The following is a 251,509-nucleotide window of genomic DNA, read 5'->3' as shown; positions in this document are numbered from 1 at the left end:
ATTTGATTTTCACTGAACATGCTGAAAGCCCATTACAGAAAGATGTTTCTCAAAATAAGTATATTGTCTTTCTTTTAACAAAAAAAAAAAAAGATTTTACTTTGAAACAGGACTCAATGTTTATAACATATAATACATGTGACTTTTTGTCCTTGACTTTTTGTCTGTGACTTTCTGTCCTATATTCTGACCGTTATCATGACCAGGAAAAATGACTTTATACCTATTTATATGTAATAGGCTTTGCATCAAATTTATAGAAACACTTAGATCGAACCATTAATTTTATCAAATAAGAAAATATAAAATGCTTTTCAAACATATTAGCAAACGATAAATGTATTGACTTTCGAGAACATTTGGCATACCTCAAGTTAAGTCGTTGAATATGTTTACTTATATTTTATTAAAATATTTTAAACTACCAGGATATCGTGCATGCAGGGGCTCGGGCATAAAAAACAATTATATTGGATTTGTCAACTTACATGTATTTTTTGGCCTACTTCACACCTTTTGTGTGTTACTTTATATTTGTGATCAAACGGTGTCAAATTATAACCGGTAATATACAACATAATTTACAACACAGTAAATACAATATACTACTCAATACCATAAAAAGTTTAAATAACCTGGTGCCCGTCACAGTACCCTAAACTGTTTTTCCCAGTTTTTTTTATTATTTGATAAAGACTTTACCATTCAATCTTAATGGGTTTAATTATATAAATTTTAAGCAAATCCTATAAGATATAAATAGGTATTAGGTAGTACAACGATCAGGACACAGTCAACGTTGGTCAGTTTAAGTTTTTTTTTTACCCAAAAACATATATTTTCCCCCTTTTTTTAATGATATAAAATAACACAGAAATTTTCATCGGTTAGGTCATTGCTGTTGTTGGTCAGGTCATTGTCAACGTTAGAAGGGTCACGTTTTCGGAATTTTTTAATATTTTTGTTCTATATTTTTTCATATAGTTATATATTAAATGATCAAATTTTATTATTTTCAAATTTAACATAAATCCTTTAAGAAATAAAAAAGTAATGAGCATTTTCATTTGGTCCTGTCATTGTCAGCGTTGGTCAGGTCACGTTTTATGAAGATTTAAAAGTTTTCTATATTTTTTTTATATTTATGTATTAAATGGACTAAATTTATAGCAATTCAAATTTGACAAAACTTTTAAGAAATAAAAACGTTATTATCATTTTCGTTTTGGTCCAGTCATTAGTGTAACCCGTCAAAGGGAGATAATTCGTATTGTGAGGAATATTGCACAATGACCATTTATTAGAAATTAATTTCAGATGTTTCTAAGTAGATTCCCCATAACTTTTTTTTATTTTTGATAAAAACAAGGCTGAAATTAATTGTTTTTGTGTTTCTTTTTAATAGATGAAGCCGCATAATTTCACAACACTACACCAAATATTGTATTTTTCTCAAAATTCCCATCTTTCTCCGTTGTTACCATGGTAACCAACCAATATATATATCGGTTGGCATTATTTTTCTGACTAGGCTAATAGGATATACATATCAGCCAATTTTCAGAAAGATCGGTGACTATGTGTGCCGAAAAAGTTTAAGTGGTTACAGAGAATGAGTATTAATAACTCTTCTACCGAAGAACAGATTCTGACAGTTCTCCTCTTTAATAGATTTGGACAGTTCTCAGTCCTTTTTTAGTTCTCCACTTAGATTATGGTTGTTACTTTGATTTGTCTTCTTAATCATGTTAATCGATGTTTGAGATTTAAATATCGGTAAAATACTGCTATCTAAATTTTATTTATTTTTTGGACAGTTCCTAAGAACTGATTCGGACAGTTTAACATGTTTAACTTAGGACTGATTTTGACTGTTCTACCCGAGAACTGATTCAAACAATTATGTTCTGGAACAGATCTAGGTCAGAGCTGTTCTAGAACTATTTAAAATGATTCTATGACAAAGTTTTCTGATAGTTTAGTACATAGAGATTAGAGCTGATCATATCAGTTTTCAGCATGCGTTTTCTTTTTTGTTCATTTCAAATCATGCTTTTATGGTATTTGCATTGGCATGTTTGCAACATAGAATAAATTTCATGTGTTTTTAATAGTTTAAAGTTTGTATAACAGTTTTTCAAAGTTCGGTAACTATGTTGAACGCGTCTACCCTAACGAACTTGAAATAAAGGATACAACATATACATTTAAGTCTTCCACAGATCTTGACTTACATTAAAAATTGACAATGAGGGTCGATTGAGAACAACAATTCCATATTTATTTATTTCTATTTCTATGATTCAATATTTCAGCAGCGCCTGTATATAGAGTAAATATCTCCAGTTGATACGATATCCTAGAGCTTGAATTTCCTTTGATGATTTCCTTGATAAAAGGTTGCTGTTCACAAGTTAAGTATTAAACCAAGAGTTCCAAGTTGTGAAGTTGAAATTCATCCCTTCAACAATTTTACGGACGCCATCATGAGTTGGTTGCCCGTTATGGTATAACTGTTTTACAGATGACGACGGATATTTTCGTAACCACAATCTCGTCTTCTTTTCCTGCCATATGACTATACGAATTAGACTCGTCGCCGTGTTTTTCCTTACTCGAGCAACACGACGAGTGCAACATGTGGAGTAGGATCTGGTTATCTTTGCAACTCTTTGAAGCACAAGAAATCACCCTATGTTTTTGGTGCGGTTCGTGTTGCTCACATGGTTCAGTTTTTTAGTTTTCTATGTTGTATTATGTATACTACTGTTTGTATTTTAGTTGTTTTTTGTTTTTTTTTTTTTTGCATGTCTTTATCAGTTTGTTTCGACTTATGAGTTTGTATGTCCCATTGGTATCTATCGCCTATCTATAAGAACATAGTAATTAAAACAATTTGTATAATTACAACTGTAACACATGCCATGATGTTAGAACTAAACTTGGATTATATAGAGTCATTTGCTTTGTAGAGATTGGAATCACGATTTTAAAGCTAAAAAGGGGAAATCGGAATCAAACAAATACAAAATATTGTAGTTGGTTTTTTATGAAGCATTCGTTAGCAGTTATTGCTGATTGGAAGTTCAACAGATTAAGATATAATCTTTTGAAATGGTTTTTAAAAAAACCATGTATGTTAATAATACTTTTTACGTCAGATTATACTGCTTCTCTCTATCACTAATCATGCCGCATATTTTCTCTGTTTTTCGAAACGTGTCCTTTACAGTCGTTAAAATATTATGTTGTGTACAACTTTCTTACTGACAAGATCTCTGTAATCATTTAGAAAAATTTGCATTGACTACAAAAAGATTGAAATAATCCGCATTATTTAAAAAATGCAACAATATACTTTTAATGTTTTTTTGTTTTGTTTTTTGATTGCATCCTTGTTATAAAATATAAGCACCACTACTACAACATGACTTGCGTTTAGGCTAATAAAACGTTAAAAGCATGATTCTATTCATATTCAAAAAATATTAGACTTCCATTTTTATATCTTTAGACACACATTTCTCTACATATTTTGACACATTGCATGTTGTTTACGGGATGCAGAAAGTGTAATGCATGGAAATATACCAAAAAGAGGGTTGGGCGTCCGCTAACATGTTTAGCCTTGCCATATTCTGTATGTGCCTGTCCCAAGTCAGGAGCCTGTAATTTAGTAGTTGTCGTTTGTTTCTGTGTATCATATTTGTTTTTCGTTCATTATTTGGTACATAAATAAGGCCGTTAGTTTTCTCGTTTGAATAGTTTTACATTTGTCATTTCATGGCCTTTCATTGCGGACTATGCGGTATGGGTTTTGCTCATTATTGAAGGCCGAATGGTGACCTATAGGTGTTGATCCCTGTGTCATTTGGTCTCTTGTGGAGAGTTGGCAATTATACCACATCTTGTTATTTTTATATATATTAAGTAACGACTTACCAATACAATCATTTTCTTTTTCATCATAATCGGTACAGCATACTTTTTTATTTCACCGGTGAAGATATTCAAAAAAAAGTCGTTACCTAGGTTCCATATGCCTAAGATATAATTTTATGTTTAAGCTCAAATAAAATTTCGTATTCTAAATGCAACCGAGGCTAAAATCCGGTTTTGGGATCGGTTGTTTCGACTTATGGCGAACATGTCAGATTTGAGTAAAACAAAACAAATTGTTTAAAGAATATACAATTTCTTATCACTCAATACACAATTACTGACGGGCCAATGGAATTTGGTGATAATTTACACAAAAATGGACAGATTCACGCTGTGAAGTTTACTTAGCAGTTACAAATATATGCGGGTGCCATTTCATTACCATAGGTCATAAAATTAAAAGTCAATCAACACCTAGGCCATTTGGAATCAACACAATTTACCTCAAACTATTAATCTCACCAGGGGACAGTTGAAAAAAATATACCCATATTTAAAATTTATGTTCTGACAGTTACCGTTAAAACATATGTTGAATTTGCATACGTGTATTTAATTAAAAATGCATCAAATATTCACAATTTAGAAAGGAAAAAAGGGGGGGGGGGGGTCTGGGTCGTTCAGCAATTTATCTTGTCTTATCGTGAGGCATACATAATGTAGTATGCAGAATATATATCCCCCCCACCCCCCCCCCCCCCCCCCCCAAACCAAAGAAAAAGAAAAGACAAAAGAATAATTATTGTCGTCTTGTCGAGACATGACGATCCTAGATTCCGTCGTCTGCGTCTGCGTCGGCGGCGGCAATATTTAGTTTCAGTCTGTGGTTAAAGATTTGTTTTACATCAATAACTTTTTTAAACATACATGAAAGGAGTAAGTCCAGTAAGACCCCTTTTTGGCCCCAAAATAAAGCAGTTTTACAAAATTATTTAAATGTAAACTTTTAGTTATTTATTGGAAAGTAGAATGCTTCTGCTACATAAATATGGGCTGTTTTTGACAATACAATGCACATATATCGGGAACTAGCATCATTAAGTCATGCTAAGTTACTGAAATCTTCACAATTTTAGCATTTTAGTTAAATTTTAGACGGTTTCCGTCTTAAATGAAAGTGGCCGCATTTGTGTTCATTCTTAATATTGAAATGTAAGTTGTATTTCATGATAACACATAACATATATAAAGGTTGAGGATGAACGCAGTTGCGGCCATTTTCATTTTTGGCAAAAACCATCTGAAAAGTGACATTTTTTGGCATATTTGATAGATTTTTCATATTTAAGCTTGAATCGGAGCGTTTTTAATTAGTAAATCAGTTAAAATCTTTCACATAAACTAATAGAATCAACCAAAATAGACACTTTAGTGTTTAAAAAGTGTCCAAAATCTTTCGTCAGATGAGCCTGAAATTTGAGGCCAAAATCGGCCCTTACCGGACCTTTTCCTTTTATGAAATTGGGACTCAAGATGACCAACATACAGTATCCCGGGCAAAATTTAGCAAATATTAATTTTCATTTTTTCGTATTTTACTAATAAATGAATTTCGTTTTTTTTAACAGTTAGTTTCAGATTTCGTCTGAGGTTAAAGTTTTGCAGTAAGCAATAACTTTGTCAAATCTTCATGGAATTTGATAAAATTTGGACAGATTCTTGTTTATGATCAACATATAAAGTTTCAAGAGCAAAATTTTGGAAATATTTATTTTCATTTTTCCGTATTTTACTGAGAAATGGAATTAGTTTTTTTTTACAGTGAACAAGAATATACAGCTGGTCTTTTTGTAACATACTATTCATATACTTTGTCAAATCTTCATAGAGCTTCATGAAACATTGGTAGATGCTTTTTAACGATTGAGAGATAATGTCTGAAGCAAACCTTTGAAAATATTTTTTTTTTCATTTTTAGTATTTTTCTAATAGGTGAACTGAATTCATTTCTTACTGTCTGGTATAAAAAAAAAATACATGATAACAAAACAAGAGCATCTAAAGAAACAGTTTGAATTGTAATTAACTGATAAACGAACTCACTTCTCAAGTCAACATTTCACTTTAACGCTGACATCAGCAATTGCAGGCGAGACACAGGGTTCAACAGAACCCCTAATGATTTTTTTATCATAAGGAGTAATTAACAATTTAACGGATAATACTCAGTTTAAGTGAGAATTTCTGTCTTTTAAAATTAAAGTGGAATCTTAAATGTCAGACATACGTTTAATAAGTGGCTCTTGTAGCCAAACATTACTGAAAATCGCTTCACCAGTAACCGAGGCGACTTTGAGTTGTTTATAATGGAAGTCAAGTTACACAATATGTTTGCATATCCAGGTTAAGATCATGAGAATGAGATATGAATTTTGAAACTGTTTTGTTCTAGATTTAGCTGGACTTTTATAGTTTATTAGTTAGGGTGGCCTCTTTGCTAAGCGTTTAATTCCATAGTAAAGTACTATTTATTACACATTATAAACATAAACCAAAAAACAGATGACCCTCAACGACTTCACAGGTAAACGGGAAAGTGGCGGGCGTCATTAACATCGAAAATTGATTTGTACCATATGACTTTGCCCCCAGTTCTTTAAAATCTCGCACATTATCGCATGATTTTCAATTAAACGCATAATCCACTCAGAATTCTAGGTCCCGAACAACCTTTCCCGAAACGAGAGTATTGTTTCTGTTTTCAGTACCTAAAGAATCAGAATCTTTGACAGCTAGATATTTGTTCTTTCAAGTCAAGTCAGACATTTTCAGCAATACAAGCAAAATGTAATATTTAACAATGAGCAGAAATCCTGATAGAAACTAAACCACCACTTTAGTCTTGACTTTTATAGTGCTAAATCACTTGCCAGCATGTGTAACTCACATTTAAAAGACACGTCACTTCACTTAATAGGGACTTGAGGAGAAGCTAAACATTTCTAATTTCTAATTGCAATTATCTCTTTAATCGAAAATACTTTTTCGCATGTATACTTCGTAATTTTCTATCATCAGTTAGTAGTGTATATTTACAGTTTCAGAAAAGAAATAAAAATGTTGTTAAGGTTTACAATTTGATTTCGGAATTTTCAACACATCGGTAAAAGATCAATTTTTAGTGATTTCCTCTTTTTTTAATATCTATATTGGTCCTGGCCCAAGGCGTAATGTTTAATGTTGCCTTCAATAAAACTGAATTTGTAATCAAACACATACATTTTCCGACCGGTAACTTTTGATATGTTTGAACTGTTGTATTATTAGCATACAGCAGATTCGTTATAATAGTTTACCATTTCTGTGAACTTCAAGATTTTTCAACAAGTATTGTACTCCAATGGTGACTTACTTCTGCCATAGGTTGACCATTTGTAATCGCAAAATATACCAATATTTTAATCAGTTACAGTCAAACAAAGTGCCATGAAATTATCATTGAAAGTACTAGATAAACAGGATAAACACAAATAAAAAATACAAGGAACCAAATAATTCTTTAAATTCATGTGATTTATTTTGAGTTTTTTATAGTATTTTTTCATTTCGTTTTGTTTTTTTACATTTTTCTGTTTTTGTTTTTATTTATTTATTAATTTGTTTAATGCCTTGTAATACTGTTTTGAACATTTCTTTACAGCGCACACATGTACTTACAGATGCGTGGGCACGCTTACTGTACCTCATGTGATCGTTTTATAGTGTTACACTAATTGACATCAAAATCAATACGTTCGTGATATTCGATTATGCCGATTTGGTTGATATTTTGGGAATAAATAATCTGGTTTATTAAAATGTAAAAGACAAACCAACAAAGATCGTTTCTTTACTAAAATCGGTTTATTTCGTGAACATGCCCGTATTGTTTGTGTTTTAAAGCAAGTCGACTCTAGTTTTGTCTTGACTTCAAAAGATTCAATTAATTTTACGAATCATGTGATCTGTAATAAGTAATCTCGTTTCTTTTGCACGAAATATTTGATATCACACTACCAAGAACAATTGTATATACTATTGTCTGGCATGCGGTATGGATTTTGATTTATTGTTGAAGGTCGTAAGGTGACCTATAGTTGCTAACCTCTACGTCATTTGATGGAAAGTTTTCTTTTTGGAAGCATGGTTTTACATTAATTGACCAGGACAAGCGATAGTCATTATCGGATAAGCAAAAGCTGCAGTGTACATGTCCGTTGGCAAGTCAAAATTTGAAGTTAAAAAAGGAAAAAAATATAGACTCTAGTCAAAGCTAATTTTCTTTCAAATCACCATGTTAATCAGCGCTGACAATAACCAATTAACTTATGTATTTTCAGGTTTTTCTCTTTCTAGCTTTAGAAATTTTCAAAATATTGCTCAATCAGGGTATGATTCTGTTAATGTCCTCCCTCAACACAAACAAACCACCAGAGGTTTAAGATTCACGTGTATGAATCATCAAAATATATTGTAATGCATAATGAAAAGAGAAACAAGAAGGTGAATAGCGAAATTTTTACTTATTCAGAGTATATTTTTTTCTCGTACAAAAATTTACAATATATACACATACATTTGTATAACAATATTATAATAAATAAAAAACTCAAACGATAATAAAATAATGCAGAAAACAATAGCTTGGCCTCGGAAGGGGTCCACTAAGCCATATAAAGATATCGAAATGATAATTGTAACACTTGCCACATAAGCATGATAAGTATTGAGGAATGAAGATGCTCACAAATTAAAACTTCCATATTTACAAAAAATGCATGTGTAATGAACCTAACATATAGATCAACGTCTAATAATCATCAAATTAAAAAAAGCTTAAGGTGTTGAATGGGGATAAAGGGAGGGACAATTTAAAAGATCCGATTAGAAATTTTGTTTACCAATTATCGATCTGTAGATCAGTAAGAATGTAATAATACTACACATTGTGTAGAAACTGACCGTTGGTCAACCAGCCAAAAGATCGTAATACAGAGTTCCCTGAAGGGATTAGGAAAATGTAAATTTTGAAAACAAATTGATGGTTTCCGTCGTCTGCATAAAATAAGTTATTAAGATAACTTGCCTAATATTATGACCCTGTCTCTACTTGAAACACCACCTGCCTCAATGGATGTGTTGTATCTGCTTTTTCATACGAAACCAGAAGATGCAGGTTTTTGTAATAGTCCTATATCTCGACGTGATCACCGAATTTCCATACAATTTTGAATATCTTGCATATTTAAAACAAAGCAGACAAACTCAACAACTGATGTCTCTTGTCAGATGTTTTAAAGCTTACATAGATATATCTGTATATAGATGTACACAATGTATTGTAGTACCATCTTTATATTTATATGAAAAAATACAATGTATGGAAGAATGAACCTAAATTCGTATACAAACAACAGATAATTACACTTTGTGTGATTTTTATAAGAGTTTTATATCTAAATATTTGAACATGAACTATAAACACATTTCCGTTTGACTACTTTAAATGTAAAGATGTGTAATACACACTCATCGGATATAAAAATGATGTAAAACTGTGCATTACATTTCCATTTATTTTGTTATCATGTATAAAAATAGAGAGAAATCTTAAATATATTAAAATTGTATGTTTACGCAATTTTCACGAAGTATTTGTATTGTGATTGGAGTACTCATTAATATCTCTTTGCATCTAAATAAACCTAATTTTGAGATAAGCAATTTACAATCAAGCAAACATAACAAAAATGTGCACAGAAAAGCAACTCCAGTTAATCTTTGTAGTGGAATATTCGCAGGTTTTTCATAGGTCATGACAACAGGTCCAACAGCCAGATGGTTGATCTAGACAATGTAATTGGCTGTAGAAGTTTTGTTTTGTTGAAATCGGCATTGAAATAGAAATATAAATAGACTGGCACCCATAAACATGCTCTTTTCCTTTATTGAACGTACTGTAATGTTTCTGTGACACTTTAACACAATATCGCATTAAAATTGATGCACAATTTTAGTTTGTAGTCACCATAACTCTACAATTAAAGAACAATAAATGAGTTTTATATAAAATGTTTTTTTTAGGCAGTTGAAGGTACAACAGATAAAACGTTTCAAGTGTTTAAGTTGCTTCAAGCGATGGATAGATACAAACTCTAAAACAGCAAATAGTTTTGAAGATAGTTCTGTTTGTAATCAACAGCGAAGTTCATGCAAAAAAATGAAAGCAATTGGTGATGTCAAATAGACTACTATAGAATAACAAATATAAAGTATAATCATATTATCATTTAGGCATTACGTTACCAAAAGTTATTTTTATCGTTATTTTTATATGCCATGGTTATGAAGACGGTGACTACTAGTAGTGTTTATCTCTATAAGTGCTCATCAGTTGTTATCGAATGAAATTCAATTAAAGAAAGGAAAGAATGCATAAAGATTGTGTTTAAATGTACTTTTGTCTATTGAAATTCAACCATGTTTTCTGATATCTACATAGACTGACGTAAACTTTATACGTAATTTATATTTTTACATAGTTTTTCTTAATCGTTAAGAAATTTCTAATAAATTCGAGTTTTGAATCGCGTTTCTTTCAAACTTTATTCATGAAGAAATTTTACGAGAGATTTCACTTGATGACATTGACAGCAAAAGCAAGCGAATTCTCCGAATCAAATTCTTATCATACACCTCACGCATTAAAAATCTTAAAACATTCTTCATTTTACACCTTTGTTCATGTTTATATGAACGTGCATTCAGTAATTTAAAATGCGAAAATACTCCCCTCTGACTTTTAAAAATGATAGACAATTTTATTCAGAATACCCCAAGGAATATAAATAAGAAGATGTGGTATGAGTACCAATGAGACAACTATCCATCCAAGTCACAATGTGTAAAAAGTAAGCAATTATTGTTTTCGTTTTTTTTTTTCTTCATTTTTTCACTAACGACCAAACAAACATGATTACTGACTAAGTTACTACATTGAATTCTCTGAGAAGGGTTAGTATCAATGTCAAAAAATTAATTCTCAATCATTGTTATAGTAAGTCTAAAATGACCACTACTAGAGTTTTACGATTGGATTTATCAGCATATGATCGATTGTTATTAAGTCAGCGTGTGACAAATGAGTGTTGACAATTTTGCACATTTTCCTAAAAGTTTTAATGTAAATGTTCAAGTTACCAGTTTTTACTTCTACATAATTTGAATCACCCATCTTTATGTTTTCATGAGCAACATGTTATGCTGATCCTTCACATATATTGACATTACTAAATATGTTTTTCTTCCATAAGTTCGTACTATTTAGCTTTACTAAGATACAATTTAATGATTAACCAAGATTTCTTTAGTTGAGATTATATACTTAAAATGATCATAATACATGTACTAATAATACATAGACAATAATAAAGATATCAAAAACACAAGAAACAATTATTAGTATTAAATATCCCGCTGACAAAAATCGTCTATACAGAGCCTTTTATTTTCAGTTCTTAAGCAGGTAAAATGAAACACCTGCATCTTTTAAAAAAGTTAAGCATACCGTGTTTATCACTACTCGACTATCGAAAAAAAAACATAATGATTGTTGTCTAAGGTGACAGCGAGGCTGTTTTATCAATATTTTGAATCGTGTATGTATCATCTGTTTCTGATCCATCCTAATCGGACGAATTTATTTAATGTCTATCTTTTTAAATGTAAATGTAAATTTACATACACGTTTGACATCTATGCATTTCTCTATGTTTTTATAGATTTAAACTTTACCATGTCGGGTTTTTATATAACATCTGCCATAATTTGAAAATTTTCTACCATAATATAGTTCAATGTTACTGACCTAAAATATTTTTATATGCTGAAGGTTTCTTAGTTTTTCCTCATAAAATTCTCCTCCAAAATGCAATACTGTCTAAAATGGTAATAATGGTTCTTAATATTACAGAAACAAAATTGGTGCCAGATATCAATCTTGTATGCAAATGGCCATTATCCTTTTTATATCCATCAATTTTGATTCAAGGTCTGATGAAAAAGAACAAATTGATAAAATATAGATAATTATTTGATAAAACCTTATGTGACAAATTCACATAAGTTGTCGATTCTGTTTTACCAGATATGTGATTTCCCTACTCTTGATACATTGGGAAGATATCTACATGTAACTGAAACATTTCAATATTTTGATATAAACATTGACCGAAGGATAGATAAGTATTAACAAATATTCATCGTCTTTATATCATTTCTAGAAGGTAAAAAATTTGAAATGTTATCTATGAACAGTAGGTCAAATGACTTTGTTTTTACATACCTTTCGTATGCATTTCAAGATATCTTGAAACCGTGTATCGATTAAAACTCCGCTATTGCTTTGCACAATTTCTCTTTGGATGTTCATGATGTCGTTCAATTGATCGACATATTCTGTTTGTCTAGCATCTTTGGCTCTTCGTTTCAAAATGTGAATCATCAATTTCAAATCTAGCTTCTCCGATTTGTTCTCTTAAAAAAGTTTAGCCTATGACATGAGTGTCTCAAATTGATATATATTATAATAAACATATTTATATTTCATTTCGTCTGTACTTCTATGTTTGCCAAGATTTGTTTTATACTAAATAAAGGTGATCGATTAACATTCTTAGATGTTTGCTCTTTTTCACTTATCCCAATTTGATGATATAACTTTTCTTTACACCATTGTAATCTTATATTTTTTTCTATGTTAAACTAGAAAAAAGTGATTTATTTGATATCTACTACTTTCTGTTCTGTTCTTCGTTTGAACAAACTTAGAATTTGCAATAATTCATGAACGGAATAGTTATATTCATATTCAACATTCTAGAACCTCTTAGTTACATTTTGCAGTCCTACAAAAACATCATCTAGCAATATTTCGCATCTTCAAGAATGTAGGAAGACAATTAATGAAAATACATAATAATAATTGACTGCAAATCTTTACTACGAGATCATAGGATGTTGAAATTTCATACTTTGCTATCCGTAAAACCTTGAAAAATATATGAAGACAACAATATGTGCATGTATTATTAACAAACGACCCAACTGAAGTGTGTGTTTATGAAAATAAACTCACTGTTTCGTACATAAAGTTGTTGTTGTTGATTCTTGGTAGAGTGTATTCTGTTCTTCCTGCTTTCATTTTCCTCTCTACAATGCTGTGTTTGTTGTTGTTCGTTGCTTTCCAATCGTAGTTCGTTTAACACCAAATGAGGACATTGCCTATCAAATTGATCTTTTATTACTGGATACACTATTTTTGTTAGTCCATAAACCACTACTAAGAAATTATTTTCTTCTCTAGTCAGATCTGTGAATTGTTTACTACAAAAAAATGACAGAAAAAAAAACTGCTGTTTACGTTCAAATAGATAAGAAAGGAGTATGTAATTACAATTTCTATAATATCTTTGGCTATTGAATAATACGATACGATACGATGCCATTCCATACCGTATGCTACTATGTATTACGATATCACGCAAAAACATAGCAGCCCGTCACACCGTATCATTCGATATCATATCAATAATACAATTGGAAACTAAATTTCATGAAATATTTTGGAGAATCCAAATAAAGGAGGACATCAACGGAAAACCAAAAACCTCTAAGGTAACCTTTGCATCATACGAAATTAGAACTGACACTGTCAGATATACCACAGTTGTTTACTCTGTCACGACAGTTAAACATTTGCAGTTTCTACACCAAGTTTACCAGAACCATTCACTGATTCAATACTTTTCTCGCAAAGATCAATTAAAGGAGGTGCTTTTTGAAAACACACTCGTGCACTTCGTATCCATAGAGCAACAAATATTCGATATTGATAATTAAACTGCCATTCAGATAATGTTATATGACCGATAAATATTATTTCGCTTCTTAAACTAAAGGCTTCCATACATTATTGAAATAAGCAACTACTGACTGGTAACACATCACTGTTTACATATACTGCATTTTAACAGCTTGTATATTGCTTTTCTTTAGGAAAATTTCAGTCAGTCCAACATTGTGTTGATAAAAGTAGATACAGATTAAACATGAATGAGATATCAACTCATTGACACAAAAAAAGTAAAAGGTACACAACTTCACCATGTTTACAATCTTTCTGGGAAGTTTCAAGACTCTTGTTGAAAAATGTTGGAGATGATTACAGAAATCAGTTGATCATTTTTCTCCACCTGGAAATTTCCAACAGCCGGTCAATCTGAGATCCTCATAATGTAAGCTCGTGCAAACCGACCAAACGAAAACATTCTACTAAAAGTTATTTTTGTACAGCAACCCTTAAGTTGCTCATGCTGATGTTTGCTTGTTTGATTGGGTTTAGTTTTGAATGCTATGACCCAAATATATGTTGGAAATGATAAAACAATAAAATTATACTTACGTTCTATGAGGTAAAGGAAAATGTTTTGGGATGTGTACACTTTTTACCCTCAAACCATCTAACAATTAAAAAAGATAATTTTAAAAACAATGATTAAACAAAATAATGAAACATTAAATCAACTCGTTTAGACATAACTAATGAGAAAGTTAATTTATTTCAACTGACCAAAAACCTAACAAATGAAGGTATTTTCAGCGTGATACAGATGTGATATGTATGGAAACACAAGTTGGGTTAAAATAATGAACTGTCCAATATTCTGTAAATCTGAACTTGTATACCCGCATCTAGACACCATGCACACAATTTTTATCAATGGCTTTAGTTGTATTTGGCTCTCAATGCTCTTAAACTTCAAACTCTATTTGGCCTGTCGGTCTATATTTTCGAAAGTCATTGATGAGTTTCTTGAAGACTAAACATGCGAACAAAGTTGAAAGCCTGGTATCTTGGACCAGTTTTTTCAGCGTTTAGTTCATCTCATTAATAATGAAACAATGTATTGACCATTTAATGTTTTCATGCAGCCAGCAGAGAGTTGAATATTTTAGCAGTTAAAGAAATGTTAACGGGAAATAGTTTTCAGACCCATTTGTGTTTTGTTTATCCCTTTGGCTTCATTCTTATTAACACAGCCGCGACCCTTGAATGTCATCAGTTAATAAGCTAACAAAGCCCATAGCTCTTTGCGTGTTTTAATTGGAATGTTGTTACTGAAGATACAGAAACACCAAAAGCACTCTTGTGTTTACCAGAAATATGATTGATGCGGTCATTTTATATAAATTTCCTGGTCATAAAATTTCAAAAACAGGTATTTTTGATGAATTGTAACACTCATGTATTTCATATGAACGCTTATCATGTTTTCACACAAATTCTTGTTTTCCTTTTCAGAAAATTCTTTAATATATTGAGAGAGAGAGGGCCCATTCCCTTATATTTCTTTCTCTCCAAGGTTCACATTCAGAATGTTGTTAAAATTAATTTCAAACTTAAATGATGTACAACAATGATTTATACATTTATAAAATCAATATGTTTAGCGTTAAAGATAGTTGTTAAGTTTTATTTGAAATTGTTGCCAACTCGGTTGGCAGACACGTTCATTTTGGCACATATATCAAATAAACCCGTTGACTCTTCCAGAAGAGTTTGGTTCGAATAAGTAGTTTCAGAAAAAAAAAATTTGAATTTTCATTTTTTTTTTTTTGGCAGCATTTTCATTATTAGTCACAGAGGCTTTTGAGGAAAATGTCATTACTGGAATGTTTAACGTAACAAATGACAGCATGCCGCTAAAGTGTTTGTCAATTCAAGTCGAATGATATGTCACTATGTGTGCATAAATGCATGGAAAGCGTGAGCATCAGACATGATTTTGAAAGATGACATCAAAGCATCGTTCTAGTCAAATTTTGTTTCAAATCGGCAATGTTATTTCAATGAGGATTTTTTAACGGTTTTTGACTAATTTTCTATTTTTGGTAATATCATTACCGGTATGCCAAAATTAACACACCTCAACAGGACTTGCAATGTCATGTCTAATGATATGAAACAACGGTATATGTGTATCTATGTTTAGTAACGATGGCCGTATTGGTTGGTATGTGGGATTATTTGACAAAATTCGGAATCATCACCAAAAACAAATGTTTTGTTGGAAACATGATCCGAAAATTTAAGCATAATATCATTTCAATTTGTCATACATTACAGTGTTGAGAAGAAGTTCTTTAAGTACCGTTACCTGATAATTTACGCACACTATTCAATATGGCATGCAGAGAAATGCGAAGTTAAGTAAAACACGTTTCTAGTGCTCCTATGTTACCTCTGTATCGTGGCGTCAGCCATCTTACATTTCCGATAAACGTAAAAAAACATACAAAGATTGTAGCGAACCATCATATTATGCATATTATCCATCAAATCTGTCAAACCATTCCTCTGAAAATTTAAGTATTTTACCCCGATGTTAAATATGCACTCAGTGGTGACTATCTTGGATTTCCAATCGACACCAAAATTACAAATTTGGTAGAGGACCAACTATGGAACATCTGTGCAAATTAGAATTCCATTTGGTCTCCAGGTTTTAGACAATGAGAATTCAAATTTTTCCCAATTAGAAAACATTGCTGTGCATAGCGGCCATGTTTGATATTCGATTGGAACCAACATTCTGTGAAGGACTTTAAAATGATCATATCTGCTAAGTTTACAACGATTTGGTTCGGTGGATAAACAATTTAAAAGAACAAACGGCGGAAGACAGACCACTGACGTAAAGAGATGACACAAGCTCATCCCGCCAATTTATCTAAAAATTTCTGTCTTGGATTGAAATGTTCGTCCCATTGATGTTTTGATGAACAATTAAACAGTTACCAAATTTTATCGAAATCACAGTATAGAGCCACAGGTACGTTGTTTTTAAAGAGAGTCATAGTAATCACGTGAAGCTGTTTTATTCTAAATTAAATAAAGAAAGGAAGATGTTTTAAAATGGCTCTGATATGCAATAAAAAGTAAATTAAAAAGTATACCGAACTCCGAGGAAAATTTAAAAACGGAAAGTCCCTAATCAAATGGCAAAATCAAACGCTCAAACACATCAATTTAAGGTTAATTTGCCATACCTTTTTTTATTTCATTACAATTAATCATTAGTCATAAGCATAACATACCTTCATCGCGTATAAGGAGTTGAAGTTGTTGTTCTGTTGTTGCCTTAAAAATAAAATAAGATAAACCTTATAGAGCGACGATTGCTTCAAGTTTTTTTTCCTACAGTAAAGCTTCAAGTTTTTCCTACAGTAAAATATGTCGCCTTACAGACGCTATATAAAGATTCGGCGAGGAAATGTTTCACACCAATACTTTTTTTTTTCATTTTGTTCAATGCTATTCTCTTTTTGAGTCGATATGTTCAATACTGGTGAACTCTATTAAAACTCTCTAACTGTTACAATGATATCCTTTATTTTAATAGAATTTTTAAAACAACGGATGGAAAATGATTGATATGTTTTTGACATTCAAATATTATTGAATTTAAAACGAGTTTGATCAAACAAAAAGACATACCTTCTGTTGATGTACGTTTCTAGAGACCCATCGACGTGCATCAATTGATGTCGCTGACTGAGAGGAGAAAACGGATAAAAATCGACGGCGAAATGTTTGATCGACTAGTATGTTTGATAGTTCTGTTATCGCTCTTTGTAAGGGTTGGTCGTCAACTGTCCAATTTAGAAAATATAGAAACGCATTTTCTTCAATTTTATTAAGAACAGCAATTGCTCCAGCAATATGAAAAATGTTGGACAAACAAATGTCGTCTATATCTGAGTAATTAATTCCATTTCTTACTGAGTACTGACAGCAACAATCCTTAGAAATTGATAGACAGGATATATCACTTTTTTCAAATAGATTGGTCCATTCTCTTTCCGTAATTAATGATTTTTCAGTATTCTCATAAGAAATTTGTTTACATTTACAACACCTGTTTTTCTTCATTGAATGGTATAATGTATGCTGGTTAAGCATCAAGAACGTATCGAATCCACTTGTGTATAATCGACTTATCATATATTTCAAAATATTTGGTATATTGAGGATCAATACTTTAGCCGCTGACAAATTACACGTATGTATTCTTTTTTGAACAAAACGTTCGCTGCAGTTCTTTAAATTTAATGGACAAGAATGCAAATCACTATCCTCGTTCAATTCATACAGTGCATCCCACTGCTTTTCGGAAATCACTTTATTGTAAGTAGAGCAACCGATGGTGCATTTACAGCAGGAGAATGTTTTGATTCGTTTATGATGAAGTTCGTGTTTTTCCTCTCTCAATACGTCTTCTAATTTTATGTTATTAGACTTGCAATATTCAGAAATAATTTTTTGTAGTATGATTGCAGGATGAGTTTCCGACATTTCAATAAATTTACACACTTTTGTATTATCAATATTTATCGGATTCAACGCTAAGAGTCTACCTAAATTAAATGAAAAAGAAGTAAACACATCAAAACTCTTTTGCAACAATAGAACGCCACGCTCAAATGCCGTACCCGCGTAACTGAAATTTGTTGTTGAGTTTATAAGACCAAGGTCTAGAACAGGTCATCCGTGAAAATATGTTTACGATCAGATAAAACATTTTATCCAGACATGAAAAGTTTACAATCAATCCATACAGTCACCAAATATAGTAAAACTATGACAAATAGTACCTGAAAAAATAACCTTATAAGAAAAATTCCATAACTGAACAGTTACAATGAAGTCAGGGTCATCTGAACACCGCCAGAAGGACATATACACATTACAATAATTAGAAAACCAAATATGGTTTACCTTTTGCTTATATTATTTATCTAAGGACGGAAAGTAAAAGTTAACTTATGAACAATGCATCGGGATTCTGTCAGACATGCACACATAACAATTCTTGTAACTTAGCGTCACTGATGAGGTTTTTACAACCAATAGGTCGATGATATACTGGTGAAGGTTTCCTCCGCAAGGGTGTCACCAACCCAGTAGTCAGCACTTTCGTGATTACATGAACTATTATTGAGATGGCCATAATAATAAATTACCTGAGCGTTCACTTTTTCGAAATACTAAAGATTTTTTACTCAAGTAATAGATTAAGTAAGTGGGATTTTGAAAATCCTTTCTAAATTTTGGGCCCTAGAATGCTCTTCAACTTCTTACTTTCTTTGATCGTTTAACTACTGTTATTCAAGTGTCACTGGCTGTTTTATTTACGAAAAAATGTATCTGGCGTACAAAACTTTAATCCTATATATGATGAGTTTTTTCTATATACTAAATATAGTTGGAATATTGCTCATATTATATCAGAAGCGGACATGATGACGTAAAGTTAACATCGACCAATGAATCATAGATCAATGTCAGATAGTAATGCTATTAAACCAAGAGTTCCAAATGGTGAAGTTGAAATCATCCCTTCGTTAATTTGGCGGACGCCATCACAAGTTGGTTGACCGTTATGTAATATCCGTTTCACTAGATGATAGCGGATATGTTCTTAATGTCGTAACTACAATCCCGTCCCCTTTTCACGAATGTGACTTACCGAATTAGACTTATTACCGGGTTTGTACTTACTTACAAGAGCAACACGACGGGTGCCACATGTGGAGCAGGATCTGCTTACCCTTCCGAAGCACCTGAAATCACCCCTACTTTTCTGTGGGGTTTGTGTTGCTTAGTCTTTAGTTTTATATGTTGTGTTTTGTATACTATTGTTTGTCTGTTGTTCTTTTTCTTTTTTGGCCATGGCGTTGTCAGTTCGTTTTCGACTTGTGAGTTTGAATGTCCCTCTGGTATCTTTCGCTTCTCTTTTATAACTTCTGAACACAAACATAATCATGAAAATTAACATTAAGCAATGATCAAAGTAAACGAAGCCGAGATCAAATGAATACTGACATACATGTTATATCACTAATTTATACTAAAAAATCAAACGGTAAACAACTATACCTTTTTATTTAAGCAGGCAATGAATCATAGAAAATGAGGACAAAGGACAACGAACATATGCATATTTTCCCGAAGAAACTTTCAGAACATCCGGCATATATATGTCGTGTAGAAATTGCGATTTTGTAAATGTTATGACATGTACAGAAATATTGTACGTGTTATAACTTGTACAATGCAAAAATACAAGTTATAACATGTACAAAAATACGTCGTACATGTTATAACATGTACAAAAATACGTCGTACATGTTATAACATGTACAAAATCTTGTTTAAAAATGGTTTTAACTTGTACAAAATTGGAAAAATGAGATGTTTCTATTCACATGTCATTAACCTCAAAAATATTTTCATCATTTTTTTTATTGTTCATTTATGTTAGTGTGTTTTGTCCTTTTTGATACAGTTAATGACCTGATGAATAGTTTTTATAATTATTTTATAACTTTTAAATCCCACATGTAGTCACCAAAAATTAGTCAGTATTCTCACATGATGAATTATAATTGTGAGTTTCCCCACAGAAGGCAATAGGAAAATATGTCATACTAGTTGAGACTTAAGATGCAAGTGGATAACAAGGTTAGATTTTACAATGTAATCATTAGTATGTCGAGGAAAAAATTCCTCTGCAAAAAATACCCTGTTTTTGACATTTGACTCATGCAAAGATCTTTTAATTATCAACAAATATTTTAACAAATAAAGATTTACATCAGCTATGATCAAGGCAAAAAATGTTGAAGAGCAGATTAAAGAATTCCAAAATTATTTATAATTACGCCTTGTCCAATGAAAACCATTTTCTCTGTCTTGATTTTATAGAGTATGCATAGTAGACATTGCTTTGATTTTTGGATGTTAAAAAAGAGGGAGGAGGGTATACTTTATAACATTAGGGCATTGTTCATAAGAATTACAGATTAACCGGTTATCTTCTTTGATGCCATTGAGGAAATGTATGCTAGCATTAAACAGTCACACTGCTGTAGGTCATGTTGGACTGCATTAAACAAACAATGACATGAAAACGCATTATTCCAACATAAGCCTTGAAGCAATAAAAAAATTTCTGAAACTTTGTGATCACTGTGATCTAAAGAAAAAATATTCTGAGCGTTTGATTATTGTTCTTTATTATTCAATAAATTTCAAATGTATATTCTGCTTTATTTAAATTTATTTTCAAATTGTGTACAAGTTAAAACCATTTTAGCAATAATTTGTAGATGTTATAACATGTAAGAGGTACTAGTGTACACGTTATAACTTGTATTTTTGCATTGTACAAGTTATAACATGTACAATATTTCTGTACATGTTCGAAATCGCAACCTGTACACGACATATATACAAGATATGCAGTTTTCAGGTCTTTTACTTCTAACATTTGAAGCTTCTGCATCGCTACTGCCGCCACCGTATAAACATATCATTTTGTTTGGTATTGTTCGACATTTGTAAGAGGCGAGACAAGTAACGTTTCATTAATACTTGTCGTGGTTTGAAAAAAATAATCCGGCCATTTACCAGGTTTAAGCTAGTTAAAAGAAGTACAGGTATTTATCATAATGTAAAAATCTAAATTTCCCTTACATGGGAGGCAGGTATTTTTATCCTTTTGGAGCTCCTGCTTGATTTCAGTACAAGCTGTTAAGATGAATAATTAACAAAAACTAGACATTATATATTTTATAGTAAGGAAACTCAAATGCATATCAACCTAAAAGTACAGTTTCAAAAAAATGTATATCACCGTACTCATTTTCGAGAAATACGGTTCTAGAATCCAAAACTTTCGCAATAAACATTTTAGAAAAAAATCATTCTGTAGTAAATTACAAACACACTTCCAATGTTTGTAAATAACACACTGTTAACAATTCTTCCGTGTTTTGTTGAAAACACAACAAAACACATATGTCTGATGAAAGGTACAATACAAAAGAGGAATGAAATATCAAAGAGACAGTTGCAATAAAGAATAGAAATTAATACATTGTATTGGAGCTTTGATATAATTGAATCAACTATTTTTCAGAAAAAAAAAACACAGGTAAATTGGTTGCAGAGAGGCACACTATTCTTAAGTTTATCATAAATATTCAAATGTTTAAAAAGATGCATTTGTAATGATTTCTTTTAAAAAAACAAACATCAAAACTAAAAGGGCAGCCAAACGAATTCTCAATTTAACAAGGTCTGCCTTAAAGGAGCAAGAATTGTCGAAAAGTAAAATCTTAAGTGCATTAGTTATTGCAGTACACTTTGGGAATGACGGTTTTGTTTTGTTATTGTTTTGGGGGATGGCCATTGGGTTTGGCGTTTATCTTTTGTATTTCCAAAACTTTTATTTGTTTTGCTACAAATTCTTTTTAGTGATCATTCAGTTTATATATAAAGGCTAAAAAATGACTCTAAAACAATTCTTTCGGCTCTGTTGTATCTGCTTTTCTTCAAGTTATGGTTAAATTCGTCGCTCCTGTTCAGAATATTGTCCATTCTTTTGTTGCACAGTAGTTCACATAGAACGTTTTATAGAGGTATCGCCAAGAAAAACAAATCCAAAGAATAAAATCATTATAAGTTTAGAAAATCAGACTAAAATCGCTTCTATTTTTTAAGTCCGAAACACATCTCTTGCACTGGACGCGACAAGAAGGTCGAGGCTAACGAGAGCTTCGTTCCCCCTTCCGCTGCTTCTCGCTTTTTGTGGTGTAAAAACTTTAGAATACAATAATTGTGAAATTCTGAACAACTAAAATATATCATGTTCATGAATTTTCTTGATTGGTCAATCTTTTTGTTTCAAACAGTTTCTGTTTTTCTCGTTTTTAACGTCATATTTTAGATTATAGTTTAACTGCCAATTCTTATTAGGAGACTTCGTTAATCGAGTTATATAAGTAGATCATATATAACGTTACATAGAGGTAACTGTTCTCTCCAATATTAAATGAATAGGGTGGCCAGGTTTTAAGAGGAAGGTCAGTGGTTCTCTCCTGACAGCCCAACTTCTTTCAAAATAAAAGCTGGCCGACGACGATTGATGAAAGTGGAGTTAAGACACCAACAATCAAGCAATTAATCAATTCCATGTTTAACATTCTTTGATTCCCAAATTTGATTTTCTGCTGCACAATTGATTTATTTCTCTCGAAAAGTTGTGTAAAGTATTCGTCAAAATAAATAAGATAATTTATAATGTTCCCGACATGTTCTACAAACCGGTATTTTTTTTTCATCAGTTGTGGCATCATGTAATTCGACTTATCAACGTATTTTTACGTTCTTGTCTTTTTTTTCATTTTTCTATCGGCTATGTTATTTTGTCCGAATTATGGTTATATGTTCCCCTCTTGTTCAGTATTCTATGCATCCGTTTATACACAAGAGTTCATATAGAACGTTACATAGAGGATACCTCTTAGTTTTGTCTTTTTTAAGAGAAAGAATCTAGTAACACCTAATGAGTTCTTGACAGTTTTTTTTTAAACAGTGTAAGATGTTATTTAAGAATGTCAAGACGTTGTGTTCAATTAAACAGCACAATATTTTAATCTTAACAATAAGTCGTATCTTCTCTTGGTCAGTATCAATGTCCAGTTCTTGTGAAAACACCAATTTAAGTACCGCCAGTTTGAAAGAAAAAAACAACACTGGTTATTAACAGAACAAATTTTACGCCCGTAGCATATGAGTTGATGTAAATATTCATGAACAAATTCATGTTTTTTTTTTTTTTTTTCCTATTTAATATGTTTGAACTTGTTAATGATGTCAGGTTGCATGTTTATTCATGTACTGTGCATGCTGTGTATGAGTATAAATAAGTGCATACATGTTTTTATTTTATCATAAAAGATCGAACCAAAATATTGAAAATAATTTGGAATGGGAGACATATAAAAATAAGATGTGGTATGATTGCCAATGAGACAACTCTCCACCAGAGACTTAATGACATAGAAGTTTACAACTATGGATCACCGTACGGCCTAATAGACATTTGTGGAAACTATGTCTATACCTAGGATTATACTTAAGACTTATGATTACAGTTGACGAAAAACAAGTGGTCATCTCAAAATATAGAAACGTAACAATAGATATACCTTAAAAAACCAAATTATTTTTTTTGTTATATACATTAGTCTTTCCGACGACACACCAATGTAGCGCAAGTGTTCACCACAGATTTGAATCGACGCATTAGATATGTCACCATGCCCCATTCATTGTATTTTTTTTTTGTTTTCCGATTGCGTGTTCAAGCATTATTGTATAGAGTGTAATAATTATGTAGACTTCCTCTACATATTCTGGTGTTTTTGAACAATCTGTTGTCTTGTATAAGGTGTCAATACTTGATGTCTGTTCAGGAAAATTGTACCGGTCTTGGCTCATGAGTTACTGTTTATGCTTTGATCAGACCAAACCCACCCATGTTCATGGGAAAGAAAGATTCATCGACACCGTGAAAAAAACCCGTTCATATATCAAATGATTCCCAAGATCTCTATAACAATTGCACAAAAACAATTAACTTGGATTCCAGTAGTAATTTTTACCTAGTCTAGTTACCACTCAACTCTGTACGTCCGAAAGACTTTGCATACAAAACTTTTCTAAATGTTCTCCTGGCCTCTATCGAAGGTTAATGATTTCATATTTGGTCTGTAGTTTAATAATTATGACTTGCGGCGTGTAAGCAATGTATACATCTACAGTGCAGCTGATAGTTTGAAATTTGACAAGACTCATTGCACAAGATATATTTTCGTTTAAGTTTTTTTTGGCTTGTATGGAAAGGGAATGATTTGATATTTGGTCTGCAGCTTAATGATGATGAGTAGCAGCGTGTAAGCAATTTTTACATCAACCATGAAGCCACTTCCGATTTTCCGATTGTTTAAAATTTTACAACACTCATTGTTAAAAGAAAATTCTCGTCAAAAGTTCTCTTGCCTTCAATGAAAGGGAAGGATCACGTATGCTTTATTTACATCCAAGATCATTCAATTACATACAGTGACGCAGGTCCGAACCTTGTATTGGTCTTGTTTAAGTTTAAGTTTAAGTTTAAAAATATAGTAAAATTCGAACTATTTGAGTACACCTATTTTACATCTCTACAGAGTCTGACGAATATTCGAGATAAATATGTTTATTGATAACGGTGATGTATTTTTTTAGTATATTTTTGTTTTTTCTATACTAAAATTGTAGACAAAAGTGTTTGCCCAATTCAGACAAAAATAAAAGATAATGCATATATCATGAAAAAATAAACAGTTATTCAGCACCCAACCTCTGGATCCTCTCATTTTCTTATACATATGGGAAATGTATGTTACTTTGAATCATAGTGCGTCACTATAGGCATAGTTCCTCAACTGTCTATTGAAAAAATTTAAGGTTACATTAGTCATGATTCATTGTTATTACATGTATGTGAGCAGAGACTAACTTTTGAGTTTACATTTTATATGTCATATAAATTAAAAATCATAGTGATGGGACTAAATGCCAAATGGTATGGAAACGTGAACAAAATTATTAAATCATTTGTATACTTAACCGTGTAGTATCATTTTGTTTAGACTAATAATTGAAAGAAAAAAAGAAATTATTTCAACAAAATCATTCATTGTGATTACATGTAGCAGATACTAACTTATAAGTTTACATTTAATTGCATGAACGGGACAATATTCGCTCGAAAACGTGTGTTAGATCAGCCAGAATTTTTGACGTTTGAAGGGCTTGATATATGTCATTTAAATTAAAAAAGATAATAAAAAAGTCTAATATGTAAAAGGAATAAACTGACTTTGCTCTAAATTGGCCATCGTTCTGGATTTGCCTTCAACACAAACTCTCAAATAAGAATAATAAAGCTAAAGAAATATTATAATCAAAACATATGAAGGGCGTTATACCCAAAAGGGGACCTAATAATAGTAGCCAAATCCATCAAAGGTCGACTTTGATTGAGGGAACTGGAATATTTGTTTCTGAATAATTAATAAATTAATTAACGTAATTGTCTAACTAATTAACCGTTTATGTGTTCATCTTGCACACATTTCACTCATACGCGGCGACATTAGGCAATGGCCTGTTACACCACCGAATGAAGTCAGATTAAGTTCAGGAATTCGAGCAGGTTTATTATCTTTTGTTGTTTTAACTTGGTGGTTGGTGACATCTGTATTTGATAAAGTTTCAGTCCTTTTGATTATATATCATAGTTGGAGCTACACAATGCGCTGGTACTTGATGCTTTGATGGGACCAAATGCCAAATGGTATGGAAAAGTAAACAAAATGTTTAAATCATGTGTATACTCATCCGTGTTGTATCATTCTGTTAAGACTAAAGTTTAAAAAAAAGATGAAAATATTTTTACGAAATCAAAAGTATATGAAAATCAACAAAAAATAAAAAATAAAAAAAAAACTATATAGAAAGAAGGAAATCAAGGAAAGAACCAAAATAACCGATATGAGTAATGCAAAAAGATAGACAAGAAAAAATGAAATAAGCAAAATCACAAGCAGAACATGCAAAAGTTAACATACATTTAAATCTGATTATACACAAATTGTATTTATGTTGAAACATATATGTATACAAATATTCTCTAGCTGATAATTTTTCATAGTATTGCATTCGTGCGTAGCAAACGAGTATGTATGTTTCAACATCAAATTTCACATTTAATTTAAGGCAATACATCTACTTCTAAAAGCGTGATCGTCAAAATTGCGGTTAGATATATATAATTAAACAAATACTTCCAATCAAAATACTGAAACACTCACCAACTACTCCAAAAACCTAAATAGCAAAATTGTCGCACTAATTGGCAGCACAAATATGTCAAAGTGTTATGAGTTTGTAAGATCAACATAATTTTTTTATCGAATAGCCCTTATCTTTGACAACTACTGCTGAATTAAATTTTTAATGTATTTACCAAATTTTAATGTAATAATCGTAAATTTGATAGCAAAATTAATAGCATTTGAAAAGTTGAAAACAGACATTGAAATAATATATATGATTTTATCTTGCCTCCTATAAACGTCTATAACTATTTTTGGGTAACAACAAACACGTGGCAACCGTGTATATTTAAGGTAGATCATAAGTATATACTTTTTGAGATAGAATTTTCTTATACTTTGCCAAAAGGAAGATTTTACTATGCTTTTTTCAAAAATATGATAAAAAGTATGGGTCACTGTGCTATTTTCCAAGCTATGAGTCGTTGAAAATTGCCTAAATTTGGTTAGATTGTTCATGAAAAAACACATTTGTGTGCATAAAAAAAATTCTATGATATAGAATTTTGAAATAAATTGTAAGAAGATAGGTTTTATAATATGTTTTAAAAAAATAAAAAGAAAAAATGGTGTCACCGAACTTGTTTTCTTGCTACAAGTAAAAAAAAAAAATTTCCCTATCAGTCCAGTATATATTTTTTACTAAAAGATTTATCTCCCCTTAAATGGCTTATTTGAAAAAAATGATTCTAAAAACACAAAATTTGATATTTGTTTGAATATTTTGAATAATACAATAAATCACCAAGTTTTCTTTATATAAATAAACAATCTAACCATTGAATTGCAAATCTGTCTCCAAATTTGCAGATTTGGGCAAATAACTAGACCAATTTTGTACTGAGATTGTACAATCCAAGATGGCGGTATACCATGAATCTACCTTAATGGTATTAGTAGTTTCTTTTGAAACACTGTTTGTAGTAGCCCGTTTATTAACCTCAATATCTTAACAGTGTTGTCAGATAATTGCAGTACTACCTATGACGTTTACCTTAACATCCATTTAAAAAATAGTGTGAATACAGTGCATTATATCCCGCTAAGCTAGAGGAAGGTGTGTAAAACCAGGGGAAATGAAGGACAATGACTTTACATTAACTTTACATTAAACCGAATTGGGATCACAGTCATACATGTTGACTCATTTGCAGATCTTGTGTACGTTCCAGAGTATCTTTATCTATTACAGTTTTTGAAAAGGCAAACACGGATAGAAAAATTCTTTAAGGTCAATAATTTCTATAAGTAAATCAACTGACGATTTTGTCCGTTTTGCTTTATTGTAAATCTTGTCTTGCTGACTGTTTTTTTCTGTTTCAAGTTTCTTTCTTTCTTCAAATGTCTTAGCTGAAAACAAAAGAAATGGGTAAAAATCGTCATTGGAGGCAACTGATAATTTCAGACTTATTTGAAGACTGTTTTAAATCGCTATCGTTTACAGGTTAAGCAACAAACACTCATTTATATGACTATCATTGATCCGATAAAAAGCAAAATGGGTGCATTTGCTACTGAAAGACAATAACTCCTATTGTGTAGTCGACTTACGATTTCGGTCATATTGACTTATTTGCAGATCATTTTTGCTGATTTTCATTTTATTTTTTTTTGCTGGAATCACAAAAACTGTGATGAATTAAGTCGTCATTAAATGGCAATAACTCCTATAAGAATACAACTACTTATTTTGAACATCTAATGTGTGTGTAAATCTTATTTTGCCGTTGGCGGTTTCGCTCTACCAACGCAAAACTATGTTAAAAATCGTTGCTTAATAACAATAATTATTAATAGGAGTCGAATGACTACCCATCCCCTTATAAACAGACCTTCTCTAAAAAATTGGTTCGCGATTGGATTTTTTTTTTATAGGCGGGCTCATCCAAAAGAACTGATGATACCAAAATTTCATGAAAAGAAAAAGTGATGAATAAGTGTAAAGACGAAATAGCAAAGTGTAAATACAAAAACAGATTGCTTAAAAGTTGATGAAAAACATCCTCATTTATACGAGGCAAACATTACACACTTTGATCTGTATATTGCAAACTGGGTGTGTTGAGCACAATCGTATGTAAAAAGATTGGTTGATTGACTAACGTCCAGTTCAGTGACAAATTTTACATGCATATTAAGGATAAAAACAAATGAACAAGTAATACAATTGACAGATCGACTAGAATTTATTGATTTTTTATCGTAAAAGTCCAATGGCAATTATTTCAAACATTCAGATCCAGACACTTTTAATAATCAATATACTATGTAGGTTTTGTAAAATAGGACAAGTATACGAAGAGTAGCATATTTGCATGACTGCCATTGAAAAAATAGTATGTTGGGAAGGTAGAAATTTTAGCTGGTACCAGGTCATGTGCAGATCATCATCAAAGAGTTGCTCCAATAATTCTTAAACGAGAAAGGAAAGTAACACTCTTGCTACAACCGGCATCCGATTTAACGTCCCCATTTCCACCGAAAGTGGCTGCCTATTTATAGATCCAGCAGGGGGAAGGGCACTTCAATCATTTCTGGTAGGAATGATCAACTGAGACATCCAGCACCCACCTTTTTTATTTATTTGGAATAACAGAGAAAAAAACATACCCATTCCTGTATTTTTTGACTAAAATACACCTGTATTTACATAAACGGTACCAATTTTTCTGCACCAGATGCGCATTTCGACAATCAATGTCTTTTTAGTGATGCTCGAGGCCAAAATATTTGAAAATCCAAAGCTAATTAAAAATATGAAGAGCTATAAACAAAAAAGGACAAAAAAGTATAGCCAAAGCTGGGCAAAGAATCAGAGCTTTGCATGAGGGAGATACATTCCTTAATTTTAAATAATTTCCGAAATTTTGTTACAGCACATTTTAATAACATAAAATCCGTATTTTCATGCCAGTACCAAAGTACTGGCTACTGGGCTGGTGATACCCTCGGGACTATCAGTCCACAACCGAGGCATCGACCCAGTGGTAGTAATAACATAAACGGTACCTATTTCTCTGCACCAGATGCGCATTTCGACAATCAATGTCTCTTCAGTGATGCTCGAGGCCAAAATAATTGAAAATCCAAAGCTTATTAAAATTATGAAGAGCTATAAACAAAAAAGGACCAAAAAGTATAGCCAAAGCTGGGCAAGGAATCAGAGCTTTGCATGAGGGAGATACATTCCTTAATTTAAAATAATTTCCAAAATTGTGTAACAGCAATGTTTAATAACATAAAATCCGTATTTTCATGCCAGTACCAAAGTACTGGCTACTGGGCTGGTGATACCCCCGGGGACTATCAGTCCACCAGCAGAGGAACTATCATGATTACACTATTTCATGGAGAAAAAAATAAATATGTTATTATGTTATTTATTTCCGACTGTGGTTTTAATTGCATCAGGGAAAAATATTGAAATCAGATAAATTTCAGAATCTTTAAATTTACTCAACTACTTTATAATATATTTCATCTTTATTTCTCAACCTTGTTACATATTTTTAAGCTCGAAAATAGACCTATGCCTGTGGCTCATCGCTACCACTCATTATATAGGAAGTGGCCCCTAAATCAAACCTACATTACCTGATCCTGAATATGTTGCATTTATACTATATAAGTACGATTATATCTATTGAAGTCTACTGGCATTGATTTTATTTTATTTCTTTAAAACAAAAAGAAAAATAAAATTTATAAATCAATGGGACTGGACAGAGTGCATTGTAATTATTTCGCATTTGCATGTCTCTTAGCGTTAATAAATTACATAATTAAAACCTAAATGAACATTTGCATTAATATACTAACGAACCTTATGCATCTGGGTCTATTTGATAGGAAAAGGTATATAAACACGATGTTTAAAAATATTTACTTATTGTTTTCTTAAATTCTGGTCTTTAAGAATCTATTTCCCGAATACTGATAGATAAAAGACGCCAAATTTATATAACAAAAAGTTCTTGTGCAAGACGTTCGTTGGTCAGTTGTAAATGAAGTCTGTATAGGGTTTGCTTATGAAATAAAAATATCTATTTTGAAAATCGGAAGTTTGAAAATGTAAATTTATTCCTTAGTTTTATAAAACAACCCCACGATGTTTATTGGAACTTAACATTTTTAATAACTTAACATTAAATCATGTAACTGTCATTTAATCGGTCCGTTTTCGATGCAATTAAGTAACTGTTATTTGTATATGTCAGTCTGAGAACTGTTTATCTCTCATTAAACATGAATCCGATTGAGACTCGTCCATGATAATGAGGATATGCAAGTAGCTTTTCTGTACATTTTCCTGAATATTTGACGGTCGATCTGCAATTTGTTCATAAGTAGCAATGGTAATGTTGTTTGTTAAAATACTTCAAAAACTGTCTACAAATTAAAGCAAAATGTAAAATTCTTTACAGAAACAAAAATTCACCCATGTTGAAACCGTCATTTTAACCCAGTTGTGATGTTAAGTTACGCATTTTGAAATAGGAATATACTATGGATGTAGTAACTGTTTATCGAACCAAAGTTGTGACCAGGATATAACAACTTAGTCACCTGGACTTTTCCAGTTTGGAAGTAAGACCCTTCATGATGTCTCATTACTTTATTGAAGGGATATTGAATTTTGAAATTTTAATTGTTGACTATATAGCTATCAAAATCATTGATCTGATGTACATGCATAAATATGCAGCAATACTATGTCAACTTTAAATGCGAGTGCTATTTTTTCTGAACGTTAAAGAAAACTTACAACACCTCTCCGAGGGATCCAGGGGAGGGGGGATATTGCAAGACAGAAAAAACTAGATTTAACAATTTAAATCGCGATCGGCTATTGAATAATTGTATAATTTGCTACCCGAATATGCACGAAAACTTGCCATTGATCTTAAAGCAAACAATAATTGCGGAATTACGGATGAAACAGTTAGCCCTACTTCTACCAAATGGTTTTATTGCGTTTATGTTTCTTTCTTCAAAACTTTTATAATTATTTTTTTGGGTAAATAAGTCAATCTAAGTTTATTTTAAAGTGGGGCATTCATTTGTTTATAAATTTGCAGCCCCGTCCAGTATGAATTCAGACGTTAAATACAATGCCTTGTGTATAGAGAGTGTCAAGCTCTCTGCACGTGAACACCCCTGACAACACTTTGTTGGCTACTGTAGGTGGCCTGTTGCAAGACTTTATGTCTGTCCGTATATAATAAACCCTTAGTTTCAAATAACATTTCAAACTTCCTGCAAATCACCTGGTCGAATCTCTATTGCAGGACCTACCTATTCTATTTATTGTTAATTTTGTTATTGTCATGAACATGCATGGACTATTTGCCACTAGACGTAAAGCAAACAACAATTAAATCAATAAGGCCACGTCAAATCGAAACCTCGTTGGTTTCCCCGCCTATCGAAAAAGTTAGTAGGGCAAGAAAAAAAAAGGAGCCCGCTTCGTAATTCTTTCGATTTCTATAGTTGTATTTCTATAGTCAAATAAATAGTTACATACTCACAAAACAAGTATATCCCAATACAATTTGTTTGCTATAGTATTATCATTTAGGACAATTTAGTAGTAACTTAATGATATACGGGAAATCAATGATACAATGTATATTTCCGGAAAATTGTGAATTATAATCTATACATATGTTTATTTTAACCCTGAATCTATTATTTATGGTATTTGTGGCTTCTTATGAAAAAGCTGTATCCGTAAAAGTTCGTACACAGCTTTAATGAAAACAAAAATAATATTAATAAAATGTGCAGTCGTGTGTTGAAAGGTTATATATATCATTGAAACGTGGTTTACGACAAAAATAATTAAGACTTTTACGAATGAAATAGAACTTGTGCTTGTGAGTCACATATTTACCTTCAAGGCCAAAATATTAATGTAAAACACGTCAAATGAGTTTGACCAGTCACCTAGACATGTCATTTGCGAAACTTTTTGCGGGAAATTTGACCCGTTCTACGTAAAGTAGTCCCGATTCCAAGTTTGTGCGTTGAAGAGATTCATCACTTTTAAAAGTTATGTGTACATGCAGCATGTTGTAACCATATCATATCTAAAGCTGGTCATTTTTGCCATTTCATATCAAGGTTGTAGGTAAGTAAAGTTCATTGTTGTATGCTTAAAAGTTCCTCTATTTAAAATGCTATTCCTATTTTTTTCATATTCCTTTTCTTGAATAACAAAAAAAAAAACATTCTGTTATACATCAGATGTCAGGAAGGTTGACTGTTCACAAGTGACCATTCAATATATATCAGAAGCTTTCATTGCTGCACTAGACGGTTATTTTCTAAATATTTTGATGCTATATTAAAGGGTGTTATGACCGTGGTGTCTCATGTTACTGACTTTGAAATTTTTGGTGGATTTTAATAGTCATGTACAGGTTCAGGATAAGGGTAACTGTCTTGAAGTATGTAACCATCGTTAATCTCTTATTTCAGTAGGTTGATAACTTTAGAATGGCACAGTATTTTACATAACATAATATGTTGCATGTCAAAAAAAATGAGCTATGTATTAAAACCAATGTGCTTTACCATTGCAAATAATTATTAATTGGATTTAAAGTTATTTGAAACTTTAAATTTAAAATAAAAGTTGAATATGTTTTATTTTTGAATGCCTAAGTTTTACTTTTAGACAGATTTATATGGACTTATAAATCCTTTCTCTTATCAAAATCTTCAGAAATGTACTGCTTTTCAACTATTGTCTTCCAGTGCTCTAATTAGCCGATAGACTTTCCCTTATGCAGTGAATTTCAACACGAGACCTCTCGTTAGAATGTCGGCAACCGCACATCGCAAGTTCGACGAAAAAAGCGTGATTAAAAGAATGTAAAGAAACATGCACCCAAATTGAATTCAAGTGGAAACTTAAAGGCAGAATTCCATACTAGCATTGGTGAAACATTGGTTTATAACATATGTATCATTTTGCACTTTTTTGTTTATTATATGGGTTTTTTTTTTTATCAACACTATACATGGGACATCACTTATTTATCAGCCTGTTGTAAGATGTGTAATGACGGATTAAGACATATTTTAGAGGGTTTAACTATGAAATTATCTTAAGCCTTTATTAATTCCTACTAGTCCTAATGGAAAAAACACATTATTAATGCATAAAGAAAATCATTGTGCTTTAAACAAAATCAATATTTCCAAAGCAAATGGTTTAAAAGTCCCAAAAAACGATTTGTTTTTCCTTTATTGCAAACAAGCATTTTGTTGAACACTTTTGATCAGTGAATTCATATTTTTTTAAGGCATCAAAAGCAACAAAAGATAAAACAAAACTACAACAAAACGACAGAAAAATAAGATAATATCTAACCTGCCCTATATCATCCCAGTATTGATTGAACTGATCTTCTGAGAGTTTCCCTTTAAATATCTGAGTTATTTCATTATATATCAATTTAATTCTGGACAGCATTGCACTGAAACTTGAATCAGCTGGACATGGATATAAGTTGCAAACTTCTATGTTTGCAAGTAAATGTAAGAGGTGTATCATGAGTCCTATATCAAAATCTGCTGATGTAACTGTTTTTCCTAGAATAACGATAACAATTAAAAATCAAAAGAAAACAACGCTGTGTTTGCATTACAGTATGTCATTTATTCTTTTACTTTCATACATAGTACTTGAAAAATCGTTTTGTCGAAAATTATCATGTTTCAAGTTGGTACCACATACCATTAGATTCCAAGTATGTGTTGGCTACCTACTGTTTTTGTTTGATTTCTTATATATTTAATTCTGTACATAATTGCACGGAATTAAATTTGTGTTTAGGAAATTAATGGGCTCAACTTATGAACGGCAAATGCTAACTTGACTAATTTTGCAATGGCAGTTTCAAATTAGGATCTTATATCAATACGCAAATAGTAGTACATTGAAGTCATTTCAAATCGTCTAATTAAATAATTTTAAAATAAACAAATAACTATAATCGCGTACATGAAATTTATCTACGTTTGTGTCAGTTATATATCTATAATATTAAAATAACGAGGTGCAATTTGTCAAGTTCCTGGTCGAATCTGAATCCGATACCGATACCAGTAGTATATGTCATCTGATTCTTGTTACTTAATCTGTACGTTCCACCCCTGCCAGGCGCACCAACGAACGGTGTATTTTGGGATTTGCTATAAACACGGGTCGTAATCACACCTGAATTTCGTCATTACACAGGGAATAACACCACTAACTACAATCATTGTCACATGAATTTTCCGGTTGTAGTAAGAAAATCAGGACGGGTTCAAACAGGAGGATTTTGAAAGCAGAGAAAACTGTACACCTTTTGATCAGCATGACTTTATCATATTAAAAAACGAATATTAAAAATCCAGGATTGAAATAAGGCGTATTTACTTTAATTCAGTCACGGACACGCGATGTTGCGGGTGTGTTTTAATATTTGTTCAGAATTACATTAAATGGTATAAATTTTACTGCAATCTCATTTGGTATGAAATGTTTCTTTTACCTACTGTAATCAGATTCGTATTTCATAAACTAATATGCCCTAATTGAAGCTCGAGACCAAAATATTAACAAAAAACCTATTAAAACATTGAAGAGCTGATTTAACAGTTTTAAAGAGCTAATTTAAAAAGTTACGTCTTGATTATGCAAATGAGATCATGTTTAGGAGCTCTGACATCGTAAGCATCTTCTCTTACAAATGAATCACCTGTCAGGATTTTCCAAAGACATACATGTACACAGTATGAGGTGTGATGTCCGTCAATAGTTCAGTCCTATTGTTATACTGTGATAGTACTTCCATCGTTGGTATCAATTTTCGTAGTTTTAGCAAAAGTTACATGTTCGTGGGTTCTTAAATTCGTGGATTTTAGTTTTCTGAAGTAAATATATCGACTGAAGACGTTAAAGCCATGTTATTTAAGTTGTAGAATTAATTATCATGAAAAGCATACCGAATATGCAATTATGAATTTGCTTCCGTATGAGAATTATGAGGAGATAAAATGAACACCTCATCATCGCATAACATCAACGGAAATCTGACTTTTATCGATCAAAACTAATTTATTATGATAATTAAAAGGTTCAAAGTCGTAAAGTCAAGAATTTTTTAAAGATTAAATGAGTAAAATCCTGCCTGATTTTAGATGTATTCTCTCTAGATTATATGGCCGTATTCATATTACCAAACCGACATGGGGTACTTTCCACGTCTTGATTTTGTAATACTTTAATTCGTGGATAAAGACTTCCACAAAACCACGAAAATCGTATACCCACGAATAAAAGTACTTTCACAGTAATACTAAGAATAAGGATACAACATATTTTGTTATAATATCATTTGAAATTAACAATAGTTGGGATTAACGTTCATGATATACAAATCAAATTCACAAAAAAATGAAATACTTAAATCTGAAGTATTTTAACGATTTCAAATACATCTATATGTATATAACCATTCAGAAATCTGTATGCATTCTGTACAAATGTTAATCTGTTGGTATGTTTAATACTAATGTACGATGGAAAACCAATGGTAGAAGAATAATTTGGTTTTAATGTATTTTTTTTTCTTTCTAGCTTACACATTCATTGGAATTATGAGTTACTGACAATTACGTTTACTTTGTACCTTTGGCGTATTTAAGTAAAAGATCCGACTTATAATCATCTTCTTCTTTTCCGTAGTGTTTTCTTATTTGTCGCTTGTTTTTATCAAGGGTATGTTGTAACTGGTTTGGATGAATCTCGTGGTTAAATATCATTCGAACAACTGGACATGCCACTCTGAACAGAATATGAATCATTCGTAAAAAGTAAACTTCTTCTGTTGCTAGTTCAGCTGGAAAACATTACATTCAAAATCAGCATTTAAGATTTAAGATTCAAATAAGACTAAAACACTTTAGTATTTATTAAAAGAAAAAAGTCAAGTTAAAAAAAAATTATCTGAACGTGTTTTATATATTATCTCCGAACTGTTAATCCTTACGAAATATTTGCCAAACATACGTATTTCTTATTACATGTGTTTTAACATTTTATGTGTATAATCATGCTTTACCAGGTGATTGAAACATTATATTATACAATTAACCTACTCACCAATGTTTGATATTTGGTGTACTTCTATATCTAACTGTGTTTTTCTCTCTTTCAATTTACCACCATCTGAAAAGAATCAAATGATATATTACTGAATACTTTAATTTGGTTCCTTTGGTTTTAAACCTTATTGGAGAAACTAAATCCCGAAATGCGTCTCGGACAAACCAAATTTATAAAGTATAATTTTTATATTCACCTTTAAATAAATGATAATCTTTATGTTCTGGCTGTCTTACAAGTGAAAGGTTTAGCTAGCTATGAAACCAGGTTTAATCCACCATGTTCTACATAAGAAAATGCCTGTACCAAGTCGGAAATATGACAGTTGTTTTCCATTCCTTTGATGTGTTTGATCTTTTGATTTTTCCATTTGATAAGGGACTTTCCGATTTGAATTTTCCTTGGAGTTCGGTATTTTTGTTATTTAACTTTTTACTTAAATAAAGTCCTTAGAACGAACTCATACCATAGAACAATAAGACAGAAGATGAAAGTGTAACTTTATCTTTCATATTTAATTTTCATTTATTGAACACGATGGACTCAATATGCCCTTTGCCCTACTTTCAATATCATATTTTCATGTTCTGTGAACTATGAAATCTGGTCAAAACCTAATTTCGCATATAGTTTAACAGTTCATATCATGACAAGCATGTGTACTAAGTTTTAAGATGATGTGACCATCACGTCATGACAGACTACTTTTTGCAGTAAAATAGATAAAAGTCAAAACTTTACCCTCGAACATTTCAATATCAATGAACCGCAAATTTGGCATACATTTAAAACGTTAACATTTTAACGATCATGTCTACTTAGTTCAAAGTTGATATGACATCAAATTAATGCAGAACCAATCCTAACAAAATATAAACATGATACGGGACTAACGGAAAGACCGGAAAACACTCGATCCTCGAAAATCAGATTTAGGATAAAATAAGATATATTAGCAGTTTTTTTTTTTCATTTTGTAGTATTTATCTTGATAAAGGTGTGAATTAAAGCAAATCTCTGAGACCAATTCAGGCCGGATTGTTTCTGACACTGATCAAGATCGTATCCACTTTGATTTAAGAAGGTACGTTTGAGGGCAAGCTTGTACTTAATGTCATTTGCAAACCTTTGATTATAGAAAATGTATAAGAATTACGGTGAAAATGAAACTCGGGGTATGATAAAGGAACTCAAAAGCTAGGAGCTTTAAATACGTAGATTCAGTCAACAATGACGTTAATGATTCACACAAGTTGTAACACAACTTTAAACCAAGAGTGGGCTAGAACCTCAAGTGTCATACTGGTATTGGAAAAATATTACACAATGAAACAGTAATGTACATATGAAACGCAGATTTAAGAATGTTAAGATTAAGATGAAAATTTAAAGCAATACAATATCACACTGAAACTATTACAAAAGCGCATACATTTCGTTATCATCTACGAAATAGAGAATATCTACTCAGATCAGTAATGGATGAGTATATTAATCAACGTCTGTTTTATTGTCTATAAATGTAAATAATGAAATCTTTGTTCAGTCTTTTCAATTTCTCATATTTGAATGTAGCTACCTGTATTGGTTTTCTCAAAGTATCTATCCAAACGTTGTAGTATTTTACCATAGAAAACTTCAAAGAAAAACCCTCCTACAACGGATAGAATGAAAATTAAGATATAATGGTTAATTTTTCCCTTTTCAAATAGCAAGGTTGACGAATTACACGTTTTATTGAACGAAAATAATACCAAAGACATTTTCAAATTGTTGAATGTCACAGTTATCTTTGAAATTGTTCTGTTCCTTTCCATTGGTTTATTATCGTCATTTTGATTTTTTTTTTCCTTGTGTTTTATTTACTACAGGGTAGCTACGATTATGTCGGGTTGATATTTTGTTTTAGTTCTGTTTTGCAATGATGATTTTGTTATATTACTAAACCGTAGAAACAATTTTGAAGTACTAGTATGTTAATGTCTTGCGATAAATATGTTACAAATTTGATGATATTTAAATCTTATGGTCTGGTATTTCAGCGATAATACAGTATAAAGACTCAATCATTGTTGCAATTAAAACGACATAAACGTCAATTTCTTGGGACATGTATAAAGTAGACAAAACTTGCAGCTTTTACTATGAATTTGAAGATGAGTTTGCATGGGAAAATGTTGATGCTATTTGAATATAAAAATGCAATAAGTCTATTAATCGCTTATATCAATTTCAACAGGCGAAACGTTTGGAACTAAATGAAACTTTGGAAAAGGAATTTTTAGAAACTCTCTTCCGAAAGCACGAATCTGATTTAAAAATTGAATAAGAATTATTTTCCTAGATAAGATGTGTACAGATATAGATACTGATTCGCTGCAGTGCATATTAATGGTGAGAAGTTAATAAAAATTATTCTGTTTCATTAAGTTAAACACATTTCCATCTTTAAAATAAAGTTGATTACAAATATATTGGAAGTAAAAATACCGCCCAAAGTAAAATACCTTTGATGTAGTCCATTTTAAAAGCATGCAAACGAAGACATGAACAATTTGTTCCAACCACATTAAATGACTCATTTCAACAATTTAATATTGTTGTCTGCATGAAATATATATAGGAGGGGAAAAAGTAAGAAAGATTTATCTTTCCAATGGTTATAAATTCATTACTATGTGATTATAATTTTATTGATTATATTGTAATAAGTTGCAAGATTGTGAGGTGCACATTTTAAAATCTATGATCTTTGTTTTTAATTGGATACCAAAATGTTGCTTATGCAACAAAGTTTGGCATTCAAAACGGTTTCTAACATTTTCCTATTGCATTTGATTCTCTCATAAACCTTTAATAAAGTTTCAAACCTTAATGCACCATAGTTCACCAAATTTATATTAACAGACATATGTCAAAACATGACCTCGTGATTTTAATAAATTGACGAGTTTAACTGTTACACAGTAATTAAATATCCCGTAATTGACCACTGTATTGATTTATGACACTCTTTTCACACGGAGTGTTTACTTAAGATTTTTTTCATCACCATTATAAATAATGATATCGAAACATTGTTATAAGTTATGTAAACAGATTTAATAGCCAATTAACCGTGATAATACATTAATGAGCTTGGATGTGCATATAATGAGGATTAAGTGAGCAGTTAAAAGCTACCCAATCGGTGTCTTCAATCTTGTGTATTCACTTCCCGAAAAAGATCGAAATAAAAAAGAAAACGAAAAGAAAATGAAAAGACATATAAAATTTCTGAGATCTGAAATATCATTTACTTATGTTAATTCAGGGTTTTATTGTTTTCTTTCAACATGACTTTGAAACAATGTAAAAATAATTATTCTCTCGGCCGAAAATCAGAGGAAAAGTTATTACTGTACGAAGAAATAACAAGAGACAAAACAACATACGTTCATTGTAATAATAATAGATAATTAATCTTACACAGATACTACGATCTCAGACCAGATATCGATCCTTACCAAACTCAGCAAGGGTTGTGTCTATTGGTCTGTCAAACTTTCGTTTTTCGTTTGAGTCGAACTAAGGGTATTTTGAAATTTTTCGCCTGTCCGGCTGACTTTGAGATAACGAAAATTGACTGTTAATATATTCATATCTGGTTAGCATGCCTATCGTGCTATTTTTTTAGGTCGATGATTAACTAAAAGTTGTCCAGCCCAACAGTTTGCACACAATGCTTATACTTTATTAAAATCCAAATGTATATTTTGTTATTTTCCTTTGTAATTTTTAAATTTAAAAACTATGGAAAACTTAAAATTTGTGAATTATGTGGAAATGGTGCATAGCGCCGCTTTAACTATATTTATTAAAAAGAATGAAAGTAAATTAATATTTGCCATATTTAGGTTATATGGAATCATCAGTTACACATTTGTCACATAACTTGTCCGAAATGAAACCATGGCGATTTTCCAGTTAGGATTTTTCAGTGATGACTCAACACGGGATTATTTAGAGTAGTTTTGTTTTGTAGGAAGATGAATTGACCTTATTTATAAAATACATTTGATGTAGTCAATTATTATAGCATGCAAACGTAGACATGAAACAATTTTATCATCAACATATGTTCATATTCTGAACACGACACCGTGCTTGATACTATAGTGGTGCCAATAAATCATACTTAGTTTATGAAAATTATAACTGATTTAACACACATCAGGATTACTCAAACTTTCAATGAACAAGCATTCTGTGAGTATTGCCTGGCAATACACAGTACCCTGCCGGTTAAACATTCATTGTACTAGAACAAAATGCTAACTTGATCTATAATTTGTCATGGTGTAAACTATAGAACAAATATCAAGCATGACGAAAAAAATTTTGGAAAATTGATTATTTGAGTGAAGTTTCGAAGTCCAAGGACCATAACTCTGCACAAAATCATCAGACCAGAACAAAATTCGAGTTTGATCTGTATCTTGTCATGATGAAACTATATACCAATTATCAAATCAAGTTCTTTAAGCATGACGAAAAAAAATGAGGAAAACTGATTATCTGAGTGAATTTTCTGTCCAAGGACCATAACTCTGCACAAAATCGTCAGACCGGAACAAAATCCAAACTTAATCGGTAACTTGTCATGATAAAACGATACACCAAATATCAAATCAATATCTTCAAGCACTAATAAAAAAAGTGTGGAAAACTGATTTGCCGGACTGACGGATGGACAGACAGACAGACATACAGACAGACAGACAGACAGACAGACAGACAGACAGACAGACAGACGGACGGACGGAGTGCAAACCTAAAGTCCCCTTCGACTTCGTCGGTAGAACTAATAATAATGATAATTAAAACATCTTTCAGATTACTGAGGAGAAATTAGGTATGCAATTAAATAAAATCAATTGTTTGACAGTAGCAGTTGTTAAATATGCTTTTTTGTTTGTTTTATATTCTAAGAAAAGTTACAATCTAAGTGCCCAATAATGGACTTACCAAGCATGAGTATGATGAAAATGCTAACTAATATCGTAGCTGCAGCTCTAGCACTCCTCTTGAACTCGGAAGCTGGAAAATGTGAAAAATACTAACAACTCCACAACAACGTATAACCAAGACAAGATATTTTACAATGATGCGATAAATGGACGTCATGAGAATTAAACTATATAGCCTCAAATGTCTGAAGACTTTATGCACACACAATTGTATAGTGATATCGTCTGGCGTACAAAATAGTTATCCAGGTAACTATAGGATTTTAACTACAACTCCAAAATTCTCTAAATGCTGCTGGTGGAGATTTTCTCCCTGAGGTAATCATCAGCCAAGTAGTCAGGATTTCTGTGTTGACATTTATTATTATTGATATGGTCATATTTATAGAATTACTGTAATCAAAAATTTGAATTTTTCGAAATGCTTAGGATTATTTTCTACCACAGGAATAGGTTTGACTTAGCTGTAATCCTCAAAACCATTCGGAATTGTGGGTCCTCAATATTCTTTAACATAGTACTTTGTTTGGCCTTATAAACTTTGTGGATTCGAGCGTCACTGATGATTCCTTTATAAACGTCTTGCGTAAAAAAGAATTCTGGTATCAATGATGAGTTTATTTAAAGTTTGCTCAGTATTAAATTATAATTTCATAAGAAAATGCGAAATATTAGCGCAAAATCGTTTATTCTGGATCACATTGTTGTGTTGATATTGGGATTCACTATTCATGTCATTTCTTACAAAAAACTGTTTTCAAATTTGAAACTTTGGCCACACAAAATAAATTTTTAGTTCTTCGGACACTATCTGTAAAAAAGAGTAGCGAGAGAGCGACATGTTTTTATTTATGTTTTTGTTATAATTTTCTTTTTTGTAGGTGAAGGTATTTTTTACTAGCGAGCGATATTAAAATCTATGAAAAGCATTTTATGCAAGCGAGCGATATTATTTTTGAAATATTAAAAAAATAAAATCTATGAAAAGCATTTTATGCAAGCGAACGATCAGACATTTAGAGAGTTTTGGTGCTTCATGTTTTTATACATCTCATATCCTACTTCTTATATGAACCTACTTTGCTTCTTAGTATGTTCTCAGACACCCTGTTGAATCTTTTCATAACATTTCTAGTACAAAAATGACTAACTAGTAACAAAAGCGTAGACAACTTCGTGTAGTCTGCTCAAATAAAGACCCAACTGAATATGAAATAGTACAACAGCATTGAACAGGTACACACCCATGTTTGATGACAGTTGATTCATTATAAAAATAAGGAGAGGTGGTATGATTGCAAATGAAACAACTATCCACCCAGTTCAAAGTTCAAATGAAATTGATATTTACAATTATAGGCAACCATACAGCCTTCAACAATGAGAATACCAATATCATATAGTCTACTATTAAAGGCCCCGTGATAAGAAAATTGAAACGATTCATTTGAGAAAACTAACGGTCTAATTCATAACAAAACAATTTAGGAAGAACAAATTTGACAGACATGGACCAGAAACTAGTGAACTACGGGCTCCTGACTTGGGACAGGCACTTAAAGAATGGTATGTTGTTTCGAATAAACGCATGCAAAGCATATACACATGTATAAAGCTTTTATATTCAACTATACGTATTTGTGTATACATTAAGATGAAAATTTATAAGGACTGTCCTTCAAAAACTACATCATTTTATACTACTACATATTCACACCAGATGCTATATATACTAATTACCGGTAAAAAAAGAAACATTTTAATACATTCCACTTTATAGTCATGCTGTGATGAAGAATGTAATATGATTAATTGATTGTTGGTTGCTTAACATCCAATGGCAAATATGTCATGCATGTTCAGGACGAGAACAAATTAGCAAATAACACAATAGGTAGGTCCTGCAACAGAGGCGGTCCGGGACGAAGGTCAGTGAAATTTTGACCGCCACAGGAAAATAAGGGTACATTGTACATTGGACAGGGACAGAGAGTTGTAGCAAGGATTTTTAATGCGCAAGAAATGTGGCACTCTCCTTACACGAGGCATTAGATTTAATGTCCCAATTCTTACCGGACTTGGCTGTGCACTTAAATGTCCCGTAAAGCCATACCATTGCCCCACTCTAGCGAAGGTTTACTTCCAGTCGGTGGAAGACCTATGGTTACAATATTTATTTATCCCAATCACCCTAGGGGGAAGAAGAATTTTATAGCAACTGATCAGATCTTTATGTATATGGGGATATTGTTTTGTGTTGAAGTCCATACATGTACTGTGAACTTTACTGGTTATAAACCTCAACAAATTTGGTCACTGGTGCCAGTGGTGGAAGTTTGTCTCATTGACAATCATACACATTCTTATTTTTTCAGAAGATTTTGAAAATTGTGTTATATTCAATTACCACAAACACTTTCTTGTCTTTCCATGCTTTATAACTTTATAATGATACTAGCAAATATAAATAAGAGTTTCAAGGGAAAAAAGTTTTATTATAAAAGATAAAAGTAGAAAATATAAGAGTATCATCGCGGTGCCATTTTAATGCATGTACCGCCATCTTCTGAATTTTCTCTTCATGCATGTTATATTGTCATCATTCAAATCTTCCAATTCAGAGGCGTTGGTGCTTTGTGCCAAATTGTGATCTTGCATGGAGCCCTTTAATTTTAAATATATCGGCAAACAAATAATCCAAATCGCATTCCACTGCTGTGTTTGGTAGTAAGGCCGCAGTCTGCGTTACCACTGTAACTATACATATTCCACTGGTGTCTTACGTTTAGAATATATATCATATTACATTTGTCCATAATTATAAAACTAGTTCGTTTTGGATGTCAATTTCCGTGTTTGTATTGCTTCTATGACGTTACTTTAAAACGCACAACTGATTAAAATTTTTGTTATGTGAATTTAGAGACAGACGCGCGCGGCTTCGTACTGGACGCGGGTTTAAAAAAAAAAGTACTTTTTTCTCGTCCACCTTTCACAACACGCGGGAAATCCGACAAACGAGGTATTAACTTGGCGTGGCCTTTGTGTCATTATTTGACTTTTGTTAATAATTCATTAGACAATATAAATAAAATCATTAAGTCAATTGTCGAGTTGAAAACATGATGTTAAGACTCTTTCTTGCAAAAAGCTCTTTAACTTACTTGTTTTACTTAAACACAAGTGTTTATTTTCCATGCAGGCTCTCGATTTTTCATCCACGGTTTTGTTATATCTACAAATCAATTATTTTAAATACATATATGTATTAAGATTAGTGATAGTTGTTTTATATTTGGCCTTCTGGATTAATGAACTGATGTTATTTTAGTACTTGAATTGTTTGGCAGTTTTCTAGTGGGGCCTATACTGCTGACTACACGGTTTTGATAATTTTCTATGTTAAAGGCCGTACGATGACCTTTGATTTCTAATATCCACTTTTTTTAAATTCTGGTGGATAGTTGTCTCATTGGCCTTTAAGCCACCTCTCCTTATTTGTATACTAATGATCTAAGTAACTAGTAGTTGAAAGCGTGTATATAGATTTAATGTTCGAATTGTTCGGCACATGTCGATACGGTTAAATGACTTCTTGCAATTAATGCATAAACAGATTATTATTTCGTGATTTCAAAAATTATGGAAAGTTGTGTGGATAATCTTTATGAACACTTACATGTCTGACCATGCCTCATTCAAATTTAGTTAATAATCAGCGCAAAGATGACACATGTTAAGCTCACAGGGATTATGAATTAATGAATACATCAAACAAACAATCGTTAACAATTAAAACTAACGTTAAAGTGTTAGTCAAACTGATCGATACAAAAAAGGGGATTTAAATGCCATACAAACTCGTATGTCAAAGTCAAACACAAAACCATACTGCAAAACAACCAGACGAAAAGACAACAAAAAACAAATCAGAAAACACTCACCAGAAGAAAGAAAAATAATACACAAAACAACTCTGCCAAAAGATAAAAAAAGTCGATGATGGGTCGAAGTAGGTATAATAAACTTATAACATTGAGGACAAATAAACGAAATAATTCTATATCCAAATAAGTCAATGTATTCTATATACAGAAAACAAAATAGTCACTTTACGAAATCGACTTAAAATTTTAGGGTAATCTCTGGTGCTAAGGAAGGGTCAGCAGAACCTTCTCGATTATCGATACTCTAGGTGGGAATCCTGCTTCAATATCATGATGAGTAATGTAAAGCATGATGGCGTCAACATTTTCGAAGGGGTAGTTATTACTGGTTGGTAACCCTTGGTTCATTGTAAACAACAACCATTTATTATGGAAATTCAGATAAAAAAAAAAACTCATATCAAAGATATCTAAAAACAGTCCTGGAAAATCTTATTAACTGTATTTTTGTATATGTTGATGTGATCGCTTAACGCATAATGCCACATAATTTAAAAAGAAAAAAACCAATACATGTCTTCCATTGAAATATCTTAAAATCTTACTCTGTTATATCTATACATTGTGGCGTTTTCTGGAAACCGCTTTGTGTGCAACCATAATCTGAAATAAACATAAAAGACATTCAAATATACCTTCATGCATTTGTGAGCTTTTTACTGTACAAGATGACAGTGTGAAATACTCCGTTGTGAGGGTCTTTTGATGATTTAAATTAGCTGTATTACTTACTTGTAAAAGAAGAAAAACTCAAGTCAAATTTTTTGTTGCGAATTTGCAAACGATTTGTATTAGACGGCGTAAACATGGCAATTTCGTAATTCCTCAAAGAAATACATTTCACATTTTTCAAATCTGCTCTTTGTGATTTTTCCATAATATATACTTTTTCACTTTTGGTCTTTTAGAAAATGCTGTTTGTGCTGTATTTAGACCCCTCTAACAAGAAATTTGTTTTTCATGCACACGTATAAAAATTGCGGTTTTTATCCAACGCAATCATAGGTTTGAACGTTGTTTTCAATTTAGACTTGAATAACACTTTTTGTTTCTTTATTCATTCATTCATGCAAACAAATAGACTTAAACTAACACAACATATTTGTTAATTTCGTTTTGAATTAATGATTCGAATTGAAATATTTTTATATGCTTTTACTGTCGTATAAAAAAGATCCTTGCAAGAAAATGATCATTTTACCATACTAGTAGCAAATTCTATATATTACAATTTCTAATTGATAAACTTTTGCTGGGGGTGTTTTTTTGTAAAACACTACACAATTAAAGAAAAGTACATAAATTTATCATAAAAACCAAAATATAAGTAAGATACCTGCTGACAACGTTATATTTTCTGGACATGATTTAACATAACAAGAACAATCTTCTTCTGTTGGAATACAAAAACAAACATTTCTTGGAGTTTTAATGAATGAATAATTCTTTTTATAATCACATCGGCATGATCTGTCATCCTTGGTTGAATTATCTCTGTATACAATTTGTCCCTCCTCACTGCAGATTGATTTAACGTAGATACAGTCACTCATACTTTTATTGGTCCAAAATGTAAACGGTTGGTAACGCTTTTGTATACATTTTTCTCTGCTGAAGTCTCCAGCATAAATTCTCTTACTACCTGTTATGTAACAAGAAAAGGAAATAAAAAGAAAAAAAACAAATAGTAATAATAAAAAGAAATACTTTTTTCATATGCTGCAGTAACATAAGTATTGTTAATGTTTTTATGTGTTATACATAAACCGTGACTATATGAATAAGGGCAAGTGACATTTAAAAAGCCGTCGTATTTCCTTTTCAACATCATACCCCCTTCTGAAAATCGTTAATAAGCAGCGAGGCATTAAGCCTGGCTTCATATCGTTTCCTTGCCTTTTCAGCACCAAAACATTTGTCAATATCATAGGTATGCGCCTGATGAGTTTAACGATTATTTCGTTAATGTTTAATCACACGAAAACAAGGTGGAAGAAAGTAAAATAACAAAAATACCGAACTCCGAGGAAAACTCAAAACGGAAAGTCCATAATCAAATGGCAAAATCAAACGCTCAGACACATCAAACGAATGGATAACAAGTGTGGTACCTTGTAATCTCTTATGGATTTTTCTTTAATTAACAGTTCATAAATTATTGAACTATTCGAAATAATATGGTTTTTTACTCACAGTAAAAAATTGCCAAAGGCATATTTGACACAATTTTTCGGATTTTGGTGTTTTATTCCTCTCCACCTTCATATTTGATTTGCCCTTCAGACTCATTAATTCGAATACCAATAATGGGACTTATGTAGACAAAAAGCACGTGTGGTGTTCACATTTTAAGCCTGGTATCGTTAATAAAAATGACTCTTGACACAGTTGAAAAACCATAAAAATGTTGTCCTACAATGTATTAATGTGGAAATAAAATAAAAGTTTTCACTAGTAATATATTAGGACACAAAAAGGATCAACCTGTCAAAAACTGACTTGTTTAGACTCATATTGTAAACACACTTAATGTTAAAGACGATGTTTTAAGAGATTATTCTTATGGACGTATATACTTCTGTTCAACTCTAGAATATATGTTAGGAAAACCATATTCAGTTAACCTTTTCTATCCCAGTCCGGTCCATTACATCCCTCAACATACTTCCCTGCCACGTTGTTGTACAAGCAGAAATATTTCAATGTGCTGTTACATTTTATTTGCGCCCGAATTTTCCAATCGACTTGCGCAGGACATTTAAAATTGTACATGTATGAATCAACCGTCAACATCATAATCTGAAATATATGGATTATTAAAGGTAAGACTATTTCAAATCAATATTAAAATATACACTTTAAATGTCATGTTTTATTTGTTTGATATTTCTTCGTCGACATTTTGGGTCAGTCATTTGCATTATATTCATACATTAGTGCGATTAACTTTGTAAAATATCCATAGAATGTACAAACCTTGGATAGAATCTTTGTTTAAGAACAAGAGAAAGCATTTGGAGCGAAAGATTTCTACATTCAAATGACATCTAGGGTAAAATTTTAATAACATCCTATCTTTTTTACTATCATATTAGAATTTTTGGAAACTCTTAACCTGTTCATAGTCGAGAAAACAATATAGGGTAAAAATAGTTTTTTTCAATGTTTTGTATACATCATCATCATCATCATCATCATCATCATCATCATCATCATCATCATCATCATCATCACTCCTCCTCCTCCTCCTCCTTATCCTCCTCCTCCTCCTCCTCTGCCTCCTCCTCCTCCTCATCAACATCATCATCATCATCATCATCAATTTCATTAAGATTCAGAGAGGCAGTTAATATAGACCATTTGTCTGTGTGGTTCTGACGATTTGTTTTTCTCGTACAACCAAAAAAAATCAAATTATAAAAACAAAACGGACATCATTTAGCAAATGCAGAGGTGTATATTCTTTAAGTCCAACTTATGTTTGAATCTAAATGGGATTATCACTAGAGTCTTATATTTATATAAAAATATTCACTTCTATCTGATAGTGTTGGGATAATGCACAATTGCAATAGAACAAATGGTAATTATTAAACCTCCATAAGGTTAATTGTGCGGTAATATCGTGTTATTTAGGGTTGTCATAATGAAAAGCAAGTTCACCCTAACTGTAAAACATCAATACATAAACTCATACTAACCTGTATCCAAACGAAAATTATCCTCCAATACTCCATGACATTACAGTATCATTACCTAACATATCTACATCCACAAGATATGAAAAAGATAGTAGAACATCAAATAAGTTAAGAAGTATATTGACCCACGGTTATAAAATATTTATAAGAGTATTGTTTGCTATAAGTATATCGTCTTTTAGTCATTCCAACACCTCTGTACCGTCAGAACAAATATTTTTATCAACAGGACGTTTAGTTACATAACAAAGTCGAGAAATCGACTTGTCCCAGAAAAAGTAGAAAAGATGATATTTCTAAATAAGAACAAATTCGTTGCAACCTGTGTCGATCCTCAGAGACTGCTTAAAGGCATTAGTAAGTTCTAATCACCGCCCCTTTATTGATCATTACATTGTTTTTTTTTTACGATTCACAAATATTGTTTTTTTAATAAACATTTTTCTATAGATGTTTATTACTTAATTTATTAGATTAGTGTCAGTTTACATAATTAGTGCATGTAGTAAATGAGCTATTAGTTATGGTATAAAATTCTTCACCGAGTTGACATTGCTAGATTATATATATATATGTTTTCATTAATATCATATTCATCAATTATACGGCCGGCATCACGAGTTGCTTGTCCATTTATTACTTACCTGCCAACTTTTTAAATTCTCCGTGGGGAATTTTAGGCACAAGATGACCTCTAATGTTTTGAATGAGTATACATGTGTTAAAATGTATTTTTGTTTCTCCCCTAAATGCCTTTTTAAAAGTATTTAGTCTTAATATTTGAATATCATAAGGGTCAGGTCAACACCTCTCATGGGGGATATCCCCCAAAAACCGGGAAAGTTGGCAGATCTCCCATTATGGAACATACAGTTATCAGAACCATAATTTCGTCCTCTTTTTCTCGATTGTGACCTACCGAATTAGAATTATAACCGGGTTGGTACGTATATATGCAACACGATGAGTGCCACATGTAAAGCAAAATCTGCTGATCCTGCGGGAATACCTGAGATCACCCACGGTTTTTTGTGGGGTTCGTGCCGCTCAGTCTTTAGTTTTCTATGTTGTGTTTTATTTACCGTTGATTTCCTTTTGGTCTTTTTTTTTTAGCCATGGCATTTACAGTTTAATTTTGACTTATGAGTGTGAATGTCCTTTTGGTATCGTTCGCCTTTCTTTCACAAAAGGACAACATTTACATATTTTCAAACACATTTGCCATTTAGAAATTTTGAGCGTATGCAAGTACCAGAACACTATTTACATGAAAGTTCTTGTTCATATAGGCAATCATTGTGGAAAATTATTCAGTAGCGCTGGTTACTTGCATTTCCTGAAACTATGCACAAAATGATCAAAATCTTTGTATTTTTCGCAAATGGCGGCCCTTTTCTTGCCAATGTCAAAACTGCATTGATTGTGGTGCAATTGATAAAACACCATTAGTTTTTTTTTAATTTGCATCAAAACTTTAAAATATACATAAATTGAAATCTTAAATCATTTGTTCCAATTTCAATACAAATTTAAGTTAGAGAAAATAAGGCCTTTATCGTACCCTTCTCTTTCCTGTTCAACAGTACAAGCCAGTCCTGCGTATGAGTTCTTCTTTTGGTATGCCTTTTATATTTTAATCTGGTTTATTCAAACCTTAATCTAACTGCAATGTATTTCTCAAACACATGATAGTGACAATGCACACACCATTTATAATTATGATAATGTGAAGCTATTTCTTTATATACATATACCCAAAATTCTGACTGTCCATTAAGCAAATATTTTGAATAATATATATAAATGAACATATTTCAGGTATGGTACACTCAGCTATGGGACCAGAACAAGCGAATAACCAGTTTGTGACTTTAAACCTGCAACTAGTTGTTCCGTTTACTCTATGATAAGAGAACATAAGATTGACATAATCCTAATAGCGAATATATGGCAATGGTACAAAATATATTTTGATTCATTTAAGCTCAAATTAAACTGGTAGTAACATATGGGTTATGAACAATATGAGATGTTTTTCCAAAAATGACCAGTTCGTTTTGTAACTACGGAAACAATGTTCTTACCTATATGTCACATTTTTTAAGAGATTGTTCATCAAATGATAAAATCAGAAGTCCAACACAGAAGACTTACTTAAGAATGTGTTCCCCCTTATTTCTGGATTTGGAATAGGGCATTTTTTGGTATAAACCATACTTCTGTGGTATAACATGGATACAAAATTGCAATTTATATATCTCTTAGCTGAACAACTTGCGTGCACCAAACTGGTTACAAATTGCATTTTAAGTGAGATTTTGGAATACGTATATTCAAGTTGCTGAAGTCAATAATTGCTACAATAAGAAAACCATTAAATTTAAAAAGAAACCAGAAGATCATTTGACAGAGAGCTATCATAATATACATGTTACATTGGTTGCAATCCTCAAAAATGCAAAATTGAAATTTAAAGTTAAGTTTTAACTGTGTGCATAAGGTATGACCAGACAAGGCTGAAATACCATATTGTAGCAATTTTAAAGCTGAAGTTTGCCATCAACAGAAGTTTTAATCCAAAAAAGTTAATTAAACATGGCTACCGACATCAAATATGACAAATTTTCATTGAAATTGGTTCAACTTCTAAAAATTGAATCTCTAATATGTGTTTGAAATACAATGCGAATTATATAAAATCGTAAACTAGACAATATGCAGTTTAATTAACATCATTCTATTAAGCATTTCGGTCAATATTCATAGTATTAACATACCTTTTTATTCATGTCGATTTTCACTTTTGTGTACGCACCTATTTTTTCCTGTTATTACAAGAGAAAGACTTAAGTGTAGGTTCTTGTTTATATTGGACTTATATCAACTCATGGTCTTGTTGCATATTAATTTTTTAACGGTTAAATGTATATGTCTAATTATGTTTCGCTTATGTTAGAGACTATGACGAGAGTCTAACGTAAACAAAGTGTTTAAGTTATATGTTGATTGACACAACATTAATTGAGTCCAATGCATTCATGATGACAATACTTACCTTGGTACTTAATTCATTTATTTTTACTTTCTGCTTAAAAATTCTATTCATAACCTGTTCCTTATAATCGTGCTTGAGTGTTGTATGCATCATTTACATTATAAATATTGAATAATTGCATTCGTAATATCTGTTTCTCGTTGTCAAGCTATCTTGTTTATAATTGACTTGTCCGTTAGACTCACGTCGTCACCCTTCATTCCTTCCCGTACGCCCCTCTTTTTATGACTCTATTGTAAAATACGAGTATAATTTATTCATAAGGAAGTCGATGCTTTACATCGATTCAGTGAATACAATTTTAACATTTAAAAGTTTAACCGGCAAGTTATTTGTATATTGACATCAAATATTAATAACAGCACTTAAAGTATAGAAATTATAAGCCAGAAGAACAATCATTTACATATTTAATATACGTACACAGTTTATAGATTTTGATGAAAGGGATGGGTGCGTACAAGGCTCTAATACATTGAATTTATTTTACCTCTTGAAAAGTGCCTCATATTCTTTACTGTTATAAGGAGAATTGTGTGAGGATCACATGTGTATCTTGACATCACATTTTTTGCAGCTTTTATCTATATTGACATAAGCACGCACATATATTAGTTACCCGAAACAATATATTTCTATTTCCATGTTTGGTTGAACGAATTTTAAGAAAAATGACATAATAAATCAATGATTTTTTTTTAAATTATTTTTAAAATGACATATAAAACCGTTGTTTCAAAATGACGACCAAAAGAAAGTTTTACTTTCTATAAATAGAAATAGAAATTTTAAAACTTTTTTTTAGAAATGCGTCATATTCCACTACACAAAAAAATAAAACGATTAAAATGTCAATACGACTTGACGTTTATATATGAGAAGAGTAGATAACCTATCATAAACCATTTCATTAAGGCTTAAGGACAGGAAACATTATTATGTTTGGTTGGTGGTGAGAGGTTGGCTGTTGCAAAGTTTTCTGAAAATAAATTGTTTAATTCCAAATCCGAGGAAAACTAATTGTTTCAAAATGTGAAAACAACATTTTGTTTAGAATATCGTAATGATAAAAAGTTAAATAATTGATTTAAGAAAAGTTGTTCCTGTACATTATTATTGATAATAATATGTGTGCCGATAAAAGACCTAACTCTTGTATTTGGGGTTATTTATTCTTTCAATTTCCCCTTATCTATTTTTAAACAGGTTATTAGAACATTGTAGAAATGATTACAATGCAACTATATATAGCATTCTTTGTTATTGACAAATGGAATAAGTATTGGCTTTGACTACAGAAGTATAAATTGACTGAATTCGCATAAGTCTTTTTTATATTTTTTTTAAACCAATTTAAACCAAATAGGAATAAACTAGCTCTTCTTTCTACTTTTTGAAATTGCTAGTATGATTTGATTTACGAGATCATACGCCCTTGTTTACTATTCGAACAAGTTTACTGCGACATATTGTCATATTGCTTAATCGAAAGTAAGTTTGTACTCAAAATGACGTTTTACTTACTTTTTAGTTTCTTTTCATACTATGATCTAAATCCTTGATTGGCTACAGTTTTCTCAGAAAATCAAGTTTTTAATAGTTGTTCTTTGTAATGATGATGACTCATATAACTTCTGGTTTCTATTTATATATCGACCAATTAATACAAAGGTTAAATGATTATATGTTATTTAAAGTAATGTAAAATAAATGTCTTAAAACAAATTTGCAAAAGATATTTATTCGTCCGAAACTTGTCGGGAAATGATTAATCTGTTCCGCACAAAACTTAATGAATTGTGTATTGAAAATATCTGTTGACAAACCGCCTCGTTTTGGCCTGGTTGTAACAGATTAAATACAAATGGGGAATACCAGGGAAACTAAACATTACAAGTTAACATACACGCATCAATGCAAAACCGAAACCTTGCAAATGTTCGTATATCAAGTTAATAAATATCTTCAACCTTACAATCAATGTGACACTTTTATTTATATTTAATCCTATTTGTTTAGTATATCAAAAATACTTTCCTCAATAACACCAGGAAATTCTACACCATTCACGTATTTTCTGAATTGTAATTAATTTTACTTTAAATTTAGTTGTCCAATCAAAATGTAGCTCTTAATGGCAATCTATTTATATGAGGTTATCACCTAGCGAGAAGTATAGAAAAGTACCGAAAAGTGGGGAAGATCCAATAAACAAAAAGCGCAATAAAAAACTTAATCCATGTAAGAACGCTACTTTGCGGAAAACAATTATCAAGTGTATGAATATGTTCATCCTAACTATCATTGTTACACCTTTTCTAAGTATATTGAATCATAAGTTTAGTTATTATATCGAATTGTTTATTTTAGAACCCTCAGGTAATTCTACACAATTCGTGCATTTCCCAACTATAATTATAACAACGTTAAGGATATTGTCAAATCATAATGTAGTTTGAATCTATTTATATCATGTGATTACCTACCGAAGGTTATCTTGCTAGTCAATGAATATTAATTTTACATCGGTTTATTATTTTCCGTTTGAATGTTTACAGATACGGGAACACAAATATAAATTATTATCTGTTCCATATAACACGTGATTATGCAGTAAATTCATGTCTGCATTTATTCATAATATTTTTTTTTTCGTGAAGATTTATTGTATTGGAAAGTTTGAAGACAACGTTAAATGTTATATTGATAACAATCATCATACTTTTCAATCAGCAAAGTGATTTATCTCATACATGTCATAGAGCAAGTTAATAAATGAATTGAAAATAATATTGCATTGTCCTTACTCGACCCAATATAGTATTCAATCCAAATGAAATAAAACATTGACAGCGTGAGTGAACTGTTGATTGCATTAAAGCTTTTTGTTATGATAAAACACTTATGCAATCACGCATCTCATGTTGAAATTTTGATAGAACAACAGCATTCTTTTTTTTCAAGTATAGCTCTGTGTAAGTTTATATATTTATTCCATTCCTTTCTATTTCTACTAAAGCAACGTCCCATTGTTGAGACAGTCGTCCTTGTTTATATCGTGATATTATAAACACCAATGCAACCTCGCATCACATTTTTCTTATAACACCTGATACTATTTTTCCTTATGTTCATCTTTTAGAAAAAGATGAAATGTATCCTGCGCTTTTTGGGGAATTTAAAGGTGTCGCAAGATCGACTAAATTTCTATCTATTTTCCATAACTAATTGACAAATATTCGTACACCTGTAATTAACTAGAGTCATTCTAATTACCTCTATGTATAATTAAATGAGAGTCTTGATAAGACTTGTACACATATTAGAATAGAAAATAATGCATCCAAAAATGTAAACAAATTCGTAAGACATATGAACCAAAATATTAAGAAAAGAAAAAATGGTCAAATAGGCATAGAAAAACTGAAAAGAATAATCTTCCAGGCAAAGGCTCAAACATGTGCATATCTAACAAACTAGGAATAGTAATAAATCTTATATCACAAAAAGTGACGTTGGATAAAGCTAAAATAAAATAAAATAGGTGAACTAAAATGATATAAGGAAGAACTAAGTTTTTTGGCCTGAGGGGAGGAGATGTGTGTGCCTTTTTTTAATATATACTTATCACTCGATGGTTTAATTCCTTTAAAGCGAACCAAGTCAATGTGGTAAGATTTTGTCTTATGAGTCATGACAGATCATAATGTGTGTTGTTATGTACACAATTTTGTGCTAATTGCTGGTATTTGAAAGTGTCTGTTAAATGTATTGACTTTTATAGTTTCGGGTGTTGCAGACTGTATATTTCCCACTAGAAATTGTTTTTGCTATTTACTTGTTTGTGTTGTTTGGTTACTGTCTCATTGTCTCAACTAACGTTGGATTAATGTGTGACCAATGTTTGATCAAAACAGACTTAGGGATTTGATTCATACAACAAATTTGGTTCACATTATCCATGTTCAAGTTTATTTATACTGTATATTCTTACTTTTATACAGACTTACATTTTACCATTAGCCAATAATTGAACCGATATTCGAATTAAGGTTTTCCACACTCTTATGTTGGCCCAATATTGAAATATTAAGCTGTGTGTAAAATGTGTTGTTGATCACTTTACTTAACGCCAATGTTAAAAGGATATGAAAACTTTGTCAATTACTACTCACTTATGAAATACTTCAAGTGTTTCTATGATCTTTTGAGGAGATTTTTTATTCAATTGTTGCATGTTTTTTGAAGAATGAATGTTGGACCAAATAGGATTAATGACTATCATCGGATTTCCTACTTTATGATAGACCGATGTTGGGCCATCATTTGTCCAATGTTATATATAATCGATTGGGCCAAACATTATTATGATCGATTGAACTATGCTGTAACTTTTTTTTTCGGTGGGAAATCCTGATTGCAAATGCATTATTATTTTAATTATTTATAATTCCTTACTTTGCGCAAGCCAACATAATGAACAATTATTGAACATGACATTTGATACAACCATTCGTTCAATCAGGTACATTTTGATAAGGTTGTCCATATGTTATCCGCTGTTCAATGATAGTTTCCATGGCAATTAAGTTTGTACAAAAGAAAAATAGAAGGTTGCTACTTTATCAATATTTGGTACAATTTGTAAATAATTTGTTTTGTTTGTAAGAACCCACACTAATTTATTATTCTTACAATTTGTTTTTCTTTTAAACTGCGGGAAGAAGTGCATGCCTTATTTGATAAAACATTTAGTGTATATAATATCTATGTTTATGGGTCATCTTATAGTTTATTTTTCTTATCTTATTTAAATCTTAAATTCAAACATGATTTTGTTTGTATCGCTCTGAATTTAACATGAAATATAAGCTACTAGACGCAATGCGAACAATCGCTTACATAAATTGCTCATCAAAGCGTACTTAGTTTCTTGTCTTTAATTTTATAATTCTTATTTCTTAAATACGTCGGTGTGTTGAACGTTTTCGTATTAGAGTCGTTATATGTGTAAACGATATATCTTACATAATCTTTACATGTTTGTGATATCAAATAGTGAGTATATATTTCTTGACATTAAATGAAACTTATGCTAACTGATTACCGAATTGAAAAATTAAATTATTATGTATAAATGCCGCGACGAGTCTTAAATATATGTAGCAATAATCAACCACCACAAAGAAACATCACAGAGCCCATATGGAAAAATGAAGTTAGATTCACTTTGATGTTTTAATGCTTTTAAAACTACTTGTCTTAGATAAAATTAATCTTCCTGCAATTACATTTTAGATCAAGCATCTTAGTACGACAGGCAGGGACAATATGAAACTGAGTGCAAGGAGTAATGTGGGAACAATTGATAATATCAGGGGCAGGAAAATGCATTTGACGACGAGAAGTTACAAATATACATTCCCTAATTTGATTCAGAAAAATTTAATACTACGTAACGTTATTATCTACCTTTAGCATATATTGAAATCGAATTTCATCGTACAAAATTGATATGATTGCAAAAGTAAAATTTTCAATATTATAATTTAATTTTATACAAAATTGAATTCGTATTTATTTTTTTATAATTATTCTTACTTTATACTATATGGATTGTATAAATTTCCAAGGGAGTGTTACAAGTCTTGATTTACTTTTAATTTTCTTACAGGATCAGTGACACAAAAACGTTAACGAATACATGCTAAAGATTAGAGGTTTAGTATCGACAGAAAAGGTGGAAGGAAACAAAAAGGGAAATAAAAAGAAAAAAAACGACACTGCAACGTTAGAATGCAGGAAGCAAAGAATAAATGCATATAGTTGTGTGAATGAATGAACAATGTCGTCACACAGAGACAACTACAGTACAATGGAAACTTAAATGTTTTTTTTTTATGCAGTAGGGAATAAATTGATCATATTGTTCTGAAACATGACTTTTTCATTCTTAATCTGGAGAATTATACAAACAAATCATAACAATAAAACTGTAAAACTTTCGGAGTCTGTTTTAGATTTGGCTTGTTGTTGTGACAAATAAATCGTCTATCATTGAAGGACAATATACTGCATGGTAATAAAATGTTTAACAAATTCATGCCAATGTATCCAACATAAAACATTTGACATTACTTGAAAATAAAGAGACCGTATACAAAAAGAAGTCCACTTTCAGGGCAGGATGTAAGTAGAACATAGTAACAACAATGAATAAAAACTAAAAACTAAAGCTTATGCAGTTTGAACTAACATAAAAACCAGAAATGATGTCGGTTGTTGCTCCGAAGAGTTTGACATCCTGTTCCTAATGCAACACCCTTTATCATGTGTATATGATCCGAACGGTTTATACATTGAACCACCGCAGTGCTAACGTAAAAGTTTGATATTACTACTTTGGCCTATTATTTATCAAACATAGGCTGTGTTATTCCAACGTTGGGCAAACACTTGACCTATGTATTGCATACAAGCTTACAACTTTGGGTCAACTTTGATCCATTATGCCAACATTGGCCCACTTTGCACTTATATATTTTGGCCAACGTTTACAAGCAACGTTTGGCCAACGAAATGAAATACTTTGGGGCACAGTTGCGCCAATGTACCGATGTCGTCTGGGAAGACCTAATAGATAAATATTCAGTGTCTACTCTTCACAAATCATACAAGATGGTCTTGAGATAAAGGTTCTAGTTGCTGAAATTGTGTCTTTTTATTTTATTTTAGTTACCCTTTATTTGTCTTCGTGCTATTATGTTTATTTGGGTTGTATAATTTTCGACGTGACTCGGTATTAATGCATCCAGCTATCGGGCATTTTATTTGTAACTTTTTGACATGTCTGGAGCAGGTGGGTCCTGAGGCCCTTGTATATTTATATTAACTTATTTTGTTTTACTTTATCGAGAAAGTGTATACTATATACGGCATATATTATCACCGACATAAACGTTTTTTGTTATGACCTCATTGTCAAATTTTCACTTTTTTGTTGGCGTCTTATATTAATTTATATGTTTATTTGCATTTTTAAGTCAGTTATGCTGTATGTCTGTGATATATGATTACACCGTTTTGGCTGCTGGATCTCAATTATTTTCACATTAACCTATTATGTCTGTTCAAGTTTTTTCACCTAGTTTTTGCAATATAATGGAACTACAAACAACTCACATACAACTCACATACAAGTGGGAGGTTTGGATAGCTTTAAAACCAGGTTTAAACCCCATTTTTTCCACATTTTGTGTTATTCTTATATCGACTGGTACATAATCATTAAATTAAGAAAACGTATAAAAATGTGAAGTTAGATTCTCATAATTCATTAGTATCAAATATGTTTAAAATCTGTTTCATTTTCAGATACTGAATAGTGTTGAGTCCCTATCGAAAAAAAACTGACAATACAAAATAAATAAAAGTAACGCTATGCGCTGGAATGCTCGTCATATACCCTCAATAAATACTATAGTACACACACCTTCGAAATCCTATATATTTGATGCATTAATTTCTTACATATGAAATCCAACATTCAAATGTTTTAACAAAATATAATAATATATATTTATCATCATTTGAACAGTGGAATCTAGAGATATTCTGATTACACAAGATCATTGGTGGTGTCCAAAACCTAATAAAGACCCCAACCACACAGTTTGGTGTATATTTTAACCATTTCAATTTGTTCTCTGTAATGAGCATTCAACACTTTCAAAATATGCTATCAAGTGGTATATGTTCGCCCATGTCGCGATTATAATAAAAATCGAAAAGTTCCCCACGCACGAGTTGATCGAAAAAGAATAACAGCACAGAGACAGGAAAAAGAGGAACATGTTTGGTATTTGTAATCGGCAATCTCCGCTAAAATAAACCAACTAACAAAACAAATGAACTTATCCATCTCACACACTCTTATTTTATCAAACTTTAATAATGACCGTTTCTATTTTATTGCATAATGTGTAATGGTACTGTACCATCACACCAGCATTTATGATTCATGAAATGAAACAATCTTTCCATTTCCATTTTTATTTACTTTCATTAATGGTGACGTTCTGCTGGTTGCATCTTATGAAGTGTACAGTTGTCTGTTAAATCGATATATGCGTGTTTGCAGAGTAATCTCAGGTTTCAATGTACATGCTATTTCAATTACTACAAAAAAATTTACAGAAAAAATAAAGACAGCATGATTCAAAACTTGAACTAAATTTCATCCTAAATATATAGATTTATTATAGAAGTCCAGCTTCTTGTAGTGGATAGTCATTAAGTTTATGATTTTAAAACTAGTTTAATATGTTAGTAGCCTAATCTGAATGTTTTGACGTCATAATTTAGAAAAGGAAAAAGATATAAATAGGCAATCAAAATCAAGAGTCCAATATCAACAGACTTAACAATGGTCAATTTGAAAATGACAAAAAGGAAAAAACTATGAACAAACAAAAAATACACATAACCCTTTTTAAACAAACCGAACACCACCTTAAACAGTGTTCCGGGGTTGAACATATTATAGAGGCACAACTGACTTGTTGAAGACTGTATGTTGGTATCGTTTGGTTATTTTTATCGTTGAGTTGCTGTTTAAATTATATAGACCAATTGTCTCTTTTTGTTGATAGCATTTGGATCAATCCAAATGTATACATTGCAAATGGACATGTATACCTCATATATGATATATGTTCTAGTAGATCATCTGAATTATTTCGGAAGATGATTAATTCCTAGATACATAGGCCCTATATATCAAAAGCGATAGCTTATGTAATTACAACCAGGAATGGCCAGGTTTTGAATATGGAACATTACTCATTATTTTTAGGAAAACAAAATCAAACAATTCATCTATACTAATACGTCATAAATCTTTCCTGGATATAAATACTTACAAAAATGCTACTTATCACAAAAGTTCTGATTGCTATCCGCAACATTACAGATAATGTTTCCTTACCTGTGTAACGGAGTCCAACCCTACCAACTCTCCAATTCTTGGTGGTTTTTTTGTTGCTCAATCTCTGGATTGTATGCAGTGTTTTGGGACTTATATGTTTTTCGTCGTTTTGTTTTTGTTTTTGGCCACATTATTTCGAAAAATTGCTTCTTGTTATCTTCCTTTTATTTTTTTTCAGTTTCAATTGAAATAACAAAAGGAGATAAAAAATAATTATGTAGAACTAGTGTATATTCATCATGTTCATATGCCATTTGCATGTATGTATTAACACATAATTGCCAGAAGACGTCAAAAACCTCCTCCAAACACTATTCAGCTTAAACAAAGTAATTTGAAGAACAAATCTGCTCTTTAAATAAAAGTAGTTCGTTTTGGTTATTATGATAATAACAATTAATTAGGCCATGTTCACATAACAATAAACAAGTAAAATCAACATTAGGAAAGGCAACTAAGCGGACAAATTAGAGAGACTTTTCTTTGATGATTCACGTGCCAGACACCAAAAGAAGAAGGACTAAATCCCCAATCATTAAATACAGTCTAATTTACTAGAACGCATACTCATTAAACATGTTAAACTGCAAAGTTGGAAGAAAATTATAACTTGAGAAATAGGGGAAAAGATAATCAGTAAAAAGTGTCCAAAACGAAAACTATTGAATCGAATTTGACATGGTAATGAAAACCCCAATTCCGATATATAAGCAATCGAATCTAGACAAAAGCGTGGTAAATATGGTTATCACTCGTGCATTTTGGTTGTTATCTACCATTTCCGGACTTTTTGTCATGTGATAGTCATTTTATATAGAATTATTCAAAAGACTTCATGACTTCTTTGATGTTGCCTGAAAGTATTTTATAAAAAAAACCTCACTGCATGTTGTGTTCTGAACAAAATTGTATCTCACTGATAAATAAAGGAATGAGATACTAGATATAGTTTACATAGACTATTTTTCAATTTCAGTTTGCCAACATTTCGACCTCATTGAACACCCGTTCTTTACGATGAAAATAGTTCTAGAGAAAATGTGTGTTTCTGTTAAAATTATCAACACCAGAGTAGAAAGTAAAATTTTTATGCTAATGTGAAGTTTAATGTTTTTCATCAGACCAAAGTTAAGATACATCAAGTTATTTTGAAACCATGTTATATATTTAATATGCTCAAACACAAAATTCATGATAACATCTGCTTGCTAATATATTATACTCCAATCACACCTGCCTTTGGAATCATGTCTACTCTATCTTAAAAGTAATTATTAAGTGAAGCACCTTTTATCATGTAATGTTGAATCCGTTTGTGCTGAACACGCCGCTAAGAACCTATATCGCTTTCAGATTTGGTTTTAAGTATATTATTAAAGTCTAGTCTGTTATCATTAGAGTTGATATGTTTACCGTTCGCTCCTGAATATATCTTTGATTTTAAACGTTTGATATCTAAATTGTTGCACGACAGTGATTACATTCCTCTTGCTTTTGATATAATACGCTTGGGAACTGTATTTTCAGAAATATTGGATGAAATTTTATAATCATATGGCCAACCTATAAAATCCTACATCAGCTGTATGGGATACTGAAACGTATATTCATGGTCACTAATTGTAACTATTTCGTTATCAGGCAAACTACTATCCATTCTGTGTACAGTTGCAAATGTGATATAATCTTGTTTTTTTGTGTGTTGACCTTCGTCATTCGATAAGATGTCCTCGCCACTTATCAAGAAACTTAAATTATATGTGTGCTCTTGCTTTTCAGTCCGGTCGGTTGGCAGTGACTGAAAAGAATAATCATGCTTTTTTATATTTATGCTTTCACGACATGCTGTCCTCTTAGATTTATCTATTGCATCGATATCCTCAGGTGATATTTGCATTTGCTCTTCATATTCTAGCAAGTCAGTGTCATCAATATTGTCGTATACATTTTCCCCCATCTTGATATTTTGTCTGTTCTTTGGTAGTGGAGAACGTTGAGATTTAAAACTTGTAGACATTTTCTTGTTGGGCACTATCTTGTATTTAAAGAAAATGAAGCGCAAACATATTCCTGGAACCACCACCATCAGTGTAAATGTATAGTATGCAATTATGTCTTTTGGCAGCAATTCTGAAATGGTAATATCTTAAATAGTGTTTGCATGGACTTCATGGACTTTCGTTTTAAAAATAGATCGTAATTTGATATTACAATAGGCCAAAAGAAATTGTATTTTTAAAAACATTTTTGTTAATTTCTCTTCGGTTAGGATAGTAATAACACACTTGAATTACAAATAATTACAAAACTTATTCTTTTAAATGTACACATATTTAATACATAACATCAAACAAAAAAATATAGAATGTTTATTAGTGATGATTACGCAACAATTGTTTGTAGCAACATCAAACTGAACCTTTAAAATAAAAAATGATTATGCTTCAAAAGAGTACAATCAATTATCTACGCAAAATCATAAACATATACCTTCGCCACTATTATCTGTATTATCCCCGGTCGTTCTAGCAGCTACATTCCAAAGAAGAGTTGTTATATCTGCAAAAGCAAATTGTATTGCAATCAACTGTTTAATCATAATGGGTATTGTAAAGAATGTACAGATAATAGACAATGACATGTTAATAGATAGTATAACACATTATATGATATTTTTTACATGAAGATGAAATAAACTGTCTGAATTGTGTTTCGGATATGCGGTAAATAGCTGAGACACCGTTTCAAAGATGAATATAGTAATTCATCTTGATGTTTGAATGTTTCATGTATTTCTCATCAAACGATATTCCCTTCAAAAAATTATATTTTTCGTAGATAACTCGTATATCCAAGGTCTTATATACATGATATATATCCTTCTGTCAAATCTTTTGATTTAAATTGCAGTAATTATGGTGGTTTAGCATTGTGTCACTATTACATTGCCATTTTATAAAAATGATGCTTCGTTATTGCAATGCCTTCTTTTGTAGTCTATTCATCTTGCACTTTTTTTTTCCAAAAATAGAGATCCTTATTGTTAATGCTGGTGGGTATGTCCATAACTGTCGAAATATTCTTTCACATGATGTGCATTGCTCTTTGCCATCGCAATTGGAATAGAAATGGTAAAAGAAAAGTGTGCAATACATTGCATCCGTGTTCATTCAATGTGCGATCAATAAAAACAATTACCATTTCCAGAATATGTCCTTATGTTCGATATGTAAGTTCGCAGTCTGTTATCTACAAAATTTACAATCATGCAAAACAACATATAAAACGCTGATGTGTTGTCTTTCTATGAATGAATGAGTTCTTATGTAAACATTTATGACACATAAATCATACGATACAGAAACAAAACATATTCAGTGACGCGTCGAAATAAGCATATTGATTTCTCTTTCTTTGTGTTTAAGATAGAGATAGCACGTGAATATTCTCATGTAAGGTTTTATATTTTTTACTGAAACCTGATTTTATGTTTTGACCACAATTGTAAATAAATGTGTTTTCACAACGAACTGTTTCCAGTTATCACAAAAGGTATGAAAACCAACACTAGTAAATTTTCATACAAAAACACTGCGGTAAATTCTTTACTGTTTAGACAATGCGCTTGCTGTCAATTAAGATCTGTTCAGTACTGAATTGACTGCAAGCGAATTATCTAAACAATATTGAATTTACCCCCATTCAATAAGTCTGAAAATTGACTGAAAGACTGAACATGACTGAAGAATTGATTTTTGTTCAGACTTTTTAGATGATGTTAAAATCAAAATGACCGTTTAAGATTAAAATTGATTTACTACTGCAAAGAACCGAAATCTATTACACAATAGGACGAAAGTTATTAAATGAATAAAACAAATATTAGTGTTTTGTCATCGATCAATCGTGTTACTTACGAGAGGTTTTATCAACAGAAGTACCAGCTGTTAATGATAACTCAACACAGCCGTCTACGTGACTACAACTGTAAGTAAATATAATTGTGTAATTGTTTTAATTTTTATCAAAAGCATTCGAATGCAAATTTGATATCTTATATATATATTTACAAGTATTTTAACATTTAAACATTATGTTTTCTTATGTACCGTCACTTGATACAGTAATTATTCTATATAATGCACTGTAAAATCTTGGTGAGGTTCATAACTCCTATAATAACATATAAATTATGATATATTGTAAAATGCATATCTGCTTTATCTACCGTAGTAAATGAAAACAAATTATCATTCCCTGTATCTGCTTCCATATAGAAAGTGATTGATGAAAACAATGTGTAACCTTTTGTGAAGTATATCACTAATTTTGATATTGCATCAATCTTATGACTATCTATTTGAATTACTTCCATGACTGTATGTATCTTTACAAATATGATTTTACAATTCACGAAACGTTACGTAGATGTCCAACAGAATATCAATATGGGTCTTTATCTTTTGCATGTTTTGTGTATGTTTTGTGTATGTTTTTTTTAAATGTTTGCACAAATTGACATAAAGAATATAAGTTTTCTTAAAATCTATTACAAACATTTCAAAATCTGAGCAATGACATTCAAATCTTTCACCATATGTTTTCCTCGTACATGGTAAGCAGTTTTGTCCTATAGCTGATGTGTATCCTTTGGAACAAGCTGTAATATAAAACAGACAAAAAATATGGAAAATCTGAAAAAAAAGAAAATTATATTTGTACAATTCAAACTGATATAACAGTAAGACAATTTTCACCTTCCTTTTTAAACTATTTTACTTGATGCCACCATTTTTTTTGGGTCCTAAAACGTTTCAAGTATCGATATCTTCATCAGATATTTTATATCACTAATGTAAAAAAAAAAAGGTTTGGTGCAAATACATTTTAACTGTCTTCTTGAATCCTTTTTTTATGAAAAATAATATATAGCTTGTTCGACTTAACATCTATCTACAGTCCTAAAACTCGTCTTTTTAACGTGAAATATGGCCTGTGAAGTATAGTCAGGATATTTAATCAACCAGAGGTGTCAATCAGATGTGTATTCTTGGTATACAATGGTAAAACAATAGTATATGACAACTTACCAATGCAGTAATTCCCTTTTGCTTCGCTATCTGCACAACATTCAAGTCTAATTTCTCCACTTAAGAATATTGAAAACGTTTTGACCTCATTTTCATAATTTTGACATATACAAGTAGTTGAATGTTAAGGAATACTTTTAATTAATCGGTATTTTTTTTCTTTTGAATATATTCAAATTTTGTAATGTTGGAGCACTTTTAAGCTTACTATACGAGATTGGTTTCGCTCAGTGTTGAAGGCTGGACAGCAGCTGTCTAAATCCTTCTAATTTCGTTTTAATAAGATGGATTGTTTTCTTATTCAAGTCAGTAATCATACCAAACGGTCAGTGTCTTATTATTTATACTTTAATCTCGAAGCTTATAATTTCTTTTATAACAGATTCTGAAGGAACTGGTGGAAAATCAAAACTTTTTCTGATAACGATACGTAACTCTAAGTTTTAGTTCATTCTAGTTGGATTACATGTTGCAGTTGTAAATTTGAAATATCTGATTATTCTTATTCAAGCAATACTTCAAGAACCTTGACAACAAAAGACAAGTCTAATTTTTCGAACGTTTATGATAAAATTCTTACGTCAATTCTTAAGAAAACGTAAATGTCGATTCTAGCGTATGTTCTACAAGGATATATCGTTTGTATGATTTTTCTCTTTTTGAATTAAATAATTCAACATTTTGAATGACGTATGACCAATACAGAATGAATAATAACATATTGTGTACAGCTTACTGTTGTTCTACTGTTCCCATTGAAAAAGATATTTGAATAAGTAGACAACTGTCGGTTGAGAACAAAAATTACGACAAAAGACCTTTTATTTCTTCACTCAGTTTTTTATAACAAGCCCTGTGGTGTCGAAACTGGGTTTCATTTGATAACTTTATACTTACATTTGGTAGCTAAGTTCATAACAGCTCCAACCTCCTTTTATGTTTCTACACATACAGCCCGAACACTGTACACCAACTTTTTATTATTGACATATCAAGTCCTAAAATTAATTTGTTTACCTCATTTTAGATAGATATTTTACCTGGCTAAACTGAATTAAATGCCCCTTTAAAGCAAGTCTTTTTTATAGATATATACCTTTCAGTCTTCAATTGACATCGTTTACCAGGAGAGTGTTGCGTACCCGTTACTAATAAAACAAAATCTATACATTTGGTCGTCATTGTGGCATAAAACAAGAAAACACAGACATTATGATAAATATCACTGCATGTTTTTTCGAAAAATGTGTACGTATTGCAATTTATAGCACATCAGTAAATTTATCAGAAAATTTTTTTTGTACTACTGCCATTCATCAAATTCCGTTGATTTAGCTTCAAATAGAAATGCCATTGAATCTTAAATTCGGCTTTTTTAAAACCGAGTTTAAATTACATGTTAGAAAAGTGTATAAGGGTCATGAATCATCAAAACGAAAACAAATTGTATCTCGTCATTATCTGACTAGTGTTTTACCGGTAACGTTTCACATTAGAAATAAGTAGAATCGCGAAATTTATCAATGTATGTCCCTATGTTTACCTTTTCGTTTAATATCGGTTCACGTACTTCGAAGAAATCATACATCAATGCAGTGAACGCCCTGACCAGTACATGAAAACAACGTATTTTTTTCGAAAACAGAAAAATCAAGATTCTTAAACACTAGAATTAACCCCTTTAAGTCCCGGAAGTCGCCATGATAAAAGTAAGTGAGGAAACAAAAGCCCTAAATTGCATATACGTAATGATGGTGACCAGGATAAGTTATTTACACAACATCCACTAAAACGTACCGTCTCATACTGTATTTATGGTTCATATTTATGTTCTGTGACATAAAAAAAAACAAAAATGCGAAGCATCGACATAACATGCTAATTTGATGTATTTATATGACACTCCAAAGCAAATATACACAAATATATATATTGTTATTTGTCAGAATAAGCATGTGTATTTAAAAAGCAAAAAATAAATATCTTCAACGAAACACTACAGGTTCGTACACCATTTTAAACCAAAGCTTGGAAGATATAAGAAAAAAGAGAGAGGAGTAAGGGGTTTTGCAAAACAATAATTTAAATAAAATGGACAAAAACACGATAAAGGAACAAACAACAATACTTTTTCACAGAATTATACACCGAAAACCAAAGATAGAGCAGCTTAACCCCACAAAATCACACCTAGAATATTACGAAAAAAGATTTTTGGCAAATATAAATCCACCATTTTTAATAACAACACAATACAAAGATGAATATCAGGTTGAGCAGAAAACAAATTATTTGTTCTTATTGTTTTTATTTTTTTGACACAATAGATGAATACATACTTTAAATAATGATGTTCTTGTTATTTTACTTTCTAAAGACGCTACTTACCAAACGTTGTGTACCTTGAGGCTCTAGATGTTGGTGAAAATTCGACACAGCCTTCAACGTTGTCACAACTACAATGCCATTGTATCACATAAAATAAAGTAATGTATGAACCCTTTTATCATATCATTCACTAGATTGCTGTTTCAACTTCACACAGTCAAACTTAATTAATATCTCCGACAGTATATTGAACACGTTAAAATGCAAACAAATGTGATATTATCAAAGTTTTGCAAAGAACTATTTTTTCAAGGAATTACATTTGATAAATGTTTGCTTGTTGGCTAGCCCATATATATTCTTATGGAATTTCTACACATTTAGAAAATGATAACAATTATTAAGACCGTTTTACATACATTTCAAATTTTGAACAAGAACATTCATATCGACATCGTCTACCATACATGTTCTTTGAACAAAGCCTGCACATTTGCCCTATATCTGATGTGTATCCTATGGAACAAGCTGCAGAATAAAACATTTTATCTAATAATGACACATCTTCACTAATATTTCAAAACCTTAAAAAATGTCTAAGTTTCTGCAATAATGCCAGCAAACCACTACAGCTTAATTGCCAAACCGTGATTATATTGATGAATACCAAAATGAGGTCATACTCATTTTTTCTTACTTTTTTCAGATTCAAGCTGTTAATATATTATTTTTTTTGGGGGCTTTTAACTAGCTTTCAGTAACTCCGAGTACTCTCAAATCGTACTTTTGTGTTGATTTGACCTGTTGACACAATTTGTAATGCATTTCTGTTATTCAATGTTTACTTATTTTATGTTATATCTCGTCTTACTATTTTTCATATGTACCACCTTTGATAAGTATTTCTTATGACGATAAATTTTCACTTCTGTACTCGTACTGTTAACAACAAAATTATTTTGTAAAAAATGTTTCTGTACTCCTAACAACAAAGTTATTATATTTAAATTTACCTGTGTACGTTACTTTATTTTACACCATTTTGTCCTAGGTTAAAGTTGTCTTTTTGACATTGATACATCTTTTTTTTTTTTATTTATATTGTATTTATATTGTGTCATAGATCACGAGGGGTGGGAAGGGGGTGGGGGGGGGGTGGGTGGAGTTGGCTGGTTTAACGACCTTGACTACCCATGAGGGTCTTAGATCAAACTTATTTGTTCAGTGTATATTTACTTGTTTTTGTGTAAATGTCCTTTTGATCGATTTAAGCCATTTCAATTGATATTTCATTGTGTGTCTATTTATGTTGTAATGTTACACCACTGTCTCAGGTTAGGGTGAAGGTAGACGCCTGTTAAAACGTTTAAACCAGCTCCATGTTTCTGCACCTGACCTAAGTCAGGAGCCTGTTGTTCAGTGGTTGTCATTTGTTGGTGTGGTTCATAAGTGTTTCTCGTTTCTCGTTTTTTATGTAGATTAGACCGTTGGTTTTCCTGTTTGAATTGTTTTACACTTATCATGTTGGGGCCCTTTATAGCTTGCTGTTCGGTGTGAGCCAAGGCCCCGTGTTGAAGGCCGTACTTTGACCTATAATTGTTTACTTTTTACACATAGTGACTTGGATGGAGAGTTGTCTGATACCACATTGAAATCTACTTCTTAACAGAAAATAAAAAATCAGTATAATTCAAATTAATCTAAAACGAGGTTGTTTACAGTTTCCTCTCGGTATTTAATGTTTCAAGAAATATGTGTCGTGTGTAATGATAGTCGTATTAAATTTTGTTTGCAAAAGTACAATAGATTGGTGCAGATATACAATCAACAGTTGTAACTTGATTGCTATTTTAGTTCATGTATACGAAATGTGAATATTTGCTTACAAAATTTGAAGCCTGGTATTGTCGATCAATGTTAACAATCACTAGATTAATGTCACTAATGATAGACGTTTCGCCCCTAAGGGCATCAAAAGCCCAGTAGTTAGGACTTCCTTGTTGACAGGAAATATCAATGATATGTTCATTTTTCTGCTTATAAAATGTTGAGTTATTTAAAAATCTAACATTGTTTTACTTACAAGAATAGCCTACAATAGCCTTTAAACAGTAAAATTGAGAATGGAAATGGGGGATGTGTCAAAGAGACAACAACTGACCATAGAACAGACAACAGCAGAAGGTCACCAACAGGTCTTCAATGCAGCGAAAATTTCCCGCACCCGGAGGCGTCCTTCAGCTGGCCCCTAAACAAATATATATACTAGTTCAGTGATAATGAACGCCATACTAAACTCCAAATTGTACACAAGAAACTAAAATTAAAAATAATACAAGACTAACAAAGGCTAGAGGCTCCTGACTTGGGACAGGCGCAAAAATGCGGCGGGGTTAAACATGTTTATGAGATCTCAACCCTCCCCCTATACCTCTAGCCAATGTAAAAAAGTAAACGCATAACAATACGCACTTTAAAATTCAGACTTATCAAGAAGGGATATAGTTACGATACTGTTGTCAGGTCATTAAAGATTGCATATTTTGGCTTTAATATTGATTCACTTATAGGGTCTCTGCATCGGAATTAAACATATTTATTCTAAAACCAGTTGTTGGCATGACACGGGTTATGTTCTTCTCATATATTTTATGGTGGTATAATACTAAACCCCTAACAGGAGGGATTGTGCCTGATATTCATATGATGAAGACATAATCTTTCAATCAGTTTAATTGAGGTATGGAGCTGGCATGTCAGTAACTGCTAGTAGTCTTTTGTTATTTATGTATTATTGTCATTTTGTTTATTTGCTTTTGTTTCCTATTCTGACATCGGACTCGGACTTCTCTTAAACTGAGTTTTATTGTTTGTTTTTTCTACATTAGCTAGAGGTATAAGGGGGAGGGTTGAGATCTCAAAAAACATGTTTAACACCGCCGTATTTTTGCGCCTGTCCCAAGTCAGGAGCCTCTGGCCTTTGTTAGCCTTGTATCATTTGTAATTTTAGTTTCATGTGTATAATTTGGAGTTTAGTATGACGTCAATTTCACTGAACTAGTATACATATTTGTTTAGGGGCCAGCTGATGTACGCCTCCGGGAGCGGGAGTTTCTCGCTGCGTTGAAGACCCATCGGTGGCCTTCGGCTGTTGTCTGCTCTTTGGTCGGGTTGTTGTCTCTTTGACACATTCCCCACTTCCATTCTCAATTTTAATTTTACCTTAGCTTGATTTTGCATATTTTTCTGAACTTTAATTTTCAAATGCTCGTTAAATTTGTGCTTGATTTGTCCTTCTATATGTTTTGATTCGACCGTAACGGTTGAGTAATATATAGACGTAGTGCGCGTCAGGCAAACCAAATTATAAATCTGGTATATTTGATGAGTGTTTTTATTCATTTGATCGTGCTAAGGGAGGGACGAGGAATGAAATATTTAGCCCGAATAAAAAGGATCTAACGGGTTTTCTAACTAATTATGATACACCAATAAATATATTAATAAATACACAATCGTTTCCAATTGTTCATTACATTGGAGTATGAAATACGAAGAATTAAATAAAATTGTATTAAAAGGCATTGATTGTACTCATTAAATACCGTACTAAAGCATATCAAATGACCTGGCTCTTTTACCTACTTCCAGAGAAAAAAATGATCGTATTGTAATGCTTTGATATTGTCCCAAATAATAATAAAAAAAATTGTACTACTTATTAAATGGACTTCGTGTTATGATGGAGCTATCCTGATTAACGCATGACCTGTTTATTTATTTCTTAAAAATATAATATCGATCAGTCTTTTATCCTTAGACATGATGGCATGTCGATCTTAGTCCACAACATGAGTTTTAAAAAATACAGAATAAAAAGATGTGAACATGCAAATAGCTGACGACTTACCAATGCAGTCATTTCCATTTGCTTCATAATCGGCACAACATACTTTGCTTACATCACCTCTAAAATACATTTAAAGAAATAAGTTGTTTTTTTTTTTTTTTTTTTTATTTTAATGTGATATATTTTTTTTATTTATTTTTAACTAACTTACAGTTTCTTCGTGTTATCATGAATTTTTATATCTAAATAGCTATGATCCACTTCATCACAAGCTTATGTTTCTAGAATAGGTAGAATATATGAATTATATATGTTAAAGCAACAAGCATAGAGTTTTATAATAACCTTGATCCAGTCTCTGAATATTTAATTGTGATATTATTGAACAATTACGGTGGCGAAGTTTTGTATTAAAACACACACATGTATCTTGAACAATTTCAAATCGATATCCATCACATACAACTGACACATCTTAAAATCACAGGTTATATCGTCAATGTTTAGAAATTGTAATTAATCGTATATCAACATAATTTCCGGTAAAAAGAAGTCTTATGCAATAAATGACGATTTAAGGTTTTTTGAGTTCACATGAGAATAAAGGTCAACTTACATAAACCTGTTCCTCATTTGTGGTTTCAATAAAAGAAAAATAGCTTAATGACAAATTTAACTGTCATAAAGATATTTTTTTACCCAAATATAAAGGAAATTATTGGTAAACAGACATACCTTTCAGTCCTAAGATCGCATTTTTGACTTTCAGAGATCGAAATAAACACAACTAATAAAACTAAGCAAATATATTGTTTCGCCATTATCATAATGCGATAATAAATAAGATAATAAGGAAATAATTGTAAAATTTCTCACATTTTTACCGGAAATTATGTCAATATGTATTCCTGCTTAAAACAGGAAATAAGTCAGATTGGAATTTTAGCATTATAATAATGTACCACAGCGTATATTCCTCTCCTCTGATATATATGATAAAATGTGAATGAAGACTAAAGAATCTGATCAAGTAAAATGATTTGTTAATGCGTATGTATAAAATATGGAGAGATATTCTAAAATATAAAAATGAAGATACATGGTGTGATTGTCAATGAAACAACTATCTATAAGACCCCAAAAGACAAAGATTTTAACAATAACAAGTGATCAAACGACATTCAACAATGAGCAAAACTCATACCGTAATAGACGGGTGAATATAGTGATGCACTTGCCCGCCCGTCGGTAAAATGTTTGGTTCCGGAAAATTATTAAAGCCCCGTTTGACCAAATTTTTTGAATTTGAGCACATGTCATGGACTATAAAATGCAATGTACTTGTCTTCCATTTTTATATTTTTGCATTTGCAGTTTAGTATCATTTCCCCAGTCACATCCTCCTTAAATTTTAGGTTATTGTTTAGGTCACGGTTGATAAAGAACATATTAATTGAAAAAAACTCTTCACAATATGTCACGTACCAGTATTCTTCTTGATTTTGGAGGGGTGGATGTAAGTTAACGTTCGAATTGACATAATGTTCAGATTTAAACATTTTTTCATAACCAGTTATAGAAGTCAAATTTGATTTGAAAAACAGACATTACCCTTAGATAGTTATAGTGCAGGATGGTGGTATCTGTGATCAGTTCATCACCTTACTTTAGTTTTGTATTTGATATTAACTTTTCGAGATATTTTACAAACCAAAATGAATGAAAGGTGGAAAGATGTTAAATCTACTTGTTAATTTCTTTTAATTCATTTGATAAACTACTCCGTTTATGAAGTCTACATTTTTCGGTTGGTTCAAAATGCACGCATTTGCAGCATTTCGTCGACCTAATTTACGACTCAGAAATAAAACTAAAACAATTGCAGAAGTCATATTTGGTAAAACTTTTACCTAATTTCATCATATATGGAATTTTTTAAAAATACCAGCAAGATTTAACAACATACTGAAATTTCACACCGTTCGTTTAATGGTAATGTCATATTTAAAAATTTGAGAGTTTTGCCAATTTATCATTATAATGATTGTAATAGAGAATGATTATGTAGTCACAGCTGAAATCACAAATCGCTTTTTAGATAATTTATATAAATGGGGAATGTATCTACAAATATATTTTGATGTCGAGATTATGGTCTGCCACTATCAATAATTAAACACGAGTGATCAAATTCAATACAGTAGAAGTAAGATAAGATACTATTGCAACGTATACTTAAAGTATCTTATTTTATTAATGGTAACACGCAAGAATTAGTACTCATTGTAGTGCTATATACACTTCACTTTAAATTAAGTTTACCGAAAAAGTAAAAGTAGGTATCGGTCAGACCGACACAAAAAGTGCTTCCACATTACTACACCTAACGGACAAGCTGTTACAAAATATAAATTTCAGTATTTTCTGAGAAAAGTGTGACTAAAATATTTGTATTCATATAAAAAATAAAAAAATAAAATAATCGCATATAGTAACTACAGGTGGGTACAGACCAAGCATTACATGTAGACCGGCAGAAAAGTTAACGCGGTCTTTACTCGCGTGCACTTCATGTAAACGCCGCGTTAATTGTGCGTTAACTACGAAATTTCAGTAGACATAAAAGTAAACAGACGTTTACTTCCGCGTTTACCTCCGCGTTAACGCGAAAATGGCGCGTCTTCTAATTTTGTAAAGAGTAAATGGGCGTTTACTTTCGCGTTTACTTCCGCGTTCACGTGAAAAAAGGCGCGTCTTCTATTTTCGTAAAGAGTAACGCACGTTTACTGTTTGTAGTAAACGCATGTTAACGCAGATTGTCATCGTATTCTGGATACACTGACCTTACATATCAAATGATAAGGTACATCAAAATTAAATGATCAACTGGTCATTTTCGATTGACATATCGACGATTACAGTTAATGATATTACACCTCTTTAATTAATTGAAAATTAATCAAAGTATATTTCTTTATCTGCACAAATAAACAGTTCAAGCATGTCCTTCAAATAACTAAATCTTCACCAAAATCCAGCAGTTTTCACATTTCAGACTGGCTCAAATATAACAAAATTATTTGACTGCATCAACCAAAACTGACCATTTTTTGCACTTTATTATGTAAATCTATATAGCCTCATAGTAAATCGGTAATATTTCTATGTCAGGATGGATTGTATAATAAAGATGACAGCAATATTGGAACACAATGACTACAACATTTTGTCCGCATCAATTTAGAGTGCCAGCATGTTCTCTTTTTATTCAAAATATTGAATCGTAAAAAAAATTCAGTAGTTTTGATACCTCAGGTTGACTCGTATAACAAAATTATTTGATCACATCAACCAAAACTGACCACATTTGCACTTTATTATGTAAATCTATATAGCCGCATAGTAAATCAGTAATATTTTTATGTCAGGATGGATTGTATAATACAAATGACAGCAATCTTGGAACACAATGACTACAAAATTTTGTCCACATCAATTAAGAGTGCCAGCATGTCCTCTTTTTATTCAAATTATTGAATCGTAAAAAAAAATTTCATTAGTTTTGATAGCTCAGGCTGACTCGTATAACAAAATTATTTGTCCGCATCAACCAAAACTGACCATATTTGCATTTTATTATGTAAATCTTATAGTCGCATAGAAAATCAATAATATTTTATGTCAGGATGGATTGTATATAAAATACAAATGAGAGCAATATTGGAACACAATGACTACAAAATGTTGTCCGCATCAATTTAGAGTGCCAGTATGTCCTATTTTTATTCAAAATATTGAATCGTAAAAAAATTTCAGTAGTTTTCATTCCTCAGGCTGACTCGTATAACACAATTATTTGTCCGCATCAACCAAAACTGACCATATGTGCACTTTATTATGTAAATCTTATAGTCGCATAGTAAATCCGTAACATTTTTCTGTCAGGATGGATTGTATAATAACGATGACAGCAATATTGGAACACAATGACTACAACATTTTGTCCGCATCAATTTAGTGTGCCAGCATGTCCTCTTTTTATTCAAAATATTGAATTGTTAAAAAAATTACAGTAGTTTTGATAGCTCAGGCTGACTCCTATAACAAAATTATTTGACCGCATCAACCAAAACTGACCATATTTGCACTTTATTTTGTAAATATACACAGCCTCATAGTAAATGAGTGATATTTCTATGTCAGGATGGATTGTATTATAAAGTTGACAGTAATATTGGAACACAATGACTACAACATTTTGTCCGCATCATATAGAGTGCCAGCATGTCCTCTTTGTATTCAAAATATTGAATTGTAAAAAAATTTCAGTAGTTTTGTTAGCTCAGTCTGACTCGTATAACAAAATTATTTGTCCGCATCAACCAAAACTGACCATTTTTTGCACTTTATTATGTAAATCTATATAGCCTCATAGTAAATCGGTAATATTTCTATGTCAGGATGGATTGTATAATAAAGATGACAGCAATATTGGAACACAATGACTACAACATTTTGTCCGCATCAATTTAGAGTGCCAGCATGTTCTCTTTTTATTCAAAATATTGAATCGTAAAAAAAATTCAGTAGTTTTGATACCTCAGGTTGACTCGTATAACAAAATTATTTGATCACATCAACCAAAACTGACCACATTTGCACTTTATTATGTAAATCTATATAGCCGCATAGTAAATCAGTAATATTTTTATGTCAGGATGGATTGTATAATACAAATGACAGCAATCTTGGAACACAATGACTACAAAATTTTGTCCACATCAATTAAGAGTGCCAGCATGTCCTCTTTTTATTCAAATTATTGAATCGTAAAAAAAATTTTCATTAGTTTTGATAGCTCAGGCTGACTCGTATAACAAAATTATTTGTCCGCATCAACCAAAACTGACCATATTTGCATTTTATTATGTAAATCTTATAGTCGCATAGAAAATCAATAATATTTTATGTCAGGATGGATTGTATATAAAATACAAATGAGAGCAATATTGGAACACAATGACTACAAAATGTTGTCCGCATCAATTTAGAGTGCCAGTATGTCCTATTTTTATTCAAAATATTGAATCGTAAAAAAATTTCAGTAGTTTTCATTCCTCAGGCTGACTCGTATAACACAATTATTTGTCCGCATCAACCAAAACTGACCATATGTGCACTTTATTATGTAAATCTTATAGTCGCATAGTAAATCCGTAACATTTTTCTGTCAGGATGGATTGTATAATAACGATGACAGCAATATTGGAACACAATGACTACAACATTTTGTCCGCATCAATTTAGTGTGCCAGCATGTCCTCTTTTTATTCAAAATATTGAATTGTTAAAAAAATTACAGTAGTTTTGATAGCTCAGGCTGACTCCTATAACAAAATTATTTGACCGCATCAACCAAAACTGACCATATTTGCACTTTATTTTGTAAATATACACAGCCTCATAGTAAATGAGTGATATTTCTATGTCAGGATGGATTGTATTATAAAGTTGACAGTAATATTGGAACACAATGACTACAACATTTTGTCCGCATCATATAGAGTGCCAGCATGTCCTCTTTGTATTCAAAATATTGAATTGTAAAAAAATTTCAGTAGTTTTGTTAGCTCAGTCTGACTCGTATAACAAAATTATTTGTCCGCATCAACCAAAACTGACCACATTTGCACTTTATTATGTAAATCTTATAGTCGCATAGCTAATCAGTAATATGTTTATGTCAGGATGGATTGTATAATAAAGATGACATCAGTATTGGAACACAATGACTACAAAATTTTCTCCGCATCAATTTAGAGTGCCAGCATGTCCTCTTTTATCCAAAAATATTGAATCGTAAACAAATTTCAGAATATTTGATACTTCAGGCTGACTCGTATAACAAAATTATTTTACCGCATCAACCAAAACTGACCATATTTGCACTTTATTTTGTTAATATATAGCCTCATAGTAGATCAGTAATATTTTTATGTCAGGATGGATTGTATAATAAAGATGACAGCAATATTGGAACACAATGACTACAAAATGTTTTCCGCATCAAATTAGAGTGCCAGCATGTTCTCTTTTTCTTCAAAATATTGAATCGTAAAAAAATCAGTAGCTTTGATACCTCAGGCTGACTCGTATAACAAAATTATTTGACTGCATCAGCCAAAACTGACCATATTTGCACTTTATTTTGTAAATATATAGCCTCATAGTAAATCAGTAATATTTCTATGTCAGGATGAATTGTATAATAAAGATGACAGCAATATTGGAACACAATGACTACAAAATTTTTTCCGCATCAAATTAGAGTGCCAGCATGTTCTCTTTTTCTTCAAAATATTGAATCGTAAAAAAATCAGTAGCTTTGATACCTCAGGCTGACTCGTATAACAAAATTATTTGACTGCATCAGCCAAAACTGACCATATTTGCACTTTATTTTGTAAATATATAGCCTCATAGTAAATCAGTAATATTTCTATGTCAGGATGGATTGTATAATAAAGATGACAGCAATATTGGAACACAATGACTACAAAATTTTGTCCACATCAATTTAAAGTGCCAGCATTTCCTCTCTGTATCAAAAATGATGAACCGTCACTGAAGTCAGTAGTTCTGGATGGTTTGTATTTAAAACAAAACTATTTAACGGCATCATCCAACACTGACATGACTGAATTCATTTGTACTTTATAATGAAAAGTATGAGAAGTTCTCTTCTCGGAATTGTATACTGTTAGTATATTATGTCAGTTGATTAAAAATATTTGTAGCTTAACGTCCAAGGGCAAATATTTCATTCATGTTCAGAACGAGTATATTATTTCGGACGTCACAGATATCATTTATAATCGGCAAGGATTAGTCTGTCTAAATTGATGAGATGGTACATAATTATACAACACCTTATATATCCCTACAATGTACAATTTTCGTTTGAACATTTGGCAAAAACAGAATCGTAAATCCAAGGCAAACAAGGTGAATTACGATGAAAAATCCATGTATTAAATGCATAGAGTTATACTTAGGAAGAGACTGTTAAAAATGGGGAACGAAGCAACGTAAACCATGATGTTTAATATATCCCATCATATACAAATATTTGTCCGAAAAGTTGGATAACCATTCTATCCGCCTTCTAATTAAAAAAACCAAACCTTTCCTTTCTTTTATGATAGCTGCATGTATATTTTTCGATCAGAAGTGTGTAATTTTATAGCCATTATTTAATGTTTATAAGAATATGAAATGAAAAAGAGTTTTTTAATGTGTATAATAATATCTATACATAGTCTAACGACTTCAGGTCTGCCGCGCGGGTCAGTAGCAGACCTGTCCACAGATCTGGTCTGGGCAGACCTGTCCTCAGGACTGGTCCATAGCAGACGTGGCCATAGGTCTGGTCTGGAGCAGACTTGCCAATAGGTCTGCAGCGGTCCTAAAAAAGCAGACATAGGTCTGGTCTACCAACGACGAAGTTAAATTGCTTGACTGCTTAAAATTTCTCAAAATAACTGAAGAATCTGGCAAAATCATTACTGAATTTAGGTATGATTTGATACGATCAGATAATTTTCAAGTTTCTAGAAAGGGTTTGTATGCAATTTTACGACGTTTCCGTCATAGTGGAAATATTTTTTGTGAGTCGATATTTGTACATGTAACTTTTAAAAAGAAAATATAGAAAATCCGCTATAGCTTAAAGTTATTGGAACCGATTTTTTGCAATTAATAAAAGTTGATATTTCGAATTAAGAGTGTTTTTGAATTGTTTTTGTTTTAAACATATATACGTAAAATATTAAGTTAAAAGTCGTTTTAACAAAATAAAATAAATGTACAAATCTACACGAAGTTCATTTCATAATTTACACAATCAGTTAACGCGAAAAGTAAACGCGCGTTTACTTTCAAGTGCACGTAAACATACACTTGTGAAATCTGTAGTAAACGCCCGTTTACTTTTAAGTGCAAGTAAAAATAAAGTTGTGAAATATGAAGTAAACGCCCGTTTACTACGGACTAAACGGACACAGAGTAAACGCGCGTTTACTCGGGTAGACATTAGAAATTTCCATTTTGACCGCGTTAACGGAATTATAGTTAACACGCGTTTACTAGTAAACGCGAAAATTGAAGTTAACTAACGAAATATGTGCACGCGGCGTTAACGTGCGTTTACTTAATGTAATGCTTGGTCTGCACCCAACTGTAGGTCCCTTACAGATCTGAAAAGCGCTACAATTCATAACTGTCGAACTGTTACAAAATATGGGGTCATTCTGTTCTAATACTTAAAAAAAACAATTGGAACGAAAACATTCAGAAGACGAACGGATGGGCAGACAGACGCACCAAGTGTTTGCCATATAGCCCGAACTTTCTAAACAAGAGAATAATAAAAATTATTCAATTGCAGTATTTTTGACTTTATTAAAACTGTTTAAATATATGAAAACTCTACCAAGACTAAAGACAACAGACCATGTAAAAAGATTATCGCACCTCAGGTAAATTAGTGACAATGTGTTTGGTTTAACGCCGTCACGGGCTGACCCTCTATTAAGATCATGTCTATGGACAGGTAGGGGGTCACGGAAATTTTAAAGGGGTATTATGACGTCCTGTCTTTTATTATTGTTATTGAATCCCATTGTTTATTTCCATACAAAACATGGCAGGATTTTATGTACACTCTATGGATCCGTAGGAGGTCAGTAGCAAACCATATAACTTATATTATCTGAAATATTCAAACGAGAAACAAACTAATATTAAGCTTGTTTGTAGTTATAGATTAATCTTCATTTTACATCAACTATCCATGAGAATACAATATATAGTAAAACTAGTTATTTCATACTGGAAATTTACTATTTAACTCTATAAACACAGGTGTTTATATAAGCATATTCGTTGTTCTATAAAGATAAGAAGATGTGGTGTGATTGCCAATGAGACAACTTCCTACCAGAGACCAAATAATATAGAAATTTACAACTATAGGTCATCGTATGGCCTTCAACAATGACCAAACCCTAAGTTGTAAAAATCATGTGCGATTGAGAAAAAAATCTGTCTAATTCACAAAGGAGATTACTCTTTGGGACATATATATCTGAAGTATGTCTGATAAACTCATCATAGATACTAGTATCAAAAATTGTGTACGCCAGATGCGCGTTTCGTCTACAAAAGACTCATCAGTGACGCTCGAATAAAAAAGTTAAAAAGGCCAAATAAACGGACTAAACAAAAGAGAACGAGAAAGAATTATGTCGACCTCGCAAGCTGGGTATCGGGGATTCAGAATATTTTCAAAAAACATGCTAAAAAAGAATTAACTGCGGTTGAAAAACCGTTGTTAAATCTGAATTCCAGTTGTTTTAATGCTTAAAACGGACAGACTTTAAAAAGACAGACATACTATTTGATTATTTGTTATTACATGTTTATTTTTCTTTTGTAATTTGGTATTGATAGGAAATCTTTTGATATGTTTAATTCATTCAACACTTGTATACTCTCGACGATTAAGAGCTTGATATATATTACAGACATATGTCAATGGTTGAAGATTGAACGTTGCAATTTGTTGTTTACTTGGCTTATTCAAAACATTTGTTTTTTTTTTCATATTAGAATAACAAAGATAAAAATAAATGTAAAATAGACTTCTGCCATTTCATTTTTGGTAAAGTTCAATATTTCCAAGAAAACAAGATAAAGTGAGAAACGCATAAAATTGTTTAAGTAGCAAATAAATGATTACGCAAACCAATACTTATAAAATATTTAAGTGCAGTTATGATATAACTATGACCTAGTTGGTTTAAAAGAACAGAATTCTCTATATATGATATGACTTATATCTTAATTTAAACTTTAACATGGCCAGATTCATGTATTTAGCAAAATTAGCCCATTTTGAACCAGAACGAATAATTACGTTTAACTTGCATAAAACAGATTCCTAATTACATAAATGGTCCCGCCGATCAGTATTTGTAATGGAATACATTGTGTGAAAGATAACAAAAATCTATGGACGAACTGTATCATAAAAAAACAATAAAGGTGTACATATCGAATCGCAAATTATTTCATTTATAGGGTTCCCATGTATTTTGCTCATTGTGATGAACACACGTTCCCTCCTAATTTTAACAAAGGCAGCAAATATTGCATCTTCACAGTATCATTTGAAAAGTAATAAAAATACACGGAGGACTTCTCTTTTTCTGAAGTAAATAAAGACAACAGTAGTATACTGCTGTCCTACAGTATGAAACCGGAAAGAACTAACAGAATAAGAAAAGCACTTATGTGAAGGGAAATCGATGGGTGTGTGGTGAAATACAATAGGTAAGCCATACTTCCAAATTATTAGAGGATTCAATTTGACAACATACCCTTTCCTCTTTCGGACCCGAAATCCGGGAACATTCAATATATATTATCCAAAAATTCGGATGTGTCGAATTTTACCGAGTTTAGTGCCTTAAATTTATTTTATACTATCAGAAAGTGGATGATGTTGGGAAATTAAGGCTAACCATTTTATAAAAGCAGTAGGTTATCGCTTACCTCTGATGGAATTGTAATTTATTTTATCATTTTTTTATCACAATTTCTACATATATATTTTGCACTAACAAGCAGACAAAAGGTAAGAATATTAGTATATGCTAAACTAGCCGCCAGAGAAGATTCCATGGCAAAATTGGGTCTCAAAATAACGAGAAAATTCTCTCTCGAGGATCAACCGACTTCGGCGTTATGATGCAGTAGGAAAGCGTCACAGCAAAAAATCAAAACAGCTATTCAAGACGTCATAACGATTTCAACTAGACTCTGGGTTGATACAATACATTAAGGCAATGTGTTCCTCTCTGCGTTCGTTCTAGGGTATAACGACGACTTCTTTCGGACGGTTGACGTTATGTGTCCGAATAATACATACAGGTTTTGATTATTTTTCTTCGAATTTTCTCAGAAATTATTAGGTATTATTTAATGTAGTATTTACAATTTAAATAATGATACTACTCATGCACTAGTGCAAACAAATCTGAATAAGGAAGTCTGTTTCTAGACATTGTTTTCATTTTAACAAACCAACGTGTTAGCAAAAGTACCAAGCTGATTTTCTGACATTGTTGACATTTATAATGAACATAAGACCCGGTTTAGAACCATTTACTGGTACGAACTACAACTGCTTCAGGTAGACAAGTTACTATTGAACTTTCACCCTGACTATGTCTGTGTAAAGCAGAAAATATTCAAATTATATTTGCTTGTGTTCATATGTAAATGTAATAATTGTAAAAGGACGCCAGAAGCATTTATCAAAAACAATTTCGATTTTATTCAACATATGTAGGTCATCTCTTGAAATCAAAGTTAATTTTGGCTTTATGAATAATGCAACTTGTTTTCCCATGCTCACAAAAACAATAGCAATATAACCTAAGAAAACATGTGTGAAAGACAAATACATGATATACGGACATAACAGAGTGATTGCTTTTCGAACATGTGCCATTGAATGTTAAACATGCAACAATTAATCAATTAATCAAATATGCGAGTGCTATAGACCATCAGACCACCGACCAATGTCAAATATTGGAATACACATGTATTTTCATTACTAGGACGTATGGTCTGTACACTACAATAAGGGGCCATAACATTTAAACTGATCAATCATAGAATAATATTTAGACAATAACAAAGAAGAAGATCATGATACGATATCCGATTATGTAGAATCTTGGTTAAGAAATCCAAAATACTGTCTGTATCTCACCAGATAATAAGACTTTAGAACATAGTGACTCGTTCATCATGTTTATTTTTTCGTCGTCTTTCGTTTTTGCAGTGTAACAATAACAAGTTACAATACTTTAATTTAAGAGGGTTACACAGTTTACTCTATAATAAATCTTCCCTGAGGCCCTCATCATAGAAAAAGCATAAACAAAAATGCAAACCTATACATGGCATACATTAGTATAAAATTCAAGTATAATGATAATGTTCAATACAACTGCATAATATGTTATGAAAATGTACGACATTGGTAGTTTCGCACGAGTTGTGTGTTTGAATGTTCCCTTAGTATCTTCTTATTTTTGTATGTCGGTCGTGGTCGGAATTTTGTTATCATTAAATTTCACGTAATAGTCATTTTAAGCAGGTCTACTCGGTACACCTTGCAGTCTTTGATTTTGCCAACGCTCTTGGGATTGTTTCCAGATAGACTGGCTCCCATAATTTTGATAAGAAAGGACGTCTTGTCAGAAACGTAGCTGCAAGCTTTGCGGGGATTTGTATTTAAAAAAAATTGAAAGATATGGTACCTGAAAAAATAGCTATAATTTACACAGACCTTCTATTTAATTATCGCATGCTTGACATTTTGATTTTGTTGGACTGCAGTGCTTTATTAACTATTTTAATCTTAATACTGACGAAAGCTTGATGTAAAAAAAAAATTGCCTCTTAGTTTCAGCGAACATTTTTTTTTTCCAATATCAGTGGTGTTTGTTATCGCAATACATAACATTAAAATAAAATGTTGTCATTGAAAATTCTCCAAATACCATTTGAACAGATGATGTATTAAAAAAACAAAAACACCGGATTTCAGGCTCATTGAATACAACAATAAACGACAAACACTGCATTACAGGCTCATATAAGTCAGCAACCAACAGTAACCTTGTGATTCTAGGTTAATTATAGACAACAAACAATGGCAACAACAGGATGGCAGACTTCTGAAAAATAGCTAACAATGGCAACCACTTAATAACTGGTGTTCGTAGGCGCACATCCCATAACCGCGGACAGAGGTGAGACAATCTTTTATTATATCAAATGGTTCAATAAGTTAAAAGGGATGTAACTCATGAGGGTATAAACCACAAAAACAAAAACAAAATGACAAATTACACAAGAGATTCAAGTGTTGTTATAATTACCGAATGACTGGATGGTTTAACTACTCTACTAAGCGACTATGTAAATTTTGTTTTTAAATCACAGTTTGAACATTTCAAAGTACATTTGTAATTAGATTGTTTAAAACAAAATCCAATGAACAAAAAGGGATGATATCACATGCGCATTTGCAATTTTTTAATCTAGTTTATACTACATGTTCTATTGGCGGACTAAAAAAAAAAACGGTAATTTATAATTTGATGATTGGTACGAATGTGAACTAAACTTGGCAAACTTTAATCAAGAAAAGCAAATTATTAACATGAATTTTCACTTACAAAAAAACAAAATATATTGTCATGTCTGTTGGTAGAAATAATCATTACAAAATTAATGGAGAAAAACGTTTCATTCAATCAGACAAAGAAATATTGTAAGAGTGGTGAGAACTCATGATTTGCTAATGCAAAGTAATCTCTTATTTTCGATGGTGACATTTTAATCACTTCCTAATTTAAACATTGTTGTATTGTTTCGCAACTTTTAAAGACACTTAATTCTAGTTTTAGTTTGTTTTTGTCGTCTCCGTGGTGAAGAGTGACTGGCATGATTAATCATGATTCTGTACAAATGTGCTTTCAACTCTCCGAGTGCTATTTGATCTGCTTATACATCAGTCGACTTGAGCATTCGCCTTACATATCCCAGCATATCTGTGTTATCCATAATGTCATATAAACTTTCCTCCATTTCGATATCTTTACTGTGTTGTGGTAGATGTAGCGAAGGGTTTTTAGATCGGGTCATTGCTGCTTTCTTCATTTTATCCACTATCTTGAATTTGTAGAAAAAGAAGCACAAAAATATCCAGGGAATCACGAACGACAGTGGTACTATATAATATACAATTATTTCTCTCGACACCAATTCTGGAATGGTAACATAAAAAAACAGTTTATAATTTTTGCCGACGTCTTTTTAGAATTGATTGCAACTTAGTAATACAATAAAGCCAACACATTCCATTTGAAAAAGAAATGTTTGTTTCTCTAAGGTTATAAAATAGTTAATATAAATTGAACAATGATATACCACAACTTTGAAGTATTAAGTATCAAAAGGACATATACTGCTTAGTGGAATTATCTAGAATTCCAAACATTGATACTTTGACTATTTCCTTTTCGGAATATCATAAAAGATCGCCATAATAAAATTTAAGGAATATTGGTTAACTAGATCACAATGCACATGAGCGTAGTATTTACATACAGATAAGGATGATGACAACGACGACAGAGGCATCATACCAAAATTATTTGCAATCTGGTGAAAATAATTATCATTTTTCGAATCTGTTTTTTCGCTTACGGTCGATATATATGTTCTGTCATCTTTAACTACAAAATTACAATTAAAAAGTAGTGCATCTTTTTATGAATCAAAGGAGTAATGGAGCATATCTCAACTAAAGGCTACACATGATAAAATCTAGTGGTTTATCGAAATGTACATGATGATGTATTGGTATGGCAAGTGACTATTATTTTGTAAGGTTTTAACCTTTTTTGTGCTGAAAACTAAAAAGATTTCTTGTTATTATTTTTACACTAATTGTACGTTAAACTAGATTTGTCTGTTCCCATTACTAACTAAATTATAAATCAAAGAAAAGTTCTTCTTTAACCATTTCTTCCGGCTTCTATCTAAACCAAACGCTAGGATGACAAAACAGCACCGAGAAACTGTGTATATAGGCATGAATGTCAAGACTATATTTTTAAGAAAGCTATTTAAAAGGTAAAATTGTATAAGTTAAAAAGCAAATTAATAAGTTAATTCCTGATTTTGTCTTAACAAATTTAAAAATTATAAGGTTTATGTCATTGAAATGACATGTAGGTTACTTACAAGTGGTTGCTGGCACTGAGGTACCAGTTGTCGACGACAAATCAACACAGCCTTCAACATGGTCACAACTACAAAATAATAAAATGTTGATCTCAGGCAATTATAACATTTGTTTTTACTTTTTACTTTACACTTAGAGATTTTAAGTATTTAAATGACTGTTTGTATCTTGATACATGTATTTTCATTAGATTGATCAATTCAATGTGAGGTAGACAACTAAACTGGGCACCAAAAAGGGATTGTCATATTGTATGCTTTCTTTGCTTTGTTAGTCCATATCGTATGTGTTTAAAAAGGTGAACATATTGCATACATTTCAAAGCCTGAGCAAGTGCATTCATCTCGACATCTTTCACCGAATGTGTTTCTCGGACAGGGCTGGCATCTTTGTCCCAAATAAGATGTGTATCCTTTGGAACAAGCTGTAAAATAAAACATATCAAAATATGACCATCCCTTACTTTTATTATGAGTTTTATAAAGTTGACAACCATAGTCCCCATTTGGAAACCGTGTTTTTTTCCAGATTTCAAATTTAGATTCTATTTAAGTTTTATTACTGTGTTAAAAGATTGAAGTGCTTACCGTACTTTTCAATTAGTGCTATCAGTATCTAGAACGTGTTTTGCAGCGGGAAGAAAAATTACAATAAAACTCTAATATTTGTTGATTTAAATTGATAGAAGTCGATGTTTGCTTTTCTTTTTTGTCCTTTTGCTTCAATGCTGCATATAATTGTTGTGTAATTGCCCTGTACTTCTAGGGGGGTTCCCCAGCCTCTCGTGTGGGTACTGGTACAGCACCGATGGATCCAAAAGAACACATGACACAAGGGTACCAGTTGGGTATTATCAGCCTCTACTTCAAGTGCATCTCTCTCTTACCGCGGAACGAGCAAGGCAAGGTGCCATAGATATAGGACCTGACGAGGTTACCAGGGATTGACACCTCTAGAGTAGGAAGATAAGGGCACACTCACACTAAGCATAGCTTGTATAAGCCCCTGGGATAACCGTTGAGCCCAGCGAGACAGGCCAAATAACACTTTACTGGTAATTGCGGGTGGTTTAAATTTTTGTCCTGCAGGGGCTTGGACGCCATTTTGGGCATCAATCTAAAATTTTGAGTGCCTACGGTCAAACCTGAAAATTGATATTTTGTCCTAGAGAGTCATACCAGGTCTGGGTGAAAGTAGAGAGAATTACATCGTAATTGAAAAGGTTTTGAGCTTAGAAAGAACTTTTTGAAAGTTTGCTATAGTTTGATAGCGAGGTCACGGGAGGTTTTTGCCGCGAGATTTGGGCGCCATATTGAATTCCTGAGTTACGGATGTAAACAAGTACGCGGAGTTTTTGTGCATATTGTATAACTGTGTATACGATTTTATATTGACTTTTTTATTGAATAATGATTTATTGTTGCTTTAATTACATTGAGTAATAGATATTGCGTTGTAATTTATTTTAAAATAAAGTAAAATAAATTGAATAATTTAAAACTGGATAGTCATTATGGATAGAAAAAGAGGGTACAGTATTAAGATAAACACCTGTCCTGATGTGGTTTTGAAGTGTATGCCTGGCATAGGTGATGCCGTAGGCAATAGAATCATGGATATGAGGAATAAGGGAATCCATATTGATAGGGACGTTTTGGAACAAATTCCTTACCTGAGAGTTACAGAGGGTCTTCGTAGCATGATCGATTTTGGATCTAGTCCAACTAGGGAGAATGCTTGTGCAAGGCACCATAGCATTCCAGTAAAAGACAGAGACAGGCAGTTGACGCCTATTTTTAGCCCGTTATGTGTGGATACAAATGAGGATATATGAGACGCGCCTTTGCGCTGAATATGTTCTGACCCAGACGTGGGTAGATCAGAGGCATATGGAGATACACCATATTTTAGGCCTATTCCTGTTCATCAACAGGAGGAGAACAAGCAACAGATTGCAGAGATGTGTAATTTTGGTAATAAATTCAGTAATTGGATTGAAGAACACCATGCTAATAGGGACACCACACACACAGGTTCCTATGAGTCCAAACCATACCTGAAATCTATTGAACAGCCTGATTTCAGACGAACAATCTCGCCAATTGCAATATAGTCGGTTCTAGAGTCAGAGATAGAGAAGGTGTCCGGTGAAATAGAAAGTTTGCTCGGTGAGCTGGGACATCTCAGTGATGTTTCTGGAAGGGATAGTCTGACACTATCGCCTCGAACCAATATGGTTGTTCAACACCAACAAGAAAAACAAAATTTTGATCTTTAAAATCTCGATCGCACGGGTTCCAGAAATACTCGTCTTCTGTATTTGCATTGATATAATATTGTATTTTATTATTGAAATAAATAGATATTCAGTGTTCATTAAATCCTGTTTTGTATTAGTTTGTGAATAGCTGTATACAATCAAAGCGTTTGGACAGAGAAATGCATTAGTTTAAAACAGTCACCGTTTCAAAGTTGACATAAGATTCGTTTCAAAGTTGACATAAGATTCGTTTCAAAGTTGACATAAGATAAGTTTAGCTGTTCTTTGTATGTTCCTTTTTGTCGTATAGCTCTTAACGTTTTTACGTATTCGTGCATCCCTGTCTTTCAAATGTTCAGGTTTGAGCGCACGACATTTATGAAGTGTTATTTTTATTTACCCGAAACGGGCGGCTATATCTGCTTGTGGACCGATAGTGCTTTCGATTAGATAGCACGCGAAGGTTCTACGTAATTATAAATTCATGTCTTTAAAATGAGCAGGTTCCAGCGTTCCCGATGAGAGTAAATAAGATACACAAGTTAGTATTCCATATTTTGTCAAGTATCTGAGAATCTAGGGTTACCCGATTTTGTGTTGAATAAGGAGTCGACCAAACAAAACAATAACAAATTTGCACCTTAAGGTCTGAAAACAAAACACCTGGTAACATATAGGTTGCTTATATGTTGTATACCTAAAAAAAATCTAATTCAAAGTGTCTGGAAATTATTTAATAGAACTTTATATGTTAAATTAAACTGCTTCTCTCATGATATGCCACACACTCTCTGTTTGAAATATTTTCTGTACCGATCACCGTCCATACAATTGCAGCTGAACAATTGAATATATATATATAACTAACAAAAGGGGTTTAACATTTTCTACCGTTTACATTAAAGAAGAAAAAACTTGAATTTTGTTTTCATATCTTGAATATATAAAACATATCATTCTCCTGCACTGGAAGATATATCTAATTTGGGTAAGGACATTTAAGGGAACACAGAAAGTTCTAAATATGTGTATTTTTGAAAAGAAAAGTTGATAATTTACAAATGCAATTGTTTCCCTTTTCTTCGTAATCTACACAGCATACCCTAACAGATATTAAAAACATTGACTTCAGTTTCCTTGTCGTCCGATATAGTTTACTTGTGGTGTGTGCCCTTATATTTTATAATTATGGGTTGTTTGCCTGTGAGAGAGCGGGAAGAAAAATCACAATAAAACTCTAATATTTGTTGATTTAAATTGATAGAAGTCGATGTTTGCTTTTCTTTTTTGTCCTTTTGCTTCAATGCTGCAAATAATTGTTGTGTAATTGCCCTGTACTTCTAGGGGGGTTCCCCAGCCTGTCGTGTGGGTACTGGTACAGCACCGATGGATCCAAAAGAACACATGACACAAGGGTACCAGTTGGGTATTATCAGCCTCTACTTCAAGTGCATCTCTCTCTTACCGCGGAACGAGCAAGGCAAGGTGCCATAGATATAGGACCTGATGAGGTTACCAGGGATTGACACCTCTAGAGTAGGAAGATAAGGGCACACTCACACTAAGCATAGCTTGTATAAGCCCCTGGGATAACCGTTGAGCCCAGCGAGACAGGCCAAATAACACTTTACTGGTAATTGCGGGTGGTTTAAATTTTTGTCCTGCAGGGGCTTGGACGCCATTTTGGGCATCAATCTAAAATTTTGAGTGCCTACGGTCAAACCTGAAAATTGATATTTTGTCCTAGAGAGTCATACCAGGTCTGGGTGAAAGTAGAGAGAATTACATCGTAATTGAAAAGGTTTTGAGCTTAGAAAGAACTTTTTGAAAGTTTGCTATAGTTTGATAGCGAGGTCACGGGAGGTTTTTGCCGCGAGATTTGGGCGCCATATTGAATTCCTGAGTTACGGATGTAAACAAGTACGCGGAGTTTTTGTGCATATTGTATAACTGTGTATACGATTTTATATTGACTTTTTTATTGAATAATGATTTATTGTTGCTTTAATTACATTGAGTAATAGATATTGCGTTGTAATTTATTTTAAAATAAAGTAAAATAAATTGAATAATTTAAAACTGGATAGTCATTATGGATAGAAAAAGAGGGTACAGTATTAAGATAAACACCTGTCCTGATGTGGTTTTGAAGTGTATGCCTGGCATAGGTGATGCCGTAGGCAATAGAATCATGGATATGAGGAATAAGGGAATCCATATTGATAGGGACGTTTTGGAACAAATTCCTTACCTGAGAGTTACAGAGGGTCTTCGTAGCATGATCGATTTTGGATCTAGTCCAACTAGGGAGAATGCTTGTGCAAGGCACCATAGCATTCCAGTAAAAGACAGAGACAGGCAGTTGACGCCTATTTTTAGCCCGTTATGTGTGGATACATATGAGGATATATGAGACGCGCCTTTGCGCTGAATATGTTCTGACCCAGACGTGGGTAGATCAGAGGCATATGGAGATACACCATATTTTAGGCCTATTCCTGTTCATCAACAGGAGGAGAACAAGCAACAGATTGCAGAGATGTGTAATTTTGGTAATAAATTCAGTAATTGGATTGAAGAACACCATGCTAATAGGGACACCACACACACAGGTTCCTATGAGTCCAAACCATACCTGAAATCTATTGAACAGCCTGATTTCAGACGAACAATCTCGCCAATTGCAATATAGTCGGTTCTAGAGTCAGAGATAGAGAAGGTGTCCGGTGAAATAGAAAGTTTGCTCGGTGAGCTGGGACATCTCAGTGATGTTTCTGGAAGGGATAGTCTGACACTATCGCCTCGAACCAATATGGTTGTTCAACACCAACAAGAAAAACAAAATTTTGATCTTTAAAATCTCGATCGCACGGGTTCCAGAAATACTCGTCTTCTGTATTTTCATTGATATAATATTGTATTTTATTATTGAAATACATAGATATTCAGTGTTCATTAAATCCTGTTTTGTATTAGTTTGTGAATAGCTGTATGCAATCAAAGCGTTTGGACAGAGAAATGCATTAGTTTAAAACAGTCATCGTTTCAAAGTTGACATAAGATTCGTTTCAAAGTTGACATCAGATAAGTTTAGCTGTTCTTTGTATGTTCCTTTTTGTCGTATAGCTCTTAACGTTTTTACGTATTCGTGCATCCCTGTCTTTCAAATGTTCAGGTTTGAGCGCACGACATTTATGAAGTGTTATTTTTATTTACCCGAAACGGGCGGCTATATCTGCTTGTGGACCGATAGTGCTTTCGATTAGATAGCACGCGAAGGTTCTACGTAATTATAAATTCATGTCTTTAAAATGAGCAGGTTCCAGCGTTCCCGATGAGAGTAAATAAGATACACAAGTTAGTATTCCATATTTTGTCAAGTATCTGAGAATCTAGGGTTACCCGATTTTGTGTTGAATAAGGAGTCGACAAAACAAAACAATAACAAATTTGCACCTTAAGGTCTGAAAACAAAACACCTGGTAACATATAGGTTGCTTATATGTTGTATACCTAAAAAAAATCTAATTCAAAGTGTCTGGAAATTATTTAATAGAACTTTATATGTTAAATTAAACTGCTTCTCTCATGATATGCCACACACTCTCTGTTTGAAATATTTTCTGTACCGATCACCGTCCATACAATTGCAGCTGAACAATTGAATATATATATATAACTAACAAAAGGGGTTTAACATTTTCTACCGTTTACATTAAAGAAGAAAAAACTTGAATTTTGTTTTCATATCTTGAATATATAAAACATATCATTCTCCTGCACTGGAAGATATATCTAATTTGGGTAAGGACATTTAAGGGAACACAGAAAGTTCTAAATATGTGTATTTTTGAAAAGAAAAGTTGATAATTTACAAATGCAATTGTTTCCCTTTTCTTCGTAATCTACACAGCATACCCTATTTATGTCACCACTAACAGATATTAAAAACATTGACTTCAGTTTCCTTGTCGTCCGATATAGTTTACTTGTGGTGTGTGCCCTTATATTTTATAATTATGGGTTGTTTGCCTGTGAGAGAGCTTTCACATGTTTATTATATCTTTGTTTTTTACAAATTGTGACTTCGATGGAGAGTTGTGTCATTGGCACTCATACCACATCTTCTTATATCTGTTTACTGCAGGGTTTGTTGCTCGTGCTGTGTGGATGCAGTAGAATGTGTTCCCGTGCTTGTGGTGTATGCCCTTATATTTTACAATTATGGGTTGTTTGCCTGTGAGAGAGCTTTCACATGTTTATTATATCTTTGTTTACTTTTAAAAATTGTGACTTGGATGGAAAGTTGTTTCATTGGCACTCATACCACATCTCCTTATATCTATATAAAGTTTTAGTACAATTTAAATCAGGGCGTTCGCTCTCCTTTTTGCACTGATTCATAAATTGTTATCATTTTGCATCTAGCTATACGGTATTTAAAATTTTCATTTTTGAAAGACCGGGCAGTAGTTGTGTATTACTGTGTTATTGGTAAACGAAACGCGCGTCTGACGTACAAAGTTTAATCCTTGTATCTATGATGAGTTTATTTGTATTTGGTCTTTATTGGATAATTTACTCCAGTTTGTAGTCATACAACTCTTCCTTATTTCCATTGTCTTTTTGTTTTAAAGATTTGATTGTATTTTATAATCGCAAAGTTGCAAGTTGTCCTGTGTATTATGGCATTGTGTGTAATGCTATTTATAATTTATTTTAAGCTATGTTACTTGTTTCGTTTGCAACAATGAAAATACATGAATGATGATTGGTTTAAGGGTCCGGCTATCCTTTTGAATATTGCGGACTCATGTACGTAAGTTACAGATTTGGATCTTCCTGTCTTTTTGCTTTCATCTTACTCCGACTGAGATGTTGTTGCTGGTACGGAGTTTTTGGCCGTTCTGACAGTATGGCAGCTTCTATAGCCTCTTTTGATTGAAGGTTTAAGGGCGACGTATGCGGTGGTGTGGTCAAACCCTTTATAAAAATAAATCCTACTACGCTTGCCTCTTTCTGTTGTCGATGTGCAATAAATAAGGCGATCACATGTCTTCTTGGGGTTGTAAGGACTGGTGACAATATCCTTGTTGATGACAACTCCCACTGGTTCACCTCTGTACTTAGTTGGTGTGAGTAGTTTACCAACTATTGTGTCCCTAACTTCTGTCTGACTGTTGTGGTCTACGCTGGCCTAGGTGTTTTGTTGTTGTGAAACAGCGGGAACAGCGGCTGTCTTTGTGTCCATCCGCTGGGCGAAACGGTTAGCGTTGCGTCTCCTGGTAGATGGTGGCTTGTTCTTCTTTTTCAGGGCCGGCTCAGGTTTCCTGGATGATGTGTCCGGTTCCCTAGCCTTGATCAAAGTGAGCTGTACAGAGATCTGGTCAGAGCTGGCGCCGAATTTCCATTCCGGCTCTTTTCCATCCAACTTCAAAGTTACAAGTAAGGCTTTCAATTCATTTGGTAGTTCCATAATGATTGTTCACGAAGTGATCGATTCTAAGTTCAACTCACGTTTTTTTTATCTTGAATGAAAATACAAATCTGATTTTGCTTACTTATAGTGTGCTTGGTGAAGAAGTAGCAAATACACAATATACCGATTTTAACGTCTCTGGTTTGATCTGACCGGGGCTCAGATACACGACCTCCCATATTCGAGACGAACATGCTAACACGAAACCACCGAGCCAGTAATAATTAAACAATGTCGTTGGTGTATATCCTATTTAGGCAGTTTGATAACATATTTGTACTGGTTATACTTTAATAGTGTTTGAAATATAAATATTGTTTTTCATCAAGTCCGTCTATTAAACTAAAGTAGAAAGGTGAATTAAATAAATTTTGGTTCAGTTAGGTGATGTCGATAAAATTGAATAAATCTTCTGTCATTTGATGGTTTACTTTATAATGACATTTGATGACAAAATGACATAATAAAACCCGAATCTTTTCTCTATATCAATCAAAACAATACAGCCATTTTACATTTAACTGTTCACCTTCAGTCAAAATCATTATTCCTGTTCTCCATTTTCTTCTTGTAAGAAATTATATTATTGGATAAAACCTATGCAAAAATTAATATCAAATCTTCAATTAAGCGAATGTTTTGGTTTTTTTTGTATTTAAATTCATGAAGCTTAAATATGTTGAAGGAAATACTTTAGACAACATAACTGCTATCTGACATCCAAATTGAAACATGTTATTTGATTGCTTTAAAGTGTTTGGCATCTTTCAATTCAAAGGGCCAGAAAAGTGGCCTTCTCCCTGACTTAACACATTGTACATAATCATGTACTGAAGCGCTGCATCAAATATATTTAAAAATACTTCCAACGATATTAGCACGATTAGAGTATAGGTTTCTTTTAATTTTAATCTCACCAGGTATATTATTTCTTAAGAACAATTTATGATATTGGGTGTATGGCAATGTGACAGTGACACAAAATCCAAATGACATCTAGAGGGAAATATACAGTTTGTGAATTTTGTGAATGAATTTAACAGAAATTAAAATAAAAACGAAAACATGCAAGGTTTATTTATTACCTATTTTCTGGGACAAAAACAGACATCACAAAGTCAAACTTATTATAAAAAAACTTTTTTTCAAACACACCTTTATAGCTACTCTAAAAACCAAAAGCAGCATTTCAATATTTGGGGCTAGAATGTAGGAATAAACGTGAAAACCAATATCTTTTTAGATGAAGACAATATCTGGTAGACAAAACAAAAACGAGCTGCGTTTTCTGTCCTTTTTCACAATTATATGAATAGGAAATTTAAAAAAAAGTGTTCATTGTCAATACATTTACTTACAAGAAGTTGCATACACTGACGTATCAGTTGTTAATGGAATTTCAACACAGCCTTTAACGTTTTCACATCTAAAATAAAATGCACTGCTTCAACTAGAATATTTAATGTTTGATGAAGCATTAATCTTGCCAACTGATTTGTTAATTACCCGGGTGAAAAAAGCACCTGAACAGCTAGACTATTTACAATCGGTGATATAAACAAGTAATATTGATTTGCGCGCAGCAATAAGAATTCATGCATTTAAATAAACTTTATCAATTTACGTCTGGTAAGATGGTGGCAAAAATAATTGCTTCGCATACGTCAGGTATAAGAATGAGTAAACCGAAGCGTCATAAGAAGTAACCTTGTTATCACCGTGTAATCAGGGTTGTAGGGCACAATAGGTTAGTGTAGAAAATTGCTTTCACCTCAAATTAAAACAAAATAACAAATAATATCTGTTCTAGCTTTTTATCCTATTCATTATTACGTGTTTTACACTAATACGATTGAAGTTTTAGGTTCTTACATGATTATTTTAACTGTCATTGTTTTAATATAGGTAGCGGCACTAGACTACGTTAAGTAGACAATCCAACTGAGCATCAATAGGGGTTGCCATCTGTGATGTGTTGCTTGTTTCTGGAAACCCATATTAAGTTTGAAGTAAATTTGCACCCTTTCAAACAAGAAATATAATTTATTTAAAACATGTTACATACATTTCAAAACCATAGCAGGAACAATCATATTTACATCTTTTACCATATGTGTTTTTTTGACAGGATGTGCAGTTTTGTCCTAGTTTTGATCTGTATCCTGTGGAACAAGCTGTCAAATAGAACATTTTATTAAAGTATGGCAGATCTTAACTTGTGCATGTTATTGCTTATGCTGTATAGAGTGAATTAGTTTCTCCAATTATTACAACTGCATCTCTAGCCTAACTGCAAACAAAAGTTGAACCCCATTCTATTGTAGTAGTCATTTAAAAAAATCAACTCGGATTGTTGTTTTTCAGCTGAAAGTGGTGTATTCATATCTCGTTTACATGATTAGTAATCAGATTATCTTGATTTCTTTGATCTTGATCTCTTTATGATGTTTGATCATCGGTGAACTACCGTTGCCTTCATTTGACTAAAATAGATTTGGCTCGTTCACTTTTTATAAATATTGACTTTGACCTATTGACTAAAAGATAAAAATTTTTAAAAAATTGTATCACACAATTTACAGGAATATATTTCATTGGATGTATAGCCGTTTGACAAACACTCATTTTGATCATTGAGAATCTTGATTTCTCTTTATTAATAGTATGTGATTAAACCGTTTAGCTTATCTTTAAAGGGTTAACTGCCTTAGGTTTTCTGTACCTCTTTAAATGTCCCGCATATGCATGCAATAAGTAGGTAACCATCAAACAATCAGTCAATTATATCATTTTTTCTCAAAAATACTTTATCACTTTATCGATGTTTTCGAAACACCTGATGAAACCCTTCATACAATTTTGGAATTGAATTGTTGAACTTTTTTTTCCTTTGGTACCAATACGTGCCATATCTGATATTTGATTTGACAAGACATATATTAAACAATAGTCACCTAAATCTGTGTCAAAACTTTTCATTTTTGTTATAATCCTGTATTTTGCTGAATATCTTAACCTTTGGTCAAGGTTATATATTTCTATAGTGACCAAAGAATAGAATGACAACTTCGTAGTATTCAAAGTGAAAACCGGTGGATACAAATACGTTGCTTATTTGTTTTACGGCAAACGCTGGAGTTAAAAAAACTGTCTTCAAAATATTAAATACAACACCTTGGATTATTTTCTTTAATTATTTTACTTATATGTTAGCCATTACTGCTGATAGTCACATAAATATATTAAGTAAACAGGGCTATGCGTGAAACGAATTATTGTAATAAAGAAAATAAACCCTAATATGTAGCTTTTACTGGGTGAACATTCGATTGTCAAATTTATTTTCGCAACTGATAATTTTCTGTTTTAATATATGCTACTAAACTATGTTTACTCAGTCTCAAGATCAAATTCCAAAAAAAAACCGTTTGTCGAACGTTTTGTCGAAATAATACGCTATGCATAAGATGTCAATCAGACTGCGTTTTTAATCTTTATTATAATTCACACATTCTCTGTGGGAAATGTTTCTTTTATATTAGTAGCTAAAAGGTTACATTAAGTTATAGGTAAAACACTTGAATTTAGTATTCATATCGTATAAATGTAAGACCATCTCCTGTCCTGTGCTGGAAGGTATATCTTACATAGACAGACAACTTGCAGAAGGTTCTAGAAATCTGTACATTCAAATATAAATAGTTGACAACTTACGAATGCACCCAATCCCCTTTTCTTCGTAATCTGTACAACATACTTCTATTGTTTCACCACTAAAAGATTTAAGAACCTTGTTACTACAGTTTCTTAGCAGTTACATATACTTGTACGTTTAGTCAAATTCAAATCAGTCCATGAACATTTTTGAAATGATAGACGTGATTTGTTTCATTTTACTTTACGGTATTGGTTTCGCTAATTCTAGACTACGCGGTTGTTGTGTTCTGTGTTTTTAGGTGGGTGTTTTTTCAAGTTGTTAATCATTTCACAATTCCTTGTCTCTTTTTTAGACTTTAGGCTCATAGTTTCCATTTGTACTATTTTAAAGGTCATTCATCGTACTTACACTCTAAGAAACTGGTGCAAAATCAAAAAAGTGTAAGGTAAATTTTTACTGAATATAGTTTGAATTTCTTAACGTTGATTGATTCTATGAGGATTGCATGTTACATTAACGATGATGTTGATAGATGGCTGCTTAACGTCCAGCGGCAAATAGAATAAAATTGAGAATGGAAATGGGGAATGTGTCAAAGAGAAAACAACCCGACCAAAGAGCAGACAACAGTCTTAGGCCACCAATGGGTCTTCAACACAGCGAGAAAAGCCCGCACCCGGAGGCCGGCTTCAGCTGGGCCCTAAACAAAAATTGTGAATATTCAAAACGAGAACATGTTATTGTAATATGAATATGTACCCTGTTGATGAGTCGGATTTCTAACATGCTAGTTCACAAGGTAACAGGCAACAGGACGAAACCCTACCCAGACACATCATTCCGACTCTTGAATGTCGCGTGCTTGGCGGAGAAGCAGTAAATACCATTTTAAAGTCTCTGGTTTGAACTGGCTGGGGCTCAAACCCGTGACCTCCCGCACTTGAGGCGATCAAGCTTCCAAGAGACCACAGATGCAATATTAATTAAACGATGTCGATGGTGTATGTCCTACATGTAATCAGGCAGTTTAATAACATATTTTTATTGGTAATACTAGTGTTAAAAATATGAATATTGTTTTTCATCAAGTCCGGATATCTAAAGTAGAAAAGTGAATTAAGTAAATGTTGGTTCAGTTATGTGTTGTCGATAAAGTAAACAAATGTTTCTGTCGTTTGATGTTTTTCTTTATAATGACATTTAACAAAACAAATAAAAAAATTAAAACCCAGATGTTTTGTATATGTCAACCAAAACAAAAACAATTACATAAATCTCAAAACGATACACCCGTTTGTTCCCTCATATTGGCATATAACAGCACACCTTAAGTCATGACATTCATTTATTTTTTCTTCAAAGAAAGATCTAGCCTAACATAACGAAGTGAAATAAACATATTTAAAATTTCCCGCAATTGCATATAATAAAATACCTTTCAGTCTTGGACTCACAGCTTTTACCCTTAGAGCGTTGCATAATCGTAGCTAATAAAACAAAACAAATGCGTTTAATCTTCATTATATCATGTATATTACTATAACAGAAAAGGACAATAAAGGAAAACATGTAAATATTATTACATTTTTTCTGGAAATTGTATAATTGTGTATTCTGGTTTAGTGGGTAGAGAACACTTACGAAAGATAATCTTACTCATAGTCTGTTCCATGGCAGCGTTTTAAAAATACATGCAATATGCAAGAATATAAAAGATCCAGATCAGAATGTTTACATTGTTGCTAAAAGCAGATGTACATCTATTGTTATTAGTTTAATCTTTTAATCCATTTATAGTTACATATTTTCCATAAATGAATCTTCGAAGAGACCAAAGAGAAAAATTTCAAAGCAAAATTAATTTTAAAAGAAAAGCAGATTTTTTTCAAATGGGCAAATGAAGGGAATTAGGAGGACCCAGACGTATTTTGGCATCTTTATTGACTTTAATGACACTACAGCTATATTCATAACTACATTGATATAGCAGCAGAAATTGAGGTTACGTATTCCCTTTATGGGAAACCACAGTCCTAGGTTGTGGGAATAATAGTATAACTAGACCTGCTTTCTTCAGGCATGTACTGTTTGTATTTGCAAGTCCCCTTTCCACCTATCAGCAGGAGAGAGGTTGGTTGGGCGTACCGGCGTTTTAATGACCTCCATTACTATTAGAAAGGGAAAAATTGGCTCACGAAAGAGAAATAACTTGGTGCGGTCTATATAAAATCCAAAAAGTATGGATGTGCTGTCTTAAAACTTCTATGAATTTATCAGAATGACTCCAATCAGAAATCTGAGTACCTTATTGTTATAGTTAGTCTAACTCTATTACGGTTTTGTACAATACGACTCGTGTTTATATCAACAAAAAGTAAGAATGCCTAACAATAAAAATATAACCAAATAAATATAAAAACCAAGGACAATTCTGCTTCTATTCGTACCAAATTTATTCCATGATACTTTTTTTTTAAACTGAATTTTTGAATGAAAAACACTTAGTAATGTAAAATTGTAGGTTACGAATAATTTATATATGACATGTGAATTTGTGTGTTGAAAAAAGCTGGCATGTTCATTTTTTATGCAATTGAAAATTTTAGGACATGATTTTTAATCATATAAAAAAGTAAGAAGGTACCAAGGGGATAATCGACCACTAGTGCATCATTTACAAGTCCAGGAACAAAGACAACAACAAAAAAACCATCAGATTCAGTCCACAAAACATTACACAGAAACTAAGAAATGAGCACTCTAAAATTTATCTCAATAAGAAAAAACTATGTCATTCAACTCTGAGTTTTCAACCTTTATCCTGACAGGTGTAGAAAAGAAATAATTGTCTTCTATTCCGTCCGCAATTTTTTGGGAAAAGTAAAATCTAAATTTAGAACCATGGTTGAAACCGAAACTACACATGTATGATAAAAATAGAACATGTTATTTTTTTGCTTTATCAAATTCCAATTTCGAAGGAATAGCGAAATTAGTTTTCTACTGTTGTGCTTTTGTGTATCTTTCCGAAGTAGTGAATGCAATTTTGAAGTAAAGTTTTTCCTCTCAAGTCTCATTTCAAGATAATGACCGGATAGAGTAAAAGGGGGCCAAAATAATTTGACACTTGTAACTGCAATTTGATATGTGGTGGAATGAGAGGTGAAATTAGTTAAGACCCTTACATTTTGATAGCATTTTAAAGACTGATTTCTTTTAATCTAAAAGCCAGTTGTATCCAATTTTCATAGCCTCTGCAGAAATACTATCAAATTGTTATGTTTAACGAACTTGACTATACATATTAAACGATTTTGCACGGTCAGCTCTATGCTATTACATAGTTAAAATTTTCAGGAGCTGTGATTCTTTGCAAGAATGGATTCGTCGTTCATTTTTGAATCGTAAATATATCTTTTTTATATCTGTGGACCAACAAAATAGAAATCTTGATAATGAAAAATATCTGCCGATTTTTAAGATTTTCTCTATGTATCCTTTGTATTTTTGGCGTCTTATGCAGTTAATTTTAACAGCTCGTATTTCAAAAACGAAAACGGTTACTCCTTTTTTTTTTTTTAATTTGGTGAACTTTTACAAGCAGAATCCGTATATGAAATTAAAGAAAAATTCTGTGGAGTCGTTAAGTACACTTCGCCTTAATAGAATCTAGGACTTTTTCTAAATTTTTATGTAACTACATGTACAATGTATTTTTTGTCTTGATAACAGATACTTTATGTATTTCGAATGCATGGAATTTGTTGATATGTTATAATGTGTGTCTATATTGTTGTATTGTCGATTTGAATAGCTCATTAGAGCTTGTGTAATATGTATTTGTTTACTAAATATTGACTCTAAACAAAACGTTAAATTCAATTGAATTGAATTAACAAACCAAATATCTCAGACCTAGGTCAAAAGACAACAAGTCATGGCATGCACAAGTTTTATTGCCAAATATACAGTTATCGTCCTCGAGGTCAAAGTTCAAGGTCACATGAAGGTCATAATTGTACGGAGGTACACAACCTCATGATGATACATCCGCATGCCAAAGATGAAAGGCCTAGGTCAAAAGACGAAGAAGTAACGGCCTGGTCGTGTTTCCTGCCAAAAAATACATTAAGTTGAACTTCAGGTCATTTTTGAAGGTCACATAAAGATTATCATGATACATGACACTTAATCTCATGATGATTCATCCACATGTCAAATATCTAAGGCCTGGATCAAAAAACAAAAATTATGGCCATTATGTACTATCAGAATGCTCTTATTTATTGATCCAATTTGAAGGTGGGGGCATTTTTTAAACTTTAATAGAAAAAAAAACAGGTGGTTAAATTTTTATAAATTTTTGCAAGAATAACAGACTGATATAGCACTACAAATGGTTATTTAAAAAAAAAAAATTAAACGACATATTTTGTTTTTAAAAAAATTTCTTCATAAAATACTAGACCCAACATATTTAATTTTGGGGGCTGAATCTAATACCCCCCCCCCCCCCCCGCCTTTTTTTTTTAGTTCGGACAAAAATTTAAATTCAGAATAAAAAACTTACAAGTTAAGGGTTTCGGTGAACTATAAACAATGCTATTGTCAATTTAGGATTAATTTTTGAAAATATTAACATATGTACCCCATCACCCATATTTCTGAAACTTTCAAGTTTGGCCGATATTAGCATGTTATAGATGCCATATTTGAGTTGCCAAATCTTTAAAACTTATGGTTCGAATCTTGAAATTTTGACAAGACGTTTATCTACGCCTGTTTTGTCAATGAAAGAAAAACAAGAAAAATTAAACGACAGGTTTAATGGGGGTATAGTGTTGGGTACCCTCTTAATGTAAAAATCAAGAAATGCGTCAGAAAAGAATTTAAGCATTGTTGACACCTTAAACTCTTTGTCCAATGAGAAATGAACTAAAAAGGCTCCTTCTTCATGACTTTACAGATTGTACAGTATCATGTACTGAATAAAGGCAACAGTAGTATACCGCTGTTCAAAAGTCATAAATCGATAACGAGAAGACAAATTCGGGTCACAAACTAAAACCGAGGGAAACACATCAACTAAAAGAGGAAAACTACGGAATAACAGAAACACTGAAGTGCAAAAAAAAAAACAAAAAAAAAACGCCAACATATATAGAAACGAACTATTTGATAACAACTGCCATATTCCTGAATTGTAATGCATCAAATATATTTGGAAATACTTCCGCCGATATTAAAGTGTAGGTTTCGTTTTATTTTGATATCACTAGGTATATTATTATGAACAATTTGAGATGTTGGGTATATGGTAATGTGACAGTTACAAAAAATTCAAATGGCATCCAGAGGGAAATATTCAGATTGTGAATGTTGTGAATGAATTTAACAGAAACAATAATGGAATACGTGCCTTGAATATCAAATTCGCCAAAAGAACGAAAATATTTATATATGAAATATGCCAAATACTGACTAGGTTACTGACTCGAGAGAGGCATAAAAATGTGTCTGAGCTAGAATATTTATTTTAGATTTCAACCCTCTCCCTAGATCAGTATATTGAAACGTACATAGAAGAACTTGCAATAAGAGAGCAAAAGTAAATTAAACAACAGTAACTGAAAGCAAGCTCAAAGTACTCAAACTGCTGATAGGAAATAATGTCGTGCTTCAGTTAATAGTGGTTGTCGTACTTAAAAATAGATTTCATACAGCAACATAAACAATATAGGAAGACATGTTTTTGTGCAATCACTAAGACAAACAAAACCTAGAAAAATTATCTAGTGGTCACAGATACCTCAAGCTCCTGCATCAACTGAGAGATCATAATTTGTTGATGTAGCAGCATACTGTTAAAATTCATAAGATAGTGTAATATTTGTGCAAAAGTTCAGAGTTAGTGTATTTGTTTAACATTTAACTGTATGCCCTAAAATATAAATACGATACAAATAGTGAAGTGAAATGATGACCAAAGAAGCGAAACTGACGGGAATGTTTACTTTTCTTTAATTCAATTTGCTCATCCGAATTCTGATGTCAAGACAAACGAACGAAATAAGCCGCAGGAATTTATTTTATGTCAATTTTTTAAAGGATTGAAAAAGTTAACTCAAATAATAAAGAGGTACAACTCTGTTTTTTTTTTTTTTTTTTTCTATATTTGGTCAAAATGATTTTAATAAGTTGTCCAAAATATTTCATTAGAATGTCAATTCATTTAAAAAGAAAGTAATATACCTTGCACCCTTTAACCGCAAGATTTCTAGAAAATAAAAAAAAAATAAAAAACCTTAAGGAATGGTAAAATTGAAAACAACGAAATCTACCTTAATAGGTTTTTAGTCGTCAAAAATATTCCATTCAAGTTTCCTTCTAATTTATAAAGGGGTTCTCCATTAATGTCATGAAATTACACAATTTTTAAGTTTTCCCTTCGAAAAATCACGTACAAAAACTCTGGAACGGCAGAAGTGAAAACAACACAAATCAAAAGTAACCAGTCTGTAGTGGTTCATAAATATTTCGTTTAAATTTCAATCAATTTCAAAAAGAGGTTCAATACTTATTTTCGAAAATCAACCGTTTTAGAATTTTAAATTAGAACTCTAAAATGTAAACGTAACAAAAAACTTATATCAAACTTAACCTGTCTTTAGCGGTCCACGACATTCCTTCAAAATTTCAATTTATTTCAAAAAGCGGTTCTCAATTTATCATCTACAAACCAAAATGAGTGTCAAATGGACAGACAGACGGACAGACAGACGACAAGGTGGACAAATAGACGGACGGATGGACGGAAAAAAGTATTGTGTATACCCCCAACTTATAATGAGGTTAATAATTATGTATTCATTGAAGTAGGCTGGTTTCGTATTTATCATCGAAATTTAAGTAGTTATACAGTGATGACTGTTTGTTATGTTGTTATATCCTTTTAATTAAAGTTCTCGTATTCAGACTGTTTTATGCATGAATATTTTGACAATTCAAAAATAAATGATTCCCATCTTCGAATGCACTGTCTCTGATTTCTATGGAACTTATACTACTGTCTACCTTTTTCTATTTAAAAAAAAGTGTTTGTTTATTCTCAAATAAAGTCACAATTGTCGTGATTGATAGATGATTATCTCCATTTAACATTGTTTTACAAAAGTTTATGATTCTTTAAGACTTTTATTAAATAAAAATTAAGACAATTATATTTTCAGAATTAACTTTTGGCAATATTCAAAACAGCAAATTTTGATAATACTTTTATATTTTTTAACTCCCGCATGCATATATTATTCCTTCTGAATGCATTTTTATGTATTTATATAGTATAAAGTTTTAAAAATTAATATGGTTCGTAGTTTAGGATTTATTATTAATTTATTATTATTATTATTGAATTATCCGTTGTATTATATGCATATATATACGAACTGGTCCCATGTGGGTATCTGAGGTTTGTCTTATTATTATCTTTTATTGTACCATCTTATTGGCGAGATTTAAACATCCGCAAACTACTGTTTTCTAGATTTCTATCCAATTCGATTTGAACAAAAAGATTAAAACATGTGAAAATTATGATGCTTTGTCAGAAAATTTACATGTTACTCACAAGACCTTGCATGTACTGAAGTATCTATTGTAGTAGCATATTCAACACAGCCTTCAACATTGTCACACCTGCAATTATATTGCATACAATATATTGATATATCTACTTGATATCGTATTCAATAAGTGCACGCTGGAGATTTAAATTTACAGGGTTGTTTTATATGTAACTGTGTTTGTATAATTGTATGGACTTTTTACTACCGCTTAGTTAGGTAGACATTCAAATTGGACGAATCTCTCTAACGGCATAAGAGTGATAATGAAACTATTATGTTGTATTCAAAATCCATTCATTATTAGATTGGACTTATTTTACTACTTTTCAGATTTGACAGCTCTCGTGTATGTTTAAGTAAACAAGTCATAAAATACAGATCTATGGAATTTAAAAACGTTTGGGGAAAACCAATTTTTAAAATTAATTCATTTGATGAACATATTGATCATTTATTCCGAGGGCCGAATATTTCAGTGGATGCTGCGTATTTTAACCCTTATGATTATCAATAGGATAGCCATTTTATATATTTGTTTGTTTCATAGTCCATATCATTTTTTGTAAGGTTTTTATTATTTGCACACATTTTGAATTTTGATTTTACATGTAGCGGTATAACGTACATTTCAGATTTTAAGCAAGAACATTCATATCTACATCTTTCACCATATGTATTTTTTGGACAGGGCATGCAGTGTTGTCCTATCCTTGATGTGTATCCTTTGTGACAGGCTGTAAAGTAAAACATATAATCAAATTATGGCAGATATTTCTCTATATTAGAAAGAAAGTCCAGCGTGTCTGTAACGATGACAGCAAATTGTTGAATTGTTGAAAAAAAGCTTTTTCTACTCACAGGCAAAGATTGCACAAGTCTTAATTTGCACAACTATTCTGTATTTTCTGTTGTATATGCACTACAATTTTTGTATTTGATTTGGCCTTCTAGCTGTTTAGTTTCGAGCGCCGCTACTGATTAATGTAATGTAGACGATGTGTGCGTCAGGTGTACCAATTAATAAGCTTGGTGTCTTTGATGACTTGTTTGCATTTGATCATTCAAAAAATTAGGCATGTTACACTACCAAAAAATAAAGCGACAACAGCTGTTGTATATTATAATGAAACCGAAATAAATATATTCGAATGATTTACAATGTATTTTATTGTCCCCAGTAATCGAAAAACTGAAGTACTAACAAAATGAAGTTGCTTTTATGAGGCAGGTATCCCAATAAACACATGTCCTTTGTATTTATATCTTACACATATCAGACTTTTCATTCTCTTATCTTCATATATTTACTTAGTTGACAAATGTCGCAGAGTATACAAGATACATAAAAAAACACATATGAACTTACAAATAATTAATGACTTACCAACACAGTCATTCTCGTTTGCTTCATGATCAGCACAACATACTTGTTGTATTTCACCACTAAAATATGTTCAAAGAAATAGTTTACTTTATTGCCTATGCCTTCAGTTAATACTTTCAAAGTTTAAGCCAAATTAACATTTCATCATCTGATCACTAGTATTTATATTTAAATAGATATATCTAAACAACTATTCTTATTCTTGTAGAATATGTAAGCTGTACACGTTAATGCAACAAGCATATAAGAGTGTTTTTTTTACCTTGTTTCAGTCTCTAAATATTTGAATTGTGTTATCATTGAACAATTACGGTGTCGAACGTTTGTTTTAAAAACATATACATTTATCTTGAACAATTTTAAATCCTAGATATAAATCACATATAACTGACACGTTATTAATATAAAAGATTTTATCGCTAATCTTTATAAATCATAACTAATCATATATCGTATGCAATCATTGTCTCATTAAGGTATATTTAGTTAACATGAGAGTTACTTTACAAAAAAAATTATCCCGATTTGTTGTTTTTAAAATGAAATTAGGTAGCTTGGTGACAAATCGAATTGCTATCAAGATTGTTAATAATAAAGATAATCATTTGTATACAGGCATACCTTTCAGTCCTAAGGTCGCATTTTTTACTTATAGCGATTGAAATAACCACAACTAATAAAACTAAGCAAATGTGTTTTTTCACCATTATGACAATGAGATCATAATAAATAAGATAATAAGGAAATAATTGTAATTTTTTTCATATTTTTAGCGGAAATTATGTCGATATGTATTTCTGCTTCAAACAGGAAATTAGTCAGATTGGAATTTTAGCATTGTTACAATGTGACACAGCGTTAATTTCTCTCCTCTAATATATATAATAAAGAGTGAATGAAGACTTTGGAATCCGGTTAAACCAAATGTTTTGTTAATGTGTATGTATAAAATTTGAAGAGAAATTTGAAAACATAAAAATGAAGACACGAAGTGTGATAGTCAATGTGACAACTATCCAGAAAACCCCACAAGACAAAGATTTTAACAATAACAAGTGATCAAACGACATTCAACAATGAGCAAAACTCATACCGTAATAGACGGTGAAAATAGTGATGCACATGCCCGCCTGTCGTAAAACTTTTGGTTCCGGAAAATTATTAAAGCCCCGCTTGACCAAATCCTTTGAATTTGAGAACAAGTCATGGACTATAAAATGCAATGTACTGGTTTTTCATTTTCATATTTTTGCATTTGCAGTTTAGTATTATTTTCCCAAGTCACATCCTCCTTTAATTTTAGGTTATTGTTTAGGTCACGGTTGATAAAGAACATATTAATTAACAAAACACTTCATAATATGTCACGTATCATATTCTCATTCATTTTGGAGGGGTGGTTGTAAGTTATTGTTCGAATTGACATAATTTAAAAAAATGTTAATCAACAGTTTTAGAAGTCAAATTTGAAAAAACACACATTACCCTTTAGATAGTTATAGTGCAGGATAGTGGTATCTGTGATCAGTCCATCACCTTACTTCAGTTTTGTATTTGATATTATAACTTTTGGAGATATTTTACAAACCAAAATTAATGAAATGTGGAAAGATTTTTAATCTACTTGTTAATTTCTTTTAATTCATTTAGTAAACTACTCTGTTTATAAAGTCTACATTTTTAGATTGATTCAAAGTTCACGCATTAGCAGCATGTCGTCGACCTAATATGTAATACTTTCCTCGACTCAGAAATAAAACTAAAACAATTGCAGATGTTATATTTGGTAAAACTTATACCTATTTTCATCACAAATGGAATTTTAAAAAATACATGCAAGATTTAACAACATGCTGATATTTCACACCGTTCGTTTAATGTCTGTTTTGTTCACGCATCGTTGTAAATATAACGGATTTTGATAAGACTGTCGTACAAGTGAGAGGTTTAGCGCTATAAAACCAGGTTCAATCCACCATTTTCTACATTTGAAAATGCCTGTACCAAGTCAGGAATATGACAGTTGTTGTCCATTCGTTTGATGTGTTTTGTCATTTGATTTTGCCATGTGATTAGGGACTTTCCGATTGAATTTTCCTCGGAGTTCAATATTTTTGTGATTTTACTTTTTAATGGCAATGTTATATTTAAAGATTTAAGTGTTTTGCCAATTCATCATTATAATGATTGTAATAAAGAATGATTATGTAGTCACAGCTGAAATCACAAATCGCTTTTTAGATAATTTATATAAATGAGGAATTTATCTTTTGTTAGCCCAAATCATATTTCAGGAATTTGTGAATAAGAATTAAAAGATTTTTTTAACGCATTAGAATTATAATAACTTCATTAATAGGGGCAGAAAAACACCACCACGGTTACACAATTTTAATCCTGGTATCTATGCGGTGTAGCTTCTTTTGGAGATCATGCGATTGCATCATAGTTTAATTATTCGACTTACAAGATTGGAACATCGGTAAACTACTGTTTTCATACATTTGAAAAACTAGGCAGTAACTGTCATAGCGACGTCGTTCACCATATTTTTTTTTAAAATATGGCTTACAGTTTTGTCCCATATTAGAAGTGTTCCCTTGGAACAAGCTGTAAAATAAACATGTATCCCATTATCATATATCTTACTTATGATTCAAATAATATAACACATCTGTAGTTGACACCTTTAGCAACACCACGACTTTCCCCGGAAACCCAGATTCTGTTAATCTTGGTCTTTTTTAACCTATCAATTTATTTTATCTCAACAAAAGTTAAACAAAAGAAATACACATGACATTTAGGAACTATTTGGCTGCTGCCAAGACTTGCAAGATACACATCAAGTAAAAAATATTCACGATAAATCAAATTGCACTTTGACGATGTGGTGGTTCCGTAAAAAAATTACTAGCAAATTGATTTTGGAAAAAGCAAACCAACAAAAACACCGAACTCCCATTCAAATGTTTTACTGTATTTCTGGATTTGTGTTGATATGCAGAAACAAATGTATGGAGATGTCTAGTGTATTTTTTTTGTCTTTTTGTGTATTGTTATTGATTTAATTGGTTTGAACACTTTGCAATAAAACTAAGAGGACGTAAGTGAGGAATTCTACCGTGAGTTCAACATTTCAGTGCTAATTGTGTTGCTGTATGTGATCAACGTGGAAGGACAGCGAAAATTAGCAAACTGTCAATTTTCCTTCTGTTGCAATACGTTACAGTATAACTTATCCTAGATAAGGTAATATTTAGATGCGAGCTTTAGATTTGGCTTTATGGTGGAGATCAGAACAAATGTTCAATAGCACAAATTTACAGATCGAATATTTCTGCACTTAATTCTAGACGAAGTATTTGAAATTTGTTTTGCTAGTCGGATAGATAATGTCGGTCGTACAATTTTCATACACCATAATTTCATTTACGCCAATATTGATGTTCTGCGTTACAACCCTAGCTGAAGCGCGTCAAAAAGGCATTACTCGACTATTGGTCTTTTTAACGTTTTAGATTCAAGCGTCACTGATGAGTCTTTTATAGTACACAATTTTAATCCTGGTATCTATGATGAGTTTGTTTATGGACAATTATATTTCTAATAGACAAGTCGGCCAATTGTTCAACGGCGTTGTATGATGTGCATTTAGTATACACAAGGTCTCTTTGAGGCGTTGGTTCAAATCCTGCTAAAGAAAAATCGACCGATATGCAAATCTAACATAGCTTGGCTAAACTTAAGTCCAAGTATATAATAAACTAAAAGCATCTTCAATTCATTACCGCCTCGGTAATATCATGATAGAATGTTCTATTCAAGGATAAACATGCTTGCCTCGAAAACTTAAATCAATAACTTTAAAATTGATATTTCCTCCGTGCACGTATACTTGTTAGCTAGAACCTATTATGTCATTGTCTGTGATATGCATCGCAGTTTTGCCACTGGTCTGTAAACAACCATCTATAAACCATCAGACAACACAGTGTTCTTCTAAAGAGTTTCAAACTTACTACTGATTTTCTCGAAATATCTGATGAAAACTGCCATACTACTGTTTGTATCTCACTTAATATCTGCCAGAAACTGCCATGAAAACTGTTCTAAAGTTGTCTATAGACAGTTTTCCTTAGAACAGTTTCAGCTGCAGATGTTCTTCCCTAAAACTAATTTTGGACAGTTCTAGCCTAGAATAGGTTCTGACAATTCTACCCTAGAACAGTTTTTTAGTTGTACCATAGTACTGATAATGATAGCTCAACCCTAAATAAAACTGACCCCGACAGTTATATATATATATGTATAACACTTTTGAACAGCTATAATTATTTTTAATAGCAATTTTTTGTTGTTGTTTTATAACTCGTTTCATTAATATAATTGAAATTAAAAAAAATACTAGTATATGTGTAAAATTGAGAATGGAAATGGGGAATGTGTCAAAGAGACAACAACCCGACCACAGAACAGACAACAGCAGAAGGCCACCAACAGGTCTTCAATGCAGCGAGAAATTCCCGCACCCGGAGGCGTCCTTCAGCTGGCCCCTAAACAAATATATATACTAGTTCAGTGATAATGAACGCCATACTAAACTCCAAATTGTACACAAGAAACTAAAATTTAAAATAATACAAGACTAACAAATGCTAGAGGCTCCTGACTTGGGACAGGCGCAAAAATGCGGCGGGGTTAAACATGTTTATGAGATCTCAACCCTCCCCCTATACCTCTAGCCAATGTAGAAAAGTAAACGCATAACAATACGCACATTAAAATTCAGTTCAAGAGAAGTCCGAGTCTGATGTCAGAAGATGTAACCAAAGAAAATAAACAAAATGACAATAATACATACATAACAACAGACTACTAGCAGTTAACTGACATGCCAGCTATAGACTTCAATTAAACTGATTGAAAGATTATGTCTTCATCATATGAATATCAGGCACAATCCTTCCCGTTAGGGGTTTAGTATCATACCATCATAACATATATGAGAAGAACATAACCCGTGTCATGCCAACAACTGGTTTTTAAATAAATGTGTTTAGTGCCGATGCAAAGACCCTATAAGTGAATCAATATTAACGCCAAAATATGCAATCTTTAATGACCTGACAACAGTATCGTAACTATATCCCTTCTTAATAAGTCTATTTAAAGGTTTTGTTAGTTTCAGAGGTGAATACTGACATTTTTGTGCTTTATAAAGAATATTTCCATAAAAAATTGGATGTGAAATACCTGAACGTATAAGAAGTCTGCATGTTGAGCTATATTTACGAATGATGTCCTTATACCGATGATAAAATTTAGTAAATGTTTTGACTAGTTTGTGATATCGAAAACCCTGGTGTGATAATTTTTCAGTAATACATAAATTTATCTCGTTAAAATCTAAAACATTGTTACATACACGAGCGAATCGTACAAGTTGAGATATATAAACACCGTAAGATGGTGACAAGGGAACGTCACCATCTAAAAATGGATAATTAACGATAGGAAATGAAAAATCATCTTTTTTATCATTTATTTTAGTATTAAGCTTTCCGTTAATGCTATAGATATCAAGATCGAGGAAAGGGCAGTGGTCATTGTTAGTATTAGATTTATTTAAAGTAAGTTTAACAGGATAAATTTCTTTAGTATACATACTGAAGTCGTCATTATTGAGAGCCAAAATATCATCCAAATATCTAAAAGTATTATTAAATTTGTGTATCAGATGTTGTTTCGATGGGTCTTTACCGATTTTTGTCATAAATAGTATCTATTTCATATCCTTATTTATTTATTCATCTATGAATTTATTTTTTTAAGTATTGTTAATAAGCGTTTATTGATATATTTCTTATTTCATCTCTTTTTTCTGTTGACTATATTATTTAAAACAAAATATTCTTGGATATCTTTGATAAAATATTTTGTTTTATTCATTTCCTTAAAATTATTATTTACTGTTTTAATATTAGGGCGTGACAAAACGGAAAATTGGTTTAATAATCATACGATACCACATATGTATCATTACTTAAGATTGGATAATGTCAGCTAAACTTGGGTGTAAAACACTCCCCGAGAAAATGTTATGGTAACTGTGTAATACAGATTTATAACAATGTACATGTCATAAACATCTCTAATAGTTTACTTGAAATAAGTGCTCCATAACCTGTATGAATGTTGTTTTTGTATTGACAATTGCGGAAATATCAGAAGTAAATTTTCTCACTTGTTAAGCATTTGTGTATCCAATATCTGAATCAGAAAAAACATGGAAAATAACAGAACTAAAACATACATAAATGACTGTAATTATGTTTTTTATTAAATCTTTTTTGTCTAAAATATTACTTATAGGGAAAATTCGGCTATCTGAACCTGCTCTGAATCAGGATCAGGAATTTTCTCTAATGTACGACATTAATAACTCTTCTACCGAAGAACAGATTCTGACGGTTCTCATCTTTAATAGATTAGGACCTTTGTTAGTTTTCCACTTAGATAATGGTTGTTACTTTGATTTGTCTTCTTAATCATGTTAATCGATGTTTGAGATTTATATATCGGTAAAATACTGCTATCTAAATTTTATTTATTTTTTGGACAGTTCCTAAGAACTGATTCGGACAGTTTAACATGTTTAACTTAGGACTGATTTTGACTGTTCTACCCGAGAACTGATTCAAACAATTATGTTCTGGAACATAACTAGGGCAGAGGTGTTCTAGAACTATTTAAAATGATTCTATGACAAAGTTTTCTGATAGTTTAGTACATAGAGATTAGAGCTGATCATATCAGTTTTCAGCATGCGTTTTCTTTTTTGTTCATTTCAAATCATGCTTTTATGGTATTTGCATTGGCATGTCTGCAACATACAATAAATTTCATGTGTTTTTAATAGTTTAAAGTTTGTATAACAGTTTTTCAAAGTTCGGTAACTATGTTGAACGCGTCTACCCCAACGAACTTGTAATAGGGGATACAACATATACATTTAAGTCTTCCACAGATCTTGACTTACATTAAAAATTGACAATGAGGGTCGATTGACAACAACAATTCCATATTTATTTATTTCTATTTCTATGATTCAATATTTCAGCAGCGCCTGTATATAGAGTAAATATCTCCAGTTGATACGATATCCTAGAGCTTGAATTTCCTTTGATGATTTCCTTGATAAAGGGTTGCTGTTCACAAGTTAAGTATTAAACCAAGAGTTCCAAGTTGTGAACTTGAAATTCATCTCTTCAACAATTTTACGGACGCCATCATGAGTTGGTTGCCCGTAATGGTATAACTGTTTTACAGATGACGACGGATATTTTCCAATTGTCGTAACCACAATCTCGTCCTCTTTTCCTGCCATATGACTATACGAATTAGACTCGTCGCCGTGTTTTTCCTTACTCGAGCAACACGACGAGTGCAACATGTGGGGTAGGATCTGGTTATCTTTGCAACTCTTTGAAGCACAAGAAATCACCCTATGTTTTTGGTGCGGTTTGTGTTGCTCACATGGCTCAGTTTTTTAGTTTTCTATGTTGTATTATGTATACTACTGTTTGTATTTTAGTTGTTTTTTTGTTTTTTTTTTTTGCATGTCGTTATCAGTTTGTTTCGACTGATGAGTTTGTATGTCCCATTGGTATCTATCGCCTATCTATAAGAACATGGTAATTAAAACAATTTGTATAATTACAGCTGTAACACATGCCATGATGTTAGAACTAAACTTGGAATATATAGAGTCATTTGCTTTTTAGAGATTGGAATCACGATTTTAAAGCTAAAAAGGGGAAATCGGAATCAAACAAATACAAAATATTGTAGTTGGTTTTTATGAAGCATTCGTTAGCAGTTATTACTGATTGGAAGTTCAACAGATTAAGATATAATCTTATGAAATAGTTTTTAAAAAAACCATGTATGTTAATAATACTTTTTACGTCAGATTATACTGCTTCTCTCTATCACGTATCATGCCGCATATTTTCTCTGTTTTTCGAAACGTGTCCTTTACAGTCGTTAAAATATTATTTTGTGTACAACTTTCTTACTGACAAGATCTCTGTAATCATTTAGGAAAATTTGCATTGACTACAAACTGATTGAAATAATCCGAATTATTTCAAAAATGCAAGAATATACTTTTAATGTTTTTTTTTTTGTTTTTTGATTGCATCCTTATAATAAAATATATGCACCACTACTACAACATGACTTGCGTTTAGGCTAATAAAACGTTAAAAGCATGATTCTATTCATATTCAAAAAATATTAGACTTTCCTTTTTATATCTTTAGACACACATTTCTCTTCATATTTTGACACATTGCATGTTGTTTACGGGATGCAAAAAGTGCAATGCATGGAAATATACCAAATAGAGGGTTGGGCGTCCGCTAACATGTTTAACCTTGCCATATTCTGTATGTGCCTGTCCCAAGTCAGGAGCCTGTAATTTAGTAGTTGTCGTTTGTTTCTGTGTATCATATTTGTTTTTCGTTCATTATTTGGTACAAAAATAAGGCCGTTTGTTTTCTCGTTTGAATAGTTTTACATTTGTCATTTCATGGCCTTTCATTGCGGACTATGCGGTATGGGTTTTGCTCATTATTGAAGGCCGTATGGTGACCTATAGGTGTTGATCCCTGTGTCATTTGGTCTCTTGTGGAGAGTTGGCAATTATACCACATCTTGTTATTTTTATATATATTAAGTAACAACTTACCAATACAATCATTTTCTTTTTCTTTATAATCGGTACAGCATACTTTTTTATTTCACCGGTGAAGATATTAAAAAAAAAGTCGTTACCTAGGTTCCATATGCCTAAGATATAATTTTATGTTTAAGCTCAAATAAAATTTCGTATTCTAAATGCAACCGGGGCTAAAATCCGGTTTTGGGATCGGTTGTTTCGACTTATGGCAAACATGTCAGATTTGAGTAAAACAAAACAAATTGTTTAAAGAATATACAATTTCTTATCACTCAATACACAATTACTGACGGGCCAATGGAATTTTGTGATAATTTACGCAAAAATGGACAGATTCACGCTGTAAAGTTTACTTAGCAGTTACAAATATATGCGGGTGTCATTTCATTACCATATCTTTGGTCATAAAAATAAAAGTCAATCAACATCTAGGCCATTTGGAATCAAAACAATTTAACTCAAACTATTAATCTCACCAGGGGACAGTTGAAAAAATTATACCCATATTTATAATTTATGTTCTGACAGTCACCGTTAACACATATGTTGAATTTGCATACGTGTATTTAATTCAAAATGCATCAGATATTCACAATTTAGAAAGGAAAAAGGGGGGGGGGGGATGGTCTGAGTCGTTCAGCATTTTATCTTGTCTTATCGTGAGGCATACATAATGTAGTATGCAGAATATCTAACCCCCACCAAAGAAAAAGAAAAGAGAAAAGAATAATGATTGTCGTCTTGTCGAGACATGACGATCCTAGATTCCGTCGTCAGCGTCTGCGTCGGCGGCGGCAACATTTAGTGTCAGTCTGTGGTTAAAGATTTGTTTTACATCAATAACTTTTTCAAACATACATGAAATTTTATGAAATTGGGACACAAGATGACCAACATACAGTATCCCGGGCAAAATTTAGCAAATATTAATTTTCATTTTTTTTAACAGTGAATTTCAGATTTCGTCTGAGGTTAAAGTTTTGCAGTAAGCAATAACTTTGTCAAATCTTCATGGAATTTGATAAAATTTGGACAGAATGTTGTTGATGATCAACATATAAAGTTTCAAGAGCAAAATTTAGGAAATATTTATTTTCATTTTTCCGTATTTTACTAAGAAATGGAATTAGTTTTTTTTTACAGTGAACAAGTATATACAGCTGGTCTGTTTGTACCATACTATTCATATACTTTGTCAAACCTTCATAGAGCTTTATGAAACATTGGTAGATGCTTTTTAACGATTGAGAGATAATGTCTGAAGCAAACCTTTGAAAATAGTTTTTTTTTCATTTTTAGTATTTTTCTAATAGTTGGACTTCATTTCTTACTGTCTGGTATAAAAAAAAAAACATGATATTTTTTTAAACCTTTATGGATTGTTATCAAATATGTACAGATGCTAATTTAAAACAAAAAAAAAGAGCATCTAAAGAAACAGTTTGAATTGTAATTAACTGATAAACGAACTCACTTCTCAAGTCAACATTACACTTTAACGCTGACATCAGCAATTGCAGGCGAGACACAGGGTTCAGCAGAACCCCTTATGAATTTTTTACCATAAGGAGTAATTAACAATTTAACGGATAATACTCAGTTTAAGTGAGAATTTCTGTCTTATAAAATTAAAGTGGAATCTTAAATGTCAGACATACGTTTAATAAGTGGCTCTTGTAGCCAAACATTACTGAAAATCGCTTCACCAGTAACCGAGGCGACTTTGAGTTGTTTATAATGGAAGTCAAGTTACACAATATGTGAAAAGAAATGCGAATATCTTGCGGTTAGGGGGTACTAATGGATGAATGCATGGCTAGTTGGCGTCCAGTGGCCAGTTATTTGCATATCCAGGTTAAGATCATGAGAATGAGATATGAATTTTGAAACTGTTTTGTTCTAGATTTAGCTGGACTTTTATAGTTTATTAGTTAGGGTGGCCTCTTTGCTGAGCGTTTAATTCCATAGTAAAATACTATTTATTACACATTATAAACCTGAACAAAAAACAGATGACCCTCAACGACTTCACAGGTAAACGGGAAAGTGGCGGGCGTCATTAACATCGAAAATTGATTTGTACCATATGACTTTGCCCCCAGTTCTTTAAAATCTCGCACATTCTCGCATGATTTTCAATTAAACGCATAATCCACTCAGAATTCTAGGTCCCGAACAACCTTTCCCGAAACGAGAGTATTGTTTCTGTTTTCAGTACCTAAAGAATCAGAATCTTTGACAGCTAGATATTTGTTCTTTCAAGTCAAGTCAGACATTTTCAGCAATACAAGCAAAATGTAATATTTAACAATGAGCAGAAATCCTGATAGAAACTAAACCACCACTTTAGTCTTGACTTTTATAGTGCTAAATCACTTGCCAGCATGTGTAACTCACATTTAAAAGACACGTCACTTCACTTAATAGGGACTTGAGGAGAAGCTAAACATTTCTAATTTCTAATTGCAATTATCTCTTTAATCGAAAATACTTTTTCGCATGTATACTTCGTAATTTTCTATCATCAGTTAGTAGTGTATATTTACAGTTTCAGAAAAGAAATAAAAATGTTGTTAAGGTTTACAATTTGATTTCGGAATTTCCAACACATCGGTAAAAGATCCATTTTTAGTGATTTCCTCTTTTTTTAATATCTATATTGGTCCTGGCCCAAGGCGTAATGTTGAATGTTGCCTTCAATAAAACTGAATTTGTAATCAAACACATACATTTTCCGACCGGTAACTTTTTCAACAATTATTGAACTCCAATGGTGACTTACTTCTGCCATAGGTTGACCATTTGTTATCGCAAAATATACCAATATTTTAATCAGTTACAGTCAAACAAAGTGCCATGAAATTATCATTGAAAGTACTAGATAAACAGGATAAAAACAAATAAAAAATACAAGGAACCAAATAATTCTTTAAATTCATGTGATTTATTTTGAGTTTTTTATAGTATTTTTTCATTTCGTTTTGTTTTTTTACATTTTTCTGTTTTTGTTTTTATTTATTTATTAATTTGTTTAATGCCTTGTAATACTGTTTTAAACATTTCTTTACAACGCACACATGTACTTACAGATACGTGGGCACGCTTACTGTACCTCATGTGATCGTTTTATAGTGTTACACTAATTGACATCAAAATCAATACGTTCGTAATATTCGGTGATGCCGATTTGGTTGATATTTTGGGAATAAATAATCTGGTTTATTAAAATGTAAAAGACAAACCAACAAAGATCGTTTCTTTACTGAAATCGGTTTATTTCGTGAACATGCCCGTATTGTTTGTGTTTTAAAGCAAGTCGACTCTAGTTTTGTCTTGACTTCAATAGATTCAAATAATTTAACGAATCATGTGATCTGTAATAAGTAATCTCGTTTCTTTTGCACGAAATATTTGATATGACACTACCAAGAACAATTGTATATACTATTGTCTGGCATGCGGTATGGATTCTGATTTATTGTTGAAGGTCGTAAGGTGACCTATAATTGCTAACTCTCTACGTCATTTGATGGAAAGTTTTCTTTTTGGAAGCATGGTTTTACATTAATTGCCAAGGACAAGCGATAGTCATTATCGGATAAGCAAAAGCTGCAGTATACATGTCCGTTGGCAAGTCAAAATTTGAAGTTAAAAAAGGAAAAAAATATAGACTCTAGTCAAAGCTAATTTTCTTTCAAATTACCTTGTTAATCAGCGCTGACAATAACCAATTAACTTATGTATTTTCATGGTTTTTCTCTTTCTAGCTTTAGAAATTTTCAAAATATTGCTCAATCAGGGTATGATTCTGTTAGTGTCCTCCCTCAACACAAACAAACCACCAGAGGTTTAACATTCACGTGTATGAATCATCAAAATATATTGTAATGCATAATGAAAAGAGAAACAAGAAGGTGAATAGCGAAATTTTTACTTATTCAGAGTATATTTTTTTCTCGTACAAAAATTAACAATATATACACATAAATTTGTATAACAATATTATAATAAATAAAAAAACTCAAACGATAATACAATAATGCAGAAAACAATAGCTTGGCCACGGAAGGGGTCCACTAAGCCATATAAAGATATCGAAATGATAAGTGTAACACCTGCCACATTAGCATGATAAGTATTGAGGAATGAAGATGCTCACAAATTAAAACTTCCATATTTACAAAAAATACATGTGTAATGAACCTAACATATAGATCAACGTCTAATAATCATCAAATTAAAAAAAGCTTAAGGTGTTGAATGGGGATAAAGGGAGGGACAATTTAAAAGATCCGATTTGAAATCTTGTTTACCAATTATCGATCTGTAGATCAGTAAGAATGTAATAATACTATACATTGTGTAGAAACTGACCGTTGGTCAACCAGCCAAAAGATCGTAATACAGGGTTCCCTGAAGGGATTAGGAAAATGTAAATTTTGAAACAAATTGATGGTTTTCGTCGTCTGCATAAAATAAGTTATTAAGATAACTTGCCTAATATTATGACCCTGTCTCTACTTGAAACACCACCTGTCGCAATGGATGTGTTGTATCTGCTATTTTATACGAAACCAGGAGATGCAGGTGTTTGATATAGTCCTATATCTCGACGTGATCACCGAATTTCCATACAATTTTGAATATCCCGCATATTTAAAACAAAGCAGACAAACTCAACAACTGATGTCTCTTGTCAGATTTTTTAAAGCTTACATAGATATACCTGTATATAGATGCACAAAATGTATTGGAGTACCATCTTTATATTTATATGAAAAATACAATGTATTGAAGAATGAACCTAAATTCGTATACAAACAACAGATAATTACACTTTGGGTGATTTTTATAAGAGTTTTATATCTAAATATTTGAACATGAACTATAAACACATTTCCGTTTGACTACTTTAAATGTAAAGATGTGTAATACACACTCATCTGATATAAAAATGATGTAAAACTGTGCATTACATTTCCATTTATTTTGTTATCATGAATAAAAATAGAGAGAAATCTTAAATATATGAAAATTGTATGTTTACGCAATTTTCACGAAGTATTTGTATTGTGATTGGAGTACTCATTTATATCTCTTTGCATCTAAATAAACCTAATTTTGAGATTAGCAATTTACAATCAAGCAAACATAACAAAAATGTGCATAGAAAAGCAACTCCAGTTAATCTTTGTAGTGGAATATTCGCAGGTTTTTCATAGGTCATGACAACAGGTCCAACAGCCAGATGGTCGATCTAGACAATGTAGTTGGCTGTAGAAGTTTTGTTTTGTTGAAATCGGTATTGAAAAAGAAATAGAAATAGACTGACACCCATAAAACATGCTCTTTTCCTTTATTGAACGTACTGTAATGTTTCTGTGACACTTTAACACAATATCGCATTAAAATTGATGCACAATTTTAGTTTGTAGTCACCATAACTCTACAATTAAAGAACAATAAATGAGTTTTATATAAAATGTTTTTTTAGGCAGTTGAAGGTACAACAGATGAAACGTTTCAAGTTTTTAAGTTGCTTCAAGCGATGGATAGATACAAACTCAAAACAGCAAATAGTTTTAAAGATAGTTCTGTTTGTAATCAACAGCGAAGTTCATGTAAAAAAATGAAAGTAATTGGTGATGTCAAATAGACTACTATAGAATAACAATTATAAAGTATAATCATATTATCATTTAGGCATTACGTTACCAAAAGTTATTTTTATAGTTATTTTTATATGCCATGGTTATGAAGACGGTGACTACTAGTAGTGTTTATCTCTATAAGTGCTCATCAGTTGTTATCGAATGAAATTCAATTAGAGAAAGGAAAGAATGCATAAAGATTGTGTGTAAATGTACTTTTGTCTATTGAAATTCAACCATGTATTCTGATATCTACATGGACTGCCGTAAACTTTATACGTAATTTATATTTTTACATAGTTGTTCTTAATCGTTAAGAAATTTCTAATAATTAGAGTTTGAAATCGCGTTTCTTTCAAACTTTATTCATGAAGAAATTTTACGAGAGATTTCACTTGATGACATTGACAGCAAAAGCAAGCGAATTCTCCGAACAAATTCTTATCATACACCTCACGCATTAAAAATCTTAAAACATTCTTCATTTTACACCTTCGTTCATGTTTTTAAAAACGTGCATTCAGTAATTTAAAATGCGAAAATACTCCCCTCTGACTTTAAAAAATGATAGACAATTTTATTCAGAATACCCCAAGGAATATAAATAAGAAGATGTGGTATGAGTGCCAATGAGACAACTATCCATCCAAGTCACAATGTGTAAAAAGTAAGCAACTATTGTTTTCGTTTTTTTTTTTCTTCATTTTTTCACTAACGACCCAACAAACATGATTACTGACTAAGTTACTACATTGAATTTCCTGAGAAGGGGTAGTATCAATGTCAAAAAATTAATTCTCAATCATTGTTATAGTAAGTCTAAAATGACCACTACTAGAGTTTTACGATTGGATTCATCAGCAAATGATCGATTGTTATTAAGTCAGCGTGTGACAAATGAGTGTTGACAATTTTGCACATTTCCTTAAAAGTTTTAATGTAAATGTTCAAGTTACCAGTTTTTACTTCTACATAATTTGAATCACCCATCTTTATTCTTTCATGAGCAACATGTTATGCTGATCCTTCACATATATTGATATTACTCAATATGTTATTCTTCCATAAGTTCGTACTATTTAGATTAACTAAGATACAATTTAATGAGCATTCAAGATTTCTTTAGATTATATACTTATAAAATGATCATAATACATGAACTAATAATACATAGACAATAATAAAGATAAAAACACAAGAAACAATTATTAGTATTAAATATCCCGCTGACAAAATTGTCTATACAGAGCCTTTTATTTTCAGTTCTTAAGCAGGTAAAATGAAACACCTGCATCTTTTAAAAAGTTAAGCATACCGTGTTAATCACCACTCGTCTATCGAAAAAAAAAAAAAAAAATTGTTGTCTAAGGTGACAGCGAGGCTGTTTCATCAATATTTTGATTCGCGTATGTATCATCTGTTTCTGATCCATCCTAAACGGACGAATTTATTTAATGTCCATCTTTTTAAATGTAAATGTAAATTGACATACACGTTTGGCATCAATGCATTTCTCTATGTTTTTATAGATTTTAACTTTACCACGTCGGGTTTTTATATACCCTCTGGCATAATTTGAAGATTTTGTACCATAATATAGTTCAATGTTACTGACCTAGAATATTTTTATATGCTGAAGGTTTCTTAGTTTTTCCTCATAAAATTCTCCTCCAAAATGCAATACTGTCTGAAAGGGTAATAGTGGTTTATAATATAACAGAAACAAAATTGGTGCCAGATATCAATCTTGTATGCAAATGCCCATTATCCTTTTTATATCCATTAATTTTGATTCAAGGTCTGATGAAAAAGAACAAATTGATAAAATATAGATAATTATTTGATAAAACCTTATGTGACAAATTCACATAAGTTGTCGATTCCGTTTTACCAGATATGTGATTTCCCTACTCTTGATACATTAGGAAGATATCTACATGTAACTCAAACATTTCAATATTTTAATATAAATATTGACCGAAGGATAGATAAGTATTATCAAATATTCATCGTTTTTATATCATTTCTAGAAGGTAAAAATTTTGAAATGTTATCTATGAACAGTAGGTCAAATGACTTTGTTTTTACATACCTTTCGTATGCATTTCAAGATATCTTGAAACCGTGTATCGATTAAAACTCCGCTATTGCTTTGCACAATTTCTCTTTGGATGTTCATGATGTCGTTCAATTGATCGACATATTCTGTTTGTCTAGCATCTTTGGCTCTTCGTTTCAAACTGTGAATCATCAATTTCAAATCTAGCTTCTCCGATTTGTTCTCTTAAAAAAGTTTAGCCTATGACATGAGTGTCTCAAATTGATATATATTATAATAAACATATTTATATTTCATTTCGTCTGTACTTCTATGTTTGCCAAGATTTGTTTTATACTAAATAAAGGTGATCGATTAACATTCTTAGATGTTTGCTCTTTTTCACTTATCCCAATTTGATGATATAACCATTGTAATCTTATCTTTTTTTCTATGTTTAACTAAAAAAAAGTGATTTATTTGATATCTACTACTTTCTGTACTGTTCTTCGTTTGAACAAACTTAGAATTTGCAATAATTTATGAACGGAATAGTTATATTCATATTCAACATTCTAGAACTCTTAGTTATATTTTGCAGTCCTACAAAAACATCATCTAGCAATATTTCGCATCTTCAAGAATGTAGGAAGACAATTAATGAAAAAAACATAATAATAATTGACTGCAAATCTTTACTACGAGATCATAGGATGTTGAAATTTCATACTTTGCTATCCGTAAAACCTTGAAAAATATATGAAGACAACAATATGTGCATGTATGATTAACAAACGACCTCCTGAAGTGTGGGTTTATGAAAATAAACTCACTGTTTCGTACATAAAGTTGTTGTTGTTGATTCTTGGTAGAGTGTATTCTGCTCTTCCTGCTTTCATTTTCATCTCTACAATGCTGTGTTTGTTGTTGTTCGTTGCTTTCCAATCGTAGTTCGTTTAACACCAAATGAGGACATTGCCTATCAAAATGATCTTTTATTACTGGATACACAATTTTTGTTAGTCCATAAACCACTACTAAGAAATTATTTTCTTCTCTAGTCAGATCTGTGAATTGTTTACTACAAAAAAATGACAGAAAAAAAACTGCTGTTTACGTTCAAATGAATGAGATATCAACTCATTGACACAAAAAAAAGTAAAAGATGCACAACTTCACCATGTTTACAATCTTTCTGAGAAGTTTCAAGACTCTTGTTGAAAAATGTTGGAGATGATTACAGAAGACAGTTGATCATTTTTCTCCGCCTGGAAATTTCCAACAGCCGGTCAATCTGAGATCCTCATAATGTTAGCTCGTGCAAACCGACCGAACGAAAATTCTACTAAAAGTTAAGTTGCTCATGCTGATGTTTGCTTGTTTGTTTGTGTTTAGTTTTGAATGCTATGACCCAAATATATGTTTGAAATGATAAAACAATAAAATTATACTTACGTTCTATGAGGTAAAGGAAAATCTTTTGGGATCTGTACACTTTTTACCCTCAAACCATCTAACAATTAAAAAAGATAATTTTAAAAACAATGGTTAAACAAAATAATGAAACATTAAATCAACTCGTTTAGACATAACTAATAAGAAAGTTAATTTATTTCAACTGACCAAAAACCTAACAAATGAAGGTATTTTCAGCGTGATACAGATGTGATATGTATGGAATACACAAGTTGGGTTAAAATAATGAACTGTCCAACATTCTGTAAATCTGAACTTGTTTACCCGCATCTAGACACCATGCACACAATTTTTATCAATGGCTTTAGTTGTATTTGGCTCTCAATGCTCTTAAACTTCAAACTCTATTTGGTCTGTCGGTCTATATTTTCAAAAGTCATTGATGAGTTTCTCTTGAAGACTAAACATGCGAACAAAGTTGAAAGCCTGGTATCTTGGACCAGTTTTTTAGCGTTTAGTTCATCTCATTAATAATGAAACAATGTATTGACCATTTAATGTTTTCATGCAGCCAGCAGATAGTTGAATATTTTAGCAGTTAAGGAAATGTTAACGGGAAATAGTTTTCAGACCCATTTGTGTTTTGTTTATCCCTTTGGCTTCATTCTTATAAACACAGCCGCGACCCTTGAATGTCATCAGTTAATAAGCTAACAAAGCCCATAGCTCTTTGCGTGTTTTAATTGGAATGTTGTTACTGAAGATACAGAAACACCAAAAGCACTCTTTTGTTTACCAGAAATATGATTGATGCGGTCATTTTATATAAATTTCCTGGTCATAAAATTTCAAAAACAGGTATTTTTGATGAATTGTAACACTCATGTATTTCATATGAACGCTTATCATGTTTTCAAACAAACTCTTGTTTTCCTTTTCAGAAAATTCTTTAATATATTGAGAGAGAGGGCCCATTCCCTTATATTTTTTCTCTCCAAGGTTCACATTCAGAATGTTGTTAAGATTAATTTCAAACTTGAATGATGTACAACAATGTTCTATACATTTATAAAATCAATATGTTTAGCGTTAAAGATTGTTGTTAAGTTTTATTTGAAATTGTTGCCAACTCGGTTGGCAGGCACGTTCATTTGGGCACATATATCAAAGAAACCCGTTGACTCTTCCAGAAGAGTTTGGTTCGTATAAGTAGTTTCAGAAAAAAAAAATTTTAATTTTCATTTTTTTTTTTGGCAGCATTTTCATTATTAGTCGCAGAGGCTTTTGAGGAAAATGTCATTACTGGAATGCTTAACGTAACAAATGACAGCATGCCGCTAAAGTTTTTGCCAGTTCAAGTCGAATGATATGTCACTATGTGTGCATAAATGCATGGAAAGCGTGAGCATCAGACATGATTTTGAAAGATGACATCAAAGCATCGTTCCAGTCAAATTTTGTTTCAAATCGGCAATGTTATTTCAATGAGGATTTTTTTAACGGTTTTTGACTAATTTTCTATTTTTGGTAATAGCATTACCGGTATGCCAAAATTAACACACCTCAACAGGACTTGCAATGTCATGTCTAATGATATGTAACAACGATATATGTGTATCTATGTTTAGTGAGGATGGCCGTATTGGTTGGTATGTGGAATTATTTGACAAAATTCGGAATCATCACCAAAAACAAATGTTTTGTTTAGGAACATGATCCGATAATTTAAGCATAATATCATTTCAATGTGTCATACATTACAGTGTTGAGTAAAATTTCTTTAAGTACCGTTACCTGATAATTTACGCACACTATTCAATATGGCATGCAGAGAAATGCGAAGTTAAGTAAAACACGTTTCTAGTGCTCCTTTGTTACCTATGTATCGTGGCGTCAGCCATCTTACATTTCCGATCAACGTAAAAAAAAAATACAAAGATTGTAGCGAACCATCATATTAGGCATATTATCCATCAAATCTGTCAAACCATTCCTCTGAGAATTTAAGTATTTTACCCCGATGTTAAATATGCACTCAGTGGTGACCATCTTGGATTTCCAATCGACACCAAAATTACAAATTTGGTAGAGGACCATCTATGGAACATCTGTGCAAATTAGAATTCCATTTGGTCTCCAGGTTTTAGACAATGAAAATTCAAATTTTTCCCAATTAGAAAACATTGTTGTGCATAGCGGCCATGTTTGATATTCGATTGGAACCAACATTCTGTGAAGGACTTTAAAATGATCATATCTGCTAAGTTTACAACGATTTGGTTCGGTGGATAAAAAATAAAAAAGAACAAACGGCGGAAGACAGACCACTGACGTAAAGAGATGACACAAGCTCATCCCACCAATTTATCTAAAAATGTCTGTCTTGGATTGAAATGTTCGTCCCATTGATGTTTTGATGAACAATTAAACAGTTACCAAATTTTATCGAAATCACAGTATAGAGCCACAGGTACGTTGTTTTTAAAGAGAGTCATAGTAATCACGTGAAGCTGTTTTATTCTAAATTAAATAAAGAAAGGAAGATGTTTTAAAATGGCTCTGATATGCAATAAAAAGTAAATTAAAAAGTATACCGAACTCCGAGGAAAATTTAAAAACGGAAAGTCCCTAATCAAATGGCAAAATCAAACGCTCAAACACATCAATTTAAGGTTAATTTGCCATACCTTTTTTTATTTCCTTACAATTAATCATTAGTCATAAGCATAACATACCTTCATCGCGTATAAGGAGTTGAAGTTGTTGTTCTGTTGTTGCCTTAAAAATAAAATAAGATAAACCTTATAGAGCGACGATTGCGTCAAGTTTTTCCTACAGTAAAGCTTCAAGTTTTTCCTTCAGTAAAATATGTCGCCTTGCAGACGCTATATAAAGATTCGGTGAGGAAATATTTCACACCAATACTTTTTTTCTTCATTTTGTTCAATGCTATTCTCTTTTTGAGTCGATATGTTCAATACTGGTGAACTCTATTAAAACTCTCTAACTGTTACAATGATATCCTTTATTTTAATAGAATTTGTAAAACAACGGATGGAAAATGATTGATATGTTTTTGACATTCAAATATTATTGAATTTATAACGAGTTTGATCAAACAAAAAGACATACCTTCTGTTGATGTAAGTTTCTAGAGACCCATCGACGTGCATCAATTGATGTCGCTGACTGAGAGGAGAACACGGATAAAAATCGACGGCGAAATGTTTGATCGACTAGTATGTTTGATAGTTCTGTTATCGCTCTTTGTAAGGGTTTGTCGTCAACAGTCCAATTTAGAAAATATAGAAACGCATTTTCTTCAATTTTATTTAGAACAGCAATTGGTCCAGCAATATGAAAAATTTTGGACAAACAAATGTTGTCTATATCTGAGTAATTAATTCCATTTCTTACTGAGTACTGACAGCAACAATCCTTAGAAATTGATAGACAGGATATATCACTTTTATTAAATAGATTGGTCCATTCTCTGTCCGTAATTAATGATTTTTCAGTATTCTCATAAGAAATTTGTTTACATTTACAACACCTGTTTTTCTTCATTGAATGGTATAATGTATGCTGGTTAAGCATCAAGAACGTATCGAATCCACTTGTGTATAATCGACTTATCATATATTTCAAAATATTTGGTATATTAAGGATCAATACTTTAGCCGCTGACAAATTACACGTATGTATTCTTTTTGGAACAAAACGTTCGCTGCAGATCCTTAAATTTAATGGACAAGAATGCACATCACTATCCTCGTTCAATTCATACAGTGCATCCCACTGCTTTCCGGAAATCACTTTATTGTAAGTAGAGCAACCGATGGTGCATTTACAGCAGGAGAATGTTTTGATTCGTTTATGATAAAGTTCGTGTTTTTCCTCTCTCAATACGTCTTCTAATTTTATGTTATTAGACTTGCAATATTCAGAAATAATTCTTTGTAGTATGATTGCAGGATGCGTTTCCGACATTTCAATAAATTTACACACTTTTGTATTATCAATATTTATCGGATTCACCGCTAAGAGTCTACCTAAATTAAATGAAAAAGAAGTAAACACATCAAAACTCTTTTACAACAACAGAACGCCACGCTCAAATGTCGTACCCGCGTAACTGAAAATTGTTGTTGAGTTTAGAGGTCTAGAACAGGTCATCCGTGAAAATATGTTTACGATCAGATAAAACATTTTATCCAGACATGAAAAGTTTACAATCAATCCATATAGTCACCAAATATAGTAAAACTATGACAAATAGTACCTGAAAAAATAACCTTATAAGAATAAGTCAGGGTCATCTGAACACCGCCAGAAGGACATATACACATTACAATAATTAAAAAATCCAAAGATGGTTAACCTTTTGCTTATATTATTTATCTAAGGACGGAAAGTAAAAGTTAACTAATCAACAATGCATCGGGATTCAGTCAGACATTTACACATAACAATTCTTGTAACTTAGCGTCACTGATGAGGTGTTTTACAACCAATAGGTCGATGATATACTGGTGAAGGTTTCCTCAACAAGGGTGTCACCAACCCAGTAGTCAGCACTTTTGTGATTACATGAACTATTATTGAGATGGCCATAATAATAAATTAACTGAGCGTTCACTTTTTCGAAATACTAAAGATTTTTACTCAAGTAATAGATAAAGTAAGTGGGATTTTGAAAATCCTTTCTAAATTTTGGGCCCTAGAATGCTCTTCAACTTCTTACTTTCTTTGGCCGTGTAACTACTAGTATTCAAGTGTCACTGATTGTTTTTTTTACGAAAAAATGTCTGGCGTAGAAAACTTTAATCCTATATATGATGAGTTTTTTCTATATACTAAATATAGTTGGAATATTGCTCATATTATATCAGAAGCGGACATGATGACGTACAGTTAACATCGACCAATGAACCATAGATCAATGTCAGATAGTAATGCTATTAAACCAAGAGTTCCAAATGGTGAAGTTGAAATCATCCCTTCGTTAATTTGACGGACGCCATCACAAGTTGGTTGACCGTTATGTAATATCCGTTTCACAGATGATAGCGGATATGTTCCTAATGTCGTAACTACAATCCCGTCCCCTTTTCACGAATGTGACTTACCGAATTAGACTTATTGCCGGGTTTGTACTTACAAGAGCAACACGACGGGTGCCACATGTGGAGCAGGATCTGCTTACCCTGCCGAAGCACATGAAATCACCCCCAGTTTTCTGTGGGGTTTGTGTTGCTAAGTCTTTAGTTTTATATGTTGTGTTTTGTGTACTATTGTTTGTCTGTTGTTCTTTTTCTTTTTTGGTCATGGCGTTGTCAGTTTGTTTTCGACTTGTGAGTTTGAATGTCCCTCTGGTATCTTTCGCCTCTCTTTTATAACTTCTGAAACACAAACATAATCATGAAAATTTACATTGAGCAATGATCAAAGTAAACGAAGCCGAGATCAAATGAACGCTGACATACATGTTATATCACTCATTTATACTAAAAAATCAAACGGTAAACAACTATACCTTTTTTTATTAAAGCAGGCAATGAATCATAGAAAATGAGGACAAAGGACAACGGACATATGCATATTTTCCCGTAGAAACTTTCAGAACATCCGGCATATATATGTCGTGTAGAAATTGCGATTTTGTAAATGTTATGACATGTACAGAAATATTGTACGTGTTATAACTTGTACAATGCAGAAATACAAGTTATAACATGTACAAAAATGCGTCGTACATGTTATAACATGTACAAAAATACGTCGTACATGTTATAACATGTACAAAATATTGCTTAAAAATGGTTTTAACTTGTACAAAATTGAAAAAATGTGATGTTTCTATTCACATGTCATTTACCTCAATAATATTTTCATCATTTCCTTTATTGTTCATTCATGTTAGTTTGTTTTGTCCTTTTTGATACAGTTAATGACCAGATGAATAGTTTTTATAATTATTTAATAACTTTTAAATCCCGCATGTAGTCACCAAACATTAGTCAGTATTCTCACATGATGAATTATAATTGTGAGTTTCCCCACAGAAGGCAATAGGAAAATATGTCATATTAGTTGAGACTTAAGATGCAAGTGGATAACAAGGTTAGATTTGACAATGTAATCATTGGTATGTCGAGGAAAAAATTCCTCTGCAAAAAATACCTTGTTTTCAAAGGAGAGTATAGAAAATTAAAACATCAAAATGACATTTGACTCATGCAATGATCTTTTAATTATCAACAAATATTTTAACAAATAAATATTTACATCAGCTATGATCAAGGCAAAAAATGTTGAAGAGCAGATTAAAGAATTCCAAAATTATTTATAATTACGCCTTTTCCAATGAAAACCATTTTCTCTCTCTTGATTTTATAGAGTACGCATAGTAGACATTGCTTTGATTTTTGGATGTTAAAAAAGAGGGAGGAGGGTATACTTCAAACATTAGGGCATTGTTCATAAAAATTTCAGATGAACCGGTTATCTTCTTTGATGCCATTGAGGAAATGTATGCTAACATTAAACAGTCACACTGCTGTAGGTCATGTTGGACTGCATAAAACAAACAATGACCTGAAAACGCATTATTCCAACATAAGCCTTGAAGCAATAAAAAAATTTCTGAAACTTTGTGATCACTGTGATCTAAAGAAAAAAATATTCTGAACGTTCGATTAATGTTCTTTATTATTCAATAAATTTCAAATGTATATTCTGCTTTATTTAAATTTATATTCAAATTTTGTACAAGTTAAAACCATTTTATCAATAATTTGTACATGTTATAACATGTAAGAGGTACTTTTGTACACGTTATAACTTGTATTTTTCCATTGTACAAGATATAACATGTACAATATTTTTGTTCATGTTTGAAATTGCAACATGTCACGACATATATATAAGATATGCAGTTTTCAGGTCTTTTACTTCTAAAGTTTGAAGCTTCTGCATAGCTACTGCCGCCATCGTATAAAAATATCATTTTGTCTGGTATTGTTCGACATTTGTAAGAAGCGAGACAAGTAACGTTTCATCATAACCTGTCGTGGTTTGAAAAAAATAATTTTGCCATTTATCAGGTTTAAGCTAGTTAAAAGAAGTACAGGTATTTATCATAGTGTACAAATCAAAATTTCCCTTACATTGGAGGCAGGTATTTCTACCCTCTTGGAGCTCCTGCTTGATTTCAGTACAAGATGTTAAGATGAAAAATTAATAAAACTTAGATATTATATATTTTATAGTAAGGAAACTCAAATGCATATCAACCTAAAAATACAGTTTCAAACAAAATGTAAATCACCGTACTCATTTTCGAGAAATACGGTTTTAGAACCCAAAACTTTCGCAATAAACATTTTTAGAAAAAAATCATTCTGTAGTAAATTACAAACACACTTCCATGCTTTGTTAATAATACACTGTTAACAATTCTTCCGTGTTTTGTTGAAAACACATATGTCTGATGAAGGTACAATACAAAAGAGGAATGAGATATCAAAGAGACAATTGCAATAAAGAATAGAAATTAATACATTGTATGGGAGCTTTGATATAATTGGATCAACTATTTTTCAGAAAACAAAACACAGATAAATTGAGAGAGGCACAATATTCTTAAGTTTATCATGAATATTCAATTGTTTAAAATGATGCATTTGTAAGACAGTAGTATTGATTTCTTTTAACAAACCAAACATCAAAACTAAAAGGGCAGCCACTAGAATACTCAATTTAACAAGGTGTGCCTTAAAGGAGCTGCAGTAAACTTTGGGAATGAAGGTTTTGTTTTGTTATTGTTTAATTTTCTGGGGGATGGCCATTGGGTTTGGCGTTTATCGTTTGTATTTGCAAAACTTTTATTTGCTTTGCTACAAAGTCTTTTTAGTGATCATTCAGTTTATATATAAAGGCTAGAAAATTACTCTAAAACAATTCTTTCGGCTCTGTTGTATCTGCTTTTCTTCAAGTTATGGTTAGATTCGTCGCTCCTGTTCCAAATATTGTCCACTCTTTTTTGCACAGTAGTTCATATAGAACGTATCATAGAGGTATCGCCAAGAAAAACAACTCCAAAGAATAAAATCATTAAAAGATTAAGAAATCAGATTAAAATCGCTTATATTTTTTAAATACAAAACATTCCCCTTGCACTGGACGCGACAAGAAGGTCGAGGCTAACGAGAGCCCCGTTCCCCCTTCAGCTGCTTCTCGCTTTTTTTTTCTTAAAAAAAGGCAATTTTTACTGTGGTGTGAAAATTTAAGGACTCAATAATTTTCATGATTGGTCAGTCTTTTTGTTTCGAACAGTTTCTGTTTTTCTAGTTTTTTACGTCCTATTTTAGATTATAGTTTAACTGCCAATTCTTATTAGGAGACTTTGTTAATCGAGTTATATAAGTAGGTCATATATAAAGTTACATAGAGTTAACTGTCCTCTCCAATATTAATTGAATAGGGTGGCCAGTTTTTTCTATCGGCTATGTTGCTTTGTCCGAATTATGGTTATATCTTCCCTTCTTGTTCAGTATTCTATCCATCCGTTTATACACCACAAGAGTTCATATAGAACGTTACATAGAGGATACCTCTTAGTTATGTCTTTTTTAAGAGAAAGAATCTAGTAACACCTAATGAGTTCTCGACAGTTTTTTTAAACATTGTAAAATGTTATTTAAGAATGTCAAGACGTTGTGTTCAATTAAGACAGCACAGTATTTTAATCTTACCGATAAGTCGTATCTTCTCTTGGTCAGTATCAATGTCCAGTTCTTGTGAAAACACCAATTTCAGTACCGCCAGTTTGAAAAAAAAACAACAATGGTTATTAACAGAACAAATGTTACACCCATAGCATATGAGTTGATGTAAATACTCTTGAAAAAATTCATGGTTTTTTTTTAATTTGTTTCTATTTGATATGTTTGAACTTGTTATTGATGTCATGTTGCATTTTCATTCATGTACTGTGCATGCTATGAATGAGTATAAATAAGTGCATACATGTTTTTATTTTATCATAATAGATCGAAACAAAATATTGAAAATAATTTGGAATGGAAGACATATAAAAATAAGATGTGGTATGATTGCCAATGAGACAACTCTCCACCAGAGACTAAATGATTTAGAAGTTTACAACTATGGGTAACCGTACGGCCTAATAGACATTTGTGGAAACTATGTCTATACCTAGGATTATACTAAGACTTATGATTACAGTTGACGAAAAACAAGGGGTCATCTCAAAATATAGAAACGTAACAATAGATATACCTTGAAAAACCAAATGATTTTTTTTTGTTATATACATTAGTCTTTCCGACGACACACCAATGCAGCGAAAGTGTTCACTACAGATTTGAATCGCTGCATTAGATATGTCACTATGCCCCATTCATTGTATTTTTTTATTTTCCGATTGTGTGTTCAAGCTTTATTGTATAGAGTGTTATAAGTCTGTTTAATTATGTAGACTTCCTCTACCATTTCTACATATTCTGGTGTTTTTGAACAATCTGTTGTCTTGTATAAGGTGTCAATACTGGATGTCTGTTCAAGAAATTTGTACCGGTCTTGGCTCATGAGTTACTGCTTATGCTTTGATCAGACCAAACCCACCATGTTCATGTTCATGGGAGAGAAAGATCCATCGACACCGTGAAAAAAACCCGTTTATATATCAAATGATTCCCAAGATCTCTATAACAATTGCACAAAACAATTAATTAGATTCCAGTAGTAATTTTTACCTAGTCTAGTTACCATTCGAATCCGAAACGTACGTCCGAAAGACGTTGCATACAAAACTTTTCTAAAGGTTCTCCTGGCCTCTATCGAAGATTAATGATTTCATATTTGGTCTGCAGCTTAATAACTATGACTTGCGGCGTGTAAGCAATTTTTACATCTACAGTGCAGCTACATCCTGTTGCCGATAGTTTGAAATTTGAGAAGACTCATTGCACAACATATATTTTCGTTAAAGTTTTTTTGGCTTGTATGTAAGGGAATGATTTGATATTTGGTCTGCAGCTTAATGATGATGAGTAGCAGCGTGTAAGTAATTTTTACATCAACCATGAAGCCACTTCCGATTTTCCCATGGTTTAAAATTTTACAACATTCATTGTTAAAGGAAAATGCTCGTCAAAAGTTCTCTTGCCTTCAATGAAAGGGAAGGGTCAGTTATGCTTCATTTTACATCCAAGATCAATCAATTACATACAGTGACCTAGGTCTGGACCTTGTATTGGTCTTGTTTAAGTTGTGAAAAAAATATAGTAAAATTCCAACTATTTGAGTACACCTATTTTACATCTCTACAGAGGCTGACGAATATTCGAGATAAATATGTTAATTGATAACTGTGATGTATTTTTTTTAAATCAAGGAAAGAACCAAAATAACCGATATTAGTAATGCAAAAATATAGGCAAGAAAAAATGAAATAAGCAAAATCAAAAGCAGAACATGCAAAAGTTAACATACATTTAAATCTGATTATACACAAATTGTATTTATGTTGAAACATATATGTATACAAATATTCTCTAGCTGATAATTTTTCATAGTATTGCATCCGTACGTAGCAAACGAGTATGTATGTTTCAACATCAAATTTCACATTTAATTTTAGGCAATACATCTACTTCTATAAAAGCGTGATTGTCAAAATTGTGGTTAGATATATATAATTAAACAAATACTTCAAATCAAAATACTGAAACACTCACCAACTAATCCAAAAACCTAAATAGCAAAATTGTCGCACTAATTGGCAGCAAAAATGTGTCAAAGTGTTGTGAGTTTGTATGATCAACATGAATTTTTTAGCCCTTATCTTTGACAACTACTGCTGAATTAAATTTTTATTGTATTTACCAAATTTTAATGTAATAATCGTAAATTTGATAGCAAAATTTATAGCATTTGAAAAGTTGAAAACAGAGATTGAAATAATGTATATGATTTTATCTTGCCTCCTATAAACGTCTATAAATATTTTTGGGTAACAGCAAACACGTGATAACCGTGTATATTTAATGGTATTAGTAGCTTCTTTTGAAACACGGTTTGTAGCAGCCCGTTTATTAACCTCAATATCTGTTAACAGTGTTGTCGGATTATTGAAGTACTACCTATGATGTTTACCTTAAAATCCATTTAAAAAGTAATGTGAACACAGTGTATCCTCTCCAGCTAAGCTAGAGGAAGGTGTGTAAAACCGGGGGAAATGAAGGACAATGACTTTACATTAACTTTAGATTAAACCGAATTGGGATCACAGTCATACATGTTGACTCATTTGCAGATCTTGTGTACGTTCCAGAGTATCTTTATCTATTACAGTTTTTGAAAAGGCAAACACGGATAAAAAAAATTAAGGTCAATAACTTCTATAAATAAATCAACTGACGATTTTGTCCGTTTTGCTTTATTGTAAACCTTGTCTTGCTGACTGTTTTTTTCTGTTTCAAGTTTCTTCCTATCTTCAAATGTCTTAGCTGAAAACAAAAGAAATGGGTAAAAATCGTCATCAGGTAACTGATAATTTCAGCCTTGTGACTTATTTGAAGACTGTTTTAAATCGCTATCGTTTACAGGTTAAGCAATAAACAATCATTTATATGACTATCATTGTTCCCACAAAAAGCAAAATGGGTGCATTTGCTTTTGAAAGACAATTACTCTTATTGTGTAGTCGACTTACGATTTCGGTCATATTGACTTATTTGCAGATCATCTTTGCTGATTTAAGTTTATCTTGTTTTGCTGGAATCACAAAAACTGTGATGACTTAAGTTGTCATAAAATGACAATAACGCCTATTAGGATCCATACTGATTTAGATCGTCTAATGTGTGTGTAAATCTTATTTTGCCGTTGGCGATTTCGCTCTACCAAAGCGAAACTAGGTTAAAAATCGTTGCTAAATAACAATAATTATTAAAAGGAGTCGAATGACTACCCATCCCCTTATAAACAGACCTTCTCTAAAAAATTGGTTAGCGATTGTATTTTTTTTTATAGGCGGGTTCTTCCCAAAGAACTGATGATACCAAAATCTAATGAAAAGAAAAGTGATGAATAAGTGTAAAGACGAAATAGCAAAGTGTAAATACAAAAAACAGATTGCTTAAAAGTTGATGAAAAACATCCTCATTCATACGAGGCAAACATTACACACTTTGATCTGTATATTGCAAACTGGGTGTGTTGAGCACAATCGTATGTAAAAAGATTGGTTGATTGATTAACGTCCAGTTCAGTGACAAATTTTACATGCATATTAAGGATAAAAACAAATCAACAAGTAATACAATTGACAGATCGACTATAATTCATTGATTTTTTCTTGTTAAAAGTCCAATGGCAATTATTTCAAACATTCAGGTTCAGACACTTTTAATAATCAATATACTATGTAGGTTTTTGTAAAATAGGACAAGTATGAAGGATAGTATATTTGCGTGACTGCCATTGAAAAATAGTATGTTGGGAAGGTAGACGTTTTAGCTGGTACCAGGTCATGTGCAGATCATCATCAAGGAGTTGCTCCAATAATTCTTAAACGAGAAAGGAACGTAACACTCTTGCTACAACCAGCATCCGATTTAAGTCCCCATTTCCACCGAAAGTGGCTGCCTATTTATAGATCCAGCGGGGGGAAGGGCACTTCAATCATTTCTGGTAGGAATGATCAACTGAGACATCCAGCTCCCCACTTTTTTTATTTATTTGGAATAAAAGAAAAAAAAACATACCCATTTCCTGTATCTTTTGACAAAAAATACACCTGTATTAACATAAACGGTACCAATTTTTCTGCACCAGATGCGCATTTCGACAATCAATGTCTTTTTAGTGATGCTCGAGGCCAAAATATTTGAAAATCCAAAGCTTTTTAAAAAATATGAAGAGCTATAAACAAAAAAGGAAAAAAAAAGTATAGCCAAAGCTGGGCAAGGAATCAGAGCTTTGCATGAGGGAGATACATTCCTTAACATACTTAATTTTAAATAATTTCCAAAATTTTGTTACAGCAAATTTTAATAACATAAAATCCGTATTTTCATGCCAGCACCAAAGTACTGGCTACTAGGCTGGTGATACCCTCGGGGACTATCAGTCCATCAGCAGAGGACCTATCATGATTACGCTATTTCATGGAGAAAAAATAAATATGTTATTATGTTATTTATTTCCGACTGTGGTTTTAATTGCATCAGGGAAAAATATTGAAATCATATAAGTTTCAGAATCTTTAAATTTACTCAACAATCTTATGATATATTTCATCTTTATTTCTCAGCCTAGTTATATATTTTTAAGCTCGAAAATAGACCTATGCCTGTGGCTCATTGCTACCACTCATTACATAGGAAGAGGCCCCTAAATCAAACCTACATTACCTGATCCTGAATATGTTGCTTTTATACTATTTAAGTACGATTATATCTATTGAAGTCTACTGGCATTGTTTTTATTTTATTTCTTTAAAACAAAAAGAAAAATAGAATTTATAAATCAATGGGACTGGACAGAGTGCATTGTAATAATTTCGCATTTGCATGTCTCTTAGCGTAGGTAAATTACTAAATTAAAACCTAAATAAACATTTGCATTAATATACTAACGAACCTTATGCATCTGGGTCTGTTTGATAGGAAAAGGTATATAAACACGATGTTTAAAAATATTTACTTACTGTTTTTCTTATGGTCTGGTCTTTAAGAATCTATTTCTTGAATACTGACGGATAAAAGACGCCAAATTTATATAGCAAAAAGTTCTTGTGCAGGACATTCTATGGTCGGTTGTAAATGAAGTTTGTATAGGGTTTGCTTATGAAATAAAAATATCTATTTTGAAAATCGGAAGTTTGAAAATATGAATTTATTCCTTAGTTTTATAAAACAACCCAACGATGTTTATTGGAACTTAACATTTTTATTAACTTAACATTAAATCATGTAACTGTCATTTAATCGGTCCGTTTTTCGATGCAATTAAGTAACTGTTATTTGTATATGTCAGTCTGGGACTGATAATCTATCATTAAACTTGAATCCGATTGAGACTCGTCCATGCTAGGGGAAATGAGGATATACAAGTAGCTTTTCTGTACATTTTCCTGAATATTTGACGGTCGATCTGCAATTTGTTCATAAGTAGCAGTAGTAATGTTGTTTGGGGTATTGCAAGACAGAAATCTCTCCCTACAAAACTAGATTGAACAGTTTAAATTGCGATCGGCTATTGAATTATTGTATAATTTGCTACCCGAATATTCATGAAAACTTGCCATTGATCTTAAAGCAAACAATAATTGCGGAATTACGGATGAAACCCTACTACTACCAAATGGTTTTGTTGCGTTTATGTTTGTTTCTTCAAAACATATATAATTTTTGTTTTGGGTAAATAAAGTCAATCTAAGTTTATTCCAAAGTGGGGCATTCATTTGTTTATAAATTTGCAGCCTCGTCCAGGATGAATTCAGACGTTAAATCCAATGCCTTGTGTATAGAGAGTGTCAAGCTCTCTGTACGTGAACACCCCTGGCAACACTGTAGGTGGCCTGTTGCAAGACTTTATGTCTGTCCGTATATAATAAACCCTTAGTTTCAAATAACATTCTAAACTTCCTGCAAATCACCTGGTCGAATATCTATTGCAGGACCTACCTCTTCTATTGATTGTTAATTTTGTTCTTGTCATGAACATGCATGGACTGTTTGCCACTAGACGTAAAGCAAACAACAATTAAATCAAAAGTTTGCTATAGTATTATCATTTAGAACAATTTATTAGTAACTTAATGATATACGGGAAATCAATGATACAATGTATATTTCCGGAAAATTGTGAATTATAATTTATACATATGTTTATTATAACCCTGAATCTATTATTTATAGTATTTGTGGCTTCTTATGAGAAAGCTGTATCCGTAAAAGTTGGTACACAGCTTTAATGAAAACAAGAATAATATTAATAAAATGTGCAGTCGTGTGTTGAAAGGTTATATATATCATTGAAACGTGGTTTACGACAAAAATAATCAAGACTTTTACGAATGAAATAAAACTTGTGCTTGTGAGTCACATATTTACCTTCAAAGCCAAAATATTAATGTAAAACACGTCAAATGAGTTCTCGTTCTACGTAAAGTAATCCCGATACCAAGCTTGTGCGTTGAAGAAATTCATCACTTTTAAAAGTTATGTGTACATGCAGCATGCTGTAACCATATCATATCTAAAGCTAGTCATTTTCGCCATTTAATATCAAGGTTGTAGGTAAGTAAAGTTCATTGTTGTATGCTTAAAAGTTCCTCTATTTAAAATATTATTCCTATTTTTTTTCATATTCCTATTCTTTAATAACAAAAAAAAGCATATTCTTTTATATATCAGAAGTCAGGAAGGTTGACTGTTCACAAGTGATCCATTCAATATATATCAGAAGCGTTCATTGCTGCACAAGACGGTTTTTTTTTCTAAATATTTTGATGCTATATTAAAGGGTGTTATGACCGTGGTGTCTCATGTTGCTGACTTTGACACTTTTGGTGGATTTTAATAGTCATGGACAGGTACAGGTTCAGGATTAGGGTAACTGTCTTGAAGTATGTAACCATCGTTAATCTCTTAATTCAGTAGGTTCATAACTTTAGCATGACACATCATACATATTTTTAAATGAGGCACAGTATTTTACATAACATAATATGTTGCATGTCAAAAATAATATGAGCTATGTATTGAAACCAATGTGCTTTACCATTGTAAGTAATTAATAATTGGATTTAAAGTTATTTGAAACTTTAATTTAAAATAAAAGTTGAATATGTTTTATTTTTGAATGCCTAAGTTTTTCTTTTAGACAATTTTATATGGACTTATAAATCCTTTCTCTTATGATAATCTTCAGAAATGTACTGCTTTTCAGCTATTGTCTTCCAGTGTTCTAATTAGCCAATAGACTTTCCCTTATGCAGTGAATTTCAACACGAGACCTCTCGCTAGAATGTTGGCAACCGCACATCGCAAGTTCACGAAAAAAGCGTGATTAAAAGAATGTAAAGAAACATGCACCCAAAGGTAAATAGTGTAAACTAATTCTGGAAGAACAGATTATTCCAAAACATCATTGGACTACTGTTATGACAAAGTTTTGTTTACAAATGGAAACGCGTGGAAATATAAAAAAAAGAAATTAACATCTCTCTATCAATTCATCTATTTCATGTGCTGAACGATTTTGTAGTGATTGTTTATCAAGGTCACAGTCCGGTAAAAATGAGCACCAAACACGAAAATGAATTAATTTGCGATCATCAATCACAGAATAACAGCATAAATTAACAAAGGGCTACTGATAATTACTGACATACCAGATCCCGACCTCAATTGAACTGATCGAACGAATATTTCGTCATCAAATGAAAATAAATTACAATCCCTCCCGTGAGGGATTAAGTATTATGTCATCATTAATATACGAGAAGCTCATGACCCGTATCATGCCAACAACTAGTTTTAGGATAATTGTGTTTATATCCGATGCAAGACCATGAGAGAGAATCAATGTCAATTCCAAAAAATGCCATCTTGAATGATTTGACAACAGTATCGTAACTTTATCCTTGGGGAATAAGTCTGTTTGGTTAGCTTTAATGTGAATGACGACATTTTTGTGCTTTGTATAGAATATTACCATAAAAGATGGGATGTAAAATACTTTAACGTTTAAGGTGTATGCGCGTTAATTTATATTTACGAATGATGTCCTTGTACCGATAATACAATTTCGTACAAAGTGTGTGAAATCGAAAACCCTTGTGAAGTAATTTTCCAGCAATACAGTGACTCGTTTCATAGACTATAATCATTAAAATTTCTTGTCAAAAGAACATTAAGATATGAAATATAAGAATTTATTATTTCAGTATTTTTTTAGTCTTGTTAAATAATATAAAGTGTACAAAAAAATTGATATTGATTGAATTCAAGTGAAAACTTAAAGGCAAAATTTCATACTTGCATTGCTGAAACATTGGTTTATAACATATGTATCATTTTGCATTTTTTGTTTATTATATAGGGTTTATTTTTTTTTATCAACACTATACATAGGACATCACTTATTTATCAGCCTGTTGTAAGATGTGTAATGACGGATTTAGAGGGTTTTACTATGAAATTATCTAAAGCCTTTATTAATTCCTACTAGTCCTAATGAAAAAAAAAACACATTATTAATGCATAAAGAATTAAAGCATTGTGCTTTAAAAAAAAATCAACATTTACTCTGTAGGGCTTTTTCCAAAACAAATGGTTTAAAAGTCCTAAAAAACGACATGTTTTCTTTTGTGCAAACAAGCATTTTGTTGAACACTTTTGATCAGTGAAATCATATTAAGGCATCGAAAGCAACAAAAGATAAAACAAAACTACAACAAAACGCCAGAAAAATAAGATAATATCTTACCTGCCCTATATCATCCCAGTATTGATTGAACTGATCTTCTGAGAGTTTCCCTTTAAATATCGGAGTTATTTCATTATATATAAATTTAATTCTGGACAGCATTGCACTGAAACTTGTATCAGCTGGACATGGATATAAGTTGCAAACTTCTATGTTTGCAAGTAAATGTAAGAGGTGTATCATGAGTCCTATATTAAAATCTGCTGATGTAACTGTTTTTCCTAAAATAACGATAACAAACAAAAAAATCAAAAGAAAACAATGCATTACAGTATGTCATTTAATATTTTACTTTCATACATAGTACTTGAAAAATCGTTTTGTCGAAAATTATCATGTTTCAAGTTGGTACCACATACCATTAGATTCCAAGTATGTGTTGGCTACCTACTGTTGTTGTTTGATTTCTTATATATTTAATTCTGTACATAATTGCACGGAATTAAATTTGTGTTTAGGAAATTAGTGGGCACAACGTATTAACGGCAAATGCTAACTTGATTAATTTTGCAATGGCAGTTTCAAATTAGGATCTTATTATATCAATACGCAAATAGTAGTACATTGAAGTCATTTCAAATCGTCTAATTACTGCAGAAACATTAATTTTCGTGGGGTTTAAATTTCGTGGTTTTGTCTCTATATAAGATTTCATGAGGATTTAATTTCGTGGTTTCCAGTATTTGGAAGTGATCTTATATTTAGGTTAAATTTTCGAGGGGGTTTTAATTTCGTGGATATATTCTATTTCTATTTACCGGATTTGTAATAACATAAGCAACACGACGGGTGCCACATGTGGAGCAGTATCTGCTTACCCTTCCGGAGCACCTGAGATCATCCCAATTTTTTGGTGGAGTTCGTGTTGCTTAGTCTTTGGTTTTCTATGTTGTGTCATCTGTACTATTAGTTGTCTGTTTGTCTTTTTATTTTTGACCATGGCGTTGTCAGTTTGTTTTCAGTCTATGAGTTTGACTGTCCCTCTGGTATCTTTCGTCCCTCTTTTTTAATATTATTGATATATAACCGACACAAACGTAGATAAATTTTATGTACGCGATTATAGTTATTTGTTTATTTTGAAATTATTTACTGTAAAAGCAGAAATTTTCGTGGAGGATTTAATTTCGTTTATTTCGTGGATATATTCTTTCCACGAAATAAACGAAATTAAATCCTCCACGAAAATTTCTGCTTTTACAGTAAATAATTTCAAAATAAACAAATAACTATAATCGCGTACATAAAATTTATCTACGTTTGTGTCGGTTATATATCAATAATATTAAAAAAGAGGGACGAAAGATACCAGAGGAACAGTCAAACTCATAGATTGAAAACAAACTGACAACGCCATGGTCAAAAATAAAAAGACAAACAGACAACTAATAGTACAGATGACACAACATAGAAAACCAAAGACTCAGCAACACGAACTCCACCAAAAATTTGGGATGATCTCAGGTGCTCCGGAAGGGTAAGCAGATACTGCTCCACATGTGGCACCCGTCGTGTTGCTTATGTTATTACAAATCCGGTAAATAGTCTAATTCGGTAAGTCACATTCGTGAAAAGGGAGGGTATTGTAGTTACGACATAAGGAACATATAGGAAATAGCGAGGTGCAATTTGTCAGCCGGCATGACGGAAAAACGACGAATCAAATAATTCAATTTTGTATATAACTAATATAGGACAATGGTGTTGATTAAAAATTACGCCATTCCAGGCCCTTTTGGTTCCCACATAATTAATATTACCAATATTTAACAAGTTCCGGGTCGAATCCGAATCCGATATCGATTCCAATAGTATATGTCATCTGATTCCTGTTCTTAATCTGTAGGTTCCATCCCTGCCAGGCGCACCACCGAACAGTGTATTTTGGGATTTGCTATAAACACGGGTCGTAATCACACCTGAACTTCGTCATTATATAGGGAATAACACCACTAAATACAATCATTGTCACATGAATTTTCCGGTTGTAGTAAGAAAATCAGGACGGGTTCAAACAGGAAGATTTTGAAAGCAGAGAAAACTGTACACCTTGATCAGCATGACTTTATCATATGAAAATACGAATACCAAACATCCAGGATTGAAATAAGGCGTAGTTACTTTAATTCAGTCACGGACACGCAATGTCGCGGGTGTGTTTTAGTATTTTTTCAGAATTACATTAAATGGTATAAATCTTACTGCAATCATGGCAATCTTATTTGGTATGTAATGTTTCTTTTACCTACTTTAATCAGATTCGTGTTTCGAAAACTAATATGCCCTAAATGATGCTCGAGACAAAAATATTAAAAAAAAACCTATTAAAACATTGACGAGCTGATTCGACAATTTTAAAGAGCTAACTTAAAAAGTAACGTCTTGATTATGCAAATGAGATCATGTTTAGGAGCTCTGACATCTTAAGCATCTTCTCTTACAAATGAATCACCTGTCATAATTTTCCAAAGACATACATGTGCACAGTATGAAGTGTGATGTCCGTCAATAGTTCAGTCATATTGTTATACTGTGATAGTACTTTTATCGTTGGTATCAATTTTCGTAGTTTTAGCAAAAGTTACATGTTCGTGGGTTCTTAAATTCGTGGATTTTAGTTTTCTGAAGTAAATATATTGACTGAAGACGTTAAAGCCATGTTATTTAAGTTGTAGAATTAATTATCATGAAAAGCATACCAAATATGCAATTATTAATTTTTTTCCGTATGAAAATTACGAGGAGATAAAATGAACACCTCATCATCGCACAACATCACCGGAAATCTGACTTTTATCGATCAAAACTAATTTATTATCATAATAAAAAGGTTCAAAGTCGTAAAGTCAAGGATTTTTTAAAGATTAAATGAGTAAAATCCTGCCTGATTTTAGATGTATTCTCTCTAGATTATATGGCCGTATTCATATTACCAAACCTGCATGGGGATCATTCCACGTCTTGATTTTTTAATACTTGAATTCGTGGATAAAGCCTTCTACGAAAACCACGAAAATCGTATACCCATGAATAAAAGTACTTTCACAGTAATACTAAGAATAAGGATACAACATTTTTTGTTATAATATCATTTGAAATTAACAAGAGTTGGGATTAACGTTCATGATATACAAATCAAATGCACAAAAAAATGAAATACTTAAATCTGAAGTATTTTAACGATTTCAAATTTATTTAAATGTATATAACCATTCAGAAATCTGTATGCATTCTGTACAAATGTTAATCTGTTGGTATGTTTAATACTAATGTACGATGGAAAACCAATGGTAGAAGAATAATTTGGTTTTAATGTATTTTTTTTTTCTTTCTAGCTTACAAATTCAATGGAATTATGAGTTATTGACAATTACGTTTACTTTGTACCTTTGGCGTATTTAAGTAAAAGATCCGACTTATAATCATCTTCTTCTTTTCCGTAGTGTTTTCGAATTTGTCGCTTGTTTTTATCAAGGGTATGTTGTAACTGGTTTGGATGAATCTCGTAGTTAAATATCATTCGAACAACTGGACATGCCACTCTGAACAGAATATGAATCATTCGTAAAAAGTAAACTTCTTCTGTTGCTAGTTCAGCTGGAAAACATTACATTCAAAATCAGCGTTTAAGATTTAAGATTCAAATAAGACTAAAACACTTTAGTATTTATTAAAAGAAAAAAGTCGAGTAAAAATGAAAAAAATGATTGTGATTGAAACATATTATACAATTAACCTATTTACCAATGTTTGATATTTGGTGTACTTCTATATCTAACTGTGTTTTTCTCTCTTTCAATTTACCACCATCTGAAAAGAATCAAATGATATATTACTGAATACTTTAATTTGGTTCCATTGGTTTTGAACCTTAAAGGAGAGACTTAATCCCGAAATGCGTCTTGGACGAACCAAATTTATAAAGTATAATTTTTATATTCACCTTTAAATAAATGATAATCTTTATGTTCTGGCTGTCTTACAAGTGAGAGGTTTAGCTAGCTATGAAACCAGGTTTAATCCACCATTTTCTATATAAGAAAATGCCTGAACCAAATCAGAAATATGACAGTTATTTACCATTTGTTTGATGTGTTTGAGCTTTTGATTTTGCCATTCATTAAAAGATAAAGGACTTTCCGATTAGAATATTCCTTGGAGTTCGTTATTTTTGTTATTTTATTTTTTACTTAAATAAAGTCCATAGAAGGAACGCATACCGTAGAACAATAAGACAGAAGATGAAAGTGTAATTTTATCTTTCATGTTTAATTGTCATTTATTGAACACTTCATATGCCCTTTGCCCTACTTTCACTATCATATTTTCATGTTCTGCAAACTATGAAATCTGGTCAAAACATAATTTCGCATATAGTTTAACAGTTCATATCATGACGAGCATGTGTACTAAGTTTCAAGATGATGTGACCATCACGTCATGACAGACTACTTTTTGCAGTAAAATAGATATCAGTTAATGTCATTAAGCCAAAACTTTACCCTCGAACATTTCAATATCAATGAACCGCAAATTTGGCAAACACTTAAAACGTTAACATTATAACATGTCTACTTAGTTTAAAGTTGATATGACAACAAATTAATGCAGAACTAATCCTAACAAACTCTAAACATGATACGGGACTGACGGAAAGACCGGAAAACACTCGATCCTCGGAAATCAGATTTAGGATAAAATTAGATATCTTTGCAGTTTTTTTATTTTGTAGCATTTATCTCGATAAAGGTGTGAATTAAAGCAAATCTTTGAGACCAACTCAGGCCGGATTGTATCTGACACTGATCAAGATCGTATCCACTTCGATTTTAGAAGGTACGTTTGAGGACAAGCTTGTACTTAATGTCCTTTTTACAGCTTTGATTATGGAAAATGTATTAGAATTACGATGGAAATGAAACCCGGGGTATGATAAAGGAACTGAAACTTGAAATACGTAGATTCAGTCAACAATGACGTTAATGATTCACACAAGTTGTAAACAGAACTTTAAGCCAAGAGTGGGCTTGCACCTCAAGTGTCATACTGGTATTGGGAAAATACTACATAATGAAACAGTAATGTACATGTGTCAAAGGCAGATTTAAGAATGTTAAGATTAAAATGAAAATTTGAATACAATATCACACTGAAACTATTACAAAAGCGCATACATTTCTTTATCATCTACAAAATAGAGAATATCTACTCAGATCAGTAAAGGATGAGTATATTAATCAACGTCTTTTTTATAGTCTATAAATGTAAATAATGAAATCTTTTCAATTTCTCATATTTGAATGTAGCTACCTGTATTGGTTTTCTCAACGTATCTATCCAAACGTTGTAGTATTTTACCATGGAAAACTTCACAGAAAAACCCTCCTGTAACTGATAGAATGAATATTAATATATAATGGTTAATTTTTCCGTTTATAAATAGCAAGGTTGACGCATTATCTGCAGGATCTGCATACCCTTCCGGAGCACCTGAGATCACCCCCAGTTTTTGGTGGGATTCGTGTTACTAAGTCTTTAGTTTTCTATGTTGTGTCATCTGTACTATTATTTGTCTATTTGTATTTTTATTTTTGGCCATGGCGTTTGACTGTCCCTCTGGTATCTTTCGTCCCTCTTTTACACGTTTTATTGAACGAAAATAATACCAAAGACATTATCAAATTGTTGAATGTCACAGTTATCCTTGAAATTGTTCTGTTTCTTTCCATTGGTTTATTATAGTCATATTGATTTTGTTTTTGTTTTGTTCCTTGTGTTTTATTTACTACAGTGTAGCTACGATTATGTCGGATTGATATTTTGTTTTATTTCTAAACTGTAGAAACAATTTTGAAGTACTAGTATGTTAATGTCTTGCGATAAACAAGTTATAAAATTTGATGATATTTTAATCTTATGATCTTGTATTTCAGCGATAATACAGTATAAAGACTCAATCATTGTTGCAATTAAAACGACGTAAACAGTCAATTTCTTGGAACATGTATAAAGTAGTCAAAACTTGCAGCTTTTACTATGAATTTAGAAGATGAGTTTGCATGGGAAAATGTTGATGCTTTTTTAATATAAAAATACAATATGTCTATTGATCGCTTATATCCTTTTCAAAAGGCGAAATGTTTTGAACTAAATGGAACTTTGGTGAAGGAATTTTTAGAAACTCTCTTCCGAAAGCACGAATCTGATTTAGAAAATGAATAAGAATTATTTTCCTAGTTAAGATGTGTACAGATATAGATACTGATTCGCTGCAGTGCATATTAATGGTGAGAATTTAATAGAAATTATTCTGTTTCATCAAATTAAACACATTTCCATCTTTAAAATAGAGTTGATGACAAATATATTGGAAGTCAAAATACCGCCCAAAGTAAAATACCTTTGATGTAGTCCGGTTTTAAAGCATGCAAACGAAGACATGGACATTTTGTATCACCCACTTTAAATGACTCATTTAAACAAATATATTGTTTTCTGAATGAAATATATATAGAAGGGGAAAAAGTTAGAAAGATTTATCTTTCCAATGGTTATACATTTATTACTATGTGATTATAATATTATTAATTATATTGTAATAAGTTGCAAGATTGTGAGGTGCACATTTTAAAAACTAGGCTCTTTGTTGGATACCAAATGTTGCTTATGCAACAAAGTTTGGCATTCAAAACGGTGTCTTAAATTTTCCTATTGTATTTGATTCTCTCATAAACCTTTAATAAAGTTTCAAACCTTAATGCACCATAGTTCACCAAGTTTATATTAACACACATATGACAAAACATGACCTCGTGATTTCAATGAATTGAAACTGTTACACAGTAATTAAATTTCCCGTAATTGACCACTGTATTGATTTATGACAATTTTTTCACACGGAGTGCTTACTTAAGATGTTTTTTTATCACCATTATAAATAATGATATCGAAACATTGTTATATGTTATGTAAACTGATATAAAATGTTTAATACCCAATTAACCGTGATGATACATTAATGAGCTATGATGTGCATATAATGAAGATTCAGTGAGCAGCTAAAAGCTACCCAATCGGTGTCTTCAATCTTTTCACTTCCCGAAAAAGATCGAAATAAAAAAAAATGAAAAGAAATATAAAATTTCTAAGATCTGAAATATTATTTACTTATGTTAATTCAGGATTTTATTGTTTTCTTTCAACATGACTTTGAAACAATGTAAAAATAATTATTATCTCGGCCGAAAATCAGAGGAAAAATTATTACTGTACAAAGAAATAACAAGAGACAAAACAACATACTTTCATTGTAATAATAATAGATAATTAATTTTACACAGATACTTCGATCTCATACCAGATATCGATCCTTGCCAAGCTCAGCAAGGGTTGTATCTAATGGTCTGTCAAACTTTCGTTTTTCGTTTGAGTCGAACTAAGGGTATTTTGAAATTTTTCGCCGGTCCGGCTGACTTTGAGATAACTAAAATTGACTATAAATATATTCATATCGGGTTTGCATGCCTATCGTGCTAGTTTTTGTTTAGGTCGATGGTTAAATAAAAGGCGTCCAGCCCAACAGTATGCACACAATGCTTATACTTTATTAAAATCCCAATGTATTTTTTGTTATTTTCCTTTGTAATTTTTAAATTTAAAAACTATGGAAAACTTCAAATTTGTGAATTATGTGGAAATGCTGCATAACGCCGCTTTAACTATATTTATTAAAAAGAATGAAAGTAAATTAATATTTGCCATATTTAGGTTATATGGAATCATCAGTTACACATTTGTCACATACATTGTCCAACATGACGCCATGGCGATTTTCCAGTTAGGATTTTTCAGTGATGACTCAACACGGGATTATTTAGAGTAGTTTTGTTTTTGTAGAAAGACGAATTGATCTTATTTATAAAATACATTTGATGTAGTCAATTATTAAAGCATGCAAACGTAGACATGGAACAATTTGATCATCAACATTTAATGACTCATTTTAAGTAATATATTCATATTTTGAACACGACACCGTGCTTGATACTATAGCGGTGCCAATAAATCGATATATCATACTAAGTTTAAGAAAATTATAACTGATTTTTTTGTAGGAAATCTCATGTTGTTACATGATGGTAATTTACCAAGTCATGTATCTTAGCTGGATACATTTTTTTTTTTATATCAGTCCATGTAATTTAAAAAAATTCACTTTAAGTGACTAAAACATATGTTAGCTCATCTTTTTTTCTTGCAGTTTTTGAACAATATAACACACACCAGGATTACTCAAACTCTCAATGAATAATAATGATAATCAAAACATCTTTCAAATTACTGAGGAGGAAATTAGGTATGAAATTAAATAAAATCAATTGTTTGACAGTAGCAGTTGTTAAGTATGTTTTTTTGGGGTTTTATATTTTAAGAAAAGTTACAATCTAAGTGTCCTATAATGGACTTACCAAGCATGAGTATGATGAACAGGCTAACTAATACCGTAGCTGCAGCTCTAGCATTCCTCTTGAACTCGGAAGCTGGAAATGTGAAAAATACTAACAACTCCACAACAACGTATAATCAAGACAAGACATATTTTAAATGATGCGATAAATGGACGTCATGAGAATGATATTATATAGCCTCAAATCTCTGAAGACTTTATGCACACACAATTGTATAGTGATATCGGTTTATTGATTCTGGTTCAGAACCCTTGCGTGTGCATACTAAGATGTATATATTTCTATGCTAGTCGATTTTCACAATACTAAGGATTTTCTTCCTTAGGAATATATATACTTTGCTGTATTTGGCAAAACCTTTCAGAATTTAGGGTCCTCAATGCTCTAAAAAATCGTACTTTCTTTTGGCCTTTTTAACTTTTTTGATTCGAGCGTCACTGATGAGTCCTATGTAGACGAAACGCGCGTCTGGCGTACACAATTGTAATCCAGGTAACTATAAAGATTATAATTACAACCCCAAAATTTTCTAAATGCTGCTGGTGGAGATTTTCTCCCTGAGGTAATCATCATCCAAGTAGTCAGGACTTCTGTGTTGACATTACTTATTATTGATATGGTAATACTTATAGAATTACTGTTATCAAAATTTAGAATTTTTCGAAATGCTTAGGATTATTTTCTACCACAGGAATAGGTTTAGCTTAGCTGTAATCCTCAAAACCATTCGGAATTGTGGGTCCTCAATACTCTTTAACATAGTACTTTGTTTGGCCTTATAAACTTTGTGGATTTGAGCGTCACTGATGATTCCTTCATAGACGTCTTGCGAAAAAAAAAATCTGGTATCTATGATGAGTTTATTTAAAGTTTGCTCACTATTAAATTATAATTATAATTTCATTCAAGATTTCAAAACAAAATGCGAAATATTAGCGCAAAATTTTTTATTCTGGATCACGTTTTTGTGTTGATATTGGGATTCACTATTCACGTCATTTCTAACAAAAAAATACTTTGTGTAATTGTTTGACTTTTGTTAATAATTCATTAGACAATATGAATAAAATCATTAAGTCAATTGTCGAGTTGAAAACATGATATTAAGACTCTTTCTTGCCAAAAATTTTTCAACTTACTTGTTTTACTTAAACACAAGTGTTTATTTTCCATGCAGACTCCCGATTTTTCATCCACGGTTTTGTTATATCTACAAATCAATTATTTTACATACATACATGTATTAAGATTAGTGATAGTTGTTTTAAATTTGGCCTTCTGGATTAATGAACTGATGTTATTTTAGTACTTGAATTGTTTGGAAGTTTTCTCGTGGGGCCTATACTGCTAACCATACGGTTTTGATAATTTTCATTGTTAAAGGCCGTACGGTGACCTTTAATTTCTAGTTGTCGAATTGGCTTTAAAGACACCTCTCCTTATTTGTATACTAATGATTTAAGTAACTAGTAGGTGAAAGTGTGTATATACATGATATAGATTTAATGTTTGAATTGTTCGGCACATGTCGATACGGTTAAATGACTTGCAATTAATGCATAAAAAGATTATTATTTCGTGATTTCAAAAATTATGGAAAGTTCTGTGGATGATCTTTATGAAAACTTAAATCCCTGACCATGCCTCGTTCAAATTCAGTTAATAATCAGCGCAAAGATGACACATGTTAAGCTCACAGAGATTATGAATTAACGGAAAGAATCGTTAACAATTAAAACTAACGTGTGAGTGTTAGTCAAACTGATCGATACAAAAAGGGGGATTTAAATACAAACTCGTTTGTCAGAGTCAAACATAAAACCATATTGCAAAACAACCAGACGAAAAGACAACAAAAACAAATCAGAAAACACTCACCAGAAAAATAAAAAAAGAATACACAAAACAACTCTGCCAAAAGATTAAAAAGTCAGTGATGGTTCGAAGTAGGTATAATAAACTAATAACATTGAGGACAAATAGACGAAATAATTCTATATCTAAAAAACTCCATGTATTCTTTATACAGAAACCAAAATAGTTAGCTTTACGAAACCGACTTAAAATGGTGCTAAGGAAGGGTCAGCAGAACCTTCTCGATTATCGATACTCTAGGTGAGAATCATGCTTCAATATCATGATGAGTAATGTAAAGCATGATGGCGTCAACATTTTCGAAGGGGTAGTTATAACAGGTCGGTAACCTTTGGTTCATTGTAAACAACAACCATTTATTATGGAAATTCAGAAAAAAAAACTCATATCAAAGATATCTAAAAACAGTCCTGGAATATCTTATTAACTTTATATATGTACATGTTGATGTGATTGCTAAACGCATAATGCCTCATAATTTAAAAGAAAAAAACAATACATGTCTTCCATTGAAATATCTTAAAATCTTACTTTGTTATATTTTTACATTGAGGCGTTTTCTGGAAACCGCTTTGTGTGCAACCATAATCTGAAATAAACATAAAAGACATGCAAATATACCTTCCTGCAACTGTGCGGTTTTTTCCTGTAAAAGATGACAGTGTGAAATACTCTGTTGTGATGGTCTTTTGATGATTTATAGTTGTTGTATTACTTACTTGTAAAAGAAGAAAAAATCAAGTCAAATTTGTTGTTGCGAATTTGCAAACGATTTGTATTAGACGCCGTAAACATGGCAATTTCGTAATTACTCAAAGAAATACATTTCACATTTTCAGTCGTTGAACAAGTGAAATTTGCATTGTTTTTCAAATCTACTCTTTGTGATTTTTCCATTACTTGATATATATATTATATATATACAAGTCTAAATTGAAAACAACGTTCACACCTATGATTGCGTTGGATAAAAACCGCAATTTTTATACGTGTGCATGTAAAACAAATTTCCTGGTAGAGGGATCTAAATACAGCACAAACAACATTTTCCAAAAGACCAAAAAAGTGAAAAAGTATATATATATATATATAGTTGAATAACGCTTTGTGTTTCGTTATTCATTCATTCATGCAAATATAACTAAGCAAATATACTTAAACTAAAACAACATATTTGTTAATTTCGTTTTGCGAATTGAAATATTCGTATATGCTTTTACTGTCGTATAAAAAAGATCCTTGCAAGAAAATGATAATTTTACCATACTAGTAGCAAATTCTATATATTAAAGTTTCTAATTGATAAACTTTTGCTGAGGATGTGTTTTGTAAAACACTACACAATTACAGAAAAGTACATACATTTATCATAAAAAACAAAATATAAGTAAGATACCTGCTGACAACGTTAAATTTCCTGGACATGATTTAACATAACAAGAACAATCTTCTTCTGTTGGAATACAAAAACAAAAGTTTCTTGGAGTTTTAATGAATGAATAATTATTTTTATAATCACATCGGCATGATCTGTCATCCTTTGTTGAATTATCCCTGTATACAATTTGTCCCTCCTCACTGCAGATTGATTTAACGTAGATACAGTCACTCATACTTTCATTGGTCCAAAATGTAAACGGTTGGTAACGCTTTTGTATACATTTTTCTCTGCTGAAGTCACCAGCATAAATTCTCTTACTACCTATTATGTAACAAGAAAAGGAAATAAAAAGTAAAAAAATATAGTAATAATAAAAAGAAAATACTTTTTGCATATGTTGTAGTAAAATAAGTATCGTTAATGTTTTCATGTGTTGTACATGTACCGTGCCATATGAACATTTGGACATAACGGAAATGGTCATTGCATTTGACTATATGAATAAGGGCAAGTGACATTAAAAAAAAACCGTCGTATTTCCTTTTCAACATCATACCCCCTTCTGAAAATCGTTAATACGCAGCGAGGCAGTACCCTAGGTTTTCATATCGTTTCCTTGCTTTTTCAGCACCAAAACCGTTGTCAATATCATAGGTATGCGCCTGATGAGTTTAATGATTATTTCGTTAATGTTTAATCACACGAGAACAAGGTGGAAGAAAGTAAAATAACAAAAATACCGAGGAAAATTCAAAACGGGAAGTCCCTAATCAAATGGCAAAATCAAAAGCTCATACAAATCAAACGAATAGATAACAAGTGTGGTACCTTGTCATATTTTATGGATTTTTCTTTTATTAACGGTTCATAAATTATTGAACTATTCGAAACAACATGGTTTTCTACTCACAGTCAAAGATTGCCAAAGGCACATTTGACACAATTTTTCGGATTTCGGTTTGTTAATCCTCTCCACCTTAATATTTGATTTGCCCTTCAAATTCATTAATTCGAATACCAATAATGAGACTTATGTAGACAAAAAGCACGTGTAGTTTTCACATTATAAGCCTGGTATCGTTAATAAAAATGACTCTTGACAAAGTTGAAAAACCACAACAAAATGTTGTCCTACAATGTATTAATTTGGAAATAAAATACAAGTCTTCACTAGTAAAATATTAGGACACAAAAAGGCTCAACCTGTCAAAAACTGACTTTGATTCATATTGTAAACACACTAAATGTTAAAGACGGTTTTTTGTGAGGTTATTCTTATGGACTCATATACTTCTATTCAACTCTGGAAAATATGTTAGGAAAACCATATTCAGTTAACCTTTTCTATCCCAGTCCGGTCCATTACATCCCTCAACATACTTCCCTGCCACGTTGTTGTACAAGCAGAAATATTTCAATGTGCTGTTACATTTTATTTGCGCCCGAATTTTCGAATCGACTTGCGCAGGACATTTAAAATTGTACATGTATGAATCAACCGTCAACATCATAATCTGAAATATATGCACATGTGGATTATTAAAGGTAAGACTATTTCAAATCAATATTAAAATATACACTGTAAATGTCATGTTTTATATGTTTGATATTTCTTCGTCGACATTTTGGGTCAGTCATTTGCATTATATTCATACATTAGTGCGATTAACTTTGTAAAATATCCATAGAATGTCAAAAATCTTGAATAGAATCTTTGTTTAAGAACAAGAGAAAGCATTTGGAGGGAAAGATTTCTACATTCAAATGCCATCTAGGGTAAAAGTTTTAATAACATCATATCTTTTTGGAATTTTGGGAAACTCTTAACCTGTTCATAATCGAGAAAACAATATAGGGTAAAAATAGTTTTTTTCAATGTTTTTGTATACATCATCATCACCATCATCATCATCCAATTTCATTAAGATTCAAAGAGGCAGTTAATATAGACCATTTGTCTGTGTGGTTCTGACGATTTGTTTTTCTCGTACAACCAAAAAATTTCAAATTATAAAACCAAAACGGACATCATTTAGCAAATGCAGAGGTGTATATTTTTCAAGTCCAACTTATGTTCGAATCTAAAAAGGATTATCACTAGAGTCTTATAGGTATATAAAAATATTCACTTCTATCAGATAGTGTTGGGATAATGCACATTTGCAATAGAACTAATGGTAATTATTAAACCTCCATAAGGTTAATTGTGCGGTAATATTGTATTATTTAGGGTTGTGATAATGAAAAGAAAGTTCACCCTAACTATAAAACATTAATACATAAACTCATACTAACTTGTATCCAAACGAAAATTATCCTCCAATATTCCATGGCATTACATTATCATTACCTAACATATCTACATCCACAAGATATGAAAAAGATAGTAGAACATCAAATTAGTTAAGAAGTATATTTACCAACGGTTATAAAATATTTATAAGAGTATTGTTTGCTATTTTGAGATACTCATTTATTTTTGTGAGAAGGCGAGGCAAAATCCCCAAAGAAAAACCTGAGATGCATTGAAAAGATCGTGACATGGCAATCATTTATACATGTATATTTTCGAGTATCGCTCGGTAGTACCGAGTATGGATTACCAAAATGATACTCGACTAATCGGTTTCAGTTAGAATGTTGTTGCCTTCTTAAGAAACAAATATTTTTATTAAGAGCGCCTCCCGGTAAATTAAATATTAATTAAAATTAATCAAAATTAAAATACGCTTTGAATGTTTGCATTCAATTGTCATTTAAAATTCCCTAAAACAGATGTGGCTATGAACAAGAGCACCTTTCCAAGGCTAACTCTTTAAGTATATCGTCTTTTAGTCATTGCAACAACCTCTGTACCGTCAGAACAAATATTTGTATCAACAGGACTGTAAGTTACATAACAAAGTCGAGAAATCGACTTGTCCCAGAAAAAGTTGAAAAGATAATATTTCTTAATAAGACCCTGTGTCGATCCTCAGAGAATGCTTAAATGCATTAGTAAGTTATAATCATCGCCCCATTTATTGATCATTAAATGTGTTTTTTACGATTCACAAATACTGTTTTTTGAGTAAACATTTTTCTATAGATGTTTATTAATTAATTTATTAGATTAGCGTCAGTTTACATAATAAGTGCATGTAGTAAATGAGCTATTAGTTATGGTATAAAATTCTTCGCCGAGTTGACATCCCTAGTATCTATATATATATATGTTTTCATTAATATCATATTCATCAATTATACGGCCGGCATCACGAGTTGCTTGTCCATTTCGTACTTACCTGCCAACTTTTTAAATTCTCCATGGGGAATTTTAGGCACAAGATGACCTCTATTGTTTTGAATGAGAATACATGTGTTAAATGTATTTTTGTTTCTCCCCTAAATGCCTTTTTAAAAGTATTTAGTCTTAATATTTGAATATCATAAGGGTCAGGTCAACACCTCTCATGGGGGATATCCCCCAAAAACCGGGAAAGTTGGCAGATCTCCCATTAAGGAACATACAGTTATCGTAACCATAATTTCGTCCTCTTTTCCTCGATTGTGACCTACCGAATTAGAATTATAACCGGGTTGGTACGTATATATGCAACACGATGGGTGCCACATGTAGAGCAAAATCTGCTGACCCTGCGGGAATACCTGAGATTACCCACGGTTTTTTGTGGGGTTCGTGCAGGTTAGTCTTAAGTTTTCTATGTTGTGTTTTATTTACCGTTGATTTCCTTTTGGTTTTTTTTTTTTTTTTAGCAATGATATTTACAGTTTAATTTTGACTTATGAGTTTGAATGTCCCTTTGGTATCGTTCGCCTTTCTTTCACAAAAGGACAACATTTACATATTTTCAAACACATTTGCCATTAGAAATTTTGAGCGTATGCAAGTACCAGAACACTGTTTACATGAAAGTTGTTGTTCATATAGGCAATCATTGTGGAAAATTATTCAGTAGCGCTGGTTACTTGCAGTTCCTGAAACTATGCACAAAATGATCAAAATCTTAGTATTTTTCCCGAATGGCGGCCCTTTTCTTGCCAATGTCAAAACTGCATTGATTGTGATGCAATGGATAAAACACCATTAGTTTTTTTAATTTGCATCAAAACTTTAAAAAAAATATACATAAATTGAAATCTTAAATCATTTTTTCCAATTTCAATACAAATTTAAGTTAGAGCAAATAAGGCCTTTATCGTACCCTTCTCTTTCCTGTTCAACAGTACAAGCCAGTCCTGCGTATGAGTTCTTCTTTTGGTATGCCTTTTATATTTTAATCTGGTTTATTCAAACCTTAATCTAACTGCAATGTATTTCTCAAACACATGATTGTGACAATGCACACACCATTTATAATTATGATAATGTGAAGCTATTTCTTTATATACATATACCCAAAATTCTGACTGTCCACTAAGCAAATATTTTGAATAATATATATAAATGAACATATTGCAGGTATGGTACACTCAGCTATGGGACCAGAACAAGCGAATAACCAGTTTGTGACTTTAAACCTGCAACTAGTTGTTCCGTTTACTCTATGATAAGAGAACATAAGATTGACATATTCCTAATAGCGAATATATGGCAATGGTACAAAATATATTTTGATTCATTTAAGCTCAAATTAAACTGGTAGTAACATATGGGTTATGACCAATATGAGATGTTTTTCCCAAAATGACCAGTTGGTTTTGTAACTACGGAAACAATGTTCTTACCTATATGTCACATTTTATAAGAGATTGTTCATCAAATAATAAAATCAGAAGTCCAACACATAAGACTTACTTAAGAATGTGTTCCCCCTTATTTCTGGATTTGGAATAGGGCATTTTTTGGTATAAACCATACTTCTGTGGTATAACATGGATACAAAATTGCAATTTATACATCTCTTAGCTGAACAACTTGCGTGCACCAAACTGGTTACAAATTGCATTTAAAGTGAGATTTTGGAATACGTATTTTCAAGTTGCTTAAGTCAATAACTGCTACATTAAGAAAACCATTAAATTTAAAAAGAAACCAGAAGATCATTTGACAGAGAGCTATCATAACATACATGTTACATTGGTGGCAATCCTCAAAAATGCAAAATTGAAATTTAAAGTTAAGTTTAAACTGTATGCATAAGGTATGACCAGACAAGGCTGAAATACCATATTGTAGCAATTTTAAAGCTGACGTTTGCCATCAACAGAAGTTTTAATCCAAAAAAGTTGATTAAACATGGCTACTGACATCAAATATGACAAATTTTCATTGAAATTGGTTCAACTTCTAAAAATTGAATTTCAAAATATGTGTTTGAAATACAATGCGAATTATATAAAATCGTAAACTAGACAATATGCAGTTTAATTAACATCATTCTATTAAGCATTTCGGTCAATATTCATAGTATCAACATACCTTTTTATTCATGTCTATTTTCACTTTTTTGTACGCACCTATTTTTTCCTGTTATTACAAGAGAACGACTTAAGCGTAGGTTCTTGTTTATATTGGACTTATATCAACTCATGGTCTTGTTGCATATTAATTTTTTAACGGTTAAATGTATATGTCTAATTATGTTTCGCTTATGTTAGAGACTATGACGAGAGTCTAACGTAAACAAAGTGTTTAAGTTATATGTTGATTGACACAACATTAATTGAGTCCAATGCATTCATGATGACAATACTTACCTTGGTACTTAATTCATTTATTTTTACTTTCTGCTTAAAAATGCTTTTCATAACCTGTTCCTTAGAATCGTGCTTGAGTGTTGTATGCATCATTTACATTATAAATATTGAATAATTGCATTCGTAATATCTGTTTCTCGTTGTCAAGCTACCTTGTTTATAATTGACTTGTCCGTTAGGCTCACGTCGTCACCCTTCATTCCTTCCCATACGCCCCTCTTTTTATGACTCTATTGTAAAATACGAGTATAATTTATTCATAAGGAAGTCGATGCTTTACATCGATTCAGTGAATACAATTTTAACATTTAAAAGTTTAACAGGCAAGTTATTTGTATATTGACATCAAATATTAATAACAGCACTTAAAGTATAGGAATTATAAGCCAGAAGAACAATCATTTACATATTTAATATACGTACACAGTTTATAGATTTTGATGGAAGGGATAGGTGCGTACAAGGCTCTAATACATTGAATTTATTTTACCTCTTGAAAAGTGCCTCATATTCTTTACTGTTATAAGGAGAATTGTGTGAGGATCACATGTGTATCTTGACATCACATTTTTTGCAGCTTTTCTCTATATTGACATAAGTACGCACATATATTAGTTACCCGAAACAATATATTTCTATTTCCATGTTTGGTGGAATGAATTTTAAGAAAAATGACATAATAAATCAATGATTTTTTTAAAAATTATTATAAAATGACATATAAAACCGTTGTTTCAAAATGACGACCAAAAGAAAGTTTACTTTCTATAAATAGAAATAGAAATTTAAAACTTTTTTTAGAAATGCGTCATATTCCACTACACAAAAAAATAAAACGATTAAAATGTCAATACGACTTGACGTTTATATATGAGAAGAGTAGATAACCTATCATAAACCATTTCATTAAGGCTTAATGACAGGAAACATTATTATGTTTGGTTGGTGGTGAGAGGTTGGCTGTTGCAAAGTTTTCTGAAAATAAATTGTTTAAGTCCAAATCCGAGGAAAACTAATTGTTTCAAAATGTGAAAACAACATTTTGTTTAGAATATCGTAATGATAAAAAGTTAAATAATTGATTTAAGAAAAGTTGTTCCTGTACATTATTATTGATAATAATATGTGTGCCGATAAAAGACCTAACTCTTGTATTTGGGGTTATTTATTCTTTCAATTTCCCCTTATCTATTTTTAAACAAGTTACTAGAACATTGTAGAAATGATTACAATGCAACTATATATAGCATTCTTTGTTATTGACAAATGGAATAAGTATTGGTTTTGACTACAGAAATATAAATTGACTGAATTCGCATAAGTCTTTTTTATATTTTTTTTTAAACCAATTGAAACCAAATAGGAATACACTAGCTCTTCTTTCTCCTTTTTGAAATTGCTAGTATGATTTGATTCACGAGATCATACGCCCTTGTTTACTATTTGAACAAGTTTACTGCGACATATTGTCATATTGCTTAATCGAAAGTAAGTTTGTACTCAAAATGACGTTTTACTTACTTTTTAGTTTCTTTTCATACTATGATCTAAATCCTTGATTGACTACAGTTTTCTCGGAAAATCAAGTTTTTAATAGTTGTTCTTTGTAATGATGATGACTCATATAACGTCTGGTTTCTATTTATATATCGACCAATTAATACAAAGGTTAAATGATTGTATGTTATTTAAAGTAGTGTCAAATAAATGTCTAAAAACAAATTTGCAAAAGATATTTATTCGTCCAAAACTTGTCGGGAAATGATTAATCTTGTCCGCACAAAACTTAATGAATTGTGTATTGAAAATATCTGTTGACAAACCGCCTCGTTTTGGCCTGGTTGTAACAGATTAAATACAAATGGGGAATACCAGGGAAACTAAACATTACAAGTTAACATACACGCATCAATGCAAAACCGAAACCTTGCAAATGTTCGTATATCAAGTTAATAAATATATTCAACCTAACAATCAATGTGACACTTTTATTTATATTTAATCCTATTTGTTTATTATATCAAAAATACTTTCCTCAATAACACCAGGAAATTCTACACCATTCACGTATTTTCTGAAATGTAATTAATTTTACTTTAAATCTAGTTGTCCAATCAAAATGTAGCTCTTAATGGCAATCTATTTATATCAGGTTATCACCTAGCGAGAAGTATAGAAAAGTACCGAAAAGTGGGGAAGATCCAAGAAACAAAAAGCGCAATAAAAAACTAAATCCATGTAAGAACGCTTCTTTGCGGAACACAATTATCAAGTGTATGAATATGTTCATCCTAACTATCACTGTTACACCTTTTCTAAGTATATTGAATCATAAGTTTAGTTATTATATCGAACTTGTTTATTTTAGAACCCTCAGGTAATTCTACACAATTCGTGCATTTCCCAACTATAATTATAGCAACGTTAAGGATATTGTCAAATCATAATGTTATTTGAATCTATTTATATCATGTGATTACCTACCGAAGGTTATCTTGCTAGTCAATGAATATTAATTTTACATCGGTTTATTATTTTCCGTTTGAATGTTTAAAGATACGGGAACACAAATATAAATTATTATCTGTTCCATATAACACGTGATTATGCAGTACATTCATGTCTGCATTTATTCATAATATTTTTTTTTCGTGAAGATTTATTGTATTGAAAAGCTTGAAGACAACGTTAAATGTTATATTGATAACAATCATCATACTTTTCAATCAGCAAAGTGATCTAGCTCATACATGTCATAGAGCAAGTTAATAAATGAATTGAAAATAATATTGCATTGTCCTTACTCTATCCAATATAGCATTCAATCCAAATGAAATAAAACATTGACAGCGTGAGTGAACTGTTGATTGCATTAAAGCTTTTTGTTATGATAAAACACTTATGCAATCACGCATCTCATGTTGAAATTTTGATAGAACAACAGCATTCTTTTTTTTCAAGTATAGCTCTGTGTAAGTTTATATATTTATTCCATTCCTTTCTATTTCTACTAAAGCAACGTCCCATTGTTGAGACAGTCGTCCTTGTTTATATCGTGATATTATAAACACCAATGCAACCTCGCATCACATTTTTCTTATAACACCTGATACTATTTTTCCTTATGTTCATCTTTTAGAAAAAGATGAAATGTATCCTGCGCTTTTTGGGGAATTTAAAGGTGTCGCAAGATCGACTAAATTTCTATCTATTTTCCATAACTAATTGACAAATATTCGTACACCTGTAATTAACTAGAGTCATTCTAATTACCTCTATGTATAATTAAATGAGAGTCTTGATAAGACTTGTACACATATTAGAATAGAAAATAATGCATCCAAAAATGTAAACAAATTCGTAAGAAATATGAACCAAAATATTAAGAAAAGAAAAAATGGTCAAATAGGCATAGAAAAACTGAAAAGAATAACCTTCCAGGCAAAGGCTCAAACATGTGCATATCTAACAAATTAGGAATAGTAATAAATTTTATATCACAAAAAGTGACGTTAGATAAAGCTAAAATAAAATAAAATAGGTGAACTAAAATGATATAAGGAAGAACTAAGTTTTTTTGGCCTGAAGGGAGGGGATGTGTGTGCCTTTTTTTAATATATACTTATCACTCGATGGTTTAATTCCTTTAAAGCGAACCAAGTCAATGTGGTAAGATTTTGTCTTATGAGTCACGACAGATCATAATGTGTGTTGTTATGTACACAATTTTGTGCTAATTGCTGGTATTTGAAAGTGTCTGTTAAATGTATTCACTTTTATAGTTTCGGAAGTTGCAGACTGTATATTTCCCACTAGAAATTGTTTTTGCTATTTACTTGTTTGTGTTGTTTGGTTACTGTCTCATTGACCTACACACCAGATCATCATTTATTCATTTAAATATATATACATAATATTTATGTCATAAAATTTCTAAAATATTATTATCTGATTATTATTATAACTTTGCATGTCAAACCAAAATTTTTCAGCGAACGTTTAATTAGTAAGTAGTAGTCAATAAAGAATCATAGTACACTTAAAGAAAAGCTTAAAATATTAAGTGTTGTTAATCAGTTGCAACATGGGTGTAGATGAAAGAAATGGATACTCTTCTCCACTTATTGCCATACCTGGAAAGATTATTTGTATATATTTTACAATGGGTTCTATATAATATTTCAACATATCATCTGATTAAAGAAACTACAGATACAGCTTCCTCTGCATCATTTCAGTACTAGAGTCTATGACAAATGAGATGATATCAATTTTGAAATTATAAATGTTCCTCACCTTAGCAGCAATATACAAACTACACCCGCGTACGGAGTATACATTTCTATACTCATACGATATTCAAGAGCTTGCAGCTGCTAAACAAACTGTAAAACGGATATGAAAACTTTGTCAATTACTACTCACTTATGAAATACTTCAAGTGTTTCTATGATCTTTTGAGGAGATTTTTTATTCAATTGTTGCATGTTTTTTGAAGAATGAATGTTGGACCAAATAGGATTAATGACTATCATCGGATTTCCTACTTTATGATAGACCGATGTTGGGCCATCATTTGTCCAATGTTATATATAATCGATTGGGCCAAACATTATTATGATCGATTGAACTATGCTGTAATTTTTTTTTTCGGTGGGAAATCCTGATTGCAAATGCATTATTATTTTAATTATTTATAATTCCTTACTTTGCGCAAGCCAACATAATGAACAATTATTGAACATGACATTTGATACAACGATTCGTTCAATCAGGTACATTTTGATAAGGTTGTCCATATGTTATCCGCTGTTTAATGATAGTTTCCATGGCAATTAAGTTTGTACAAAAGAAAAATAGAAGGTTGCTACTTTATCAATATTTGGTACAATTTGTAAATAATTTGTTTTGTTTGTAAGAACCCACACTAATTTATTATTCTTCAATTTGTTTTTCTTTTAAACTGCGGGAAGAAGTGCATGCCTTATTTGATAAAACATTTAGTGTATATAATATCTATGTTTATGGGTCATCTTATAGTTTATTTTTCTTATCTTATTTAAATCTTAAATTCAAACATGATTTTGTTTGTATCGCTCTGAATTTAACATGAAATATAAGCTACTAGACGCAATGCGAACAATCGCTTACATAAATTGCTCATCAAAGCGTACTTAGTTTCTTGTCTTTAATTATATAATTCTTATTTCTTAAATACGTCGGTGTGTTGAAAGTTTTCGTATTAGAGTCGTTATATGTGTAAACGATATATCTTACATAATCTTTACATGTTTGTGATATCAAATAGTGAGTATATATTTCTTGACATTAAATGAAACTTATGCTAACTGATTACCGAATTTAAAAATTAAATTATTATGTATAAATGCCGCGACGAGTCTTAAATATATGTAGCAATAATCAACCACCACAAAGAAACATCACAGAGCCCATATGGAAAAATGAAGTTAGATTCACTTTGATGTTTTAATGCTTTTAAAACTACTTGTCTTAGATAAAATTAAGCTTCCTGCAATTATATTTTAGATCAAGCATCTTAGTACGACAGGCAGGGACAATATGAAACTGAGTGCAAGGAGTAATGTGGGAACAATTGATAATATCAGGGGCAGGAAAATGCATTTGACGACGAGAAGTTACAAATATACATTCCCTAATTTGATTCAGAAAAATTGAATACTACGTAACGTTATTATCTACCTTTAGCATATATTGAAATCGAATTTCATCGTACAAAATTGATATGATTGCAAAAGTAAAATTTTCAATATTATAACTTAATTTTATACAAAATTGAATTCGTATTTATTTTTTTATAATTATTCTTACTTTATACTATATGGATTGTATAAATTTCCAAGGGAGTGTAACAAGTCTTGATTTACTTTTAATTTTCTTACAGGATCAGTGACACAAAAACGTTAACGAATACATGCTAAAGATTAGAGGTTTAGTATCGACAGAAAAGGTGGAAGGAAACAAAAAGGGAAATAAAAAGAAAAAAAACGACACTGCAACGTTAGAATGCAGGAAGCAAAGAATAAATGCATATAGTTGTGTGAATGAATGAACAATGTCGTCACACAGAGACAACTACAGTACAATGGAAACTTAAATGTTTTTTTTTTTATGCAGTAGGGAATAAATTGATCATATTGTTCTGAAACATGACTTTTTCATTCTTAATCTGGAGAATTATACAAACAAATCATAACAATAAAACTGTAAAACTTTCGGAGTCTGTTTTAGATTTGGCTTGTTGTTGTGACAAATAAATCGTCTATCATTGAAGGACAATATACTGCATGGTAATAAAATGTTAAACAAATTCATGCCAATGTATCCAACATAAAACATTTGACATTACTTGAAAATAAAGAGACCGTATACAAAAAGAAGTCCACTTTCAGGGCAGGATGTAAGTAGAACATAGTAACAACAATGAATAAAAACTAAAAACTAAAGCTTATGCAGTTTGAACTAACATAAAAACCAGAAATGATGTCGGTTGTTGCTCCGAAGAGTTTGACATCCTGTTCCTAATGCAACACTCTTTATCATGTGTATATGATCCGAACGGTTTATACATTGAACCACCGCAGTGCTAACGTAAAAGTTTGATATTACTACTTTGGCCTATTATTTATCAAACATAGGCTGTGTTATTCCAACGTTGGGCAAACACTTGACCTATGTATTGCATACAAGCTTACAACTTTGGGTCAACTTTGATCCATTATGCCAACATTGGCCCACTTTGCACTTATATATTTTGGCCAACGTTTACAAGCAACGTTTGGCCAACGAAATGAAATACTTTGGGGCACAGTTGCGCCAACGTACCGTGTCGTCTGGGAAGACCTAATAGATAAATATTCAGTGTCTACTCTTCACAAATCATACAAGATGGTCTTGAGATAAAGGTTCTAGTTGCTGAAACTGTGTCTTTTTATTTTATTTTAGTTACCCGTTATTTGTCTTCGTGCTATTATGTTTATTTGGGTTGTATAATTTTCGACGTCACTCGGTATTTATGCATCCGGCTATCGGGCATTTTATTTGTAACTTTTTGACATGTCTGGAGCAGGTGGGTCCTGAGGCCCTTGTATATTTATATTAACTTATTTTGTTTTACTTTATCGAGAAAGTGTATACTATATACGGCATATACTATCACCGACATAAACGTTTTTTCGTATGACCTCATTGTCAAATTTTCACTTTTTTGTTGGCGTCTTATATTAATTTATATGTTTATTTGCATTTTTAAGTCAGTTATGCTGTATGTCTGTGATATATGATTACACCGTTTTGGCTGCTGGATCTCAATTATTTTCACATTAACCTATTATGTCTGTTCAAGTTTTTTCACCTAGTTTTTGCAATATAATGGAACTACAAACAACTCACATACAACTCACATACAAGTGGGAGGTTTGGATAGCTTTAAAACCAGGTTTAAACCCCATTTTTTCCACATTTTGTGTTATTCTTATATCGACTGGTACATAATCATTAAATTAAGAAAACGTATAAAAATGTGAAATTAGATTCTCATAATTCATTAGTGTCAAATATGTTTAAAATCTGTTTCATTTTCAGATACTGAATAGTGTTGAGTCCCTATCGAAAAAAAACTGACAATACAAAATAAATAAAAGTAACGCTATGCGCTGGAATGCTCGTCATATACCCTCAATAAATACTATAGTACACACACATTCGAAATCCTATATATTTGATGCATTCATTTCTTACATATGAAATCCAACATTCAAATCTTTTAACAAAATATAATAATATATATTTATCATCATTTGAACAGTGGAATCTAGAGATATTCTGATTACACAAGATCATTGGTGGTGTCCAAAACCTAATAAAGACCCCAACCACACAGTTTGGTGTATATTTTAACCATTTCAATTTGTTCTCTGTAATGAGCATTCAACACTTTCAAAATATGCTATCAAGTGGTATATGTTCGCCCATGTCGCGATTATAATAAAAATCGAAAAGTTCCCCACGCACGAGTTGATAGAAAAAGAATAACAGCACAGAGACAGGAAAAAGAGGAACATGTTTGGTATTTGTAATCGGCAATCTCCGCTAAAATAAACCAACTAACAAAACAAATGAACTTATCCATCTCACACACTCTTATTTTATCAAACTTTAATAATGACCGTTTCTATTTTATTGCATAATGTGTAATGGTACTGTACCATCACACCAGCATTTATGATTCATGAAATGAAACAATCTTTCCATTTCCATTTTTATTTACTTTCATTAATGGTGACGTTCTGCTGGTTGCATCTTATGAAGTGTACAGTTGTCTGTTAAATCGATATATGCGTGTTGGCAGAGTAATCTCAGGTTTCAATGTACATGCTATTTCAATTACTACAAAAAAATTTACAGAAAAAATAAAGACAGCATGATTCAAAACTTGAACTAAATTTCATCCTAAATATATAGATTTATTATAGAAGTCCAGCTTCTTGTAGTGGAAAGTCATCAAGTTTATGATTTTAAAACTAGTTTAATATGTTAGTAGCCTCGTCTGAATGTTTTGACGTCATAATTTAGAAAAAGAAAAAGATATAAATAGGCAATCAAAATCAAGAGTCCAATATCAACAGACTTAACAATGGTCAATTTGAAAATGACAAAAAGGAAAAAAACTATGAACAAAAAAAAAATACACATAACCCTTTTGAAACAAACCGAACACCACCTTAAACCGTGTTCCGGGGTTGTACATATTGTAGAGGCACAACTGACTTGTTGAAGACTGTATGTTGGTATCGTGTGGTTATTTTTATCGTTGAGTTGCTGTTTAAATTATATAGACCAATTGTCTCTTTTTGTTGATAGCATTTGGATCAATCCAAATGTATACATTGCAAATGGACATGTATACCTCATATATGATATATGTTCTAGAGGATCATCTGAATTATTTCGGAAGATGATTAATTCCTAGATACATAGGCCCTATATACAAAAAGCGATAGCTTATATAATTACAACCAGGAATGGCCAGGTTTTGAATATGGAACATTATTCATTATTTTTAGGAAAACAAAATCAAACAATTCATCAATACTAATACGTCATAAATATTTCCTGGATATAAATACTTACAAAAATGCTACTTATCACAAAAGTTCTGATTGTTATCCGCAACATTACAGATAATGTTTCCTTACCTGTGCAACGGAGTCCAACCCTACCAACTCTCCAATTCTTGGTGGTTTTTTTGTTGCTCAATCTCTGGATTGTATGCAGTGTTTTGGGACTTATATGTTTTTCGTCGTTTTGTTTTTGTTTTTGGCCACATTATTTCGAAAAATTGCTTCTTGTTATCTTCCTTTTATTTTTTTTCAGTTTCAACTGAAATAACAAAAGGAGATAAAAAATTATTTTGCCGTTTTGCACTTGTCAATGGCAGAACCATGTGAATGGTATAAGCCGTTAATTTGATTGATCATTTTAATTTCAATGTTCAACGAACTAAATTCTCATGCTGGTTTTGGTTCTGGAAGAAAATTAATTTGTTTACCAATATCGGGTTTTCCTTTTAAGTGAAATACAGTTAACATGGTTATTACAGTACTTGCAACCTTAGGCGTTATTGTTTGACGTGAACTTGACTGATCGGTGAATGATCGTTGACGGATGTTTGACTGATCGATGACTGATCGGTGATCGATGACCCATAGAATCCGTCAGATACGTCAAATTAGCTATGTGAGAGTTACCGTGACAACGGTCAGCGATCGATCAGTAAAATAATTATATGCACGGATCGGACGGATACGTATATAATTAAAATTCTTATGTAAAACGAACTCCACAGTATTTACATTCGATAAACGCGGACCTCTACGAAGACACCTTTACTCGTTAATTTGTAATCAACTTGGTCGCAATAACACATAAAACAAATATATATAAATTAATGTTCACGCATTATATGTAATACTTCATATTCTCTTATTTTGATTGAGAATGAATCATTTCTTTATTGTTATGGAAGTTATTGACCGCCATTGGATTTTTGTACTTTTTGTAGTTCAGGATTGGTTGTTTTCCATAAAATTAAAAGAATATCAGAGAAAATATACTAAAATGTTGTTTGCAATGTATCAAATTACAAATTTGTCTTCTTTCGATAAAAAATATTGCAATGTTATTTGTAACTAGTTATTTCAAAGGCCTCAAGATCATTTTTTTTTTAAATTTTAATAATGTAAGTAGAATAATACTTAAACTTTTGTTTGTGTTGAATACATATACAATGATTTCTTTATTTTGATAGAGATAATGATCCGTCATCTGATTTCAGGACTTTTTGTACATCAGCATTGGTTGTTTTTCAAAAATTATGCTGAATTTCAAGGAAAAGATACTAAATATTTGTTCGCAATGCTTAAAGATGCAAATATTTCTTCCTTTATATCAGAAATAATGCAACATCAATTGCAATCAGTCATTATGAATGCCTTTAGATAAGTAATTTTGTATAAAATGTGAATAATTGAAGGATAAATATGCATAAACTTTTGTTTTTGTTGAATAAGAATGCAATCATTTCTTAATTTTAATGGAAATTATTGACCGCCATTGGATTTTGTACTTTTTGTTGTTCAGGATTGGTTGTTTTTCATAAAATTAAAAGAATATCAGAGAAAATGTACTAAAATGTTGTTTGCATTTTTTAAAATTACCAATTTTTCTTTTTTTTGATAACAAAAAATTCAATGTTATTTGTAACTAGTTATTTCAAAGGCCTCGAGATCAGTTTTTTTTATAAGAATCTTAATTATGTAAGTAGAATAATACTAAAACTTTTGTTGGTGTTGAATACATATACAATAGTTCATTTATTTTGATAGAGATTATGATTTCAGTACTTTTTGTACATCAGGATTGGTTTGGTTTTCATAAATTATGCTGAATTTCAGGGAACAGATACTAAATTTTGTTCGCCTTGCTTAAAAATGCAAATATTTCTTTCTTTTTATCAGAAATAATGCAACGTCAATTGCAATCAGTCATTATAAATGCCTTTAGATAAGTAATTTTGTATAAAATGTGAATTATTGAAGGATAAATATGCATAAACTTTTGTTTTTGTTAAATAAGAATGCTATCATTTCTTTATTTGAGTGGAAATTATTGACCGCCATTGGATTTTGTACTTTTTGTTGTTCAGGATTGGTTGTTTTTCATAAAATTAAAAGAATATCAGAGAAAATATACTAAAATGTTGTTCGCATTGTTTAAAATTACCAATTTTTCTTTGTATGCTAACAAAAAATTCAATGTTATTTGTAACAAGTTATTTCAAAGGCCTCAAGATAAGTTTGTTTTATAAGAATTTTAATAATGTAAGTAGAATAATACTTAAACTTTTGTTTGTGTTGAATACATATACAATAGTTTCTTTATTTTGATAGAGATTATGATTTCAGTACTTTTTGTACATGAGGATTGGTTTGGTTTTCATAAATTATGATGAATTTCTGGGAAAAGATACTAGATTTTGTTCGCCTTGCTTAAAAAGCAAATATTTCTTCCTTTATATCAGAAATAATGCAACGTCAATTGCAATCAGTCATTATAAATGCCTTTAGATAAGTAATTTTGTATAAAATGTGAATAATTGAAGGATAAATATGCATAAACTTTTGTTTTTGTTGAATAAGAATGCAATCATTTCTTTTTTTTGATGGAAACTATTGACCGCCATTGGATATTGTACTTTTTGTAGTTCAGGATTGGTTGTTTTCCATAAAATTAAAAGAATATCAGAGAAAATATACTAAAATGTTGTTCGCATTGTTTTAAATTACCAAATTTTCTTTTTATGATAACAAAAAATTCAATGTTATTTGTAACTAGTTATTTCAAAGGCCTCGAGATAAGTTTTTTTATAAGAATTTTAATAATGTAAGGAGAATAATACTTAATATTTTATTTATGGTGAATGCATATACAATAATTTATTTATTATGATAGAAATCATGAACCACCATTTGATTTCAGTACTTTTTGTACACCAGAATTGGTTGTTTTTCATAAATTATGCTGAATTTCAGGGAAAAGATACTAAATTTGTGTTCACGTTGCTTAAAAATGCAAATATTTCTTCCTTTATATCAGAAATAATGCAACGTCAATTGCAATCAGTCATTATAAATGCCTTTAGATAAGTAATTTTGTATCAAATGAGAATAATTGAAGGATAAATATGCATAAACTTTTGTTTTTGTTGAATAAGAATGCAATCATTTTTTTATTTGAATGGAAATTATTGACCGCCATTGGATTTTGTACTTTTTGTAGTTCAGGATTGGTTGTTTTTCATAAAATTAAAAGAATATCAGAGAAAATATACTAAAATGTTGTTCGCATTGTTTAAAATTATCAATTTTCTTTTAATGATAACAAAAAATGCAATGTTATTTGTAAGTAGTTATTTCAAAGGCCTCAAGATAAGTTTTTTTATAAGAATTTTAATAATGAAAGTAGAATAATACTTAAACTTTTGTTTTTGTTGAAAACATATCCAATAATTTCTTTATTTTGATAGAGATTATTAACTGCCATTTGATGCCTTTCCTTTTTGTACATCAGAATTGGTTGTTTTTCAAAAGTTATGCTGAATTTCAGGGAAAAAATACTAAATTTTTGTTCGTGTTGCTTAAAATTGCAAATATTTCTTCCTTTATATCAGAAATAATGCAACGTCAATTGCAATCAGTCATAATAAATGCCTTTAGATAAGTAATTTTGTATAAAATGTGAATAATTGAAGGATAAATATGCATAAACTTTTGTTTTTGTTGAATAAGTATGCTATCATTTCTATATTTTAACAGCGTTACAGGTGAATAAATTCACTTACATGTAAGTATACTCGCATTTGCGAGTATCAGTATGACGTCACACTCGCAAAAGCGAGTGCGGTATAGAAAAGATCGGAAACTCGCGTTAGCGAGTTCGTGCAGACCTGTTCAATGGAGCATTTTCGGGGAAAAAATCGCAATCGCGATAAAATCGTTTTAGCACTCTTCGGGTATGAAAATATATAACCTAAATAAAAACGAAAATCACCATTCTTTTATAATAATATTTAAAATCAGTTTTATTTGCATATTTCTTTTATTTTTAAATTCTTAAAAAGCTGAATAATTACTAAAAAAATGTTGATCTTTTGTAGTTGAACGTTTCGTATTTTCCGTGGCGCCATTTTAATTAAATGAAACGAAAGTAAGATTCCGTAATTTGTATTAGTTCATCATGTGACGTAGTAGAGTTCAATCCGTCAGAAAGGTCTATCGGTCCGATCCGTCAGATCCGTCCGATCAGTCAAATATTTTTACTATAAGTCTGACGGATTGCTGACGTGAGTTTGACGCGAACTTGACTGATCGTTGACTGATCGATGACCGCTGACTGATCGCTAAAACAGTAACGCCTAAGGTTGCAAGTACTGTATCCGTATATCACCAGCTTTTTCGACAAACTGAATGTAAGGTAACGCTTTCAAAGAATTACCCCCCCCCCCCCCCCCCCCCCTCTTGTGTCGGGTGGACATTCCTTTTGAGCATGAGTGATTGAAATACCACTAAGTCCCGTAGAACCAGTGTATATTCATCATGTTCATATGCCATTTGCATGTATGTATTAACACATAATTGCCAGAAGACGTCAAAAACCTCCTCCAAACACTATTCAGCTTAAACAAAGTAATTTGAAGAACAAATCTGCTCTTTAAATAAGAGTAGTTCGTTTTGGTTATTATGATAATAACAATTAATTAGGCCATGTTCACATAACAATAAACAAGTAAAATCAACATTAGGAAAGGCAACTAAGCGGACAAATTAGAGAGACTTTTCTTTGATGATTCACGTGCCAGACACCAAAAGAAGAGGGACTACATCCCCAATAATTAAATACAGTCTAATTTACTAGAACGCATACTCATTAAACATGTTAAACTGCAAAGTTGGAAGAAAATTATAACTTGAGAAATAGGGGAAAAGATAATCAATAAAAAGTGTCCAAAACGAAAACTATCGAATCGAATTTGACATGGTAATGAAAACCCCAATTCCGATATATAAGCAATCGAATCTAGACAAAAGCGTGGTAAATATGGTTATCACTCGTGCATTTTGGTTGTTATCTACCATTTCCGGACTTTTTGTCATGTGATAGTCATTTTATATAGAATTATTCAAAAGACTTCATGACTTCTATGATGTTGCCTGAAAGTATTTTATAAAAAAACCTCACTGCATGTTGTGTTCTGAACAAAATTGTATCTCACTGATAAATAAAAGAATGAGATACTAGATATAGTTTACATAGACTATTTTTCAATTTCAGTTTGCCAACATTTCGACCTCATTGAACACCCGTTCTTTACGATGAAAATAGTTCTAGAGAAAATGTGTGTTTCTGTTAAAATTATCAACACCAGAGTAGAAAGTAAAATTTTTATGCTAATGTGAAGTTTAATGTTTTTCATCAGACCAATGTTAAGATACATCAAGTTATTTTGAAACCATGTTATATATCTAATATGCTCAAACATAAAATTCATGATAACATCTGCTTGCTAATATATTATACTCCAATCACACTTGCCTTTGGAATCATGTCTACTCTATCTTAAAAGTAATTATTAAGTGAAGCACCTTTTATCATGCAATGTTGAATCCGTTTGTGCTGAACACGCCGCTAAGAACCTATATCGCTTTCAGATTTGGTTTTAAGTATATTATTAAAGTCTAGTCTGTTATCATTAGAGTTGATATGTTTACCGTTCGCTCCTGAATATATCTTTGATTTTAAACGTTTGATATCTAAATTGTTGCACGACAGTGATTTCATTCCTCTTGCTTTTGATATAATACGCTTGGGAACTGTATTTTCAGAAATATTGGATGATATTTTATAATCATATGACCAACCTATAAAATCCTACATCAGCTGTATGGGATACTGAAACGTATATTCATGGTCACTAATTGTAACTATTTCGTTATCAGGCAAACTACTATCCATTCTGTGTACAGTTGCTAATGTGATATAATCTTGTTTTTTTGTGTGTTGACCTACGTCATTCGATAAGATGTCCTCGCCACTTATCAAGAAACTTAAATTATATGTGTGCTCTTGCTTTTCAGTCCGGTCGGTTGGCAGTGACTGAAAAGAATAATCATGCTTTTCTATATTTATGCTTTCACGACATGCTGTCCTCTTCGTTTTATCTATTGCATCGATATCCTCAGGTGATATTTGCATTTGCTCTTCATATTCTAGCATCAATATTGTCGTATACATTTTCCTCCATCTCGATATTTTGTCTGTTGTTTGGTAGTGGAGAACGTTGAGATTTAAAACTTGTTGACATTTTCTTGTTGGGCACTATCTTGTATTTAAAGAAAATGAAGCACAAACATATTCCTGGAACCACCACCATCAGTGTAAATGTATAGTATGCAATTATGTCTTTTGGCAGCAATTCTGAAATGGTAATATCTTAAATAGTGTTTGCATGGACTTCATGAACTTTCGTTTTAAAAATAGATCGTAATTTGATATTACAATAGGCCAAAAGAAATTGTATTTTTAAAAACGTTTTTGTTAATTTCTCTTCGGTAAGGATAGTAATAACACACTTGAATTACAAATAATTACAAAATTCATTCTTTTAAATGTACACATATTGAATACATAACATCAAACAAAAAAATATAGAATGTTTATTAGTGATGATTACGCAACAATTATTTGTAGTAACACCAAAATGAACCTTTAAAATCAAAAATGATTATGCTTCAAAAGGGTACAATCAATTATCTACGCATAATCATAAACATATACCTTCGCCACTATTATCTGTATTATCCCCGGTCGTTCTAGCAGCTACATTCCAAAGAAGAGTTGTTATATCTGCAAAAGCAAATTGTATTGCAATCAACTGTTTAATCATAATGGGTATTGTAAAGAATGTACAGATAATAGACAATGACATGTTTATAGATAGTATAACACATTATATGATATTTTTTACATGAAGATCAAATAAACTGTCTGAATTGTGTTTCGGATATGCGGTAAATAGCTGAAACACCGTTTCAAAGATGAATATAGTAATTCATCTTGATGTTTGAATGTTTCATGTATTTCTCATCATTCGATATTCCCTTCAAAAAATTATATTTTTCGTAGATAACTCGTATATCCAAGGTCTTATATACATGATATATATCCTTCTGTCAAATCTTTTGATTTAAATTGCAGTAATTATGGTGGTTTAGCATTGTGTCACTATTACATTGCCATTTTATAAAAATGATGCTTCGTTATTGCAATGCCTTCTTTTGTAGTCTATTCATCTTGCACTTTTTTTTTCCAAAAATAGAGATCCTTATTGTTAATGCTGGTGGGTATGTCCATAACTGTCGAAATATTCTTTCACATGATGTGCATTGCTCTTTGCCATCGCAATTGGAATAGAAATGGTAGAAGAAAAGTGTGCAATACATTGCATCCGTGTTCATTCAATGTGCGATCAATAAAAACAATTACCATTTCCAGAATATGTCCTTATGTTCGATATGTAAGTTCGCAGTCTGTTATCTACAAAATTTACAATCATGCAAAACAACATATAAAACGCTGATGTGTTGTCTTTCTATGAATGAATGAGTTGTTATGTAAACGTTTATGACACATAAATCATACGATACAGAAACAAAACATATTCAGTGACGCGTCGAAATAAGCATATTGATTTCTCTTTCTTTGTGTTTAAGAGAGAGATAGCACGTGAATATTCTCATGTAAGGTTTTATATTTTTTACTGAAACCTGATTTTATGTTTTGACCACAATTGTAAATAAAGGTGTTTTCACAACGAACTGTTTCCAGTTATCACAAAAGGTATGAAAACCAACACTAGTAAATTTTCATACAAAAACACTGCGGTAAATTCTGTACTGTTTAGACAATGCGCTTGCTGTCAATTAAGATCTGTTCAGTACTGAATTGACTGCAAGCGAATTATCTAAACAGTATTGAATTTACCCCCATTCAATAAGTCTGAAAATTGGCTGAAAGACTGAACATGACTGAAGAATTGTTTTTTGTTCAGACTTTTCAAAAATAAGATTAAAATTGATTTACTACTGCAAAGAACCGAAATCTATTACACAATAGGACGAAAGTTATTAAATGAATGAAACAAATATTAGTGTTTTGTCATCGATCAATCATGTTACTTACAAGAGGTTTTATCAACTGAAGTACCAGCTGTTAATGATAACTCAACACAGCCGTCTACGTGACTACAACTGTTAGTAAATATAATTGTGTAATTGTTTTAATTTTTTTCAAAAGCATTTGAATGCAAATTTGATATCTTATATAGATTTACAAGTATTTTAACATTTAAACATTATGTTTTCTTATGTACCGTCACTTGATACAGTAATTATTCTATGTAATGCACTGTAAAATCTTGCTGAGGTTCATAGCTCCTATAATAACATATAAATTATGATATATTGTAAAATGCATATCTGCTTTATCTACCGTAGTAAATGAAAACAAATTTTCATTCCCTGTATCTGCTTCCATATAGAAAGTGATTGATGAAAAAAATGTGTAACCTTTTGTGAAGTATATCACCTAATTTTGATATTGCATCAATCTTATGACTATCTATTTGAATTACTTCCATGACTGTATGTATCTTTACAAATATGATTTTACAATTCATGAAACGTTACGTAGATGTCCAACAGAACATCAATATGAGTCTTTATCTTTTTCATGTTTTGTGTATGTTTTTTTTGCACAAATTGACATTAAGAATATAATTTTTCTTAAAATCTATTACAAACATTTCAAAATCTGAGCAATGACATTCAAATCTACATCTTTCACCATATGTTTTCCTCGTACATGGTAAGCAGTTTTGTCCTATAGCTGATGTGTATCCTTTGGAACAAGCTGTAATATAAAACAGACAAAAAATATGGAAATTCTAAAAAAAAAGAAAATTATATTTGTACAATTTAAATTGATATAACAGTAAGACAATTTTCACCTTCCTTTTTTAACTATTTTACTTGATGCCACCATTTTTTTTTGGGTCCTAAAACGTTTCAAGCGTATCGATATCTTCATCAGATATTTTATATCACTAATGCCAAAAAAAAAAAAAGGTTTGGTGCAAATACATTTTAACTGTCTTCTTGAATCCTTTTTTTATGAAAAATAATATATAGCTTGTTCGACTTAACATCTATCTACAGTCCTAAAACTCGTCTTTTTAAAGTGAAATGTGGCCTTTGAAGTATAGTCAGGATATTTACTCAACCAGAGGTGTCAATCAGATGTGTATTCTTGGTATACAATGGTATAACAATAGTATATGACAACTTACCAATGCAGTAATTCCCTTTTGCTTCGCTATCTGTACAACATTCAAGTCTAATTTCTCCACTTAAAAATATTGAAAACGTTTTGACCTCATTTTCATAATTTTGACATATACAAGTAGTTGAATGTTTAGGAATACTTTTAATTAATCGGTATTTTTTTTCTTTTGAATATATTCACATTTTGTAATGTTGGAGCACTTTTAAGCTTACTATACGAGATTAGTTTCGCTCAGTGTTGAAGACTGGACAGCAGCTGTCTAAATCCTTCTAATTTCGTTTTATTTGATGGATTGTTTTCTTATTCAAGTCAGTAATCATACCAAGTTTTTTATATCAAGCCTTGTGGTGTCGAAACTGGGTTTCATTTGATAACTTTATAATTACATTTGGTAGCTAAGTTCATAACAGCTCCAACCTCCTTTTATGTTTCTACACATACAGCCCGAACACTGTACACCAACTTTTTATTATTGACATATCAAGTCCTAAAATAAATTTGTTTACCTCATTTTAGATAGATATTTTACCTGACTAAACTGAATTAAATGCCCCTTTAGAGCAAGTCTTTTTTTATAGATATATACCTTTCAGTCTTCAATTGACATCGTTTACCAGGAGAGTGTTGCGTACCCGTTACTAATAAAACAAAATCTATACATTTGGTCGTCATTGTGGCATAAAACAAGAAAACACAGATATTATGATAAATATCACTGCATGTTTTTCGAAAAATGTGTACGTATTGCAATTTATAGCACATCATAAATTTATCAGAAAAAATTTTTCGTACTACTGCCATTCATCAAATTCCGTTGATTTAGCTTCAAATAGAAATGCCATTGAATCTTAAATCGGCGTTTTTAAAACCGAGTTTAAATTACATGTCAGAAAAGTGTATAAGGGTCATGAATCATCAAAACGAAAACAAATTGTATTTTGTCATTATCTGACTAGTGTTTTACCGGTAACGTATCACATTAGAAATAAGTAGAATCGCGAAATTTATCAATGTATGTCCCTATATTTACCTTTTCGTTTAATATTGGTTCACGTACTTCGAAGAAATCATACATCAATGCAGTGAACGCTCTGACCAGTACATGAAAACAACGTATTTTTTTCGAAAACAGAATAATCGAGATTCTTAAACACTAGAATTAATCCCTTTAAGTCCCGGAAGTCGCCATGATAAAAGTAAGTGAGGAAACAAAAGCCCTGAATTGCATATACGTAATGATGGTGACCAGGATAAGTTATTTACACAACATCCACTAAAACGTATAGTCTTATACTGTATTTATGGTTCATATTTATGTTCTGTGACATAAAAAAAACAAAAATGCGAAGCATCGACATAACATGCTAATTTAATGTATTTATATGACACTCCAAAGCAAATATACACAAATATATATATTGTTATTTGTCAGAATAAGCATGTGTATTTAAAAAGCAAAAAAAAATATCTTCAACGAAACACTACAGGTTCGTACACCATTTTAAACCAAAGCTTGGAAGATATAAGAAAAAAGAGAGAGAAGTAAGGGGTTTTGCAAAACAATAATTTAAATAAAATGGACAAAAACACGATAAAGGAACAAACAACAATACTTTTTCACAGAATTATACACCGAAAACCAAAGATAGAGCAGCTTAACCCCACAAAATCACACCTAGAATATTACGATAAAAGATTTTTGGCAAATCTAAATCCACCATTTTTAATAACAACACAATATAAAGATGAATATCAGGTTGAGCAGAAAACAAATTATTTGTTCTTTTTGTTTTTAGTTTTTTGACACAATAGATGAATACATACTTTAAATAATGATGTTCTTGTTATTTTACTATCTAAAGACGCTACTTACCAAACGTTGTATACCTTGAGGCTCTAGATGTTGGTGAAAATTCGACACAGCCTTCAACGATGTCACAACTACAATGCCATTGTATCACATAAAATAAAGTAATGTATGAACCCTTTTATCATATCATTCACTAGATTGCTGTTTCAACTTCACACAATCAAACTTAATTAATATCTCCGACAGTATATTTAACACGTTAAAATGCAAAAAAATGTGATGTTATCAAAGTTTTGCAAAGAACTGAATTTTCAAGGAATTGCATTTGATAAATGTTTGCTTGTTGGCTAGCCCACATATATTCTTATGGAATTTCTACACATTTAGACAATGATAACAATTATTAAGACCGTTTTACATACATTTCAAATTTTGAACAAGAACATTCATATCGACATCGTTCACCATACATGTTCTTTGAACAAAGCCTGCACATTTGCCCTATATCTGATGTGTATCCTATGGAACAAGCTGCAGAATAAAACATTTTATCTAATGATGACACATCTTCACTAATATTTCAAAACCTTAAAAAATGTCTGAGTTTCTGCAATAATGCCAGCAAACCACTACATCTTAATTGCCAAACCGTAATTATATTGATGAATACCAAAATGAGGTCATACTCATTTTTTCTTACTTTTTTCAGATTCAAGCTGTTAATATATTATTTTTTTTGGGGCTTTTAACTAGCTTTCAGTAACTCCGAGTACTCTCAAATCGTACTTTCGTGTTGATTTGACCTGTTGACACAATTTGTAATGCATTTCTGTTATTCAATGTTTACTTATTTTATGTTATATCTCGTCTTACTATTTTTGTACCACCTTTGATAAGTATTTCTTATGACGATAAATTTTCACTTCTGTACTCGTACTGTTAACAACAACTGTTGGCTGGCTTAACGACCTTGACTACCCATGAGGGTCTTAGATCAGACTTATTCGTTCAGTGTATATTTACTTGTTTTTGTGCATATGTCCTTTTGATCGATTTAAGCCATTTCAATTGATATTTCATTGTGTGTCTATTTATGTTGTAATGTTACACCACTGTCTCAGGTTAGGGTGAAGGTAGACGCCTGTTAAAACGTTTAAACCCGCTGCATGTTTATGCACCTGTCCTAAGTCAGGAGCCTGTTGTTCAGTGGTTGTCATTTGTTGGTGTGGTTCATAAGTGTTTCTCGTTTCTCGTTTTTTATGTAGATTAGACCGTTGGTTTTCCTGTTTGAATTGTTTTACACTTATCATGTTAGGCCCTTTATAGCTTGCTGTTCGGTGTGAGCCAAGGCTCCGTGTTGAAGGCCGTATTTTGACATATAATTGTTTACTTTTTACACATAGTGACTTGGATGGAGAGTTGTCTCATACCACATTGAAATCTACTTCTTAACAGAAAATAATAAATCAGTATAATTCAAATTAATCTAAAACGAGGTTGTTTACAGTTTCCTCTCAGTATTTAATGTTTCAAGAAATATGTGTCGTGTGTAATGATAGTCGTATTAATTTTTTTTTTTTTGCAAAAGTACAATAGATTGGTGCAGATATACAATCAACAATTGTAACTTGATTGCTATTTTAGTTCATGTATACGAAATGTGAATATTTGCTTACAAAATTTGAAGCCTGGTATTGTCGATCAATGTTAACAATCACTAGATTAATGTCACTAATGATGGACGTTTCGTCCCTAAGGGTATCAAAAGCCCAGTAGTTAGGACTTCCTTGTTGACAGGAAATATCAATGATATGTTCATTTTTCTGCTTATAAAATGTTGAGTTATTTAAAAATCTAACATTGTTTTTACTTACAAGAATAGCCTACAATAGCCTTTAAACAGACTTATCGAGAAGGGATATAGTTACGCTACTGTTGTCAGGTCATTAAAGGTTGCATATTTTGGCTTTAATATTGATTCACTTATAGGGTCTCTGCATCGGAATTAAACATATTTATTCTAAAACCAGTTGTTGGCATGACACGGGTTATGTTCTTATCATATATTCTATGATAGTATAATATTAAACCCCTAACAGGAGGGATTGTGCCTGATATTCATATGATGAAGCCATAATCTTTTAACCAGTTTAATTGAGGTATGGAGCTGGCATGTCAGTAACTGCTAGTAGTCTGTTGTTATTTATGTATTATTGTCATTTTGTTTATTTTCTTTTGTTTCCTATTCTGACATCGGACTCGAACTTCTCTTAAACTGAGTTTAATTGTGCGTACTGTTTTACGTTTGTTTTTTCTACATTGGCTAGAGGTATAAGGGGGAGGGTTGAGATCTCAAAAAACATGTTTAACACCGCCGCATTTTTGCGCCTGTCCCAGGTCAGGAGCCTCTGGCCTTTGTTAGTCTTGTATCATTTTTAATTTTAGTTTCTTGTGTATAATTTGGAGTTTAGTATGACGTCCATTATCACTGAACTAGTATACATATTTGTTTAGGGGCCAGCTGATGGGCGCCTCCGGGTGCGGGAGTTTCTCGCTGCGTTGAAGACCCATCGGTGGCCTTCGGCTGTTGTCTGCTCTATGGTCGGGTTGTTGTCTCTTTGACACATTCCCCACTTCCATTCTCAATTTTAATTTTACCTTAGCTTGATTTTGCACATTTTTCTGAACTTTAATTTTCAAATGCTCGTTAAATTTGTGCTTGATTTGTCCTTCTATATGTTTTGATTCGACCGTAACAGTTGAGTAATATATAGACGTAGTGCGCGTCAGGCAAACCAAATTATAAATCTGGTATATTTGATGAGTGTTTTTATTCATTTGATCGTGCTAAGGGAGGGACGAGGAATGAAATATTTAGCCCGAATAAAAAGAATATAACTGGTTTTCTAACTAATTATGATACACCAATAAATATATTAATAAACACACAATCGTTTCCAATTGTTCATTACACTGGAGTATGAAATACGAAGAATTAAATAAAATTGTATTAAAAGGCATTGATTGTACTCATTAAATACCGTACTAAAGCATATCAAATGACCTGGCTCTTTTACCTACTTCCAGAGAAAAAAATGATCGTATTGTAATGCTTTGATATTGTCCCAAATAATAATAAAAAAAAATTGTACTACTTATTAAATGGACTTCGTGTTATGATGGAGCTATCCTGGTTAACGCATGACCTGTTTATTTATTTCTTAAAAATATAATATCGATCAGTCTTTTATCCTTAGACATGATGGCATGTCGATCTTAGTCCACAAAATGAGTTTTAAAAAATACAGAATAAAAAGATGTGAACATGCAAATAGCTGACGACTTACCAATGCAGTCATTTCCATTTGCTTCATAATCGGCACAACATACTTTGCTTACATCACCACTAAAATACATTTAAAGAAATATGTTGTTTTTTTTTTGTTTTTTTTTTTTTTATTTTAATGTAATATATTTTTTTTATTTATTTTTAACTAACTTACAGTTTCTTCGTGTTATCATGAATTTTTATATCTAAATAGCTATGATCCCCTTCATCACAAGCTTATGTTTCTAGAATGGGTAGAATATATGAATTATATATGTTAAAGCAACAAGCATAGAGTTTTATAATAACCTTGATCCAGTCTCTGAATATTTAATTGTGATATTATTGAACAATTACGGTGGCGAAGTTTTGTATTAAAACACACACATGTATCTTGAACAATTTCAAATTGATATCCATCACATACAACTGACACATCTTTAATATCACAGGTTATATCGTCAATGTTTAGAAATTAATCGTATATCAACATAATTTCCGGTAAAAAGAAGTCTTATGCAATAAATGACGATTTAAGGTTTTTTGAGTTCACATGAGAATAAAGGTCAACTTACAAAAACCTGTTCCCCATTTGTGGTTTCAATAAAAGAAAAATAGCTTAATGACAAATTCAACTGTCATAAAGATATTTTTTTACCCAAATATAAAGGAAATTATTTGTAAACAGACATACCTTTCAGTCCTAAGATCGCATTTTTGACTTTCAGAGATCGAAATAAACACAACTAATAAAACTAAGCAAATGTTTTGTTTCGCCATTATCATAATGCGATAATAAATAAGATAATAAGGAAATAATTGTAAAATTTCTCATATTTTTACCGGAAATTATGTCAATATGTATTCCTGCTTAAAACAGGAAATAAGTCAGATTGGAATTTTAGCATTATAATAATGTACCACAGCGTATATTCCTCTCCTCTGATATATATGATAAAATGTGAATGAAGACTAAAGAATCTGATCAAGTAAAATGATTTGTTAATGCGTATGTTTAAAATATGGAGAGATATTCTAAAATATAAAAATGAAGATACATGGTGTGATTGTCAATGAAACAACTATCTATAAGACCCCAAAAGACAAAGATTTTAACAATAACAAGTGATCAAACGACATTCAACAATGAGCAAAACTCATACCGTAATAGACGGGTGAATATAGTGATGCACTTGCCCGCCCGTCGGTAAAATGTTTGGTTCCGGAAAATTATTAAAGCCCCGTTTGACCAAATTTTTTGAATTTGAGCACATGTCATGGACTATAAAATGCAATGTACTTGTCTTCCATTTTTATATTTTTGCATTTGCAGTTTAGTATCATTTCCCCAGTCACATCCTCCTTAAATTTTAGGTTATTGTTTAGGTCACGGTTGATAAAGAACATATTAATTGAAAAAACTCTTCACAATATGTCACGTACCAGTATTCTTCTTGATTTTGGAGGGGTGGATGTAAGTTAACGTTCGAATTGACATAATGTTCAGATTTAAACAATTTTTCATAACCAGTTATAGAAGTCAAATTTGATTTGAAAAACAGACATTACCCTTTAGATAGTTATAGTGCAGGATGGTGGTATCTGTGACCGGTTCATCACCTTACTTTAGTTTTGTATTTGATATTAACTTTTCGAGATATTTTACAAACCAAAATGAATGAAAGGTGGAAAGATGTTAAATCTACTTGTTAATTTCTTTTAATTCATTTGATAAACTACTCCGTTTATGAAGTCTACATTTTTCGGTTGGTTCAAAATGCACGCATTTGCAGCATTTCGTCGACCTAATTTACGACTCAGAAATAAAACTAAAACAATTGCAGAAGTCATATTTGGTAAAACTTTTACCTAATTTCATCATATATGGAATTTTTAAAAAATACAAGCAAGATTTAACAACATACTGAAATTTCACACCGTTTGTTTAATGGTAATGTTATATTTAAAAATTTGAGAGTTTTGCCAATTTATCATTATAATGATTGTAATAGAGAATGATTATGTAGTCACAGCTGAAATCACAAATCGCTTTTTAGATAATTTATATAAATGGGGAATGTATCTACAAATATATTTTGATGTCGAGATTATGGTCTGCCACTATCAATAATTAAAGCACGAGTGATCAAATTCAATACAGTAGAAGTAAGATAAGATACTATTGCAACGTATACTTAAAGTATCTTATTTTATTAATGGTAACACGCAAGAATTAGTACTCATTGTAGTGCTATATACACTTCACTTTAAATTAAGTTTACCGAAAAAGTAAAAGTAGGTATCGGTCAGACCGACACAAAAAGTGCTTCCACATTACTACACCTAACGGACAAGCTGTTACAAAATATAAATTTCAGTATTTTCTGAGAAAAGTGTGACTAAAATATTTGTATTCATATAAAAAATAAAAAAATAAAATAATCGCATATAGTAACTACAGGTGGGTACAGACCAAGCATTACATGTAGACCGGCAGAAAAGTTAACGCGGTGTTTACTCGCGTGCACTTCATGTAAACGCCGCATTAATTGTGCGGTAACTACGAAATTTTAGTAGACATAAAAGTAAACAGACGTTTACTTCCGCGTTTACCTCCGCGTTAACGCGAAAATGGCGCGTCTTCTAATAATGTAAAGAGTAAACGGGCGTTTACTTTCGCGTTTACTTCCGCGTTCACGTGAAAAAAGGCGCGTCTTCTATTTTCGTAAAGAGTAACGCACGTTTACTGTTTGTAGTAAACGCGTGTTAACGCAGATTGTCATCGTATTCTGGATACACTGACCTTACATATCAAATGATAAGGTACATCAAAATTAAATGACCAACTGGTCATTTTCGATTGACATATCGACGATTACAGTTAATGATATTACACCTCTTTAATTAATTGAAAATTAATCAAAGTATATTTCTTTATCTGCACAAATAAACAGTTCAAGCATGTCCTTCAAATAGTTAAATCTTCACCAAAATCCAGCAGTTTTCACATCTCAGACTGGCTCAAATATAACAAAATTATTTGACTGCATCAACCAAAACTGACAATTGTTTGCACTTTATTATGTAAATCTATATAGCCTCATAGTAAATCGGTAATATTTCTATGTCAGGATGGATTGTATAATAACGATGACAGCAATATTGGAACACAATGACTACAACATTTTGTCCGCATCAATTTAGAGTGCCAGCATGTCCTCTTTTTATTCAAAATATTGAATCGTAAAAAAAATTCAGTAGTTTTGATACCTCAGGTTGACTCGTATAACAAAATTATTTGATCACATTAACCAAAACTGACCACATTTGCACTTTATTATGTAAATCTATATAGCCGCATAGTAAATCAGTTATATTTTTATGTCAGGATGGATTGTATAATACAAATGACAGCAATCTTGGAACACAATGACTACAAAATTTTGTCCACATCAATTAAGAGTGCCAACATGTCCTCTTTTTATTCAAATTATTGAATCGTAAAAAAAATTTCATTAGTTTTGATAGCTCAGGCTGACTCGTATAACAAAATTATTTGTCCACATCAACCAAAACTGACCATATTTGCATTTTATTATGTAAATCTTATAGTCGCATAGAAAATCAATAATATTTTATGTCAGGATGGATTGTATATAAAATACAAATGAGAGCAATATTGGAACACAATGACTACAAAATGTTGTCCGCATCAATTTAGAGTGCCGGTATGTCCTCTTTTTATTCAAAATATTGAATCGTAAAAAAATTTCAGTAGTTTTCATTCCTCGGGCTGACTCGTATAACACAATTATTTGTCCGCATCAACCAAAACTGACCATATGTGCACTTTATTATGTAAATCTTATAGTCGCATAGTAAATCCGTAACATTTTTCTGTCAGGATGGATTGTATAATAACGATGACAGCAATATTGGAACACAATGACTACAACATTTTGTCCGCATCAATTTAGTGTGCCAGCATGTCCTCTTTTTATTCAAAATATTGAATTGTTAAAAAAAATTACAGTAGTTTTGATAGCTCAGGCTGACTCCTATAACAAAATTATTTGACCGCATCAACCAAAACTGACCATATTTGCACTTTATTTTGTAAATATACACAGCTTCATAGTTAATGAGTGATATTTCTATTTCAGGATGGATTGTATAATAAAGATGACAGTAATATTGGAACACAATGACTACAACATTTTGTCCGCGTCATATAGAGTGCCAGCATGTCCTCTTTGTATTCAAAATATTGAATTGTAAAAAAATTTCAGTAGTTGTGATAGCTCAGTCTGACTCGTATAACAAAATTATTTGTCCGCATCAACCTAAAACTGACCACATTTGCACTTTATTATGTAAATCTTATAGTCGCATAGCAAATCAGTAATATGTTTATGTCAGGATGGATTGTATAATAAAGATGACATCAGTATTGGAACACAATGACTACAAAATTTTCTCCGCATCAATTTAGAGTGCCAGCATGTCCTCTTTTATCCAAAAATATTGAATCGTAAACAAATTTCAGAATATTTGATACCTCAGGCTGACTCGTATAACAAAATTATTTTACCGCATCAACCAAAACTGACCATATTTGCACTTTATTTTGTTAATATATAGCCTCATAGTAGATCAGTAATATTTCTATGTCAGGATGGATTGTATAATAAAGATGACAGCAATATTGGAACACAATGACTACAAAATTTTTTCCGCATCAAATTAGAGTGCCAGCATGTTCTTTTTTTCTTCAAAATATTGAATCGTAAAAAAATCAGTAGCTTTGATACCTCAGGCTGACTCGTATATCAAAATTATTTGACTGCATCAGCCAAAACTGACCATATTTGCACACTTTATTTTGTAAATATATAGCCTCATAGTAAATCAGTAATATTTCTATGTCAGGATGGATTGTATAATAAAGATGACAGCAATATTGGAACACAATGACTACAAAATTTTTTCCGCATCAAATTAGAGTGCCAGCATGTCCTCTTTTATCCAAAAATATTGAATCGTAAACAAATTTCAGAATATTTGATACCTCAGGCTGACTCGTATAACAAAATTATTTTACCGCATCAACCAAAACTGACCATATTTGCATTTTATTATGTAAATCTTATAGTCGCATAGAAAATCAATAATATTTTATGTCAGGATGGATTGTATATAAAATACAAATGAGAGCAATATTGGAACACAATGACTACAAAATGTTGTCCGCATCAATTTAGAGTGCCGGTATGTCCTCTTTTTATTCAAAATATTGAATCGTAAAAAAATTTCAGTAGTTTTCATTCCTCGGGCTGACTCGTATAACACAATTATTTGTCCGCATCAACCAAAACTGACCATATGTGCACTTTATTATGTAAATCTTATAGTCGCATAGTAAATCCGTAACATTTTTCTGTCAGGATGGATTGTATAATAACGATGACAGCAATATTGGAACACAATGACTACAACATTTTGTCCGCATCAATTTAGTGTGCCAGCATGTCCTCTTTTTATTCAAAATATTGAATTGTTAAAAAAAATTACAGTAGTTTTGATAGCTCAGGCTGACTCCTATAACAAAATTATTTGACCGCATCAACCAAAACTGACCATATTTGCACTTTATTTTGTAAATATACACAGCTTCATAGTTAATGAGTGATATTTCTATTTCAGGATGGATTGTATAATAAAGATGACAGTAATATTGGAACACAATGACTACAACATTTTGTCCGCGTCATATAGAGTGCCAGCATGTCCTCTTTGTATTCAAAATATTGAATTGTAAAAAAATTTCAGTAGTTGTGATAGCTCAGTCTGACTCGTATAACAAAATTATTTGTCCGCATCAACCTAAAACTGACCACATTTGCACTTTATTATGTAAATCTTATAGTCGCATAGCAAATCAGTAATATGTTTATGTCAGGATGGATTGTATAATAAAGATGACATCAGTATTGGAACACAATGACTACAAAATTTTCTCCGCATCAATTTAGAGTGCCAGCATGTCCTCTTTTATCCAAAAATATTGAATCGTAAACAAATTTCAGAATATTTGATACCTCAGGCTGACTCGTATAACAAAATTATTTTACCGCATCAACCAAAACTGACCATATTTGCACTTTATTTTGTTAATATATAGCCTCATAGTAGATCAGTAATATTTCTATGTCAGGATGGATTGTATAATAAAGATGACAGCAATATTGGAACACAATGACTACAAAATTTTTTCCGCATCAAATTAGAGTGCCAGCATGTTCTTTTTTTCTTCAAAATATTGAATCGTAAAAAAATCAGTAGCTTTGATACCTCAGGCTGACTCGTATATCAAAATTATTTGACTGCATCAGCCAAAACTGACCATATTTGCACACTTTATTTTGTAAATATATAGCCTCATAGTAAATCAGTAATATTTCTATGTCAGGATGGATTGTATAATAAAGATGACAGCAATATTGGAACACAATGACTACAAAATTTTTTCCGCATCAAATTAGAGTGCCAGCATGTCCTCTTTTATCCAAAAATATTGAATCGTAAACAAATTTCAGAATATTTGATACCTCAGGCTGACTCGTATAACAAAATTATTTTACCGCATCAACCAAAACTGACCATATTTGCATTTTATTATGTAAATCTTATAGTCGCATAGAAAATCAATAATATTTTATGTCAGGATGGATTGTATATAAAATACAAATGAGAGCAATATTGGAACACAATGACTACAAAATGTTGTCCGCATCAATTTAGAGTGCCGGTATGTCCTCTTTTTATTCAAAATATTGAATCGTAAAAAAATTTCAGTAGTTTTCATTCCTCGGGCTGACTCGTATAACACAATTATTTGTCCGCATCAACCAAAACTGACCATATGTGCACTTTATTATGTAAATCTTATAGTCGCATAGTAAATCCGTAACATTTTTCTGTCAGGATGGATTGTATAATAACGATGACAGCAATATTGGAACACAATGACTACAACATTTTGTCCGCATCAATTTAGTGTGCCAGCATGTCCTCTTTTTATTCAAAATATTGAATTGTTAAAAAAAATTACAGTAGTTTTGATAGCTCAGGCTGACTCCTATAACAAAATTATTTGACCGCATCAACCAAAACTGACCATATTTGCACTTTATTTTGTAAATATACACAGCTTCATAGTTAATGAGTGATATTTCTATTTCAGGATGGATTGTATAATAAAGATGACAGTAATATTGGAACACAATGACTACAACATTTTGTCCGCGTCATATAGAGTGCCAGCATGTCCTCTTTGTATTCAAAATATTGAATTGTAAAAAAATTTCAGTAGTTGTGATAGCTCAGTCTGACTCGTATAACAAAATTATTTGTCCGCATCAACCTAAAACTGACCACATTTGCACTTTATTATGTAAATCTTATAGTCGCATAGCAAATCAGTAATATGTTTATGTCAGGATGGATTGTATAATAAAGATGACATCAGTATTGGAACACAATGACTACAAAATTTTCTCCGCATCAATTTAGAGTGCCAGCATGTCCTCTTTTATCCAAAAATATTGAATCGTAAACAAATTTCAGAATATTTGATACCTCAGGCTGACTCGTATAACAAAATTATTTTACCGCATCAACCAAAACTGACCATATTTGCACTTTATTTTGTTAATATATAGCCTCATAGTAGATCAGTAATATTTCTATGTCAGGATGGATTGTATAATAAAGATGACAGCAATATTGGAACACAATGACTACAAAATTTTTTCCGCATCAAATTAGAGTGCCAGCATGTTCTTTTTTTCTTCAAAATATTGAATCGTAAAAAAATCAGTAGCTTTGATACCTCAGGCTGACTCGTATATCAAAATTATTTGACTGCATCAGCCAAAACTGACCATATTTGCACACTTTATTTTGTAAATATATAGCCTCATAGTAAATCAGTAATATTTCTATGTCAGGATGGATTGTATAATAAAGATGACAGCAATATTGGAACACAATGACTACAAAATTTTTTCCGCATCAAATTAGAGTGCCAGCATGTCCTCTTTTATCCAAAAATATTGAATCGTAAACAAATTTCAGAATATTTGATACCTCAGGCTGACTCGTATAACAAAATTATTTTACCGCATCAACCAAAACTGACCATATTTGCACTTTATTTTGTTAATATATAGCCTCATAGTAGATCAGTAATATTTCTATGTCAGGATGGATTGTATAATAAAGATGACAGCAATATTGGAACACAATGACTACAAAATTTTTTCCGCATCAAATTAGAGTGCCAGCATGTTCTCTTTTATCCAAAAATATTGAATCGTAAAAAAATCAGTAGCTTTGATACCTCAGGCTGACTCGTATAACAAAATTATTTGACTGCATCAGCCAAAACTGACCATATTTGCACTTATTTTGTTAATATATAGCCTCATAGTAAATCAGTAATATTTCTATGTCAGGATGGATTGTATAATAAAGATGACAGCAATATTGGAACACAATGACTACAAAATTTTGTCCACATCAATTTAAAGTGCCAGCATTTCCTCTCTGTATCAAAAATAATGAACCGTCACTAAAGTCAGTAGTTCTGGATGGTTTGTATTTAAAACAAAACTATTTAACGGCATCATCCAACACTGACATGACTGAATTCATTTGTACTTTATAATGAAAAGTATGAGAAGTTCTCTTCTCGGAATTGTATACTGTTAGTATATTATGTCAGTTGATTAAAAATATTTGTAGCTTAACGTCCAGGGGCAAATATTTCATTCATGTTCAGAACGAGTATATTATTTTGGACGTCTCAGATATCATTTATAATCGGCAAGGATTAGTCTGTCTAAATTGATGAGATGGTACATAATTATACAACACCTTATATATCCCTACAATGTACAATTTTCGTTTGAACATTTGGCAAAAACAGAATCGTAAATCCAGGGCAAACAAGGTGAATTACGATGAAAAATCCATGTATTAAATGCATAGAGTTATACTTAGGAAGAGACTGTTAAAAATGGGGAACGAAGCAACGTAAACCAGGATGTTTAATATATCCCATCATATACAAATATTTGTCCGAAAAGTTGGATAACCATTCTATCCGCCTTCTAATTAAAAAAAACCAAACCTTTCCTTTCTTTTATGATAGCTGCATGTATATTTTTCGATCAGAAGTGTGTAATTTTATAGCCATTATTTAATGTTTATAAGAATATGAAATGAAAAAGAGTTTTTTAATGTGTATAATAATATCTATACATAGTCTAACGACTTCAGGTCTGCCGCGCGGGTCAGTAGCAGACCTGTCCACAGATCTGGTCTGGGCAGACCTGTCCTCAGGACTGGTCCATAGCAGACGTGGCCATAGGTCTGGTCTGGAGCAGACTTGCCAATAGGTCTGCAGCGGTCCTAAAAAAGCAGACATAGGTCTGGTCTACCAACGACGAAGTTAAATTGCTTGACTGCTTAAAATTTCTCAAAATAACTGAAGAATCTGGCAAAATCATTACTGAATTTAGGTATGATTTGATACGATCAGATAATTTTCAAGTTTCTAGAAAGGGTTTGTATGCATTTTTACGACGTTTCCGTCATAGTGGAAATATTTTTTGTGAGTCGATATTTGTACATGTAACTTTTAAAAAGAAAATATAGAAAATCCGCTATAGCTTAAAGTTATCATGGTTATTGGAACCGATTTTTTGCAATTAATAAAAGTTGATATTTCGAATTAAGAGTGTTTTTGAATTGTTTTTGTTTTAAACATATATACGTAAAATATTAAGTTAAAAGTCGTTTTAACAAAATAAAATAAATGTACAAATCTACACGAAGTTCATTCATAATTTACACAATCAGTTAACGCGAAAAGTAAACGCGCGTTTACTACAAGTGCACGTAAACATACACTTGTGAAATCTGTAGTAAACGCCCGTTTACTTTTAAGTGCAAGTAAAAATAAAGTTGTGAAATATGAAGTAAACGCCCGTTTACCACGGACTAAATGGACACAGAGTAAACGCGCGTTTACTCGGGTAGACATTAGAAATTTCCATTTTGACCGCGTTAACGGAATTATAGTTAACACGCGTTTACTAGTAAACGCGAAAATTGAAGTTAACTAACGAAATATGTGCACGCGGCGTTAACGTGCGTTTACTTAATGTAATGCTTGGTCTGCATCCAACTGTAGGTCCCTTACAGATCTGAAAAGCGCTACAATTCATAACTGTCGAACTGTTACAAAATATGGGGTCATTCTGTTCTAATACTTAAAAAAAACAATTGGAACGAAAACATTCAGAAGACGAACGGATGGGCAGACAGACGCACCAAGTGTTTGCCATTTAGCCCGTACTTTCTAAACAAGAGAATAATAAAAATTATTCAATCGCAGTATTTTTTACTTTATAAAAACTGTTTAAATATATGAAAACTCTACCAAGACTAAAGACAACAGACCATGTAAAAAGATTATCGCACCTCAGGTAAATTAGTGACAATGTGTTTGGTTTAACGCCGTCACGGGCTGACCCTCTATTAATATCATGTCTATGGACAGGTAGGGGGTCAGTAAATTTTAAAGGGGTATTATGACGTCCTGTCTTTTATTATTGTTATTGAATCCCATTGTTTATTTCCATACAAAACATGGCAGGATTTTATGTACACTCTATGGATCCGTAGGAGGTCAGTAGCAAACCATATAACTTATATTATCTGAAATATTCAAACGAGAAACAAACTAATATTAAGCTTGTTTGTAGTTATAGATTAATCTTCATTTTACATCAACTATCCATGAGAATACAATATATAGTAAAACTAGTTATTTCAAACTGGAAATTTACTATTTAACTCCATAAACACAGGTGTTTATATAAGCATATTCGTTGTTCTATAAAGATAAGAAGATGTGGTGTGATTGCCAATGAGACAACTTCCTACCAGAGACCAAATAATATAGAAATTTACAACTATAGGTCATCGTATGGCCTTCAACAATGACCAAACCCTAAGTTGTAAAAATCTTGTACGATTGAGAAAAAAAATCTGTCTAATTCACAAAGGAGATTACTCTTTGGGACATATATATCTGAAGTATGTCTGATAAACTCATCATAGATACTATGATCAAAAATTGTGTACGCCAGATGCGCGTTTCGTCTACAAAAGACTCATCAGTGACGCTCGAATAAAAAAGTTAAAAAGGCCAAATAAACGTACTAAACAAAAGAGAACGAGAAAGAATTGTGTCGACCTCGCAAGCTGGGTATCGGGGATTCAGAATATTTTCAGAAAACATGCTAAAAATGAATTAACTGCGGTTGAAAAACCGTTGTTAAATCTGAATTCCAGTTGTTTTAATGCTTAAAACGGACAGACTTTAAAAAGACAGAAATACTATTTGATTATTTTTTTTTACATGTTTATTTTTCTTTTGTAATTTGGTATTGATAGGAAATCTTTTGATATGTTTAATTCATTCAACACTTGTATACTCTCGACGATTAAGAGCTTGATATATATTACAGACATATGTCAATGGTTGAAGATTGAACGTTGCAATTTGTTGTTTACTTGGCTTATTCAAAACATTTGTTTTTTTTTCATATTAGAATAACAAAGATAAAAATAAATGTAAAATAGACTTCTGCCATTTCATTTTTGGTAAAGTTCAATATTTCCAAGAAAACAAGATAAAGTGAGAAACGCATAAAATTGTTTAATTAGCAAATAAATGATTACGCAAACCAATACTTATAAAATATTTAAGTGCAGTTATGATATAACTATGACCTAGTTGGTTTAAAAGAACAGAATTCTCTATATATGATATGACTTATATCTTCTGTTAAACTTTAACATGGCCAGATTCATGTATTTAGCAAAATTTGCCCATTTTGAACCAGAACGAATAGTTACGTTTAACTTGCATAAAACAGATTCCTAATTACATAAATGGTCCCGCCGATCAGTATTTGTAATGGAATACATTGTGTGAAAGATAACAAAAATCTATGGACGAACTGTATCATAAAAAAACAATAAAGGTGTACATATCGAATCGCAAATTATTTCATTTATAGGGTTCCCATGTATTTTGCTCATTGTGAAGAACACACGTTCCCTCCTAATTTTAACAAAGGCAGCAAATATCGCATCTTCACAGTATCATTTGAAAAGTAATAAAAATACACGGAGGACTTCTCTTTTTCTGAAGTAAATAAAGACAACAGTAGTATACCGCTGTCCTACAGTATGAAACAGGAAAGAACTAACAGAATAAGAAAAGCACTTATGTGAAGGGAAATCGATGGGTGTGTGGTGAAATACAATAGGTAAGCCATACTTCCAAATTATTAGAGGATTCAATTTGACAACATACCCTTTCCTCTTTCGGACCCGAAATCCGGGAACATTCAATATATATTATCCAAAAATTCGGATGTGTCGAATTTTACCGAGTTTAGTGCCTTACATTTATTTTATACTATCCGAAAGTGGATGATGTTGGGAAATTAAGGGTAACCATTTTATAAAAGCAGTAGGTTATCGCTTACCTCTGATGGAATTGTAATTTATTTTATCATTTTTTTATCACAATTTCTACATATATATTTTGCACTAACAAGCAGACAAAAGGTAAGAATATTAGTATATGCTAAACTAGCCGCCAGAGAAGATTCCATGGCAAAATTGGGTCTCAAAATAACGAGAAAATTCTCTCTCGAAGATCAACCGACAAAAATCACTTCGGCGTTATGATGCAGTAGGAAAGCGTCACAGCAAAAAATCAAAACAGCTATTCAAGACGTCATAACTATTTCAACTAGACTCTGGGTTGATACAATACATTAAGGCAATGTGTTCCTCTCTGCGTTCGTTCTAGGGTATAACGACGACTTCTTTCGGACGGTTGACGTTATGTGTCCGTATAATACATACAGGTTTTGATTATTTTTCTTCGACTTTTCTCAGAAATTATGAGGTATTATTTAATGTAGTATTTACAATTTAAATAATGATACTACTCATGCACTAGTGCAAACAAATCTGAATAAGGAAGTCTGTTTCTAGACATTGTTTTCATTTTAACAAACCAACGTGTTAGCAAAAGTACCAAGCTGATTTTCTGACATTGTTGACATTTATAATGAACATAAGACCCGGTTTAGAACCATTTACTGGTACGAACTACAACTGCTTCAGGTAGACAAGTTACTATTGAACTTTCACCCTGACTATGTCTGTGTAAAGCAGAAAATATTCAAATTATATTTGCTTGTGTTCATATGTAAATGTAATAATTGTAAAAGGACGCCAGAAGCATTTATCAAAAACAATTTCGATTTTATTCAACATATGTAGGTCATCTCTTGAAATCAAAGTTAATTTTGGCTTTATGAATAATGCAACTTGTTTTCCCATGCTCACAAAAACAATAGCAATATAACCTAAGAAAACATGTGTGAAAGACAAATACATGATATACGGACATAACAGAGTGATTGCTTTTCGAACATGTGCCATTGAATGTTAAACATGCAACAATTAATCAATTAATCAAATATGCGAGTGCTATAGACCATCAGACCACCGACCAATGTCAAATATTGGAATACACATGTATTTTCATTACTAGGACGTATGGTCTGTACACTACAATAAGGGGCCATAACATTTAAACTGATCAATCATAGAATAATATTTAGACAATAACAAAGAAGAAGATCATGATACGATATCCGATTATGTAGAATCTTAGTTAAGAAATCCAAAATACTGTCTGTATCTCACCAGATAATAAGACTTTAGAACATAGTGAGTCGTTCATCATGTTTATTTTTTCGTCGTCTTTCGTTTTTGCAGTGTAACAATAACAAGTTACAATACTTTAATTTAAGAGGGTTACACAGTTAACTCTATAATAAATCTTCCCTGAGGCCCTCATCATAGAAAAAGCATAAACAAAAATGCAAACCTATACATGGCATACATTAGTATACAATTCAAGTAAAATGATAATGTTCAATACAACTGCATAATATGTTATGAAAATGTACGACATTGGTAGTTTCGCACGAGTTGTGTGTTTTGAATGTTCCCTTAGTATCTTCTTTTTTTTGTATGTCGGTCGTGGTCGGAATTTTGTTATCATTAAATTTCACGTAATAGTCATTTTAAGCAGGTCTATTCGGTACACCTTGCAGTCTTTGATTTTGCCAACGCTCTTGGGATTGTTTCCAGATAGACTGGCTCCCATAATTTTGATAAGAAAGGACGTTTTGTCAGAAACGTAGCTGCAAGCTTTGCGGGGATTTGTATTTAAAAAAAATTGAAAGATATGGTACCTGAAAAAAATAGCTATAATTTACACAGACCTTCTATTTAAATATCGCATGCTTGACATTTTGATTTTGTTGGACTGCAGTGCTTTATTAACTATTTAAATCTTAATACTGACGAAAGCTTGATGTAAAAAAAAAATTGCCTCTTAGTATCAGCGAACACTTTTTTTTTCCAATATCAGTGGTGTTTGTTATCGCAATACATAACATTAAAATGAAATGTTGTCATTGAAAATTCTCCAAATACCATTTGAACAGATGATGTATTAAAAACACAAAAACACCGGATTTCAGGCTCATTGAATACAACAATAAACGACAAACACTGCATTACAGGCTCATATAAGTCAGCAACCAACAGTAACCTTGTGATTCTAGGTTAATTATAGACAACAAACAATGGCAACAACAGGATGGCAGACTTCTGAAAATTAGCTAACAATGGCAACCACTTAATAACTGGTGTTCGTAGGCGCACATCCCATTACCGCGGACAGAGGTGAAACAATCTTTTATTATATCAAATGGTTCAATAAGTTAAAAGGGATGTAACTCATGAGGGTATAAACCACAAAAACAAAAACAAAATGACAAATTACACAAGAGATTCAAGTGTTGTTATAATTACCGAATGACTGGATGGTTTAACTACTCTACTAAGCGACTATGTAAATTTTGTTTTTAAATCACAGTTTGAACATTTCAAAGTACATTTGTAATTAGATTGTTTAAAACAAAATCCAATGAGCAAAAAGGGATGATATCACATGCGCATTTGCAATTTTTTAATCTAGTTTATACTACATGTTCTATTGGCGGACTAAAAAAAATAACGGTAATTTATAATTTGATGATTGGTACGAATGTGAACTAAACTTGGCAAACTTTAATCAAGAAAAGCAAATTATTAACATGAATTTTCACTTACAAAAAAACAAAATATATTGTCATGTCTGTTGGTAGAAATAATTGGAATACACATGTATTTTCATTACTAGGACGTATGGTCTGTACACTACAATAAGGGGCCATAACATTTAAACTGATCAATCATAGAATAATATTTAGACAATAACAAAGAAGAAGATCATGATACGATATCCGATTATGTAGAATCTTAGTTAAGAAATCCAAAATACTGTCTGTATCTCACCAGATAATAAGACTTTAGAACATAGTGACTCGTTCATCATGTTTATTTTTTCGTCGTCTTTCGTTTTTGCAGTGTAACAATAACAAGTTACAATACTTTAATTTAAGAGGGTTACACAGTTAACTCTATAATAAATCTTCCCTGAGGCCCTCATCATAGAAAAAGCATAAACAAAAATGCAAACCTATACATGGCATACATTAGTATACAATTCAAGTAAAATGATAATGTTCAATACAACTGCATAATATGTTATGAAAATGTACGACATTGGTAGTTTCGCACGAGTTGTGTGTTTTGAATGTTCCCTTAGTATCTTCTTATTTTTGTATGTCGGTCGTAGTCGGAATTTTGTTATCATTAAATTTCACGTAATAGTCATTTTAAGCAGGTCTATTCGGTACACCTTGCAGTCTTTGATTTTGCCAACGCTCTTGGGATTGTTTCCAGATAGACTGGCTCCCATAATTTTGATAAGAAAGGACGTTTTGTCAGAAACGTAGCTGCAAGCTTTGCGGGGATTTGTATTTAAAAAAAATTGAAAGATATGGTACCTGAAAAAAATAGCTATAATTTACACAGACCTTCTATTTAATTATCGCATGCTTGACATTTTGATTTTGTTGGACTGCAGTGCTTTATTAACTATTTAAATCTTAATACTGACGAAAGCTTGATGTAAAAAAAAAAATTGCCTCTTAGTTTCAGCGAACACTTTTTTTTTCCAATATCAGTGGTGTTTGTTATCGCAATACATAACATTAAAATGAAATGTTGTCATTGAAAATTCTCCAAATACCATTTGAACAGATGATGTGTTAAAAAAACAAAAACACCGGATTTCAGGCTCATTGAATACAACAATAAACGACAAACACTGCATTACAGGCTCATATAAGTCAGCAACCAACAGTAACCTTGTGATTCTAGGTTAATTATAGACAACAAACAATGGCAACAACAGGATGGCAGACTTCTGAAAATTAGCTAACAATGGCAACCACTTAATAACTGGTGTTCGTAGGCGCACATCCCATTACCGCGGACAGAGGTGAGACAATCTTTTATTATATCAAATGGTTCAATAAGTTAAAAAGGGATGTAACTCATGAGGGTATAAACCACAAAAACAAAAACAAAATGACAAATTACACAAGAGATTCAAGTGTTGTTATAATTACCGAATGACTGGATGGTTTAACTACTCTACTAAGCGACTATGTAAATTTTGTTTTTAAATCACAGTTTGAACATTTCAAAGTACATTTGTAATTAGATTGTTTAAAACAAAATCCAATGAGCAAAAAGGGATGATATCACATGTGCATTTGCAATTTTTTAATCTAGTTTATACTACATGTTCTATTGGCGGACTAAAAAAAATAACGGTAATTTATAATTTGATGATTGGTACGAATGTGAACTAAACTTGGCAAACTTTAATCAAGAAAAGCAAATTATTAACATGAATTTTCACTTACAAAAAAACAAAATATATTGTCATGTCTGTTGGTAGAAATAATCATTACAAAATTAATGGAGAAAAACGTTTCATTCAATCAGACAAAGAAATATTGTAAGAGTGGAGATAACTCATGCTTTGCTAATGCAAAGTAATCTCTTATTTTCGATGGTGACATTTTAATCACTTCCTAATTTAAACATTGTTGTATTGTTTGGCAACTTTTAAAGATACTTAATTCTAGTTTTAGTTTGTTTTTGTCGTCTCCGTGGTGAAGAGTGACTGGCATGAATAATCATGATTCTGTACAAATGTGCTTTCAACTCTCCGAGTGCTATTTGATCTGCTTATACATCAGTCGACTTGAGCATTCGCCTTACATATCCCAGCATATCTGTATCATCCATAATGTCATATAAACTTTCCTCCATTTCGATATCTTTACTGTGTTGTGGTAGATGTAGCGAAGGGTTTTTAGATCGGGTCATTGCTGCTTTCTTCATTTTATCCACTATCTTGAATTTGTAGAAAAAGAAGCACAAAAATATCCCGGGAATCACGAACGACAGTGGTACTATATAATATGCAATTATTTCTCTCGACACCAATTCTGGAATGGTAACATAAAAAAACAGTTTATAATTTTTGCCGACGTCTTTTTAGAATTGATTGCAACTTAGTAATACAATAAAGCCAACACATTCCATTTGAAAAAGAAATGTTTGTTTCTCTAAGGTTATAAAATAGTTAATATAAATTGAACAATGATATACCACAACTTTGAAGTATTAAGTATCAAAAGGACATATACTGCTTAGGGGAATTATCTAGAATTCCAAACATTGATACTTTGACTATTTCCTTTTCGGAATATTATAAAAGATCGCCATAATAAAATTTAAGGAAGATTGGTTAACTAGATCACAATGCACATGAGCGTAGTATTTACATACAGATAAGGATGATGACAACGACGACAGAGGCATCATACCAAAATTATTTGCAATCTGGTGAAAATATTTACCATTTTTCGAATCTGTTTTTTCGCTTACGGTCGATATATATGTTCTGTCATCTTTAACTACAAAATTACAATTAAAAAGTAGTGCATCTTTTTATGAATCAAAGGAGTAATGGAGCATATCTCAACTAAAGGCTACACATGATAAAATCTAGTGGTTTATCGAAATGTACATGATGATGTATTGGTATGGCAAGTGACTATTATTTTGTAAGGTTTTAACCTTTTTTGTGCTGAAAACTAAAAAGATTTCTTGTTATTATTTTTACACTAATTGTACGTTAAACTAGATTTGTCTGTTCCCATTACTAACTAAATTATAAATCAAAGAAAAGTTCTTCTTTAACCATTCCTTTCGGCTTCTATCTAAACCAAACGCTAGGACGACAAAACAGCACCGAAAAACTGTGTATATAGGCATGAATGTCAAGACTATATTTTTAAGAAAGCTATTTAAAAGGTAAAATTGTATAAGTTAAAAAGCAAATTAATTAGTTAATTCCTGATTTTGTCTTAACAAATTTAAAAATTATAAGGTTTATGTCATTGAAATGACATGTAGGTTACTTACAAGTGGTTGCTGGCACTGAGGTACCAGTTGTCGACGACAAATCAACACAGCCTTCAACATGGTCACAACTACAAAATAATAAAATGTTGATCTCAGGCAATTATAACATTTGTTTTTACTTTTTACTTTACACTTAGAGATTTTAAGTATTTAAATGACTGTTTGTATCTTGATACATGTATTTTCATTAGATTGATCAATTCAATGTGAGGTAGACAACTAAACTGGGCACCAAAAAGGGATTGTCATATTGTATGCTTTCTTTGCTTTGTTAGTCCATATCGTATGTGTTTAAAAAGGTGAACATATTGCATACATTTCAAAGCCTGAGCAAGTGCATTCATCTCGACATCTTTCACCGAATGTGTTTCTCGGACAGGGCTGGCATCTTTGTCCCAAATAAGATGTGTATCCTTTGGAACAAGCTGTAAAATAAAACATATCAAAATATGACCATCCCTTACTTTTGTTATGAGTTTTATAAAGTTGACAACCATAGTCCCCATTTGGAAACCTTGTTTTTTTCGAGATTTCAAATTTAGATTCTATTTAAGTTTTATTACTGTGTTAAAAGATTGAAGTGCTTACCGTACTTTTCAATTAGTGCTATCAGTATCTAGAACGTGTTTTGCAGCGGGAAGAAAAATCACAATAAAACTCTAATATTTGTTGATTTAAATTGATAGAAGTCGATGTTTGCTTTTCTTTTTTGTCCTTTTGCTTCAATGCTGCATATAAGTGTTGTGTAATTGCCCTGTACTTCTAGGGGGTTTCCCCAGCCTGTCGTGTGGGTACTGGTACAGCACCGATGGATCAAAAGGGACACATGACACAATGGTACCAGTTGGGTATTCTCAGCCTCTACTTCAAGTGCATCTCTCTCTTACCGCGGAACGAGCAAGTCAAGGCGCCATAGATATAGGACCTGACGAGGTTACCAGGGATTGACACCTCTTAGCAGTTACATATACTTGTACGTTTAGTCAAATTTAAATCAGTCCATGAACATTTTTGAAATGATAGACGTGATTTGTTTCATTTTACTTTACGGTATTGGTTTCGCTAATTCTAGACTACGCGGTTGTTGTGTTCTGTGTTTTTAGGTGGGTGTTTTTTCAAGTTGTTAATCATTTCACAATTCCTTGTCTCTTTTTTAGACTTTAGGCTCATAGTTTCCATTTGTACTATTTTAAAGGTCATTCATCGTACTTACACTCTAAGAAACTGGTGCAAAATCAAAAAAGTGTAAGGTAAATTTTTACTGAATATAGTTTGAATTTCTTAACGTTGATTGATTCTATGAGGATTGCATGTTACATTAACGATGATGTTGATAGATGGCTGCTTAACGTCCAGCGGCAAATAGAATAAAATTGAGAATGGAAATGGGGAATGTGTCAAAGAGAAAACAACCCGACCAAAGAGCAGACAACAGTCTTAGGCCACCAATGGGTCTTCAACATAGCGAGAAAAGCCCGCATCCGGAGGCCGGCTTCAGCTGGGCCCTAAACAAAAATTGTGAATATTCAAAACGAGAACATGTTATTGTAATATGAATATGTACCCTGTTGATGAGTCGGATTTCTAACATGCTAGTTCACAAGCAAGGTAACAGGCAACAGGACGAAACCCTACCCAGACAGATCATTCCGACTCTTGAATGTCGCGTGCTTGGCGGAGAAGCAGCAAATACCATTTTAAAGTCTCTGGTTTGAACTGGCTGGGGCTCAAACCCGTGACCTCCCGCACTTGAGGCGATCAAGTTTCCAAGAGACCACAGATGCAATATTAATTAAACGATGTCGATGGTGTATTTCCTAATCAGGCAGTTTAATAACATATTTTTATTGGTAATACTAGTGTTAAAAATATGAATATTGTTTTTCATCAAGTCCGGATATCTAAAGTAGAAAAGTGAATTAAGTAAATGTTGGTTCAGTTATGTGTTGTCGATAAAGTAAACAAATGTTTCTGTCGTTTGATGTTTTTCTTTATAATGACATTAAACAAAACAAATAAAAAAATTAAAACCCAGATGTTTTGTATATGTCAACCAAAACAAAAACAATTACATAAATCTCAAAACGATACACCCGTTTGTTCCCTCATATTGGCATATAACAGCACACCTTAAGTCATGACATTCATTTATTTTTTCTTCAAAGAAAGATCTAGCCTAACATAACGAAGTGAAATAAACATATTTAAAATTTCCCGCAATTGCATATAATAAAATACCTTTCAGTCTTGGACTCACAGCTTTTACCCTTAGAGCGTTGTATAATCGTAGCTAATAAAACAAAACAAATGCGTTTAATCTTCATTATATCATGTATATTACTATAGCCAAAAAGGACAATAAAGGAAAACATGTAAATATTATTACATTTTTTCCGGAAATTGTATAATTATGTATTGTGGTTAAGTGGGTAGAGAACACTTAAGAAAGATAACTCTTACTCATAGTCTGTGTCATGGCAGCGTTTTAAAATCACTTTGACTTTAATGACCACTACAACTATATTCATAACTACATTGATATAGCAGCAGAGATTGAGGTTACTTATCCCCCTTATGGGGAACCACAGTCCTAGGTTGTGGGGAGAATAATAGTATAACTAGACCTGCTTTCTTCAGACATGTGCTGTTGTATTTGCAAGTCCCCTTTCCACCTATCAGCAGGAGAAATGTTAGTTGGGCGTACCGGCGTTTTAATGACCTCCATTACTCTTAGAAAGGAAATAATTGGCTCACGAAAGAGAAATAACTTCGTGCGGTCTATATTAAATCCAAAAAGAATTCATGTGCTGTCTTAAAACTTCTATGAAATTATCAGAATGACTCCAATCAGAAATCTGAGTACCTTATTGTTATAGTTAGTCTAACTCTATTACGGTTTTGTTCAATACTGCTCGTGGTTATATCAATAGAAAGTAAGAATGCCTAACAATAAAAATATAACCAAATAAATATATAAACCAAGGACAATTCTGCTTCTATTCGAACCAAATTGATTCCACGATACTTTTTTTTTTAAACTGTATATTTGAATGAAATACACTTAGTAATGTAAAATTGTAGGTTACGAATAATTTATATAAGACATGTGCATTTGTGTGTTGAAAAACGCTGGCATGTTCATTTTTTATGCAATTGAACATTTAAGGACATGATTTTTAATCATATAAACAAGTAAGAAGATACCAAGGGGATAATCAACCACTAGTGCATCATTTACAAGTCGAGGAACAAAGACAACAAAAAAAACCATCAGATTCAGTCCACAAAACATTACACAAAAACTAAGAATTGAGCACTCTAAAATTTATCTCAATTAGAAACAACTATGTTATTTAACTCTGAGTTTTCAACCTGTATCCTGACAGGTGTAGAAAATAAACAGGTGTCTTCTATTCCGTCCGCAATTTTTTGAGAAAAGTAAAATCTAAATTTAGAACCATGGTTGAAAATGAAACTACACATGTATGATAAAAATAGAATATGTTATTTTTGCTTTATCAAATTCCAATTTCGAAGGGATAGCGAAATTAGTTTTCTTCTATTGTGCTTTTGTGTATCTTTCAGAAGTAGTGAATGCAATTTTTAAGTAAATCTTTTTTTCTCAAGTCTCATTTCAATATTATGACTGAATAGAGTAAAAGGGGGCCAAAAAATAACGTGACACTTGTAACTGCAATTTGATATTTGGAGGAATGAGAGATGAAATGAGTTAAGACCCTTACATTTTGATAGCATTTAAAAGACTGATTTGTTTTAATCTAAAAGCCAGTTGTATCCAATTTTCATAGCCTCTGCAGACATACTATCAAATTGTTATGTTTAACAAACTTGACTATACATATTAAACAATCTTGCACGGTCAGCTCTATGCTATTACCTAGTTCCAATTTTCAGGAGCTGTGGTTCTTTGCAAGAATGGATTCGTTGTTCTTTTGTGAATCGTAAATATTTTTTTTTTAAATCTGTGGACCAACAAAATAGAAAATCTTGATAATGTAAAAATATCTGCCGATTTTTAAGATTTTTCCTATGTATCCTTTGTATTTTTTGCGTCTCATGCTGTTAATTTTAATAGCTCGTATTTCAAAAACGAAAACGGTTACTCCTTTTTTTTATTTTTTATTTGGTGTACTTTTACAAGCAGAATCCATGTGAAATTAAAGAAATATTATGTGGAGTAGTGAAGTACACTTCGCCTTAATAGAATCAAGGACTTTTTTATATAACTACATGTACTTTTTGTCTTGATCATGTTGATAACAGATACTTTATGTATTTCATATGCATTGAATTTGTTGATATGTCATAATGTGTGTTTATATTGTTCCATGGTCGATTTGAATAGTTCAATAGAGCTTGTGTAATATGTATTTGTTGACTCTAAACGAAACTTTGAACTCAATTGAATTGAATTAACAAACCAAATATATCAGACCTAGGTCAAAAGACAAGTGTTTATTTCCAAAAATACAGTTATCGTCCTCGAAGTCAAAGTTCAAGGTCACATAAAGTTCATAATTGTACGGGGTACACAACATCATGATGATACATCCACATGCCAAAGATGAAAGGCCTAGGTCAAAAGACGAAGAAGTTATGGTCTGGTCGTGTTTCTTCCGATTAAATACGTAATGTTGACCTTTAGGTCAACTTTGAAGGTCACATGAAGGTCATAATGTTATATGACACTTAACCTCATGACGATTCATACACATGTTAAATATCTAAGGCCTAGATCAAAAGACAAAAAAGTTATGGCCATTATGTACTCTCAGAATGGACTTTGCTCTTATTTATTGATCCAATTTGAGGGTGGGGGCATTTTTTAAACCTTAATAGAAAAAAATCTAGTGGTTAAATTTTTATAAATTTTTGCAAGAATAACAGACTTATATAGCACTACAAATAGTTAGTTTTTTGAAAAAATTAAACGACACATTTTGTTTTTTAAAAAAAAATTCTTATATTCTCATATTCAATTTTGGGGGCTGAATCTGATACCCCACTTTTTTAGTTCGAACAAACATTTATATCCAGAATTAAAAACTTACAAGTAAAGGGTATCGGTGAACTAAAATTCGTCTCAGTTGTCACTATAAACTATGCTATTGTCAATTTAGGATTATTTTTTTTAAATATTAACATACATACCCCTATACCTATATTTCTGAAACTTCCAAGCTTGGCCGATATAAGCATGTACAAGATGCCATATTTGAGTTGCCAAATATTTAAAACTAATGGTTCAAATCTTTTGAAATTTTTACAAGATGTTTATCTAGGCCTGGTTTATCAACGAGAGAAAAACAAGAAAAATTAAACGACAGTTTTTTTTTAGGGTAAAGTGGTGTGTACCCCCTTAATGTAAAAATCAGCAAATGCGTCAGAAAAGAATTTAAGCATTGTTGACACCTTAAACTCTTTGTGCAATGAGAAATGAACTAGAAAGGCCCCTTCTCCATGACTTTACAGATTGTACAGTTTCGTGTACTGAATAAAGGCAACAGTTGTATACCGCTGTTCAAAAGTCATAAATCGAGTTAGAGAAAACAAATTCGGGTTACAAACTAAAACCGAGGGAAACACATCAACTATAAGAGGAAATCAACGGAACAACAGAAACACTGAAGTGCAACAAAAACAAACGCCAACATACATAGAAACGAACTATTTGATAACAACTGCCATATTCCTGAATTGGACTGCATCAAATATATTTGGAAATACTTTCGCCGATATTAAAGTGTAGGTTTCGTTTTATTTTAATATCACTAGGTATATTATTATGAACAATTTGAGATGTTGGGGATATGGTAATGTGACAGTTACAAAAATTCAAATGGCATCTAGAGGGAAATATTCAGATTGTGATTGTTGTGAATTAATTTAACAGAAACAATAATGGAATATGTGCCTTGAATATCAAATTCGCCAGAAAAACGAAAAACATTTAGATATGAAATATGCCAAGTACTGACTAGGTTACTGACTCGGGAAAGGCATACAAATGTGTCTGAGCTAGAATATTTATTTTAGATTTCAACCCTCTCCCTAGATCAGTATATCAAAACGTACACAGAAGAACATGCAATAAGACAGCAAAAGTAGAAATCTTCTTAATAACGATATAATACATAATATAAACACAGAAAGTAGAAAATTAAACAACAGTAACTGAAAGCAAGCACAAAGTACTCAAACTGCTGATAGGAAATAATGCCGTGCTTTAGTTAATATCGGTTGTCGTATTCAAAATAGATTTCGATTCCATACAGCAACATAAACAATATAGGAAGACATGTTCTTGTGCAATCACTAAGACAAACAAAACCTAGAAAAAATATCTAGTGATCACAGATACCCGATGGTCCCGCATCAACTGACAGACTATAATTTGTTTATGTAGCAGCATACTGTTAAAATTCATAAGATAGAGTCATATTTGTGCAAAGTCAGTGTATTTGTTTAACATTAACAGTATGCCCTAAAATATGAATACGATACAAATAGTGGAGTGAAATGATGAGCAAAGAAGCGGACCTTACCTGAATGTTAACTTTTCATTAATTCAATTTGCTCATCCGAATTATGATGTTACGACAAACGAACGAAATAAATCGCAAGTATCTATTTGAATTTTTAAAGGTTTGAAAAGGTTAATTTAAATAATAAAGAGGTACAACTCTGGTTATTTTTTTTTATTTTTTTTTAGATTTGGTCAAAATGATTTTAATAAGTTGTCCAAAACATTTCATTAGATTTTCAGTTCATTTAAAAAGTAAGTTCTTCACCTAACACCCTGCAACCACAAGATTTCTAATTTGAAAAAAAATCAAAAACCTTACGGAATGGTAAAATTTAAAAACAACGAAATCTAGCTTAATAGGTGTTTAGTTGTCAAAAATATATTCCATTCAAGTTTCCTTCTAATTTATAAAGGGGTTCTCCATTTGATATCATGAAATTACACAACTTTTCAGTTTTCGAAAAATCGAGTACAAAAACTCTGGAACGGCAGAAGTGAAAACAACAAAAATCAAAAGAAACCAGTCTGTAGAAGTTCATAAACATTTCGTTTATATTTCATCTATAAGTATGATAACTCTAAAATGGAAACGTAAAAACAACTAATATCAAACTTAACCTGTCTTTAGCGGTCCACGACATTCCTTCAAACTTTCAATTTAATTCAAAAAGCGGTTCTCAATTTATCATCTACAAACCAAATAAGTATCGAATGGACAGGCAGACTGACAGACAGACAACAAGGTAGACGGATAGACGGACGGGTGGACGGAAAAGAGTATTGTGTATACCCCCGACTTATAATGAGGTTAATAATTAAGTATTCATTGAAGTAAGCTGGTTTCATATTTATCATCGAAATTTAAGAAGTTATACGGTGATGACTGTTTGTTATGTTGTTATAGCCTTTCAATTAAAGTTCAGGTATTCCAACTGCCTAATGCATGTATATTATGACAATTCAAAAATAAATGGTTCCCATGTTCTTATGCACTGTCTCTGATTTCTATGGAACATATACTACTATCTGATTTTTTCTATTTAAAAAGTGTTTGTTCATTCTCAAATAAAGTCAACATTGTCGTGATTGATAGATGATTATCTCCATTTAACATTGTTTTACAAAAGTTTATAATTCGTTAAGACTTTTTAAAATAAAATTCAGGCAATAATATTTTCAGAGTTAACTTTTAATAATATTCAAAACAGCTATTTTTTAACTTGCACATGTATATATCATTTCTTCTGAATGCATTTGTATGTCTTTATATAATATAAAGTTTTAGAAATTAATATGGTTCGTAGTTTAGGATTTATTATTAATTTGTTATTATTATTGTTGAATAATCCTTTGTATTAAATGCATATATATTCGAACCAACTTTAAATATAAAAATATAAATGCATTTAATCATTTTATAAAAAGATCAAAAATAAGAAATTCTTGGGCGATGAGAGGAAGCTGGTAATAAGTTTAAGATTAGAACACTGATGAATAAGAGGTTGTCATTTAAAAACCTCATTAATCAATAGATACAATCATTGCATCTTTCGTATTACTCTATTAGTAATGGTGATCATACTAGATGGTGGACATTTATTAGAGTTTGCCATGGGCTGTACTTTATATCAATGACACTTCAAACCAATGAAACAAAGCATATATCTAGTGGTTTGTAGAAATAAACATAGCACTTTCTTTTCCTCTTGTGTTTTCCTCACACAACTAAATGAATTATAAATGTAAAGTATTTCTCCAACAAACCCTTCCTGCTATTCAATCCATCTTAAAACGTAAATTTAAAAGACCAAAGAGGACCGAATAAAATTATTGTGATAAAGAACACAAAGAAATAAAATTCAAAATGTTTCAACATAAATACACAATATAGATATGAATATAAGGTTGAGAGAGAAAAAAGTTACGTGCTCTCGTTTTTTTGCCGCATGAGGATGTATTCGCATTGCAGATGATGCATACATATCAGTAGACCCATAACCTGTCGAAAAGACTGGTCCCATGTGGGTATCTGAGGTTTGTCTTATTTTTATCTTAAATTATACCATCTTATTGGCGAGATTTAAACATCCGTAAACTACTGTTTATTAGATTTCTGTCCAATTCGATTTGAACAAAAAGATTAAAACATGTGAAAATTATGATGCTTTGTCAGAGAATTAACATGTTACTCACAAGACCTTGCATGTACTGAAGTATCTGTTGTAGTAGCATGTTCAACACAGCCTTCAACATTGTCACACCTGCAATGATACTGCATACAATATAATGATATATCTACTTGGTCTCGTATTCAATAAGTGCACGCTGAAGATTTAAGTTTACAGGGTTGTTTTATATGTAACTGTGTTTGTATTATTGTATGGACTTTTTACTACAGCTTAGTTAGGTAGACATTCAATCTGGACGAATCTCTCTAACGGCATAAGAGTGATAGTGAAACTATTATGTTGTATTCAAAATCCATTCATAATTAGATTGGACTTATTTTACTACTTTTCAGATTTGACAGCTCTCGTGTATATTTAAGTAAACAAGTCATAAAATACAGATCTATGGAGTAATTTAACGTTTGGGGAAAACCAATTTTTAAAATTAATTCATTTGATGAACATTTTGATAATTTACTCCGAGAAGCCGAATGTGTCAGTGGATGCTGCGTATTTTAACCCATATGGCTTAAATAGGATAGCCATTTTATATATTTGTTTGTTTCATAGTCCATATCATATCTTGTACGGTTTTTATTATTTGCACACGTTTTGAATTTTGATTTTAGCGGTATGACGTACATTTCAGATTTTAAGCAAGAACATTCATATCTACATCTTTCACCATATGTATTTTTTAGACAGGGCTTGCAGTGTTGTCCTATCTCTGATGTGTATCCAGTGGGACAGGCTGTAAAGTAAAACATATAATCAAATTATGGCAGATATTTCTCAATATTAGAAAGAAAGCCCAGCGTGTCTGTAACGATGACAGCAAATTGTTGAATTATTGAAAAAAAGCTATTACTACTTACAGGCAAAAATTGCCCCAGTCTTATTTTGCACAAATTTTCTGTATATTCTGTTGTATATGCTCTACAATTTTTGTATTTGATTTGGCCTTCTAGCTGTTTAGTTTCGAGCGCCGCTACTGATTAATCTAATGTACGCGATGTGTACGTCAGGTGTACCAAGTAATAAGCTTGTAATCTTTGATGACTTGTTTGCATTTGATCATTCAAAATATTAGGCATGTTACACTACAAAAAAATAAAGCGACAACAGTTGTTCTATATTATAATGAAACCGAAATAAATATATTCGAATGGTTTACAATGTATTTTATTGTCCCCAGTAATCGAAAAACTGAAGTACTAACAAAATGAAGTTGCTTTTATGAGGCAGATATCCCGATAAACACATGTCCTTTGTATTTATATCTTACACATATCAGACTTTTCATTCTCTTATCTTCATATATTTACCTAGTTGACAAATGTCGCAGAGTATACAAGATACATAAAAAAATACACATGAACTTACAAATAATTAATGACTTACCAACACAGTCATGCTCCGTTGCTTCATAATCAGCACAACATACTTGTTGTATTACACCACTAAAATATGTTCAAAGAAATAGTTTACTTTATTGTCTATGCCTTCAGTTAATACTTTCAAAGTTTAAGACAAATTAACATTTCATCTTCAATTACTAGTATTCATATTTAAATAGATGTATCTAAAAATTAAATTCTTATTCTTGTAGAATATGTAAGCTGTACACGTTAATGCAACAAGCATAGGAGACTGTTTTTTACCTTGATTCAGTCTCTAAATATTTGAATTGTGTTATCATTGAACGAGTACGGTGTCAAACGTTTGTTTTAAAAACATATACATTTATCTTGAACAATTTGAAATCCTAGATATAAATCACATAGAACTGACACGTTATTAATATAAAAGGTTTTATCGCTAATCTTTATAAATAATAATTAATCATGTATCGTATGCAATCATTGTCTAATTAAGGTATATTTAGTTAACATGAGAGTTATTTTACAAAAAAACTAATCCCGCTTGGTGGTTTAAATGAAATTAAGTAGTTTAGTGACAAATCGAATTGTTATTAAAATATATATTCACCCAAATAATAAAGATAATCATTTGTATACAGACATACCTTACAGTCCTAAGATCGCATTTTTTACTTCCAGCGATCGAAATAAACACAACTAATAAAATTAAGCAAATGTATTTTTTCACCATTATGATTATGACAATGAGATCATAATACATAAGATAATAAGGAAATAATTGTAATTTTTTTCATGTTTTTACCGGAAATTATGTCGATATGTATTTCTGCTTAAAACAGGAAATAAGTCAGATTAATATTTTAGCATTATTACAATGTACCACAGTGGTAATTCCTCTCCTCTAATATGTATGATAAAGAGTGAACGCAGACTAAGGAATCCGGTCAAACCAAATGATTTGTTGATGTGTATGTATAAAATTTGGAGAGAAATTTTAAAAACATAAAAATGAAGATACGTGGTGTGATAGTCAATGATACAGCTATCCATAAAACCCCAAAATACAAAGATTTTAACAACAACAGGTGATCGCACGACTCTTAACAATGAGCAAAACTCATACCGTATTAGACGGGTGAATATAAGGATGCACATGCCTGCCCTTCCGTAAAATGTTTGGTTTAGGAAAATTTTTAAAGCACCGCTTGACCAAATCTTTTGAATTTGAGCACATGTCATTGACCACAAAATACAATGTACTGGTCATCTATTTTGATATTTTTGCATTTGCAGTTAAGTGTTATTCTCCCAAGTTAAATTTTCCTGAAATCTTAGGCCATCGTTTAGGTCACGGTTGATATAAAACATATCAATTGACAAAACACTTCACAATATGTCATGAACTGTCAAGCACAGGGCAATTTCTATTTTGATATTAATTGTTGTTGAATAATGTCCTTAATCATCTCAAAATAAAGTTGTTTGTTTTTTTGTTCCCCTAAAATAACTAGTGTATCAAATTGATAGGACGGTTCTAAAATTAATAGGTTCTAAAATTAATATATAGTCATGAACTATAAACTGAAGGTAAAGATTGAAAATTACTTTTTGACATTTGCTGAGGACTAAGATGATTCCTTAAATGGGGGTTGTTTATTTGTATGTTAAGTTTAGTATTTATTTTATTTTGGAGGGGTGGATGTTAACATTTAAAACAATTTGTCATGAACAGTTACTTAACTTTGATTAAAAAAAGATATTTCCCGTTAGATAAGTATAAAGCGGGATTTTGGTATCTGTGCAGTTCTGAATTGACTGCAAGCTAATAGTCTGAACAGTACTAAATTTACCGTAGTGGAAAAGTCTGACTGAAAATTAATGAAAGACTGAGCATGACTTAATATTTTATTGTTCGTACTTTTCAGTTGATGTTCAGATCAAAATAGCCGTTTAAGACTAAAAACAATTTACAAGTGATAACTGTTTAAATATATGAAAACACTATGAAGACTAAAGAATACATACCTTGTAAAAAGATTATCACACCTCGGGTAAAATAGTAACAATCTGATTGGTTTAACGCCGTCACGTGCTGACTTCTTATTAATCCGTTAGGGGGGGGGGCAGTAAAATTCATAGGGGCATTGTGACGTCACGTTTACTATTACTGTTATTGTATTCCATTTTTTATTTTTATAATAAAATTGGCAGGATAAGTATCCTGGGATTTATTAACCCTTTATGGATCAGTAGGGGGTCAGTAGCAAACCATATAACTTATTTTATCTTAAATATGGAAACGAAGAACAAACTAATAGTAAGCATGGTTGTAGTAATAGATTAATCTTCATTTACCATCAACTATTCCTGAGAATACAACATATATCAAAACAAGCTATTCTAAACTTGAAATTTGCTATTTTACCTTACAAATCAAGGTATACATATAAACATAATCCAGAATCATATTTATCTATCCTAACTTAGACGTTAAGATGATGCAGACCAGACGAACGTTTCTAGAAAAAAAGCAGACCAGTTTAAATCAGAACGAATAATTACGTTTGAATTGCTTAAAACAGATTCCATATAACTTAAAAGGTCCCGCCGATCAGTAATGAATAGATTATGAGAAAGATGCAAAAAAAATAAATTAAACAATGAATTGTATCATAAAATTATCAACAGAAATGCACTTATCAAATCGCAAATTTATTAGTTCATAGGATGATATGGGTTTTTGCTCATTATTGAAAATCGCGATTTGACCTATAGTTGTTAACGTCTATATTATTTGTGTCTGGTGGAGAGTTGTCTCATTGGCAATCATACCACATATTCTTATTTTTATATTTTTATATAGAAGAGGTTAGGCCTGAAAGAAGAGCAATTGCTTTGGGATTACTCCATTTCTGTCAAGAATACACTCACCCCACTAATCTTAACAAAGGCAGCAATGCTTGCATCTTAACAGTATCACTTAAAAAGTAAGTCCTACAGTGTGAAACAGGACAAAACTAATAAAATAAGAATACCACTAATGTGAAGGGATATCGATGGGCGTGTGGTTGAAAAACAACAGGCAAACCATAATTTCAAGTCATTAGAGGACTCAATCTGACATCATACCCTCTCCTCTTTTTGACCCGAATGTCCGGATCATTAAATTTATATTCTCCAGAAATTCGGGTCTTTCGAATTTTACCGAGTTCGGTGTTAAAATATATTCTAATCTCTGAAAGTGAAGGATCATGGGAAATCATAAAACCCATTTTTAAAAAAGCAGTAGGTCATCGCCTACATCGGATGGAATTGTGACTTTTTTATTATCACTTTAGGAAATTTCTGGAAATATTTTGCACCAACAAGCACACGAAAGGTAAGAATATGTATATATGATGTTTATATGTATTATTGTCTAGCCGGCATTGAAGATTTCATGGCAACATTAAGTCTGAAAGTTGAGAGAGAAATTCTCAAAAAACCAACCGACAAAAATCACTCCGACGTTATGACGAAGTAGGAAGGCGTACAGCAAAAAATTTAAAAAAAAATACTTTCAAGACGTCATATTTATTTCGACCAGACTATTGGGGATAGCCAGTACTATTATGAAAGGTGTTCCTTTCTGTTTCGTTCTAGGGTGGAATGACGTCTCCTTCTGGACGGTTTACTTTATGTGTCCATGTAATACATACATGTTTTGATTTTTTTTCTTCGATTTTTTCCAGAAATTAAGAGATATTATTTATAGTAATATTTACAATTAAATTGATGGTACTACTCATTTACTATGCCATGTCTTTAATTTTGACAAAACTTAATTAAATAAATTTTAACTGCAACTTTGGAACACAATTCTTTTTTAAAAGGTTATCACGGATTGCTATGGAAGTTCTATAATATTAAATTCTTGGTGTTACAATATATAGGTGTCATTCTAAAATGTATTAAGCTGCTTCATATACAAATAAAGGCAACAGTAGTATACCGCTGTTCAAAAGTCATAAATCGATTGAGAGAAAACAAATCCGGGTTACAAAATAAAACCGAGGGAAACACATCAACTATAAAAGGAAAACAACGGAACAACAGAAACACTGAACTGCAACAAAAACAAACGCCAACATACATAGAAACGGACTATTTGATATCAACTGCCATATTCCTAAATTGGTACAGGACATTGTAAGAAAAATCGTGGGTTGAACCTGGTTTTATAGCTAGCCAAACATCCCGCGTATATGACAATCTTAAAAAAATATCGCTTAAATGACAACACTACGTGACAGTAAGACAGTACAAACAAATGCAAGATCATAAATAAATAATATATATAATATATAAAAAAAGATGTTCACTGCGCTAATAACTAAACTAGACTGACACCCTAATAAATGTATATCAGGCTTAAGTAACCATAAAATCTATCTGAAACATTCAATTTTAGATATTTTAATAATGGCCGAAAGTTCTAGTATTTCATATGTACATAATGCAATGTGAACATGATCATGTATAAAATAATTCATTTAATTGAAAACTAAATTTATTACATGATAGTTTTTTAATCAGACCAGAAAATACTTCCCTTGATCTTATTGTTTTTATTTTAAATTTAGAGGTGATATATATTGTATATACATATGTTTACCGGATAAGTGTTGATGAATATGGTGTTGATGATTATATTAAGTTTACTGTGAAATTATGGTTTCAATGCTATATTAGGTACATTTTGGATTTTAAATTGTTGTTCAAGTTTCTAGCCAAGAGACATAACTTTAAAAAAAGTTCCTAAATTGATGAAATAGAATAGATAGATACAGAAATAGGTCTAGGTTAGTTAAGACTTGGTCGAGTATGGTTCAGAATAGGTCGAGTATGGTTAAGACTAGGTCGAGCATGGTTCAGCCTTGGTCAAGAATTGTTAAGACTTTGTCGAATATGGTTCAGACACTTATAAAATGGTTAAGTACTGGTCAAGTAAAGGTCAAGTACAAGTTCAACCTGTTAAGTATGGTTCAGACTACAGTCGAGTAATATCGAGTAAATTTTAGACCAATTCAGACTGGTCGAGTTAAAATCAATACAGTCGAGTACAGCTATAGGATATTTTAGACTTTTACAAGTTTGAAGTGCAGTGAATAAAAATCGATTAAAGAAAGTGTTATACAATGTGTTTGACACAATTTTTTGAATGTTCGTGTTTTAACGCTCTTCAACTTCGTATTTGATTTTGAATTCTAACTGTTTTAATTCCAGCGCGTCTTTTGAGCAAGAACCGCGTGTATGGCGTACCAAACTATCAGCTTGGTATCTTTGATGAGTTCTTGCTCTGATTTTTTAGACATGAAAAACAAATTTGCATATATCTACTAATTATAATTTCATTTTTGATCTCTATGTTGATGGTGAGAAATAAAATTGAACAATGAAATTAACAAAAATAATTACTGATTATAGCATCTTTGAAATAATACTGACACAGACGAAAAACGGACCCTAATTAATGATGGTAATTAGTCTCAACTTTTCAAATTTTCCTATATTAACAAACATTGGACACAATGTACGACATTTACTATACCGTCAGTTTTTAGGAGAATTATGGGACTTTCACAAATTTGATTTCCGTACCACAATGGTCCATTAATACCATTTGACAGAAATCTTTTATATTTAAAAGGATTTTTTTTTACCATATGTAGTTGTCAATTATATTGTACCGTAACTATGATTGGCCATTTTTACAGAAGTTCTAGGACTTTGACTTGTAGGTGACTATCCTACATAAGACACTTTATGAACGCAATCTTCTGATGTTGTGCTTTCATTCTTTGTAGGAATGTTTGCCATCATATATAATTGATCTTATTATATTGTCATGTTGATTAAACAATATCTTGCATGAGTTGTGAGATTTACTACAAAAGCTTGAAAGACACTGTTTAAAGTTATCTATGTTCCTGTTGTACAATTTTTCAAGTACAAATTTGTCTCATTAACAATGGAGTAGCAATATGGCTTTTGTTGTCAGTCTTATCGTTTTTTTGTCTGCTGTCATTGCATTTTTTTTATTTTGATTGGACTGTATCTTATCTCTCGTGAAGTTAGGGATATTCAATCATACCATGCTTTTTCAAAGAAAACACCTGTGTACTTATTTATTTCTATGAATTAGAAACACTATAGTGCCTCCTGGTTTAGATTATTAGAAACTGGATTATTATTTCCTAAGAATCTATTTACACAATATATCGCTTTTTGATATAGATTTAGAAACATAATTAATAGTTGATTAAACATGTAATTTTCATTTGATTTCATCTGTTATCCTCTTTTTCGGAAAATGCTGTCATATTGTACTGTTCCATATTAAAATGTTTAAATGACTAAGGTTCTTTTCTCCTATATTTGACAAACGCTTGGTATCGTTGGATCCAACGCTAGTTGAAAATGTTTTATTTGTCCTATAGATTTTTCGTAGCGTTATTAGCAGTTGCTATGGTTAGATATGTTCCTTCTTCTGGTGGCGAAATGTCAATCATAGGATTTAAATAATATTGTGTTGAATCTTGGTGATATTCGTCGGAAGATGAAGTACTATCACCACTCATAAAGGAACGGCCATGCACTTTCAAATTGTTTTCTAAGTTCTCTGTCTGATCAGTTGATAGTAATTGGCACGGGTTATCGTTGTTCTCAAAACCTTTGCTTTCACAACTCTCTCTGGTATTTGAATATTGTATAACATCAAGATAATTAGACGACATTTCCATTTGCATTTGCTGTATACGTCGGTCATCTAGTATATCTTCTTCATTAATAATCTCGTATAAACGGTCCGCTAATTCAATATTTTGGATTTGTTCTGGTATTGAAGAATTGTGTGTTTGGTTTATAGTTGCTATGTTCTTTTTGGTCAATGGTTTGAACTTGAAGAAAACAAAGCATAAACATATCCCGAAACCAATTACTAAAACTGATATAGCAGAGTAAACAATTATTTCTCTAGACAACAATCCTGAAATTATAATAATCAATACAGTGTATTCCTTTGCTGACTTTTTAATAATAAATCAAAATAGGTCTGATTTATGAAACTAAATCCGTCTTTTCAAACAGTTATCTATTTTTGCATCGGATAAAGATGAATAAACATAGAGAATTAAAAAAAACTCATTGTTTGAAAAGCAAATTGATATTATAAAGAAAAAGAAACAAAGTCACATCAACAGATAAATTTATCAAACAGCAAGTCATTTACAACAAAATGAAGCCAACCAATGCTTGGTACAGGCACTTTAAATTGTGCTGGCATTGCATTATCGACAAGTGTTTATCCAATGTATTGTCGTTGGACAATTTACTAAACCTACAAAACTGAATATGCATAATCGTCAATTCCGTGTGTGTTAATGAATACTACGTATATCTACAAAAGTTTACAAAAAATGTAAAAAGGACCTTGCTTATCTTGACGTAGAATATGAACTGATAAATAACATATATATTGTACCTTGAACACTACAATCTGTGATTTTTCCTTTTGTGTTTGCCTCGTAATGTGAACTCGTTATAGCTACAAACAAAGAGTTTCAGTTGCGAGGGCTGGTCTATAACGTTACGAATAATATCAGAATAAGTAGGCAGTGTAGTTTGTTTGTGTGTGTGTGTGTGCAACAAACCGAATAAACTATAAGCTGCTTAGATTGTGACTCATATATGCGATAAAACCCGGATTTGTTTTTATCTCTATCGATTTATGAGTTTCGAACAGCGGTATACTACTGTTGCCTTTATTTTGTACCAAATAAAGAGTATTACAGTTGTTTTTCAGTCGATCTGTTAGTTGATATAGTCGAGCATTTGATTGTGTCAGTATTTATGAACTTACTCTTTTCGAATTTACCTTAGAGTCCGGTAAATATATAAGTACATAGTTTCCACATTTATCAAAGACTCTGAGTGAGACTATAGATTTTTAGGTGAAGAAATTGTGTACCATTCCGGGTGCGGGATTTTCGCGCTGTGTTGAAGACCCATTGGTGGCCTTCAGCTGTTGTTAGCTCTTTTGTCGGGTTGCTGTCTCTCTGACATATTCCCTATTTCCATTCTCAATTTTATATAGCTAGTTGCTGTTTAAGAATTCTAAAATTTTTGCTTGAACTTATTTAATTCCACACGAGGCTATGTTCCTGTCAAGTAAGTATGTTATTCGCTCATTGTTTCTAAATTATCAGTGAAATAGATCGAAACAGCTTGACCTCCAGGGTTTGTTGTCCATCTTTTTCAACTATTCTGTTTTAACAATTATAATATACAGCATCACCAATCGTTTCGCAGTTAATATGACTATACTAAGTACCGTAGGTTGTGATTAAAACACGACGTTTTGGCGATGAAGTTTGCGTCTATAATCAAAAAATCTGGCAGCATATATTGTGCGAGCATGTAATCCAATTGTCAGGATGTCAAATAAAGCATATTCAGCATTTGAAATATTTTTGAACTGGTATCCATTGTTATATCACACGTCGAACTTTGAATAAACGCAAACACAAAGAAATAGAAAAGCATAAAGCAGACATAAGCAAATAATCCGATGAGGAGACGTCCGACGGTGCACAACTAATATTGACTATTATACACTGGTTAAAATTCCTACCATTCTTGTGTTTTCCTATGGCATACAGTCAATATTAATTACTTCAGACTTGAAAAAAAAATATATGGATTTCTTCTGTCACTATTTTTTGGAAACGGGATGATTCATTATCATAAATATGAATACTGTGACAATTTCCTTATTTGAACCAGAGATCGCCGTGATTAATATAATTATATATATATTATATCGATCAACTAGATCAGAAAACACGACAATGCTGTGTTAACGGAGGATTATGGAGACCACAACGAAAACTGGCGCATTATGCCTCAAAAATATAAGTTCAGATAAACATAATTACCATTTCCAGAATCTGCTCTTGTATTTATGGTCCATTTGTACGTTTTGTCATCTGCAACATTTACCAAAAGGTGAAGCATTAAATTACATTTTTATACGAATAAAAGGAGTTGAGGGGCATTTATCTAAGACACATCAGCTGAATGATAAACACAATTGTCTAGTGGTTTGTCGAAATAATCATAATAATTTTATGTATTGCCTTGTGGTTAAGATATGGATGTTTTGATAATTTCTGTTCACCGAGTGTTTTTTTTTTCACGATTGTGCCATTTTGGCTGAGTTTGGAATGGTTTGGCAGGTGATGCGCGTAGAACAGCACATGCTTATCCTGTCGTTGCTCCCAGTCTAACATTTTTGTGGGAATTTTGCGATTCCCAGAGTATTTGTTGTTCTTACTCGATTTATGCGACTATCTATGCGAACATCTATAAATTATTGTTGCCTTTATCTATGAAGTATATATATATATAAGAAACATAAATTTAATATAATTTTTTTAAGAAAGTAACTTTTCAATTTCTCTGAAGAGAAAAATCTTTGAAGACAGAAGAGATCCTTAATAAAAAATTTTACCACAAAAAACAAGACCTTTCAGGATGACTACACGATAGAGATATGAACTTTATTTCCTGTCCTCTTTGCAAATATGAGGAAGTTTTAAGTGACGCAGTGATTCAATATATTACGTACACGACGTTGCATACACTAAATAGTCAGTTGTTGGTAGAAATTCGATACAGCCTTCAACGTTGTCACAACTACAATAAAATGTTACAACATGAACATAAAAATGTAGGTACGTATACATTTTTTTTATCTTATTCAAAGGAACATGCTTTATACGTGTATGCTTGACATTTCAAATCATGCACACGACGTTGCATACACTAAATAGTCAGTTGTTGGTAGAAATTCGACACAGCCTTCAACGTTGTCACAACTGCAATTAAATGTTACAACATGAACATAAAAATGTAGGTACGTATACATTTTTGTTATCGTATTCAAAGGAACATGCTTTATACGTGTATGCTTGACATTTCAAATCATGCACATGACTGTTTTCCTGTCATCATTGTAATATCTGTATGTTTAAAAATTTGATTTCGACAAAGTATGGTAATAAAGTAGACAATTAAACTTAGCAGATATATGATTGCTATCTAGGATATGTTACTTTTTCTTGTATATTGTGTTTATAAATTTCATACATACGGCAAAAAATCGAATTTATTTTAAGCGTATAACTTACATTTCAAAACCTGCACAAGAACAGTCATATCGACATCTCTCACCATATGTGTTTTTCGGACAAGGTCTGCAGTTTTGTCCTATTTGTGATGTGTATCCAATGGGACAGGCTGTAAAATAAGAGGTTTTATCAATTTATGGCTGTTTGTCACTTCTACCTTTTTATAATACAGACTTTTACGGGATTCTGAAATAATTTCAACCGCAATCACTCTCCTACTTCAGAATCAACGATTTTCACTAGAACCCAAAAAGTACAATTTCAGTGGTACACATTCTGTTAAACGTGCCATATCTGTTAGCTTTGAATATATATATGATATGAAGGTAAGTGAGGTTGGTATCTGAAGTTTTTATTCGTGTAATAACCCCTTATTTTGCATAAACAAAAGAAACGTTAGGGGATTTGGCCAGGGATATATATATTTATAGTAATCAAAGAATAAAAATAATTGACGTCATAGCATAAGGGTATGAAATATGTGATGCAAACTTTATATGCTAAGTGCTCTTAGACTATGAGTTTGTTTTTGTAGATGTATTTGTAGATGTATTTGTTATTCATTTCTGTCGATGGTACCATTTACATTTATTTCCTATCAAAACAATTTGTGTGTGTCAAATTATACTGTTTTTCTCAATCGTTTATTATTATCGCACATTCTCTACCTTAGTTGAGATGTTTCCATCCTTAAAATTGAGGCTAAACAGTTGAATAGCAGGAGGTTTTAAACATTTTGGTCAAAATTTCGTTTAAGAACAAAATCACTTGTATTCATATCATAAAAAATCTGACCCTCCATTGTTTCAACTGAAAAATATATGTTACCTGGGTTGACAAATTACAGATAATACAAAACGTTTTACAAATGCTTATCAAAACTAAGTTGAGAACTATTTAACCAATGCAATCATTCCCTTTTTCTTCGTAATCTGCACAACATACCATTTTTAATTCACCACTAAAAAATGAAAATATTTTTAGCTTCTGCTTTTTAACTGTAAAATAAACTTGAAAGTTTTTACAATATTATAATCAGGTTGTTAACTTTCCTTTGTCAACTGAATTTCATTAGTTATCAGAGGACCTTCATACCTTATTATATGGTATTAGTTTTGTTCATTGTTGAAGACCAGACGATACAATGCAGTTGTCTAAATCCTTGTCCGTCTGTCTTAGGTGAATTGTTTCCCTAACTTGGTAATCATACCACTTTTGATGATTTTCATTTTTTGTTATCATTTAGCTACAAAGCTTTTATCGTGTATATTGAAATACCAAAATATAGGCATCAATCTAAAATGTTTCCATGTCACACTTTTAAAATTTGACATTTGAAGATCCCATATGACCTTTACCTTATACAATATTTTAATTATGACCCATGCTTATATAAGCACTAAATGTATATCATCACTCATAATTTCCGGAGTTCATTTGGGAATTTTGAAAGGTGAACTATAAAATGCATAGATTCAGGGACTTTATATTTATGCAAATATAAAGTCCCTGATTGATTCAAATACCACAATTGGTCATTAATATAAGATTTCAAATAACATATCCATATCAGATATGTAAAACATACCCCAAATCAATATAAAGCTATGAAAGAATACATATCTATTTAGAATATCATTAAAAAGTAGTGTCATATTTATATAAAATCTCGCAAAATTATGACCCATATTTCGACATATCAACGTATACCCATTAATAGGAAGTTACTTCCCCCTTCATGGATATTAGACTACGTGCAGCTTTACAAGACTTTAGATATACCTTGAAAGTTTAATGTTGATAATTCCAAGTTTAAAGTTGATAATTTCAAGATTAAAGTTGGAATTTCCAAGTTTAATGTTGGAATTTCAAGATTAAAGTTGAAATTTCAAGTTTAATGTTGAAAATTTCAAGTCTAGAGTTGATTATTCTAAAATTAAAGTTTTTCTTGTATGCCTATCAAGGCGGTTATTTGACTAATCAATTGTACTTTTTATCTCAATTTCAAGCATTGATTCCATTAAAGTTCATTTTTGGAAAAAATATCCCAATGATGAAAGTCTCGCGTATCGGTCAGCTAGATCAGAACGCATGAAAAAACGGTTGAACCCAAAACTACAAACGAATGATGCTTCATCTTACAATATTTCGCGTAAAAAGTCTCCATTTCCACAATCTGCTTGTTTGTTATTGAATAAAGTGTGTCATAAACAAAATTGAAAAAAAAAACAAAAAAAAAAACTAATGTATAGATTATAAGCCGTTGTGTATCATACATAAACGACACATCAAACTAATGATACAAAAAATATATGTAGTGGTATGTCGATATAAAAATATTGTTTTTAATTTGGGTTTTCAACAATTAACTAATGTCAAAATAAACGGTCAGTGTTCTTTCGTAGAACATTCACAACAATTTACAAAAGAAAAGCTTGGAAAGACACAGGAACGTCTTCAGTACTGTAACCAGAAAGTAGACCTGAAAGTGGAAATGAACATTTCATAAGAGAGCTACACAACTATGAGGATGGAGAGATATATGTTGGGTACAGACAAAAAGGTTATAATTTTGTTTTTGTTTAACAGATATTTGAAGTTACTGGTATCATCTGTTTGTTCGTTATTTAACATGTTACTTACCAGACGTTGCATACACTGAGATAACAGTTGTAGATGATATTTTAACACAGCCATCAACGTTGTCACAGCTGCAATCAAATTTTACAGAGTTACATGAACAATTTCTATCGCCGTATCTCATTCAATATGAAAAACTACGGATACGTTGTATGATTGCCCATGAGTCATTTGTCGGCCAAAGACCAACGGCCGAGATTATAAAAAAATACAAGTCACACTACGTTTTTCAACAATAAATACCTAATAACAAGCCTTTAAAGACCCCTTTTTGATACTATATATTTGAACCTTAAGATTGTAAGTTTCATGTTTTAACATGATCGTTTTCATTAACCGTCAATATTGTAATAAGTGTACTTTTACAAGATTGTTTGTACTTGATATGCTTATGTTAGGTAGACAATTCAACTGAGTATTTATAAGGGTCGCCATTTGATACTGAAAATTAAACAAATGTTTGCGAAGTTTTTATAAATGCGAATAATGCGACTGGTTGAGTGTCGCAATAATAAGAATTCGCATTTATATATCTGATACATATATCTTTATGCAGATTTTTCAAAAATCGCAATAATAAATGTTTGCAATAATGTCTGAATTTACAGTATTATTGCCTAATTTGTAATCCAAAATCATGTTTCTAAAGTTTGAATATCATAAAACAAGACATGCATGTACTTTATCTTACATACACTTGAAAATCCAAGCAAGAACATTCAAATCGACATCTTTCGCCATATGTGTTTTTAGAACAGGGCTTGCAGTTTTGTCCTATATATGACGTGTAACCCTTGGAACACGCTGTAAAATAAAATATTTAACCCATAATATTAATGTGACTTTATGAAGTAATTACAACTGACAACCCTTTACCTTTTTACAAAGCAGAATCCCAAAATGAAATTGTGCGCAATGTCTTTTTTACTTTTTAACACATTGTATGATAATGTACTCATATAACTGCACAGCCATTTCTGTCAGAACTAGGACGTTTAAACCGATGCCTCGTGTAATGATAGTGCCAAGCCCTATGTACGTTAAGGACCCATGCAAGAACTCTTTGGGGATTCCGTAGGTGGTCTGTTGCAAGGTTAATTATAACATCATTTTGTATTTCTTGTTAGTTTTATTTATGTTCGTTCTGAACATGCATGAAACATTTTCCATTGGAAGTAAAGCAAACAACAACCAAGCTATCAATCTCACGAAGCATATGTAAAAAAAAACACTTTATAAATATCATTCGACCAATGCGATTTTCTGGATTTTTTCTTTATCATTTGTGATGGTAATCCTGCATAACGTATACCCCTACATAGAGATTGACTGTCGTCGAGTTGTCACATAATATTTATTTGTTTGCCGCCAATCATAATGGTCTGTTAAAACCCTAGGTAAAACTGACAAGTAAAGGTTATATTTTAATGAACCATTGACCGACGAGAGGTCTACAACTCTGACCAATGTGCAGGCAGTGCCAAAATGTCACAGAAGAAATGATTTCAATCCTGCAAAAGTCACGACAAAATTTTAAACAACAAATATGCAGATCAAACATTGTTGGGATTATTGAACCAAAAATTATGTAACTCCTGAATCAATACCTCGGTTGTCTCATGATCGGTTATCGTCTCCGACAAACGGTGCATGGCTATAGTGCGGACGATCATGTGTTCGATTCAAGGCTGGTTAAAACATTATACTTTAAAATAAGTATATCCCCAAAGCGCATGGGATTTACCAGTATGACTGTTCGGCTCCGGGAAAAAAGAATGCCTCTTAGGAGTTTTAAATGTCTGTTATAGTCTTTTCCATCGTAAACTACCACATAAAAATGTTGATTTTGGATGAAGAATGTTGAATATTCATATTTTGTATTTGCCACTGCACGTTCAGCAATCATCAATCTTTCGAATTTCGAAAGACATGGTTATTTTCAAAAAAATACCTTTAAACAAAAAAAAATCCCGATGAAATGTTAAATAGTTCTACTCAAATCGCATTCATCACAGTTAACATTGACTAAAAAACAAAAGATTTGCAAAAAAATTAATTGAATGTTATACAGTGTTTTTATTTTATCGTCAATATTGCGGCTACATAATTGAGAAAGATATCACTTAAACTTGAGTTGAAACATAATTTCATTTATCTCAATAAAAACATTAGACCTTTTAATCCTCTATTTTGAAATATGTATATGTGTAAAAATTGTATGTATTTCATATATTTTACAGGATGCGCAAAATGCAAATCGTTTGGCACATAAGATGAATACGTGACGACTTACCCATGCAATCATTTTCTCTTTTTTCATAATCGGGACAACATACATCTTTTAATCTATACCTGAAAGAAAATAACACAAATCTCTGCTTCATTTCCAGCTTTTGTCTTGTTTACATCCTCATCTTTTTTACTCTGATAGATACATGGTCTTATTGACATTCCCGTGTGTGTATATTTTGTCATGTTTTAAAGTTTTAGTCAACTGAAAATTTCAGGGTTTTTAAAATAATATTTAAATTGCGATATCTGAATTATGATAAAATTCATACGACCATTTGTTATACTTAATTGGTGCAGACAGTGCAACATCATTTTGAAAAAAAAAAATACCGATGAAACAACTCTCCACCAGACACCAAATGACGTAGAGGTTAACAACTACGGCTTTCAACAATGAACAAAACCCATATCGCATAGTAAGATTACTTTCTAAACATAGTTTGGCAATCGTTATACCACTTCATTGTATTAGGACTACATGTAACACTTAGTATTGAAATGTTCAAAAATTCAATACTTTACTTCTAGTTATATTTGTAAGAAAATTGTTCTGAAAGATAAAGAATTCAAGGTTTGTTTCCTAGTATAAGTAATCCCTGATCAAAGTCACAAGATGTTGTAATCCTATATCACTGATTTTGATTCAGTTTTATAACCACCCTAACACAATTACATTAAACATATTTGCTAAAATATTTACTAATCAATCTAAAACGGTAATTACATTTACATGTAGGTAACATAATTCTTTTATGAAAATTCGTTTCTTCATTTTTTTTAAAAATCGAAAAAAAAACAGATTGACAATTTTGCTCGATCAATGTAAAGTTTAAGGTTATCTTCTGAAATTGAAATCTTTGAAATAGAAACTAAACAAAATATGTTCCTGAACTCTGAAGTCAATAAATAAAGTAATTTGATTACAAGGGTAATTGTTTATAAAGCCATTTGGTGACAACAAATCATATCAATAAACAGCCACCTGTTTTAAAATAACCACTTACCTTGAAGTCCTGATTCGTCAGATTTGACTTATAGAGTGTGAAATAAACTTAATTAATAAAATAAAACAAATGACTTTTTTCACCATGATGATGTTATCAAAATACACGACACTTCTAGGAAAAAATTGTAAATTTGATCACCCATTTGAACGGAAATAATTTATGTATTGTTCATGTTGTATATAATATAAAATAAGGAATTAATTCAGAATTGAAGTTTCCCATTAATGTTGACACTAAATTTCCTGCGGTTTGATATCTTCAAATAAAAAGTGAACAAATGCATAAAAATTATGTATATGTGTAAATATATTTCAACATACAAACATGCATTAAATAAGCACAATAGCAATAAAGATGTGAACAATAACAGATCACCGTATTGCCTTAAACTGCGCAAAACTAATTCCGTATAATAAGATATAAAAGGCCTAAGTCCACAAAAGACAGATGGAAGTTGCACCTCGTGAACTGTGGTGTTATTTTGAGTAAAAAAAATATAACTTCCTTTTGATCTTTCATCATTGAACGTTATATAAATGCACGTAGTTCTACTGGCATTTGATTTGTGTTTTCAAAAATGTAAGCCATCTCATCAGTGAATGTCAACAGTTGTCCTATAAAGGAACATAAAAGTAAAAATTATGTCCAATATTCGGTTGTATCTGTAACATTAAGATCTACCAAAAGGTACTACTCCCACTTGTAGCTTGTACAGTTATTTTTTTATACACAATAGACTTAACTTTTAGGGAAAGATTTGTTTGCTGCATGACTACAAACTCTGCTTTTATAAATTTTTATCAGACTCTGTTCCACATACATACATGTTGTGTATCGTTTTAATTTACCATTTCCCATCTATTGATATATACTTGAATATGTCTGTACTTACATGTAATATATATATATATATATATATATGTAATGTGTTGAAGGACTATTGTAAGCTGTATAACTTTTTAAATAAAAGTCTTATGATTTACATCTTCTACTATAATCAGGGTGCCAATTTATTTGGCAAAGCGTGCAGATATTCAGTTTTTCCAACATTCAATAATAAATCTGTTACCTGTTATTATTAAAATAAAATTTGGCCAATTCATTATTACATCATATAACACACAAATCACAGGTCAAGTTCGATTTTCACGGGTTTCGGCCATTAACTGTTAAATGTTTTATCCTTAATTTTCTTGACTTTAGGTGACGGCTTTGACATTTAATGGTCGTGAGAATTGCTTTTTTATTTATTATAATTTTGATTATGGGTATTTATGAGACTTTTCCGTTGATAGCAAATTTTTCCACTTTACGTTATTTTCAAATTTAACAATATTGACCAAAATATAGAGGTTAAGGTTGATTTTGAAAGTAGACCTTCACCGTTATGTACTTATAGTTATGCTACGAGCGGGAATATATGTGATTACAAGATCAATCTCAAGATCACCTAATTCATATTTCAGCTACAACATTGGTATATGAATCTATCGTGGTAATATTCATACCATTTTTTATGGAAACTGGACATAAAACACAAAGGATGTCCAGCCATAAGAGTGAGACATCAGAGAAGTAGTTGACAAGCAGGCCAAAACCGCGCATCCAGGTGAAAATCTTGGAACTCCAAATGAAAAAAGTCGAATGCGTCGGCCATCCGAAAGAAGTCAATGAGCCTCAACTAAAAACGTGACACGGTCTGATTTGTAAACTGCTTACGGCTCAGGGAAAAAATAATACAGTGATATGCTATGTATCATAGACTCAAAGCTGAGTATTTAGAACAATAACGATGGACAGTCAAAGGAAATGGACATTTGCAACTTCTTAACAGAGGTTCGTTTTACCAAGTAGCAGCTGGTCATGACACTGCTTAAGGACAGTTGAATAAACCTGACACAGACCACCAGAACAAAGACACTAAACAACAGTAAAATATGTAACAGCAGAATCTCTAAATTATCTAATCTGTACACGGAGGAAGAACGCCTAGGCAGAAGATCGTAAAGCAAACGTTGCCTTCGCCGCAAATCAGGGAGCTATATTAATAGAGCTTGCCCAAAATAGACAAAACAAGATAAAGTGTGATATGGAGCAATTGGCTATTTGACGAAAAGTTCAATTGGAACAAGAGACCGAACGTGTAGCTCATGAAAAGGTTGAGATTAAAGACGTAATGATCAATATAGAAACCGCAGAAGCTGAGGATTGATATTCGTTACGAGGTTGAACATCCATTCCTATGCGTATAAGACTTAAAAAATCAATATCTTGATCCGACTGCCGTACCGGGAGTGACATGCTTACAACAATGTAACATATAACATACAAATTTCTATTGCCGCTGACATAGGCAATGAAACCTCCCTGTCACACATCAGTCAAAACCGGTGATAACAGAAAATTATAGCCATTATATCAACCCGACATCGGATATAACTAGAAATTGCATGCTTAAGGTCTTGTTGTTGTACATATTTTAATGACCAGACTGTTTCCTTACTACGAATAGAAAGCAAGCGCCTAGAAAGAATTGACAGACTCTGCACAAATTAAGATACTTATTTAAGTTTCTAGGATCAAGGTCATAAAACATGGCATTAGTATCAGAGCGTCGAACGCCGACAACTCAACAAGACGCCTACATAGATTTTGACAGCAAATTGTCGTACGTTAGGATGTTGCAGAAAGTTTTGGTACCTCTTTCCTTATTGATTGATTGTTGTTTGCTTTACGTCCAGTGGCATAAATACTTCATGCACAATCATAAACATAATAATTAATTAATGCAGGAAGGTCCTGCAATATGGAGGCAACCGGATGAAGGACGGGCAATTTGGAATTTCACTTAAAAAATTATGTGTTTGATAGGGACGACAATGTAGCCTCGCAACATGTTACCTTTCGATTCCTCAAACAATCAATCCAAAGCTTTTTATCGTGCTCTGAGCGTAGCATTCTTTCTAAAAAAGGCATCGCATGTAACGTTCTCACTATGAACAACGTAACTGTTAACTAATTTATACATCCCACACAGCCAATTTGACCCCATACTTAGAAACGATTTTACTGTCGGTCGAAAGAAGACCAAGGGGTGACTTTATATATATTTATAACAAAAAATATCACGATTTCTGCTTTAAATGAAAAATAAGCTTTATGGGTGGTTTTAACAAATGAGGAATTATGATTTCATACTATTGCCAAATGAAAGCAATATTTAAACCACTACATGTCATCGTAAGGACTTCATCATTGAAAAAGGTCCATATTGAATAGTAACTGTGCAAGCCTCGATTAAAATAAACAGTTAACAAAAACACATGCTTGTTACAGCATGAATAAAGTTGTTAAAATTCAACGAACAACTCATTGATGACAGACGCCAATCAACGACAACTACATGGCTTCATGCTTTGATCAGGCAAACATAGAATGTAGAGGCTTTTATAGCATAATAAGTAAAGAACCTTTAGTTAGTAAACACACATGGTCATATATCCCAGGCCCGTGCCATGTAAAAAATCTTACTTGATCCTTTTCGGTTATAATTTCAAACAACAGTATTAGGTGACACCAATATATTTTAGTAACTAGACATTGACATTCGACCTAGCATCCTGAAGCCAATTTTCACAAGTAATGAAGTAGTACCAATTGGTATCTTCCACTCATTATATGGAACCATATGTCCATGTTAGGTTGGAATCCCATTTGAAATATTCGATAAAGACACAGGAACCACTTTTCTGCATAAATTGCAGTCTATTTCTATAAAGCTGACATTACCCTTAGATATACACGATATAGTGACCTCAAATTCAAAAGGAGAATGCTTCCCATTAAATGGGAGCATATATCCGAGTACGAATGCACGCTGATATTAAATATTAGATTATCCTGAAACAAAACAAAAAACGACGAAACCACTAACAGACGGACTGACAGACTAACGGACGGACGGACAGACGAACTAACGGATGGACAAATGGTCAGGTGACGTACTGTATCCCTCATGTTACTTCGTAGCGTAGGATATAATAAAAGAGATGCAGAACGATTGGCTTTGAAACAGTTATCCACTTTAGGCCAAGGAATGGGTTATGAACCTCTACATGTTACCGCAAAACTCATACAAGTATGTCGTATACTAAAAGAGGACCATGGAAACGGTTGCGCAATGGCAGACAATTTAAACGAAGAAAAAAAATCAGATTTTGCTGAACACAAATCAAGAAAATAGTTTTGACAAAAGAGAGGCGAAAGATACCAAAAAGACATTCAAACTCATAAGTCGAAAATAAACTAACAGCGCCATGCCTAAAAAAGAAAAAAAACAACAGACACACAACAGTACACAAAACAAGCATAAAAAACTAAAGACTGATCAACACGAACCCCACCAAAATCCTTGGATGAACTCAGGTGCTCCGGAAGGGTAACAAGATTCTGCTCCACATTTCGTACCCGTCGTGTTACTCGTGTAAGTACAACACGTTGATAAGTCTAGTTCGGTAGGTCACATTCGGGGATAAGGTGATGACAATTTGAACATATCCGTCATCATCTCTGAAACAGATATTCAATAACGGTCAACCAATTTGTGATGGCGTCCATCAAATTTACGAAGGGATGATTTCAATTTCACCACTAGGAACTCTTGGTTTATAACTTTCTTGTGAGCAGCAAACCTCTATCAAGAAATTCATGATACAAGCCCTGGAATATCGTATCAACTTGGAGATATATACTACATATGCAGGCGCTGCTGGATTTTTGCTACATACAAATGGATAATTCACAATTGGAAAGCTGAAATCATCCTTGTTGTCGTAATGTTTTGTTTTCAACCGATCCTTATTGTCAATTTCTAGATGTTAGTCAAGATATGAGGCAGACTTATCTCAAGTTCTATGGGATAGATGCGTTCAACATCGTCATCAAAAAAAATAATTTTAAATTATTAAGTGAGAGAACATCATCTAAGTGACGGAAAGTGAAGTTAAAGTATACTGCTGACTTTCCTTCTTCCTAAGAAGTTCCTGTATAAAGTCAGCCTCTTAAGAGAACAAGTCGACAAGAGGAAAAGCACAGAAAAAACGAAAACCGCTAGATTACATGGTCATGATTTTAGAGAGAAACATAAAGATTGTTGGCGCATGTTTTTTAGCACTCGACCCCCTTGCCTTGGACAATTATGTAACAAATCATTACAAGATCAAGCTGACACCTCAGTGAAAAAGAGGTATTGTTGATTTTATCGTGTTCAGCGGTTTTAAGCAGTTTCACTGATACCAATTTGATATCATTTATAAGATAATTTGGATCTCATGTTGTTGGTTTGAATAAGTACACTATTTGCAAATTTTGATATAGAAATGCAATAAATTTGTAATTACAAGAAAACATCTTTTTGGTAAACATCGTATTAAAACATTGAATGAGACGTTTAGTTAAATCCGGTAAATACAAATTAAGCTACGTATTAGGGGATATACTTCATGGGTATTTACAAATATCGAATTAGACAGTAAATTTACCTGTTTTTTTTTTACATCGATTATCTCAAGTTTTTTTTTTCTTTTTTAAAGTATTTTTTGATAACTATCTCCTTAAACTGTATTGTGAGTTCTGTAATCTAGTGTTCTTTCAGTTAACATGCATGAGTATTTTAGCTATTTGATCTGTATGACATAAATAATTTTCACTACCTGAAACTTTAAAATAAGTTCGTTATGTGAAAGTGATTATTTTTTAAAAGTTTGAATATGCTAATTATATATCATTTTGAGATATATGTCTTCAGTTGAGTCTTTATATTAACAGTTTCTGAACTTATCATTAATATTCAAATTGGCACAGTTCTGGCGTCATCTTATATTTCATAAACGCCGCTGGGAAATGTACACAAAACACTGATTGAAGAAATTTCATATTATTATGATGGGCATCCTTCTTCAGCTCTAGGGCACCATGGAGTATATACTACCTTTGACTGATTATAATTCTTTTGTAATATAGTACTGTCTCTACTGTGTACTGTTGCTACTGTTATACAGTCCCTAATTTTTAGTGGTGAAAATTTAATCACTGGCTGATCTGAAAGTTGTTTTGTTTCCTGGTGACCTTCATCGAAAAAAGAAGTATTTCGCGGCTCTCCACAATTTTGCTTTCACCACTGACACTGCTAGTCTTTTTTCAGCATTTGCTGCACATATCTTAGCATATTTGTGTCACCTATGACGTCATATAAACGTTCCTCCGTTTCGATATCTTGCCTGTTCTGTGATAGTGAAGAATTTTGAGGGTGAATAATTGTTGATGTCTTCATTTTGTCAACTATCTTGTATTTGTAGAAAAAGAAGCATAAGCATAATCCAAGAACCACTATAATAAGTAGTAATGCAAAGAAAGCAATAATTTCACTTGACAACTTTTCTGAAATGACAATATTAAAACAGATAATATTTTTCACTGACTTCTTTTTATAACAAATCGAAATTTGATAATACTATAGAGTATCAAAATGCATTTGAAATTTTTTGTTTCGTTTTCTCTAAGCTTATTGAACAGTCACTATATATTTTACACAAAAAGTGAAAAGAAAAGAGAATGCTAAAGGAGATGATATAAAATTAAAAACACTAAAATTGTGGCAATTTGTTTCTCAGAACCAGCGATCACTATAACAAATTTAAGGATGATTCGTCTACTATATCATAATGCACGAAAGTGTAGTAACAATAAACTGAAATAGATGACGACAATTACAATAGGCGCATTTAACCCACAAAATTTGTGATCGGATAAACGTATTTACCATTTTCAAAATCTGTTTTTGTTCTTTAGGTTCGTATGTCTGTTATGTCATCTACAAAATAGAAAAAATTGTGAAGCACTCAATAACAAAGTAATGAATTGTCTTTTTATGAAAGAAAGGAGGTATGAAGAATGCATCAATGATGTAAACCAAATAATGCACAAAAATAGCTAATGTTTTATCTTAATACCCATATTGATTTTATGTTTCCTTGTATATATAATAGGCACATATATGGCTGGTGAATATTTTCATGCAGATTTAAAAGTGTTTGTACTGAAAACCAGATGTTATTCTTTTTATCGCATACCTGATAAGATATCAACAGAAAGTGTTTCTTTAATCAACCTTTTAAACTAATCTCTAAACCAAAAGTTAAGAAGAAAGGCATTGTTTAAGGGCCAGCTGAAGTGTGCTTCCGTGTGCTAGATTTTCTCGTTGCGTTGGAGGCCCACTGTTTTCTGACTTTTTGTCGGGTTGTTGTCTCTTAGAGATATTCCCCGTTTCCATTCTCTATTTTAAGACATGAAGGCATAGAGGTAGTGACCAAACTAGTTTAAGGAAGTTGCACAATAGGGAGAAATATATCAGAATGAAATTAAATTTATCTATTCATGTCGTTCTTTGTGTTATTTTAACAAATTGAATAAACAAAAACCATCCAAGTTATAATGTGTTAGTTATTAAATGTTATGTTACATACAAGACATGGCATACACTGTAGTAGCAGTTATTGGTGGAATTTCAACACAGCCTTCAACGTGGTTTCAACTGCAATTTAATATTTTAATATATTTCCGTTCTGATATCATACAATAAGAACATGTATGGTATGGATTTTTCTAATTGTTGAAGGCCGAACGGTTGTCTATAATTGCTTTCATCCAATTCATTTGAATATTGGTGGATATATGTCTCATTGGCAATCATAGAATCGGAGATTCCGTATATCGTCAAGTTATCGGAATTCAAATGGGGACTAACTGTGCGCCACTTATTGCGGACCTGTTTTTGTATTGCTATGAGCTACAATTTATGACTAGAATCAGCAAAGACCCATCGAAACAACATCTGATACAAAAATTTAACAATACTTTAGATATTTGGATGATATATTGGCTCTCAATAATGAAGACTTCAGTATGTAAACTAAATAAATTTATCCTGTCGAACTTACTTTAAATAAAGCTAATACTAACAATGACCACTGTCCTTTCCTCGATCTTGATATCTATATCATTAACGGGAAGCTTAATACAAAAATTTATATGGTAGGTATCGTGATGATATTATATTTACGATGTAAATAAAGGAAAGCATATTGTTGGTTCACAGTGTGTTTTCACATCCAAGATGTTTTCATTAGAAAACCTCGTTCCTTTTAAAATATTAACATCAAGAAATATTATTTATTTAGATGAAAATTCTAGTGTGAATTTTAGGAACGGATGATGATTATTTGCTAAATCTAACACATCCTTTATTTCCTTCATGTCGCCGGGATATATTAATATAATATCATCACGATACCTACCATAGAAAACTAAGAAAGAATTTCTTTCATAATTTTATACATGAGTATATCACAGATTTCCAGGCTTGGCACTGCTTCTATCGGCGCCTTTTTTTTTTTTTTTTTTCCTTATCAAACTGTCCATTAAAATCAAATATGTTTTTCTCTAAATTTGATCTGAGGAGATAGATTAAATCATCCGTAGGTGGGCATTTGATTTTGTAATCTGATTTATCAAATTGATCATACGAAATTCTAACTGCCGATAATAATTCATTCATCGGGCAATTAGTGTACATTGATACAACATAAAAGCTACAAAGCCAGCAATCTACAATAGGCTTAATCCTTTCCAACTTGTTTATTAGATCAGACGTATCTTTTATATAAGTGTGTTGTTTTTGTACTATAGGTACAAGAAAATAATCAATATAGCGTCCAATAAATTCCGTGACAGTACCAATCTGAGAAATGATTGGCCGACATGGCGGCATTATGTTTTTAATGTTAAACCCATATTTATTGATTTTTACTAATTCCGATTCATTTAATCGGTGTATTTTAGGCAAGATATGCATTTACCCAGGCCCATAATTGATTTGATTACCATTATTAAGGTAATTAAATGTGAAGTAATCTATAACACCTTTGGTGTACATGCCTTTGGCATATGTATTGATATGACATCCAAGTGCTTTTAGGTCAAAATTTTCCAATTTGGTGTAATGTTGTGTATTTAATTGGCGATCGCCTTCAAGAAGGTAATTGGCCTTATCTAATATAACAACATTATTATTTTTATCGGCTTTCTAAATGATTAATGATTTATCATTTAACAGAGATGAAAAGCCGGACCTCTGTGAAACACTTAAATTGTTTCGAAATTTTCAAACTTGCATTAAAGATAATTCATACATTGTATTAAACAGGTAATTTTCAAGGGTGTTGCAGGTTAAAGGTGGTGTGTGTCCAGATGTAACTCTGAAGGCATGAATTTCATCCAAGTTACCATGATATAAGTAACGACATCTCATTTTCCTGGCTAATTCATCGAAATCATGTAATAAATCCTGCTTTACCTTTTTGACTGACGGTGAAGGAATGAATTTCAAACCTCTGGATAATACCAAATACTCGTCATCAGTTAATTTTTGATGTGCAAGATTACCAACCTGTTTTCTAGCTTGTGATAAAATAAATTTTAGCTTACTTTGCTGCATTGAAACTTTATTTTTCAGCTTTCGTTTATGTTTATTTCTTTTTGCATATTTCTTATAATGTCTAGCCATTTCTGAGATCACAGAGACTAGTATCTAAAAGACTATTATCGATGCAATATCAACAAAACAAAATGGTAAGAGGCGTGGTGTATTTGCCTAAACTGATTTTCATTGGCTAAGTTACGTCTGTAATTATGTTAAGAGTAACAAGTATTTCAATACAAACCAATTTAATGGAAAATATAAATTCCAAAGTTACATTATAAATAAAAACAATAAATATTATTGTTTTTCATCACTAGGTATATAGTGCCAAGCACGTTATTTCAAATAAACCAATAAATAAAATTGAGAATGGAAATGGGGAATGTGTCAAAGAGACAACAACCCGACCATAGACCAATAAACTATTTATTGTTTATTCCTAATTCTGATCACGAGAAAATGCAACAATTTCTTCCGATTTATATGTCCTAGTCATCAAATGTTTTGTTGGAAAAAGCTTCCTGTGTGCTTTGGATTTCCAAAGATTTCACATGAGGAATATCATCAGTGTTTCTCTTTTAACCTGATAAATTATTATTGATAATATATGCATTTTCTCCAGAATCTGTTCTCAACATCAAAATGTTTGAAGTACTAATATTACAGTAACGCCAATTGTGTGAATCAGAAAGGATTGACCAAAGGTGCCGTACTTCCTTTCTCGAAACAATAAATAACTTTTTGAACTGAGTAAGCGAATTGTTTCAGTGACATTTAACATATGTTTGACAAGCTTTTCCGTCGTAATGGCATCGCCAAAAATATTTATAGGAACAAGGTTAATTAGTATCGAATTCCATAGAGATTAGGAACACGGATTACCAACTAAATGATGATACAAAGGAAGGTGCCAGTGGGACACAGGAAAACATTAAGCCTATTGCAGATTGCCGCCAAGTCGGCCAGTCATATCTCAGATTGACACTGTCACGGAATTTATTGGACGCTATATTGATTATTTTCTTGTACCTATAGTACAGAAACAACACACTTACATAAAAGATACGTCTGATCTTATACACATGTTGGAAAACATTAAGCCTATTGCAGATAGCAGGCTTCGTAGTTTTGATGTAGTATTAATGTACACTAATTGCCTGATTAATGAATTATTATCGGCAGTTAGAATTTCGTATGATCAGTTTGATTAATCAGATTACAAAATCAAATGCTAACCTACGGACGATTTAATCTATTTCCTCAGATCAATTTTAGAAAGCAACATTTTTGATTTTATAAGCAAAAAATAAGCACCGCGATAGGAGCAGTGCCAAGCCCGGAAATCTGTGATATTCTCATGTATAAAATTATGAAAGAAAATCTTTCTAATTTTGAACACTTTTTCTATGGAAGGGATATTATATTAATATAGCACGGCGACATGCAAGAAATAAAGGACTTGTTAGAGTTAGCAAATAATCATCATCCGTTCCTAAAATTCACACTAGAATTTTCATCTAAAGAAATAATATTTCTTGATGTTCATATTTTTAAAGGAAGTAGGTTTCTAATGAAAACATCTTGGATGTGAAAACACACTGTAAACCAACAAATTCTTTCCTTTATCTAGATCGTAAAAGCTGTCACAGTCGACCCATGTTTCCAGGTTTTATGAAGGTCATCAAATACATTAGAACAACAAATAATGCAGATGATTCACAACATAGTTTGTTACAGTTCAAATTGAACTTAATGAAGAGAGGATATGAGGAGATCGAAGTCGAACAGTACATAAATAAGGCATTATCATGTGATAGGTCTGATTTAATCAGAAAAAAGGCCAAAAAACACACAAAGTAAATTTCTTTAGTATTGGCAACGAAATTCAATCCATGCATTAACAAATTAAGATAACGCATCAGTAAACATTGGGATCTACTAAAACAGGATGCGGTTTGACAAGATATTTTCTCAAGCAAACCAATAATAGCTTATAAAAAGCATAAAAATATAGCCGATCTATTGACATCGACAAAATAAAATAAATTGAAAGACAAATCCCTGATGATGGCGGGCCTACAATGCTTAAAGCCATTCATAAATGTAATACAATTATCATTAGCATATAATACAAAAACCGCCAAAACACTAAATTAGTGTCGGATTGATGTAAGCAATTGCAAGTCTAGTAATACTAGCATCATTAGATCATTCTGTAATATAATTACATTAAGATACTTATAGTATGTATACGGAGTCTTCCAAAAAAGATTTTTTTGCTATCGGAATTCGGATTGATGTTGGAATGCGTGGATGTTAGGTGTCACTTTTATACAAAGTATAAATAATTAGTGAAAACTTACCAATGCAATCATTATGTTTTGCTTCATAATCGGCACAGCAAACCCTTTTTTCTTCACCACTGAAATATATTTAAAAACTTCTTTAGGTCTATTGGATAGCCTTAATATATGATTTTCATTTTTAATCAATTTATCGTTTTATTATACTATTATACTATTTATCATTGTCTACTTGTAGTGCTTCGGTTGTTTATGCTTACTATTGTATACGGTCATACGTTTAACTTTAACTTAAAGATGTACTTAGGCGAAATTAAAAAAATCTAGAATTTAAAATTGATACTTTAAGTCAGAAGATCATTAGTTAAGAAATAAAATAAGCTAAAAATATTAACAGGTTATGGCGCTCCTTTTCGAGATATTTGATTTTTTTTAAATTGCGGGGAATGGCTGACTAGGATTGTTACCATATATTAGCATTGGTATTATTTGGGTCTCAAATCGAAAGAAAAGAAATCTAGAATCTGCTGAATTTTTGGTAATTGACCTTTAATGAGTTATTGAAGTCTTATATGAAAAGGAAAAGGGATGTTATGGGGCAAAATATTGTACCCTGTATCGTAGGAAAAAACCAAGGAGTCCAAAATTCCTAAACCTGACATACGTACATCCCTAAAGACACTGATGCAACAATGAAAACATTGTTACTTTTGACTTACCATGATATGAAAGTTTTCTATTCTGTTTTGAATACATATTTTAAATGTTAGAGTGGGTAAATTAATGATCATTATGGTTATGTCGTAAAGTTACTTTTAAGAATAATATCTTTCCCCTTTTCATATGATAGGAATAATCTTAATGTCTGTATTAACCCTAGCTTTGAAGAGATGTTGTCTAAGATTTAAAAGCTTATTTGTAATTTTGAAGTACTTTTTTCTAGAGAATTCCCACACATACGTTTGGATAATTATCAAATACAGGTTGATTAAATACATATTGCATAGATATTTTTAATAGAAAAGTAGCGCAAATTCAAATTTGTTGTAAGTCTTTCAAGATAGTAGTTGAGGAATACGTATGAACTCCAAAATTACTCGAAACTGGATGCCTCGACAGATAAGCATCTGCTGTTATGCATGCATCCCCAAACATCAGTCAAAATGTCACAAAAGGGAATAAGACACAGTCGGGAAAAAAAGCAAAATCGCTACAGATCAGATGACGTTTCAAACGCGCAAACATTTCGTTACTGAGTAGAGACACATGCATATCGCATTAGCCAACCAATGCCTTACTTATGTAGAGTATTGTACGAGATCTGCCTAAAACAATTATTGATCAACAAGTTTAACTGTTATACATTCAATGACGTTTGGATACAATAAAACGTACCTTTCAGTCCTTAAAATGCATTTTTCACTATCATTTCGTGAAATGAATATAACAAATAATACAAAACAAATGCATGTTCTTGCCATCATGATAATCTGATCCTAACAGATATAACACTAATGAAGGAAATAATCATTTAGTCCAACATATTCTTTGATAGGAAGTTACACATAATTATGTTTTATTGAATGCTAAAATCAGGAAATCATTAAAATTTTATTTGCAGAAATATTGCCGACGCGTAGAGTCAGCTCGTGTCATTTTTTAAAGTGGCATGCGTAGGACAACAAAAGCGTCTAATTTATAAATAAACAAATTATGTGTGACTTTTTGTCCTTTTGACTTTTTGTCCTGTGACTTTCTGTCCGTTTACCTTTTTGTATACTCTTTGATATTATAAACTGAAAAATTTCATCTTGTTACTTAATGGTTTTAAGTCGATAAATTATCAATGGTTGTCGCTTTTAGACGGTTTACACAAACAGATGTTTATTTGAATGCATCTGTTGTACATAATGGCTAGACACCCATAAGGTTGACTAAGATAAAGCAATGGGATTAACTTACCAGAGTCCAATATTTCTCATCCTAATTGTTCTGCATGCAAAACAATGCATTGCATTCCATGCAACATTTATTGTAATTTTAATTCCTTCAAGTAAAATCAATACCGTTTATTTACATAATTTAATCTATATTCAGTACAGCACGAACAAAAATATATGTGACATTCATACCTTGTACCTCTAGCAGGGACTTCTCAGAAAGAATGAAAAACAGCTAGCAATATTTTTTAACCTCACGTTCTACTATAAGGATGATGTTCACGAACATAATAATTCAATGGTTGGTGAATTTATCCAAAGTATCTATCACATCGAACTTGAAATAAAGGATATCACACTTATAGCTTTGTCTGCCTCATATCTTGACTTATGTCTAGAAAATAAAAATGAGGGTCTGTTTAGAACCAAATTCACCACAAAAGATATGATTTAAGCTTCCCAATTATAAACTTTCCATTTCTATGTAGCAATATTCCCGTAGCGCCTGCTATATTACACAGGTAAAATAGCTACGGACGTTTCACGGATGTGGTAATAAACGTCCGTAAAACATCCGTAATACGGATGTATTACGGATGATACGGTTACGTCCGTAAAACGTCTGTAAAAATACATCCGTAAAACGTACGTGTAAAAACTGATGTAAAACGGATTTTCCGTTTCACGGACGTTTCTTAAACATACGTATTACGGACGTTTCTGCAACATCCGTATTACGGACGTGGTACTAAACATCCGTATTACGGACGTAGCATTATAAATCCGTATTACGGACGTTTAACGGATGTTTTACGGTTTGATACGGACGTATTATGGATGGGAAGCAACGGACGTTTTACGTCCGTGGTACTATTCGTCCGTAGGTTTTCCGTATAATACGGACGTATTACGGATTTTTTACGGACGTAATACGTCCGTAGCTATTTTACCTGTGTATGGGGTATAATATATCTCAGTTGATAAGATATACAAGACTTTGCGTTTCCTATCAGGATTTATTTGATAGAGGTTTTCTGCTCATTAGAAAGCTATTGAAGCATGGGTTTCAAGTTAACGCATCCATTTTCTTATCTCCAAATTTATGCTGGAGTTTTTTGAAACAGTATCATACATATCAATATCAAAAAAGTTTTAACAAAAATACCGAACTCTAAGGTAATTCTAAAAATTGAAGTCCTTAAAAACTGACAAAGTCAAATGTTAGACTTTATCAACCCAACAAACCCAATGGAAAGTGTCCGTAACTATCAATTTCATTAAAAAAAATTTGTATTAGTATCGAAAGTACATTTAATTCAATCAATTTTCATTTTGTTCTCGAATTTTTTAAATTGTAAAGAAGAGAAATAAAAATTTCTGCACTGCAGTTTTAATTTATTTCTGTACTTTATTACTACACTGAAGTATACTTATCTCGAATAAATGTATATGTACATTTACCAATTGAACGTGTTAACTGTACATTGTAACAAACATATATCATGGCTTTTGATTTCTCTTCTAAATGTTTTGTCATGGTGAAGCCTTTCATACCTCGCTAGCAGATATTCAATTTGCTCATAATTGAAGGCTATACGATGACATGTTGGTCGTTACATTGTACGTTCACTTGCTTTTTGTCACATCTATTAATTTATTTTCTTTTAATAAAGATTCTTATAAAGAATTAATCAGTTGAAATATAACCAAAACATTCTAAATAAAAATGTAATGACCAAAAGGATGATCTAAATTACAGTTACAAATTAATTAAAAATACGTATCATTGGTAAACTACTGTCGCCTTTTCATGCATGTCACCAAATTTTTAAACACCAAGAGACAGTGACAATTGACGTGAATAGTGACCTTGAACAACCCTTTAAATATCTAATTTTTTAGTAATAACCAAAAGAACGAATACACTTTTCTTCGAAATTTAAGCAAAATTAAAAAAAAAACATTTTCGCGTATATTGCCATATTTTAGAAGGACTCTGTTACTGATTACAACTTTTAATGATTTTTTTACCAATTTATTACCTAGCATTAAACCTAACAGTTTAATTATGAATGTACGATATACTATGCACATTGTTCACAGTGAACTGACAAATCTTTTCAGTTTACTGATGTAGACAGAATACTTGCGATTTTGTCAGTATACAGATATGTATTAACTCAAAATGGATTTACTATATTTTAACATCGTTAAACTAAAGTTGCTTTTAATTTTGGACAGACATACACGGCGTTATATTAGGCTCGTCTAGAGACACACACGTGACAGGAAGTACAATGAACAACACTTTACAAATCAATAGATCAAGGTCAAACCCTTGTAATAGTCATATATGGAAATTTTCATATCCCCAGGATATGCAATGAGGAAAATCATTCTAATAATAATTTATAAAAAAAGTATAATTAAATGTTTTTTTGATAAATCATCCGATCAGGCATTTCTGAATGGTGTAAGCGATATCTAATACAATAATAGCATTTTATGTTGTATCTGCATGATGCTCTGGGGTTGTTGGAACATTGGTTTTACAAGTTTGTCCGGTATAGAACTTCTAATTCGGGCACGGTCCAAAATAACATACAAGAAAGTTGTAGATATTTAAAAAAAAAAATACAAATAGCTGTAAGTTTGTAAATAAGTTAACATATTTTGTTATTTTTATTATCAAATGACAGCTTATGGATTTGGGCTCACTACAGAAACCATGTTGAAAGTTTCTTTTGAATATGATATCAAATTCTAATAGAAGGTAGATTTTGCATCTTTCTCAGATCGGAAGTACCAGTTTATGTATTACTAAAATTCTGTGAACCTTATATGTAATCAGAGGTATGAAATTACTGTTCTTATATGTACACTAAAGACAAAATAGTATGAAAGCTTAAAATTGCAAAAATCAACATAGAAAATAATCGGGATAAGAATACGTGGTTTTCTGCCGATGCATAAAATTTGCTTTAAGTAGATGACAACAATCTTAACAAAGTGTTATGTTATAATTGCAAAAGGAAACTCCTTTCCATTTGTGTCCTACCATTTGATTGCACGTATGGTGGGATTATACATGATGACATTATTTGAAGAATGTTTATATTTATATGACCGATGCAAAGTGTCTGCTCGAGCATATAGTTATTTAAAACTACTTAGTATTACAATTTCTTTTTAATCTGGTATACTACTGTATATTTTGTGCCCTGTGGTTAGTCTCAGATACATTTTTTTCGAAAGCGACATTTCAATTAATGGTTGCTTTCAACACTCATTGTGCTGTTTGACTCGAGATCGCTTTCTACGTCGATATAATCAGAAGAAATCTCCATTTGGTGTATATCTGGGTCATCTGGATTACCTGTGTCATTGATTATGTCAAATAAACGTTTCTCCATTTCGATATATTAACTGCTTTGCGGTAATGAACGTTTTTTTTATTTGCTTAATGTTGCTATTGCCACAGTCTTGTTTTTGAAGAAAAGCAAATATAACCATATTTCCAAAACCGTACCGATAAGTGATAATGTGTAGTATGTAATTATTTCTCTTGACAGATGTCCTGAAATGGCAATATCCAAACCATTAAATATTTGTTAATGGTAACTGATTTCGGAAAGATCAAAACTTAAATGTCAATAGGAATGACATATAGATTGAAGAACATTTATTTGAAAAAAAATGATGATGCTTTTTATGTTCATAAATAAATCTATTATACAGAGAAATGTACATGTAATACAAAAAATCACAACCTCTTATGAAATTTCATAAAAAAAAATTCCCATAAACATTGCTCGCATTTAAGAAGCAAGTATTGTAACCAATAATTCATACCTTGAACACTTTTGTCTGTGCTTTTCACGGATGTTGTGACATCAAGGACCCTATGTAAAATCGTAGTTTCTGCAAGAAAGAATTTTAAGAATTTTTATTCAAACAGCTCTTCTGCTCGATATTCGAAATTTATTAATAGTCATTAAGACTAATATACGTGTGTGTTTTCCCTTCAAGTTACAGATAGGTCCGGTCATAACCATACAACTAGTTTACCACTTAGAGGTTTTATGACTGCTCAGACCGATCTTAGGACCAGTCAAGTTAACAAATTTTGTCGCAGGACTGCTTTTATGAATTCAATCATGCTGTCGTAATGTTTTGTAATATAGTAAAGTTATCGCAGTGATGTTACATCCGTTGTTCATACTTGTGGCTACCTTTTGTGTAAATTGGAATTATCAAATCGCCATTGATCCTCTTCTGATTGTCTGTATTTCTCCAAAATATGTTATAAAAAGAAGGAAAGGATATTAAGGGCGCAATTAAAAACCACAAACCGAAGAAAAATTGTTTGTCCATATATGAAAATTGTCAACCCTGGATATTTTTGAAGATGTTAAAATATTTGCTTAGCGTGTATTTTGTAAGACAAGGCTGTCGGTGTTGTGTTTATGTGTCATTTTGACCATGTTTACGATCATGTGAGTAATTCCGTACTATTCATAAAATAAATTCGAAACTGCAATAAATTTAGTAAAGTTCATATACCACAATGCTATCACTCACCAGAAAACAACGCAAACAAACTTGGCAAATAATATCCAAAAGTCAAAGTAACCAGAGCCTCACAATAGAATCTAGAATCGAATATAATTCACTAGCACATTCCTATTCATTGCTTTTCTGTGACACAAATTAAAACAAAGAAGAGGATACAGTGTGATGGCTTATAATGTGTAATGTTATTCTATATATAATAGCTAAGCATTAACCGGAATTGAGATCACAGAAATACTGCCATTCATAAAACAGAGATTAAATATATTCCATCACATTCTTTCTATCATTATTAGTAGTATATAAAGGCACTATTGTCGGGAACGTGTTAAGTCTAACTCCCAAACAATAATGCATGGACAGTTTTCTTTTTGGCACCAGGTATCACTGTTTGATATATTGATGATAGGTCATTATATCAGAACACTTTAAAGTTTATTATAAAAAGAATCATAAGAGCAGTGTACCAGAAAAGTGTAATATCATAAAAAGACCAATTAGATATATTGCTTGATATGCCAGCCGGAATCATTTGGGATTTTTTTTAGTTTTACATATTAAGAGAAAGATTATTTTATATATACATTTAAAAAACTGAGGAAGAACAATCATATCTACATCTTTCACCCTACGTGTCGTTCGGACAGGATCTGAAGTTTTTTCATGTGTGTGATGTGTATCCAATTGGACAAGCTATGATATAAATCATTCTTTCAATTATGTATAATGACAGATCTTTTAGTATTTTTTAAAGTATATTTTTATTCAGGGAAAATATTTAAGATAAATGCAAAAAAAAAATGCAAATTCAAAAAGTAAATACTATTTAATGCGTACTTAAATTGCTATTTAAGTGTCAATCTGCCTAAGAATCAAGCAGTGGTGAAAACATAAGAAACAAAAACCCACTCAATTTAATTTGGTTGAAATGCACTAGAAATTAACAATTAAGGGGAGCTAACTCCGTAATTTACTCTCAGTCTAACCAAAAGTTATCTAGTGATTTCTCGAGTTACCAGACACGCAGAAACGAATAACCTACCATTTCTGACTCAGGATAAGGATAACTTCAAAATAGGATGGTTAGGTCAGTGGGTTTTTTTCGGCCATGTTTTGATTTTTTTTCAAAATTTCCTGTTTCTTACAAAGACAAGCACTTAAAACGGGAGAACATGTTGGTGTAGATATTCCATCTACTAGTATCGATTGCTGGCTGTTCTCGACTTTTATCGTGCTGAATTTGGGATTTTTTTATTGCTAGGCTACAATACTAAGTTAACTCTAGTATATCTGACCAAACTAAATTTATTTCACTTCCGTTACAAATTAAAACGAATAAAAGTTGTACGGTAAACAAATTCTCATAAGTTGAGGCCTCTATCAAGTTTAAAGCATTTTTTAAATATATCATAAACTGTACATTCTTTTCCTCGTATCCAAGGACATGTATAAATTTCGTAATTGACAAGTGTTATAAGTACATTGTAGTTAAGAGGATGTTATGCTGGACATATGAAAAATAATAAATTACAACTTATCAATGCACTCATCATTTTTAGATTCATAATCGGCACAACATGCATATTATTGTTCACCACTAGAATATATAAATAAACTCTCTCCAAACAATGTCTTTACTAATTCTTCATGCTATAAGCATACTTCTAGCGAAATTGTTTTTTGAACGCTCAAATATAAGAGGCACTTCCTATAACTTTCTATTTCAAACCGTTCATTTCAAATTTCAGAGTTAAGACTTCATACCTGTCTATATTAACATGTTATAATTTGAATCATTGTCCTACATCTGTTATATGTTCGGTTTAAAATAATATGGTGCATCGTAAACCAATTTGCCTGGCTGAATCATTATGCTAAAACAATATGTATATCGCATGTTCACATTCAGGTTGCATTCTAATAAACTATTCATTGTCACAGTATTGAGATTTAAATAGCTGTTCTTAAAGTTTCCACATGAACAAACGTCTTACGTGAACTTAAAAGCGCTGCAGCAACAATGCATTGTTCGAATTTTTACCTTTTTCTATATTATGTCATGCAAGTTTTATAAATTACTTCATTCAGAGAAGACTACGTTTTTTTCTAAATGTAGCAGTTAATTTGCATATTAACCGAAAAGAAATCAATGAACTTCCTAGTAATATGTGTTGGTAAAGAAGTTTTAAAAAGATTTTTTTTCCACTTTTCTTTTGAGAAGAAATGAACTTATTTCTGAAATAGAGCAACCATTGAAGTGATTTTGACCATTATGGATAACTTACTTAGAATTAAAGACACAAGGTTCATGCTGGGCTCATTTTTTTTCTAATTATACCCACTAACATCCGAAACAATATCAAATAGAGGGTGGATTATGACATATAGCGGAGATATTTCTTATAGACAAAAATATCAAGAATACAAAAAACGAGCTAATTGTAACCTTTCGAATTATTTACCAAAGTAATGATAAAGAGGCAACAGTAGTTTACCGATGTCTGAATTTTATAAATCAATTCAAAGCAATCATATTAAGGTCAGAAACTAAAAACACAGAGAGTAATGCATGAACTCAGAAAGTAGCAAGACAATGTACCTCGACAGAGTAATTTTCTCCTGCATGGCATAGCTATGCATCACCCACATTGCTACTTTACCTATGTCAAATTGTCACAATAGAGAATAGGTCACAGTTTTTTCAGATTAATCAACAATCCTTGTTTCAAAGGTCTAAGACCGTAAGAAAGTGTCACGTGTTGAGACACGATATAGGTCAAACGATATTGATGATTTCCGTAATGTAGTGTCACTTGTTGAAGAATTTGACTACACTTACATTTAAAGTAATTTGGATACAATACAATCTATCAATTTTAGATTAAGACTAACCTTTTTGTCCTTATAATGCATATATCACCATCAGCGGCTCATGGAGTATGTATATTCAAATAATACAAAATAAATGCAATATTCACTATTTTGATGATATGACCTTGATAGATTGGAAACTAATTAAGAAAATAATCGTTAAATCGATCACGTTTTATGACCGGAAATTTGACATATATTAAAATAATGTCAAAATAGGAAATAAGTAGATTTAAATGTTTTCATTCTGAGGTGAAAAGTGTTCGTTTATACCTTAAATGTTGAATGTGACTGGAGGTTTCAACGTCCATTTATGTTAACCGATTCGTTCATGTCTAAAATTTATTTATGTTGAATTTATCAAGACAATGAAATATGGTTCATTTGTGATCCCTTTTGTTAGATAATATTTTTCTAAGAAATATGATTGAGGTACGATTGTTTTATGATTTGTGTTTACATTGAATATTTCATGTATCAAGGGGGTGTTTGCTATTATGTTTGTCCAATTATCTTGGTCTGCTGTCTCCCTGCCTAAAACGACCATTTCATCAGTTTTTGTCGCCTCGTATAGGTCTGCATAAACAAGTATGAATGTGACTTTCTTGTCATAGTTTGCACGTATCTCTTGTATCCGTTTACATAGTGTCTGACTATAGCAAAGATTGACTGGAATTAATTAATATGATCACCCGAACATCTACCGTCAGGCAGTGAAACCCATCAAGAACGGTTTCTGTTCGCAACCATGTCAGGT

The 251,509-nt window shown here is 31.7% G+C and overlaps 1 protein-coding gene and 2 long non-coding RNA genes across 22 annotated transcripts; all 3 read right to left on the bottom strand.

The window, feature by feature from the left end:
• Positions 1–8,425: 8,425 nt before the first annotated feature.
• On the bottom strand, positions 8,426–162,630 carry LOC127703828 (uncharacterized). 20 transcript variants are annotated; one of them, XM_052207904.1, is made up of 20 exons: positions 162,525–162,630; positions 161,156–161,233; positions 157,599–157,662; positions 156,643–156,817; positions 155,319–155,624; positions 154,454–154,511; positions 153,187–153,257; positions 152,048–152,119; positions 148,890–148,970; positions 147,324–147,389; positions 146,967–147,176; positions 143,580–143,800; positions 134,810–137,587; positions 129,186–130,105; positions 128,789–128,831; positions 126,093–126,150; positions 125,471–125,718; positions 124,692–124,882; positions 124,215–124,286; positions 120,864–122,394 (listed from the first exon to the last, which is right to left on the bottom strand). In XM_052207904.1, the coding sequence occupies exons 13-19, from the start codon at positions 135,024–135,026 to the stop codon at positions 124,215–124,217; spliced, it is 1,749 nt and encodes a 582-aa protein (XP_052063864.1). In that variant the 5' UTR covers positions 135,027–137,587; positions 143,580–143,800; positions 146,967–147,176; positions 147,324–147,389; positions 148,890–148,970; positions 152,048–152,119; positions 153,187–153,257; positions 154,454–154,511; positions 155,319–155,624; positions 156,643–156,817; positions 157,599–157,662; positions 161,156–161,233; positions 162,525–162,630; the 3' UTR covers positions 120,864–122,394. The 20 variants fall into 18 exon arrangements, 16 of the variants coding, with proteins under 16 accessions (XP_052063865.1, XP_052063870.1, XP_052063867.1 ...); XR_007983065.1 differs by lacking the exon at positions 161,156–161,233 and adding an exon at positions 8,426–9,315 and having other exon boundaries at positions 121,753–122,394; XM_052207906.1 differs by lacking the exon at positions 162,525–162,630 and adding an exon at positions 161,494–161,588.
• Positions 162,631–201,828: 39,198 nt separating this feature from the next.
• Positions 201,829–203,693, bottom strand: LOC127703851 (uncharacterized). Its single transcript, XR_007983085.1, has 3 exons — positions 203,264–203,693; positions 202,696–202,752; positions 201,829–202,281 (listed from the first exon to the last, which is right to left on the bottom strand). It is a non-coding gene; the product is annotated as an uncharacterized LOC127703851 (long non-coding RNA).
• A 17,197-nt stretch (positions 203,694–220,890) lies between these two features.
• On the bottom strand, positions 220,891–223,683 carry LOC127703852 (uncharacterized). The gene is made up of 4 exons (XR_007983086.1): positions 223,590–223,683; positions 223,028–223,095; positions 222,336–222,386; positions 220,891–220,945 (listed from the first exon to the last, which is right to left on the bottom strand). It is a non-coding gene; the product is annotated as an uncharacterized LOC127703852 (long non-coding RNA).
• Between the last annotated feature and the right edge of the window lie 27,826 nt (positions 223,684–251,509).

This window comes from Mytilus californianus, unplaced genomic scaffold (assembly GCF_021869535.1).
Source record: "Mytilus californianus isolate M0D057914Y unplaced genomic scaffold, xbMytCali1.0.p SCAF_52, whole genome shotgun sequence".
Classification (NCBI taxonomy): Eukaryota; Metazoa; Mollusca; class Bivalvia; order Mytilida; family Mytilidae; genus Mytilus; species Mytilus californianus.
Note: the sequence above shows the minus strand (reverse complement) of the source record. Positions and strands in the feature narration are given on the sequence as shown.

What these genes read in the sequence shown, in the direction of transcription:
- LOC127703828 (XM_052207905.1), bottom strand. Translation starts at nt 135,026, where the DNA reads ATGACATCAATAACAAGTTCAAACATATCAAATAGAAACAAATTAAAA. An exon ending in ACTCCTTATACGCGATGAAG is followed by an intron (nt 126,151 to 128,788) that starts GTATGTTATGCT and finishes TTTAATTGTTAG; the next exon opens with ATGGTTTGAGGGTAAAAAGT. An exon ending in ACAACTTTATGTACGAAACA is followed by an intron (nt 124,883 to 125,470) that starts GTGAGTTTATTT and finishes AACTTTTTTAAG; the next exon opens with AGAACAAATCGGAGAAGCTA.